A 243007-nucleotide genomic window follows, 5' to 3' on the forward strand; every position below is an offset into this window, starting at 1 on the left:
AAACAGACTCATCATAGGGAGATTAATAAAATTCATGGCCTATTACTAACAAGCTAGAGAAGTGAGAAACAAAGGAAAGAAGCTAAAAAAAACTTCCCTCCATCCACCCTCTTCTACCTCTCCCCCCCTAAACAGTGCAGGGGAATGGGGAATGGGGGCTGCAGTCAGTCTGTAGCACTTCATCTCCGCTGCTCCTTCATGGTCCCTCTCTGTCCCTGCTCCCCGTGGGGTCCCTCCCACGGGATGCCGTCCTTCCCCAGCTGATCCAACATGGGCTTCCCACAGGCAGCAGCTCCTCAAGCCCTGCTCCCACACGGCTCCGTCCCACAGGGTCCATCCATCCCCCAGGAGCAAACTGCTCCAGCACGGGCTCCCACGGGTGGGCGGCAGCTCCCCCCAGGCCCCCTGCTCCTGCGAGGGCTCTCCATGGGCCGCAGCCTCCTCCAGGCCACATCCACCTGCTCCACCGGGGGCTCCTCCACCCATGGGGGGGCTGCAGCGTGGAGATCTGCTCCATGTGGGACCCATGGGCTGCAGGGGGACAGCCTGCTCCACTAGGCCACAGGGGAACTTCTGAAAAGGTAAAGGAAGACCTGTGGAACTACAGACAGGTGAGCGTCACCTCTGTACCTGTGGTGGTTTTACTCAGGTGGGCAGCCGAGCTCCACCACAACCGCTCTCTCACTCCCCCTCTCCTCAAAGAGGAAGGGGGAGAAAATACAACACAGAGAACTCGAGGTTTGAGATAAGAAAGGTTTAATTAAAGGGAAAGGGAATGGGAGGAAAAAAAACAGAGACAAAAGAAGCAATCAGTCCGCGCGGAAGCACAGAGAGAGGAAAAATTATTCTCTACTTCCCATCAGTGAGCGGTGTTCGGCCACGTCCTGGGAAGCAGGGCCCCAAACGCGTAGTGGTTGTTCAGGAGGAACAGCCCCCTCCCCCACGAGAGCCCCCCCTTTTATTGCTGAGTGTGACATCAGGTGTTATGGAATATCCCTTTGGTTGGTTTAGGTCAGCTGCCCCAGCAATGTCCCCTCCCCATCACTTGCCCACCCCCAGCCTGCTGGCTCTTGGGGGCTTGGAAGGAGTCCTGATGCTGTGCCAGCACTATGCAGCAATAGACACAACACTGGAGTGATATCAGTGCTGTTCCAGCTACGAGTGCAGAGCACAGCACTGTGTGGGCTGCTGCAGGGAAAAGGTGACTCCAGCTCAGACAGACCCAACACAGTACCAGGCAAGATCATGGAAAAGATCCTCTTGGAGGCAATGTTAAGGTACATGCAGGACAAAGAGGTGATCCGGAACAGCCAGCATGGCTTCACCAAGGGCAAATCCTGCAAGACCAATCTGGTGGCCTTCTGTGATGGAGTAACTGTGTCAGTCCACAAGGGAAGACTCACTGCTGTTATCTCCTTGAAATTCTGTAAGGCCTCGGACGTGGTCCACAAGACATCCTAATCTCTAAATTGGAAAGATATGGATTTGAAGGGTGGACCACCCAGTGGATAAGGAACCGGCTATTTGGCTGCACCCAGAGAGTAGTGGTCAATAGCTCTATGTCCATATGGAGTCTGGTGATGAGCAGTGTCCCTTGGGGTCTGTCTTGGGAATGGTGCTTTTCAATATCTTCATCAATGACATGGACGATGGGACCCCTAGAAACCTTGCCACATAAACCCAGTAAAAAAGCTCACAAACTCTGCCAGAGATACAATGAATTCTTCGTATTTCTGACTGATTAAAAAAAATAAATAAATAAATAAAAAGTTTAAATGAGTCAGTATTCCAGGTTGGCTGACAACTCTGGAATGCTCCCAGCTATAGAAGAGATCAGTTTTGACATCCTATGAAAATGTTGCCCATAAAGGTGGTGTCAGTGTATACCTAGAGCTATCTTGCTGGATCTGTGTGGTGGGTGAATGCTTCATTTCATTCTGTGACCCAGCTTAGGTTCTCTAAATTTTCACCTATCCAAACTGCAAGTTGAATTACCGTCTTTTCCAACTAATAAAATCTGTTACATACTTTTGAACCTACTAATGTGTTCCTATGCAGAACAGGGGTTGATTAAGCTTTTGCAGAAAAAAAGCAACTCAAAAAGTAGTAACCAAAATTATTGTTTGATTTTATTTTGCCGAAACGAGTTAGACAACAATCTCTCTTGGAGAGATTTATTCATTTTGTTTATTAGATAAGATTGTATTTTAGAATTCTTCATTCTTCCTTTCTTCACATGAACTTACTGATATCAATTCCAAAAATATTGTTCTCTCAACTATTTTACAGTTTCCCAGTGTGTGGGTTATCTTTTTGTTGTTGTTGTTTAAGTAGCTCTGAATTTACGTAGCTGACGCAGTTCTCGCGTTCCTTTCAGGCTTATTATCATCATGCCTCTCTCTGTTCAATATTATCAACGCCATCCCACTTATCACAACCCCATTTGAATCAAAGCCAACTTGCTTCTTGTTGGTGGAAGCTTTGAAGCTTCCCCCTTTGGAGCATCTCTCTTCCTCGCTGGGCAGCCCCAGAGACCCCTGTGATGTCGCCAAGCAGCGACTGTGACTGCCCGTGACCTCAGTGCTTTTCAGCAGCTGAAGGCTCTATCCCCACGCCTTTTGTCCAGGAGCTCCTGCGGGTGCACATGCGAGGCGTGACAGCTCCTGCAGGACTGTGGCTTGTGCTTCGAGCTGTGGCTTTTGGAGAGCAGCGGCTCTGTGCGCAGTGCAAAGGCAGCCTCTTCCAGCGCTCTTCTCCACGCTGACAGCTGCAGGGTGCTGTGTGTGGTTCCCACACAGCAGCTGTCCCAGGAGGGGGCCAAGGACTTTGGCAGCGCTGAAGATTCCTGGAGAGTTTCTCCACCATCCCTGAGTGCCTTCATCAGGTACCTCACTTCACCCAGGTTGTACTGGGCTCAGGAAGAGAGGGCGTGGATATCAGGGGTCATGCACACCCTGGCTCATCCCCAGAGCTCCAGGGCTGATGGGGGAAGGCAGGGCTGGAGGGCAGCCCTTGGGGCTGTCGCTGCTTCTCAACCCACAGGGAGCCTCTTTGGGAGGCCCTTTCCTACCCTCTCCCACTCTTTCTTCCTACCCTCTCCCTTTCTTTTTCCCTTCCTAGCACCAGACAAGGTCAGGCACGTGGCAAAGATGTCGGGGCAGGACATGGAAGTGGATGCCCAGGAAGCCATGGAGGAGTGCACCTCTGACGTGACTGCCGGCACCAGCCAGCAGCAGCAGGCCAGGCTGTTGGAGGCAGCAGCAGACCTCCTGTGTCCCATCTGCATGAATGACATCGAGAACGCAGCCTATGTGGCCTTCTGCTTCCACTGCTTCTGCTTCGAGTGCGTCCAGCAGTGGGCCGAGAGGAAAGCTACGTGCCCCATCTGCAGGCGGCCCTTCCGCCGGCTCCTGCACTCGGTGCGAGCGGACGATGACTACCAGGAGTACGTGGTCATCTCTTCCACCCGTCGCCGCAGGGACGTGGCCAGAGAGAGGGACCGCAGCAGGTCCCCACATCGGCACGCCAGCCCACACAACTCAGACGCTGACCACAGCCCCTCAGCACCGAGAAGAAGGCCTGTGGGACGCGACCCAGCGTCCAGAGAAAATGCCGTTCGGGGGCCGCCCAACACCACCTCTCAGCAGGCTCTCACATCCAGCACGTCTCGGGAGCCAACCCGGCTGAGTACAGGGCAGCACCCAGCCGGCCCTACGGCCGCACCTCGCACCAGCTTCAGAACCGTGCTGCGGCGAGCTCTGTGGTTTGACTTCTGTTGCCTCCAATAAACATCTGGGTGACGTTCAGGGGAGTCTTTTTCCAACCAACACAACAACCCATGCCAGGGAATGCTTTCCACCAGTGACTCAACAGGGCAGGAAATTTCAGGGTCTGAGTGCTGACGTGGTGTAGCATAAATGCCACAACAGAGCGTCTCCATGCTGCTCTCACAGACTCCCATTTCCTAGCACCAGGCCAGCGGTGTACAAGCCCTCTGACCCCACACGTTGGTGGCAGGTCCTCAAGACCTGCACAGAGCTCAGCTGCCATAAACACAGCCATGCTGACTGCCCCATCCCTGGGGATGGCTCTTCTCTTTAGGGGAGTCACTGTCCATTTTGGAAAAGCCATTGCACGGGAACGAGGCCCTTTGTTGACCTACAGGCCTCTGCTTGGTCTCTCTGGGCAGAGGAAAGCTCCGGACCCCAAGCCCCCGGGAGTCTGCAGCAATCCAGCAGCAGACTGCCCTTCAAGCAAAGCCCAGTTTTTCCACAAGCGGAAGCAGCAGGTGAATGTGTGGGTTGCTCCTGCACAACCTGCTCCAGGTGACCCTGCTTGAGTAGTAAGGAAGGGGCTGTTCTGTGCACCCTCTGTGGAAAGGTGCCAGAGTGAGGGCCCAGAGCGGCCCCTGTGGCGGAGCTATGACCTCCATGTTGACAAGGCGGAGCCAGGCTCTTCACAGCAGCGCACTGAAAATTGCTCTGAAAATTGTGTTCCCATCTGCACTGGAACAAGCCAAGGTCACACTGGAGAGAAAGGGAAACCTTGCTGCTCGTGGGGAATCTCCAGAAGGGAGCAGGCCATGGTCTGGCCTCCTTGCTGGGGCTGCTTTCAGCAGCAGGTTTTCCTGGGGACCTCCAGGGCTCCTTTCCAACCTCACCTTTCCAAAATGTTCATTCCCGCATGTTATAGCCTCTATTACTCTGGAGGATTTTATGTCTTCAAAGACTTTGTGGCTTCTCCTCACAGCATCTGAAGGCCTTAAATCTCAAAGGCCTTAAAGCAAGGCTGGACTTCTAAGAGTGTGCTCGTCCTGAAGGTGACCGGCCCTATATGAACCTCTTTTCCTAAACAAAATTTTTCCACCTTTTTCTCTGAGCCATCCTCGGGTAACATTCCCACTTATCAACCTTCTATCTAATGCTTTATGCTACTGTTGGAGTTTTTGCCTTCTCCTAAAGCTTGCAGTGTCTAAAAGGAAAAACAATTCTCGATACGATAACCTTAATTTAATGAAAAATGGGAAAGTTATCATCACAGTCTCTTTCCTCTGTGGCTTGGATTGGCTATGATAGCCGCATTGTGTCTGTACCATGGTGTCCATCCATCCCCCAGGAGCAAACTGCTCCAGCACGGGTCCCCCACGGGTGGGCGGCAGCTCCCCCCAGACCCCCTGCTCCTGCGGGGGCTCTCCATGGGCTGCAGCCTCCTCCAGGCCACATCCACCTGCTCCACCGGGGGCTCCTCCACCCATGGGGGGGCTGCAGCGTGGAGATCTGCTCCATGTGGGACCCATGGGCTGCAGGGGGACAGCCTGCTCCACCAGGGGCCTCTCCCTGCACAGGCCGCAGGGGAACTGCTGCTGCCTGCCTGCAGCACCTCCTGCCCTCCTGCTGCACTGGCCTGGGGGGCTGCAGGGCTGTTTCCTGGTCCTCTCTCCCAGCTTCTGTTGCACAGCAGTTTTTTTCCCTTTCTTAAATATGCTGTCATAGAGGTACAAACAACAGTGCTTATAGGCTCAGCCTGGACACTGGTGAGTCCCTTTGGAGCCGTCTGAAACTGGTTCTTACCTGGCATGGGGCAGCTTCTGGAGTCTTAGATTCATAGAATCATAGAATACTCCTGCAGCCCCCTGCTACCAAAACCGTGCCGCATAAAACCTCTACATGTGACTGACCAGTGCTGAAAAGTGAAGGATTGCCTCAGACTGCTGCCAGTGCTCTACTTGCGGCAGCTCTGGAGGCTGTTGGGTCATGTCCAACTTGGTTTTCACCAAAATGTCCCATGGTCCTTTCTGCAAGTTGGCTTGCACCTGGGTGGCCCCCAGTTTGTACTTGGGCATGGAGTTATTCCTCCCCAAGGGCAACATTTTGTTAGATCGCTGCCCCATAATCTAACCTGTCCTGTCAAGGAGGTGCTCCAGAACACCCAGCATGGCCTCAACAAGGGCAAATCATGCCTTACCAGTCTGGTGGCCTTCTGTGGTGGCCAATGGCCCTATGTCCAGGTGGACACTAGTGACGAGCGGTGTACCTCAGGGGTCTGTCTTGGGATTGGTGCTTTTCGATACCTTCATCAACGACATGGGCGATGGGACTGAGTGCACTCTCAGCAGGTGTGCAGATGACACCAAGCTGGGTGGTGCAGTTGATGCCAGAGGAGGAAGAGATGCCTCTCAAAGGGACCTGGACAGGCTGGACAAGTGGGCCCATGTGACTGCATGAGGTTCAAGAGGTCCAAGTGCAGGGTGCTGCACCTGGGCTGGGGCAGTCCTGGACATGAGCACAGACTGAGAGAAGCACTCATTGAGAGCAGCCCTGCAGAGAAGGACCTGGGGGTTCTGGTGGATGGAAAGCTCAACATGAGCCAGCAGAAGGCCAACTGCGCCCTGGGCTGCACCAGCAGAGGAGTTGGCAGCAGGTGGAGGAAGGTGATTGTCCCCCTCTGCTCTGCCCTCATGAGGCCCCACCTGGAGTGCTGCATCTAGGTGTGGTGCCCCCAGCACCAGAAGGAAGTGGACTTATAAGCACGAGTCCAGAGGAGGGCCACAAAGGTGATCAGAGGGCTGGAGCACCTCTCCTATGAAGAAAGGCTGAGAGAGCTGGGGCTGTTCAGCCTGGAGAAGAGAAGGCTCCAGGGAGACCTCCTTGTGACCTTTCAATACTTAAAGGGGTTTTCCAAAAAGGCTGGAGAAGGACTCTTTACTCAGGTAGATAGCGATAGGACAAGGGGGAATGGTCTTAAACTAAAAGTGGATAGATTTAGACATTGTACATTATATCTTAAACCAAAAGGGGATAGATTTAGACATTAGGAGGAAATTCTTCACTCTAATGTCAGTGAGGCACTGGAGCAGATTGCCAAGACAAAGAGAAGGTGGATACCCCATCCCTGGAGGTGTCCAAGGCCAGGCTGGATGGGGCCTTGGCCAACCTGGTGTAGTGGGTGGCATCCCTGGCTCTGGCAGAGGGGTTGGCGTTAAATGATCTCTTAGGTCCCTTTGAACCCAAGCCATTCGATCATTCTATGATTAGTCAGCTTATTTATGAGGATGTTAAGAGACACAGTGTCAAATACCTTACTAAAGTCAGGCTAACCAGAATGAATTGCTCTCATGTCATCCACCAAGCTAAACACCTCACAGTATCATAGAATCACAGAATATCCTGAGTTGGAAGGAACCCACAACAATCATCGAATCCAACTCCCAGCTCTACACAGCATGACTCCAAAATTAAAGCCTATCTATGCAGGAACTGTCTGAGGGTGGAAATGAAATAGAGCAGTGGATGTTAAGGAGTGTATCGAGCTAAAAGAAAAATATAGGGAGCTGATGTCCAAATCTGAAATGCCTTTCTAAGTATGACTCACACTGTACTGCAGAGAATGAAGTAAAGGAGCTTCTATCCCTGCGATGCCTCTGGTGAATTAACCATAGTGTAGCTTGTAACAGTAATAGCTTACCAGATTTAAACATGAAAGCACCTGTTAATTCTGAATGAATATCTTTATGACCTGCACTAAGCTACTTCTTAAAACTTTCTTATTTTCTTTTTCAGAATAGTAGATGTTGACATGAAACAAACAACATGAATAACGTTTATAAGGTAAGGTCTGATTTTGAAAAGAGAAGAAAGCTTCAAAACACAACCTTTGCAGAAGGTACTGGTTTTTGTTTGCTTACTTTTTGTTTTTCTCTAAAGATAAATGATTGGTCTTACTTGCTTATTCGAGAACAGATTTGACTGAGATTCCTACCCCAAATCTGCTTTAGTTACTTTTACTTAACCTGAAAGAAGAATTTAGCAAACCAGTTCTATATCCTCAATAAACTACTACTCACAGCTGCTCTAGATAAATAATGAGAATGTTGTCCTGCAGTTACAAATAAAAACACACAGATTATAAATGTTTCAGGTATTTTCTCTAAATTGGAGGTCACTGCAAAAAGATGTTAATATAATAAATCTACCATATAAACATATTCTCCTGGCACTCAGCAGGGGCCCGCTTGGGATCATTTATCTCCACTTCATTATCTTGTCTGCATTATTCAGCAGCCTAGTTCCTGCTCAGTGGGCTTCGAACAACTTTTAACAGCCAAAGTCTTCTTCAGTTTTGACCCACTATCTCACTTTGCATTTAAGGTTGAAAGGTGTTCAAATAGCTATGAAAAATTAATGTAATTGTTCAGTGTTTGTTATTCAAATGGAACTGTAAATATTCAGCTTGGAATTAGATGATATACGTGGCAAGTTCCCATGTAAGCAACATTATATACACTTTCATATATGAATAAGAAGTGTTAATTCATAAGGCATGTGATACAACCTTCAGGTATAGATCTTTGTGAAATTGTTATTGTTGTTTTAGAATTACAAATACTGTATTTATTTTATATACAAAGATGAAGAAAAGATCAGCATCTTGTTGAAATGAAATTTTGAACAAGAGTAAAGTTTTAATGATATGTATTCCTAAGTCTTTGGCATGTAAAGTACTTAAAAATCCATCGAAATATGTATTAGAACCACGAATTCCTGAAATATGACCAGAACGTATTTCAATCCAAGGGTGTCAAAGGGATCTGTAACACTGGTTTTCTCATTCCTGGAGCTGCAAGCAAACTTGTTGACAGTTGTGAGACCATAATCAGCATTATTTTATTTTTTTTTAATGATTAAGTCTGGTAAATGAACAGCACAGAAAGTATGGGATTGTCTTAATCTTATCAGGACAGACAGATATATTTTGCATTCTCCACACTGTTATGTCTGGTAGTTCTATCTATTGCCAGAACAAAGTGTAATTTGACTTTTGGTGAAATGCTTTCAGAGGTACATACAAACAATATAAATGCCATCAGTCAAAGCCATATTGAAATTTGTATCACATGGAAGACTGCAGATCAAAGTAAAATATTTTTCCCCCTCTCTCACATTGGAGTAACACAAATACAAAAACTTTGGAAAATTGTAGAAGTATTAAATATTCTTATATACCCATGTTATTTTTTTTTTTTACATGCTTATCTTTGCAAACCAATATGTAAAGTTTCACTGCTGCAGATGAATTCTCTCTTAAGTCCAAAAGTCATGCCACTGAATGTATCTAAGCACCAATTGATGCAAACTTGCTTAACTAGATTTCATAATCAAATATAGAAAATAGTTCTTCTATAAGAAAGTGATTGCAGGAACTGCCAGGAATGCATGTAAATACAGGACAAGTCTGAAAAGTGGGAGTGCTATAAAACAAAAGGAATTTGCAAAGAAATATATGCTCCCGATAAGGAGCAGATATTTTCCATTAGTGTAACTTCTCTCATGATGTAATTCAGAAGTTTGACCATACCATGATTCTCCTAAAAAATTAATAGTTGAAGCTTCCACTTCTGTTTCCATTCTAAAAATACATGAAAAAGAACAAAATAAAATAGTCAAAAGTATTTTGCTTTGAAAAGCACTGTGTTTAACCAAGTCTCATATCTCCCTGAAGATCAGCTAGTGAAATTTGTAGACTGTGCACTGGTAGTTTTTTCATTCCTCTGGATGAAGATACCCACACTGAGGCTTTGGATAACTTAATAGACTTACAGAGCACAACTCCACTCACGCTCTTCAACAATGCTTGAATACTTAATAGCATTCTGAGAGAACACAGCACCATTAAGATACTTGAAGAAGAGACAGAGAGAAAGGGGGCAAAAAGCAGAAATGCTGCAAATCTTGGTCAGGCTGTAGCTGAGGAAGGATGTCCCTGTCTGAAGACATGAATTTTGGTGTACTAAGTGTGTTTACTGGCTTTTGGGCTACAAATCTGAGATATCCTCATGCCAAGAAAAAAGCAGAAGCTGAAAAATTTGAATGAATGTATAATTTTCTTAATGCTTGCCTCCATGCTGAGATAGATTCAGTACTGAGAAAATCTGAAAGTGGCTTAATATTGGCCAAAGGGGCTCTCTAAAATTTTAGTACTTCTGTAGGCTATGTGAAGACAAATTTGTTATAATAATGCTGCTAGAAATGAACAATTTGTGAGTCAGACAAAGTGACTGACATACATATGATGGAACTTCTACATCTTATAACTGTTTTTAAAAATTATTTTCAAAAAAATAGTTTTCTTGAGGTGGTAAAAATAGTTTACTGTGTAGACTTCTTTTCATAACAGATTCATTCAGAGATATGGTGCCTTGGTTTATATTATTATCTCCCTACCAGTTAAGCAATCTAGCAAGAAATTTTGATTTTACAGCAGTGAATCACTCTCAAGAGTATTACATTCCACTGTTTACTAGGAAATTATTTGGATGGGGTTAAGAACAGCTATGTTAGAGAGTACCAATAGTAAAGATACAGTAAGCCAGATAAAGTAAGCCAGAAAATAAAGAGAACAACTATGAAACATTACTAAGCATGATAATTCACCATTCAGAGTCAGGACACCAGTCCAGATGTTCCTATGCTTCACTGATTTGCATTTATTGTGTGGTATATTTATTTATTTTTCACATAGAGGCAATATGCCTTCAAAATCAGGGTCTTTTTTATTTATATTTTTTTCACTATGTAATTATTGGAAAGAATTGTTCATCCTCAGGAGCAAATGCCACAACACTAGTGTAGCTGTGCCAGCAGTTGAATAATGTATGTTCTTCTGTCAAAGGCTGTTAAAGCGTGAGACTGTAGCAGCCGTAAAGAGACAAATGCAATCACACAAAGAGTTATCAGCTTTATGATCTGAGGAGTCTTGACACTACTTGACATTCTCAGTTCCAAGCTCAGGTTTCTCCTGTTGATTGAGCAGCACTACAAAATATCTCAAGTAAATGAATGGATTTTGTGTACCCAACATGGTGTAAGCAGCATGCTTCCCTTTTTAAAGAAATCGGGTTAGCCAACAAAGCACTAAATGCTTATTTATATTTGACAGCAGCCACAGACAATTGGAAATGGCCATCTTCTGTAAAAAATAACTAAAACTGTTAATTCTCCTCTTTTACCCTTCTTCCAGTTATCAGTCCAGATGGACCTGTTTGGAAGATGAGTTACACCAGGTATGGAAGAGCAAGATGTTCTCCAACCTGCATAATTACTTGGGGTAACAGCTTTGTTTTAAAATCGTTATTATAACCTGCTCAGATTATTAGGAAACTAATGAAGTTTCTCATGAAATTCACCAGTCACATGAACCAAAAAAGCAGTGTATTAAACTTAGCAGTTTATCTAGCAGAAAAATTATGTAATTGCTTCCTGTTTAAATTCTGATTTCTACCTAATTTGTATCTGACTCAGAAAGTTGATTAGAATATTGCAGGCACAACTAAAAATGTTGTCAAAATTCCTAAACTAAAAGTAATTTTGGAAATAAACCATATTCTGTTTTCAGTGGTATTAAATGACCAGAAGAAATGTAGATATAAAAAGTCATTTTCTTTGCTGATCAATTTTGTAGCATAGATGGATGATAGTTTCATTTAAGACATTTTGACATCTGCACTTTTCAAAGCATTAATTTCATATTCTGTCCTTTTACTATTTAGATGTCATTTCAGATCCCTTAACAGTAGTCTTACCAACAATTCCCCAAATAATGCAATGTTGAATCTTTCTTATACAAAACTATACAATAAATCTGGACTTTCTTATTTTGATTACTGTAAATTAATTACAGCAACTTACATCTCCTTGGAGTTTATATTTTGTCTTTTTTTTTTTTTTTTTCCATTACTCTTTCCTTTGCACAGAGAAAGAAATCAAAAAGATCCACAGGTGTTTTGTTTAGAAGGTAGTGGAGCAGATTCCTGAACATGCTACTGCAACACAAAAAATATGTATTATAGGTTCACGTATTTTTTCCTCTAATTTCTTTCCCTCCATGCACAGCTGTTGGACTATCAGCAGCCACAGATAAGCAAATCAAATGTTAAAAGTTAATAGGAAAGGAGTATAAAACATTATCATTATATCAGTGAATAAACATTGCTGTATAAAACTAATGTCCCACTTGCATCTTGAAGAGATAAATTAGAAAATAAAATACAAGAAAATTAAAGTAGGCTATAGACATAGAAGAAGAAAAATCAAAACTGAAGGTTTTTAAAATCATGAGTGGCTTCCAGGTGAGTTTTGATGATAATTAGGCCTTATATCAAAATAGCTACATGTATATTACAGCTCTTCAAACTTAAACTCTTCAGTGGATGTTGATATCACAAAAGTACTATTTTATGAAGTGTTATGTCCATTATATTATTTTCAGCTCTCCTCTGATCCACTTTTATCTATATTGAACAGGGAACACTTTTTCTTCTAACCTTCAGCAGTAACTGTTGAGCTATCTACTCAAAACTTGCTTTAGTATGTGGACTGGAGTGTGATATTCAGAAGGGGCATTCAATTACTTCAATCAGTTTCTGTGGGCAAGTGTATTCTAATAAAAATGTATAGACAGCATAGTCTGTATTTACTCCCACATTTCCAGAAATAAAACTCCACAAGTGTGTTAAAACTTCTGCACCTCTACTTGCCTGTTTGTTGCTCATCTTGAGCCATCTTCCCATCCACTCTGCAGAATTAGGAACAGTACACCAGTAACCAGTACACAGAGGAGAAACAGACCTCAGTTTTAGGTGTTCCCACCAACCTCCATGGCAGCACTGCCCTCATTCTGAACCATCCTGGAATAAGCATCTAAAGTATCCTCTGCCCTCATGAATACTTCCAATTGTTGGTATGTCAGAAGTACATTCAGAAGTATAAACTATCTTCCAAACATGTCCTGTGGAAAACTTCAGAGATGGCTGTAAGAAAAACAAAACAAAACATCATTATATGTGTGGTTTTGTATTATCAGTGAATGTATTAGCCAGATCATTGCATTATTTGTTTGGCGTATGCACACTGACAGCCCCTCACAGCATTAGTCTTTTCAAATGGATAAATCTGTTTGAAATGGATTAGCCTCCTTACTTCCCTGTGTAAGAATAATGCTACTGATGCAAATGTAAATCAGCTCTTTTCTGTCACACACCACATTCAAAGCAAATGCTTGCATTACAAAGGATATTGATTTGCTCTGAAGGTGTGAAGTAGTGTAGTGATAACAAAATTCTAGGCAACACTTGCTGCCATCTTCTGGTTTTATGAAAACCAACAAATATATTTTTAAATGTCTTTTCCTTCAGCTAAAATATTCCTCTAGGACAGACAAAAAATGAAATACTACACTACTTTAAAAATCTACTCTTCAATTTCATAGCAATGTTTACGTCTTAGAATTGTAAGTCTACAAAAAAGTGTACATGAAGTTTGCAGTTTTGACAAAATAAAACAAGGAATAAGGACAAAATACAATGAATTATGTTCTATTGAAACTAAGACTTCCTGAAGATTTTCAGTGCAAGTAGTCAGAGACGTGCATTATGTTGTACTACAGTATCTGTATGATAGACGTGTATTATTGATGCATTATGTGCTGTATTTTATGCCGTATAAATATGTTCCATGTATTAAAAAAAATAATAAAATAAGTGATTCAACAATAACAACGACAACAAAATAGAAGGTTAAGGTAGGTTTTGGGCTTAAGTCCTGTTGACATTGGGAGCACATTCTGCTTTTGGAAATTGAAAGTTGGCTTTTATGCTGTACTAGGAGAAGTAGAAGATGGAATCAGGAGAATGCTAAAGCAAATTCTTAGGCACAAATCAACATGAATTCAGCAAAGGCATGAAATTGGAGACAAGACCCTAAATTCTTAGGTCCAAAACACCAAAAGTCATTTGAGTACTGAACAGCAGCACAAAGGTCTGCAAGTTAGCTCCAAATAATCTCATTCTGGAATTGGATGAGGACTTTAATTTCCAAGAAAATAGGTTGATTAGCCTGGATATATAACCAAGCAAATGATTCAATAATACAAAATGCATGCATGATGCCATACCACAGCTTATGAACCTATTATTTCTTTTGCATGGTGGTCACCAGACACCTGTGCTGTTCAGTTTGAAAAATGTCATTTTCACTATATCTTTTGTGTCTCTTTTCTAGTTTGGCTGGGCTAGAGTTAACTTTCTTTATAGTTGCTGGTATGGTGCCATGTGAAACCATGTTTATAAGACAATGATGTTGCACTTGTTGCAGAGCAGTGCTTACAAAGAGCAGAGGACTTTTCAGCCCCTCATGCTGCCCTTTGAGGAGACTGGGGGTGCACAAGAAGCTGGGAAGGGACAAAACCAGGACAGCTGGCCCAGACTGGCCAAAGGGACATCCCATAGCATATGGTGTTATGCTGAACAATAAAACTGGGGTGAGTTGGTTGTGGGGGGCTCTGCCATTGCTTGGGGACTGGCTGGGCATCCGAGGCTGGAGGTTAGCAATTGTGCTGTGCATCTCCCTCCTTCCCCTTCCCCTTCCCCTTCCCCTTCCCCTTCCCCTTCCCCTTCCCTTTGGCCAAACTACTTAAATAGCAAAACTTTAGCATGCATTTAATGTTCTGGTACCTCAATTCAATTCCTAAGATTCCCTTCCTTTTTGCTATAATTTCCCAAATAATGTATGGCCAGCCTGTGGACATGTCTTGGAGATTTCAACAGGCATCAAGGTAGATTAAGAGATACAAAGTAGAGTTGAGCAACTTCACGTGCCTATGACAAGATAAACATCATGCATTTTTTAATACTCATTCTTTCAACTACAGATGGTTGCCCAGTGGACGCAAAATTTAAAAGAGGGACAATTTCACATACAGATGACCATTATGTGAGTTCTGGTCCTTGTTACACACCTCAACTGACAGGACTTGAACTGACTGAAGGACCTGGAGTTCAAGTGCTGTGAGGTCTGTAGATAAATAAGTTTAATATAGGTGAAAATACATGAAGAAATTGCTAAACAGAATTCTACAGAATTCTGTCAGGAAGAAACCAAGAATCAGCCTAGAACTGTCTGCCATGAATCATTAACATGTTCTTTGAATAGTTTAAACAGATACCTTTGAAAACGTAGAGAACAAACAGGTAATAAGGTTATCTGCTATTTACAAAATATTGTCACCACATTAAAAACAAGGTAAGAAATGTAAAATAATAAAAATAATCATTTTTCAATATGTGGAAATTTTAAATATTTGGTAATCCAAGGATGTACACTGACGTTGAATAATTTAATTATACTGCAGATTGAATAAATGCAATAGTATGTTTCTACTTGCCAGTGGCACAAAAACATGTACTACTGTCAAGGCCACGCAGTATTATAAATAATTTTAAAATGCTCTAGACAAAGGGTCACCAATTTTTTATTTTTTGTTTCATAAGAAAGAAAACCTAATCACACTGGGTTGTTACTTTGAGAAGTAAGATGCTTCATGGCATGAATCAAGAGGACAAATCATGCTAATGTTACTTAGTGACTTACCATATAGTAAGTTCCCTGTACATAAATAAAGTACATAAAGTAAAGGACAGCCTTAAATTGCCTAACATCTATTTAATACATCAGTGAAGTGTGATTTCTATTTCCTCTTATGTAATTTCCTGAAGTACAGGTTATATCTATCTATCTCTGATTTTCTTCTCTGCTTTCATTTTTGTTTTTGTAACTTTCTGTGGTCCTGTATCCAAAATGCATTTTAGCTTCACTAATTTTCAAGTCATTTTATACTGAAGTCTACATGTGTTAATCAGAATAGCTGAAGACTGCCCCTTTTCTTAAGTCAGAAAAGTTATTTTGATGAGGTCACAAAATTCCTTCTCTATTTCTTAATTTAATTTCAGCTGCCTCTAAAATTTTACTTATAAGGCTGATTTCACTAGCAAAACCAGATAATCAGGAGTATTCCATCACAGCAACTGCTCTAAACTAAAAGAAGTTTTAATCAAAAAGAAGGAGGTGAAAGTCTAAACAAGTGAAATTACACAAAACATTTTTGCATTTTTGCACTCCTCTGCCTTAAAGAAGTTGTAAGTTACAGTCTGCAATGTAATTACAAAAGCAAAAAACAATTTTTAGAAGGGACTGTGCCCCTCTGCTTTTCTTGAAATCCTTAGAACTATCTTATAGTAGACACATAAGCTCTAATTCAGAGTGTACTTCATTAATGTGATACTTAGTAAATTTCAGCTGAAATTTAAAATATGTTTCAAATTTTCTTTTGAAAAGAAGATGTACCAAGAAGAGAGCGTACCATAACCTAGGATCTCATGTAAATTGTATTGTCTAGACTGACACTTGTGAAGGACTTGTATAAATAAGAAGCTAAATGCTGCCTTTCCAGTGAGATATATCAGTTCTTAAGAAAAATGACTGATGCTAGCACAGGCACTGCTTCGCAGTGAGGGAGTGGTTTCAGCTCAGTATCAAGTAGCAAAGGACAAAGCTCAAGCAATGTGTATGTGCATACTTTGCACTTTGAAGGTGGGTGGGTCTCTGCTTTTCCATTTTGCTTCACTGTGTTTCCCACGTGACCCTTCTATTTCTTATCAATGATGACTAGCATCAGCCCTCCTAAAGGGTTACTGGGCATGAGTTATTAGCTGCTTCTGAATAAGTCTGCACCCTGTTGTAGTGTGTTTCCCATATATAAATTTATGTATATGTATATCATATATAAATATATATATATGGGAAACACACTACAACAGGGTGCAGACATATATATATATATATATATATATATATATATATATATATATATATATATATATATAAATTTAACAAGAGCAAGTGCTGGATTCTGCACCTGAGACAGACTAACCCTGGCAATATGTGTAGACTGCGGGAGAAGAGGCGTGAGATCAGCCCCACAAAAAAGGATCTGGAGGGTTCTGGTTGATGGCAGGTTGAACATGAGCCAGCAGCGTGCCCTGGCAGCCAAAAAGGCCAACTCTGTACCCTGGGGTGCATCACGCTCAGCACTGCCAGCTGGGTGAGGGAAGGGATTGTCCTGCTCTGCCCTGTGCTGGTGCAGCCTCACCTTGATCTGTCTGCAGTTTTGGGCACCATGGTACAAGAAGGACATAAAAGTATTAGGTGGGCTACATAGATGGTGAAAGGTCTGGAGGGCAAGACACGTGAGGCGCAGCTGAGGCCCTTTGGTTTGCTCAGCCCCGAGCAGAGCAGGCTGAGGGGAGGCCTCATGGCGGCCTGCAGCTCCCTCAGGAGGGGAGCGGAGGGGCAGGCGCTGAGCTCTGCTCTCTGGGAACAGCGACAGGACCCGAGGGAACGGCATGGAGCTGGGACAGGGGAGGGTCAGGCTGGGGGTTAGGGAAAGGGTCTGCACCCAGAGGGGGGTCGGGCACTGGGACAGGCTGCCCAGGTCAGTGGTCACAGCAGTGAGCAGCCAGAGTTCCAGAAGTGTTTGGACAGTGCTCTCAGACGCATGGACTTGTTTTTGGGTGGTCCTGGATAGATCCAGGAGTTGGACTCGATGATCCCTGTGGGTCCCTTCCAACTCAGGATATTCTGTGATAATGGTAAGTGTAACCATTGAATTTCATTAGACTACCTGGGCAAAGTGTTTTAAAACAAATTGTGCTCAAATGTCATGTGGATTTTATCTACAGAGATCCATCACTTTCCTGAACTAGAGTACAACTGCCAATATGAAAAGCCAGTAAGCTTCTTATAAAGAAGCTTCTTACGAAGAAGCTCACACAGGACAACTACCAGATTCAAAATTGCCATACGAGCCATGGAGTCCAAGTATCTTCACTTACAACTGCAGTGAGTAATAGTGCAGAAAGATCGTGGAATGAGACATGGCAGTGGTGTCTCACAGCAGGGCTGTGAAAGCCAACACCCCACCACAACAGGGTCACTATCCACACCCAAACCATACTTTTAAAAGCTGCTTTGGCAGGGCCTCTCTGCAGAGCCTCTCCACAGATTACACTGTCAGTGACTTTTTAAAAGGGGAGGCAAATGTAGAATTAATACCTAGGACTTCTGTAACTTATTTTCAGTGTGTACATTGGCTCCCTTACACTGTGGACAGAGATAAACCTCATAAGAATATCTTATAATTGGCAACCAGATCTATCTTTCCTTCTCGGCTTTTGACCTATAGCACCTATTAGTAATATAGGGAGATCACATAGACTTCCTCTACCTATAGAACTTCCATATAGAACTGATCTGCTTGCTACTAGATGATGGCTGCAATGCCATGGGTGCCCTCCAAAGGCCAATTCCACCTGAAATCCAACTGTGTTTCTATTATATGAATTCATGTTTACCCTGTGCATTTAATTTAAAAGGGGACATAAAAAACCTTCAAATTATTCCTGTTAATTTTAATTATTTTTTTTTGATATATGCAACCAGAAAATTAACGTTCCCATAAATGCAACCCGACGCCGAGAAATCTCCACATATCCACCAGATGGCGGTGTCTCTGTCATTTAGCAATGAAGGCTCTCCAACTCCAAGATTCTTAAAATTACTGGCTAGATCGTTACTTCACTCTGATTCCTGCGATCTAGCAAGGAAAAACACCAAGTGTCAAGTTCCAAGTTCAGTATCCAAAGGTTCTATTATGGTTTCAGCTTCCCACTTGTATCTGAGATTTGTCATAATATTTACTTATCAAACCATTACCATTTATTTATTTATTTATTTATTTTGTGTGGTCTTGCCTTTTAATATCTTTTTTTGTTTGTTTGTTTGCTTGCTTGTTTTAACACATTCCTATCAGCTGCTCCATGACACAGGACAATTTTAAAAATACAATTACTGCAAAACATTTCCAGCAATGCATACTTCATTAGAAGAAGTAGTATCTGCCTTTTGGCCATCTGATACAAACAAACAAAAACAACAAAAAAATCAGTCACACATCTTTGGATCTTTCACCACACACTTCATTTCTCTCTTGTTTTCTTTCCTCCTTTTTCCTACACCAAAAAATCTACAAGCATGTATTTAGCAGACTAAACAGTCTTACAGGCTGAATCCAGCCTACAAAGTACCATGTGACTGCTACTACTAAACTTCAGCATTGTATCAGTATAGCTGCAATAGCACGTTTTTTTTAATTATTTTTATTTTTTCTTTCCAGGGTTCTGTAGTGCAACAACAGAAGTATGAATACAACATAGGAAGTGCAGGCTTCATTGACGACTAGTGCTTAGGGTTAATTAAAACACAAATAATATATTCAGTAATTATCTAGCATGTATAAACAGAAGTAAAATGCCACACGTTGTGCAGGATGTGCAGCATACTCTGAGTATTTATCTTTGCAGCAGAGCAGGAATGCACATAGTTGCTGAACAAATGGAGCTGTGCTTCTCCTGCAGAAGTTGGGAGTAAATAAAAAGACAAGAATGGCTTACAAATGAAGTGATTTCTTGAAACTAAACGAAGGAGTATCTAGGTGCCATCTGAGTCCAAAACAGGTCTGGGTTATAGCAGACCGTCTGTGATTCATTCTAAACAAAATAGCTGGTAGAGTGTAGCCCAGGCAGTTCTGTCAATAGCACCAGTATCATGTGACTAATTTTATTAATGCTTTCATGTAAATTTCTCACATCAAACAGATATAATTTGTATTTCCTGTATTCAGAATTGCCCTACTGAGGTCCTGATGCTGCTTCTGCTGGAATAACCCCCTATACACTTTACTGCTAGAAGGACCAGTGACAACGCTAACACTGCTCTTCTGAAAACAGACAGCAAAAACAAATGCTACTGCAAAACTCTGCTGTTTGGGAACCTGGCTCAGACTGTATGTGGTGGTCCAGGAAGTGCCGCTTTTGAGGTTAGCTGCTAACGTTGCTGCCTTTTTTTGTGTTTATTTTTTCAATTTGAACTCTTCAGAGAGTAGCTCCATGTTTTACCTACATAGAAAAATTAGGGTCCAGTATAGAGCTCCAAAATACTGTGAGTTATAATAGAAATACAGGTTATAAATCGGTTTGAAATGGTGTAAGAGCTCAAAGGATGAAAGGTCTCAATGTTTAAAGTCATTTTATAGCAGAGCCATGTTCACAGTATGTGTGTTCAAGATGCATATTCCATTCTTTCTTGTCCTGTTGACTTTCCTCTGTTGACTTTTTTTTTCCTAACAAAACTTTACTATTAGCCATTCAGTTCTACAGAATATTTGCTTGCAGTAAAACACTATATTTATGAGGGTTTTTTGTTTGTTTGTTTTTGTTTTTCTGAACAGTCCCTGTAATGAAAGACCTAGAAAAGCCAAAAATTAAATGTGGAGAAATTCCCCCTCAAACAGTTCAAAACACAGAAGGAATTATTTATCTCACAAACTTTTGTCTTGATTAATGGCTTTTCATTATATATATTTTTAAAATGCAAATCTCTTAAGTCTACTTGTTGGAAAGAGCTATTGCTATTATTAAAAAGTCGTGAAAGATTTTTGTCTGTGTGAAACTGCAATCCACAGATCTGGAGGCTTTTTTTTTTCTTTTTTTTTTTTTTTTTTTCCCTAAATCCCTTAGGTGAAGAAAATCTCTCCTTGTATCACTTATAAAACCCGGCCATGTGTCTGTTGTTAGAAGTGTGGATGTACTAAGAAAGTAGTGGATACGGCTTGAATTAATTTATTTATTTAAATAGTAAGGTAGGTGCTACATTTAACTGACAATATTTGAAGATTATATTCAAGCATTTTCAGGATAAAATAAAACTCTTCTCAAGTGAAGACGGGTTTAAAAGTTTTTCAACATCAAGAATCAGAGAAATGAAAGACATTTTAATTTCAACAAATCTATACTGATTTTTAAAACAACACAAGATCCCATAATGCAGGGCATAGCAAATATTCACCATGTGGCTAAGTGTATAGCATAATTCTGTATTTTAAACTATGTTTAGAGTTTATCTACTCTTCATGCAACTATCAATTCATCCACTCAAGTGACAAACTATGTGTGTATAACTTAACACACATGCACAACAACAACAATCAACCTGTAATTGCAGGAAAGATAACTGGGTTTAATCCTAAAACACTGTCTGAAATAAAGCAGATCTTGGCCTACTAGAAACATCATTGATCTACTACTTTGCTTCTCATTCTCAAAGGAAAGTTGGTGTCCTCTTACTAAAAATAAACATCAACAGTAATTTCATAGGCTAGTCTATTGTTTTTGATGGAAATGATTGAAATTCCAGCTTTATTTGTGATGCCTTGTGTTGTCTGACAGGCATTTCCATGAGTCAAGAGAAACACGAGAAAGTAAAACAAAATATGCTCAGTGTGCTGTGATTTAAATTTATCCTGCCAACAGTGCCACATCAGTATTTCCAGCTGGTAAGACAAATGTGTATTATTTTGTACATGCAAATATAGTACTTCCAGTTCTATTTTTCTTTCTTAGTCATGTTGCTTTTCATTGTTTATGAGTGATTTACTGAATCTTAAATGAAATGCAAACATTTGAAATCTGGTGTAAATTACATTTATTTATATCAAGAGAGTACATATAATTTTAAATGTAGTACTTCATCAGTTCTTTTAATCGACTAAATCTGTAAATATGTCAAATATATTAGAAGAAACTCTTTTGCCTACTGCTTTTTTAGACTGCAATTCCTTTTACTGTATTTTCTGCTTACTTACAGAGTATGTGATGGTTTTTGCTATTTGTACTGTCTGTTTCAAATACTTTTAGTGGAAATAAAAATAGAACTTCTAACTTGTCAATGTTTCTCCTGATTTTTCTTGTTTTCCTTAAAACATTTCAAAACAGGTTCCTACCAACCCTGATAATCCTTCAAATAATTATGTAGAGGATGAAAGAAAATGATGAAAACCCTGTCATAAGCCCATCCGGTGAAAATCAAAGAATTCCAGTAAAGATGGTATTTCACATGACAGGAAAGCCAAGAAATGTCTTGAGTCCTGAAAAGATTCCCAAATTCTTTATTCCTCCTAATCAAAACCAATGAAGATTGTAAGAACCAGTCCAATATATCTAACTTCTACAGGAATGTCCCATAAATATTTTTCAAAAGTCTCACTTTTTGATTATGAAACAAAAATTATAATCAATAATAGTAATCAATAAAGCAAACTATAACAGCAACAATAATGACAACAACATCATTCAATTACCAAGCTACCAAAATAAAATGAGGACTATGGAAAACATCAGCCTAAATGGCATGTGTGTTGACTCACATGGATTAAGTGCATGGCAATTGTCAAAGCATGGCATTTTTGAATTCCAGGGACATTTGCATGCAGGAAAGGAATCTGTATTACAAATAGATTTTGCAACTACAAAAATAAATCTATTTTTGTTGTGTTTAACAACACAAAAAGAAATTTCAAAGCAAATAATATATGAAACTTTTTTTAAACAACTAACAGCAGACAGTACTACAAAGTTCACGTGAATTAGGTCAAAACTACAACACATTCTTACAAGAAAGTACTGCACATTAGGAGAGAAAAATATCACATTTCTCTGTTTATGAGGAAGTCAGCTCCGAGATCCTTACTGACTGAATTTATTAGTAACTGTATCTCCAAAATGACATCTAAGAAGACTCAGCAAAGCAAATCTGTGTCTTCTCCAGGCAGTAACTCTGAGTATCTGATAAAAAGCAGGGGCTCATTTCTTATGTTGTTTTCTGCTCCAGCATTACCCCTTGATTTCATCCAGTATAAGAAAGTGCTGCAGAAAGCATGAGTGAGGTTCTTGCTTTCAGGTACAAGTACAGGAGATCTGTCAGTGCAAACAGGTAAGTATCATTCTTACTCTTCCAGCCAGGATGACTCTCCACTAAAAACCTCTCCACATGTACTCTTCTATTTGTATGTGTTTACAATATAATAATAGAGACAATGTGTGGATGGAATGTATTTGGGCTTCTTTAGCATCATTGTTATCAGAGGCAAAGTTATGCGTTTCCCTGCTTTTGCCATTTGTCAGCTCTTCGGTTAATGTAGGAAACTCCCACTTGGTGGTTTCTTCTCTGCTAGCCATTCCCATGTAGGGCCAGATTTTTATAGTTGTTTAGGCACCAAAAAATAGACACTGGTTGTTAGTGCTGTGAGTGATTGCAACTGTTAATTCCTGCCAGCAGACATCAACAAGAGAAACCAGTTCCCATCTAAAGGAGAAAAGCCACAGCTTACACTATTAGGGATCAGCTGAAAAAAAAAAAAAAAAAAGGTATTCAGAAGCATTTTAGGCTGAAGGTTTCTGATTTGCCAAACCACCAGATCTCTTTAATGCCAGCAGGAAAAATATAATCATTCTCTATTTTGTTCTAGAACTGCAAGAACTGAGTTTAAAATTAAGCTAAAATGTCTTACTGATAAGCAGCCCTCAGACTTTTTATAGCATGCTGTGATTGGAAGGGAAATTCAGGAGAGGTTTTGTCTCAGAGTTCCAAAGGATTTAAGGAGTTTAGGCACCTAGCTCAGTACTGCGGACTTACTTGAGCAAGATTACTACATTTTCCAGCAGTTACCAGATTGCTACTTGCATAATTGAAGTAATTTAGGATGTACATATACTTCACCTTGTCCTGAGGGAGAGGGGTGTGTGAGTAGAGCAAACAGATTGTTGCACCATGATTCAGCTGATTCTGAAGGAGATTTAAAACCATGGAGCTCTGAGAGATTTAGAAGCAATGAATCCCCGTGGTGAGTGGTTTTACTGCAGTTCTGAGTACATTCTAAAATAGTTCATGAGCGTTGACATCCCTGCAGGATTGATGCAATCCTGGTTTGGGGGACACACTGACTAAGTTCATAGTCCATCCTGCTTTATTCACCACCCTTCTGGTTTCTTTAAGCGTAAGCCTAGTTGAAAGCACTACCTGCAATGTGGAAGAGGCAGTGTTAAACAGTTTCACATCTATGGAGATGAAAATAAATGGAATCATGGCAGTATGCCTAAAATTATGTAACTTCATTAGATCCTGGAAACTAGATGTTTGTGAGGAAGACAAAATCAATCAGAAACATATTTTACCTTTCTACTACGAGCAGATTCAGTTGTCTGATCTCCAAAATGAGTCTGAGAAGGCTGTCAGTGGTTGTCCTGTAACAGAGGACAGCACTGCAGATGGCCTGCCATCCCAGAGAACCTGCGAGATGTTGACTCACTTCTGTAGAAATCTGAGCAGCATTCATGCAGTGATCCGCAGAAGGCTATCTTCCTGTGATGTCTCCTTCAGCACAAAGAGGACTGTGGCCTCCAGGCTCAGCTGGAAGAAATGGTGTGAGTGGGAAGCCTGGAAACCTGGTTGCTAATACTGAGGTGATTGCTAAACATTTTTGGTATGGGTTTGAAATGTTACCAAGGTATCAGCAATGTTGACCATGTTGTTTCAGGAAAAACACAGGTTATTAGTGGATTTCAGGGACTTCAGGATCACACAGAACACTAGGTCTAGTGCAAAAATTGCTGTCCAACTGGCTGTGGCCTGTATGCAGACAGGGTTCTCAAATTTCAGAGAAATCCCAGGAAGAAGTTTTTGTTCGTTTGAACTGAACTTTTGTTCGTTTGAACCCATACTTCTCAGCTACTGCTCAAGAGGGCTTGAAATCACGCTGCTGGTGTTAGTCAGCTGTGGGGCCACGAAGAGGGATGGAAGAGAAAACAAGGACTGTCCCTCCTCACCTTGGCAAAGCTTGTTACAGATACGGAATTATATTATAGTCACTAGTAGGAATCATATATTTATGTTTGGCCTTCTATGCTAGACTTACCAGTTCATCAGCTCTAAGCAGTTTTTTCAATGGAGCTTCAAGGCTAGCTGTCCGCTGTGGCAGACTCACCAACATTTTGTGCAGTGGAAAGATCCACCATACTGAACAATTTTTTTGTAGCCCCAGAAATAAAATGCGAAAGCAGAGAAGCTTTATCTATACTCTTAGAAGCTGCAGATTGACAAAAAGAAGTTAATTTTGAAAACTGTCTGCTGGAAGGGAATTCTGAGGTTGCATGCTGCCAAAATCCAACTTCTAAAGTAAGTGAACAGGAATAAAGCATAAACGTTTTTAAATTAGCTCTCTTACAGCTAAATGTGAAAAACTGTGATTTAGTCACAGAGTAAGAAGTGCCCTGTGTTCACACTTCAAAGACCTCTTGTAAGAGATGTAAAAGACTGCATGTATGTCTTTATGTAAGACATACAAAGAAAGACTGCTGCATAAATGTGTATGTGAATGAGTGCACGGACAGTTACATTTGATGATGGTATGATTTTTCATTGTCTGCTATCCTTCTTCAGTCTTACTCTCCCCCTCATGCATTGTGTTGATAAATGAAGAAAAACAGCAATGATGTCCCTGATAAAAGTGTGCTCCCTTAAATCAGTCAACTTCTCTGTAAACAGTTCTGCACATGGAAGGGGGGGAGAGGAACTATAATGCATCACTGAAGCAGCAGCCTTCAGGTAAATACCCAGGTACATGCCACACAGTAAAAAGGAGTGGTCAGGAAATGAGATATGTAGCATTCATTTATTAGTATAAGGAACGAAACAGTGTATCATTTCTGACAGCCTTTCCATTCCTACTCCCCTCAGTAATTAAGACATTCTAAATTTAATATAGAGTATCTGCTAAAAGATATTCAGAATTTGTATTCTGAAACAAAAAGTATTTTTCTAGTGCAAGTACACTCTAAAACAGCTGTCTGATAACTGATCTTTCAAGAATAAGAGTGCAACTAAATCTGGATATGAATTAATCTTCCCTTTAAGTATTTGGGCCAAGTTTAAAAGCAGTAACACCACCAAATTCCTATCATTGAGCTTCTATTACATCTCTTTCTTTAAGCCTGGGATTTACACTTTTTTACCAGTTGTTTTGGCATGATCCATAAGTACTAAAGGAAGGGATCAGTATTGTACAAGTCTTTATTTCACAAATTTACTTGCAATTTACACCAAATTAAAACGTCTGTTATGCTTTTTATTTTTCACTTCTAAATATTTTGGGCTTCTTTCTTATCAATTAAGTTTCTATATGCACATGGAAAAATGAATCCTAAAATTACTGCTTGCTCTTTGCTCTGAGAAGAGCAGTCACAGAACGGCTGAGGTTGGAAGGGGCCCCTGGAGGTCAAAATGAAACAGAGCTTTTATTTTGTACATAACAAAACTTCTGAAAACACATACATTTTCAAAACTTTGAAAAAATCATAGCTATATTTAATTTGCTTTCGATAAAAAGAGAATAGCCATGTCCTCTCTCCACCTTACAAGTCACATGAGCAGCAGAAACCAGTAAGTCCTGCTAACTGGTATCAGCAGAACATTTCACATTGAACCAACGTGCCACAGCTGATGTTGTTTTAGCAGGTTTTATCTTTCAAAAATATTAGTAAGCATGATTCATGCTTGCTTACAGATGCATTTCAGTTTAATTGATTGTTGACAGGTATCATTAGTGACAGGGGTCATGGACAAAAACATTCCTGAATTTTCCTTGTGTACTTGACATGTGTGGTGGGCTGACCTTGGCTGGCTGACAGATGGCCACCCAGCCGCTCTCCCACTCCTGCTCTTCAACAAAATAGGAGAAAATGAGGAGGAAAAGCTCCTGGGTCGAAATAAAGACAGGGATCAATAAGCCTCATGGGCAAAACACAGTCATCCTGGGGAAGATTAAATGAAGTTATTGCCAACTGAAAACAGTGCAGGATGGTAAAAAACACAGGCAAAACTAAAACCACCTTTCCCTGCTCCTCCCTTGTTCTGAGCCTCTAGTCCACTACTTCATTCCTTAATCTTCAACTTCCTCCATCACGCTGCCTAAACATTACAGGGGGAGTGAGTACTGGGGATTTCAGTCTGCTCAAAACACTTCATCTCTGCATGGGGTTCAATCCTAGAATTGTCCAGCGTGAGTCCTCTCCACGGGCTACTGTCCATCACGAACAGACTGCTCGAACACTGACCCCCCATGAACCACAGTTCCTTCCAAGACCTCCTGCTATGTGCCTCTATGGGCTGTGGTTCTTGCCACGATCATGTCTCCACTGGGGGCTCCTCCACCCATGGGGGGGCTGCAGCGTGGAGATCTGCTCCATGTGGGACCCATGGGCTGCAGGGGGACAGCCTGCTCCACCGGGGGCCTCTCCCTGCACAGCCCGCAGGGGAACTGCTGCTGTGCCTGGAGCACCTCCTGCCCTCCTGCTGCACTGACCTTGGGGCTGCAGGAATGGTGCTCACTCCTCTCTTCCGGCTGCTATCACGCAGCGGTTTTTTTCTCCCCTTCCTTCAATTTGCTCTCCCAGAGGCTCAACCACCACACTGCTCCCTGGCTTGGCTCTGGCCAGCAGCGGGTCCCTTTTGGAGCCAGCTGGAGCCAGCCCTGACCTGACATGGGGCAGCTGCTGGGCTCTGCTCACAGAGGCCACCCCTGCAGCCTCCTGCCATTGAGCCCTCGCCACATAAACCTAATACAAGAAGCTATAAAAACCACAGGGCTCTGCTTATCAGCGGAACATTGTAAGCTGAAGTTAAACCTAATTTTTGCAGTTCCAGGAACCGGCTGAGGACTAATTACACGCCTCTTGCTGCCACCAGAGAAACGCTCGGTGGCTGCCTGGCGAAACAACAGCCTCGTGGGTGCGGAAGGCATTCACTCAGGGCAAACATGACCCAGATTCCCAACTGCTATTGACAAGATCCCCCGCCCTGTGCAGCCCAGGGGAGCCGACTTCTGGGGAGCCGCGTCTGGAATTCAGCCGGGCTGAGTCACGCCGCTAAGAATAGCCCGGCGACATCCCAGCGCCTGGTGGCTTCTACACCCGCCCAGCCTGGGAACGGACAGAGCTCTTAATAAATAAACAAGTGAAAACAGAACAACAACAAAAAGAATCAAAATGACAACGATAAAACAAAGGCGGGAGCGCCGTGGCCCCGCCGCCCAACGCCTGTCAGAAATCACCTCACGGACACCAACCGCCCCGCCCCACCCCGCCCCCGCCGCAAACGGCCGCTCCCGCGCATGCGCCGCGAGCAGGCGCCGTCGCGGCTACCGGGGGGCGGGCCGAGGCGCGAGTGGGCGGGGCCGGGGCGCGGCGGGTGCGGGCGGGGCGGGGCCGGGCGGGGCAGCGGCGGAGCCGGGGCTGGGGCCGGGGCCGGGGCCGGAGCCGGGTCCGGGTCCGGCGGCACGATGGTGTTCGAGTCGCTGGTGGTGGACGTCCTGAACCGCTTCCTCGGCGACTACGTGGTGAACCTGGACAGCTCCCAGCTGAAGTTGGGCATCTGGGGAGGTGCGGGCCGGCGCGGCGGTTGCGGCGGTTGCGGCGGTTGGGGGCGGGGCGGGGCGGTGTGAGGCGGGGGGGTGCTAACGGCCGCCAGGTGCACGCGCTGCCCCCGCACGGCGCCGACGTCCGTGGCCCTGCCCGGGGCACTGGCGGAAAGTTTGCCGCAGGCCGCCTCCGTGTGGGGCCGGGCTGCTCGCCTGCGCTGTTTGTTTGTTTTTTTAAATTATTAATATTATTCTCCCCAAAAGCAGCTAAAAATACAGGTGTTGTGGCAGTGTGCTCGGTGTTGGTGAGGCGCTCGGCGCAGGCGGCAGCCGCGGTGTCCGCCCGGTGCCGTGAGGCGGAAGGAAGGCAGCGATAGCCGGCTGGTCCCGCGGCGCAGCCCGGCCTGGCTGTCGCGTTCCCTTTCCCAACGCGACAGAGTCGCGACAGCGGGTGCTGGCGGGGCGGTGGCCGCCTGTCCTGCTCGGTGGGCAGCACGGCGTGGCGCCCCGCCGAGCCCCCTTGGTAGCACAGGCACAGGGGAGCCGCAGCGCCCCGGCTCGCTTTCCTGTGTGCCTGGGGAGAGGAGGCACAAGGAGAGGAAGAGGCGTGCAATTAACGGGTGCGTCTGCGGTGACCGCCCCGACTCTGTTTTCAATGTGCGTGCCAGGCGTCTGCAGCATCAGCACAAGCAAACGGAGGTGAAGTTTTTTTTGTGTGTGTGTGTGTGTGTTCATACACCTGCAGGTATGAAGCATCCTCAAGGTATTCCATGCCTAGAATTCTGTTCTGAGCTACTCACATACGTGAATCAGATTTTGGATGCTCCTCCTGGATGTTTTTTGCATCTTGGATGTTTCTGTTTCTTTCTGCCATTTTTGGAAACGGTGCCGTTATTTGATTGCATCTCTGTGGCACTATTTTGTCAGCTTTTCAAGGCATTTATTTGTAGGATGTCTGCAAAGTTCAGGTGCTGTATGCAGTCTTAACACTGCAACAGCAGATGTAACTGCTGGGGAGAAAGTAGTAGCTCCCAGTCTGCAGTGTTAAGGCCAAATATAGCATGTTTATTCCAGATTGTGTCTTATTTGAAAAATGTGTCAAACTGGTTTGTTGTGAACTTAAGTTGTTCGGTAGTCTTAATTCTTTCTTTCCATTCAGGGAAAGCAAGGAAAATATGCAATGTAAAATAGAGAATGTTCTATTTGGCTGCGTTTATACATTACAAATAGGTAAAAACTTACTTTTCAGCTCTGCAGATTACTGCTGATTGCTCTTGGCAGCTTATGGCTTCTGTGAGGCAACTCTCACCAGGTTGTATGTGACTTAGCTTTCTCATTTAAAGCAAAGCCAAAACCTAAATATATGTCAAGTTTTGATATTCAGCTGTTACATTTTATGTATATGTAGAGCTCAATTTCGGGATTTTTCTGTGATTTCCTCTTGAAGTAGTTTTAACGTTTAGAGGTTTCTGAATATATTTTTCTTTAAACTAAATTATTATTTTTGTTATTATGGTGCCTTTGCACTAGATTCAAATTATTTCTTCTCTATATAGTTTGTACACTTACGTTTTGTGAAAATTGATACATAATGCTGTGCTTTGCTCTGAGATGCCCAGAACTGCTATGTAACGTTGTTGAGAAATCATCCGTAGAAGGTTATTTTTGCGTGGTCCACTGCATGGTGATGTTTCATGTACGTACATCTTCATCTATGCTTAACGGTGTGTTCATCTGTAATATTTTTTTCATTCCAAAGATCTTGGAGATCTTCATTCCTCTGACTAAAAGGCAGTAGCTGTTAGTAGCGGTAGTAGACTTTTTGTTATATGGACGCTGTCACTGATAATAGATCCTTATGTACATAGATCCTGATCTACTGATCAAGTCTACTGATAATTTTATTGCCTTCTGTATTACTGTAATTGTGGACCTAAATTCTCTCTCTCCAATTCCCCCTTCCCCCATCCAGAAAAAAACACTTTTTTCTTCATATTTTGTGTAAAATTAATGCATTTGCAAGTTTGTTTGTTCTAAAAGTGTTTCAGTTACAGCTAGCTGTTTGTCATGGTTCTTTGCTGTGTGCCTTTTGTATGCTATGGCACTGCTTGCGTGCTGTGCATTAACGTATTACATTTTTAAAAGTGTGTATTTTGTCCACCTCTGATAGATTAAATACCCGAGGGCGTTTATTTGGATGCTGTAGTGAAGAAGTTCTGTCATGGTGTATTTTATAGCTAGCCTGCTTATGTTGACTGGTTATCTTCTCTTGGTAGACTTTGAATATGTGTATATACAGTTCCTTCTCCTGTGAGTTTGGCAGCTTTGTTAATAACTATAATAAACACACACAACATTATTTTCAATTTTGTATAAAGAGAGAAGTCAGGATGTCATATGAAAGCCATTGAATTTCAATCTGTGGAATAAAGTTGCATGCTTCTGCCAACACACGTGGACACAGTAACTAGACATGTTTTCAAGTGTTTTCTTCTGCTCACTGGAAAAGTCAGATGGAAGGATAGAAATCCCAGCTGTCTCAATACTACAGATGGGATGCCTGCAAACAGGCTCTTGGCTGAGAGAGTTGCAAGAACTTCCTGACCTGAAATATAAAAGGTAATTCAAAAAGGAGAGTGCAAGACAAACTATAAAAGTTAAAAAAAAAAAAAAATAATAAAAAAAAAATAATAATAATATCAATTTGAACATGCAAGGCCGACACTGGAAAGACAAAGGCTTAGAAAAAAATATAATGGGAAAATAAATTGTTTTCCTTAAGACCTCAATTTGTATGAAGCAGAATAAAATGTTATTTAGTGTGCTTGGCAGCCATTAAGGACAGTTTATTGATCAGATGGGAAGGCCGGTGATTTTGTTATGGTCTTCACTTAAAAGATAGTGTCACTGAAAATGCTGTATGAATGTTTAAGAACTTGCCTTAGAAGAACAGGTTAGATGAATAGTTAGAAATTTTAAGACATTTTATAACCTGTAAAGTTATAGTTAATACCTAAAGAAGTGATTGAAGCAGTCTGAGATGTTGCTGGTTATCTTTGGGAAACAGTGAATCACTGGTGAGATTTCTAGGCACCAGGGCAGACCAAGTGATTGTTTCACCAAAGTCCATGAGACTATTATTTCTTTAGGCTGGCTCTAAGTAACTTCATTCAGTGTCTTGATTAGACCCTTTGAACTGCACTTTAAAATTCTCTGCTGACTTGGACACACCTACTAATTAGCTAATGTCTCAAGTATATCTTACATAACTTGCTATTTGAATAGCTGGTGTCTCTTATTGTGGCAGCTGTATCAGTAGGCTGGTACAGGCAGATACTTGACACAAGTTTTATGAGCACACAAGCCCTTCTTACCTACTTCTTCTGGGTACACCTATTAGTATAATAAATGACTAGTTCTTTTACATGCTGTGCCTTGTTTAAGAATAGCAGATGCAGTCCTTGCCCTCACATACCAGTGAAGTCATTTAAACTGGCTGAGGGATGTAGAATATCTAGTAGTTTCTGCTGCCTTTTGTGATCTGTCAATAGATGTCAATAGCGAATGTGTTATGGCAGACACTCAAACCCTTGAAGACTTCCAGCATGTCTCCAGAAGGTATGATTAAATACTACTAATTAACAACACAGATACCAGTGGGAAATGATTGGCAAGGCAGCCATTTGTAGAAAGTGATCAAGGGATTTCACAAGCTCAGCTTGTCTCAGTAGTGTGATGCTGTTGCTTAAAAACAGAAATTCTGTTAAAATATGAGCAGGAGTGTTTGATGCTGATCAGAGACCAGAAGTACTTTAAGTTTCTGTTGTCTATCATCTTTAATATCTCTTTCCCTCATTTTTCCCATCATAAGAAGTTCTCATCCCCACCCCTTTTTATGTACGAGGACAGCACAGGTGTACATCCATAAAAACATCCACAAAAGGTGTACATCCATAGGTTAAATGAGCAGGATTAATTTCATTCTCTGCCTGTAGCTTTTGTTGACATCCATAACAAAATTTCAGTTAGGCCTTTTTAGTTAGACAGTTTACTAAATGTTATCTTATTTTCTTTGTGTCTCTTTGTGAGACACCTAAGTCCTTGGTAGTGGATATTGGCTCATACACTCAAAATATAAATATGAGTGTCTAAAATTAGAACTATAAACCTATGTATTCAAGAATGATGAAGAATGTTAGATTTCATTGAATTACTTGCAATGTCCAGAGATTAGTGGAGGTAAGAATTTGATTCCTTTATAGGCCTAGTAAATCCTAGACTGTACTGTATGTAATTACAAAGGTTTTGTCTTTTGTTATTGTTTTGACTGTAAGTCTGCATGTTTAGCCATAGATATTTATACAAATCCAACTACTTGTACGTACAGTTTTAAAGATTGTTTAGTTGGGCAATTTTAACACATCTTCTTACCTGCATGCACTACAATACAAAGAAACATCCAACTAAAATCCAAAACAGTAAAATCAAGTAGCTCTTTTATGTCCAGCACCAGGCCGTTACTTCCTTATTTCAGTGCTTATATTTTTGTGTGGCTTAATTTTTTGTAGTAGAACAATCCCTATATGATGCAGTTGCACTTACAAATCTGTACTATTGCAACTGAAACATTTGCATGTGATAGAGACTAAATTTTTTCGAAAAAAAAAGAATACAGACATGGTCAGTTACAGTGTCTGTAATCACAAGTGTTAAAATTGGGTGCCAGCTGAGGTCTCCTACCTTTGGAAGTAGTTCAGGTTTACTTGCAAGATTATTTACTCAGTCTCTTCCTTGCACTGACTGCTGAGTATAGAAAAAAGAAATGTTGCATAACGGCACAAAACATGGTACTTCAGTAGCCTTCAGTGTGCCTTGATTCAGAGTGGTTAGACTCTCAATCAAGGTTTTTGCAAGTAGGTTGTGATATTTTAGTAAATGTTCAGTAAATTGGTATTAAAATTGAGATGATTGCAGCTTTACTAATTTATGTATCTTCTAATGATTTCAACTGAAACTTATAAACTTAAACTTATAAACTTTAAAATCATAAATGTAGGAAAAATGGTAATTTTTTTTTACCCTGCTTCCCTATCTGAACTCTATAGAATTGTCAAAAGCTTCTTTTTTGAAACAGTACGGAAAAAGCATCATGTTTTCTCTCTGTCAGTATGATGTGCTCAGGTGAAATAAGCCATAGGTGTCCACAACAAAATATTATTTGTAAGTGCATGGGATAATAGTCCTTGCTCACTTTGCAATGATTTGTTTTTGGAAGCGTTAGGGCTGCCACATTACAGCCTAAGGAACTGTGCTTCAGCTGAAATGCATCATCTGTGAAACCCTTGATAAATGCAATGTAATGTTTACTTAGCCCACAGTGAAAGTGAAAGAAACTAAACCTAGTTAAATTACTTCTTATGTCATGTAGTCGTAGAGTTTTCTGATGAACATCTCATCTGACACGTAAAAATATAAGCTGTGGTAGCTTGATTAGAAGTCTGAACCTTTTTATGCCGTATATCTGTTGAATTACCATGGATACAACTAGTGTTGTCTTCTTGGAGAAGGTGAATGCTTATTATTATTATTATTCCCCTCTCATATAATGGAACTTTCTCTGGTGAGTGTTACAATGTTCTGTTAGGGTAAACTTTGTCGGGGGATAAATTTAGTATAGAACTAATCCCAGCAGTAAATTTGCCAGGGGAGTTTTAGGTTGGATCTTAGGAAGAAGTTCTTTACTGAAAGGGTTGTTAGACATGGAACAGGCTGCCCAGGGAAGTGGTGGAGTCACCATCCCTGGAAGTCTTTAAAAGACATTTAGATGTAGAGCTTAGGGATATGGTTTAGTGGGGACTGTTAGTGTTAGGTCAGAGGTTGGACTTGATCTTGAGGTCTCTTCCAACCTAGAAATTCTGTAATTCTGTGATTCTGTGAAATAAAAGGCACTGCCTTGTGGTTTCCCATAGACCAGGTACAATTACTAGAGTAGTTACAGACTACCACATGGTAGTCTTTTTTTTTTTTTTTTCCATTTCCTACTGCTTCCACCAATTTGTTTGTATTGTAAGGTTTAAAAGCGGAGCACCCAGCTCAAAACCAACCTTTTGTGTAGAGTATTTCTTTTGATAACCTGGTAGCAGCACATAGCAAATGTATAGAATTGTACTGGAAATGGCTATCTATAGATTGTTCTGATGAATACATTAGATCATTTAAAACTTCATATTTTGTGAGTACTGCAAGATGGGTAGGTTAATTCACCTAGACAGGTCTACAACAGACATTCAGCAACTAAAACCAACTCTTGCAATAAATGCCCTTTTAAGATTAGAGTCCCATTACCCAAAATTGATGCTACTTTGAACAGCAGTCCAAAGCAGTCATCACTGTGTAGCTGCAAGAATACTTCTTGTAGTTGGAAGTCCTGTCCCCTGGTAGGTTTGGCCATTTCTAACTTGCATCTCCAAAAGGAAAACACTATTGAGTCAATGAAATAGTATTTGCAATCTTAAGTCATACTCCTTTGCAGGCTTGTAATCCACTTCTGGTTTCCTGAAACTCATTTATGCTTCTGTTCATCTGTATCAGGTGTCTGTTCCATGTGCATATGTTAACACTATACAACTAATTCAAAGGTAGCCATTGCATGAATTTCCTGGACACTTAAAATGTTCGTTTGTGATGGCAAGCATCTGATGTCGAGTATTTTGTAAAAACAGATCTTGCAATTAGAATGTTCTGTGTTTACAGGATACTGAAGTTACTGTTGTCTTACATCTAGAAATTGGATGTACTGAAGTACTTCCTGTGAACTTTCATAAGCCTGTAAATGCGATTTGCAAAACTAAGATCTTTCAGGGGGAAAAAAAAAAAAAAAGACATGTAAAGCTAAAGCTGCAGTGTGGCTTATATTCCCTTCACAAGTGTAGGAAGCAGATGGTTGAGGAAACAGAAGCAAATTTTTAATTTTGAAGGGGTCCTTATGAAATGTGACAGTTATTTCCTACATTTTTATTTTGAGGAATCGCAGGTTCTTTTCCATGGACGTGCAAGCTCCATGAGAAAATCCCAAAGACTGTTTTGTAGCCGGTAGGAACAGCATATTCTTAATAGTCTTCCATGAATACTTGAGGTGTGGACTGGGGGTATCTTCCACACCTGTTAAGGCTTGTTAAGTGTGTACCACTACTACTTCGCTTTTTGAAATTTTACCTGTTGGCTTCTTTGCTTTTAGGAGCTGTAGCACTGAAGAACCTTGAAATAAAAGAAAATGCATTGGTAAGTCAGTGAAAGCAAAAATAAAACTGCTGCAAAAAATATTCTAGGACATCTTTGGGGCTGTTTTTTTGGTTCTTATTTTAGAATATGCAGACTTTAAATGAAAACTTACTGTTCTGTTTGCTTTGCACTAGGGTGTGGGTTGTCTAATAAATTTGAGATTAAATTTAAAGATGAAGACTTACATTATATACATCATATAATATGTTTTGCCAAAGGAAAACTCAACAGTTTCAGAAAGTATTGTGTTGAGGTCAAAAAGAATACTGGAAGAACTTTTTGTTCCCTATAGCTTACAGAGGTGGTAGGAGCTTGCTCTTAAGAATGTATTTAGCGTAGCATGGCTGAACAGCCTAAATCAGTAATGACTTGCATATTCTATTATATTAAGTCTTTCAGTGATTGAGGAGTATGTTTGTTGTTAAGGTTATTTCTGTCTTCTCTTATTAGTGAACATTTCACAAGTTGCTGAAATGAGTTTGTATTCTAAAATACTTTCTTATACTTTCTTTTAGAGTCAGCTGGATGTGCCATTTAAAGTTAAAGCAGGACATATTGGTAAGTTACATTTTGTAATATACCCATGCAGGAGTTACCAAACATACTGCTCATCCTTGCAAGTAGCTCTGGACATCCTAAGCAAGTAATTTTCTTAATTTGCTTGATTTGCATGCTTTGTACATCCTGATTATTATTTTTTTTTTTCTGAAAAAACTTTGATTGAAGAAGTTTATTCCCTGAGCAAATATGTTATAGTTAAGACATTGGATTATTGTCTAGTCATGTCAATATTAATGAAAAAAGAACCCAAAATAGCAAAGATGAGCAACTGAGTAGTACTGAACATCATTTTTTTTATTATTTTTTTTTAAAGCAAGATTCCACAACTGATTTTGCTACCCTCTTCACTTTTTCTTTTAGCTTTTATGAAAGGTTTTCTCATTGCAAGTTGAGTCATGTAAAAGTTAATGGTTTCTTAAAGTGAACTAAATCTAAAGCCAATATATTTCCTTCAAATCTGCCCGGGAAGTAAATTTTTCTTGTGACCGACATTATAGTTTACTAAAATTGGCACTTGTACGAAGAATGCGAGACACTATATTGTCAGGATCCCCATGCTCACAAACATGTACACTCTATTTTAAGACTCTCTTTCGCAGTAAAGAAAGAAAGAAAAATGTTATTAAAATTCTGCTTTTGGTAGTGTTAAGCTGATTGATTATGTATGTGCTACCGATGCTTTTTGTGTTATGTGAGTGCTGCAGTGGTTTTGGAAGAAGGACACGTTATTAGGAAGACTGACTATAATTTAAAGGGGTGAGGAGAGGAACTGCAGACTTACTAGTTCTGTTGATGGAGAAAACTTGCTGAATATTTATTTGCATGAAGTGTAAAACAGACAACCCAAAAGACACCTACCTCAGATACACTTTTTTTTCCCTTTTTGATATAATAATTGGTTAGAGCTTTTGTGGTTAGTGTCAATTATCTTTCTAAAAATCTTTCTCCTAGTCATGTATGTAACTGTATAGCTGAACTGTTTCTTTGTGTTTCTAGGTCAACTTAATTTACAGATTCCATGGCAAAACCTTTACACTCAACCTGTTGAGGCAGTTCTTGATGGAGTTTATTTGCTTATCGTGCCCACAGCCAGTAAGTTAATATAGTGACAAAAGTGAATGTGATTGGATGGGATTTCAGAAGTCTCTGTAATTGGTTGGTGTTGAACTTTATTTTTAGTAGACACTGTTATGAAATTCACTTAGTAATGGCACTGAGGTATCCTTCACCAATTCAGATTTAGTCAGTTAATTTTTCCTTGTCGTATTAGTGTTAACAAAATGTGTAACGAATTGTTTTTGAAACAGCATCTTTCCAAAATGTGCAAAGTTTTCCGTATTTTTTACGTTTTTTACATTGTTTATCTAGGCATAAAATACGATGCTGAAAAAGAAGCCAGGCAGCTCTTGGAAGCAAGGCAAAGGGAATTGCAAAGGATAGAGGAAGCAAAGCAGAAAATAGCTGACCAAGGTAAGAGTAGGAAAAGATAATGAAAGTGATGCTATTTTTTTAAATCCAGAAAGATGTTATATTTATCATTTAGTGTTCTAGATTCGTGTTTTCCTCCTGATATTTAAAATAACCTATTAGTTACAGAATTGTATTTACATGTAGAAAGTTTGCAAAGTGTCCTGTTATTTGAGTTAACTTTTAGCTATTGAACATTTTGTGTGAAATAGTGTTCGTCTTTGGAAATCAGATGCTGTCTTGCATAGAATTTTGATTCTCTTATGTGTCATTAATATTGTAGCATGTGCATCCTGAAAATGAAAGTTTCAAAAATAGATGTGATCTGATGTAAATAAAGCTTCTGAAATATAATTTTTCTACTTGTAGCATATGTTGCTTCTTTCTTTCCTTTCCTTTTGAAAAAAAAAACAAAAACACTTTTCCCCATTAGCTGTAGAATTTTATTAACTCTTTTTAAAGATTTTGTAATTTGCGTTTTGATGGATGTTAAGTCTTGTCATCTTAAATTGAACTTTTAGTACTTCTAAAAAATATGTCTTGACCACTTTGAGTATCAGTGGCCATCTCGTACTTTTGAATAACTTGTGTCACACCATAGGCTGAAACCTTACAGTCTGAGAATGTAATTGGTATAGATTTTACTGAAAGAGAATATTTTTATGAAGTTAGAGTACAATGTATTAGAAAATTTATGTATCTGTCAAATGAACTTTATGATATTTTTTTCCTCTAGTTTAGTTCAAAATACTTTCATGCAAATGGAATATTTAATTATTTTTCTTACACTTAGATAAAGTAAAAGAAGAGAAACAAGACACTTTTGTAGAAAAACTAGTCACTCAGGTCATCAAAAATCTTCAGGTGAAAATTTCCAACATTCATGTTCGCTATGAGGATGATGTAAGTAATTTTGTTTATCTTAAGATAAGGCATGTGCACTGTAACATTAAATTAGGAACCTGTCTTCCACCTCCCCCTTTACTTTTTGTGATGAGAGAATCCTAGTAAAGTTTTGAAATTTCATAGTCTTCCACTAAAAATGAAAACTAATAAGAAGGTATTACAAACATTGTTGGACTGTAGGTAATACAGTTGCCAGATCTTTCATATATATGTACTGTGGGCTGTTTATTTTCCTATGTAAATTGGAAATTTACACATGCAGTGTGTAAAATTGCACATGATAACACTTTTGTATTTTCTTCACTTTCTTAGATCACAAATCGGAATAATCCCTTGTCATTTGGGATTTCACTTCAGAATCTAAGCTTGCAGGTAATTTTATTTTCCATCTAAAAAGCATGCTGATGTAGACAAATGGTGAAGTTTGATTTTTTCTGTCTAATGAAAGAATACCCACAATCCTGTGCTATGCATAATAGTAACTACTTGGTTTATTAAATCCAGAATAAATATTGATATGGTTGCCATTAAAGAAAAAGCTTGGTGATAAAACAAACCTTTGGGAAGAAATTTTTATTCTTCTGCCTGCTGCACTTTGTGGTTGCCAAGCATCAGACTTTGCTGGATTTGTGCTCTTTAAATCTGTGAATATTTTATTGAAAGTGCTATGAGGCCCAAGAAGGAAGCCACTACTCTATCTTAGGAAGATTAAAAAAACAAACAAACAAAAAAAAAACAAACCAAAAGTGGGTGGCATGTTGCTTCAATCTGAAGTTCTGTTCTTTGATCTGCAAGCTTCAGTATATGGAGCAAACATTGGTTATTTTAGACTGTATACATTTATTTTGGAAGAATACCTAGTAGAAGCAGCCCTCTAGTTTGCTCTGAATCAGTAGCTTTTCTGTATAACTAGTAATTCTAAAGAAATTGTATTTAAGTATTACTTTCTTAAATGCAATAATTGTCTTATGAATTCTAGTTTGTAGCCTGTTTAAGACACAGTGAAAGCTTTTTTCCAGCCTTTTCGCTGAAACAATTTTGCATGATGAACAAAAACTTGGGTATTCTTAATACATTGCTATTGAAGTACTTGTCACACTTGTCTTGAAAACGTACAGTAGGTTGTACAGGTTGCTGTTGAGCTTGAACTAAGCAGCTACTTCCAGAATTACAAAAGAACTCAAGTCCCTTTTTATCTCTTTTGAAAGAGCTTACCTATAAATAATATAATAAATAAAAATATTTTGCAATACTGGAATCTTTTGGTTCTTGTGTACAGCCTGCCAGTCACTGCATGTATACATACGTTTTTTTCAGGTGAAGTGGCCTGATAAAGTTTACACTTATGAAAATAATGGTTTAATCTTCTGAATTTGGAAGATGGTTCCCCATTAATTTCAGTGGGTTTTAATTGTGCTAGTAGTTCTGCCTGTTCTACTTGTTTGTTTCAGTGATGATAAAATGTTGGTGTATTATAGATAGCAGAATAACTTTCATTAATTCTCATTTCAGACCTCAGATAAGAATTGGAATCCATGTTTACATGATGAAACTGCCAAGTTGTTCTACAAGGTACAGTATAAACTGTGTGCTAAAGAAACAACTATTGCAATACAAGCTAGCAATGAGTTTCAATTCCTTTTATAATAAGATGATGTAATTCTAGGCTTTAAAATAAAAAGATGTGCAGTCTGCAAGGAACATTCTGAATGTTTTTATTCATCTAGACTGTGAAATTCAAATTTCATGTACAATTTTTAGATGTATTAATACATATGATCTGTTGTTTTTCAGCTTGTACGACTGGATAACCTTTTTGCTTACTGGAATGTGAAATCGGAGATGTTCTATCATGGTGGTTATGATGAATCATTGGTAAGTAAAGGTGTCTACTATTCTAGTTCAGACTGAAGCACTGACTGTGCTTCACATTCAGTTCTGTTTCCATTTATGTTGATGTCCTGGGGAAATGCTTTGTTAGTAATGATTTATTAGGAAAAACAGTAAATATTGAAGTTTTTATGTGATTGAACACTCACCTGAGAGGGGAAGAAAAAAAAGAAAGAAAAGTCCTTTGCAATTACAAAACTGTATACAATAGATGGTGATTTTTACAATTCAGTTATTTTAGTAGTTAAAATAATAGACCTCTAACAAATTTTATTATGTTTAAAAATAGATGACTGTTTTGAATTGTCCTGTGTTTGAGAGGGATTATCTGAAACCCATACTAAACCATTAACCTTTTGTATTTTAAAAGCTTGTCATGAAATAGAAATTAAACTGTTCTTAAACTCCACTGTATGTTTAGGTTAACTTGAAACAGGGAGTTGCCAGCCACAATGTGATTCCAGAGGGTTATGATTTTGGTAAGTGTTATTATTTTATTTGGAGCTGTAATACACATGTACATTTTAGTTTTAATTTTTAATACCTCTTAGAGACTGGTGCTTTGTCTATTATTCAAAAATCTTAGTAAGGAGCATATTGTGGAACGCGTTATTTCATAGGATTAACTGTCTCTCTAACACTGAATACAGTACTGTATACGTATCCTTAAAAAGCCTTTGGTTGAAGTCTTTAATCATGTATCTTTCAAATGTAGCATCATCAATACTAATTGCTCACATCCATTGTAATTTCTTTATTCTAAGAAGTTTGCTAATAATCTGTGTATCATAGAAGTTATGTGAACCAGGGTGGTTTGAAAAATAGATTGATAGCCTTTAGGTCACCCACCTTAAGGGCTGTGTATCAATTTTTGTTAGAGGTGGAAACAGTAGCCAAAAAACCTCTGATGCATCAATTTATTATTATTTTTTTTTATATAACATAGCACTACCCTATTGCAAGTTCTAGTGCTTTGAGTGTTGCTTACATTAGTCAGAAAATCTAATTGGCTACACTCAATGATGGCAATTGTTTACTTATCATTGCACAGAAGAATATATGGGTTTTATTTTTCATATGCTTATTTAGTAAGCGTTTACAAGGCAGAATGGCTTTTGAGAAGAGTCTGCTGTAAAGCAAGTTTGTAGTTCACCACACACAAGGTTAATGAAAAGCATTATTTTTATCAGATTTTCTTACTGCCTTTGCCTGAAGAAGGAAGACATTTATGTTTGTCACTATTCAACTGCCAGAGTACTATTTAGTAATACATGTATGTTCCGATTTCAAATCTATCTCTTTCAGTTGCTAGCTTTGACTTTCTTTACCAGAAAGTAATTGTAAACATTATTTGTTGTCCATGTCCTTACATAGAAGTTCAAAATGATTGAATGCAAAATTCCAGGATTCAGAATTTAAGCTCTTAAAATTTAGTGGCACCATCAGACACACAGATATTTTAAGAATTATGTCATGCCAGTATTCTCTGGTAAATAAAAATTATGTCTGTTGCAGAGCTGTTCTAATGTCTCTCGAGTGAGACAGTGATAGGAATGTATAAAGTCTGTTTTTCTTTCTTGGACTCTAAACACAAGTATAATGCAGGAAGGATGAAAAATGGAATGTAAGAAGCTAAATACAGGGAGAAAATGAGTAGAAATGCTACCACATAAACTTCGGAAAGAATAACAAGCTTAATGTAAAATGAGGTTAGGTAGATGTACACATTGCTTCATCTTGGAAGGATACCTGCTTTCCACATGTATGAACCTGACAGTGAATTTAGAATATTTGTTATGTAGATGATGTATCAGTATTTCTGTTAAAGTAAAAGGAATTCTATTTGATAAAAATATGGTTTACAGGAATTCAACCAATATACTAATTCTTATTGTTTGATTGCTTTCCTGAAATGGATGGAAGAATTGAATCAGATATGGTGTCTGAAGGTTATATTGAATGCTTGCTATTGCCAAATTGAAGAACAGCATTTCTGTTCTGAATCTTTTTTTCACGTGAGACCTGCTTCACTTTACTTATCATCCATATTGATGTTTTTTTTTCCATGATTACTTAGGCTTTTATTTTGGAAAGGTAAAATGTTAGCTACTCACTAGTGTGAGCATAACTTATGAAAAAGCCTAACGCATCAATACCATTATTAATAATAATAATAATAATGTTGTTTTTCATTTTCTCTTTTAACGTGTTACATTTTAGGCAAATCTGCATTAATGTATAGTCTTGAAACATGGAATCAAAATTTCCTTATACAAAGGAATTACAGGTTGGGAAATTAATACAAACTTAGATTGCTTGAGCAATGAATAACCTTTTAGTTTTTGGAAATCAAGTGAAATGTAAGGCACAATCATTATGGAATAAGATTTGTAGTGAAATAAATGCTATTTCTAAGACCATTTTGTGCTATAAATAGCATATATAATAGGATTTTTTTTCAGATATGAATTGTTAATTGAAACATCTGCCATGTTTTACTGCATGCAGTAAATTTTGTGGAAATGTTCCACTAGCCATATCACCGGAATAAAATCGGAAATCTGAGTAAAGATTATTTTAAGCTGTTAAGTGTTACTTATGGCAGTCCTGAATAATTTACTTGCCTTTTTTTAAAATCAACTTCTGTTTTTCAGTATTTCGTCCGATTTCAGCTAAAGCCAAACTCCTTATGAATCCTCGATCTGATGTTGATTTCTCATCTCCAAAAATGGATTTAAATGTAAAGTTAGAGGACATAGCTGTTGAATTCAATAAACCACAGGTATAAATTATTTTTTGAAATTACATGTAGTGGTAAAGAGGCTTGTTAGCAAACATAATAGGAAAAAGTCTGAAATGTTATGATAAGTGCACAGAATTGATTCTCATAGTGTTAATTTTCTTTGTAAATTACTTTGTCTTTAAAGTAAAGAAAGAAATGGTTTACATTGTTCTCAGAAAAACAATAACACTCAGGTTTGATTATTTTTTTTTCTTAGTATTTCAGTGTCATGGAGCTTCTTGAGTCTGTTGATATGATGACTCGAAATCTGCCGTATAGGAAATACAGACCTGATGTTCCATTGCACAACAATGCCAAGATGTGGTAGGCATCCTCCAACTTTGAAAACAATTTGTCAGTTGTTCATTTGAAACAGCTATCCAAGGGTCATTTTGTAGTTTCAAGAAGAATTGACTTCTAAACTCCTTAAATAAATCCTGTTTTGTTTAAAATTTTCTTAAGCTGGCAGTACTTAAAAAACAAATCAAAAAGACATTGCTGCTAAGGTCCTCAAACCAAAGATAAGGAAACAATATTTGAAATTGTGTATCTACTGTCTTAAGAGACTGTTACCACAAAATTAAATCAAATAGTATTTTAATATCCAAATTCTGTTCTGATGAAGGAGAGGTCATTGTGCAATAATTACTATTACAAGACTATGGCTATGCAGATCAGAGAGTTTTCATTTCTTTTTAGAAGTAGTCTTATGAAATTGTTTAGATATTTTGTGCGTGCATGTATGTATATGTATTGTTGGGCATTTTTTCTACAAGATTACTTACAGAGTTTCGGGAATCACATCCTGTCAACTTTGGGTGGAAAAAAAATAAATTTCTTAAGTTCTTTTGTTGAACACAAGTGTAGTATTAAACAAGGGATTTGACTATTTCACAACTTAAGTTATATTAAGTGAGAGTCTGCATAGCTCTAGGTGTCTTTTCAGTATGCCAACAGAAATGTAAACTGTACTTCATTTGACTGTGCTTTAAGGTGGAATTATGTTATTTATGGCATCCTTGAAGTAAATGTTCAACCTAAACTCCAAATGTGGTCATGGGAACATATTCGGCACCACAGAAAACAAGTGAAGAACTATAAGGAGATGTATAAAACGAAGATAACATCAAAAAAGCCTAATGAAGAAATCTTAAAATTTTTGGAGGTGAGCCATTTTATGTTAAAGGCTTAAATGTTTTTCATCTTTCATCAATGTATTTTCTTAAACATTAATGTTTACATGTTCATTAGTTAGTACTAATTTACAATAAAAATTTTCAGTGGCTTGATTTGCAACTTCAACAATACTCTGTGAACAATATTAGTAAACATTAGTTATTTTTTAAAATTAATAATTACGGTGAAGAAAAACATACATGGATGTGCTTTTCTTTTATAGATTTGTTTAAAGTTTTGAACTTGAGCATATTACTTGGGTTGTGTTGAAAGAGTCATTACTGTTATTTCCTATAAGACAGTGAGCCATGAATTCTAAACAAATGCAATCATAAAAAATAATTTTTCACTTCTTTTCTAGGAATTTGAAAAGACCTTAGATATTTTTAACATCACTCTAGCAAGGCAACAAGCAGAAGTTGAGGTAAAATTTTATTACTTAAGTGAATCCAAGAACATCCACAGCATCAGCTTGCGGACATTCTGAGCAAATGCGTTTTAGTTTTGATGTTTCAATTATGCAGTCTTCTAATTTTCCTTGTGTTTCATATTTGTTATTATAATGCATAGTTAGTGTCAGCCTACAATTACGCAAAAGTTAAATAGCTTCATATACTACATATTTAGACTAATGGATTTGGGGGTGAATTTCTTCCCCTTTTTGGCAAGAAAGATCTACTGCAAAAATGCAGTCAAAGGATGATAGAGTAAGTCAAGTTGGAAGCAATTATTTCCATAACTTGACAGTTTTCAGGCTTCTGTTTTTTTCCCAAATAGCCTAGAATTCACAAGTTTATTCCTCTCCTTCCTCATGCCCTGTTAAAGTGTTCTGAACACCTATTTATCTAGTATGTTCACACTTTGTTACTATTTACAGATGTTATTCCAAATACAGGTAATACAGAATAAATTTAAATAGATAATCACGGTAAAGCAAGACGATGTGGTTGTAGAAGTAGTTACACCTAATTTGTTAGCATTGCTTTTCCTATGATAGTGTGTATGCTCCTTAGTTTTCAACATAATGTCTAAGCATTGTCCTAGGAGAATATGAAATTTAGAATCTAAGATGAAGTGTTGATAGTAAAACTTCATGAATTGCAATCATTTATTATCAAAATGCCTTAAAAAGACACTTAAAATTGTTGTTTTGTGGAGTATATTAATTAACATATGAATGCAGTTGCACAGTGATAGATACGGTATTTCTGAAAACTCTAATCAGAGATCTATAAAAGTGATTTTTCCTTCTAGTTGTCTGTAACTAAATCCAGATGTAGGTGCTTGTATAATCACTTTTTAGCCTTCCTCAGAACAGGAAGACACGTTTATGTTCCTCCTGTTCAGTTGCTTGGGTGAACTGGAGTGCTTTTCATTAGGAGTGTTTTTTTGTTGGTTTGGATTAGTTCTCATTTAATTTTGGCTTGGTTTTTATCTTGTACTATGTAGTTTCTTTTGGTGTTATCTCTACCCTCCTACTTCCGGTGAGGTGAGGGAGGTCTCCAAGAATTTCCAGTCTTTTTCCCTGTTTTTTTTTTCCTGATGACCTAATTTTATCATTTTCTCCAATGTGACCTTGCTGCTTACAAAAGGTTATGTCAAACTGCATTCTGGTGATGATTGTATTCCAGTCATGAGTTTTAAGATTCTGTCATGCTTGGAAGTTGGTTGCAAGCAAATGAGTTTTATTTTTTTGGGCCTTAAGCTCTGTATGTGAATAGTGTTAGGGAAGCACCTTGAAGGGTAGGGTAATTCAGCTGAAAAGGACCTTCAAAGATCAACCTAGTCCAACTGCTAGCTAACTCTCTGAAATAATTTCCAGATATTGAATATCAGGTTATGGTGATACTGAGCTGTTCTAACTCTATTGATGGGTCAGAAGCCATCTGCCTTATTGGTATCAGGTGATACCTCTCTAGAAGGTCTCAAAAAGATATTGTAAGAAGCAATCCTATTAGTAGCTTGGGATCCTGACTGTTAGCTTTAAATCAACTAGGAGTTTAAAGAAACACCGTATAATTGAGGGTTGAACCAGATGAAAGACCGTATTGCCCTATTGTTTCTTCAGCTTTTTTTTTTTTTTTTTTTTAAATCACACCTAGAGTTGAATTTCAAGGGTTTGATTTTCTCCAGACTGTGAAATCAAGTTACCCAGAGGTCACATCTGTGAAGCCAGTGCCAACTGATCTTCTGGGAACTTTGTGGCCTAGAGTTTGCAGCAGAAAATTCTTGCTACATTTTAACCTTCATCACTAGCACCCTCTGCATCAAAACTCAGCTTCTGTGGTTGAGTCCCTGTATGAGCATGAGAAATTCTTGTGCTTTCGGTCTGGAGAAAACTTCATAGATGATTCACTTAAATCAGAATAGATGATGTTACTCTTGGTTCTCTCTTTCTTTGAAGCAGAAAAGTTTACCTTGCCAATAATACTTCTATGGACTGGGCTTACATTCATTTCAAGGCCGCTGTAAATGAGGCCGGGGAAAAGCTCAACAGGATTTCTTCAGAAAGGGTGAACTTCACATCATGCAAAGTTATTTTCTATATACTTGTTATACAATTTTGTTGTAGTTTTCCTCCCTTCCTTCTATATGCTTTCTTACCTTGGGCTCTGGTGCCAACTGTAGCCTCAGACATGCCTTTATGTGTTATTTCAAGTTGATGGAAGTTGTCCTTGACCACCTACTCCTTGGTGTCCTAGAAATCTCTAATTTTAGAGGTTTAACAGCATTTTTTTTTAAACATTTTGTCCATTCTTTCCTTGGGTCATTTTTTCTCTGACAACTGCGTGATAACTGGGTATCCTTTTTGAAAAGAAAGCCGGATGATTTTGTGCAAAGTTTTAGAGGTTTTGTGTTCATTAGCTTATGTTCTGCATCATTAGTCTTAGGTAAAGCAATAGTACCAGTTCTGAACCTTTTGTGTTTTTCTAGTGAGGCCTGCCTTCAAGTGCCCTTCAGTAGCAAATCCCTAAAAGGAAGCTGGTTTATTGCTAGCTGTTTTCCATAGTTGGCATATGTGTCAGAGACATCTTTTTAAACACTGAGAAGGAATCCTTATTTCACCGACTTTAGGTACCACGTTCACTAGAACACCTCTAAAGTCAAGGCTTATCTGTAAGAGTTTGTCTTTTGTGATTATATTAATAACAAAAATACTTATATTGTATGGTCTGCTATGGTTTGAAAGCTAATCTGTCTCTTAGATTGCTTGATGTGCATTTGCCATCCCTTATGCCAACCTGTGGTCAATTTGTGATGTAGGTGGTACTTTCTCTGAGGACCCTGTACTGAAGTCAGCACTGGCATCAGGCAAGATGGGAGGACATTTGTACTGTTGTAGTTATATGTATCAGACCCAGAAATGTGTTCTTGTATTCTTCAGAGTAAATTTTTTATTACTGAAGTAATAATTTTCTGTTTTTGTTTTTCGATGCTCTTATGGACATCCACCCTGAAATGAAAAATATAGGGATCATTTAAAATTTGGCCTGTGCTAACTGTTTAGTAGCTCACATGTGTTTTTAATTATTCTTGTTAAGGGCATTGTTTTAATGCAGAGAACCATATAAAGTTGGAGAGTTTTTGGGTTTTGTGTTTGTTTTTGTGTGGGGGAGAGGTAGAGAGAAAATCTGTGTAAGAAACATTTATTGTCTTAAAATAAATTAACTTTTGTTCACTCTTTTTGTTGAGAAAGGTGATTGATTTTATCCAAGTGAGAAGACAGAAGTGTGAAGAAAATTACTTGCATGTGTTTGATAATTTCAGGCAACTAAAGCTGGATTAAAAATATACAGACCAGGAGTAAAACAAGATGATGAAAATTCTGGTGGCTGGTTTAGTTGGATATGGGGCTGGTCAGGTGAAAAAAAGGAGGAACAGAAACAAGAAGTAAAGGGTTCAAGTATGTTCATTTATTGCTATTTTTTTTCTGTTATTGAAAATTACTTATTAGAATAATAGGTCCTTAAAAACAATTTCAGAGGTTTTTTAACACTTGGGCTACTAGTTGTTTGGCATTTGCATTTTCTCTTATCCTTTTTTGTTGTTGTTGATGAAGTTGTTAGTTACTTTTTACAGTGATACCTTGTACTTCCTTCCATAGCTGTTTCTGAACTGTCTTTGATTCATGCTTTCTCCTTTCCCAGTTTTAGCAATTGTCTGCATAGAGTACGGGGGGAGGGAGGGAAGGGTTAAAGTGCTAAAAAACAGTAACAGTTAATGGAATGTAGGCAATTTCATTTCCATTATTTTCTAATTTGGCTATTTCATGCAGTGTATTAGAGTATGATTCACTTAAGTACAGAGCACCTAATAAATGTTCTGGAACACACAAGTCAAGCCAAGAAAGGTGTCTGCGTTTTTAGGAAGATAGGAAGTTAAATAGTTCAAAATGCATGTGTAACTGTGTTTTAAAGCACAATTTAGGAGACTTAAGACTTTGCCTTAAACACTTTTTTTTTTTTTTTTTTTTTTTTTACTTTTACTGATTCAGGGTATTGTTGGCAGTATCCACCATAATCTACAGAGCTAGCTACCAAATACTTGAAAATATGTAACAATATTTGCGTTTTTCAGATACCTAGATTATGTTTAACCTATTGTGTGTCACAGGTCTTGAAGTGCTGATGACACTTGAAGAGAAAGCTAAACTTTATGCAGCAATTGGATATAGTGAAACAGCTGTGGATCCAACGCTTCCAAAATCAGTAAGATATAAATATAATGTTAAACAACTACTATTTTTATACTAGAAGCCAAAATCTAAGCATGATAGGGTAGCACTTTTAAAATTACTTGAAACTCTGTCTCTATATTTGAGTAATGTTGTGACACTTTTAAGTTACTGCCAGCTGCCTTTGAACGGAGTATACTTAGGTGTAGTTTCATGAGAGTGGTTATAGAGCTTACTTTAAATATTCTGGAAAAGCTTAGAATGAAATCTTGCTGAGTTAAGTTAGAATAAAATCATATAAGTAGTGTATTGTTGTTTAAAGTATGAAACATTTCATATATCCTCTTACAATAGTCAGAAACTCTTAAGGAAAGTACATTAACTGTTTTGCTGGACTCTTAAACGTAAATGATAATAGGTGGTGTGGGTCAGTAGATGAAGGAAGAGATGATTGGACTAGTTGACTAGGTAAGGAAAAGAGATGATTGAAGGACTGTAATAGGAAAAAAGAACATCTTTGAAACATTCAGAAATAGCCTGATAAGTCATCTGTAGGTGAGATACCATGCGCAGTACAACAGACTGCCTTTCAGCTCTGTCAAACACCCTTTTTTTCAAAATGTGATACAGAGACCTCTATATCAAAGACATATGTTTGCAAGCATAGTCTACCCTTACTCTAACCCTGCCTCTTCATAGTAACTATTTGGGAATTACTTGTGTACTATCTAGGGTGAAAGCTACTTGTAGTACTAGAAAAATTTTCACCACTTCATAAGCTTTGTTCAAATGTATTTTGCAATTCACTGTCATTTTTCTTGTTTATCTAGTATGAAGCCATGAAGTTGTCTTTGAATCTATTAAGCATGTCTATATCAATAAGAGAAAACAAGCGAACCCCTGAGCTGGTAAAATTTACGTTAGATGGCTTGAGTACAGTATTCACACAACGGCCAGGTGCACAAGCAGTAAGGTGAGCTTTCTCTGTCAAACTGTTTTTGCTTCTTGTGCAATGTTGTTGATGGCTAACAGACATTAGAAGACTCTGTAATGATGTTTAACTACTGTTTTTCACTTTGATTGGTCGTGTAGTTAGGGAGTTGAATCTTCATGCAACCAGTGGACAAAGTGAACGGATATTGTTTCCAGAATTAAATTCTCTATCTTCAGATTTTTTTGTGCCAATACACAACTTCTGTTTAACCAGTTTATAATTGTTATACACAAGCAGTCACCATTACTAATATATTTTTTTTTTACCTTGAAAAATATCTGTTACTCCTTTTGAAACTTAATCTGACCAAAGTTATCTCATAACTGCTTGTGTGAAGGCATACTGCCTTAGTAATTTGATCTCCTGCTATGATAAGGTTACATGCTTGGTGGATGAAGGGTGTAGCCTTTCTGGATTTCCGTAAGGCCTTTGATACTGTCCCTCACAACATTCTGGACAAACAATCCAACTGTGAGATGAATGGGTTCATGCTACTCTACGTGATGAACTGGCTTTATGGTAGATGGTTGTAGTGAATGGAGCTACATCTGGCTGGCAGACGGTCCCTTCCAGCTAACTATTCTATTCTAATGTGGCTAAAAAGCTCTTTCATTTTTAGTTCAATTTCTAGATTTGCAGAAGAAAACTGTAACTGATGATTTTGACTTGTTTTCATGCTCTCACAGTAGAGGACAAAAAGCAGTGATATGTGAAATATTTGATTTACATTGCAAATATGGCTTAAAATTCTGGGGAAGGATAGACTTCATGTTTTAAGCTTTGTCCTCTTTGCTTTGGAGCGTATTCGGTTATACTAAGATACTATTGATTTTGCATAGTGTTAAAATTTTTTTTTTGGTTTGCATCATTGCATCATTTCTGTTCAGTCTCTTGAGCATCTAAATGGCCATGCTCAAGAGACTGAATCTTGAAAAGATTCAAGAGATTGTCATCTTGAAAAAAAGGGCGAAAATATTACAGTTGTACAGGGAAACATTTTTGAGTGTTGAGACATTAAGATCTTCAACTGAGAACTGTTAAAGAGGTAGTCTGGGTGATAGGAAAAATAAATCCCAAACCTAAAAAGAATACTCCAGATTATCCAGCAGTAATGAGGCTGTTAATCTTGGACACCTGTTGTGGATAGTCTTTTATTCTCTGCACTGGAACCCACTCCTCTTTGCTGGGTCAGTGTTCCCTAGTATAAACACTGCCATTTAATTTTTGAACTCATTCTACAGAACTTCCATTTGCATCTTTCTTCCCTACCCTGACACATCTTCTCATGAAAAATGTGAGGTGAATAATTTGGATTCCCTTTCTTATTTACTGAAGTGTGGTTAATAGACACAAAAGATAATGAAATGAAGAACAGGTAACACACTGATACCCAGATATCCTTAGACTAAGCTATTTATATTTGAGGATGTTTAGAGGTGACGTGCGGGTGTGTTGGTTTTCTTTTAGCTCCTTATACTTTGATACTCTTATAATCTAATTGCACATATGGGTATTACATCTGAACATGCCACTCATCTTCTTTCTTTTTTTTCTCCAGATTTGAAACAAAAGTAACCTCACTTGAAGTTATGGGCACATCCCGAGAAAACTGTACACCCTGTCTGCTATCTTCTCGAACAGTCTATTCGGACAATAGTACCTCACTCTTAAGCATAGCGTTTGAGACTAATCCTTTGGATGAGAAGGCAGATCAGAGGCTTAGAATTGAATCACAGCCACTAGAAATAATATATGATGCAGTAAGTAAATATTTGAATGAACTACGTATCTTGAAAAAGTTTACATAATTGTAAAATAGCTACTTGGACAATGGGACTTGCTCTGACAAACCTGGTCAACTGGGGGCTGATGGGGTCCACCTGTCAGAAGGGGAAGAACATCTTCAGTCATGGGCTTGCCAAGCTGGTGAAGAGGGCTTTAAACTAGAGTTGGCAGGGGAGGAGAACCTCAGTCCATCCCACTCCTCCCAGTTTGACGCGAGTGCCAGGGATAGATGCCCAGAGCCTGGGGAAGGGCCATGGGTCAGCAGGAGAGCACCTGAAGGGCAGCACAAGGGAATTCCAGCCAGTGCAGCCAGTGAGTCAGCTTCATCAGGGGCCCAACTTAAATGTCTCTATGCTGACACAAGTAGCACGGGGAATAAAGAAGAGGAGTTAGAGATGTACGCATGCCTGCAGGGCTTTGTTCTCATTGGCATTACAGAGACGTGGTGGGACAGATGGCTCCCACGACTGGAGTGTTGGAAGGATGCAGGCTGTTTAGGGAGGCCAGGCGAGGGAAGCAAGGAGGGGGGCATCACCCCGCGTGTCAGTGAGCAGCTGGGGTGCATGGAGCTCTGCCTGGGGATGGGTGAGGAGCTGAGAGAGAGCTTGTGGGTCAGGATTCCAGGGAGGGCAGGGACAGGGGACCTTAGAACGAGGGGAGTGTGCTACAGGCCACCTGATCAGGAAGACCAAGCAGACGAGGCCCTCTGTAGACAGACAGCAGCAGCCTCACGTTTGCAAGGCCTGGTCCTCAGAGGGGACTTCAGGCACCCTGATAGCTGTTGGAGGGACAGCACAGCAGGGCACAGGCAGGCCAGGAGGGCCCTGGAATGCACTGATGACAACTTCCTTCTGCAAGTGATAGAGGAGCCCACAAGGAGAGGTGCTATGCCAGACCTCATTCTCGCTGACAAGGAGGGTGTGGTGGGGAATGAGAAGCTGAAGGGCAGCCTTGGCTGCAGTGACCATGAAATGGTGCAGATTTGCATTCAGAGGGCAGCGAGGAGGGGACACAGCAAGCTTGCTGACCTCGACTTCTGGAGAGCAGACGTTGGCCTCTTGAGGGATCTGTGTGGTAGAAGAGTGCCATGGGCCAAAGCCCTGGAGCGAAGAGGGGCCCAAGAAATCTGGCTAATATTCAAGGATCAGCTCCTCCAAACTCAGGAGCGATGCTTCCCAACAAAGAGGAAGTTGGGCAGAAACGCCAGGAGACCTGCATGAGTGTACAAGGAGCTCCTGGACAAACTCAAACAGAAAAAGGAGGCCTGCAGAGAGTGGAAGCAAGGGCAAGAAGCCTGATGGGAATACAGAGAAAATGTCTGGGCAGCCAGGAATCAAGTTAGGAAAGCCAAAGCCCTGTTGCAATTAAATTTGGCCAGGAATGTCAAAGGCAACAAGAAAAGCTTCTATTAGGTATATCATTCATAAAAGGAATGACATGCTTTTGTCTAAATTGGAGACTCATGAATGTCATGGATGGACCACTTGGTGGGTAAGGAATTGGCTGGATGGTCACACTCAAAGAGTTGTGGTCAACAGCTCAATGTCCAAGTGGAGATCAGTAACAAGTGATGTTCCTCAGGGATGAGTACTGGGACCAGCACTGTTTAGCATCTTCGTCAGTGACAGTGGGATTGAGTGCACCCTCAGCAAGTTTGTCAATGACATCAAGCTGTGTGGTGTGGTTGACATGTTGGAGGGATGGGACTGCATCCAGAGGGACCTGTACAGGCTGGAGAGATGGGCCTGTGTAAACCTCTTAAGGTTCAACAAGGGCAAGTGTGTGGGGGTCTGCATCTAGTTCAGGCAATCCGAAGCACAGATACAGGCTGGGCAGAGTATGAATTGAGAGCAGCCCTGAGAAGGATCTGGCACTATTGGTTGCTGAGAAGCTGAACACGAGCCAGCAATGAGTGCTTGCAGCCCAGAAAGCAAGCTGTATCCTGGGCTGCTTCAGTGGAAGCAGGGCCAGCAGGGCGAGGGTGGTGATTCTCCCTTTCTACTCTGCTCTTGTGAGACCCTACCTGGAGTACTGTGTTCAGTTCTGGGGCCCCCAGCACAAGAAGGACATGGACATATTAGAACAAGTCCAGATGAGGGCCACAGAGATGGTCAAGGAGTTGGAGCACTTCTATGAAGACAGCCTGAAGGAGTTGGGGTTGTTCAGCCTGGAGAAGAGAAGGCTCCATGTAGACCTTATAGCATCCTTCCAATGCCTAAAGGGGACCTACAGGAAAGCTGGGGAGGGACTCTTTTGTCAGGGAGTGTAGTGATCAGACAAGAGTGAACCTCTATAATCTAAAAGAGGAGAGATTTAGATTAGATATAAGGAAGAAATGCTGTACTCTGAGGGTGGTGAGGCACTGGACCTGGTTTCCCAGAGAAGCTGTGGATTCCCATCTCTGGAAGTGTTCAAGGCCAGATTGGATGAGACTTCGAGCAACCTCATCTACTGGGAGTTGTCACTGCCCATGGCAGGGGAGTTAGAATTCAATGATCTGTAAGGTCCCTTCCAACCCAAACTGATCTATGATTCTATTAAATTTGCCATGTTTAATTGTTGCTTTATTTTAACAGAGAACAATAAATAGCTTAGTAGATTTCTTCAGGCCTCCAAAAAATGTACATTTAGAGCAATTGACGTCTGCAACTTTGATGAAGCTTGAAGAGTTTCGTGAGAAAACATCAACAGGCAAGTGCTGCATGCTCTTCTGACAAATTTTAGATTCCACAAGTATGAGAATATTTAATATCTTTCTAAATGGGGATGCATTGACCCAAGTCATAGGTTTCTAATAAAACAAGTCAGCTGAATTCTTTGATCTTGTTACAAAGCATTTGTTCTAGGAAATGGACAATTCTGTCTGTCTGTATCTTTTCAAATTCCTTTGTAAATATTCTCCATGCCCTTTGGTAGCGTTTCAATATTTATACAGTTGGATTCCATACAGAGGTAAAAGTTTGCTAATTCCAGCTTTTCTGTTTTTGTTCATTTGAGTATCTAAATAACCCAAATTGTGTCTTATTCTTGATGATACTGAGATACTGTTTGTCTCATAAAACTCTTAAATCCTTTTCAGAGTTGTTACTTTTCAGCACACATTCTTAATTTATTGGTGAATGTTGTTTCTGATCTTGACTGACTGAAGCCATATAAACTATATCTGTCTTTCAGTTACTCAGCATTGAAGCCATTCCCCTCATTTTAATTTCTTAATCTTAAATTATCTTAAAAAATCTTGATTTTTTATCTCTGGAGGTCTTGTATTTCAGCATACAGATGAAAATGGTAAATACGTTTTGAGGCAAATACTGAGATGAGTGGAATTACCTTGTATGAGTAAGGGTGTCTGAGGCACTCTAGGTCAGAGGTGTGTCCAGCTCAGTGTCCTGTCTTTGGGAGAGCGTGGAAAGCGAAGGGGAGTTTTCATGTATAATTTCTTTCTAAACGAAAAAAAAATCAGTGAGTTTCACCTCATTTAAATCTGTAAAATGTTAATATTTAAATTAACCTATGAACATTCCATGATAATAAGTTCAAGAAATGATAGGAAACTCAAATATGGTGTATTTCTTTTATCGATCTAGTATCAGGAATGAAATTGGGCATCAATTATATTTCTACTACTTAGTTCTTTGGATGAACTGTGTGCAAGCCTTTATACTGTTTAATTAAGGACTGAAGTCAAAATAACAAGTATATGGTTACATGGATCATCTTGCTCATCTTTCTTGTCAGAAACTTCTCCAGCAGTATTGAATATATTGATATCCCAGGTCACTCCTGAGATTATTTAGAAAAATAAATAAATATATATTGCTTGATTGCAATATGCTTGGCTCTCTACTAATTATAAGTGAACACTGATTCTGAGCATGATTCATTTATTTGTGGAAATAAGAAATGCTGCTGTGCTTCAGTTATAACTGATATAGCATAACTTCAGAGGTATATCCCTACCAGTAACTCTTATTTCCTCAAGATCATTGAGTTGCCAGTAGTAATCCAAAAGCTTGTTTCTTTCATGAATGAAAAACCCAACTGAAATTTCTAAAAATAAGTGGTGTGTTGCTTGTAAAATCTAGGCTGAGATTCAGGGAAAGAAGACAGATTAGCATAGTCCCTTGCAGCACAGTATTCTGCAGATCAGAGGTAGAATTAAAAAAAAAAATAATAAAAAAATCATATCATTGATATGTTCAGACTTGCTGTCCTTCTCAATAAAGAATATTTTACACATGTCTTTCAAGCAGTAAAAGATAGCTGGAAAATACTGGGGACCTGTGAACTAGAGAGCTGAAGGAACTCTCTACCCCAAAATAGTAATAAGTTTCAGTACCACTGAAAGACATTATAGAAGTCTGGTTTCCCATAGTGCAGTTTATGGACTCACTTAATTGAGTTATTTTTTCAAATGAAATAAAGGCTTTTCTGGAGCCATCAAAGTCACTCAAGTATGGTTAGGTGTTGAAAACTGAAAAAAAAACAAACAACTTTTTATTGGTTTAAGTTACTTTACCTTGGAAATTCTGTACTATGTCATCCAATTCTTCATTGACTAGACTATTTGTCCTATGGCATGACAACCATTGATAACGTTGGAATAGTTTTAACTTCTTTCTTCCTTAATATCTGAGTTGAGCAACAAAGTTTCCCATGTGTTTTGTATAATCACTTATGTTTTGAAATCTAACCTGTTTCTACTTTATTTCTGCTCCTTACCGATGTGGGTGTTCTGCAGTGCAATGTCATCTTGATCACATGTTACATCTAGTTCTGTGATTAACTTGTTGCGTCTGATAACTATTTAGTGGGTTGTGGCTGCATCATAAGGCAGTTTTCAGTGCTAGCATGAAGCAAGACTACTCATTCCTCTTCAGATGAGGGGGAAAAAAAAAGAGAGAATTTGATCTCAAATGTTTTGACAATCTGAAGTGCCCAACCAGTTTAATAATTTTTGAACAGATTTTTTTGCAAGACTTGCACTTGCTGATCATCAGGATAGAGATGATAGTCAGCAAAATCAGTGTAAACGTCAGTGTCTTAGCAGTGAAAATACAGGCAGTTTGACAACCACAGTTGGATACTTCCTGTAAGACCTGCTGGAGCAAGTTAATTTCTGAATCTACAGAGCACAATGGGTTATCTCTGCAATTGTCAAGTTGCATTACACTTTCCGGTTACTTCACCTCTGCTCAGTATGAAGTTTTTTTTAGAACTGCATGTGTGTATGTTGTATTACTGTTTCTACTTCTGCATTAGCATTGTTCGCCGTCGCCATGTCCTGTGTTTGGTGTTTGTCTTTTTTGTGTTTTGGTTTTGTCTTTTAAAGATATCCTGTAATTTTTGGCTCAGAAGAAATTTAGAGAGCATCTGTACCTATAATTAAACATGATAATTAGATGGCAGTGGCAGTATGGGAGATGAAGGAGTAACTTCCTTCTTGCAGAAAACTTTCATGCTTGAAAACTATTCATGCAGAAAGAGTTTTGTTGAAGGGGATGAGTAACTGTGCAGAGAATACAGATAGGTATGTACTCTCTGCTTACAGAAGTGTGGATCTGTTCTTCATGTTCAATAGTTTCAACTCCAGATGCTATGGGTCTTGCTGAAAAAGAACTAGTATTCACAGCTCCATTAGTTACGCAGAATTTCTCTTATAGCTTCTTTTAATTCCATGTTTTTTGTGTGGATTAATTAATTTATTTAATATTAATTAATAAATATAATTTATTTATATTTACTAACCTCTTTTTCAGGTTTGTTGTATGTTATCGAAACTCAGAAAGTTCTTGACCTCAAAATTAACCTCATGGCTTCATACATAATTGTTCCACAAAAGGGATTCTATGACAGTACATCAAATCTGCTCCTTTTGGATCTTGGTAGTCTTAAGGTATGTATTTACCTGATGAAGTAACTTAGCAAAAAGGTTTGGCTTTTATGTGTCTTGCACTTTATTGAATTTGTATGTATTGTACTGGTTAAATAAATTTTTGTATAAATATTCCTGTTTCAGGAATAGGTATTCTATATCTAAGGTATTGATTTTAAACTGCTTTCCATGCAAGACAAAAAATATTGAAGTTTTCTGAATAGAATCTTTCGATCCAAAATTGTTGCTAGAAAATTGCTGAGCCACCTGCCTTAGGTGGCCCTACTTGAGCCCAAGGGCTGGACCAGATGGCCTTCAGGAGTCAGGCTCCCAACCTTCAGAGTCATTCTGTGACTCTGTCAGAATACTCTTCTCCCGAATTAAACCACTGGTGATGCTTTCAAACTGTTATGTAGAAAAAGTCTATCTTTTCTTTTTTTTTTTTTAATCTTAGATTATAAATTAAAAAAAAAAAAAAGGCTGAATAATTTGTGTAGGGAACATGACTCTGAGGTTGGTTTCCTGTCTTTTGAAAGGAATTAGAATGTAAGATGAAGTAAGCAGGCAACACCAAAAGAGAAAGTTAATCGGATGCCTGTCAGGATATGATGAGTAATCCTGTATTCACTTTGAGTACTATATGCTTAAGAAAGATGTAGAATATTCACTGAATTTGTTTAATGCAAAACTAATAGTCTCCTTCCCTCAGTTACGCACTGTATGAAGTCAAGTCCCGTGCGGCGTTGTAGTACATAACATCATATCTCAGTGCATATATGTACCTAGACTTACTTAATTAAGGCTGCCCAGGCAATGTTAATTTGATAATTCTGAATGTTCAATCTCTTAATTATTTTTAATGTGAAAGTAGTCATAATTCAGTAGCACTCAAAAGAGAAGTGTCTTAAAAACCAATATTGAAACTGTTTTCATTGTTGCTAACCTTACACTGACTGCTGTCTGGCTCTGACAAAAATGAATGTAAGTGCAAAAATTGTTAGACATTTTAAGGATGATGACAGACACATTTCATTGGAGGGCACATACAGATGTAAGATACCAAAGAAGTATGGGCAACCCAAAGCTGAATCAAAGATGTGACTGATATTAAAGCTAAGACACTGAACATTTATAATGAATGGTCCGAAGCACCTTTTCTGTTTTACTCAGAGTTTGTCTAATAAGTTGCAGGGTAATGCCACACCTAAATTTAATAAATAGCTACATTTTAAAATAGATTGTGGTACTGTGGTGATTAATGCTGTATTTTTATATATAGAAAAGTGAACAGTATGATGTTACTGATAATAAAGAGTTTGAGACTTCATACTCCAGATTATGAGTCACTTATTAAAGGAAATTAAAATAAATTCCTTCTGTACGAAATGTATGAAACTTGATAGATGTCAATTTCTTTCTTTCCTTGAAGAAATGATGTTTAGTACTTCCCATTTTTTGTTCTGATATAGCTGCTTGTATTAGATATCTCCTTTGCTGTGATGTTTCTAAGACTGTGCCATTATAATGAAGATTTAAATTTAATCTTTTGTCGTAGCAGGATCAAGTATTCGTAGAATTACTACTTTGACTATTTTGAAATTAATTACTGCTTTTTTGTGACTGTGTTTTAAGATGAAAAGCAAAAGTCGTTCTGATTTATCGGAACTTAAAGTAGGACAAAGCACTATTGAAGATATAATGTCAAGAGCTTATGATAGTTTTGATATCCAGCTCAGCAGTATACAGTTACTCTACAGCAAACATGGTGAGTAGTCATAAAAGTAAATCTGTCTTTAACAGATTAAAAATATTTCAGTAGTTGATGTACCTTCATATTTTTAACTGAAACGGTGGAGAATCTTTGGGACATGTTTCTCTAAACTCAGATTTCAAACTCCATCATGTGAACATATTAAGAACTTCCAAAACATACATTTAGGTCTTAGACTCCAACCTTACATTTTGCTAAATAAATGAACCAAAATCCCTATTTGTGAAGACTCCAAAATGTCTCATTTGATTTAGAGCATAATAAATATGTACTTTTGCTCTTATTCCAACAGTGTAATTAATTTATGATGTATTTTCATTCGGTTCCTTTTTCTGACTTCCCTCCAAATGAAAAGGAGAATCCATGAGTAGTTTTAGGTATGATTATTTTGTGAAGGTAAAGAAAGGATCAGAATCCCTTATTGAGGGAAACTTCTAGTAGTAGTTTGTGAACTAACAATACAGAAAAAGTCAGAATCAAAGAAGTCTAGGACATCTAATTCTTATGGTTCTGGAGGAGAATCCAAAGCCTGAACTCCTAGTACAATGCATGTTAAGAATTAGGTCCTTGAAATCTGCATCATTGTTTGGGTAGATGTTTAGATGTGAACAGTGAAACAGTGAACAGTATTAAGTACTGCAGTATGTCTGAAGTCCTAATCCTGTACAATATGTATGTATTGAAGAGCTATTAAAGAGGCTCTGTCACCTGAATTTTTAAAAAATGTATGTTAAGTAATATCAGGTGCCTTAATTCCGTAGTATGTGTAATGAAAAGAAGTATCATTCAGTTTCAAAGCTTAGGGATTTTTTTGCTCCTCTAGGTGAAAACTGGCAAGAGGCTCGTAAGCTGAAATACTCATCTCAACATATCTTGCAGCCTTTGGATGTGAAAGTTGAATTTAGCAGAGCTATGGTTGTCACAGATGCAAGAATGCCCAAGTAAGTCTAGTTTCCGTTTTTGAATTTTACAGTAAATTATGTTTGTTTTTTTTTAAGGGAGAGAAGAGAAGATAATCAAGTATCTATTTATAATTCTTATGCTATTTTACATCAGCCACATGTATCTCGCTTCTAAGACTCACATTTGGTCCTAAATATTTTGTTAAATATACTAATCATAGTCCAGATTAGGTCTTTCCGATACACATTTTAGTCCTCATTGAAAATACGGAGGGACAGAAAATGTTAATTTACAATGCCTCTCTTATAAATATCACAAAATATTTTGAAAAGCGATTTGCTGTCTTACTCCCTTACTTTTGTTTAGGTTGTTTGTCTATGTTGTTTATCTAACCAGCCTTGTCAAGGAAAGTGCTCTTAATGTGTAGAGTGTACACTTAGGTTTATTTAGCAGAAGAATTATTGCTTATGGAAGTTGTACTCAGAAGGCATTTTCATGTTACTACTGTTGAAGCAAATCTGATGTCCAAGACCACTGAGACAAAAGGGCAGAGATGTACTTGGCTCTGGTGAGTCTGCACCTCAAATACTGTGTTTGATTTAGGGCCTCTTGCTACAAGAAGGACATTGAGGTGCTGGAGTGTGCCCAAAGAAGGGCAACAAAGCAGAGATAATTCTACACATATTTTGGAAAAAGCATCCTCACTAATGTCTGACAAGGACACTACTTGCTAAAAATTCCATTGTTTTTGAAGTACCATTAATGCATTACAACCTAATACAGTTTTTAGGACAATCATGATACAACAAACTAGCTTACACTTCATTCTTAAAACTATTAGAAATTCAGATTTCAGCGATGCACTTACAGGCATAAAGATTGGCATAGGCCCTGGCAGAAAAATGTTTAGCACAATCAGGGGACAATTTATGAAATGAAAGGATTGCAAAGAATGTGAAGATCATGAAGACCAGTTGTTCTCCAGGTAACCTGTTGTCTGAGCTGGTAGATATGGATGGGGAGCAGAGTGAAGCCCTCATAACTGGTGAGGAAATGGTTAGCCACCTGCTGAACTACTTAAACATATGCAGGTCTTTGGGGGTGGATGGGATACACCCAAAGGTACTGAGAGAGTTGTCAAAAGTGCTCACTAAGACACTTTCCATCATTTATGAGCAGTCCTGGCTATCAGGGGAAGTCCCAGTCAACTGTCAGCTAGCAAACATGATGCCCATCTGCAAGAAGGTCTGGAAGGAGTGTCTGGGAAACTCCAGGCCTGTTAGTCTAACCTTGGTGCCAGGGAAGATCATGGAGCAGATCATCTTGAGTGCCATCATGCTGCATCTACAGGGCAACCAGGTGATCAGGCCCAGTCAGCCTGGGTTTATGAAAGGCAGATCCTGCTTGACAAATCTGATCTCCTTCTACGATAAAGTGATGTGCTCAGTGGATGAGGGAACAGCTGTGGATGTGGTCTACTTAGACTTCAGTAAGGCTTTTGACACGGTTTCCCACAGCATTCTCATGGAGAAACTGGCTGCTCGTGGCTTGGATGGGTGTACACTTCATTGGGTTAAAAGCTGGCTGGGTGTCTGGACCCAAAGAATCATGGTGAATGGAGTTAAATCCAGCTGCAGTCTGGTCTGCTCACTAGTGGAGTCCCTCAGGGTTCATTACTGGGGCCAGTTCTCTTCATTATCTTTATCAGTGATCTGGATGAGGGGATTAAGTGCACCCTCAGTAAGTTTGCGAACAACACTAAGTTGGGCACAAGTGTTGATCTGCTCAAGGGTAGGATGGTTCTGCAGAGGGATCTGGATAGGCTTCAGTAAGGCTGAGTGCTGGCTTCTGCACTTGAGGCACAACAACCCCATGCAACCCTGCAGGCTGGGGGAAGAGTGGCTGGAAAGCTGCCTGGTGGAAAGGGACCTGGGGTTATTGGTCAACAGCCAGCTGAACATGAGCCAGCAGTGTTCTCAGGAGGAGGACAAGAAGGCCAACAACATCCTGGCTTGTATAAGAAATACTGTGGCCAGCAGGACCAGGGAAGCGATTGTCACTCTGTACTTGGCTCTGGTGAGTCTGCACCTCAAATACTGTGTTTGATTTAGGGCCCCTTGCTACAAGAAGGACATTGAGGTGCTGGAGTGTGCCCAAAGAAGGGCAACAAAGCTGGTGAGGGGTCAAGAAAGAAGTCTTAGGAGGAGCAGCTGAGGGAGTTGGGGTTGTTTAGCCTAGAAAAAAGGCTTTGTGAGACCTTACCATGCTCTACAGTTACCTTAAAGGAGGCTATAGCGAGGTGGGGATTGGTCTATTCTCCCAAGCGCCGAGTGGTAAGACAAGAGTGGAACTGGCCTTAAGTTGCACCATGGTTGGATTTTAGGAAAAAAAATTTGACTGTAGGGGTTGTGAAGTATTGGAACAGGCTGCCCAGGGAAGTAGTCGAGTCACTATCCCTGGGGGTCTTCAAAACACAGAATCACAGAATATATGTCTAGTTGTAGAGCTTAGTGATATGGTTTAATGGCAGTGCTGGGTTAAAGGTTGGGCTATATGATCGTAGAGGGCTTTTACAACCTAAATGATTGTATTCTGTGCTATGAATCTAGGATTTGTTTACTCAGAAGTAAAATAATGCATACCACTGGTGCTGTGTGTTGTGAATACACAGCATTGATTTTGTGGTACAATGGTGCCACCTTCCGGAAAGCTGGGAAGCTAGCTTCGGAATTTCGATGTCTGACATGGTAAAACATCATACTCTTTTCTTCCTTACCTTTTCTATTTGGTGGAAGAGGTTAGATAAGAGAACTAAAAAGACAGATTCCTGAGAGTTATATGTCAGGAAGCCCAGGGAGAGAAAGTGAGATTTCATTTCTACGGTCATGTAACACACTGTTGTTTTAACGTAGGTTTGTAATTGGGTTATGCTAGTATAACCTGGGTTAAGGAGTGTCTGTCCCTAAGGAAAGCACCTATTGCTGTATAATATTACTGCTTCTCATGGCATGCAACACAAAGAGAAGTGCAATAGAGTATAGGAGTATAGGGTATACTCCTATATATATATATAGGTACCCTATAGAGTATAGGGCATAGAGTAAAGGATAGGTGCAGTTGATTACAGTACGAAATCTATATCCTAGTTGCTGTAGTCTTGCTTAAAGCTAGTAAAGATGAGAGTGAAGACTTTATCTCTCTCACTTTCTCTCTCTATATATAAATCTATGGGGAAAAAAAAAAAAAGAAATCCATCTTTATTGTACAGCTACGTGTTTGTCTGGTTGTTCCCCTTCTTCTACCCCTCCCTGTCCCACAACCCCCTACCCTGCCCTCCCTGGGCCTAGAGTTAAGCACAACAAAGCTGAGAGGAAACAGCAGGTCCTGTTTCTTAGATTTTCTGTGTTAAGCATCTGCTGCTGCCCACTGTTGGAAGAATTCTTTATATGTTCTAACTAGCTGTTGGAATAAATACATCATAATGTTCTTGGAGGCAGTTTTTTGTGCTTGGAGACAGTTTATTATGCTGCTCATTTCTCTGAGGAACTGGGATACATTTTATGTCTTTAAAAAGTCAGTGACTATATTCAGTTCTACTTCATATTGGCAAAAGTCTGTTCAAACAGGGTTAAAATACATTTTATTGATGACTTTTTTAAAGGGTTATTTTATTCCCCTGTGTCTTTTACATCTATGACATTTATTTCCATGTTTGCTATGTAAACTAATATTAGAGCCAGGTTAAATAACTTTCTTAAAGTTATGTATATTTGTGTACTTTGCTTGAAATTTTAGGTTGCAAACATTCTTATGCAAAAAGTTTTTGTTTTTTTTTTTGTAAAATACTGTGTGAGGGCTTAGCTGTGTGATTTACCGCAAGTAATTAAATGAAAAATATGAACAGTTTCTGATTGTAAGGATAATATACTTTATGTAAGCAAATCAGGAGTTATTTGCAACCTTCATTCGGAAGACATTGTACCATATGGAAATATAAATTAATATCTAGATATTTGTTAGTTAATGATCTCCTCTGTGTGCAACAGAAGTTATGTGTCTGTATTAAATATAATGGTTAGATGACATTCCTTCTGACCAGGAAAAGTAGTGTATTTTTCAGAAGAAAATGAATGTGATGTCTGAATGAAATAGTTATAAGATAACATCGACTATTTATGTAACAGGTTCAAACTGTATGGACAGCTGCCTTTACTTTCGGTCCAAATATCAGACCAAAAGCTGAAAAGTATCTTGGAGCTAATTGATAGCATTCCTAAGCCAGAAAGTGCTTCTACCACTTCTCCTCCAAAAGTAACTGAGGTAAGGTTTTTAAAAATTATTTCATCAATACTAATCACAAAAATAAATTCCTTGCTGTTAACACTGCAGTTATTAAATGAGCAGAGGAAAGTGGAGAACAAGCATTTACTTAGAACCTCTCAAAACTTGTAGCTAATTCTGTAAAGCTATAGAAATTTTGCTTGTCAATGTTTTATGCTTTCTTAAAAGATTGGTACTTTCTTGTTAGTATTCCTGAAAAGTATGTTTTAACTTCTGATAATCACCTGTTTTTAAGAAAATTAGAAAGTGAACTCCTAATTGCTTATTTTTAACATCGCTCTAATCTGTACAATCTGGCCATGTTTTATATATATGTTTTTAAAGCAGTCTTTTCACTGTAACACAAGCAAAATCTCCATGTCAAAGACAAAATTGGGCTATCCATGTTTCTCTCATTTGTGAATACTGCTAATTATCCATTATTTATTCCTTTGTGTACCTGGTTCTAAAAGAATAATGGTCAACTTTGTATATGTGTGTTTGTTTTGAGATTACTTAAAAATTATCTTTCCATCTTTATTTGTTAGAAAAATTATTCTGCTGTTTTCCTTGTGGATATCAATGCAGCTTTTGGTGTTGCTTTCTGTGTGTTATTAGCATAATATTCAATAATAGTACATGCACATGACTAGACACACACCTTTTGAAAGTATATGTTGAGTGAAATTTAACATGTAGTTCCATCTTTTAAGTAGTAACATGAAAATTCTAGCTAGTTCTGACCTGCTCTTTTACTTTTCATGTACTAATAGTATTCTCTGCTGTTTTGTGCAAGTAGTCATAGAAAAACATTCTTCAAGGGTAAAAGTTGGGATTTTAATTTCACATAAGTAAAATGTGCACATATGGAATGACTGTCATATACTTGAATGACTAGATATACTTGAATTTAATCAGAAAATTTCTCTGCTACATTTAAAAACCTTTAACTTTGTGCTTAGTATTCCCTGTACATTACTTGTTACATACAAGTTCAGGTTAGGAAAGTCAATGTGAATGTGACTGATTATATGCAGCATCCATATTAAAACCTGTGGTTAAACTTGTCTGATTAAGTCTCCATTTGTTGCAGGGCTTGACAGAATCTGAATTGCTGGTATTAATTCAGTTAACTTGTGCAGATTTGATGGTTTATTGTGGCTGAGGTATTGTCATGCCTTCATCCCTGTAGCTGAAATTCTTCTGAGCTTTGTTGCCATCACTTCTGAAAAGAAAGGAATGAGAAACCTTTATTCGGCACTCTGAATGTGAAACTTGCAGTTTACATTTTGAATTAGTGGAGGAGTTGTTTGTGGACTGTGAAAGCAAGAAGATGCTTCTGAACAGATCCTTCTAGGTTTCTGCACTTCTGAAGTAGCCTTAGAATGTGAAAGTCTTGCGGATGAGACATTGAGACACTTTCATAATTGCAACACTTAGTATATCTATCACTCAGACATGGTTATATTGAGTAAGGTCAACTTATGTAGGCTGGAGAGTGGGAGATGATTAAAAAGTGAAGAGTGAGATGAAATAGGGAATCTTGGTAGACTGCTGGAAACAACGTTCATTCAAAGATGAGTGTTTTGTTGTTGGTACAATTCTTAGTTTTCTGAAGGGAACAAGAGCTACTAAATAAGATAAGGTTTTAAATGTAGCAGTAACTGGAAAAAAAAAAAAAGAGCCGTTGTCATTTGCACAGTATTCAAGAAAAATGGGTGTACAGACAATAACCACCTCTCTACTTTATTTTGGGACTCAGTGCAAGGTCCATGTATGCTAAGCACACGTGGAACATGCAGAGGAGCATTCTTTACAAAATGAAACGAGTGATTTTGCTTTCTGAGGCTTGATGTGAAATTTGTCTTTGCTGGAAAAAACATTTAATTACAGAATCACAGAATCACCTAGGTTGGAAGAGACCTCCAAGATCACCTAGTTCAACCTCTGACCTAACACTAACCAGTCCTCCACTAAACCATATCCCTAAGCTCTACATCTAAATGTCTTGTAAAGACCTCCAGGGATGGTGACTCCACTACTTCTCTGGGCAGCCCATTCCAATTCCCAGCAACCCTTTTGGTAAAGAAGTTCTTCCTAATATCCAATCTAAACCTCCCCTGGCACGACTCTAACCCATTCGCACTCATCCTGTCACCAGGCATGTGGGAGAACAGACCAACCCCCACCTCACTACAGCCTCTTTTAAGGTACCTGTAGCGAGGGATAAGGTCTCCCCAGAGCCTTCTCTTCTTCACGCTGAACAAACCCAGCTCCCTCAGCCGCTCCTTGTAGGACTTGTTCTCCAGGCCCCTCACCAGCTTCATTGCCCTTCTCTGTACCCGCTCAAGCACCTCCATGTCCTTCTTGTAGCAAGGGGCCCAAAACTGGACACAGTACTCGAGGTGCAGCCTCACCAGAGCTGAGTACAGGGGGACGATCACCTCCCTAGCCCTGCTGGCCACACTGTTTCTGATAGAAGCCAGGATGCCGTTGGCCTTCTTGGCCACCTGAGCACACTGCTGGCTCATATTCAGCTGACTATCCACCATCACTCCCAGGTCCTTCTCTGCCTGGCAGCTCTCCAACCACTCATCTCTCAGCCTGTAATGCTGCTTGGGGTTGTTGCACCCCAGGTGCAGGACCTGGCACTTGGCCTTGTTGAACTTCATGCAGTTGACCTCAGTCCATCGGTCCAGCCTATCCAGATCCTCCTGCAGAGCCTTCCTACCCTCGAGCAGATCGACACACGCACCTAACTTGGTGTCATCTGCAAATTTACTGAGGGTGCACTTGAACCCCTCATCCAGATCATCAATAAAGATTTTGAAGAGGACTGGACCTAGTACTGAGCGCTGGGGGACTACACTAACAGAACCTATCTCTGCCAAATATAGTGCAACCTGGAGTGAAGATTCTTGTTTCCCTTTCTACATGTAGTGACAGTGACAATTCACACATTTTCAGTTAGTGCTCTAGGTTGTAGGCAACTGCATCTTAATATTACACACTCTGTTTCCCCAGATGCATCATAGAATAATGATCCCCTTCTACTAGATCAGGTGCCCCAAAGTCCCCTTGAACCTGGCCTTAAACACTTCAGGGATGGGGCGTCCACCACTTCCCTGGACAACCTATTCCTGTGTCTCACCACCCTCAGAATGAAGAACTTTTTTGTAATGTTTAATCTAAATCTACCCTTTTTTAGTTGAAAGCCATTCCCCCTTGTCTGATCATTCCACTCCCTGACAAAAGAGCCCTTCCTCAGCTTTCCCATAGGCTTTCTTTAGGTATTGGAAGGATGCTATAAGGTCTCCCTGGAGCCTTTACTCTTCTCCAGGCTGAACAACCCCAACTCCCTCAGGCTGTCTTCATAGAGTAAGTGCTCCAGCCCCTTGACCATCTCTATGGCCCTCCTCTGGACTTGTTCTAATATGTCCACGTCCTTCTTGTGCTGGGGGCACCAGAACTGAACATAGGACTCAGGTGAGGTCTCATGAGAGAGCAGAGAAGGGGAAAATCATCTTCATCTCCCTGCTGGCCATACTTCCTTTGATGCTGCCCAGAACACAGATGGCTTTTTGTGATTCATGTGTGCATTGCCAGCTCATGCTGAGCTTCTCATCAACCACCACCCACCAGTCCTCATTAGGGCTGCTCTCAATTCATTCTCCACCCAGCCTGTATTTGTGTTTAGGATTGCCCCAGCCCAAAAAAATGTCCAGCAAAGGACTTTGCACTTGGCTGTGTTGAACCTCATGAGTTCAACACCACCTATCCAGCCTGTCTAGGTCCCTCTGGATGGCATCCCTTCCCTCCAGCTTGTTGACTGCACCACAGAGCTTGGTATCATTGGCAAACTTGCTGAGGCTGCACTGGATTCCATTATCCATGTCTCCAACAAAGATGTTAAACAGCGCCAGTCCCAATACAGACCTCCAGGATACACCACTTGTTACTGATCTTCCAATTTGATGTTGAGCTGTTGACCACAAGTCTTTGAATCCAACCATCCAGCTAATTCCTTACCCGCTGAGAGGTCCATCCATCAAATCCATTTGCCTCCAATTTAGAGACAAGAGTGTCATGGGGGACAGTGCAAATGCTTTGCATAAGTCCAGGTAGATGATGTCAGTTGCTCTACCTCCATCCACCAAAGCTGTAACTGTGTTGTAGAAAGCTACCAGATTTGTCATGAAGAAATTTGAAAACAGTGTGTACGATCTTGGACACAATTTTGTCATGAGTGATGAAATTTGGACACAATTCTGTCTACTATCATATTCTCTCTATTCCTTTTTATTATTTTTTTCCCCGTTCTTTTTCTGTTCTTTTTCTTTCTTCCTCTACAGCCTCTGGTATTGTGTAATTTTATAAAGAAAGCTAGTCTTTTACTGTTCTCTGAAGCTGCCATTCTGTAATCCTTAGAGGGGACTAGGTTTTGTCTTTCCTGATGTTTTGTGTGATGTCCAGTCTGTGTCCATATTTTGATCTGTGAAGTTGGGTATTTGAATCCCTTCACTCTGTTTCCAGATGGATTATCTCTGCAGCTATTCAGCTGTGTATATTCCTGCTGTTTCTGTTCTATTTATATTTTCTGTTCTATGTTATATATTCCTGCTGTTTCTGTTCTATTTAAGCCTCTTTTCTTCCCATACTTTTACTTATTAATAACATGTTCATTTAGAATGTTTTGTGCTTAAAATAACACTGATTTCCTTAAGTTCTAAAGCTTCTATGCCGTAGTATTTGTGCATGCGATAGCACGAACAAAGAATTCAAGCAAAAATTTATATGGTGTCTTCTATTTCAGGCTGCGATATCGCCTGTACTCTCAGTGCCACATTTATCACAAGGTGTGCTTCCTGTTTTAGATCTTCATTCATTTGCGGAGTCAGGTAATACAATCTATTTTAAAGTCTGATTTATTGAACAGTTCAAGTGATTTTTTTTTTTAAGTACATTGGGTTCATTTGTTTCTCCTGGAGTAAGTGACCATTCTGAGGCTTTGTTTCAAATTCTTGAGGTTAAAAAGCAATATATTCTGTGTAGTTTCGTATTCACTCTGTACAAAACATTGATGCGTTTTCTCAAAGCAGCACAATTTTCAGTGCTTGTTCTTTCTGTTACTTTTCTTGAAGTAGAACATTTCTTTCACAGGGTAGGATGTTTATTTTTTGTCTTTTGGATGCGTTACAATAGGTATCTATCAGAAAAGACATGTCAAATGCTCTTTATAAATCATACCGTCTTGGAAAATGGTGAGACTTGTGATGGCCTCTGTATATATGGGTCTTTAATCTGCCATTGTTCCCTACTGAGTGTATTTTTAGGAGAATTTGAAGTTCTTCATATTTCACAAAGCTTTAGGTTTTAAGTCATTTTCATCAAGTGTGAAGAATTCTGAGTCTGTGCTCATTGTGAAATGAATTCTGTAAAGAACTTGTGTAAGACATAGAGAATAAAATTAGCTTTTTCAATAACCTGTTAACCTGATGAAGTATGCAGCAGTGCTCTGAATTTTAGTTTTTTTGAATCAAACCTTGGACATTCTGGTGAGCATTCCTGGTGGATTTTGAAAACCAAAAATAAATTGAGAGAAAAGCAAAGATCCACTAAGTAATTAAATGTAAAGTTAAAAGTCTTAAGTTGGATATTCAGGGTGTTGATTCAGAACGTCTGTAGTAACGTGTGTCATTTTTTACTTCAGTATGTATTTAGTCCTCTCATGATGATTTTAATTATTTTATTTGAAAGTTTTTATCTTTGTTGGTTATAGTAGAACTAAAAAATACTAACTGACTGTTAGAAACTACTATGTTATAAACACACAGCATTTTCACAGGATCAAGCAGAAGATACACTGCAGAGGAACTGATCATGTTTAATACCAACTTTCTGTTCAAGCAGTTTAGCTTGATTGTAACATTCCGTCTAATAGTTATAGTTGAAGAATAATACAATGTATCAGCGTTGTTTCAACATCAGTTGCTCTAGCTTTGCCAAAACATTCAGTTGGGGAAACAGCGAAGAATACTTTCTCTGCTCTCCCAAGTTGATGATGTGACACTAGCAAAATTATAAGGAAAGCTAGTTATTTTTGCATTGATGTAATCACTTCTAATTCAGTGTGTGTACAGTGTGTATACAGATATGTATCTGTGCATCTTCATCTATTTTTATGAGTTCTTTTAGATGCCCAAAGGTAAAATATCTTTCCCTTCTTAAAATTAGGGTGAGGTGAGAATGAAAGCATGTAGCAGTTAATTTGAGAAAGTGATTACTAGATTTCGATTGAATCAGGTTTGTTTTTAAATTATATTATACACGGCAGCTGTGCAAACGTTTTTATTGACTCATATGCATGCCTACCTTCCCTCCAGATTGCAGGGTGCTTTTAAACCATAGAATATACCTCCTCATGTCATCTGTTCGGTTTTGTCCGAAGAAAGATAGTTGTTCCTTTAACTGCTCAGCTGCTGGTTTCTTGGTGAAAGGAAAAAGCTATTATTATGTTCTATCTATTGGTCATTGTAATACTTGTCTAATAACGTCATGTGGAATAAAGCTTTGCTTTTTCTCACAAACCTGATGAAGTCAGCAGCAGTTGGTTCAGCAGAAGAGATGTCTTGCCTTTAGTCTGCACTAATAGCTTAATGAGACACTGCGCTCATTTTTGCATAGCCGGTAGTGAGAGAATGCTGGCAAAGGAGTTAATGAGAGTTGATGATGTGATAGTGCAGCTGTAGGTGTTGTGGAGGCAGGAACTGAGGCAAGTGTAGAAACAGATTTAGCTAGGTGATCTTCCCAAAGTTGTCTACATCTCTAAATTTACATGTACATCTCTAATTTACATGTACATAAAAATTCTAGGTCATATTACTGCAAAATACTGGTTGTCTAAAATGTGTATGTAACATTGTTGTGAATTAATCTTTAGAATCAGAAGAAGAATTTTATGATGCTCTAAGCAGTCCTGTGGAAGACATGCCATTTTTTGAAGCCCCATCTGGTTCCCTCACACGAGCTAGCAGTATAAAGCGAAAAAAACTACGTAAACAAGAATCTTTGAAAAATATGACTGAATTTCAGCTGAGGTTTGAAGTAGCTGAGGTAAGGTTACACATTTTTTTTTGTCTCTCCAAAGCACACCTGATCTATCTATGACTCTTTCCTGTTCATTGTGTTCACAAATTCATGCTTGTAGAATTATTGATTTCCCGTTTCTTACTCAAACTGTTCTGGAGCGTTCAAGAGGTTGTTTTTGTTTTCAAGTCACAGTTGTGCTTCTGCATCTTCATCTGCACTGAAACACCTTGTTATGTCTACTTTCCCAGTTCATTTTATCATTGAGTTTCCTTTACCTAACCATCACTGGTGGAGCTCAGAAGCAGTTTTATTCTCTGTGCTTCACTTTTATTTATTAATTTATTTATTTTGCTTAAGATGTAGCCTTTGACGTGTCTTTTCCAAACACTTCTGTGACCACTGGGAAAACTTCATTAATGTTTCATGTCATGCAATCGCCCTATTTTTACCCTCTGTTTTTTCTTAAATTCTGTTGAACTCAACCATAACAAGTTCACTGTGAGGCATTTAATGGTTATTCTTGCTGCTTCAGACTTGAAAAAGAGTATTTTACCTAAGTGCTATCTGACTACATCAGTTGGTCTGTTAACAGATAGTGGCGATGACAGTGTTATTGCTGTGACTCAGTCTATAGCTTTACAAATAAACCACACAAAGTCAGTTAACTTTACAGATTCTGTTTTAGAGTAGGATTTACAGGAAGGCTTCAACACATAGTAACTAGCTTGCAGCATCTTGTTATGCTCTAGACTTCTAAAAATAAATAATGAAAAATCATTACTATTTTTTTCCTTAAGAATGACTAAGATGTTGTATTTTATATCCTTCTTTACTGGTAACTCTAAGTTACCAGTTCACAGTCTCTAAGAAAATGATATACATCTGTAAAGAATCACCTACCTCTCCATTTGTTGCCTTTATAGTTAAAAAATTGAAAGGAAGACTGCATATATTTATTTTGCTTAGTTTATGAAAGACGATGACAATGGACAGTTCAGGTAGATATTTATTTAACAACGTCTTTGTTGTGTATGAATGAAAAATCTGGAACTTATATTGATTGATATTCAGCTTGCAAATTCCTTAATGGCAGAGCTCAAAAAAAAAAATCCAATCACAGAGTCATTAAGGTTGGAAAAGACTTTCAAGATCATCTGGTCCAACCATCACCCTACTACCAATGTCACCCACTAAACCACCTCCCCAGTCCTGCTGACTACACTATTGCTGACGCAAGCCAGGATGCCATTGGCCTTCTTGGCCACCTGGGCCCACTGCTGGCTCATGTTCAGGTGAGCATCGATCAGCACCTCCAGATCCTTTTCCTCTGCACAGCTTTCCAAGCACTCTGCCCCAAGCCTGTAGCGCTGCATGGGGTTGTTGTAACCGAAGTGCAGAACCTGGCACTTAGCCATATTGAACCTCATCCCCTTGGCCTCTGCCCATCGACCCATCCCGTCCAGGTGCCTCTGCAGGGCCTCCGGCAAATTGATACTTACCCCCAGCTTAGTGTCATCTGAAAACTTGACTTTCTTTCCACCTGAACTGTGGGGGTTTCTTCTGTTCCCCGTACCAGAATGCCAGGTTAGGAGGATGAGTACCCTGAGCATAAGTGGTCTGGCTAGTAAAGACAGACGCAAAGGAGACATTTAAAACCTCAGCCTTTCCCTTATCCTCAGTAGTCATGTTCCCCTCTGCATCCAGTAAAGAAATGGAGATCCTCTTTGGCCTTCCTCTTCCTATTAGTATATTTATAAAAACATTTTTTTGTTATCCTTGACTATAGTGGCCAGGTTGAGTTTGTGCTGGTCTTTGGCCTTCCTGTTTTTTTCTCTGCATATGCTGGCAACTTCCTTGTAGTTTCCCTGAGTTGCCTGCCCCTTCTTCCGCTGGACGTAAACCTTTTTTTTTTCCTGAACATACAGCAAAATTTCTCTGTTTAGCCATGCCAGTCTTCTTCCCTGCCAGCTCATCTTATGGTGCACAGGTACAGCCTGCTCCTGCACCTTTAAGACTTCCTTCCTGGGGAGCGCCCAGCCTTCCTGGACCCCTCTGGCCTCCAGGACTGGCTCCCAAGGGGCTCTTCCTACCAGTGTTCTGAACAATTTGAAGTCTGCCCTCCAGAATTCCAAGACAGCAGTTTTACTGACCCCCCTTCCTGACTTCACCAAGAACAGAGAACTCTACCATGTCATGGTCACTCTGCCCAAGACACCTCTCTACTACCCCATCTCCCACCAGTTCTTCTCTGTTCATGAACACGAAAGCAAGTAAACAATGCCCACTGGAAATCTAGTTTTGACTGAGTTGAACATTACTAAATGCTTTACAGAACCGTTTTAAAAATTAATGAGTTCCTATAAGTGTAACTTTCCTCAAACATACATACATGTAATACAATTTTTGCTAAAACAGCATCAAACAGTATTCTAGTAATTTTGCTCATTGAACTCTTTATTTTTTCCATGTCTTTTGCTGTATAAAGTTTAATGATCAATATGCCTTAACCACTAAAGTATATGTAAATATACGATCCTATATAAAAGCTAAGAAAATAATTCCCTACCTTTTTTTTTTTTTTTTTCATAGGTCTTAATAAAATTATGCCGCCTTACTGGTAATACCGAGACACCTGTGCTGCAGCTTGAGGTTGTAGGGTTAGGCACTGAACTTAAATTAAGAACGTTTGACATGACTGCAAATGCTTTCCTGCATGAAGTTTGTCTGCTGTGCCCAGAGTATATGGGTAAGTGTCTGTATGCTGGTCAAAAAAATGATTCATTAATAGCTAATAACACTTTGAATGTGTCTTCAAAAAGCCTGCAGGGGTTTCTTTTGTAAGATGAGGAAGATCCACTTCTGGAATTAAATATAAGGTGTAAAAAAGGGAAGATAATTCTAGAGCTTATTCTGTTAGTAATGCTTTTGCAAATTTGTTCCAGTGCTCATGATTTTAGATGACGCATCTATTTTAGGTGTGCAAAAGGGCTTTTAAAATTAAATGGTAATGACTGCTAATAGTCTAGTTTATAGGCTATAGGTGATCAAAAGATGTATAGGTACCTCATCAAATTTTTTTCTTTATTAAAAAAAACTTTTTTTTTTTTTTTAAGATGATAATGGCAAACCAGTTTACATAATTACTACTTTGGATAATGTAGAAGATGATCTTCTCACTTTGGAGTATATAAAGGTGGGAAAACAGCAGACTTTTCTTTTGAATCATAAGTTAATTACAAACTACAGTATCACTGAGAAATGCTTTTTCCTTACTTAACCGTTTCTTCATATATTGAATGTCATGTGCAAAATCTGTCTGGTCCCTAAACAGACTAACTTATATATCATAAGCTGTAATTTGAAATTTGCAAACATCTCCTATTTGTCTTGTTTATGTGCATGTTTGGTGGAATAGGCTGATATTAATGGACCAGAACTGAAGACTCTGTATAAGAATGTTCTACAGAAGATAAAGGTACGATACATATATATTTAAACATATTTTTTCTACATTTGGGGGACTGATTCATTTATAATCTGATTAATTAACAATCTGATTATTCTTTCAGGTGAACTTCTCTTCTCTTGATGTTCATCTGCATACTGAAACTCTCCTGAATGCCATGAACTATCTAAACAATCTTCTACCCAAACAAGAAACTAAAGTTGCAGAAGAACCAGTTCAGGAAAAAATTGAGGAGAAGAAGGATGTTCTTAAGAAATTAAGTAAGTTTCTTTATTCTTTTTATCTTTCCTCTCTCTTCCCTCATCAAAGTAAGACAGAAAACAGAAATATTTGCTATTTTTTTTTTATAAGTTCACAGTTTTTCTAATTTTGATGGTGATAAAAATGTTAGCTAGCAGATTATTATTGAGTAGCCAGGGTATGGTGTTACTCCTTTGCTGTAAGTGTGTAGCAGAGAAATAACTGTATAATTAAATGAGCTAAGGTAGTTGCTGCAGCTGTTGACATTTCCTGAGGTAGAAAGAGTAAGCATGCTGTTTGAGTATGTGTCTTCAAATTTGCTTAGTTATGATAAACTGTGTTGAATGGTAGCTTATTGGAAATGATTATATTCCTAATGGTGTTCTGCAATATAATAAGAAAAGTATTTTTGCATTACAATATTTATAAAAAAAAATCCGTATAAAAATTAAAGAAATAAAGATCTTGATGGGTTAGAAAATTTAGCATGAAGATCAAAACTTTTGCTAATAAGTGTATTGAATGCATTCTAGACAACTTTGTGCTTTCATAGTTAAAGCATAATGTGAATTTAACTGTTCAGTGAGATGACTTTGTTCACCATCTTTCTTCCTATCATAAATATATTTTTATTAGTTTAGGTTTGTAACCCACTCATTTAGCAATTTATTAATATGTAAGCACTGACTGCAGATGTGAATACAAAATAGACACTGCTGCATTTCATAAGCTCCAGGACAGGTTTGTTTATTAGTGAGCTACTCAGTTGCTGAATGAATAAATTCTGTTTGGCACCAATTTTGTTGACATAATTTGCTGGAATTGCTGCTTTAGATTTATGAACTTGCACGTGAGTTTGGATTTAGTTTGTAGTGTAATAAATAGATGGTCCTTGCTTAGTGGAAGCTGGGTTTGAGCATTTAAAATCTTTTGGTATGAGATGCAGGTAATACACATGTATTTCATTAATATAAATTACCATGTTTTCAGGTACACATAGGTAGCACGTAAATTCCTGCAATTTACAAGAGATCTGGTGAGTCTCTTTATCAAAGGTACCTGGTACTATTGTAGGTACCTGATTTGTATGTATAAATTTAGGGCTACTTGCCTTCTTTGGTATTCAGAAGAAATATTGCATCCTGAAAGGGATGCGGACCAGTCAATTATTCAATAATATTGGTCTGAAGGAATTGTGCTACTGCAGTAAGGTTCATCTCATCTCCTTCCATGTTCTAAGTGTTTTCTGTCACTCAAGCTGAGCACAAGGCAAAAGATAGGTACCTGTCTATTCAGTAATAATTATGATTGATTTCTCTTCGTCTATTCAAGGCACATACCACATAATATATATATATATATATATTTATTATAATACATATATATATATATATTATTTATTTATTTATTTATTTATTTTTTCTGGTATGAATTGAGACTTTTGATTTCCTTACAGTTAATTTATCCTCGTTATTTGAGGAACATCAGTCTCTTGTGAATAAGTTGCTTGTCATGCAGTCCTACCATTCTCTCACCAGGAATTTGATGCATCTGATTTGTTGATAATGTGAAGCATAGATCACCTCCCTTGCTTGCTGTTGTGTCTGGGAGCTGCTTTGAAATTAGTAGCAGTATGTCAATAATACTCCTTTCTGCTGTGAGAAGGACTTCTCTGAGATCTTTGCAAATGTTTCTTTCTATTAATTTTAAAACAATTAGATTTCTGGTATTTATTGAAAAAATTATTATTGAAATACCTCAATACAAAATAATCAAAAAACCACCACACCCTATATACAAAAGTAGGGTAGAGGATAATTCTCAAGATGATTCTTGTTAAAGTATTTTAATACTTGCTTTTGTGTAAGTGATTTCAAAGAGCTCTGTCATCTGACTGACCTGGTAAACTGTTGAGATCTTTCTGAGGCTGCCGTCCTTCACTGACATGAATTCTGACAAGCATTTTGAGTTAAACATCTGTACTAGTTCTATATCCTTAAACCCCAATATCACATTTGCAACATTTGATAAGATTGTCGAGAAGGTTGCTGTCTCTACAAAGAAATATTTGACATAGCAACATGGTTTAGTGGGCAGTATTGGTGGTAGGGGACAGTTGTACCAGATGATCATGGAGATCTTTTCCAACCTTAACCATTGTATGATTCTGTGTTTGTAACTCAGTGGCTAATACTCATACTGAGTGACTCATAGTGACTAGTTCACAGTATTACAAGTATTCATGTTTTTGTCATGGGAGACAGGTGAAATAGTACCTGATTGTGTTTTTGAAGAAGAATTTGAGACTGAAATAGCACCTGTATTAGGGGAAAAATAAGCAAGCTTTTGGGTGCACAGCATTTTGGGGGATTTGTGTAATTGTTTTCCATATCCACTTAAATGAAATCAGTTATGTTAATTGTTTAAACATTATGAAAGGAAAGGTAATTATGATCTCCGTGGCACAACAGGTTATAAATAAAACAGGGGAACATAAGGTTTGTAGCCTTTGTTTTTCAGGATCTACAGTGGAAGATGAAAGGTATTTGCCTTAGGATTGATGAGAGTTCAATTGGGATGGGATGTGGAAAAAGCGGTAATAATGTTACACAGTGTCTTTCAGTTGATGATTTCTGAATGTTCTGTCAAATTAGTAAGAAGTTTAGATTCTCAGCTCTTTCTGAAAGTGTTTTGTAGGACTCTACTGAACAATAGAACAAATAAATAAAGGATGGAAAAATTGCTCTGTTGAAAAAAATTCTTCCATTTAACGATATTTTTCATTATTTTTGCTGTAAGATAATTTTAATTCATGGTGGATTTTAATTTCAGTTGTACTGGGACATGCTTGGACACAAGGTACATTTGTGTCCATATGATATTCTGTGAACTTACAGATTCTGGTCTGTGGCTTACTGAGCTGTGAACAGATGATTCAGTGCTTCTGTATTTTTGAGCCATTTTGCGATGAAAGCAAACACTGAAGTGCTTGTTTGTAGCTTACAGAATTCTCAGAGGCAAAAGATTAAATCAGTTTCTTATTTATTAACATATGACAATTTCTCTGCTATTTATTATTTAGTATGGTGTAGTATAGTTGGAAGGGACTTGAAAGACCATCTAGTCCAAATATGTGGCCTCTTCAAGGCTAACCAAAAGTTAAAGCATGTTAATGAAGGCATTGTCCAAATGTCTCTTGAACAGTGACAGGCATGGGGTGTCAACTATCTCTAGAAAGCCTCTTCCAGTATTTTACCACCCTCATGGTAAAGAAGTTTGCAGTTAGTAGGCATTGCACAGCTGAAAAGCCTTGTAATGAACAGCAACAAAATACACTTTCTTAGGTGATTCTCTTCCCTCCTCCCCTACTCCTCTATAACTTTGCAAACTAAACCTTTACTGAGGATAGTTGTCAGTTTATTTTTGGCTGAGGAGTTTTCTTTTGCTAGCAAGGTACAATAAAATGGTATGACTGAACCTAATATATTTATGGAACTGTAGTTTGTGTCTAAGGATTGAGAAGATGTTAGCATGCATGCAATACTTTGATGAAATATCTCATCTGAAAAGCTGTTTAAAACTTGGATTTAGGAAATCGAGTGCAGATCTCCTTCATTATGTAAACAAGACCTTTAGTTGCAAATGACTCATCGACAGAACAGGTAGAAGAGTATATTAATGCAGCTATCATGTTAACACTATTAGAAGTAAACTGCTTAGTCCTGAATACAGTATTTCTGATTTTGCTTTGTGCCATGTGGATATTTATAAAATGAATTTCAGTTAATAAAGTACTGATGGTGTATACCAAAGTTTGTGAAACACATAAAGACTACTGTATATGCAAGCAGTTCCTTCCTGTCCTACCTGCTAGAATGAGTGCTGTGCATCTCACCCACACTGTAGACTTTCTAGACTTCAGAGAAGGGGTACTAAATTTTCTGTCTCTTCTTGAAGAAAAATTATTTATATCTCCTCCTTGAAGAACTGCTTTTTTTTTTTTTTTTGTATTTCCTACAGCATCAAAAAAATCGAAGTATGAAGATGTTATCGACCTCAATATCTGTGCGGATTTATCTTGTTTACGTGTCTTTATTAGAGAGAAAAAACATAGAATAGCTGAAATTCACATTGAAGGTAAGAATAAAATTTTAATAACAGAGGCACGAAACTTTGTAACCAGAAGAGTCTCTAGATTTTGTATGTCAATTTTAAGGTCTGGATAGTGAAGTGATCATGAAAAAAGCAGAAACAGAAGTAACTGCAAAATTAAAGAACATCATTATCATGGATTCTGACGAGATGGCATTGTATAAAAAGGTATGATATTTTTATGTGTCATTGATTTATGAATGGATTATAGATGCTAAATTGACCTGAACTGAACTGTGAGATCTGTTTGTTTGTTTGTTTTTTGTTTTTTGGTTTGTTTGTTTTTTCCTGTTTGCTAGGAGTATTATTTTCTACAGGCAGACTTGTTTCTGTAGCCAGTATTGTTACACCAAAATTTTGTCGATTTTGTGCAACTGTGATTCCTGGTTGCTCATTAGGCTCAATCAAAAGAATTGTTCAAGATGAAATTCTGAGTATTTTCAGCTGTTTCAAAGATGATGATGTTGTTTGTTTGTTTCATTTACTGTTAATGTATTTAAACTAAAAATGTTTTAGAAGCGTGAGATAATATTTTGGAATTTGTTTTCTCTAGCATAAGTTTTTACATTGGAGATGCTCTGTTTTTCTTCCTAAGGCTCTTTACATCACAGGAAAAGAAGTCTTCAACTTCAAAATGATATCTTATGTGAATGCTACAGATGGAATTGCATATGCAAACATGGATGTTGTTGACAATAGTATGAGCCTAACAGTTGGGTGTATTCAAGTAGTTTTTGTCAACAAGTTTGTTTCTTCTATTTTGGTAAGTTAAATTTTCGAGTTGATGTTCCTTAGCATGCAGACACCATTGCCAAATCTAGAAAAGGATAAAGCATCCCATGTAAGATGGTGCCTATTTGTGTTAGAATTCTTGCAATCTTGTAAAACCTTTGCTGGATATATGATTGAACTATTTACTTTTCTTATCTATATTTTCATTATTGTGGAGTGGATGGTTAAGCAGTAATGTTTGCTAATATTATCCCTTTTTTTTAATGATCTGTGGCAAATTATAGATACATACACTGTTTTGTGGCGATGAAATATAAGTATTAAGCCATGAAAATGAATGCCTTTTCTGTACATTCTGCTAAATAAATCAATCTTTTACACATCAAATGAGTAAATAATTCATACAAGTCATGTTACAAAATCATTATTGTTGCCATCTGACTTATCAAACATTTAGTATGGAATTCAATTTTTATATAGGCATATTTTGTCATATTCTGGGAGAGATTATCCTACTAAGGAATTAAAGTGTTTAGAAAAAGTAGTATCTTTAGATGGTTTGCTATTTAAAATACTATGATTCTTAGAGTTCTTGAAGTAATATAATTCTTAATAAAACTCCCAAATTCTGTATTTTTTCCTAGGCTTTTATAAATAACTTTCAAGCTGCCAAAGAAGCTCTTACTGAGGCAACTGTTCAAGCAGCAGAGAAAGCAGCTACAGGTGTAAAAGAGCTAGCAGAGCGTAGTTCTCGTTTGGCACTAGATATCAATATCAAAGCACCTGTTGTGATAATTCCACAATCAGCAGTGTCTGCGAATGTCCTGGTGGCTGATCTTGGTCTAATTACTGTAAAGAACCAATTTTTTATTGCTAAATCAAAATCTTGGTACAATCTCCCACCTGTTGTTGACTCTATGACAGTGAATTTGAGCGAACTGAAGTTATACAGGTAATGTTGTGTCAAGATTTTTTCAAATTTCTATAGTCATTGTGGAATACATCAGTTGAAGAGCTTTGAGAAGTTGTTATCAAAATAATTACTGGTTGGTTATTGTCAGATACACTATTATCTCGAAATATAACAGGAAGTTAATAATTAATATTTAAAATATATGGCTTAGGACAAACAGCAATCTACAGGTCTTTTAATAGAAGCAAATGTCTGTTTACAGACTATCATGTAGATTAATAAATTTAGGAATTATTCACTGCTTTGGGACAAGTTAAACCCACTTGTAAATGGGTATTTTAACCTTTTTTTTTAAGCTATTTTTATCAGGAAATAAATAAAGCCAGATAGATGTAAAGAAACATTTTTAAGTAGGCTTTGGTGCTGGAGATTAAGAGCAGGAGCGGAAGAGGAAGGGGATTTTCAAACAGTTGAATACTGAAGAGAGAAGGAACTGCTCTCCAGCTGATAAGAGGTCATAACTTGCAAAAAGCTAGTATACTGGACATATGGTCTATGTATCTCCTCCCTGCCGAGAAATGATGTTTAGTTGCTGGAGCAAAGCTTTAACTAGATATTTTAGGAGTAGTGCACTCAGCTATGAAGACTGTTTTACAGTACTTTTCAAAAAAATCAAGAAAAGACTGAAACATGTTCATATTTGTTAGAACATGTAAGTAGTATGTTGTGCTGATAGTACTTTGTTTCTCTTCACAGATCATACTATGAGCAGGATACATTGCAAAGTGAAGTACAGCTGCTGCAGCCACTCAATCTGGAAGTAGTTGTTGAACGAAATTTAGCTGCTGCATGGTATACTGAAGTTCCTGATATTGAAATATCTGGACGACTCAAACCTATGAATGTAAGCAGTCTTTTCTGAAAGCAACTGTTAAAAACCTTAGATTTATTAATAGATTTAATTTAATAGATTAATATCAAATTATAAAAATAATATAGATTTAATTATTAATAGATTTATTTTTCCTGTCCACAAAATCCCAAGCTCACTAGCTTATTATTTGATCTAAAGACACAAAGGTAGAATGGATTTTGTTGTTTCATACAGGAAAAGGGAAGTAAATACATTTTTGCTCTGATCTAGGTTTCATCTGCAATACTGCAGATAGACTTTGTGCTATATATTACTGTTGCCATTTAGAAATGAGTATGCTTTTATAGCCTTGTTTTATGCGTCTTTTGGTATCTTTGAAGGATAGAGTAGAAAAACTTGGGTTTTATTCTTCAGTTTGTTAGTGACATGGTCAACTGCAGAATTCATACCTACAGCAAGCTTCAGTTAGTGCACATTCTCATTTAAATTAAATGTCATAAAATTTAAAGCATGTTAGATGTATGAGAAAACCTTTTTGTTAAATTTTGAAATAAAACTAGTAACCCTTGTTGTGAAGTACCTTTTGACTAAACACGCTTAACAATTTTAAGCAACTGTAGGTTAAACTGTTTTGTATTTTCTAAAAGTCAATTTCTAAATTGTAGCTTTACAAAGAAAGTTTGTGGAAAAAAAAAACAAAATGTGTGAACAACTTTTGATTTCTAGAATTTACTTTAAGGAATTGTGCAGGTTTTAGAAAACTTTTTTTTTGTTTCTTTAGTCTCCTAACTAGTGATTCAAATTAGATGAACTTTATTTATTTATCTAAAAATTTAGATTTCAGTTACCAAAAGTTTAATGAATAGGTACGTTCTACGTTTATTAACAATCTTTTTTTTTTTTTTTAAGCTAATTCTCAGTCAGGAAGACATTACAACAATATTGAGGACACTAAATGAAAATATATGTGGAAGCTCGGATGCATCACCACCTTTACCAGAACCAAAAGATACAACTAGCCATTGTAGTGATATCCAGAGTACTTCACAGCAATCTGCAGGTAACGTATTCTATAATCAAATGTTGTCTAGCTTTTTAGGTATTACTTTCAGCTTATTCTTTTTGTTGTAATAACATTTATGAAAAGATGCCAGATTCGTTTGTTTTTAACAGTATTCCTCTGTTATCTTGACATCATTTGTTCAAACATACCCTGCATTAATGGTAATGACTAGGACCAACTAGGCTGCTATAGTGGGTCTTACAGAATGATGTGTTTTACTGCTCTTCTGGCAGTAATGCAGCAAGCACATAAAAGTCTGTCAGCTGGATTTGGTAACAACTTTAGAAAGTTGCTCTGTTAGTCTTTTGCCCCTGTATGCTCGTTCTGTTGCTATTAGTATTTTAAAAGTTTGTCTTGTAAGTATAGAATAGATCAAAGTAGTGTAGTTGGAAGGGATCATCAGAGAACTTCTAGTCTAGCTGGCTGACATCTTCAGGACTAATCAAAAACTAGGGTTGTAATGAGAGTACTGTCCAATTGCCTTCTCAACACTGACAAGCAGCAGCCACCTCTCCAGGAAGCCTGTTTCAGTGTTTGACCACCCTCACAGTAAAGAAATTTTCCCTTGTGTCCAGTCTGAACCTACCATGGGGTGGCTTAGTGCCATTCCTGCATGTCTTGTCATCAGTTACCAGGGAGCAGAGACCAGTACCTCCCTCTGTGCTTTTCAGAAAGTTTCAGAGAGCAGTAAGGTCAGCTCTCAGCCTCCTTTTCTCCAGACTAAACAAGCTATGTGTCCTCAGCACTTAGCAGCTTTGCTGTCCTCCTCTGGAGGCTTTCAAGGACCTTAACGTACTTTTTATGTTGTGGAGATGAGAACTGCACACAATATTCAAGGTGCAGGCCTCACCAATGCTGAATGTAACAGGAGAATCACCTCTTTTAACCAGCTGGCTCTGCACCCCAAAATGCAGTTTTGCCCTCTTGGCTGCTGGGGCACACTGCTGGCTCATGTTGACTACTTCTGGCATTACTAAAAGTTATCCCTGCTGAGTAGGCATCATTAGTCATTAACTGTTCAGCACACACTCAAAAACAAAGTAGGAACTTGCGTTCTGTGTAAGATTCCAGCATGAAGTACTGTATACCATTAAAGGAAGCTTTATACGTGTATCTAAGTGGTCAGAACTGCATATAGAAGATACATACACAGCATTTTACGTTCTCAAATGTATGTGATTTTTCTCAACCAGATTGGACTTAACTGTAATGGGTTTACATGTGGAGGAATAGGTAAGCTGTAGTTTATTATAGTGATTTTGAGGATACATATTATTTTCCATATTTACTGTCAAGTTATTTTATTTAATGTGTTTCTAATTTCTGAAAGGTGTAACAGTTGTGACATCAGCTGTAGTAGAATTGCACTCACCTGTAAAAATAAAAACAACACTAAAACTGGATTTCAGATTCGACTCCCTGACATTGGTGCTGTATAGTCCAAATTCAAAACAGGTAGGTATAATTTTGGTTTCAGGGAGAAAGAAATAATTTTGAGGTTGCCTAGAGTCCTGGAAATTATGCGCAGGAATATTTTGGTTTATGAGAAGAGAGAATGATTTCTAGTACTAATAACAAAACCAATATCAGCTGTCAGGAAAGACAGTGGCCAATGGTAACACATCATACGTGGCAGCTTCTGTGATGTGATTTGACTTCAAATTTGCTGACTTGATTAAAATCTTGATTAAAATCTTTTAATCTTGATTAAAAGACTCTTTGGGGGAGGGGAAATACAGAGGAATGCAGGCCTTTTTTTAGTTATACATACTTGTGTGGACACCTAAGTAAAGTTGCAGAGAGAGATTTAGAATACGTATCACAGTACAAATGCATTTTTAGTTTTCTTGGTAAAAGAAAAAGAAAAACTGCTAAAACTTGTCAGCAAATTTCTGACAAAAGGTATGTTAGTATTTTGTTGTAAAATAGTGTATTAGTTTAGATTTTGAAGACTGGCTGGACACTACGTAGTGTCCCATATAGCCATAAGGGAAAAAAAAATAATTTCTCACATTTGGCATTTTTTGCTTAATCTGCATATTGTTAAACTTAAAAACAGAAAAAAAAATCAAAACCTACATATGACAGTTCTACTTTCTTTTAAGCACAGTTACCCTTTCACTAAAGTAGACTTGCTCTAACAATCTTGTAGAAAGGTAAAGCTTTCTTTTAACAGAACTTTCCCTGTGTGTTACTGATTTTTGTTGTCTTTTGAATTATCAGTGAGTTCATTTAGTATATTGTTATTAGAACTCTTAGCAGTTACAATAAAGCTGTATAGCACACTGTTGTGTAATCTCCATTTCCTGTAAGCAATCCTACAAATATATTTTCATTCCATTTAAACAGGTTACAAATTTGGATCAGAGAGATGACCTGTTGAAGCTTGCAGAGTTTAAGTTAGTTTTAATGTCAGCTGCAGTCAAAATGTTATCAGATGGTTCAATGAATGCTTCAGTCAAGCTAGCAAACTGTACATTAGATGATAAAAGACAGTCAATCCAGAAGGCTACACCAAGGTCTGTGTTTTGACATAAATTACTGTTTTATTGGAGCTTGCCATAGAGTTACAAATATTTCTGTTTTACTGTTCTTTTAAAAACAGCTGTTTTTGATGTAGGTAGTTCTTGTTGTACATGTTACAATTTCAGTGTTTGTGAATAAGACTTGTATTTTCTTTTTGCCATTTGTTCCATATGATTTTTTGTGACAGACCAATACAGGTGCTATTGACAAACTTGAAGTAGCTGAGTGCTGAAGGAAACTTTTTACTTTCATTTTACTTTTTTTAATTTACTGTTTTAATAAACCAGTGGGCAGTAAGACTCAGATTTTCTTTCCAAAGAATAACAAACTTAGGTATAACACTTTGAAATGTAAACAAATAATTGTAATAGTCTATGTTGTTAAAATTATGAACACCTTCAGTTGCCAATATGCAGGAGTCTTGTCAGTTTTGAAGTTTTATAGAATTTATGTTGATACTGATTTCTTATGCTTTAAAGCATTGGTTAAGCTTCAAGGTTTTCAGTATCACTTTTTAAGTACAGTTTTGTTAATGTATTGCATATGGAGAGAATCGAGTATTTTTCAGTATTTGTGGCTCTTTTCTTATTGTTTCCTTAAATGCTGCTTTAATGGTCTTTCAGGATGGTGGAAATGAAGCATGGATTTGAAAAGAAAGTTATGGTGGATATAAGCTATAAGCAGGGGAGAGATGGCACTGTTTTTGACATGATTGTTCAAGAGATATACCTTTGTGCAAGCATGGAATTTCTACTTACTGTTGCAGATATATTCCTAAAGGCTAATGCAGAAAGTGCTGCTGCACAGAGAAATCTCAAGCAGTCTTTACCTTTAAAAGAGCAAGGTACATGCTGGAAATACTTTTTTTTTTTTTTAAAGAAAATAAATAAATATATTTAAATAAATATCTAGTTATACTCAGCATAATAATACTCTAAAAAATTATAATACTCTTTTTATGTTGTTTTGTGTGTATAGAACAGCTTCTTTTAACCATTGATATTTCTTTCTTTGCATCACGAAAATTGGTTTATGACCTTCAGTCTTCATTTCCAAATGATGCTCTGTCTTCTCAGAAATGCCTAAAAATTGATTTCTAAAATTAAATGAGTTGGAAAAGGAGAGTTACATCTGGCAATCCCTAGATTTGTTTGTCTACCACAGTCATGATTTTTTGTTATGCCTGAAAGTAGTTAAGGCTTTAAAAGTTTTTTATCTGCAGTAAAGAGTCTAGAAATAGGTCAGTGGCATGGATTTACATGTTTCCTGATGCCAGTTTTGCTAGATCTTAGCACTAAATCTTTAGAATTCCTCTAAATGTTATAAACAATAAAAACAATAGATGTAAATACTGACAGTTTAAGCTTTGAGCAATTAATCAAATTGAATTTATGTTTTTGAAGCACCTGTGCAGCCTGTCTCTACAATGGAAATGAACATTATTGTTAAAAATCCAGAGATTGTGTTTGTGGCTGATTTAACAAGAAGTGATGCTCCTGCGTTGGTGGTTACAACACAGTGTGAAGTCTTCATTAAAAATAGCCCTGAAAGGTATAGCATGACAGCTGCTGTTAAAGAGATACAAGTGAAAGCATGCCCATTCCTTCCAGAAAAAAGGAAAGGGAACGTTACTACGGTGAGTTTAATAACATCCAGTTTATTTTGAAAAGATGCTATATTACTTGTGCTACTAGAATGTAAGTTACTTGAGAAGTTTTTATCGTTAGAATGTCTATTATGGATATATTAATAAATTTTTTGTTTGGATTATATTGTTGCTTTTATTCTCTTTTGTGTGTTAAGGTAAAAAGTTTCATCTTAATCTGTGGCGTTGAGGTTTGCTTTCAATGACAATGGAAAAATTAAGGGCCTGGAGGAGTAAAAATGTAATGATCTCTGATGTCCAGTGTAAGCCAAATAAAGAGTATTTTGTGAGAATACACTATTTCGGATGAAGTATACTCCTTTTGGAATTTCAGTCTGAAACTGTGTTAAATAGCTATGTTAGTGAATAACAAAGGATCACAGACAGAACAGAAAGTATATATTATGAATTGTGTACAGTAAGTTATTCATAAATACTTTATAAAAATACTTTTTTTAATAAAAACCCGCCTACTTTATGGAGCTATGTAGGCCAAAACAAAGCGGTAATTGCAAAGAATAGGGACTTCCACTCCGTCTCTTTATCTGATACATTCATGGAAATCCGTTCCTGCAGGCTTTCAGGGCCAGGCTGGATGTGACTCTGGGCAGCCTGCTGTAGTGGTTGGCAACCTTGCCCAGAGCCAGGGGGTTGAACCTAGATGATCTTTAAGGTACTTTTCAACCTAGGCTGTTATATGATTCTATGATCTTACTCCTGGGCTAGACAATCTTTGATTGCATTAATCTGTTAAAAATCTGTAGTTGAGAAAGTAATTTTTGCATTGATAGACACAATACAGTGAAGAATCTCTTAATTTTCATTTCTGTACGTGGTAAATGTGGCACAAATGTGGCCATCTTTATAGAATGAAAGTAAAAGCATTCAGGCCCTGCTTTCATTCTTACAAAAACAACTCCTGCCAGATTCTCACATCTCAGACTGTAGAAACAGAAGATCTGTCTGACAGAATCTTTATGATGAAAGAAGAAGTGTTTTAGGATGTTAGTTTTGGTACTCAAAATAGTACCTGCCCTCTTGGAATGATTCGGAAAGTTCTCAAGATTTAAAATTCTCAAGGGGTCAAATAAAATGTTCTCTTCAGGTAGCATTGTAATTAGCCCCTTTTGAAAAATAAGAAATCTCTGAACCCAGCTTTACCATAAACAATATAATTTCAGTCAGGTAAATTAATAAGAGATCTAGAGATTCAGATGACATTCCACTGAATTTAGTCAAGCAAGAAAATGTATGCTATGATGTTTTATGAAGATTGTAAGATATCTGAAGACTCATATTCACATGAAGATTTTATAATGCCTAAACCTTGAGGACACTAGTGGTAGATGAATTTGTCCTCCAGATGAGTAGATTCCCCAGATTTCAGCAAGCTAGCTCCTGAATTTAGAGTGGTGCAAATAATGAAGTTCTTTCCATGCATTTCTCACATGTACATTGGTCTAAGGAAGAATGTTTCTTTCTTTACTGTACCACCAAAAATATATAAATAAATAAGATGGTGAATTTGAGCGGCAGTGGTTGAAATAATAACAGACTGAAAATTGTTAGATCAAACTCACTGGGGAAAATATCTATCTAAAATATCATATATCTATGCCTCCAGTATATGATTTAGATGTGGACAGAGATGCTGGGAAAGATTACAAAATTAACATTGCTGGAAATTTTTTTATTAAAAAAAAAAACAAAAACAAAACAAAACAAAAAAAAAACACCACACTTATTTTCTCAGATAAGGAACTCAAGAGTAAGTTTTGCTGTCAATATAGTTTCAGGAGTACAGACACTAACTACATCAGCCTGCTTTGTTAAACGCATAGGTTTTGGTTAACCTTGGTAAATAGGAGTATGCAATGTCTGTAAAACAAAGCTTTAACTGAGTCACTGTGATTTTGTGATGTATTTATTCAGTATGTTTGCTTTGTTTTCACTATCTGAAAAGTCTGATTCCCCTCAAAAGTCACAAGCATAGTGTAGTACATTTTCCTGTATTTGACATTTGATGCTTTTTAATGATTGAGAATAACTGAGGTGATGCTTCTGATGCCTTTCTTTCTTTACATTGGAGAATATATTACTGTTAAGGTTGCTCTTAATTTTGAAGAACGAATAATGATTACTTTTCAGTATTTTTAATGTATGATATTTAAAATTATATGCTTTTTAGAATACTTTTATTTTTCTCTACGTGTTTTGTACTCTTTTGTGTAGGTACTGCAGCCTTGTGACTTCTTCTTTGAGATGAAGCAATCTGGTACTAATCCACAGTCAGCTGATCTAATGATTAAATCTCTGACAGTAAAAGTAGGTCGATATTTTCATGGCTTTTAGTTCTCTGCTCCTTCCTGCTCAGAAGGCTTTAAAGTTGCTTGTGCTTGTTTCTTAAAAAAATAAAAAAAATCAGGAATGACTGAAGTGGTGAATTGTTTCTGTTCTTCATCAGGTAACTTTGCTGTTTAGGATGTAAAAACAAAGAAAATTTAATAACTATTATGTCACAGTGTTTTTGGATGCTGAGTACTATAAAATAGCCTGATGTACAGAATAAAGTTTTGAAGCACTCATATATGGTGTTGGATGATATAGGTTTGAAAGTTCCTATCTGGAAGAAAGGCAGGGGTTGAAAATATGAACAGGATAAAATGTAGCTTATGGAAAGAAATCCGTGTTCATATGTGAGGAAAGAGTCCTGTAGAGAACAGAACTATTGTAGAGAACTTTTTTGTCGGTGTAACATGATTTGTTAAGATTTTGTGTCTGAAAGTAGCATACCTTTTCGTGTACTAGCTTCTCATTTCCAATTATTCCAACTTCTTTTTTGTAGGTTTCACCAATTATCATAAATACAGTAATCACTATTACCTCCGCCCTTTATCGAACTGCAGAAACAACAGAAGAAGAGATTAGTCAAATTCCTCCAGACTTGTGGAATATGAAAGATGTAAAAAATCTAAAAATGTGGTTTCTTGAAGAGTCAAATGAAAATGAAGACTCAAATCCAACCTCTGAACTGGTTCCCACAGGAGAGTCATTGAAAATGAGTATAGAATCTCTCATTCTAACACTTGAAGCTGGGGTTGGCCACCGAACTGTACCAATGCTCTTAGCCAAATCCTCATTTCTTGGAGAAGTCAAAAATTGGAGTACACTTATCAACCTACATTCTCAGCTTGAGCTAGAGGTGAGGAATCCTAGCTGACGAAGAAAAAATCTCTTAAGATATTAAGCTCATTATCTTATTTAGAAAATAAAAGAAAAATCACCCGTATATTTGATGATTAAGCTCTTGATGGTACATACATGCATTGTAGCAGCAGGACAGGAATAAGGTCTTAAGTTAGCTAAAGTGAAAATCTAATGCATTAAATATAAGGTATTAATGATAGTAATTGAGTTTATACAATGTGACATTCATCCACATTTAAACTTAATACAGCTTCCCAGAGGACTGTTGTGACAATATTAAGTTTTGGAGTAGCAGCTGGCTAAAACTGTGTGACAATGGCAAATTAAGATTGCAATATAATATATTCATATGTCATTTCTGTACATGTAAAGTATTATGTGATATCAGTTTCATACATAAATCTTCCAAAATTTCCAATATTTGGAAATTAGTTATATTAAATTAATTGGTCATTGTAGGTAGATTCATCCTTATTTCATAGTGTTTCAGACTTCTAGTGCCTACAGCATAAGCAAAAATTATAGTTTAAGTGACAGACCTTACACAATTTAATTTGGAAATGGGTCTTCCCAATAGAGACTTGCATGCCTCATTTATTTACTTAATTTATTTACTTCATCTTAGGGTAGGAGTTAACTAAAAGTACAATCTGACTGTCTTCTATAGTCCAAAATAATTAATATATTTGAAAATCAGAATTTGAAGTCTTAAAATCTGTAGAGCTTTTGTTGATTTAAGTTGTATGCAATTTCCTAACTGACATTTCCATTTCCCATAGGTACATTATTTTAATGAGATGTTCGGGGTGTGGGAACCATTACTTGAACCACTAGAAATTGAGAAGACTGATTTATTCAAACCCTGGATTCTAGAAATCAAGGTATATTTCCAAAGCTAAACTCAAATCTTTTATTTTAATTCCTTGGGGGGGGAGGGGGGGGAGGGATAAAATTATGTTGTATGTACTCTGCACCTTTTATTACTGATATTAAAAAAAATACGTAATGATTTTGTTCCTTCTTCATAGTTACTGATACTTTTTTTTTTTTTTTCCCTGTTTGTGAATGAAACCAGGTCTTGCACCAGTAAACATCCAGACTCTCATATCTTTTAAATAATACTGTCTTTTAGGTGACAGGAAGGTTTGATTCCTATTGCACTAGATAATCATGATGGTTTTATGTTAAAGTGTCTAAAGAGTCAGGTCATATGTAATTGATACATTCAGTGGCTTTGGAAAGATAGAACACTCATATTGTTCCATGGTAGTATCTGTACCATACTGGAAGCACTGACACTCGTGGGAATACTGTTTTTCTTATTTCATCTCCCTCTTGAAAACAGTCTTGATTCTGCTTTCAAAGTAGATAAGGATTTTTTTTTAAGGAAAGGAGATGGATTTTTATTTGTGTTTTCCCTGTTCTCTCTTAACTCTCTTTTATTGCATTGTTAGCTGATTTGTGTAATTTTTCAATATTTTTTTTTGCCTGATAGCTTGTTCAGAATGGGATAAATGTCCTTCTCCTACAAAAGTTAGTATCAAACAGCTTTCTACAGCAGTGACCTCAGAAATTAAGAACTTGCTTTTATGACTGTTCCTAAAAAGATAAGAGACCTAATGCAGGAGGAAGGTATAAGGTAGTGAGTCAAAGCTCATACTTCATTGCCTAGGATTTGAAATGTAACATTTGGAAATGCATCATTTCCAGAAACACTGAAGTGCTGGAAAATACTTCATATAGTTGTTTTTGTTTTTTTTTTCTTTTTTCCTGTCAAATACTAAAAAAAAAAACATACAAAGTGAGTACATGGTTTGGAAACATGCAGACTATATTTAGAGTTAGTATTTTAAGAATGAGAAATAAACTATGTATATAGTTTTTATATAGTCATATTAGATGTGTTAAGATAAATGTTTTCACACAGCATTAACTAGGTATGTAAGTATATGGGGACATTTATTTTTGAATAAATATAAATTTAGCTGCTATAATTGCAATCTAATTGACTTCTGAAATCTATCTTTTGCTTGTTGCCGTCTTCTTTCCCTCTTTCTGTTTTAAATTGAGAATAAAACCATGAACAAAATAGGAAAATAGTAAGGGCACAGAAGTAGGAAGAGAAGAGTAGAAAAAAAAAGTCATGAGACTTGCTTTACAGAAAGATTGATCAGATAAGAATTAAAAAAATATATAAATCTCCTTTCAGATGAAGAAGAAGCCTAAAAAAGCAGTGGTTGAATCAGATGCAGAAGAAAACTACAAAGTTCCAGAACATAAAACAGTAATAAATGTTTCCTCAAAAGACCAGCTGAATATTACACTATCCAAATGTGGTCTACAAATGTTGAGTAACTTGGGCACGGTAAGAAAGATAACAACAGTGTCAGATTTGTGTTAAATGTATGTTTGCACAGATTCTTCTGTTGAAGCCTTACTTCATTTTTGTGTTTTACTTACTTCATATTTGTGTTTTGTATCTTTGCTTTCTAGGCATTTGCTGAAGCAGCAAGTCAAACTTCAGACATCTTCAAAAAAGACCGAGCACCATTTGTACTAATAAATTCTTTAGGACTTCCCATCACCGTCTCACCCAGTGATTCCTTTAGTGTCCTCAATGTCGAATATGGAGCAAAAATATTTCATTTAGTAGATGGAGAGAATTTAAATATGGAATATGTCAGAACTAAAAATGAGAGTGACCAGTTCACCGCAATGACCACTCTGAGTAGCAAAAGGTTTTACATTCAAATCTGTAAGTTCCAAAGTTCATAAACCTTATGTTTTTGTAGCATGAGGCATGATGCATCTTCTACTTGTCAGTAAATACTGGAGGACTGCACAACATGAAAGGAATGATTCTTCGTATTATAGATGCATCCCAGTGTTTGAAATCCTGCTTTGGCCTTTTTAGCTAAAAGTTGCATGTATATTGCCTGTTAAATAAATTTCCTACTATGGTAACTTTTAGATAACTAATATTTATTTTCTAGTTTCGTTGCAATCAAGTGCTTTTTGTTTGTATTCACAAGTTAATGCAGAATTAAGCTGCCAATTTTTTTTTTTTTTTTAACAATACTGAGGGATGCATGTATACGTGTTGAGAGAAGTTACTTTTAAGAAAGTATTGTTTTATTTAAAGAACACAGTTAAAGCTGAAATAAAATTTAGCGATTTTTAATGGTGTTAAAAAGTTAGTTTGTCATAGCAATTGACAGTTTTTCAAAACTGATTTGGCAAACAAATCTTGACCATATTATTTATTAATAGTTGAATTATTTTCTAATATTTATGTGCTGTACTTTTCTAGTAAGCCATAATATTTTGTAAATATTTCTCTCTAGGCACCAATTTTATTTGCAGAGGCAAAAGATGGAATGTACTTAGGTTATGTACATTCATAATTTATTCATTTATGCTTGTTCCTGTGGCGGAGTGGGGGAGGGAGCGGGAGAATCTTTCCTAAGTTAGACCTGGCACTTAGGGACATAGTTTAGTGGATGACATTGGTAGTATGGGGATGGCTGGACCTGATGACCTTGAAGGTCTCTTCCAACCTTAATAATTCTATGATTCTATTTATTTGGTGACACGACAGGTTTGTCAGACTGAAAGTGGTGGTTGTCCTTGTTTACCTCCACAAAAATTCAAAGCAAAGTGGTACATAAAATACTCTTGAATGTACATTTTTGTATTTCAAATGTATCTTTATCCCCCTTTTGAGACTTTCATTTCTGACCTTGTATGTTCTAGGTCCACATAATCATTCCACTGTGGAGAAGATTCCATTAACAAAAGTGGGTCGATGTATTTACAGAGTAAGGCATGAGGAATCAGGTGTTGAAAGGTCCATTGTCTGCCAAATTGATACTATTGAAGGAAGCAAGATAATAACTATACGTTCTCCTATCCAGGTATATATCCAGTACATTTCCAGTATGTACATATCCATATATGTATAGGTATATATCCAGTACATATCCGGTATCCCCTACATTATAATTATTTTTTGGTTAAATTTTTAATAATGTAAATGATCATAAATACGTAGTCTATAAATAAATATTTTAAAATAAAAATATATAAAAACTGTATAAAAACTGTATTTTACAAACTGATCTGAACAATTAATATAAATCTGCTGCTGTGTATTTATTATAAAGAGATTTAGAAGATATTTTCAAGAACAAAAAGCTTTTTCAAAATGATGAAGGGACTGGATGGAGTAGTATTAGAAATGGACCAGATGTTAGATCAGCATAATTCATCACTAATGTTTTCTAATACTTGCTCTAATTTTAGCCTTGTGAAATATTTGCTCTGTATGAAATTTTCAAACCTCTTAAATTTACCTTGGTTCCTCAAGGTTATCCTTCTGTTGGGTAGTTTCTTTTTCTTCATCCTATGCCATTGACAGTTGCATTTCAAATTTAATACCAAACTATCTGAAGAGTGAGCCCTTTCAGCATACCTTTAATAGTCTTTTTGATAGACATGTAATTTCTTAGGCCAAAGCAAACAGAATTTTATGGATGGTCCAAATAGTAGTATTCTATGATAGTGTCCATGGTTAATGATCAGATTTACTGTTTTTTTTTTTTCCTTATGTTAACACTTCAGCTTTGATGTCAACACGGTAACTGGATTTTGGTCACTGTCTAGGTTTTCTTGTGGTTGCACAGGATCCTGATGTAACTGCAAATGGGTCAAAAATAAAAAAGCAGTTTTCTAGTATTTGTGTCCTTATTACATAATGAGAGCTTGGATGTCTTAGGACATCCAGGAGGTATACCGCTTCAGAGGGGACAGGAAAGAATAACAACTATTTTTTTGATGCATGTGGTTCTATTTTTTCCCCACATAAAACAACAACATTGGTAATTAAAACCAAACTGTCACTCTTCTATATAGGGTTGTGTGCTGAAATATCAGAACTGGGTAACTGTGCAGCATTTATAAAAAGTTACTATACTGAAGAAACTGCTCTGCTTGGAAACCTAATACAATTTTAACATTAATGACATGAAAGAATGATATTCTATGTATATATAATGCATGCTTTTATGTTGGGTTAATTATATATGTCTATGTAAAATTTATAGATTATTTAGGCAATTTTAGACATTTCCTTCAGAGAGACCTGAAAAGGAGAACATTAAATAATTGAAAATTTTAAAAAGGGAGCAACTGATTATGACTAATTTCCCAGAGTTGATAATACAATTAAATGAACACTGAAATAGGAAACTAATTTTTGCAAAAAACAAAAGAGCTAAATGCTCACCCAAATTCAACGTATGTTAATCATTTAACTGTGAGTAAAGTTTTGCTTCCCTTCTGTTTTCTTCCATGTGAATTTTGACCCACAGAGCTTTGTATCTGTTGTATTTTTAAAAGAAAGTTCTTTGGAAAGTTGTTAGACAGTTCAGATTTACTTGTCTTTGATTTTGCAGGGTATGTTTCTCCTTGAAAAGAATTTTACAGCTAATATAGTAATTTCATAATTAAAATATAACATTAAACAGCACAACAAAATCGTTTAAGGAGATTTGCTGGTATTAGAGACAGTTCTTTTGAAATACCTGACCTTGAATGGCAAATGGGTAAGACAAACAGTGAGAGAGTCCTCATTCTGTATTCTGTTAGGCTCAGAAAAGTTTATCTTACCATTTTTTCCTAATGTATCTTGCTGGATTTTTATTTTATGTAGATAAGGAATCATTTTTCAATCCCGTTCAATATTTTTGAGGAAGGAAGATGTTTAGGGACTGCATCACCAGAAAATGAATTCAACATACCATTGTCTGCATACAGGTACATTATTGGTTTTTTTTTTGTTGTTTTGTTTTTGTCATGTAATATGTTTCTACATTGCCAGTTGTTGTATCCATATAACTATACTAAAAAACAATACAAAACTGTTTCCCATTGCTACCTAATACTGTAATATAGTATAATTATAATACTGTTTATACTGTGTATAATACTGTAGTATAGTATAGTTATAGTATAATATTATACTGTGATTATACTATCATTGTTGGCTAGGATCTTCTCAGAGCATCTGTTCTCAGTTAAATTAGGATACCATTTAGTTGAAATGGTTTTTTTTAGGGACTTCTGAAATCCATTCTACCAAACAAATTAGCTGAGCATTTGACTGTCTCTAACAATTCAAGTCCAGGTGCTTCTGGGACACAATGATGCATGATGCAATGATACAGTACAGACATTTTTCTTAATGGAATGATGTCTAGTGATATAGTACAGCTGCTTTTTTTTTTTTTTTTTTTTTTTAAAAAAAAAGTTGTCTTTTTGTTTTTAGCGGTACTTAAACCTAAAGTTGAAACTAATACATTTAGGCACTTCATCACACATCACATCACTGATACAGAAGAAAACTTGTCAGCCTTGGGTTCCAGCATAGCTATGCTGCTATTAGCACCTTCAAGATTACACCCAATTGAAACTGCAGTGAGTTGCTAAGTACCATTTAGCTGAACTGTCACTAACTTTTAGGCAGATGTTTACTTTGCCTGTTTTTAGAAATGTAGAGGCTTTTTCCATCTCTTTTCACCTAAACATGTCCCCTTCCCCCCCATTTTTTTTTTCTTTTCTGGCAAGTATTACAGTTTGCAGGTTTCTTTATGCTGAAGTTTGCAAAGCAATCATAAAAGTTATAGAATGCTTCCATGTTCTGCACAAGTCATTGAAAGCAATCCTTCTGTTTCAATTTTCTTTTTTTGTTAAATAAGCTACAATGTACTGAACATGCTATTAAGTTCACCAATATTTCTAACTATACATATTTTATTTAATAAGATTATTTATTAATAAGGTTTAGCAACCTTCTGATTAAATACACTGATTATTGGTGAGTCTCCCAAGACAGTCACAAAATGTTCATTGACAAAAATCTTCACTCAGGGAGCAGCCGATTGGGTTAAAGCGGATGCCTTACAAAACCCATTTCTATAAAAATAATCCATTAATTTAATGCATAACTTGACCAGAAAGAAGGGCACATTTTGCGGATCTGTCTAAAGAGTGAATTGTTTATTCATACCTTTTTCATGGAAAATGGAGTATAACAGCTCTTGTAAGGGATTTCAGCAGCCTTTCGTAAGAATCCCCAGCAGCCCCTTCTGCCTGAGTAAAGCATGTGAAGGTATGGAGCAAAATCCCACAGCTGGTACAAATCTAGGATTCTTTGGGATCTAAAATACTTTTAGCTTCCTGACTTGAGCAAGAAAAGGCAGACAATGAATTACTGTCAGAAATCATCAATATTTTAAGTAATACTAGAGTTGTTAGCACTACTAACTTATTTTACTAAATTCTTGTGTCTAACAAGGCTAATGATACCCTGGGCTGCATTCGGAAGAGTGTTGCCAGCAGATCAAGGGAGGTGATTCTCCCCCTCTACTCAGCCCTGGTGAGGCCACAGCTGGAGTATTGTGTCCAGTTCAGGGCTTCCCATTACAAGAGGGACATGGAGCTACTGGAGCGAGTTCAGAGGAGGGCTACGAAGATGATTAGAGGACTGCAGCACCTCTTACATGAGGACAGGCTGAGAGAGCTGGGCCTGTTTAGCCTGGAAGAGAAGACTGAGGGGACACCTCACCAGTGCTCATAAATGCCTGAGTGGAGGGTGTCAAAAGGATGGAGCCAGTCTTTTTTTCAGTTGTGCCTAGTGAGAGGACAAGAGGCAGTGGGCACAAACAGAAGCACAGGAGGTTCCAGCTGAATATGAGGGGGCACTTCTTTACTGTGAGGATAAACACGGAAACCACAGAGAGCTGGTGGTTTCATCTTCTCTGGAGATATTCAAAACCCACCTGGCTGCCATCCTGCACAATGTGCTCTAGGTGATCCTGCTCGGCAGGGGGCTTGGGCTAGGTGATCTTCAGAGGTTCCTTCTAACCTCAGCTGTCCTGTGATTCTGTGATTGCATTCTACTTTATTGTAATTAAAATATTCAATCTCATACTGAGTTTCTTTTAAATGATTTCATTTACAGATCTGTACTGAGTTTGCAACCCATAGCCAATGAAAGTGGAGTGGATGGAGAATATGATATGTGTGAAGGAATTACATTTGACGAAATTATGAAAAATGTTAACAGCTTATTACAAAGGAAATGCCAGTCTGTGAGGTCAACTAACCACTCCTTTATCATCAATATTGTTATAGTAAAAGACACGTTGACATCTACTTTATGTGCAGATGATCAATGGGATTTTCCATATGTCGTTCATTTATGGCCTTCTGTTCTTCTCCGCAATCTTCTTCCATATCACATTACTTACTCTGTAGAGGTAATTCTTCAATTCTTCCATTTTTGTGGTGTTGCCTACCTGTGTCATAAAAGTTGATTAGCTGGTTGAACTACATTTGAAAATTGATATTAAAGAAATGGCTTCTGTTAGAGTTTTTCTGTAGCAGGGTTTACAGATCTTGGAAGGGTAAGTCTGTATCTACAGAAATGAAGCAGCACCAGAATGGGAAAAATGGTGGGTTTAATCCTCACTAATTACACATATTTTAGATACACAGGGAAAGAGTAGTTTACACTGTATAAGCTTAATCCTATGGGAGAGTCACTTTCTGTGCAGCTTGAGCCTAACCTAAGCAGTGAAGTTTTTCCTGTGGATTATGATCACCTCAAGCAACATAAATATGTCAGCCTACATTAGCATTGTATGTGCTGTCACTAGCTGTCACTAACTTTTAGGAATGGTGTGCTTTCTCCCAGTGCTGCATTTTTGCCAGGTTTTGGCTTGAATTGCAGCCGAAGTGCAAGACGGTGCACTCTTTTTAGAAGAAATCAAACAATTAGGTGCCCTTTAACTGTTAGTGGGCCATCATTCCAAGACTAGACATGAGCCACTGTCAAGTAAAACACCTAAATCATGTAGTGTTGACACTGATTCCTCAGTACTAAATGTTTCATTTTGAGGATATGTCCTGATTGTGTTCCACTACTTACTGATGTAGGTTTAGAATAATAGGGTAGGCACTGAAATGTTTTTTTCAAACAGTCTTAATGATTAGTATTTGGATGCAGGTAAAATAGTTTAATAATAATTTTTTATTACAAATGCACAATTACTAGAGCTAGAGACCATGGCCTCTGCCATGTGTTTGGAAGTAACAGACTCTTTCTGTATCTCTCTTATGAATTCAATGAAAGAAATACCGCGTTGAAGAAATCTGTCACTTAAACGTTACACGCATTTGAATTTTGTGACAGTTTTGTGTTAAATACTAATGCATTGATTTGATGACAATGATGACATGATGACAATGCATTGATTTTTTTTTTCAGTAAAATGTATTTAGATGTTTAAGAATGTAACAGTTAAATAATATGATAATCACTTTACAATTTTGCCTAAATAACTTGTATCTTAATTGTCAAAGATAAGAAAGTGTACACTTTTTTTTTTTTAATAAGGGAAATGGGAACAAATATAACACTCTGGAAGACGGATGTTCAGCCCAGATTCATAATGCAGTTTTGGATCAAACAAAATTAGATTTACAGTTGCTGAACTATCTAGATCAAAACTGGAAAAGTGAGTACCATGTAAAAAGTAATCTACCAGAAATCAGCTTCACAACATTCTACTGCATCACAGAGCTGGATAAGACTGAACTGGATATTGCTGTCCACGTGACCTACACAACTGGGCAGATGGTTATAGCAATTCACAGTCCATACTGGATGGTAAATAAAACTGGTCGAATGTTGCAGTACAAAGCTGATGGTATCCACCGCAAGCATCCTCCGGATTACAAAAAGCCACTACTTTTTTCTTTCCAGCCCAAAAACTTCTTCCAAAATAACAAGGTATTACAGCTAGTAAAATTTGAAGCTCTGTAGTTTGCTCTTGCTGTACAGGAGTGTTTTTACACTTTGAAAGCTATCTACACTGTTATGTTCCATAAACAGCATGAATCTGACTGTATTTCTGTCTAAAGGCAGAATATTTTAAATAATACAGTGTGTTGATTTGTCTAGGAAATTTTACTTATGATAAGTTTAGGACTTTTTTTTTTTTTTTTTTTTACTTTTTTTGAGGACATTTTTGTTGTTGTTGTTTTACTTGTGACAAGTTGAGGACAGGATCTTCATGTTCACGTATTCTGGAGTATCTTACACTTAAAATGCGTATTCCACATAGCCTGTAGTTAATGGTGGCAAAAAATATCTTTATGTGAGTCAATACTGACAATTGCAATGTCTTGTCTTTTTAATAGAAACACTAGTATGCACTTGGGTTTACATTTGTATACTGTAGATGTGATTTTAAAAGACTTAGAATTAGTTTAAAAATGTAAAGCTCCAGTGCTTGAGAAGTGAATACTTGCAGTCGTGGTTGTTAGATACAGTCTGAGTTGGTAGTAAGCTAAGGTTAAATTGCAACTTAACATTTGACTTTCCTACATGAGATTTTTAATGCTGATTACTACTGGCTGAGGAATGAGTCAATACTGGCAGTTGTCTTGTCTTGACTTCTTCATGCAGATGCCAGTGTTTCCAATATGCGCTTACATTTATGTGTATATATGTCTATATATATGATTCCAGATGTCAGTGTTCGTAAATTGAAAATTAATACAGGCTGCTTCTTTATAGGTGCAGCTTATGGTAACTGATAGTGAACTGTCGGATCAGTTTTCACTGGACACTGTTGGAAGTCATGGTTCTGTGAAATGCAAGAGTCATAAAAAGGAGTATCAAGTGAGTGAAACTTACCATGCAAATTCATTACTTTCTGCAAATATAAATGAAGTAAGAACAGAGCAGCATCTGTCTAACAATATTTTTCTACTCACAGGTTGGTGTCACCATAAACAACAGCAGTTTTAATATTACTAGAATTGTGACTTTCACTCCATTTTTTATGATCTCAAATAGAAGCACATACACTTTGGAAGTAGCTGAAGAAGGCAAAGAAAAGTGGATACCCATTGTTTTGCAACAGGTAAACTTACCAAGGAAGCTATTCCAATTGTTTAAGGAAAAAAAAAAATTAGTTTTAACACTCAGTGACAGGAGATAAGAGCCATGCAGTGTTCAATGACAATGCCTGAATAAATTGTATTGCTTTTTTAGTAAGTCATCTGTGTTCTCTTACCTTTTCTCAGTGTTGTTTTAGGACTTATTGTAAACCTGCTTCACATTTATAATTGGAATGTTTTTGGTGTTACCAGCATTATAAGTAGTGGTATGCGGAAAAAGAGCTTTGCTGTTACTGTGTTCTCCCTCTGCAGTGGCACTGAAATTTGTGTGCTGTTTTTGGACTGATACCTGGTAGAGTGGTTTGGCTGACCTGGTACATGCTATGCCACTTGCTTATAGGAAGAAGGTTGTTTGTATGGGTCAGTTCAGATAGGTCCAAACTGTTCTTCTGTTTCACTTTTTGTTTTGTTTTGTTTTAACTTCCTAATGCACTGTTTCCGGAGATGGATCACTGACACTCAGGCCAAGTGGTGCAGAAATGGCAGCTTTTGTCTGTGTTTACAAAGCCTACTCTGTTGGAGACTGGGCATGCAGCTTCACTTTTTGCACTGCAGTACCAATACAATTTTTTTGTGTGTGTGTGTTTTGAGTTCAGTGCCTCTGAGTTAATATATTGTGAGCTTCCTTCAGGACATGCAGGAGAAACATAGCCAATCTGTGGGAGTTATTTAGGTCTATGAGAGCTGAAAGAATATTGCCTTCTGGGAAGAGTGAAATCTCCCTCTTCCTCTCCTCCAATGGGTCTTGGAAGAGAGCATACCCAGAATAGAGACAAGCCTGTTAGAATGTTAGTTCATAATATCTCAGCTTCATTCACTTCCCTGCCCAGCACCCCCCAACTCCTTCATTCTACTTTGTTGTTTTCATTTAAGCAGAATCCTTTCTGCTGCTTTTCTCTTTTTTTCCACTCTTCTTTCTTGGCAACCAATAGCCTGTCTTCTCAGGGAAAAAACAATCCTTGTGTACAGCCCATCTATTCTTGGACCCGTTTCCTGTCTGGAAAGCAGTTGATCTGTCAGAAACTTTAATTTCTACTTTTACGAAAAATCAGTTGTTTCCCAAAGATTGCAATAGGAGGGGGTTGCTGGATATTGACTAGTATGAAATAGCTTTTCAAGGACCATGATTTAAGTTAGGTATAGTGGAAGACACCTGACCAGCATGCATCTGTAGAAGAAGAAATAAAGAAAATATTGACCAAGGCTGTAGATAAGATTGCTGCTAAATACAGATTAGAACTCTGGCTACGGAGTGGAGGTAGAAATATAAATATAATGTCTGGTGAAGCAGTTAGCTAGCAAGTATGTGGCAAAACATTTGAAAACAGCATCATTTTATGACTATTGCAAAAAATATTTTTTCATTTCTCTATAGTTGCTTCTGTAACTTCTTATGCCAATCCTCCTTACTTATTTTAGTTTTGATTTAAAGCTTTAATTTATTGTTGACTGATTCTCTTCAAATTTCCTCTAAGCTCTCTTATGTTCCATGTTAAGACTTGCTTGCTGTACTTGATGCTGTATTACAACATAATTTGAATTTCTTTTGTCTGTACAATATGTGTTGGTGTAGGTAACATCTTCAGTCTTGCGGTTTAACTATATTTTTTTCCTTTGTCTTTCTGCTTCCTGTGGTGTGAGAAACAATGGGAAAGGGAACTTAGTGGCATGGTAAGTTGGTGAACTAGTATTTCACCACTGAAGATCTAATTCTAGGATTCAAAATGGAATTGAATCTAAACATCTGTTTTCTTAATCTGTATTGAAAAGAGATGCTTCTGCAGCTTTGAATGTTGTGGGTGAACAGTTTGAAATACAGGAAAAATTATGTGTTTAGATAGTCTTTGGTTTATGCTGGTCTTTTCATTCTGAGTGTAGAACCACCATGAACTTTATAAGAATGCTGTTGAGTGTTTGTGAATGCAATTGAGAGTTTTGGCTAATCATAGTTTGTTCCTTTGCAGGACTGTTTTCATTTGCTCCAAACTTTTCCTTGGTTGCAATTAAAACTTTTTTGTGTTGTGCCTCCCTGTCTTATCATTCAGAATGTAAACTATTGAAGAGAGATTGTGGTATTTTTAAACCTAGAAGGGCTGTGAATTCAACTGTGGGTGAAAACAGCAGACTGCACTCTGACTAAGGCTTCATATTTTATTTCCGTATTTCATATGCACACATATATATACATAAATATGTGGGGTTGTGTGTGTGTATAGATATATATATTATCACAAAAGAACAGCTAATGTGCCAATATCCTGCTTTCTCAAGTTACTTAGGAGTGTATTTATGCTAATATCTTTTTTTTTGTCATTGATGGTCACTATAAGACTGATCTGTAGTTTAGACTTGTTTTGCAAGAGATCTATTAACAGAAAAAAATACAGGTTTGACAATGGATTTTTTCTTTATTTCGTTTATTTCGTTAAACGAAATAAATATACCTCTGCTTGGCTTTATACTCTGTATTTTGCATACACTATCCATTTTAAGACTACTTGTTCTTATGAATACGAAGTCTTACATTTTTACTTTTAGCTCCTTACTGCCTCTGTTTCTTCACTGTAGTCTGATTTTCTTTTGACTTCCTTTCAGTTTATTGTGTTCAGGTAAGTAATTACTCAGGTGTTTTAATAGAATTCCTGGTCAGACTGCACTACACTTGTGAGTAAAATTTTAGAAATGAACTTTGGGCTGAAGTGGAATGTCATTGTCTTCTCACTTAAAATGCCTGCTTTTTTTTAATAGTGTATTCCCTTTTGGCCTGAAAATGATGCCAACAAACTGCTTGTTAGAGTTGAAAATTCAGATCTGCCTCCAAAGAAGATAAATTTTGATAAGCAAGAAAATTGTCTCTTACTGCATTTGGACAACAAGGTAAATGACCTTTGGAAATTGGATAAAACAGCATAAATAAGTTCTCTGTTTTCATTCTCCTCTTTTTTTTTTTTTTTTTTTGCCTTTAGACTCGATCAAATATTTCAGAACCTTAGCTTAGGAAAAGGCTATATATATGCAAGTATATTACTCTCATTCACACGCTGTCCTGTTTATATAAGGATATGTACATTTTTCATTTTAAACGCTTTTTGGAGAAACAGACTGTTGAAACTGTAAGAAAGATTCTTTTTTTTCCCCATGTTTTCCAGCTAAGGCTGCAAAGTATTTACTTTAACCATGAAGTGAAACTGCTACTTTGAAAAGTAATTTTGATGCCACTAAATTTGCCACTACGTTGCAAATAGCCTCATCTAGCAGCAGTTCTGAAATACTTTGATGTTTTTCATAGTAGAATATTTTGAGAGGCGTTACTGAGTTTGAGTGGTTCAAGGAAGATTCCTCTACTACCAGCCTAGATTTTGATAGTATAGAACCCCTCTTTTTTTTTTTTTTTTTTTTTTTTTTTTGTAATTTTGCAAAATTTTTGTTACTGAATGCAGTGTTTGTCTCCTAATAACGGTATGATTTGGAATTTTTTTTACAATCATGTTAGAACGGGTTGTTCATTTCACTATTTGGTGGTTTCATCCTATTACAGTACAAGTTTCAGGAATATTTGAATTACATTTGCTTTATTAGAAATTAATTATGCTGTTATTTATTTTATATTTTTTTGCATCTGATAGCTTGGGGGAATTATAGTGGATGTTAACCTGACAGAACATTCTACGGTGATCACCTTTTCTAATTACCATGATGGCGCAGCACCATTTCTGTTGATAAACCACACTGAAGAAGAAATTATTGAGTATGGACAAAGGTATGCAAGAAGGGTTTTTGTGTGGATATCTGCAATGAGACACATCACTTATTTCATGTATTGTAACCATGTCTCCTTAGCAGCAGGTAAGCAACAGGGTGGTGATCTTCCCCCTCTACTCAACCCTGGTGAGGCCACAGCTGGAGTATTGTGTCCAGTTCAGGGCTTCCCATTACAAGAGGGACATGGAGCTACTGGAGCGAGTTCAGAGGAGGGCTACGAAGATGATTAGAGGACTGCAGCACCTCTTACATGAGGACAGGCTGAGAGAGCTGGGCCTGTTTAGCCTGGAAGAGAAGACTGAGGGGACACCTTACCATATCTGAGCGGAGGGTGTCAAGAGGATGGAGCCAGTCTTTTTTCAGTTGTTTCCAGTGAGAGGGAAAACTGTACATTTACAAAAAGCCTAAATTACATACAGAATTAACAAAATACATAAATCAGCATTTTAGGTTTATTTAATAATGGGAAGAAGTTAGAGTGCTGTGTAAAACAGTATTGAAATGATACTCTGTAGAATACTCTCATCTCCTACACAGGAACATATTTTTCCGATTGTATCAGCGGTCTATGAAATTGTAGAGCAAAGTAGATCAGTATCCAAAACTTTCTTTTCATTTCAACTACGTGAGCTGAAATAATGGAGAAGAAAAGCCTATTTGTTATTGAATTGAATGTCTTAGTTTTGTCAGAACACCCAAAAACCTTTTGTTTTATAAACTGAATAGGATTAGTAGTTAACAGAGTGGTAAAGCCAGTCACCTGTTTATAGAAACAAAAGAAAATATTTTGTGAGCTAAAAAAGCATGAGTCTCATTTTACAACAATTTTGTGTCCTTGCATCCCTTTTGGGGCAAAGGATCTGCTTGGATATTCTGGAACTATGCATGTGCTGACTGGGTAAAATAAATAATAGATGAGCTGGAAAAGTAGTTAGATTTGAAAGTTTTCCAGTGCGATTAAGTTTAGTTTAGATTTAGCAGAAATAATAAAAATTAATAAATTAAAATTTTATAGGAGAGATGAGGGAATGGACTGGAAAACAGATGGGTAGTTATGTAAGTTTTGTTAAGCTGGACTGAAACTTAGGTTACTTTAACAGATATGAATTATCTGCAGTCACTGAAAATTTATTTCTGTCTTGGTTTTCTCAAACACCTGATGGAACTGGGGTAAGTGTTTGAAGTTGAGGGTGCAAGTCTTTAAAACGTGAATTCTTCTGTTCACATTTTTTTGCATAAAGCATTTTTCAAGGCGTAGTACAGAACGGTGCCAAGCATTCTACTTGTGTGGAGTGACTTAATGCTCACAGCAAATTATGTTGATCAGCACTGTGCTGCACAACCGGAGTGCAGCTGTACTGCTTCTGTTCTCAAGATGGAATGTCTTCATAATGCTTTGCTACTGTATGCTACTGTATTCTTATACTTGCAGTGCATACTATTAGCATTATTATTTTGCAGTGCAAAGTGTAAGCATTATTATAGTGCTCTTGGACAGTATCCTTTTAAAAGCCAAATGTACTCTTTCAGACAGTCAGACCAGTGTTGACAAAATATACTTATTTCAGAAGTGGAAGAGCTGTTACTCAAATACAAAGATTGCAGCTGTATGCTGCTCCATTTTATATGAGGAATAAAGTCAAGCATTTTCTTCATTTTTTTTTTATCTGTAAGGATTAGTCGTTTTTATTTTGTCGGGATTTTGTTCATCTCCAATGTAAATTTAATACATAAATATTTTAATGAACTATATGACAATGGGCAAGCTCCTTCCAGAGCTGTAGTAGAAAAGTCTGCCTGTTTTAACTGTGATAAAGTAGATAGTAGAAGAGTAATAGTGTTTAAAATCTGTTTGCCAGAAAATACCTACTATATCTAGATACTAAATACTAGACATTTTTCCTTTCAGCAGATTGTGTAGAGGAAAGCTTTCCTAAACAGTGGACTTTAAATGCTTTATTTTTTATATATCTTGGAGTATTAATGTTAGACAGCACAAACCTCGAATTTTCTTCTTTGTGTGTATAAGCTCTGCTTTCTAATTTTTCTGTACTTAATGTTTCCATATTAATCGCAAGTGGCAAAGAAAATGTTTTTTTGAAATCTACTGGGTATAATTTATTTATGAAGTATAAATATTTGTTTTTAAGTTTAAATAATACTTTTATTAATTGTGCTGAGGACGTTTTATTGCATGGTTTTATACCCTTAATGCTGTTTTCAGTTTTCATTTTCATTACTTAAAAAATAATAAAGGTGTTCTTGGTTGTTTAACGGATATGTTAGAATGCAAATGTCATTGATGCAAAATGTTTACTTACATTTTAATTTAGTATTACTTCATTCTAGCTCCCTCAGTCAATTGGAAGGCTGTCTTCAGCCAAATAAGGCAGTGTTGTATACTTGGGCAGACCCAGCAGGATCTAGAAAACTGACATGGAAGTGTGGAAAAATAACTGAGGAAATCACCCCAAAGGAAGTACGTCTATTATGTAGCTCTACTTTAAATTTTATTTATTATCCTATTCTGTATCCACTGATGCAGGTTGTTTACTTGTTTGTTTGTTTGTTTTTCACTATTTTGTTAATAAATCTAGGCATTATTTTGACACAAGCACTGTGCAGAGCAGATTCACTCAAATCATAATAAAGATGGCTGTTCTGTAGCTTCATATGCAAAAGCTGGGGATGTTAGCTTGAATAGTGGTGTGTATGCTGGCTATACTTCTATGCGTGGTTTTTATTATCCTCACGTAGAATTAGTTGGAAAAGGAAGAACTGTAATATTCTTGACAATTTATACGCATGATTAGACGAATAGCTAAGTTTGTGAAATAGCATTATGTTTAGCCACTGTTGGCAGTACAGGAAAGGTTTTCACCTTTAGAACTTTGTCTTGCTGTAGACCTAATTCAATTCTGGGATAACTGATGCAGGAGGAACTTCATGTGATTGAATCAAGACTGTTGGTTTGCCTTTCAAATTGCATGTCCTATGGAATTTTTGTCTATTCTTAGGAAAATAGTTCAACAGTAAAAATTGAGGAGAATTGTTTGCAGAATGTGCTGACTTGTGCAGCCACGACTTAGTGATTTTCAGATCACTAACCATGGAAGCTAATATGCCTCTGCCATAACTGCTACATAATTTTACATTACTTGCTCTTGTTTTACTTTAAAAGGAAACTCCTAAATATTTTGTTTGGTGTTAGTCACTTTCTTAATAAGGTTTTGATTCTTCAACTGAACTGAACGTATATTAAATGTTCTATTCACTAAGGTGTTTTTCCCTGCAAGTTCTGTAAGTCTTATCTGTGATAAAAAGCTAAGTTAAGTTGTTGAGATGTTTATGGTGTGGTTTTGTTCACAAAGCAGCACAGGATCATTTGATAGAAGGAAAATGATAGTATTCTTCTGGTTATGAGTTTTTGTCCAATCCATGCAGACTATAATGCCTGTCAGAACTTTCTGTGAGTTAATACATTACACACAAAAATGACAGATAAAATATGGTGCTCTGATTTACTTATTTTTTCCTGAACATGTTCAGTGAAGGATCCAGTGAACACCCAGAGGTGTCTGGTGTATGGCATAGTGGAGAACTTCCCTTTGTGGTACTTTGTCTCAGTAAAAAATTGAGATAGTATATGTTAAAAGGTGTCTTGTACTAAACCTGCGTGTAACATACCAAAACAGCTTCATTTAGTTTCAAAAATAGGGAAATATTTTAGAATGGTGTATTTTCATGTCATTATTTCCATAACAAAGAAGGTAACATGCAGTGTCTAGGCAAACACTGTGATTTTTCTGAAAGTACATCAGATAAAAATAGAGGTGTTTTTCAGGTGCTGCTTTTAAAACATTAATGGATTTCAATGGATGGGAGAGTGCTATGGATTTTTGCGATTTAGCTAACTTATGGTGGGGAGAAAATAAAACAACACCTAACAACAACAAAACAGCATTTTTTTTTGTCTGTAATTGAGATTAGCATACATATGAAATTCCATATACGGTAAGTACAATAAGGAATCACATAAGTGAGGTTTGGGCACTGAACAGTAACAGCACTGTGTTTGCTAGAGCTTATGCCAATAAGTGGTGTTTTCAGTTCAAAAGTGTGTGTGAGAGAGAGAGAATGAAAGACTGCTGTAAAACTTCATAATTAAAAATTTTGTTATTTTCCTATACCTTTGTAAAGTGGTCTCCTATTTCAGTTCATGTTATTAAGACTTTCACATTTTCTTGTAGCGGGTAGAGTGGTGAATATTGTTGTAAAAACTTTTCCTCTCTTGTTTTGTAGGACAAAATGGAAGTACTCAGCCTGGACTGTAGAAAAGTGGTCTATTTAGCATCATTTTTTGAAGGCTTGCAGCGTATTGTCCTGATCACTGAAGATAAGAATGTTTTTAAACTGGCGTATGAAAGTATAAAGGCAGAACTAGCAGAACAAGAAATCATTCTGTCTTTACAAGATGTCGGAATTTCATTGGTTAATAATTATACAAAGCAGGAGGTGTCCTACATTGGAATTACAAGGTAACTTATGTAGTGTGCAGCGATATAAAATGTTTAACTTAAGGTATTTTCACTAACTGAATTTCATTTTTGGGTAGAATCAAAGAGAGCACAGAGATCTGCATAAGAGTATTTAGAACTGGATTTTTATATTTTGCTGTTGTAATGGGAAGTGGTTTCATTGTGTTTTATATTAATGCAAATGCTTTCTGTATATGTGGGTGGATGTATATATTTTTGCAACATAAGCATAACTGTATACCAAGCTTCCCAATACATTGAACAGAGTTGTTTCCTGTCTGTATAGTTTGGGAAGTGATAATAGAGTTTTAAGGAGTAGAATGTGAGGATAGTTTGTCAGTGAATTTTTCTATCTTCAGATAGAATCAGCAACATTTCTGTTTTCTATTTTGAAAATCCTGGTGCAGCAGTAGCAGCTTGTAGTTCTTACTAGCTTTGACTGAGTAATTATCCTTTAGCCCTTAGGTACTTTCCCACTTCTTTTCCATGCAGCTGGCACTCCTTATTAATGCTAGTCAGCAAGGGAACACACAGTTCTCTAAAACTGATCCCTCCAATATTTCTGCCTTCTTCCTGCTTTTTTGCCACCTAACCTTACCCATAAAAGTGGCCTAAAAGAAAGCTGGAGAGGGACTCTCTCAGGGAGTGTAGCCATGGAACCAGGAATGATGGCTTTGAACAAATGGAGGAGAGATTTAGATCAGATGTGACATGAGGAAGGAATTCTTCACTTGGAGCACAAAGCGCACCTGGGCATTAGGGCTGAAGATGCACCTTGCTTCTGTTCTTTTCCGTAAAGAATAGAATGAAATTACCTAAAAAACAGTGTTAACAATAAACCCAAGGCACAGTATGGGAGGTGCAGGGCAGTCCCTGTGGCCGAGGGGCAGCCTTTCTCTCTGGCAAGCCAAATGGCCCGGGGGAGCCAGCCCCAGAAAAGGGGCCCTCAGCCCCCCAACCCTCCTCCTTGTCCACGTGAGGCATCTTCCAGGCCACTCCCAACACAGCTGCTGTTGGCCACGAGTGGGCCACTCCATCACAGAGGCTGGCTGAGGTTACAGTGGCCACCAGTGCCCTGGGCCCTATAAAGCAGGCCCCCCTGCAGCTGGCCCACCACTCGCTGAGCATCTTGGCCCTCTGATTGCCAGCTTGTGCGGCAGGAAGAAGACTAGGAGAGCAAGGCGAGCAGCAGGCCTCCTTCGTGTGCGAGAACAGCCATGCAGTCTGCTGAAGCACAAGAAGGAATGCACCTGAGCAGAAGGAGGTGTCGTGGGCAGAGGGATGGCACCAGTGGCACAAGAGACACCAGTGCCCGAGGGACCTGTGGCGCCCACAGACAGATAGAGGCGGTATTATTGGCACCGTAATGATGCAGGGAACAGGCCGGCCCCTCAAATACCCAGCGACAGGGGGCCTGGGCCTTCCCATAGGTGCAACGGTGATGTGGGGTGAAGTCAGAAACATCAGGCAGGCAGTCACGGGGAGCAGAGGTGTGCCCATAGTCTGGAGCACAGTGCAGGACCCAGCCATGGCTGTAAGCCAGATGGCACCATCGGACCCATGCATGAAAATCAAGCCGACAGTGGCATGGGACCGAGGTGTGGGACTGGACAACCCCCTGGTTCAGCACCCTGGCCTGAGAACATTCCTGATGGAAGGCATCCCATTTGGGCAGTCCCGGGCAAGGACTGGCTTAGCCTTCTGCCCAGCACCATGGAGCCCATGGAGCTGGATCCACCAGATGTGGAGGAACAGATGGAAGTAGATCCACCTCTGCCAGGACAGACCTGGGACTACTGCGGCATGTCTTTCTGCTCTGCCATCCGAGAGCACCAACAGCATCGCAGGAGTGCCCGGCGAGCTCCCTACTCGTTGCTCAGGCTTCATCGCAAGCATTAGCTTGGAGCCACCAAACACCACGGACATCCCGCAGACTTACCTGCAAGATGTCCTGGCAATAAACAGCTCTTGCTGATTCTCAGGGGTTGTGTGAGTGCTTCCTTTCTGGGAGGGAAGATGGGCTAAACTTACTCCAGGGGAGGTTTAGATTGGATATTAGGAAGAACTTCTTTACTGAAAAGGTTGTTAGGCATTGGAATGGGCCGCCCAGGGAAATGGTGGAGTCACCATCCCTGGAAGTCTTTAAAAGATGTTTAGATGTAGAGTTTAGTGATATGGTTTAGTGGAGGACTTGTTAGTGTTAGGTCAGAGGTTGGACGAGGTAATCTTGGAGGTCTCTTCCAACCTAGGTGATCCTGTGATTGTGGAGACTTGAAGGCTGTAATAGCTTTGCTTTGCTACTGTATCATTTTCAGAGGGGAGCAGAAAAGAAACTTTACGATACTAAAGCATTGGCTATGATGTGTTTATGCAGGGGCTCTTTAGATTGCTAAAGGGGTACTTGTATATACTTGTTGCTGCCATACTCCACCTGCTTTTCTATGTTCATATCTGTGAGGTTGCTAGACGGAGGATTTTCTTTTTCCTCTAAATTCTTTGCACTTTACTGCAAAACAAGCAGAAACTTAATGTATGTATGTACTTCACTTATTCAGCTCTGCCATTTGCTAAGAAAATTCAAGTCCTTGCCCTCACTTGAGAAACAGTGCTCTGATAATTATCTAAACAGTGGAAATCTAGATTTTTAAAAGTGGCAGCTAAATGCCCAGATTCAAAATAGGGATTTCTTTTGGGAAGTGGTCATCCATAGTCAGGAGTCTCGCCATGGTTATAGGTGGTACTGATCTGTTATTAATCAAAGGAGGTGTCAAGCTCCTGAAGCCAGTTTCTGAAGATGACAGGTGAATCCTTGGTTACAGTGAAAAAAAACACAAACATTGTCGTTCAGAATGTTGCTGTTTTTGACTGTCTTCTACAAAAATAGAAGCAAGAGGCAATTTGTATCTAACATGATGCAGAAACAAGTTTTACTGTGCCAGAAATGGGATCCCAGTGCATTTAGAAAAAGAAAATGATAACAAAAGCAAACAAAAAACCTACAGCTGTTTCAAATCTATTTTGTAACATTGTTAACATTGAAACAAATTGTTTCAAAACTCTATTTTGTAGCTGTTATTTTTCCTCTAGCTCACATTTATTTTTTATGTTTTAATTGGTTCTGCCATTGATGTATCTGAATACAGACACGGATGTAGCTAGAAGGAATTGGATTAGGGAGCTATGTACATGTATTTTGTATAGTAACTTGTGGAAAGAATGAATATTCTCCACTTGTCTGACAGTTGTTGGCTTGTGCCCTATATCATACATGTACATTCTGTTTGATTGCAATCAGACGTAAGAGCTTCTCACAGAAGCAGTAGAACTAAGCAGAAAAGATGCCAGAGCCCTTTAAAGATAATAGATAACTTTAGTCTTTCATTAATAATAAAAGAAGGAAAGAACAGAAAAGAATGATTCTGGGATACTGTAAACAAAGAAACAAAAAAAAAACCAACAAACAAATCCTACAACACCATGAAATCAGTAGAGAAAACACATAAACTGAAACACTGTCTAGTAATTTAGGCAGATCAAGTGAAGAAACTATCTATCAAATATAAGAAGCAGTTCAGGCAATGTTTTCTGCTGACTTGAGAAACTCAATTTCTACTGAATCAACCATGCCAAAATATATGCAGGAATATGCGCAGAAGCCCACAATGAGTCTGTGGAATAACAGATGGAGTACTATTGAAACTGAGTTCCTTGACAAAGTGTCCTTACCTGCCTACCTTTGTTAAACTGGGGAGATAAAAACAAACAAACAAACAAACAAACAAAACAAACTTGCTGTTTATCTTATTTCTTCGGTACAGAGAAGGAAGTGGGTGATTTGGGTCATTTTTATTTACAACATGAGTGTTTTACTATGTGTTTTCTCATTCCATAGTTACTACATATTAAAAGCTATACTAAAGCATGTAAAACTTGTTTTGTACTTGCTAAATCTTTTCTTTTGTTTTCAAAGTTCTGATGTGGTTTGGGAGACAAAACCTGAGAAGAAATCAAGATGGAGACCAATGAGTGTTAAGCAAACTGATAAATTAGAACAAGAATTCAAAGATTACAGTGAGCTAACTCCTTCAGAAAATAAGATTATTGAGTTGGAATCCAATGTCTTGGTAATACTGATCATTCTCTAAATCTGTTGTTAATAGTTGTGTACAGGAAAAAGATCATGTATCAGTTTTTGCCATCTATGAAAAACTTCCAGTGAAAATTGAGATGATTGATTTACCCTGCTCATTTGAAATCCCATTTTTTTCTTTGCCTGGGAAAAAAAACTTTGTCTAGAAAGAGAAATCCAAAAATATTCGACAGCTTGCTGTAGACCTGTTTTTGTTAGCCTCTAACTTTGAAATTGAACTGTAACATTTTTACTGGTCACGGGACTAAATATTCACAAAGATACAATAAAGAAATTCTGCATTTTTTTCATCTGTTATACCTGGAAGGAGGGCAGGATGTTAGTTTGAGGGAGTGTTTGTCTTAACACAAAATCTTGTATTTTCCCTCATTGTGGTATACCACAGTGCGACATAATTCACCTGTGTCATTCAGTTACATAAATACAAAAAAAAAACAAACAAACAACAAAAAAAAACAAACAAAAACATTCCAGAAATAATTCTAGAAAGTAAAAGGATGTTATGTTCTGAATGCTGCTATCCTTGTCTGTAGATGAATTCAAGATACTCATTAGAAATGTGTTGTAGGTAAATTAACATAGCATAGGTAAATAAGCTGCAAGACTTTTACTGTTAAGCTTTTATTACAATGTTAACGAGAAGTGTAAATTTTAAAGTACATTATAACAATCATGTAGCATAACAACTTTTCTTTAATACAAATAACTTTTGTTTTAATAATAGGTGTGTTTAACTCCTAATGGATGTAACATGAAAATTCAACAACCCAATGAGATTCCTATTAGAAGGAATTACCTACCGGCTTTGAAAGTAGAGTACAGTTCATCAGCACATCAGAAGTCTTTCAGAATTCAAGTTTACAGGATACAGGTGAGTCTTGTCAGAGAACAGTGAATTATTTATTAAGAAAAAGTGCCTTTTAAGGAAACTTGGATTTATTTTCAGATTTGTTCGCATTTTTCATTTCTTGAATTTAATTTTGCTCAGTGGCTTCGGCATCAGTGCTTCTCAATCTTTGAAAAGAAATAACTGCTTAAATGCTTCTGAAAAAAAACCACCATAGTCACCTATTACTGTTGAGGAAAACGTTACTGTTCATATTCCATGCTTTTTCCTGCTCTTATTTATGACCAACTAAAAATCAGGTATAATTTGCTATTTTCTGCAAATTACATGTTCAAGTTTTTAAAACAAATCCTTTGTAACAATTTTGTGAACCACTTGTAACCACCAACTGGGAGAAACTTTTCTAGACTATTTGGATTGGATAGTTTCATTTTGAAAACTGAGATATTGTGAACCTTAGTAGTCGCTTTTTTCCTGCTTTTGAATTGGTGGAATGCTACAGGTAATGCTCATAATTCTTGTGTTTTTCCTACTTGTGAAATATTTAACTACTGAAAAGCTAACATGCTACACCTTGTCCTGTCCTTACCCCTATTAGATACAAAACCAGATTCCTGGAGCCATATTTCCCTTTGTGTTCTATCCTATTAAACCTCCAAAGTCCATCACCTTGGATTCAGGTTTGTTGTTCTAGCTTAACGTAATCTTTACTAATAAAATTACAAGATAGCTTGCTTTTAATGAAGTGAACCTTGCCACTTTTATCAGATGAAGACCATTCGTGCTTACTGACTACACAGAACACACATACTAATTCTAGAGACAGGGAGGTAATTTGGTTTTCTCTGTATCTTCTTTGTAGAGAAAATTACCATCTAAACAGCAATTAGAATAAACAAACAAAAACAACAACAAAACATTTTATCCATTGATACCATACCTTTTAAGCACATCTTTCTGACAAACCAGTTCATTGCTCTTGGAGATTTTAAGGTGTAAGTTAAATTTATTTTGAGTTTAAAATGGGCTTTTAGCAGTTGGATTCAGACCACAACTAAAGCTGAGAGCTGACCATCTTAGGAGGAGAGTTCCCTGATGAAAATAAGAAATGTTCAAAACTTTGCTAGACTTGATGATTGTGAATCTGTTGCATGGTTTCTGTATTACTTATGTTTGAAGTTCAGAAACAGGATTTTTAATAATCACTTTTAATCTTCAGTGGCCAAAACTTACCCTACTGCCTAAAATAAGTTGTTCATAGTAATCATGTTGTTTAAAAAGCATGCTTTTTTGCTTGCATACAATACATGACTAGCGACTTACCTGAATAAGAAAAGAAATGTGCTAATACCAGTCTGGACTCAGAATTGCTATGCGATGCACCATCTCCTTAGATGGCAAAGTATATTTTGTGTGTCTTGTTTATAACCTACCCGGTTCTCCATGGAATGGAGTATAGACCTCAAAGTCAGTGTACAATGTGGGGAACTGCAGTCTTACATTAACTTACTTAGGGCAAAGTCACTTGGAAGATCAGCATAATGTCAAGAGAGATTCTGAGTTGAAATACAAGAATTTGAAATATAAAGAATACTATATAGCTTCTTTTCAGAAGCTATTAAAATGGCAGGTTTTTATCCTGAATATGATCAATTTTAAGCTAGAGTTCATAAAGCTGAAGATTTTTTTTTATTATTTTTTATTTTTGTATTGGTCTTTGAAGAATTTTTTTACAAGACTAGGGAAATTATATGTCTAAGATTATATCATGATTAATTTGCATTTAGATGGTACATTTTCAGAGATAACTGAATTAGGATTTTGATACTCCATTTCACCCTTGTCTTCCTATTCCTTCCTGTTCCTGCTCTTTTCAGTGATTTATTTGTTTGCCAGACACATCCATTATATAATCCTACTCCATAGGATTGAAAAAATCCTGAACACATATGACATTTTCATATTAAAAACATAAAGGTATGTCGATCATAGAAAGATCTGTGCTGATCTGTTTTTATTTTACAACTTCATAGCACCAAAACCATTTACCGATGTCAGTATTGTTATGAGAACTGCAGGACATTCACAAATATCTCATATTAAGTAAGTATTTTGACATATTCCATCTTTTTGCCATTGATTATGTTTAATCAAGCTTTAAAATTAAAATCAATTAGGGGCAAACATAATGCAAGATAATTTTACACCAAATCATACTGGTAAAGATAAGAGCTCTTCAGAAAGAGACGTGAAAATGCAGCCCTCTTTATTAACCACAGAACTGCAGAGTAATGAAGAATTTTCAATTCTTCTAATGAAGATTTTTAGTCTTTTCCTCATTTGGTAAAAACAAGCAAACAAATAATAATAATAATAAACTCTACAGGACAGTGTTACATGCTGCTAATTTATTGAAATTATTCTGGATACAGGAAATACATTTGCCTTAGAGCACTGTAGGAAACCTTTTGACCAATAATGACAAATTCCTTAAAAAAATCTGAAGTTCATAAGTAAGTGATATAAGTATCCTGTATGATTACATTTTGTAGTTCAACTCATTTCATAATCTAAAGTATTACATCTGTTTTTAAAAACAATTCAATAATATTTTTTTGATTTTTGTGTAGGTACTTCAAAGTCCTGATTCAAGAGATGGATCTCAGATTAGATCTTGGTTTCCTCTATGCACTGGTTGAATTCTTTACACAGACTGATGTACCAAATGGCCAACAGGTAGAAACCTTCTGTTTGAAGATTAATAGATTTTTAATATGTAATTATTCAACTTGTATTTTAAAACAGAATCAACAGGAACAAGTATACAAAGCACAAAAACTTGATGTTCTGTGTCCATGGTACTGGTTAAGTGTTGTGCCTGGGACTAATATGAAGATATGATATTTTCAAGAGTTACTGTTTCCTGAGGCAAATAGTAAAGTCTTTTCTTTATCTTTGTGTTGCATGCTATGCAAAGAAGGCTTTAACATCTTCTGAAAAGAGTAAAAGTAGTAATGATGTATGTAGAGTATTGGGTCTTACTAATGCCTGGAAGATTAGTTCATTAAGGACCCAGGTCAGGAGAGAAGTTAAAATAATAATACTCTTTTCATTAACCCATTTTATTTTAAAAAACAATATGTGAAAATATTGGCCAGGATATCAGTAAAACTTATCTGCTCATCAGAGCAAGAGAATGTAAGAGGAATAGAGAGACAGGTTATTCAAAAAAGTGAAAGTGTCTTCAGCAATTTTATGCAAGATTGTTAAGTTGTTAGATGATGCAGTTGACGTGTTTCCACTAAGCTGAAAGGAGAGGGCAGTGGGAGAGAACAGAGGGGGAACACAAGAAGTTCATACTGAAGAAGAGTAGAAAAAGAAAGTATGAGACATAAGGTGGTTTCCTTGGGGATTAATAAGGAAAACCTAAGGTACAAGCAATTAGCAACAGAGGAGGCAGAACGTTACAGACTTGCCAAAGAAACCAACCAACCAACCAAACAAAAAGTGATTAGCTGTATACAAAGCATATATGGTATGTGTTGAGCAAGCATTTCCTGGTAAGAATATTGAAATTTGCATGTCAGCATGTAATAATAAATGATTTAGTAAAAAGTGTGATGGTTATTCTCTGTATTTTTAAAATACATATATGCTGATAAATTATAAGGAGGTGAGAAATCAGTTTCTGGAATTGCGTTTCAAGCAAGATAGCAAACTTGTTAGAATTTAAAAAGCTAATGTCAAGGAAAAAATCTTGTAAGACTTACCTGCTATTGGTTATGGTTCGGTAGATATTTTCATCTAAGTAAAGTTGCCACTCTTACATGGTATAATGTGCTAAATATGTCCTAACCTTCCTAACTTCAAATGTGTGGATTTCTCTATTTTGATCTTTAAATGAAGATTCTAATTTTGGTGGGATGTTTGTATGTAAAGGAAAACTAAATGTATTGTCCAGTTGACACAACACTTGCGTGGTTCCCTTGAGTTTGGGGTTATCAGGTACTGGTTAATTCTTCCCACTCATGCTGTCTTTCCTGTGGCCTTCCTTTGAAACCTGTGGGGTTCCTTGCAGAGATCTAATGACACCACAATTTTGGGAAGACTTACAAAATATATTAATTGCTTATTTACCTAGAAAATCTGTTGTTTATATCTTGGTTGTGACTGAAATTTTTAAGTGAAATGTTAAATATGAATAGGAGCCTCTCTAGTGAGAGGCATTTTAACTTTAAATCACGATCTAAACACACATTAGTATTCAGCTGTTCTACTGTTTAGCTTGTTAAAGTAGCAAAGTCTTGGCTGGTTTACTGTTCAGGAGGGACATACCACAATATTTTTAGTTAAAACTTTATTTATTTTGCTGGTTAAGTCTTTTCTGAATATTACTTGAGAATTTTGTATTTTAAAACATTTTTTTTTAATTTATTTGGCCAGTTCTGCAAAAAATATTGTTAAAGAAACCTGTCTTTTGAAGGAGAAAAGCAGAAAGGCTAGATGGAGGTAATCTGAGAATATGTACGTGTCTAGTTTCTGTGTAACAGAAACTTATCTCTAGTCTAGATTTTTGTAGTTTAAAACCTACTTGCTGTATGATCAAAAGGGTATATATGTGTGCCTTTGTCACAGAGTAGATAAAATTTGTCCGAAACTCCACTTCAAAATATTTGGTATTTGAACTTCCTTTTTTTTTCTTCTAGAAAATAGGTGGGTTTTGGATTCTTTTTATACATATATTTCCTTTTCTTCATACAAATAAAGACAGCAAAAACTAATTAAAATTCCTCTGAAATGTCAACTCTAGTTAGAAAACTAGAATCGGGAGAGTGAAAGTGCTATTAGTCAATATATTGCATCTCAATGGCACACGTTAGATTAGCAAGTTTAATGTGCTCTAAATTTGAAAGTAATATGTTTTTTGAAAATGCATTCACAGCTAGAACTTTTCAAAAAGGATGTGGAATCTCTTCAAGAAGAACTGATGAGTGTGTCATCAATGGATACATCACAAATCAGCTTGTATGAGTACTTCCATATCTCTTCAATTAAGGTATAACTTTTTCATAGTACTGTCTATGCTTGCTCTCTAACTGAAGGATTTTTATCTCCTGTAAAATAGTAGATAGTAGGAAGTTAGAAAATGTAGAGATAATTAAAAATAAAACGGAAAAATAGTTTTACTGTCATTGCTAATTTATCTGGGGTTTACATTATGGAAACACTTCTTAAATATTAAAGACTTCATTATTTCCTTCCTATCCACAACATTCCTCTCAAACAGTAATTCTTTTTTGTTATTTATCCTTTCAAAATGCTGCAGCTCTTAAGTCCAGATAGCGCATAGTGCATTGGGGAACAATATCATTTCTGAAAAAGAGAAACTAACAAAACACGACAATGTACAATCACCATTACTGTGCACTGTTTTCTTTATCATTACTAACCTGTGAAGAGCAGTTTTGTATTTTGACTGCAGTAAAGTTGTCTTTTGGCCATTTCCCTGTTCCCATAAATATACAGGCACAGCCACTGAACAGTGTATACGTACTTAACATGGAAACAGCAGCCTGTTTGCTTGTATCTCTTACATATTTTTTGCTTATGGGTCTTTTTTTTTGCTTATTGCTTAGCTGACTTTGTTAAAATTTTAAGCACTTTGCAGGCCTTGTAAGAATTCCTATTAAGACATTTTCCCCTCCATCCCATGGGAAATAGATCAAAGAAAGGTTTGAGTTTTGTCTTTTTACAGTATTGGGTGGGATGTTAGAAATGTTCTGCTATTAAAACAGATAATTCTAGGTAATACTGGGCTAGCCATGAAAACAACATAGCCTAACTCATTCTACGTATATTTAGTAGCTGCTTCAGTGCATCTTCATTTAGGGGCTATGTCTCCAATTGATATAGCACAAAAAAAAATTAGGACTTGACAAAATAAAGTATCCTTTATGTTTTAAGATAACAAAATGAAAAAACCTTACTTCTGAATTTTGCAAGAAAAAATATGTGGAAGAGATAGAATAGAATAGGTTTCAGGTTTTAATAAAAGCTAGTTTTTAACAGTTATGAAGTCACAATAAAGTTGTGAATTGTGACAATGATTCTGCAAGACAAGAGCTACCTATAATAGAAGCAAGCTATAGTTAAGGTCTGTTACGCCATAAACTTAATGAATGGCATGTGGCATTGTCCTCAGAATCAGGAACAGGCATAACCTCTTTTTATCAGATTTGGAAAGCTACAGTTGGCATTATAGAGCCCTAACAGTAAATTTCCTGAACATTTTTTCTGTATATAAGAGTGTCACTTTAATTTCTGTGAAATAAATACTTTGATTACTTCAGGTCTGCACTATTTTTTGTTGTGTGTACTTTTCAGTTCTTGTTTATTACCTGCAAAATTTGCATAATTACTTGTCTTCAGGGTTTTGTTTCTTATTCCTGCTTGGGCACAATGCTATGTTATCATATTTAGTCTGCTTTGATACTGTGTATTAGTTAGAGAAACAAAATGCTTTGGAAACAAGCTAATAAACTATAGCTAAAAGATTCTGGAAGAATTCTGGAAGATTCTGAAAATACGAGTAAGCAATTTAGAGTTCCTATTTTCGTAAAGGTATTTAAGTTATTCAAATGGCCTTTAAATTTCAGTGTTTTTTTTTTAAACCCTAAATGGTGTGTATATATTCTCTGTTATGAAGTCAATATGATTTCAGTCAAGATTAGAAATGCCATATCTCAATGTAGATCATATAAAAGATATGCTGTATCTCATATAGATCATTAAAAAGATTATAAAGCTAAAAATATGATACTTTTAATAAAAACAGTCATGTTATTTCCCAATCTTGTTTTTTATTGTTTAGTTACACTTAAGCTTTTCACTCAGTACCGGTGGCGAAGATAGTAACAAAGAAGAAAGAAAGAATGAATTGATACCACTTCAATCCTTGAATCTCCTTCTGAAGAGTATAGGTGCGACCCTCACAGATGTACAAGATGTTGTCTTCAAGTAGGTTAAAAATATAATTCTAATGACTGCTTCCAAAAAACAATTCAGTATTGCCAATGATAGATTTTATTTCACTCTAAATAATATGGATATTTTGTTTGATTATTTTTTTAGGTTGGCATTCTTTGAACTCAATTATCACTTCTGTACTACACAACAGCTCCAATCAGCAGTATTAAGGCATTATTCAAAACAGGTTGGAATAAATAAATTTTGGTATTTCAGTAAACTTACATCTTCAAAGTGCTACTGTGTACTTTGGTTTTATGAAAATCAATAAAATTACTTTCAGCCTTCCATGCTTGTACACAGGTTAAATACATATGAAACATAAAAACTTGTTACTCATTCATGCAATTCTACTGCCTTTATTCTGGGGTCAAATAACTACAGGAAGAGTGGTGTGAGTAACAAAACAACTTAGAGGGATTGATAGTGGAAGCAAACACAATGCAGCTCTGATGTACTTTTAATTTTTTATAGTCATAATCAACAAAGTTCTCTCAATACCCAGAAACAGACCAAATTTTGTTCAATAGCTGTGTAAAGTGAGAGAAATCTGGGTGATGTGCATGCTTTGTAAAATCTCAAGAGACTTAATCTCAGTTATTTACTTGGAAGCACTAGAATTTGATTAAATACTATTTTCTTTCTGTATAATCATTTTTAATAAAACTATATGTACTTTTTACAAGTGTTGAATTTTTCATATTAAAGTCATCTTTATTACTGTTTTATTTTGAGTGAACTGTACTGCCTTAATGGCTTTAGTGTGATTTGAAACATTTTTACTGAATACCTATTTTTATTTTAGGCTATTAAGCAGATGTATGTGCTTATTCTTGGCCTTGATGTATTGGGTAATCCATTTGGATTTATAAGAGACTTGTCTGAAGGAGTAGAAGCATTCTTCTATGAACCTTACCAGGTAAAAATCTCTGGCTTACTGTGAAATGTTGCAAAAATGATTAGATGTGAATTATATTGTAAATTTGGATATATTAATAACTTGTTTCATTTTAAATCTATATTTAGAATTGAAAATTCAAAGTGAAAGTGACAGGAAAAGTTACTGGAGTGACATAAAATTTCACTTAATTCATGATTGAGTGGTCCTTACAAATCTTACGCTAGAATAAGTCTGCTTGAATGATTTTGCCTTAAAATAATCAGACTTCCATGAATGAATTAGTATATTAAAGTAGGCTTTCTTTCTCATATGGGAGCTCTAGTGGGTGATTTCACACTTTCAGACTTGCTCTCCTGCTCTCTTTGAGTATATATAAATTCCAACAAAAACATAATATTTAAAAAATATGTAATATATGCTACTTGAAACTTAATCTAAATGCATCTTTTTTCTTCCCCTGCCTCAGGGAGCCATCCAGGGTCCTGAAGAATTTGTAGAAGGAATGGCACTAGGACTTAAAGCTCTAGTAGGGGGAGCTGTTGGTAGGTTTCAGAATAATCATAGTAGTATACTTATTAGTAAGTAATATAGGTGAGTATTTGTAAATTGCATTGGGATTGTTTTGTTTTCTAATAGGTGGATTAGCTGGTGCTGCTTCAAGAATCACTGGTGCTATGGCAAAAGGAGTAGCTGCAATAACTATGGATGAGGATTATCAGCAGAAAAGGAGAGAAGCCATGAATAAACAGCCCACTGGTCTGAGAGAGGGTATCACTCGTGGAGGAAAAGGATTAGTTTCTGTAAGGAGAATAAAAATGATAAAAAGACTAATGGATTTTGTGCAGGCAAAAAGTAACAAATGTAAAGTCTGCTGTAGTAACTGGAGAGTTGTTCCTCTAATTTTAACACTATTTTTGCCAATAAGTGGCCATATTTGAGTGGTAGCTTTAAAGAAAAATACATGAGAATTGGAGAAAGTAGGAATTGCAAAGCAGGTGAAATATACATATTCTGTTAACTTGCTGTGGGTTTTAGAATATTCCACTGCAAGTACATTGAGGCTATTCACCAATAAAGTAGTAAGAAATGTATAAGAATGAAAAATATAACATTAAAATATATTTGTTTTCATTCTTCCATTTCTTTTGGTAGGGTTTCGTCAGTGGCATAACAGGAATAGTTACAAAACCAATAAGAGGTAAGTGTAGGTCTTCTGGTAGATTAAATGTTCATATGGTTTCAAATTATTGATATGTGATGAAACGTTGTAAGTTTACCAAGATTTTATGTTTTAATTGATATCTAATTTAAATGTTCACATGAGCTTTTTGTGGAGGAGACTATGTAGTTACATATCAAATAAAAACAAATGCAACTCCTAAGTAAGAAAAAGTTTTGTGGTTTTTTTTGTGTGTTTTTTTTTTTTTCCTAAAAATTTGCTGCGCTTAATCCTTTTAGGAGCTCAGAAAGAAGGAGCAGCTGGTTTTTTCAAAGGTGTTGGAAAAGGCTTAGTGGGAGCAGTAGCTAGACCTACTGGAGGAATCATAGATATGGCAAGCAGCACATTTCAAGGTATCAAAAAGTAAGTAAAATCAGTATGAAGAATGACAGATGGAATGAAACAATAGTGAGAGTACCTTGTGTCTTCGTATCACTTCTCTATAAATCTTCCTAGATCTTTCAACTTTATCATTAATGCAAGTGAGATAGAAGAAAGTCTTGTCCGTATTGTTATTCATATAATAAATAGGCAGCTTGTTTCACTACCCACTGTTGATATTGTTTAAAGCCACAGAATTAAATCTTACGTGTTTTGACCATTGCCAGTGAAACTAGTTTAAAAGCCAAGGCTCCTAGGGGGTGGGCAAAAAGTGAGGAGAGAAACATCACTAGGGCAGCTGACCTAAACCAATCAAAGGGATATTCCATACCATGTGGTGTCACACTCAGCAATAAAAGGTGGAAACAGGAAGAAGAGGGGAGGGGTGGGCTCTCGTTGAGAAGACGTCGGTCCTCCTCTCGAACACCGGCTGCGTGCGTTGAGGCCTTGCTTCAAGGACGTGGTCAATCATCGCTCATTTGTGGGAAGTAGAGAGTAATTTCTTTCCTCTGCACTTCCATATAGCTTTCATTTATTTTGTTTGTTTGTTTTCCTCCCTTTTTCCCCTTTCCCTTTTATTTTCCCCTTAGTTAAGTTGTTTAGTTCATGGTAGTCTTTATTTAATTATTATAATTATTTCCCTTTAATTAAATTATCCTTATCTCAACCCGTGAGTTGTTCTTTGCTTTACTTCTCCCCCTCCTTATCTAAAGGAGGGGGAGTGAGAGAGCGGTTGTGGGGTTTAGCTGCCCAGCACGGTAAAACCACCACAGTTTAGTTTAAAAGTTAAGTTTAGCCAAGGCTTTTAAACTAATTAATCAGATTTCCTTCAGTTCCTGATTTTTTCCCTTTATCTCAAATATGCAGAGAACAAAAGACTTTTCCACTGCACCAAAAGTTAGGTTTTGTATTATTTGTATAACAAAAGGAGAAAACAAGTTCCAAGACTACCAGATTGTGCCAGGATATACTTTCATTGTTGTTCAGACTAAGAGCTCTGACAGAACTGCATATTGAATACTGTAGTAGTCTCACTCCCTTATATCTAACTTTAATAAATCCATTGTTGCAGATTTTCACAGACTGAAATGTGTAACAAAATTGAAAAAAGAGTTTTTGAGAGGTCATTTAGTATCTCCTGCTGATTACACTTGTTAAAGGCCCTGTTCTCAGCGAGCTGTCCCGCTTTTGCTAGCATAAGGTTGCCTTGTGTCTCATAAGTTTTACCCTTTGAACTCTTCACAAGGGAAATGCAAGGAACACATCAGAGCCGAAGTTCTGTAGGGCACAGATGACTTTAACCTTCAAGTTTTTTAGTAGAATACTCAGACATTAATTAACTAAGTGTGCCCTTGCTGCAAAGAAGGCTAACGGTCTCTTGGGCTGCACCACGCAGAGTATTGCCAGCAGGCTGAGGGAGGTGATCCTTCCCCTCTATTCAGCACTGGTAAGACCAAACCTGGAGGATTGTGTCCAGTTCTTGTCTCCTCAGTGGAAGTGAGACATGGACACGCTGGAGAGAGTCAGGGAAGGGCCACAAAGGTGATGAAGACACTGGAGCACCTCTTCTATGAGGAAAGGCCAAGAGAGCTTCAGCCTGAAGAAGAGAGAAGGCTCAGGAGAAGTCTTATCAATGTCTGTAAATTCCTGAAGGGAGGGTACAAAGAGGACAGAGCCAGGCTCTTTTCATTGGTGCCCAGTGACAGGGCAAGAGCTAAGGCAGTGGGCACAAACGAACATGAGAGGTTCTGTCTGAGCATCAGGAAACATTTCTTTACTGTGTAGAGATGGAGCAGCAGCAGAGGTTGCCCAGAGATGTTGTGAAGTCACCCTCCTTAGAGATCTTCAAAAGCTGCCTGGGCAGGGGCCTGGGCTACTTGCTTGAGCAGGAGAGTTGGACCAGATGACGTTTAGAGGTCCTCTCCAACTTCAACCATTATGTGCTTTCATGAATTATTGCAGTTGTGTGCTGCCTTGTGCCATCTAATCTTCTAATAACCATGCTCTGAAATATATTGCATTTCTGAGTAAAGTTTATAATTAATTTATAAAATATTTAGTGTCTATTCATATGTCAAAGTGTATATAGACAACAGTTGCTGTACTAGTACGTAAGTTTATATTTAAAATACTGTAGAGCCTTTGCTAAATGTTAAAGCTTAGTAAAAATATTAATATATAGCTTAATTTTTTTGCTTTTTTCTCAGAGTTGCAGATTCATCAGAAGATGTGGTAAGCCTGCGCCCACCTCGCTTCTTTGGTGAAGATGGAGTTATTAGACCTTACAGATTAAGAGATGGAACCGGAAGTCAAATGTTACAGGTGAAGAAATGGCATAAATTTTAACTCATCATATGTTGAAGTAACTATTTGCAGTATTACCAATTTTTTTAATTCCCTATTTTTAATTTTTTTTTAAATTCCATTACCTAGTAACTCTGTAGTCAAGAAAGATCCATTTAATTGATCCATAGGTTTATAATCACTTTGGTGGCTTAGTTTCTGTGATAGAACTGTTGAGAAAGGAACCATAATTTATGGCAGTGTATCTGTAGAGATTTGTGCAAGATACAGAACAGTTTAAAAGAAGAAAAGGGTTTATATGTATAATTAAAAAGGTTTATGTCTTAATTTTTTTGTTTTTGTAGTGATGATGGTAAACCCAAAATACTGTTTTCATTAATTTTATAATACACATTTTGAATCACAGTTTTGTGTAAAATAGCACATCAAACATACAAAATATTCACGTCATACCCACCAAAACAATGTTAACAATTTTGAAGTAGAATTCACTTTGCATGAGGAACATGCCAAGAAGCAATGTGGACAGCTTTTCTTTAGTTTAGGTTCTACTGAAGCAAATTTGACTCAGATGTCAAAGTGGAAATAATTTCCATTGTTACGCAGCTTACAAAGTTTATATTTTTTCTATGTTTTATATAAAAGTGCACTTTAGAAATACTTAAAGCTAAGAAATAAAAAAGCGTTTAGAAACTGCATGAATGGCCCCTGGGGATGTAAACAAGTTCACAAATTTATTTTTAAATAATTGAAGGATTTGCAGCTTGCGAATGTTAGAAAGGTCATATGGAAATAACCTTTTGGGAGATTTAGATAAGAATTAAGTATCCTGTGGAGAGGATTTTTAGACTGCTTTGCGAATTAACACAGCTTTTTACATGTCCAGTTCTTGTCTGGTTGTTTCTGTTTCATCTGCATCTCATTACTGTATCTTCTTCTCTTGTGGTAGAAGAGGATTGTCCTGTTTGGGTCATCTCAGTTTTGTTTTTCATAACATTCAGTGATTATGTATCAGTAAATTTTGAAAATTTTTGATAATAGTATGCTTCTGCCTTTCTGTTAATGAGTTGGCTTTAACCTCTGCTCTTGAAATCCAGTTTCATATAGAAGTATTACCTTAACCAAAGCATAAACTTAATCGTTGAACTGCATTGCTTTTTCTTTTTCTTAATTTTGTACGTGTTTGCATTTGGGGATTTTTTTTCTGAGAAACCTTTAGAAAATTCTGCAATGACATATGCGATTCCAGTTTTTCTCTGTTGTATGGTTGAGTGCAGTACCATGTCTCATTTATAAATGAGATAACGCATTCCAATTAAGCAATGACTGTCCTATTTTGTGATGGTAGCCACCATTTGAAAGTAACTAAAGTTGAAAAACTGTTTCGTATTAGTTTTCACGACTGACGATTCTATAGCAGAACTACTCTTTAAGAAAAGTTTTGAAAACTCCAAACAGTTCTCCCTGTAGACAGTCAAATCAGAAAATAATAAATTGTGTCACTTTTATTCTGGTAAGATGTATCTGATGTCTTAACATTTGTTAAGACATATTTGACGTCTTAATCCTATTCCTCAAGTGTAATGAGTTTTTTGGTTCTTAATATTTCTGATTCTAGAGATATTTCTTTGTCTTACATTATGCTCAGTGTTACATATCCCCTATGTGAAGCAGTTTTGTTATGGGGAAGTTTTGTTATGGGGAAAAAGAGTAATCCCCCCCCCTTTTATGCTACTTCTTTGCATACAAGTCTGGTGACTGGCCCCATTGCATTTATTGTGTTGTAGTACTTCCAGAAGATTACCAGATTAGATCTAAATAAAATTTCTTTTAGCGACTTTAGATATTGCGTCTGCTAACCAAAATGAATAGACAGTAAAATAGATTTAGTGTGCTTGTACTATGCCCTAAACTAGGATGTCACTGCAGAATTACTGTATTCTTTTATTTTCCTTTAATTACAAAAAATAATAATTAAAAAAAAATAAAAAACAATGTCAGCCAAACAAATCCTTCTAAACTAATACTTCTGCTTTCTTCTTCCCTTGTCATGCTTTCAGAAAAGACAGGCCTACAGGGAATGGACTAAGACTCACAATAGTAGTGATGATGATGACAGTTAGGATAATATGGACTGTAAGATGTACATGGCCTTTGTCGCATTCTTTTGACTGTTCAGTATTAAACGTTGTCACTTTATTTCCTGCTGAGAAATTGGGGATGTCTGGTACTAATATTTTTAAAATTAGGAAAAAGAAAGTTGGGGGGGGGGGGAGGAGAGAGGGAGACAAGTAAAATGTGTAAGTGCTAGACAAAGCAGCAAATATATATATAATATATAACAAATACATACAACAATAAAAAGTCATATCTATACACAACTGGATATTAAGTGAAAATCGTACTGAGTAATATAAAGAAATAATACCATGACTTAGAATTTATTTATAGATATGTTTCTATGAAGTGTATTTAATGTTTTTGCATTTGCAAATTGCCTTTTCCAGTTTTTAGTTATAATTTGCTAGATGGAATGCTTTTAAATGTGTTCAGTAGTACTTTACTGAATTGTACAGTCATGATTGGTATTAAAATGCTGTTTGACTTTAATATTCTATTTATTTCATATTTCAAAACTATTTTGTCTGCTTTTCTTCTTATAAATAAACACATTTAAATTATATCTAAAATGGATTCATCTGTTCTCTTCCAACATTGTTGTTCTTGTTTCCTGAAACTAGATTATGTCAAAACACTAAATGTCTTATGAAATTATTTAAAGATGAAATAAATGTACATGTATTTTGAAAGGGACATTTGTTTTACCACAATTTTTAAATGCTTATGTAGCATTTGGAATCCTTAGATGTATGAAATATAATAGCTTCTTTAGGTATTTTCAATTGTGACCATAAATGATTAGTTCTTAAATTAACATTTTTTTTCATTCATACAACAAAAACTCAAAACCCACCCTAGATCTGAAACTTAGGTACAATCACTGACAGCTTGAGAAAATGCCAGTACTTTTATAAGTCTGTGTGGTAAAATACATGCCACATGCAAAAAGGTTTTGCTTTAGGTAGACATGAAAGAACACTAAATAAAACAATTGAACCATGATGATTCTGTATTGTAAATTCTATAATACCACTAAATTCTACAACATAATTCTTAAAGAAATAAGTAGAGCTAAGTATTTATTCTGTATTCACTGGAAGGCTTGCATAATTTTCTTTTTTGTGGTTTGTTGCTAAGTTTACATTTTGTACTGCATTTCAAGGTTCCTTGCAACAGATATTTATGTATCAGTAAGTAGCATATTAGTATTAACTCTTCAGCTAAATTGGATTAATTAGAACTACTCTAAAGCAAAGGAGCTTTAAAATTATTTCATATTTATCAAAGATGATGTCTTGTCTTTTAGTATGTATTGTCTTCCGGTTCTCAGCATTCCGAAGAAAGAAGTATTAAAACCTCTAAGTCTCATTATTCTGGCTGTATGCCTTCAAAAGCTGATCTCTGGGCAATGAACCAAGAAATATATATATACATGTAATCTCCTAAATAAAAGAAGGGAAATCTCAGTTTCAGAGCTTCTTTAGCTGAAACTACTGATGCTGAAGTTCGCTGCTTACCTTGTGTTGTTAGATAGTTTGTAATAGTGGCATCACAATTGGATGTCATACAGGGGTAGATTAAAGATTGTTTATGGCTGAAGCACTTTGGGAAGGCTTTGGAATATTTTTTATATAAGTGGATATTCAAAATATGTTTGAAGAATGTAGGAAATGATCTTCAATTGTGAAAAGAGGCATGCCATGCCTAAAAGTTGAGGAAATTTTAGGTTTAATTTTCTGAACGGTTACTTTTCTCTTTTTCCTAACTTTACTGCATTTTTAGTACCTTGAATATGTTATATGAAGTTTTCTTTTTGCTTTTTAGCATACTTCTTTACTCTCTAAAATTATGCCTTCTATAGTGACCTGTCTTACAAAACAGTGTATATCAGTTTTATAACAAAACATATTTTTCCTCACTCTAAAACACTGTTAGGTAGAAATGTAGTTGTTTTTTGACTGAAGAAGCATCCTTGAAAAAGCAAGAATTTAATTTATAGAAATGATACACTTTTCCTGTCAAGTTGACCTAGCTTTTTAGCTGTTTAAAAATTACAATTTTACAAATCATTACAGAATATGGAAGTCAAATTTAGCATGAATGGTAGTATTTCTGGGTTAGGTATCACTACTTTAGGTTCTTCTGGATAAGTACCACTGGGATAAAATTCCCCTGGAACAAAGAAGAGTTTCCTTTACTCAGCAAATTGAAAAGTTTTAGAATGTTAGACAGGAGAAAAATAAATAAACAAACAAACACTATTCGGAAAATATGTTCATATACCTTTAATTATTTTGTCTCTTTCGTGGTGTATGGTTGTAGTTTTGAAATGTCTACAGATATATGTCATTCATTTTGTGCAACTTTTTATCTGTTTCTGTCACAAGTAGCCTTCTGTGAATATGTATATTGGGAAAATAAATAATTTGGATTTAGGATAACAAAAATTTGATAATAGAATTTCATTTCGCTATCACGGAACAAAAACCTGTGAAACGTATAATAGCTCACTGTTCATAACTGATGCATTTTAATGCACCAAAGATGAAAACTTCGGAGATCTTTTTTTAAGGGATTTAAAGTAATAGACTGTTGTTGTTGTTATTTTAAAAAACAAAAAGACTAACTCTTGAAGTCTATTTTTTTAACTAAATGTATTTTAATAGTATAATTTTTGGCTGCACAATTTTTTTTATATTCTTTTTCACTGATAAATTGAAGGAGCAGCCTTATGTTGACAGGCCCTGGTTGTCACGGGTGACACCATAATACCTGTTGGAGGAACACCGTAGTAGATCATAGACAGTCCAGAAGATTCCTGGAGTGCCTTGATGATAGCTTCCTTCTCCAAGTGACAGAGGAAACAGTAAGGTATTCTACTGAACCTCACACCCACCAGCAATGAGGAACTTGTTGGGAATGCGGAAGTCTAAGGCAGACTTGGCTGGAGTGATGATGAGATGGTGGAGCTTAGGATCCCAAGGTCAGGAAGGAGGATGAAAAGCAAGCTCACAACCCTGGACATCATGAGAGCAGACTGCCATCTTTAAGGATCTGCTGGGAAGTGTCCTGTGGGATAAGGTCCTGGAGGGAAGAGAGGCCCAAGAAAGGTGGTTAAAATCAAGCATCACCTCTATCAAGCACAAGAGCAGTCCATTCCAACAAACAGGAAGTCAGACGAAATACCAGGAGGCCATCAATGAACAAGTTGCTTCTGACAAAACTCGAACCCAGAAAGGGTACAGAAGGTGGAAGCATGAACAGCTAGCCTGGGAGGAATGCAGACACATTTTCCAAGCATCCAGGGGTGAAATTAGGAAAGCTAAAGCCCAAATGAACTTGAATCTGGCCAGGGATATCAAAGACTACAAGAAGGGCTTCTGTAAGAACACGAGTAGCAAAAGCAAGGCTAGGGAAAATGTGGACACACTTCTGAATGAAGCAGGAGACCTGATTTTACATAAGAAGTGAAAAGACTGAGGAACTGAATACCTTCTTTGCTTCAGTCTTTAATAGCAAGACTGGCCTTCAGGAATCCAAAGTCCCAGAGAGAGAGAGCAGGGCAAGTATTAGAGCAAGGAAGATATGTCTTTGGTGGAGGAGGATCAGATCTGGGAATACTTAAGCAAGCATAAGGCTATGGGCCCTGGTGGGATGCACCTACAAGCGGTGAGAAAGTGAGCAGACTGAGAGTGGCAGTGCAACAATACAATCTGCGGTTGATCATGGTAACTGGGAGAAGTCTGAAGACTGGAGGAAAGCAAATATCTCTCCTGTTTTCAGAAAGGGTAAGAATTACATGGTAAACTGTAATGATGCCAGTCAGCCTCACCTCTCAGTTCCTGTGGAGGTGATGGAACTATCATGGAAACCATTTCTAGGCACGTGAGGGAGAAGGAAATCATCAAGAACAGTCAGCATTGATTCACCAAGGGGAAGATCATGCTTCACCAAACTGATAGTTTCTTTAATGAAAGCATGACCCTGATGGATGAGAGGAGAACAGTGAATATTGCCTTCCTAGACTTCATTGAAGTCTTTGACACAGACCCTGTGTCAAAGAGAGTTTCTCATAGGGGAGATTCTCATAGAGAAGCTCTTGAAGTATGGGCTGGATGAGCAGGTGGGTATAAACCTGGCTGAATGGCTGGGTCCAGAGGATAGTTGTCAGTGGTACAATCTAGTTGGAAGCACAGGTTACAGTGGACTACACCAGGAGTCACTACTGGGTCCAGTTTTGTTTAACATCTTCATTAATGATCTGGACAGAGGGGCACCCTGAGTAAATTCACAGATGACATAAAATGGGGGAGGGGAGGCAGCACTGATTGACCAGAGGGTTGTACTGCCATCTCGAGGGGACCTCAATTGGCTGGAGAAATAGGTTGACAGGAACCTCTAGAAGTTCAACAAAGAGAAGTGGACAGTCTTACACTGGGGGAGGAACAACCTCAGGAACCAGTACATGCTGGGGAACACACAGCTGGAAATGCAGAAAAGGCCCTGTAGGTCCTGGTGGATATCATGTTGAGTGTGAGCCAGCAATGTGTCCTTGCTGCAAAGTTATCCTGGGCTGCACCATGCAGAGTATTGCCAGCAGGCTGAGGGAGGTGATCCTTCCCCTCTATTCAGCACTGGTAAGACCAAACCTGGAGGATTGTGTCCAGTTCTTGTCTCCTCAGTGGAAGTGAGACATGGACACGCTGGAGAGTCCAGGGAAGGGCCACAAAGGTGATGAAGACACTGGAGCACCTCTTCTATGAGGAAAGGCCAAGAGAGCTTCAGCCTGAAGAAGAGAGAAGGCTCAGGAGAAGTCTTATCAATGTCTGTAAATTCCTGAAGGGAGGGTACAAAGAGGACAGAGCCAGGCTCTTTTCACTGGTGCCCAGTGACAGGGCAAGAGCTAAGGCAGTGGGCACAAACGAACATGAGAGGTTCTGTCTGAGCATCAGGAAACATTTCTTTACTGTGTAGAGATGGAGCAGCAGCAGAGGTTGCCCAGAGATGTTGTGAAGTCTCCCTCCTTAGAGATCTTCAAAAGCTGCCTGGGCAGAGTCCTGGGCTACCTGCTCTAGGTGGCCCTACTTGAGCAAGTGTTTAGTTTTACTCTTTTAGTGACTGTCATTGTGGTGACTTGCAATTCATGTGCTTCCCCCTTGCTGAGGTGAAGAATTGTCTGTGCTCTTTATCTTTGATGTTGTCCAGCACATCATTTTTGATCTTTTGTCTTTTTTGTTTTACCAACTGAAGCTCTACAGACTCAAGTTGATAAGGATAGGTATTATAGAAAGTTTCTGGGATCATTTGAAAGACTAGTAATACTTTTCTTGTTAAGTCAGTTACAGAATCTATAGACTTCTGCCAGAAATCACTGATTTTTGTCCTGCTAGTGAATAAGGCTGCAAGAAAGGCTAGTGTCATGCTTACATTCTTAAGTTATTAACAGTTCCACCATGAAATTAATGTAGTTCTTTGTGCTATAGATCAGTGTCTACACAAAAACAAAGTAAATCCAAAACCATTTTAAATTTGGTTTTAATTGCCTTCATAGTTTGAGAATTTGTGAGGGCTTTTCTCAAGTACTGTATAAGAGCTGCTCCCCCAACCGTGCTGCTGTGGATTTAAGCTTATAGAGAAGTTAGTCCTTTATAGCAATTTGTGTATCTTATTATAACATTGGGGGGGGTAGGAGGAGGAGGAGAAGGGAATGTTTGGCTTTCAGTTCAATGTACCTTTTTTGGTCATGAGTTGAGCTTCAGATCAAATAACAGAATGTTGGAGTGGGTTGATCATATGCTTGCTTCTTGGTATTCAAACTTCAATCTGCCAAAAAGAACATCTGAGGAGTAGAAGAAGGTGTGATACTCCTTTCTCTCCTTCCTTCATGTCTCTTAGGCTTAAGTTCACATCAAAATTTAAACATCCATATCCTCTAAAATTGAGATTTTATTTCTTAAATTTACAGTTTTAAGTTCTTTCAAAAATTCAAAATAACTTTTCTTCTTCCTATATCATTCTGAGCTTTACCAGGTTGTATTCATGCATAGTATCTAGTTTTCTTCTCCCCTAGTCGAGTCAGAGTTGTCATTATCCTTCCTCACTTAGAAAGCTTGTGTCTCGGTTAGAGAAAAGAATGGCAACCTTAGCACTGTCACGTGCAACACTTGAATAATATTTCATTGTCATTGCCCATCCCCAAATAGAAGACTTGAAAGATATTTACAGGCTCTTTTGGACTGCAGCTAACACCAGTTATTTAAGATGAATGTGTAAGCTTGTTTGACTTAGTTTCATTTTAGCTTGTAACTGAAACACATATATGTGCTTCATACATATGTATGATAGAAAAGCAAGTAATGACTGGAAGTGTCCCAGGCAAAGTATACACCAACTTGTTATGTGTTAGAGAATGTAGAAAAAGGCAGTCTTTTCCCCTGGCTTCCTGCAGATCCAGTAAGCACTTCAGATGCTACTTATTGAAGAACCTTTGTTGTATTGGCAGGAAATACTAAGAACATCTAGATGTGGTCATCAAAATGAAAGTGTAGATTGGTATGATTTCTCCTTTCAGGGCATCAAAAGAATTCTTCTGGTATTCAGACCAATAATTGGCTGAGATATTCTGCCAGTTTACACAGGCAAACTACAATTGTGTTGTGAAGGAAAAACAAAGTTCTGAAAGAAAGATACTATCCTAATTTTAATTGTCCTACATATCGTGGTCAAAATTTTAACGTTGACCAAAAATGTCTGTTGTTTTGAACAGAAGTGTGCAGAGCTCAGATTTGGTGTTCAGCATGGCTGAATGGAATCTTGAATTTGGCCACTAATAGACAGAAGCCTTAATTTAGTTTTTTATAGGACATTAATTATGCACATTAGGATAATTGAAATGAGAAGATTAATATTAAAGGATTAATATTAGTTCTCATTAATAAAGGATAAGAAGATAATTTTGCATAGCATAAAAATGAATGTTTTATATATGCTATTTTGTCTCTTTTTAACAACTTTTCTCCTTTTTTACACGTTTAAGCTAAATCTAACAAATTACCTAAATTCTGTTTAGAATTAATAACATATTTCTGTGGGGAAGATTGGATATGTAGTAATACCAGGTTAATCTACTGAAAAATAGTAATTCTACAACTTTTTAAATAGTAATTCTACAACTTCGAAAGCAGTTGTCTGATGATTTGAGCTTAGAGATGCATTCAGCATTGTAGTTCCTTGCAGCAACAACAGATTGCTTTCGCAACTCAAACTTTTGGACATCATTCAGTTCCTGACTGATTTTGGCTGGGATAATTTTTTTTCATAGCAGCTGTCTTTGTGCTATCTTTTGGATTTGTGACCAAAACAGTGTTGATAACAGTGAAGTTTTAGCTCTTGTTGAGCAGTACTTATGCAGGATGAAAGCCTTTTCTATTTCTTATGGTGTCCCAACATCAGGTTGGCTGGGGTGCACAAGAAGTTGGTAAGGGGCACAGCTGGTGTACCTGACACAAGCTGACCGGAAATATCCCATACAATGTAAATAATACTAAATAATAATAATAATAATAAAATCTGTGTGAAAGAAGCAGAAGGAGGTATAAGGGAGAAGGATATTATGGTAACTGCCTTCCCTCTCCCTGGGTTCCTATTAGCTCTTCTGGAATTGGTTGCCAGACCCAGTACAATGAAGAAATAGACTGGCAATCCAAAAGCCTTTAAAATTTTCAAGTTGATCTGAGCAACGAGAGGTAAGGGTAACAGATTTGTTACTACTTTTCAAGTAGTAATGGTGTTTATGCTATTTTTTACAAAACTGGTTCAGTTCAGAGGAGTTCAAACATTTCAACTTTCGTTTTTCAGGTATTTTTTAGGAGAACTATAACAAGAATTATCATAGATTTTAATTTTTTTCTCTGCTACCAGCATGTTGTTTTTCATTTCTAACTTTGTTAAGGGCCTCTGTCCTTGCTTTCCAATGAATTAGGGACATGTGCTGTGATTTGGAGTCTTTCCAAATACAGAGATGCCACTTTTGGACACTGAGCGTATTTGCGTATTCATCCGTGCATAGATGATCACATCTATGATTAAATTATCGCAGTGATATCTAAGTATTTTTACTACAGGTAAGAATAATTTTCTAAGGACAGGATTCGTGCTTTGATTGCTTTGCACTTTACAGCTACTGGAGACTTTTTTTCAACAGATTCATTCAATTTCTATTTGCAGTCAATGAATCAGAATATATACTAATGTAATAAAGTTATTAAGCATTTTTAAATCGAAGTATGGCACTTGTTTTAAACATGAGCACTTGTTTTCTTACGGTAGTGAAACTGATATCAAACAAACAATGGTGTTAACTTCATTGTTTTCATCATCAAAGTGGTATAAGTTGCTATCTTTCTCAAAATGATTAATAACTAAACAATGTAAAATTATAATATTAAAATATATTTATGTATCTATATTAAGGGATACATTTTATATATCTTTTTATGTTTGAGTTCTATAAGCCATTTCAGTAGCCATTATCAGCAGTAGATTGGTTTATCCCTCTGTGGTGTATTTCATAATGGACAGGTACAAGGAATAGAGCGTTGGAAAAAAACAAGTGCAGTGGGGGTAGAAAAATCTAAAAGTGAAATAAGCTTAGTCTTTATATGTAGTTACTGCATGACATTTGACATAGACGTGTATTACCTTTGCAAATGGACTCTGAAACACATCCTGTGTTAATTTCCTAATTAATATCTACTGACTACAAAACTATAGAACACAGATGACAGAGTTTATGATCTTTGACTTACAGCTAGCAATGAGTAGAAGTTCAGTCTCAGTTCAACTTTCAGGAAGGAAAGCTTTGCACACTACATCCTAACAATATTTCTGTGCTGACTGAGTCTTTTGTTTGTGAATTTTAGTAGAATAAAATAGTTTCCATGGAATTTTGGGGACGTTTGAATAGGTGATGTATAGAATTGTAACCTTTGTGACAGTTAAGCACTACACTTCCATAATAATTTTCTCACTTCTTCACGAGGGGGAGCAGAATGGGAGATGCTCATCTCTTCTCTGTGGTGACCAGATAGGACCTGAGGGGATGGCATGAAGCTGCATCAGAGGAGCTTCAGGCTGGATGTTAGGGAAAGGTTCTTCACCAAGAAGGGTGGTCGGGCACTGGGACATGCTCCCCAGGGCAGTGGTCATGGCAATGAGCCTGCTGGAGTTCAAGAAGCCTTTGGAAAATGCTCTCAGACATGCAGTCTGATTTTTGGGTGGTCCTTTGTGAAACCAGGAGTTGGACTCAATGATCCCTGTGGGTCCCTTCCAACTCGGGATATTCTGTGATTCCAGTTACATAATTCTTGTACGTTATCAGTAAACTGAATGAGTTACAGTAGGGTGATGCGATTCGTCAAAAATTACCTAACAAGCTAATGGAAAGACAAAAAGAGAGGTAATCAGCTCTCATAAGACCCACTCTTCCCTTTACCCTAACGCTGCACAAAAATTAAGAAAGTTATCTTGCTTTGATGCAGGAGAAATAAGTTTAGTCTAATTTGGATGAGGAGGATCTTTATTCTATTTGCTTTTTCTCCCCAGTAATTGCTGTTAATGGAAGAGAGATACTGGTTATACTTCCGAATATTTAGAATGTGTTTGGTCAGTAAGAGAAATTGCTGACTAAATTGGAGAACTTGTGCCAAAATCATTACAGAGTCCTGCAGATTAAATGCAACCATATATTGGTTACCTCTATTTAACTATCCTTCCTCCGTCTACGAACCTTAATGCTGGAACGTTATGAAGACTGCCTTGTGAGAGGTTTTTTTAGTTACTTTGTGATCAAAGCTGGTACTTCATAGGAGAGGCAGGAAGAAACTCAAATCGTCTGATGACAACCCCTAGACAAAGCCTGAATAAGAAGTTTTAAAGAGTCTTTCTAGAAGAGCAATAAACAAAGAAAGGAGTTTTCCAAGCCCTTAATCACTCATTTCTTATGCCTTTCTTTTTGCTAGCTCTTGACACTAGATTTTGCACTAATAAACTCAATGACTTGCATAGGTAGGCACGTGATCAGTAGTTGTGGTTTTGCAGCCCAACAAGTTCGGGGATAGGAAAGTAATCAGAATTTTCTGATACGCTGTTCATGTGCTTTCTAGAAAGCTTTCTTTCAGGAACTTCTTGTTGTGAAGGTTCTTGTGTTCCAATCATGAAAGAATCAGCATTTTTGAGGGAAGGCATCAGTTGTAGAAAATTGTTTGTGTGAAGTTATCTCCGCTGTCAGATTTCCAGTCTTGGTGTAGACCTCATTAAATGTCCTTATCATTTTCCAGTGTTAATGAATACTCATTAAATGGTTTTGTCATTTTGACTGTAGTGAGGTCTAACATACATGTTTTAAAATATTCCCATACATATCTGAAACAATATGTTTATAGTTAACTATTTATTGAGTCATACTGCTTTATACTGATCTGTATTTACTTCCAATTTCTAACAGCTAGGAAGCAGGCAGGCAGTCTAACTGAGATGCACCAGTCTTGATTTGGTCACTAATCTGATCACTCGTTGCTTGGAAAGTCAGAAATCCCATGGTTGCCTAGTCATGTTAAAATTATAGACCCTCTATTTAAAAAAAAAAAAAAAAACTTAATCTGATGTCATTGATGTTTTAAATTTAATGACTAGTAAAAAATATTCAGCTACAATATTCACAGAAATTTAAAAAAAAAAAAAAAAAAAAAAAAAGGATTAAGCAAGTTCAGAGGAAAATGAAAGAATACAGAAAAATGTTAAGCATTACCTTAAATGTGTCATTAAGTCATGTGTGGTAAGTATATGTGTATATATATGTAAGTATATTACCACATTAAGTATATGTGGTAAGTGGGTATTTGTGGACAGTTAAGTATAGATTTAACCTAGGGCTAATGACTCCAATGTTTTGGAGATGATTCTATGTAAAAATTAGGAAACAAATCCTCCTTAGGTGTATTTTGACCATACTGGTTTCTTGTGTTGTCTTTGAACTGTATTAGCAGAAGTTTGGACCGTAGCAGTAGTATGTAGAAAACTGAGTCCTGAAATCTTTGGGGAAATTAAATTGTTCCTTGCCAGTTTTTGTTAGGATTGATTTCTGTTTGCACAGCTGCATTTCCAGGGACTAAATAATTCTATATACATGTAATTATAATATTAGCTGTCACGGATCTGTTAGTCACATTTTGACTTATGAAAGTAGTTTCTTTAAAAGTATGTGGTATATACTTTGTTATAATTTATACTTTTGGGCGATAAATACATTTTAAACAAAAATTAATATGTTAATTTTGTACTAGCATATTCAAAACTGTAAAACTTTTATCTCTTTTAGAAAATTGAAAATGGAAGATTTGCAAAACTCAGATATATTGCACATGCTATGGTCAACAATACAGATCTGTTAATGGTGACAAAGAGGTAAACTTTTGGCTATGAATAAGTGCTTAAGACTCTATCATCAAAAATGTGTATGCCTTAATTCCTGATCAGTAACTAGGCTTTGATGTGTCTATCCTTACATATGCAGATACGATAATGATGAAGGCATGTCTAGTGTGCTTATAATTATCTTATTCAATAGCAGCATTTTTCATCACAGAAGTAGGTTATTTGACTGTCATAGTAATTTTGCTATTTAAGGACAAAAAAGAATGTTGGGTTTGTAGTTTCTGTAACTAAGATGTATTTTTAAATTTGGTTAGGTTGAAGTCAATAAAACTGGGATTCACTTCAGTTAGCACTTTAGAGGAAAATGGATGATAAAGGAGTGGAGAATCAATAACGTCTAACGAGTATCAGTCATCCTTCATAAATAAAGTCTTTACAACATTTTTTAGAAACACAGCTACAAATACTGTTATGCTCTTGCTACGAAACAATATTTTAAGTAAGAGGACATTCAAAATTCAGACTTTCAGAAAGCATGCTGTACAGTTGTTATATATAATTAGACGGGAACTGTATTGAAACAATGTATGGCTTCACTAGATCTAGTGTAAATTGATAACTTACGTATTTTTACATCGATTTTTAAATTATAATTTTTTTCTATTGTCTAGTGGTGTCTTATTTGTGACAAAAGGGACATTTGGACAGTTGACATGTGAATGGCAATACACTTATGATGAGTTTACTAAAGATCCATTCATTGTTGATGGCAGAAGATTACGCATTGAAGCAAAGGTATATTAACCTGATCATGTTTTGTTATCTTTTTGTGATCTTTTATAATATTGAACTTCAAACTCCTGATCTGTCTTCTAGTTGAGATGTACTTATAGATAGAAGGGAGTTGAATTTGGCATTGGGAACTCCTCATGTTACTAGCTTCTGACTGTTTTAAGCAGAATGCTAAACTGGGTGTTTGATTATTCCTTGAGTCCTAGGGATTTTATGTTGGTATGCACCGGTTTGTCTGAAATTTCCAAATTTCATACTTTGGAAAATGGTGATCGCAGTGGTTTTACTCAGGTGGGCAGCTGAGCTCCACCACAACTGCTCTCTTACTTCCCCTCCTCAAAGGGAAGGGGGGAGAAAATACAATGAAAAGGTCTGAAGGGTTGAGGTAAGGATGGGGAGATCACTCAATAATTCTCATCATGGGCAAAACAGACTCAGCATAGGGAGATTAGTAAGATTTGTTGCCTATTACTAACAAGCTAGACAAGTGAGAAACAAAACAAACTAAAAACACCTTCCCCCCATCCGCCTTCTTTCACTTCCTCACCCCAAACAGTGCAGGGGAAAGGGGGATGGGGATTTTGGTCAGTCTATAGCACTTCGCTGCTGCCACTCCTTCATGGTCACTCTCTGCCATGTGAGGCAGTCTCTCCACGTGGGGTCCCTCCCAGCTGATGCTGTCCTTCCCAAGCTGATTCTGCTTGGGCTTCCCACAGGCTGCAGCTCCTCAAGAACTGGTCGAAATAGGGGTTAGTACCATGGGGTGCCTCCTCCATCCTTCAGGAGCAAACTGCTCCAGCACAGGTCTCCCACCAGATCCCCTGCTCTTGTGTGGTCCCTTCTCCATAGGCTGCAGGTCTGGCCTGGAATCTGCTCCTGCGGGGGCTCTCCATGGGCCGCAGCCTCCTCCAGGCCACATCCACCTGCTCCACCGGGGGCTCCTCCACCCATGGGGGGGCTGCAGCGTGGAGATCTGCTCCATGTGGGACCCATGGGCTGCAGGGGGACAGCCTGCTCCACCAGGGGCCTCTCCCTGCACAGCCTGCAGGGGACCTGCTGCTGCCTGCCTGGAGCACCTCCTGCTGCACTCACCTTGGGGGCTGCTGTTCTCACTCCTCACTCTCCCAGCTGCTGTTGCCCAGCATTTTTTTTTCCCCTTTCTTAAATCTGATCTCCCAGAGGCACAAACAACGTTGCTTATTGGCTCAGCTCTGGGCAGCAGTGAGTCCCTTTGGAGTCATCTGAAACTGGTCCTTACGTAACAAGGGTCAGCTTCTGGATTACTCTCACAAAGGCCACCCCTGTAGCCCCCCACAACCCCTCCACTGCCAAGACCTTGCCACGTAAACCCACTACAGTGATAGAGCACAACTTTCTCAGAAGGTTGGAGAATATTATTGCACACTCTAGCACTCATGCCAATACGTGGAATTCTTCCCTATTACCTTCTGTCCTGGTTTCAGTTAGAACAGAATTAATTTTCTTCCTAGTAGCTGGTAGGGTGCTAAGTTTTGGCTTGGGATGAGAAGAGTGCTGATAACACCCCAATGTTTTAATTGTTGCAGAGCAGTGCTTATACCAAGCCAAGGACATCTCAGCCTTTTGCTCTGTCCTGCCAACAGGCAGGCTGGGGGTGCAGTAAGAGCTGGGAGGGGACAGACCCAGGACAGGTGACCCGAACTAGTCAAAGGGGTATTCCATACCATCTGACGTCATGCTAAACAATATATAGGGGTGGCTAGCTGGGGGGAGGGGGCCGGACTGCTCGGGGTCAGGCTGGGCATCAGTCAGTGGGTGGTGAGCAATTGCATTGTGCATCACTTGTTTGTACATATTATTATTACTTCCCTATTATCACCATTGTATTATTATTATTATTATTGTTATTATTACTTTTGTTATTATTATTTTCCTGTCCTATTAAACTGTCTTTATCTCAACTCACGGGCTTCACTTTCCATTTCTCTCCCCCATCCCAGAGAGGGAGGGGGAGGGTGAGCGAACAGCTGCGTGGTGTTTAGCTGCCGGCCGGGTTAAACCACGACACCTTCCCAAAGATTCAAATATATCAAACCAATCCATCTTCATGTGCTATGCTTCCAGGATTTTTTCCTCCATTTGTTAATTATTTGTTAATTAAGTTAATCAAAAATACAATAAGGTGTTAATGTCTTCTTAAAAACCACGATGACAAGTGCTTATCCTTTCCAATTCAAGTTGAAGAATGTTGCTCTCAGTTGTGAATTTCATTAAAACAAACTAAACAAAACCTTCCCTGGTAAATTGTGAAAGGAGAATAAGGAGACAGATGAGCACTGATGACTGAAACAGAGGCAATATTCCTTAAAATATATATATATATATTTTTTTATATATATATATATAAATTATATATATATATAATATAAATATTTATAAATATATATATTTATATAAAAATTTATAAATATATATAAAATATATATATATTTTATATATATTTATATATATAAATTTATATATTTAATTATATAAATTATTTAATAATTTATATATATAAAATATATAAATTTATATATTTATAAATTTTTATATAAATTTATAAATAAAAATTTATATAATTTTTTATATAAATTTATAAATATATAAATTATATATATATATATTATTATATATATATATATATATTTTTTTTTTCAAGATATATATATCTTGAATTCCTGTTGAGATGGTAACTGAAAATAATTTGAATCAACAAATTTAGCTGTCAGGGATTTGGTTTGTTTCTGTTTTATTAAGTTTCACGTGTGTAATCGTTGAATCTTGGGTGTCAGGATAGTCCGGATGTTTTACCTGCAAAGAACAAGTCATTCAGTATTTCACTCAGATTATTTGTTTCTATTGCAGAGCATGAAATGCAGAGCCACTTTGTTTTGGAATACTCCAAACTGGATTTCTGACTGCAAATTAACATTTGCAGGGTGAAATCCTACCGTAATTCTTAGTTTCTACCATTTCAAACAACGCTGAATAACACATCTTTATCCAATATTTCAGGGTCATTCAAATATATGCAGTATGTTCTTCATTGAAATCTGTGGTTGAAAAGTGTATTTTGCATATCACTGTCCATGTTTTATTTCTGAAGCCTAGATTGTTATTTTCAGTATCTAGGACCACTGCTTGCAAAATCAGTAGCAGTAGAATGCCAACCTGGGTAATAACTTGAAGGAGGATAAAAAGATCCTCCTTCATAGGGTACTGAATTTTGTTATGCCGTACTCCATTATTTGCATTCCATTCCTACTTATTTTTACAGGCCAGTCTCCAGCAACTCCATGGTATAGAAGGTATAGATTTGTTACTGTTGGAGTGTTAAGTCCACTGTGTTTTCAGGCAGAAAATGATGTTTCTCAGGGTGTGTGTGATGTGAACATACTCAGATTAGTTTGATGGGTACATGATGCTTGGTGCTCTCTGAACCATAGCTGCCTTAATGGTAAATAAATTCTTACACATGAAGTTTGAAGAAATTAACTCTACAATTACCTAATTACTTTTTTTTTTTTTTTTTTTAGGAACGAGTAAAGTCTGTGTTCCATGCCAAAGAATTTGGAAAAATTATTAATTTTAAAAGTCCAGAGGATGCTAAGGTAAAATCAAAATATGATTACAATTATCCAGTGTTGCATTTGGCTTAAAAAGTGGAAAAAAAAAAATCTTAACGTTGAGTGTTGAAAATAAAATATTTCATACTCATACTTAGTACTCTGTCCCATTGGACATGATCTCTCCTAACTGAGAGATAACTGAGATTGTGTTTCAGACCCTGCAGCTCTTTAGAGCTTGTGTTTACGGTGTGAAATACCAGCTCCTTCCACTTTCTTATGGTTGTTAAAATTCTCATCCAGATAATGCATATCATCTCCCTAGTGTCTCTGATAAATCTTAGTTTATAAATCTGACTACATCTACAAGCATAATGGTTGTTGATTCAGCCCTTAAACAGATGGAAAGAGCAATGATCTATTGATACTGAATTTCAGAAATTCTCAATCTAAACACCAAACTTATACTTACTTTTATCTTTGGACGTATAACTGCCAGACAGCTGATTTGATAGTTCTACTAATGAAAGTAAGCAATCAAGAATATGAATTAAAATAGTAAAATTTAATAGAACAATATTTGTAAACTACCCCCAGAGCTTAAGAATGAGGTAAATATTAATAGAGAATCAAATAGCTTATTTGATGTTATAATAATTAGATAAGTTCTATATGATCTCTTCATTTTGACATTAGTTCTCACTGCAACCTGGTTCAGGTCTGCTACCAGCACTATGAGTTAGCAAAGTTGCTAAATTCTGTCATATTTTTAATCGGCATGAATCATTATTTTCACAAAGAATAAATTAATCTTGTATATATGCACACCTCCTGCATCTACTCAACAGTTTAAGTTGCTTTTTTTTTTTTTTTTTGGCAAGGGTAGTTTACAACTGCAGCTGAGTGATACCTTTTGGCTCTTAGCTCAAAAAGAATCACAAATACTATCAAGGTGTTTGAGAGCCCATTGCTGACTTTTACTTCTCTTGTACTCTATGGAGGTGCTGAGCTCCATTTTTTATTTTATTTTTTTAAGCAGCACCATGGACTGTGAATTATGTTATGCATACTATAAGTGCTTAAGCAAGGAAAAGAAAGCAGGAAAAAAATGTATACTTTTCATTAAATGTTGGTTTGCTTATTTTTCAGAAAGGTCCAAGCACCTCACACACAAAACCAACAGGAATGCAGATGTGAGGGGGTAAAAGGTCCTTGTCAGATAGACTTGGTACAGACTGTACTTACATCTTAGTGAAGGAATACTTTAAAGTTTCATCAAAAATGCTGTCAGGTTCTTAGGGACTGTCCTACTGAAAGTATGGTGTCTTCGAGAGTTCCTTCTGGGCTGTCTAGCCTACAGCTTACTTCTACAAATGTTGCGTTTGTGCTTGTGTATAGAGTGAAGACACCAAGGCAAGCATTTTAGGAACAGTAAAAATGAAACTGGACCCTTCACAGTAAGGAGTATGAGGTCACTTCATTCCCCTTTTCAGTCTAGAGGACACTGTAGTGCCCTAGTCTAGAGTCCTAGAGTTCTAGAGTTTCCAGAGGTCCCAGAGTCTTAGTCTAGTGTCCTAGAGTTCTGCATCTGTGAGAAGTGCCACGTTTCTCTTCTGTGTTCAGAAAATATGAGAATTCAAAATTCATGAAAAGAAACTGAATATAGTTGAGAAAAGCATTTTTTTTTTCTCCTATAAATAACTGTATTATCACATTGCTACAAGAAATTCTTGTCTACTGTCTTCTGTTATCCTTAGTTTTATAGTGTAATCTGGGACTAGATGCATCTAGAGTTGTAGACTAATGCAGAGGGTTAATAATAATGTGCATGAAATAATGATTTCATTTAATTTTATAAAGTATTATTCATTGAAATGTACTCCAGGAAACTGAACTAACTGAACTGAACTACCTAGGCAGCTTAACTAGTTGTGGTATTCAGTGTCGTCATGTCAGATATTGGTACTTCAATGCCTCCATTTTCGTGTGAGAAAATCAGGCATTTATAATCTACAGTAGAATTTTAAGTACTGTGTTAAAACTTGGGGAGGGAGCAGGTAGTGAATTGTGTGGCCATCCCAATCATATTTGCAGCTGCTCTACGTGATTTTTACTTAAGGATACATTTTCATTATTTCCTTTTCCTTTCATGCAGTGGATCCTTTCTAAACTGGAAGAAGTAAGAGAGAATCAGCCAAAATCATAATGAATTTAGAAGCACCAAGATATGAAGAACGCTGAACATCTACCTTCTAGTTTCCTTTACAAGTAGAATTATATGCATAGTAACTACAAAGTTGAAAAAAAAAAAAAAAAAGAGGGTGGGGAGTGCAGGGGTGGATTGATGAAATTATTTGTGGTCACACCAGTCTACAGATACATCACAAAAGTAGCTGCTATTAAGTTTAAAGAAAAAACTCCAGTGATCAAAAAAATTTGCCAAGTTTCACCTTCTTGATTTTTTTTTTTTTTTTTACTTAATAGATTTCATTTTACTTAAACATATATTTTATTTTTTTTTTTCAAAATACAGTTTTAAATGAATTTGTTTTACCATTACATTTGGCACTGAAGCTGAATTCTGAAATAATTCTTTTGGTACTATTCAGAGCAAATCTTTTGGCTTTGATTCTGAAAATCAATATTTAGTTTCTGTCTTCTTTTTCTTACAACTTGAGGCTGTGTTGAAGTTCAAGTTTCTTTTGAAGGAAATGTTAACTTAATCATCACTAGTCTTACAACTCAAATTCTAAGAAGGCATCTGTTCACCAGAAAAGCCTAATTTAGATGATCACAGGAGGGGCTGCATAGTTACCAAATATTATTTTCTTTTTGTAAATGAATAGACCAGGTCATGATGAATTTACATTACAATATCACTTTTAGTGTAAACTTTTTTATATCCTACTCAAGGAAATGTCGCAGCACCTTTATCATTATTCAAAGAAAATATAACAGTTTACAAAAACTTACAATGGGGATAATAAATATATGTCTGCACTAGAAATATGAATTAAAGCTTATTATTCTAAATAAAAGTTATTAACAGATTTCCAACTGAAGAAGGAAGTTTTGAGGTTATAAGGGCACTGTTGCATACCAAATATATGCCTTGGATATTGTGTGCTAAGCAAGTGGCAAATAAAGTCAGATTTATATTAAATAATAAATACAGTATTTCACAGTTGCGTTTTTCAACTCTTTTTACTTAATGGAATATTTTTGTTTCATATCCAGACATTAGAACTTTAATCGGGACAGCCTGAAGCTGTGTGATACTACTTACTTCTTAGATGTGTTAGTCATAATATTGTTGAGTGCCTGATTACTGCGGTTGATGTAAAAAGTACAGGAAACAATGCAGTGTTAGGTAAAGGTTTCCATAAATTCCCAAATCAAAGTCTTCAGAATTTCTGGTATATATAGTCAGTATCTACTGCCAAAATATTCTTTCCAAACAATTGTTTGGAATGCATATATCCGTGGGATTTAATTATTCTGACACTGCCAGTGGTGCTTCTGAGATGTAAGTTGTTGCATTATTGTAAAATCTAGAATGACTAGCATGCTAACCTGCAATTGCAGTTCCTTAATTTACTGTAAGTCTTGTCTTAGGTGTTGAGTAACCAGTTAGTTGTTTACAAAATACAGATGATTTTGTAATTTTTCCCATAAATTATAAAGTGAATCAAAAGGTTATATGTGAATTCTGAACTATGACAATGACTGTTACTCAGCTTGTTTATACCACAGATACCAAAAGTATTAACTCAGGTTATAGCCATGCAAAAATAATAGAATACTTTGCCTTAGGTAGTACTGTCATCAGGTGCACTGAATAACATTCCACATCTGTATTTTTTTTAAATCAATCACACTTAATCATAGGCATGATAGTTCAATTTATTTAGTTCAATTTATTTATTTTGCCAACAAACTCCTGATTGTCAAACCTCAACTGTCTCTTCTGTATTTGAGCAATTTAATCATTAATGTTGTTTAATTTATTTTAAATTTTAAATATGTGTGTCTGTGGTTAAGCTTATGTTTTTGGAAAACAAAACAAAGTTTCAATTTTTCTATGACGTATAAATTATTTTGAGCTCCTGTGCTGACTAGAAGTGTTAACATGAGAACTAGAACAGTGGAAGTGTGCTGGTCTGATCTGCATCCAAAATGTTTGAAAGTCAATGTGGGACGTTTCACCACCTCCCGCCTCGTCTCAGCTTGTAATGACAACATGATTTTCTCTAGCTCCATTTTTTCTAGTCAGTAAATGGTATCTTTTTCCTGTGTTTTTTCCATATGCTTTCTCCATACAGTCATGAATCAATTTTGCCATTTCTCAGCAGACATGAGTTGTCTCTGTTTTAACTGTAAATCGACTTGGAAAGAGGAGAAAGATATTCAGAATTATGCTGTTGTGTACCTTAATGGATTGCTGAAAATTATTTTAAATGTCCACTCTGGTGTGCCTCATTCCATATTTCATTTTTTTCAACAAGAAAGTAGAGCAAATATATTAATTTTTATTGAATATTTATATACAATTATACAAGGGAATTTCAACAAAAGTAAAAATCTAGACATCTAAATCTGCCCACTGTAGTGCCTAAAATATACTATGGCCTGTGTTGAAAAATGATTTCTATTCTGGGCAAATGTTACCTAAACATAAATCCTTTAAAAAATGTCATTTAGATTTCCAGTAGTAGCTTATTACTGGTTAGAATTTCCTCTCTGAAAGGAATAACCAAAATTAGAATTGAAGATGGCGATGAGAAGTACTGCTGGGTGCAGGTGACCGGATTATGCAGTGTTCTAAAATATGCAGGGTACATTGCTAAAACAACTCTGTTTGCACCTTTTTTTTCCGTTTTTTCTTCTTTTCTGCATGGCTTTGCATGGCATGGCTTTTTCGTTTCCACCCTCTGCCCTGCTTCCCCCTGAGCCCACCCCAGAGTCTCCTCCCCCACTGACAATAAAGTAAAACTGAATTTTATTTGACTGGAATTTGATTATTTTTTGTTTTCCATATATGTTGCATTAATAGTTGTGTGTTTTTGTTTTTCATTTATTTACAAGCGACACTTATTCAAAATTTGGTAAGTAGAAATTGACAAATGAAGTCAAATCCCATCTCTGAGAACACGGGGTCAAGCTTCTGTTGCAGCAATACAGACATTAGTCTTTACCTTTGTAAGGACAGTTTTATTTACTAGATTTATATGTATATAATTTCCCTCTGGTGTAATCGTTTTATCTTGATACATTGAAAAAACATAGGTGGCATTGCCAAATCACCAGCTTCTTATGAAGTCATCTTTTTTTTTTTTTTTCCAAAAAATTATGTTCACATGCCATTAACTATTTCTTATCTGTACCATTTCAAAAAATACACTCACATATCAAAAATCACTAAGATACTTTGTTCCTTTTGAGTTATTTTTAGTAAATGTATCTGCAAATAACATTAAATACCATAAACTAGTCAACACAAGAATACTACTGCTATGTAATGGTAGTTAAAATTTAACACAGCACAGTCCTGAATATCAAGTTCAAACCCTCAGTTTTCTAATTATTCTGGTGATGTAAAACAGTTTCAATAAATGTCCCATACGTTAATAGGATTGTTCAGTCTTGTGGCTTGTTTGTAAATATTTCCATACTATGTTTAAATTTATATTATATCTGATTTGTATGTATTTCCTGATCTTGTATTAGCCTCAAGAATTAGATTATTCTGGAAGCTATTCAGATTTTTCTTACCCTTCTTGAGCTTTTCACATCTGAATTCCAGAAAAGAGCAATCTAAAGATTGCATTGCTTGGAGCCATGTAAGTATTGTACAAGGCAAGAGTCTGCAGCATTTCTTCAGCAAGTCATACAATTCTACCATACTTTTTTTTTTTTTTTTTTTTTTTTTTTCCTAAGATTAAAGTCTCCTTCTACAATAGGGTTACAGCATTGGTGCAGAGGGGAAGAGCAACTGACATCTACCTGGACTTGCACAAAGCATTTGGCACTGTCCCTCATGATATCCTTGTCTCTAAACTGGGGACACAAGTATTTGATGGATGGACCACTTGGTGGGTAAGGAATTGGCTGGGTGGTTATACTCAAAGAGTTGTGGTCAACAGCTTGATATCCACATGGAGACCAGGGATGAGTGGTGTTCCTCAGGGGTTGGTATTGAGACCAGAGTTGTTTAACATCTTTGTTGGTGACATGGACAGTGAGATCCAGCACACCCTCAGCAAGTTTGCCAATGACACCAATCTGAGTGGTGCGGTTGATGCACTGGAGGGAGGGGACCTGGACAGGCTTGAGAGGTGGGCCTATGTGAACCTCATGAGGTTCAGTAAGGCCAAGCGCAAGGTCTGCATCTGGGCTGGGGCAATGCCCAGCACAAATACAGGCTGGGCAGAGAATTGATTGAGAGCAGCCCTGGAGAGAAGGACCTGGGGATGTTGGTTGATGAGAAGGTCAACATGAGCCAACAATGAGGAATTGCAGCCCAGAAAGCCAGCCATATCCTAGGCTGCAACAAAGGAAGCGTAGCCAGCAGGTCAATGGAGGTGATGATTTCCCTCTGCTCTGCACTAATGAGACCCCACCTGGAGCACTGCATTCAGCTATGGGGCTCCCAACACAAGGAGGACATAAACCTGTTAAGACTGTGTGAGGACATGAAGCTGTTAAGACATGAGGAGATCCATGAGGATGATCAGAGGGCTGGAGTATCTGTTGTAAAAACAGGCTGAGGGAGTTGGGATTGTTCAGCCTGGAGAAAAGAAGGCTCTGGGGAGACCTTATAGCATCCTTCCAATATGTAAAGGAAGCCTAAGGGAAAGCAGGTGAGGGACTCTGGCAGGGTGTGTAGTGACAGGACAAGGGGGAATGGCTTTATACTAAAAGAGGTTAGATCTAGATTAGATATGAGGAGGAAATTCTTTACTCAAAGGGTGGTGAGGCCCTGGCATCAGTTGCCCAGAGAAGCTGTGGATACCCCATCCTCGGAAGTGTTCAAGGCCAGGCTGGATGGGGCTTTGGGCAACCTGGTCTGGTGGGAGGTGTCCCTGCCACCTGACAGTGAGTTGGAATGAGGTGATCTTTAAGGTCCTGTCCAACCCAGACCATTCTATGATCCTGCTCTGTCGATTCTGTAGTGACTAATCCTTACTGAAAGTGCAGCAAAAACTGAAAGAGTATCATTGTGTCCAGTATCAATGAAACATTCACCTCTCAGGAGCTAAGGATGTGTGTGTGTCAAGTCTCTAACAATTAATTACCCTTTTAATGTTGATCAGTTAATCTAAAACTACAGAGGATGGGTTTAAGGTTTGATTTTACTAAAAAGCTTTTAGTTTAAAGTTACTAAAAACGGTCAGGGTGATGGAGCTGTCCATCTTACTGTAGCGTGCATATTATTTCTGAAATTAGTTCAAAACAGTGGAAAAGCTTGTGTTTTTCTTTTTGTTTGTTTTTGTTTTTTTACTTTTACTTAAAGCATTGGGTCCATGCATTTTAGAAGAACCTGTTTGTTACATGTAGGAACTGTTGTTGAAAAATACTGCTAATATGCACCATGTATTTGCGATTTTTTCTGATGCAATGCAAAGTCTGTTTCTGACTTGATTTTTATGTGTATTATGCTTGTCTCGTGAAGCATGTCAAAATTTTGCAAAGAATACTTTTGTCTTCATTCAGAAAACTTGCATTAATCATCATCTTATCTTGAAATGCAAATTGACATATTTTGTTTATGCTATTCTTGAATGTCTTATGCTTAGGTTTTCCTGCCTATAAATCTATTGCCCATTTAAGATTTGACTGTTATTACCAGTGTCTTACTTCAGAATTTTATGGTCAGTATATATATGCATCATCTAGGAGCTCATCATCTAGAGTCATGATTTTTGCTTATGTGACAGTGGGTAGGATGTGAGTATCTAAATTCCCATTTAGAGCAGATACAGGATTTTTATAAAGAGGTTTTTATTTTTTCCAGGGCAAATCTGGAACAATAATTCAAAATATTCCTGTAATACTTTCAAGGAGCAGTGAATTCCCTGTTAAGTCTTCTCCTACAAGGAGTAAAGGAATGTCCATTGCCATTCATTCTTGTTAACTCATCATCCCCTGAGCAATATATCAATGGTTGAAGCAAATGTGACTACTGGAATAAGTATGGCAAGCTAGGACACTAATAGGCAAAAAGTGAGAACAACTCAATTTTCATTTTGTTGGATCTCTTTTTTTTTTTTTTTTAATCTTTATGGATTTTCAGTTTGTGTATCAAACATGTAGAGAATTATGTGCAGAAGTGTGTCTTGGAAAGTGACTTTACAAATGTTTTAAAGTGTTGATTGTGAGGTATTACAGAAAAGCTTATACTGATGGGTCCTGTAGAATGGTAACTGTCTCACCATCTGCAGTGCTTGTTCTCCAGAAAAGCCTGACTCCCAGATTCCTGGCATGAAGGTACTCTTCAAATAGCCAGAAAATCTTTACTCAGATATGAAGTTTTTCCAGGAGTTCCTACAGAGCTCAAAATTGGATCAAGAAATTCAAGCACTTGGGTACTTTATGCTTTCCTTCATCAACTCTGCTTCCCTAGAAAAAGTTCATATTTCTGTTTCTTTGTAGTTGGAAGTTCTGAAGTAACTTTTTGTTGTTTTGTTTTGTTTTCTTTGAGCAAGAGTGTTTAGCAGAGAATTGAAATTGGAAATTACAATTGGAAGAATTGTAATGTTAATATTTTTGGGAGAGGGTAGAGATAACCTGTTGGGAATGCAGAAGATAAGTGCAGAGTCTTGCTGCTGTATGCTGGACTTTCTGTTGCTCCTTCTTGGTCTTTTCTAGTTTGACTAGTAATACTGTACCCTGCAGCACCTCATTTCTGCACTGTTCCCTCAGTGCTGATTATTGCCATATAGCAGTATGGGCAAAACTGTAAAACATTAAGAACAGTCTTCTGCAGCTTGTTCCAACGCTAAATAAAGAAAAAATGAATTAAATGTTACAGGCTGTTTTCTCATTAGGAACCAAAAAGAGCTCTGGACATACTTTATCTGTACTGTTAGGCAAAAGGTACCTGTGCTGTTGAATTTGTGAATCAGTAAACATCTTTTATGGACAGTGAAAGGTCAGGGTGTGCTTTTCACAGGAGTGAGCTGTGAGCGCTATTAATCCAGCTCAATACACAGAAATGTTATGTTGCAAATCAAATAATTTTTAATCTTTCTGTGATGTATGGAAATCACTATTTCTTGTTGATATTAAGAACCGTTGCTATAATACTGCTTGGAAAAATGGTATTGTCATTCATTTATATACAAGAGAACCTTGGCATGTCTTTGGAGCTGAATTAATGCTAGTAACAAGCAGTTCAACTAAAACAATCCCTTTATTGGTGTTACTAGGTCAGTGAATTAAATGCCAATTACTACCATGAGGTTTTGCAATGGGTAAAAAGGGTTTTCAAAAACCCCCTTTGCTGGGGTTGGTCTGCCTAACGTCTTCAGACACTGCTGGTCTGAGAATTTTTAATCAGATGAATAAGAATTGACTGAGTATTAATGATCCTGGCATCATAACTGGAGAAGTTTGTAGATGGACAGTGCGGAGATCATGTAATGGCTGGAAGTCTTTTGGAGGAGAGGTTTTACTGGTTTCTAATCCATGCAAAACTACGTGTGGAACTCAATAATGGGAAAATGAAAAGTGTAAAAAGCAAGTTAATAATGCAAGTTACTTTACTGACTTGGAGGAATTTAAGGACTAGATTATCCACAGGCAGCTGTGTGGATAACCTTCCAGTTCCTGTGGCAGTGAATCCTGAGAACATTTACTAAATGTCTTGCTGCTTAAGAAAACTTTTTCTCATAAGAAAAGAGCAAACTCCATGGCTTACCTGCCAGATCCAAGTCTGTCATTCTTATACTGTGAATGGTATACTATTATTGTTAAACATTTGAACAGAAATGCAGTAATATGAAAAAATCCACAATATGAAAAAATCCACAATAATTAATCTTTTGTAATGCTTCCTAGAACATGCCACGTTGCGTTCAGAACAAGAATTAAAAAATATCTAACATATCTAACACTTTAAAACAACACTAACTTGTCATTTTTAAGGCATCACTGAAGGCATCACTGATTTGAAGTTTTGTATATGATTGAAAATGGTAAGTTTAAAAAAAAAAAAAAAAAAGTTAGGAAAATACCACCTGGGCAGTAATGTAGTTACAAACATTCTTGTAAATGTTCTTAATTCCCACAGCTGTCACAAATTAACTCACAGGCAGAGCTAGTATGGAAAATATGAAAAGAGATTTTTAAATGTATAGTTTATGAAGTAAATGTTGAAACTCAGTCCTTAAAGTTCTTCTAATCCATACTTCAGTAAATATAAAAACCCTCTTCTCATTTCTGTAAATGGTATTTAAAAGACACTTTTTTTTTTTTTTTTCTTTTTTTTTTTTTAAATCAGTACAGGCTGTGCTATGAGTAAATCACACTCATACAAGCACGTTTTTAATTTAAACCAGATTGAACTCCCTCAGGTTGAGTTGCAGGATCGTGTCCTTGACAGCAGCAAAGACAAAACGAATATTTTCTGTGTCTGTGGCACAAGTGAAGTGGGAGTAAATTACTTTCTCCTTGTCAGGGTTCTGATCCTGATACAGCTTCAAAATGAAGTCTCTGGCAGCTTTGACATCTTGTTTAGGTCCTAGTCAGAAACACAATTGGTGCTTTTAAACAGTTGAAAACTATGTAGGTCAGGAAAGAAATATGACAGTATATGAACAGCCTAACTTCATGTTTAAATATGCTGTAAATGCTATAAAGGCATAATCCCCTTTTTGGAATTTTCTTATTCAAAAAGTAAATATTACAGTTCAAAGAAATTTATTGTAATACCCTACGCAACTGAAATTACCCAGCCCATTTTAATAGTTTGCTACACTGTTGTATTTTCCTAAAAACCATGAGAGAAATTTTATAAAACACATGTAGTAAACAGGTCTCTCTTTAGCCAAGGATGGGATCTGCGCTTCCTCTGTAGCTGTGAAATCATTGCCACTCCTTTCTGAATTAGTTGAAGGATGTCTTGTAGAATATAATACTGTATTAAATTATGGAGTATATCTGTGGTTATTTTCTTCATTCTTTTGGGTACTTTAATTATCAGTAATGTTTGTTAAGGAAAGTTATTCAGACTGTTTTTTAACTTTGAACTTTAGTTATAATAAATGTAAAATTATACTGTGGATTTTTACTATATAAAGAGTTGGATTAATAACCCTATTACCCAGGTTCCCCCCATATCTTTTCTCTTGAAATTGAATATAGGTGGAAAAGGTGCATCTGATAACTTAATAATGACAGTGCCATACAAATGGTAATGGAATGGCTGCAAGAAATGTCTTAAGAACCCATCAGCAGTGGTTCAGTTAACACAACAAAAATTAAAAAGCAACTGTAAAACTGAGTAATTTAAGATTGTATTCGAAATGATAGGGTAGAAAAACAAAGATATGAAGTATACTGCATAATTCCATTTTCCCTGCTACTTTTAATGAGGAAAAGATGATTTAATTTTATGTTTGTGCTTATGCTTTTATGTTTGTGAACATAGTCTGGAATAAATGCTTACCCGTGTATTCTGGAAAGTAACTAATTAGATCAGAATACATGATTTTCTCTTCTAGAAGATCTTTTTTATTTAAAAATAAAATCACTGAAGAATTCAGAAACCAGGGATATGTAATGATAGTTTTAAATAAGGCCTTGCTTTCTTCCATTCGATTCTGTAGGAACAAAAATGAATTTGAAGTTACACTCTCTGAAGAGTAGCATATACAAATCACATCAGCCAGAGATCATAAAGGTGTTTTGCTTTTTAAAGCTATTTTACAGTATATATGTGTGTCTGTGTATATACAGCCTTTATAAAGTGCAACTGCAATTCACTGGTTTATTATTTATTATATTTACTATTTGTTTACTGGGTTTTGGATCCCCACCTATGAAGAGCATGAAATCAAGGTAAGCCTTGATTTTTATTTTTTTTTTTGATTTTTTGTGTGAATTGGTGAGCAGTTATGAACTGCTAAATGAAAGCCTTTCATGACTTTACAAGTGAGTATTGAAGCAGACTGTATCTGATCTGTGATCTTGATGGTTTCTCTCTGGGGACAGTGACAGGACGCAGAGGGGAGGAAATGGCATGGGGTTGTCATGGAGCTGACAAGGGGATGTTCGGACTGGGTATCAGGAAAAGGTTCTGCACCCAGAGGGTGGTCGGGCACTGGGACAGGCTCCTCAGGGCAGAGGTCATGGCACTGAGCCTGCCAGAGTTCAAGAAGTGTTTGGGCAACGCTCTCAGACACATGGTCTGATTTTTTTGTGGTTTTGTGTGGAACCAGGAGTTGGACTCGATGATCATTGTGGGTACCTTCCCACTCAGGATATCATTTGATTCTGCATTGTAACATAGCTAAAGAACAAGAGCATAGGTATTCCTCTATATTAGTAATAAAGTCTGGTCATGTTGTTCATTTCAAGAAAGATATCAAGAACAACACAATTGGAGATTGCTGGTTGACATTTCTGAACATAAATTTGTGATGGAAATATTTACCTATAAGCATTTACCTGTATTTACCACATAGACTAATGTCCAAAATGAACATAACAGAATATCTGAGACAGTAGAAGTAAAAATATTACTTACAGTTACCTATGTTCGTTCATCAAAAGATGACAGAAAACTTTGAAGACTCATTCTAAACTACAATACATGTTGTGACACTGCAGCAAGTGAAGTTAGGTTTGCTTTTCACAGTTCGAACAAATCTTCAGAAAACTATCTGATAAGGGCTTTGGCACTTTAGAGATCAAATGGTATTAAGAGTATCTGGACAACATTTTAAGTAATCCTCTAACTTTCAAGATGGAAAGCAACTATTATCAAAAATAATGCAATTCCATCTATGTGCTTTTCTCCCAAATTGTCTAGTATTTTCTTTTTTTGCATCCTTTTCTGCCACATCTGGCCACTGATGATGATGATGATGGCATTCTACAACAGACAGAAGAACCCAACTAACATTCCTTAACCTTAGCAAGGAGGTAAATTTCAAATTACTTTGTCTCTATTCTCCGTAATTTGGGTACAGGTTAATTCTGAAGTGTCAGGGTCTTAAATAAATAAAACCCACAGCTAATTACAGATGATTGAGGTAGTTTTACTTGTTCAGAGATATTGTTAATATTTTTATACATCCTGAGGCATGGTTTAAATCATGGTTTTAAATTAGTTTCCTCTTTTTTTCAGGTAGGCTGTTAATTTAATACAACCCAGGAAGCTGATCGAGCAGTCACAAATGTAGTTCTAATATTTTCAAATGCTTTTATGAAAGACATGTAAATGCTGTCTTTCTTACAAAGGCACACACCTTTTTCTGTACATAATTTAGATATCCCCACTCCTTACCTCATTGTCACATTCTGCCAAGACTTGATCGTATTCACTTAATGCAACTAAGAAAATGATGGAAGTAACACTTTCAAAACAATGAATCCACTTCCTTCTTTCTGACCTTTGGCCACCTACATCCACCATCCTGTTAAAGAAAAATACAGTCAACATTTTAGTCGTTTCCATAACATACTTTAAATATATCTAAAGACCTTATAATAGCGCACCTACCTAAGTTATGCTTGAACCATGAAGGTCTATCTTAACATTATTTGTTCTGTTTAATATTTAAATTCTTGCTGAAGTGCCACAAATTTCACTGCACTTCACTGTAAGTACATAAAGCATACATGCCATGTGAGGCACAATACAAACACAATCCTGTTTTATTCTGTGTTGGTAGAAAATTAAATAGGTTTAAATAAATTTCAATAAAAATACCAAAACATGGTCCATTTTGTATCCACATACACTCCAAAATCCCTCTTGCTCCCCCCAAAAACAGTGTAGTCACATCTCTATTCAATGATCAAAATTAAATACATTCAGGTATGAATTACACTCATATCTTATTACAAGTACCACCCCCCTCATTCCAGACTTTTTGATTAAAGTAATAGTTCAAAATACATAGTGATTTGGATCAAGTGCTGAAAATACAACACCAATTGAATACAAAAGCTTAAAAGACCTTGGAAGTAAAGTTTCAGCAACTACTTTCATAATTGTATACCGAATCATTTGACAGACAGTCTTACCTAAATATAATATTTTCTAAATCAAAAGGATACTCAATAATTCCTGTAGTTGGCACTCTGACTCTAAGAATATCTTGCTGAGTTGGCACAAATGAGGGCATAGCGATACGATCGATGTCAGTAAAATAACTGAAAAGTTAGGTATACAACATAAACAAGATTAATGCACTTCTATAAATTAATCATAAAGATGCAAAACCAGACTGATCAGTGATCAAAGAAATGTTGCCACAAATGCAGCTGAACAAAAATTCACTGGTGTGTGGCATAAGAGCAATTGTTGCTGGCATAAAACACAAACCTTTACTTACCTGACTCTTGCGTGTATGTTTCAGACAGAATAATACTAGTTAAAAGAGAGAATGCTTGAATATTCTATGGACAATTGGCCTATACCCAAAATGATTAACTTTATTTGTATAATCTTTGTTTCTACCTCAAAGTAAATATGATCATTAAGATTTGAACACATATATCAATCCTAGCTATAATGCTAAACAACATTCCTCCTATCCCCTAGCATTTTATCTGTGATGCTAATATTTCACGTGAATGTGAAAGTGTGCTGGACAAAATTCAGAAGAATAATTAATGAAAAGCACTGCAAACATGAATGCTTCCATCTTACATATTTTAATGTAAAAGTTGATGCATTTAGTTTCTCTTCTGCTGGGGTCGTAATTGCCCTCCCTACTTTCACAAGGCTCTTGTGCTTTTCACACACAGCTGGAATTAAATTCTAGGAAGACATTCCTGTGCCTAAATAAATGAGTGGCATGTGAGCAAGTCAGACACAAAGAACTGATGCCTGGTATCCCTGTCTGCAATCTATCTTCCCACCACTAGAAAGCAACATTAGATCATCCTGAATGCTACCATGGCCTATAAAAACTGTAAATTGTATTCCAAATCATTCCACGTGTTTGTAGCACAAACCTTCCTTTATGTGAGCACTAACTCTCCCTCTTTCTCTTTGGTGACAGAAGGCAAATGTCAGTGTACTCTCTTCTTGCTGCCCAGTCATCTCTCACGTTTGAGCACCAAAATAAAAAATGCTCACACTAAAGAAATGTTAGTACTTTTCTAAGTTTTCTCTTTAGAATGAGAAAAGTGTCCAGCAAAGTAACAAAATGCTATTGAGATGCTTAATTGAGATCTTAACTGCAATTAACAGTAAAATAAAGATTTAATGAAATTTAAAGTAAAACTAGTTTTCAATTTTGATTAATTTCTTAGAAAATGAGGCTAGAATAGACAGACTGCCAAGTAGCACCCTTCTCTAATTATTTAAAAACAAAGCAGACAGACATCTGTTAGGAATAAGGTTTAACACACGAGAGCAGATTGCCCAAGTGTAACCATTTTGAATCAAAGTTTACCGTAAATGCCCCATATGAATGTTCCTTGCTGAAATATAACTTTGCTGCTTTTCAACCTTGCAGAAACATACATTTATTTTTTCTGTTTTCTTAAAGCAATAATTTTTCATAATTCCAGGAAAAAATAGGGGAGAAGTTTTTATTTATAAAATTCTCATTCTTATTTATACCCTAATACTTTTCGTGTAATTATGAGCTTTCTGACCTGCCCGCTTGTTGTCAATGTATTTAGTACAGCTGTTTTTCGTGATTTCTCCCATGGGAAACTCAGTTATGTACCAGCTGCACTGACCTCAGAATTGGGAGGGATAATAGTTCTGGCATTCTCAGAAAACCTCAGATTAGTTTGTTTCATCACTTCTGCTTAAAATCTTCTGTTTATCACAGGCCAGCAGAGACACAGAGATAATAAAATCAGAGTAAACCTCTCTCTTTATTAACTACATTAAGTCTAATTGTCATTAGGTAGTGTACTTACTATTTAGCAGAGTCTGAGAGCTGGTACTCCCTCCGTCGGTCATAACACTCTTGAATTCCTGGGTCCTTCCAGAGATTCTTGATTGCTTCAACTTGCTTTATTTCCAACGCTGTCACTTTATCCACTTCCACTTCTCTGATCATCTGAGCACTCTCCTAATTAATTAAACAATTACACTATTGTGAAAGAGTATTGCTAACTGTCAGCATGCAGAATGCACTCTCCCCTGTCTTTATAATAAACATTTCCATTGATGAGACTAAGCATCAACAAGGAATCTAGGAGAAAGAAAAGTTTCAGTCTTTGAATGTATTGAACTTTTGAAGTCAAATGACTGCTACTGAATGTCTTGACCAAGTTAATCTCACTTACCGTCACTCAGTTGTGATTTATTTATTTATTTATTGAAAGGGGACTTTTACTGAGGCCAGGAGGAACTCTAAACTTACCATTCTAAAATTCAGTAAATTTTAATACCAATTTGTAACAGTTGTAACTTTTCTAAGTGTCTAGATATTTTTTTTTTTAGTATAGATACTGTTGTTTCTGGACAGAGCAGAGGCTAACTACGTGTAAAAAATCATCAAGCAGGCATCAAATTCCTGCAAGGCATCTTCTGTTTCACACCTATCTCATTTAGATACAGGCAAGGTGTTACTCTGTGGAAATAAATGATTTTTAATTGCTCTCTGCTGTTAATTGTTAGAGGTACTGCAAAGAAAAACATATGTCTTGCTTTTAAGGAACATAGAAGAATACATCAAAGAATTTATCTTTCTCTATTAATACTCAGTGGGTTACATCCTGATGTTTGCTAATACCTTTAGAGCTCTTAAAAAGTATTGTTCTAAAATGCATTTAGTATTGAAATAAATTATTTTGTATTTTGAACATAACAGGTTGGTTACTGCAAATTCATTTTTTTAGCACTTTTTCCAATACATTCCTAGCTGTCATCAAGATTTTAACTTACATTCTCTTTAAAAATGAAATAAAATTTCTTCCCTATCTCTTATTTAAGCTAGGGAAAGCCACAGATAGTAACACTGCATACCAAACTGTTTTATGTACCAGATTCCAAACTTTTATTTTTCTGTTGTTGAGTTCCACTACCAGGAATTCCAAAAAAGAATTATTAAATGTTGTCCACACTTTCTAAGTTTACATTTTAAAAAGCATCTTCTGTTATCGCCAACAGCATACCACTGAAGTAGTTTAAATATGAAACGTTATAATGGGATTTTGCCAGGAAGGCAGCTTCATTGTTACAAGCAGACAGGGTCATATTTTAAAACCTTCTCTGCAACTTGGATGTATGCTAGAATTATAGTTTTATTTTCTTCCAAAGCTAGAGTGGAAGTTTATAGAATTCTCACTTACCAGTAAGAAGCTAACCCAAGAAACATTGTGAGAATAAGCTGCACGGCATGAGCAGTAGGTGGTTCTCAGAAAGGAAAGATAGGACTTACTAACATGAGAAGAAAAGGAAAGAAAACAAAACAAATATACAGTCATTACAGACTAAATCAAGGAACAAAGAGGGGAAATGCAAAACAGCACAAACACATGTTAACAATATCAGTTATTGGCATGGATTTTTATTTTTTTTAATGAAATACAAGCAACAAATACATTCCAGAATTCATCCTTAATTAAAATACGAATAGCACATTATGCTCTCTCTAAACATGGTGTAAGAAGGAACAGCAAAAGTGACAGAAAAAGTATTGTGTATGTTCAAAATCCCTATCCTGCAGTTGCCTTACTTCAAACTGATTTTTTTTTTGATTTTTTTTTAAACAGATCTCTGCTTCTAGATGGTGTGGTATGGACAGAGAAAAAGAATACAGGTGAAAAAAAAAAAAAAAGATAAGGAGTATTGGATACAACAGAAGTAGGTGACTATACTTGTTTCATTAAACAAAAAAAACCAAGACTTATTATGATCATGGAGAGACACTGTGCATAACAAAGTGGAAAAATTATCTGGCAAATCCACTCAAAACCTGTGTCTAAGCGGTTTAGAATATCAAAAAATCTATTAGTCTTTTAAAAATCTATCAAATTACTTTTGACTGGAAATCCAACTTAATCCTGCATTGAAAGGCCAATAGAAAATGCATAACAAGCACAATATCAACATTAAAATATTAATCTGTGTTCTTCAAAAAGGTATACTGGAGAGGAACAAAATTATCTGGAGAGGTCTTGCATGTTCCTTTTTCACTTCACACAGTAATTTAACTGGGTAAAAGTCGTTTTCTCATCATTTGTGGAAGTGCCAAAGAAACATGCACAAGTGCCAGCTAAATGGGTACAGTATTATAAAGCAACAAATCTTTGCCTGATAAGAAATAGGTAATACCACAAGTAGCAATTGCCATTTTTTAGATATATAAATAAATTTTATTTTGAGTTGTTACATGTAACACATAAAACTGATTATTTCAGAAAAGCTTCTATTTTGGAGGCTCTAAATCTCCAGACTTGTGGGGGAAAAAAAAAAAAAAAAAAAAAAAAAAAAAGACAACAAAATATTTTGTGATTGTAAGGGCCAAATATAGATATACTTGCTTCTTCACCCATAACCTAGATTATTATTCCCTTTGAATGCTTTCTAAGAAAAGTGGTCTGGTTTGGAGCAATAAATACTGAAAGCATTTCCCAAATATCCAGTGGTTGAAGACAGGAATTATTTATTTAACAAGTGCTGAGAGAAATAACGAAGCTCTTATTTTACTAAGAATTTATGTTTTATGCTGACCTCAATTTCACACCCCGGATCCTTCCTCATTTGCTGGGCAAAACAAGCTACAAAATTTTCTATAGAAAGACGTATAGCTGTTTCTTCACAAAAAATAGAGGAACATAGGAATGGAAAGAAAACAAGTATTCAGTATTGGAAAGTAACAAGGACACCCACTTAGGGGTGTATAGTGCTATCTGAAGGCAGTTTTTATCAAGAGTTATTTAGGCACTTTAAGGTGTTTAAGTTACATTACATGAATAGGAAGTTTGTATCACTGAAAATAGCATATATTATATCTCTAATCACTTGTACAGTGCCCCTGAAATATGGATTTCCCTCCTTACAGAATACATAGGAATATGCAATTATGTACTTGCTTCTTTTCCATGCTATGTGTAAGCCCATAAATTGAATGGACAATTTTGCAGTATGATGTAAATTTTGCAAAAAACTTTGCATTTTTTTTTGCAAAATAATACAATGTATTTTGGAGTCACTGTGTTTTACTAGAAACATGTTTGTATTCATTTTCATCTTCTTTTTTTTTTTTTTTTTTTTTTTTTTTTACCTTGTTCAACATCTAATTTGACTTAATGAATAGGGTGTGTTTGTTTGTTTCTAAAGAACAAAATGAGAAATCATAAAACAGAAAAGAAAAGAAAAGAAAAAAAAAAGAGGTTTTATAGTTGACCACAATGGGTACAGGAAGCTTCTATTGCCAGGCTATATATAGTTCTAGTAGAAGCTGTTGATTAACAAATAACATTTGAAGTTTTACTGAGAAGTTATCTGAATTTCAAATTCTGTTGGATCGTTGGTGTTGAACATTCTTTAAAATGGAACCAAAGACAAGCCCAAACACTTAAAGCAGTCAATCTCTCAGTACCAGAAAGGCTACTGTTTATTAAGTTTTGCTGAACTACAAGTAGCTTTGTACAAGTAGTGCAAAACACAGCTCCCCTGTTTGAGGTATGTTATTTCATATCTCTATTATTAAAAATAATTACTGATGAACACAGGGATGTTTCTAAAATTAGCTCACAATCACCTATGACAGCTTTGTTTGCATATTTTGGATACAAGAGAAACTGAACATCAACAAATTACCTTTAAAACTAAGGAGAAGCTGACAACTGGCTGAATGGTACATAAAATGTATACGCTACTGCTGTTGTAGCAGTATTGTAAGAACCACCAAAGAAAGAGACAAAAGTTAAGTGCATTTTTAAAGCTGGGTTGGCTTCAATTTCCAAGTGAAAGAACACTTTGGAAGAAAATTAAGAAAGATTAAAAGAGCAAGAAAATTTTATAACTCAAATATTTAGAATTGGACACTGCAGTCTAAAGATAAACGAATTTTGCTTATTCTGCAATCTCTCATTATTCAGATTTAGTAATGCATTGTTCTATTGATACGAAAGGGTACCTGGTCATAGTCTGGATATCTGGATAGGAACAATAAATTAAGTTGAAGATAAATTTTTGCACATTAAAGCATTAAACTAGTGAATTAATACCATCCTGGTTGTGCATAAACCACTTACCATAAGCTTTTATTGAGTATTGCTTCCTGAACCTATTTAATCTGCACCCATTGTCTGTAGTAAGGTGGTTTTTTGTTTGTTTTTATTTTTTTTTTTCCATCATTATTAATTCACCTATGATAATAGCAGCAACAGTAAACAGTATACTAGCTAGCAGTAAGCAAAGAAAGGCTAAGAAATACAACTGTAAAAATACCAGGAAAAATCACCATCCAGACTGTAATTGGCAACACAACTTTTAGCAAAGGTTTGATTGAAAACAAGACCTCACAGTCAGGTCTTTTATAAAACTTAATGGATTACCCATTTAAAAATAATTAAAATAATAATAATAATAATAATAATAAATTAAAAAAAGAGAGAGAGAGAGAGAGAAGAGAATCACAAGGGCTTTGTTTTCTTCTTCACAAAATGAAACAATTTGCAATTGATCTTCCTATCTTTTGTTAAATTTTATGTTTGAGCATCCATCTATATGTAAACATCAGGCAACTTTGGCAAACACCAAAGGGTTGATTCCTGCAGGAGCCAACTGAAAGTGAGCATATACTTGTATAAATATACCAGTACACATATTTGCAGCTTCCAAAACTCAGATTTCCAGCACTTCTAGTTGTCAGGGGGAAGAGAGAAGTGAAAACTGTCAGTGTAACATCCCTAGATATAATCAACTGTCAGCCTTTCTTTCTCTCTTAGTTGGTTTCCACTCTGAACAGAAACTATTATTTGGCACACAGCAAAAATGTTTGGATTACAGCTTGAATTAATGATCTCCATTTGAAACAGTGTTTTTTATCATTTATGGTTTCTTGTTTTCCTCTTTTTTTTCTTTTTTTTTGTTTTGTTTTGTTTTCTTTACTACCCATTGCTATCAGTAATAGTTTTAGAGAACTGTGTGCAAGTGCAAGAGTGAGGTGTATTTGTATTCTTTCCCACATTTACAAACCCAGAATAGGTTTAAAAAAATAAGGGGAGGAGAGAGAGTTGTCACTTTTATTAAAGCATTCAATATCAGGCCTATATGGGAATGGAATAAAAGTACTAAAATTAAAAAAATAATAATAAATAAATAAATATTTATTTCTTTTGCAGGATGAAGAGACCAGAAAGAGACAGAGAACCCCTCTAATTACGAACTAAAATGCCTCCCATAAACCAATTCTACTGGTCTATTTATGCAAGTGGGGATTTATACACATTAACATTTCTTTTTCATCTTCATAGAAAATGTATGCAGTGTTAAAATCTTTGGTCTTGCTAGAAGCAAAATAAGACTGCAGACTTGCAAGTAGAACATTGCTTCCTGCTAATGTAAATGATCACTGAAACCTTGTTTGAAAGATTGAGCAGAAGCTTCACTTTCAACGTGAAAGCAGTGCTATCAAGTTCTAAGTTCAATGTTAAGCACACATGTAATTTTTCTCCATGCTTACACCTCACAAATAGAGGGATAAGTTTCTGTTTCTTAAAAAAAAGGGGGGGGGGGGGGGAAGGGGCTGCTAGGCTCCTTTGAAAAATTAATTTCCCTAATTTTCTGCAATATGTATCATTTAAATAGAAATACAGTCCTCAAGATCACTAAAAAGCATCCACATAGCCTGAAAATTTTGAGATTCACAACCACTTCTCCAAGAAGGAATCAAAGATGGTTGGTGAATGCCTTCTGGAAGCCTCTGTCATTCTAACCCCCCTTTGCCCTAGATTCCATTTGCCAAAGGACCAAAAGGATCATCTGCTGCTGCTACTGTCTCCCTGAAGTTAACTGTTTTCTCAGAAATTTCTTCTGAACTAAAAAATTACAAAGAAATTTTGCTAGTAATGATCTGGAGTTGACTCACAAGCTGAATGAAAATTAGAAGTATTATCTGGGGAAGGAAGGGAGGAAATACTTTCATGCAGACAGATTTATAATCACTTGTGTGATTAGTCACTTTGTGCGCAGTATTTTTAGCTGCTGCCTAGCATGGAACTGTCTCACACGTATATTGATGATTTTGGGTAATGTTTCTGATGCCATAAAGAGTCATGGAAGTAAATTTTCCATTTGCCTTTCAAAGAACAAGACTGACCAACTACTCTGAATTCTTTCATATTTTGTCCCATATATTTATTTAGCATAAGTATTGGCAATGAGCTAACAATAGCAAAGTTGGTATAATAGATTTTCTTTGAAAAGGAGCCTGGACTAGCACCATCACTGAGTAACTGGAAGCTATATTTTCAAAGAAGTTCAGTGTTGGTGCTCAGCTACAACATCCTCAAACCAAATATCTCTTATAAAAAATCCTGGTAGTATTTTGAAGTTGCAAATATACAAAATAACTCCAGTAACTGATTAGACCACATGATATTGAAGCAGATGGTTGAAGGATGTTCCTAGGAGATCCCTACACAGTGTGGGATACATTGGGTGAGAAATGCACTTGAGAAAATTCATTCCTTTTTTTGGGGGGGGTATGTGTGTGTGTGTGAAGGGGGAGAATTTCTCAGAAAGATTAAGTAAGATAAGACTCATGGTCTGTTTATGCTCTTAACATATCAACACATTGTAGCCAACCTAAAAATCATCACTCATTATAAAAAAAAAATAAAAAATCACACACACACACACACACACAAAAAAAAAACCAACAAGCACATAGATGGGGAATTTGTTTTGGTCAGCTTTTTTCTTGAAAGCACACTTTGTTCACATCTCAGGTTTCTTCATCTGAAAGCATGCTTATTTACATAAGCCTGACTTCCTCTCCTAGATAAGAACAGTAATCATTTCACTGCTCATGCTCATGAGCAGTAATAATCATGTAGCTTCTTCATGTAAGTTATTCTTTCTTTATGTGAATAGCTAGAATGACAGAGAAGCCATTAGTGAGGTCAAAGCAATTAAATTTTGTTCTTTTATTCTAGGAGGATGAACTGATTGCATTTCCTCAATCACTATACTAATATTATATAATTATATAATACTAATATTTTAGTATGTTTTATATCATTAGATAAATCTTTCAGATCTTTTTTGAAATTCTGTGTTAACAGCAGAACTAAAACCAAGTTGTCAGCAGCAGTCTGAGCCTTCAGATGACTGTTTAGCAAGGTAATACCTTCTCTTTGCTCTTCAGGCTTCCCCTGACTGTACAACCAAAGATGAAGTGTCTCTCTCTGTTACAACAATATATAAGAAAATCATGGTCAACCAGTTACCTAGTCTTAGCCTCAACTCATTTTTAAAATACAGCCAGGTCAACGTTCATGTTCCTAAATACAGCCTACATTAACTGTCCAAGTAAAAACATAATTATTTAATTGCTTAAATTTTATTCATCAAATTTTATAAACATCATTATTCAGTACCTCCTTATCTATAACCTCGGAAATCTGAGTATCAAGAGATGAAATAGGTTTCTACAGCCTACCACCATTCATTCAGACTTTGATACACCTGATTAACTGTCACCCCATTTCTCTATTCTTTTAATCAGCTAGTTGTTCTATGCCAATAAAATTGACATAAGGGGTTGCTTATCACACTCCTTTGTGGCTAACAGGATTCTGAAATTACAGTTGTCTCGAGGCAATTCCTGAGCTTACTTGAATAAACCTCAGTTCCATTTCTGTTGTTTTTACATCATTACTAGGTCTAGGTAGCCCCACAAGCAATAGGATTGAAGCTGCATACAAAGACTGTTTTCTTTCATCCAGAAATGAAAAATACTGGCATTTCTACAATATATTCTCCTTGAGATGATGCGTGTGAACTTGCTGATCATATGTTGTTAAAATAGTGGAAATGTGAAAATTTAAAGTTGACATCTAACTACTCTTTGGTTAATTACAATTTGAACCTATGTGAATTGCGAATAACTTTCAAAAGTACTTATTTTTTGACATAGGTGTACCCTGGTTGCAAATAAAAGATCACAAGTAGAGACAAAACCATAGAATCACAGAATATTCTCAGTTGGAAAGGACTCATAAGGATCATTGTGTCCAATTACTGGATCCACACAGGACCACCCAAAAATCAGACTTCATGTCTGAGGGCGTTGTCCAAAGGCTTCTTGAACTCCATCAGACTCGGTACCATGACCACTGATCTGTGGAGCCTGTCCCAGTGCCTGACCACCCTCTTGGTGATAAATTACCAGATTATCAAACAGAGAAGTAGTCAAAAGACAGAATTCATTCATTTGATAATGCCATATTCTTTTTCAAGAGCACTGAAGCTTTTACAAGAACAGAAAAAAAAGAAAAAAAGAAAAAAAAACAACAACAAAAAAAAAACACATTCTGATGTTTCTCATTTTTATATTTATTTAACTTACCCTGGACCTACTAAAATTCACCAGTTCCAATCCGTGCTGTTTCAAATATTAGTAATACAAGAGAACAGCTTAGAAAAACCATATATAGTAAGTATTGCAGTAACATACCACTGTTAAGACAACTGGCATGATAAATTAAAGAGATTACATTTCTGTTTCCCAGCAGCGCTTAATAAAATGAACTAAACTGAATTTTCATCCTCTTCAAATAATAAATAAATCCGTAACAGAAAGTGTTTCTTTTCCTGAAAAAATCATTCTGATTATCTAACCCTGGAACCCAGACTAATTTGGGCTACAGAATTTAATCCAGCAAATCCTGCACATAGCTTCTGATTTACTTACAGCATATTATGAAAAAGGCAGCTAATTTTTGTGTGAAGATGTGAATGAATATCTCTCATTGCTTCAAAGGTTAAATTGGAGGAGCACTCCCTCCCAGCACACAACACCAAACAAAACCCATCCCTGGGTTCTGCAGCAGTACAGCACTAATGCTTCCTCAGCGCTGAGGCACAAACACAAAATCCTTACACATCCTCTGCAGACCAATATTTTCTTGCCAGCTTCTCCTACACCAAGATATGTGTAACAATTTTCTCCTTCATCCAAACACCTTTATCACAAAACCTGCCAGAACCTAATTACCTTTGAGATCTGTATCTGTAAATTTGGCTGACACATCAATGGGTTTAAACATTACAAGGGACACAGAAAGGTAGCCAAGCACACAGTACAATCAAAAAACACTTGTTCAAGAGACTGGACTCATTACTTAAAAATGTCTTCCTGCAATATAAAACAATAGAAAAGCCTTATGAATTAGCCACAATATGTTTTAAAAAATTTTCCCAAGGAAGAGAAAAAAAATGTTTCAAAATCCCATGATTCAGTTCTATGTGTATTCAAACTAGGGAGAAAGTTGTTGTGGGGGATTCTGATATTAAGTTGGTTTGTACATGTATTCCACCACTGACTGCAATGGAGTTCTGTCAGTGCAACACTGAGTCAGGAAAAGCATGAATAAAGCTCTCTGGAGGTACAATATTTGTAGATTCCTGAGAGGAAGGAAGCAAATTCAGGGCAAAAAGTTGTGATTAGATAATGTTAATCTTAAATCAAAACAAAACACAAAAATGCAGCTGGCTAAGATTAGGAAATTGATCCATGTTTTAATTTCCTTCCTTGGAAGTAATGAGATTCTCAGATCAAAAGGTCTTCATCTCTGTTCTGTACAGCCCTGTGTTTAGCACTAACCTTTCAATCAGTCAGAGAATTGGGACTCCTGTTGATACAGACTACTTGGAGATTTCCTAGGCTGAGGAAGGAGTCTTGATTAGTGATTTCAGAGAAACAACACAAATCAAAATTCAAGCATTAAGATGAAATAGAATTATCTTCTGGCAAAGCAACAAATTCAACTATTAGTCCAAGAAAACAGCTCTTTATATAAAGTTTCTTACTTCTGAGGTGCATAGATTTAAAACACTGGAATTTTTACAGGGTAATCTGGCAAGCACGAGAGGAAAGTGACATAAATAGTTATTTAAAGATATGACTAATATTTACATAAGAGCTACTGAAGTCACACAGTGGTTCTTCAACCAAGTGAAGACTGAAAAAATATGGTATTGTAGATGTCTAACGTCTACAGTTTGGTTGAAGTTCACTGGTTTTCCCCCTAGAAAACATACACCTTTCCACCTATTAATGTACTAAGCTCTGCAGGAGTAAACACAAGAATTGCAAGATCAAATGTTACCTCAGTTATTTTGTATGTCTGCTAAAATATCTGATCTGCTTGCAAACAGAAAATAATCAACTTTTGGGGGGTGATTGTAGATAATTAGAATGTTGTGCAAAGGAAGTTATGCAGTGAGTAAGTCTGAAATAGATATTTGCAGTGTGCCAAAATTTAACAATTTCATGTTTCTACACTCTGTGTGCAACTTCTTATATTCCATTGTGTTGAGGTTCTGCCTCACTGACCTCAGAAAACAGACACAGATAATTTAAAGTTTATGACAGAATAAATAGTATCTCAAACAAACAAACAAACAAAAAAAGTATTTCCTTTCTAGGACTGTCTCATAAAAAGAAATATACGTGAAAAGACAAGAACTACTTATCTCTGCATCAAGAGCTCTAGACATACATGTAGCAGCAGCTTGGCCTCTGCGTATCTCAAATAACAAAACTACTAATAAACAAAATTCTTGGAAAAAAAAATATTTCCTGAAATGATATTGTGTCATTTGGTCTCTATACACAGTTTCCCATCCCTGGTGAGCACTGGATTACTTCTGACACAATAAATTCTGAACTGAATGAAGAAAGTACATGACATCACATGCCATCAGCAGGCACCTTCCTTGCATGAAATCACATATTGTCTTATTCTTAAGATGTGTACGAATGTCCAGCTTGAAACTAACAAGAAATACCTCATGCCCTAGGAGACTTCATGTTAAGAGCATTTTGAGAAAATGGGACTTCTGACAACCTGAAGTTTCTGCAACATGTTAAAAGAACAAAGGAAGCAAATAGCACAGTTCCACCGAAGCCTTTCAGGACACAATGCTGCATTCTCATAATCACTCAATACTTGATAATGACAGTGGTCTCAATATGCAAGATGATTCATAAAAACATATTTTACTTTATGAGACTAACTGTAACATTTCACTCGTTAGTATTAACATTTTAGCTATACTGCAGTACATACTAGGTTGGTTCTTCCAAATGCTTCCTTCATTGTGAAGTAATGCAGAAGTGTAATTTCTAAAAAAAATTAAACACAGGAAGTACCAGATATCTAACAATATCTAACAATCTGCTTTACCACATTTCCAGTCCATATTTGTAGACATAATTAATTTAGATACTGTTGCTATCTGAACTAAAATGAACTCCAAGTCTTTTGATCTTCACCCATTACTACAGACTGTTTTTAAGGACAATGTCCTTGCAAAGGACATGCTTTCCCACCACACCAAGCTGCTCAGTTCTCTAATTTCCTTGCTAAGTGAATTCCTTGTATATTATCTTACATAGTATTGTATGGGTACACCATGTTATGTTTGGCAGCATTTACCTGGTGTGTAACATGTCCCTGCCCAAACAGATCACACTCTAAAGACGCTTCAGACACCTAATAGCCCACGTAAACATGGTGTGCCTTATACAAGTCTGAAATGCTGCCTCCTTAACCCCCCCAGCTCATGTACAGCACCAGACAGTGCTGGTTCGTTCCAGTACCTAGCAGAAAAACAAGAAAAGGAAAGGCCACAAAAATATTACTATCACTGTTATCCGTTTAAGTATACATCTTTTGTTAGGCTTCTGTTAGTATAATTATCTACTAGTCTTTCTCTAGCCAAGTTCTGAATATTTTGCATTCTCAGCTTTCATTTCATTCATTAAATACTTGGTTTTAGTATTGAATGGACACAATTTAAGTGATTAATTCCACATTTTCGTGAAAGCCATTTCCTATTCCTTATCCTCTGCTGGCCCTTTTAAAATCCATAGACATGAATGTCCACCGTGTCTTTTCTTTCCTCTTATCTGCCCAAATATAGGAAAGGAGAGAAATCTACACTTTGGTTTTGACTTCTGAAGAGGAAAAGGAAAGGAATGAGATTATTCTTATTTCACTGTTAAGCAATGAGACCCTCTAACTGAAGAGACTTCAGGCAATAGCACAACTCCAAACTGCACTACCAATTACTCCCAGCTGTCTTCATCAGCAGTGCCACTGGATGATGAAGGCCCATTCCCACATTTCAATTCCTATCATAATTCTATTTTTATAAAAAAAATAATCCAAGTTTATTGACTACAGCAAATATCAACCCACTTTCTTTTGTAACACCTTTTTTTGTAACACTTTTTATATCTCCTGAGGAAAATACTGGACATTACAGAACACTGTCAAATAAGCATCAAAGTTGAATTGCTTGAAAAATCTGGGGTGTTAGGAACAAGATGACAGGACAGAAGATGCATTTTTAAATGTCTGCCCATTCTGTTTCTGATTTACTATGAAAAGAAAAAAAAAAAAAAGGAAAACCTTTTTTCCTCTAACATGCATATGATTGTCACTGCAAAGAGATAAAAAATGAATGGAAGAACCAAAGCACTGACATTTTAGCTCATATGTTCTGGTATCTTATTGTTGGTTATTTGTTCCAAATGCTCTATATCCTTTGGAATTGGAGGGTGGATGTGTGGGGGTAAGGGGGAGAGAGGTTATTTCTCACCCAAAACAGCCTTCACATGAGTCTCACAAATCCTAGGTGTGGGCTCTAATTATATTAAGATTTAGCTCCATGGAAGTAGTAGAAAGCCTATGCTCTGGTGCTCTGGTGTCTGGGCAAAACATTGCAACATTTCACAGAGAGCATGTCTGACCAGTTCCCATAATTTCTGTGTTCTGCTCTGAGTCCTAGAGTTCATATAATGTGTAAAACTAAAGGGATGAATCTTTTTAACATGAATTAAACATTCCTTACAACAAGAATAGTGTCACTATTTACAAATTATTACTTAGAAAATTATATTTACAAATGCAGGACAGAAAGAACCTCTTCCTTTCTAAACAATTTGTTAAAGAAATCTGCAAAATAAATGCCATGAAATTTTAAGTCAAGAAATGTTTTACATTTATGAGAACTGAAGAATAATTCTGTGCTTTCTCCATGACAATCAATATTTTCAGTGTCTATATATATTTTAATGTAAGAATACTCTCTACTTGAAAGCTTTAACTTCTATAATTCAGACCCTCCTCATCCTGTTTGCATCTAATAGCTCAGATGTAAAAAACTGTTAAAAGTGAATGCCTTGCAAACTATTAAAAAAAATAATTTGCTGAACAAATAGCTGGGTTTCATGACTGATCACATTATTTACTGGTAACTCAATTTTGCTTTAAGAATGAGAAAACTTCATCACAATATTTTCCAACTGGGTGCAGTGGCAGTAGTAAAATATAAAAATCCACAAGACTCTTAATAAATAAGGCCACAGAATAGACTTCCTGCAGTTTCATCCAACAATAAACGTTGACAACTCTTTCCATGATATAAAACCACATCCCACCTTTCCAGCAGAGCAGAAACACTGACAGTCAGATGATGGGATGTTTGAGAGATGGATAGTTCCCATACTATTTGCTGAAATCATAAAACTTCTACTGGACCAGTACTTCAAAATCACTTTTCAACAGTAAAGAATCAGTAGAGACTGGGAATTTCCCTTTTCTGGATGATAGTCTAAGCAGCATAAGAATAGTCTTTCACACTCAAAATCACTTTAGCAGAAATTAAAAAAAAAAAAAAAAAAAAGAGGAAAAGAGATATTCCCTCCACTTCCTTATTTGGAGATTACGGCACTCACTTGAAAAACAGAGACCTAAAGTTTACAAAAAAAAAAAAAAAAAATCACAAAAAAACAGAAATCTAAAGTTTAGTCTCTTCTCTGCTGTGTACTCAGCACTTCTGAATCTTGCTGTTTTATATTATGCAATGCAAAGTGCGGCACTTGCAACAAGAGGGGCTTGATATGTTTAGGATATCTGGCTCAATATGCTGTGTTTAAGTTGTCCCTGTAACAAACCTGACAAACATCAAAAAAGATGAGTGCTGAAATGCTTGATACAGCAATGCCTAAGTCTACATTATTGGTTTCAGTTCAAATGACAATTATTGACATTACAGAAAAGGACACAACCCATCCTGCACAAAGGGCCTATTGCATATAGTAGAATTGGAAGATTCATTCCTTAGTGTCATTTCTTTACTAATCCCTGCTTCCATGATAGTTTTCAGTAGGTGTTTTTTCCTGTTGTATGCTGTAGTCCTGTAAAGCAAAGAGAAGGTGGCTTTTGTAAGAGGTGTCCTAGCTCACAAATCTACCAAACCTCTAAAAAAAATCATTAACTACATTAAGAAGAATGACACAGCTTCTATAGTAGTACACTTGGATGCACTTGAGAAAAACCCTTAAACAAATGCTGTTAGAGATGGTGAGATATCACACTTAAAGAATAGGAAAGTAATCTTTTGGTTTAAGAAGCAGTTAAAAGAGAAAAAAATAAACAGGAAGTTAAATGACCAGTCCTCACTGAGGGAGGTTCAGCAGCAGATATAATCAGGTATTTGTTACTACATTCCACAAATAATGCAGAAAGGATTGCACTGTTACTGAAGTTAAAAAGAGGATCGCTCATTAGTGAAACTAGGAATGTCTTGATTCTGGCCTGTTTCATACAACATACACACACTGGAAAGACTCATTATAATGAATCAGTATAATCACACCCTGTCTTTCCCTAAAAGCTCACTAGTAGGCCCTAAGACTCACTGGTAGGACTAGATGGACTTTCAGTTTTATTTGGCAGAACAGGATTTATGATCTTTAGTAGAGTTCAGCTGTCTGCATTTGATTGGTCACTTAGTTTCTGTGGAAAAAGAAAAATTATCTTCTCCAAAGCTACAAAAGCTATAATTGAAACTATAAGCTATCTCTGGTGTTCTTTGAATCCTTTGGTCTCTGAACAAAATTATTTTTAAGCATTCATATAAGCAATGACTTTTATTTTCTAATGTCCAATCACTTATTCATGACTGTTCAAAGTAGACTTTCATTATACAAGCATGCTTTCCCCAGTCAAAACTACACTGTTAAGGTTTTGATCTGTTTCCCAAGACCACCCAGAATTTTATCCACAAGGAAGAATGCCAGAAACCTTTCAGGACAAATCCTTGCAAATTAATAAGTTTAAACAAATTTTAGATGCATACAGTTCCAAAAGAAATTACTTTTAAAGTATAACTCTCCTGCAAATTTTAAATCACCCTTCACTTGTTTGTATTCCAATTGACAAGTACAACAGAATAGTGGTGTCACATTACTGCAAATTATTGCACAGTCTTTCTCAGCTAAGAACTCTAGATTGCAAAAATAGGTTTCAAAACCAAATCTCTCTCTCTCTCTCAAGTATGTGCTTCAAATGCAAAGGCACTTTGGCAGTCTATACATTTCTTATTCTTTTTCATCCCTAAATAAGGAACCTTTTCACATAAGAAAATGCAGAGAAAATTGAAGGTATCCCATTTTAAATTCTCTGTTAAAAATGTTTCATTTAATGTGAATTTACTTTTTCTTAGTGAAGAGAAAAATCCAAAGTTCAACTCTGAGCCATCTACGAAGCACGGTAGCAATCTAATGCCTATCTATTTGGTCAACATCATGAACAGGATAATGCACTGGTAAATTAGCAAGAAAACAAACAAAAGAGCAAAACAAAACAAAACAACAACAACAACAAAAAAAGACAAGCAAATAATTCATTTATTAACATTAATTTGCATTTCCTAATGGAAAGCAAATGACAGCACTTCTGTTGTACTTTCTGGAACACAAACAAAGCGCAGTGAAGAAAACAAAATATCTACACCAAAAAGCCAAATGCTCTCTATCACAATGTGTCCCACTTCAGCAAGGAGCCTGAAAGAGATGCCAGTGCATATCATTATCAAATAAAAGCAGGTTGGAAGGGATCATTGGGCATCATCAGCTCTGATCCCTGTTCAAAACAGGACTTACTTTAGAGGAGGTTTCTCAGTGCCTTCTCCAGGCAAGTTTTGAGGTTTTCTTCTAAGACAGAAGAATCAAATGTTTTTCTGGGCATACTTGTCCTGTGCTTACCCACTCTTGCTGCAAAGGTAGTCCCACATTTCCAAAGAACATTTCCCTCACTGCAGCTTGTACCTTTTACCTCTTGTCCTTTAACCTCTCTAAGAACCTGCTTCCATGCCCTCTATAACCACCCATATCATTTTTGAGACATGAAGAGTTGAGTCGTTAGCTTTCAAACAACTTTACTTCCTCAACTTCCCTCTCTCTGACAGCTGCTTCAGCTCCCTGACCATTTTAGTTGCCCTTCATTGCCCTGGCTAACTGAGGAGGTCCCAGGTTAGCAAACGTGACTCCAATCCACAAGAAGGGCAGGAAGGAGGAACAAGGGAACTACAGGCCTGAATTACAGGTACCTCCGTACTGTGGAAGGTTATGGAGCTGGTCATCTTGGATGCCATCACACAGCACATATGGGAGAACTAAATGATCGGATGCAGCCAGAATGGGTTAGGCTTGTTCTGCCTGACTAACTCTATCTTCAAGACAAGATTACCTGTTTAGCAGATGAGGGAAAAGCTGTGAGTGTTGCCTACCTGGATTTTAGTAAAGCACAAATAAGGAGCAGTCTCCCACCCCTAAGAAATTTCTTCAGAATTACTGAGAGTTTTGAAAACAATTTATATCTGAAGGACAAAACACGTGTATATGCATACTCACCACATACTGCATGATGGAGGGTTGCAAAATTAAAAAAAAAATACTTAAAGATTGATAGATATAGGAATATCCACCACACAATACACCAACACAAAAGGCACACCAAGATTAAGAAAACATAGCTTGGTCCTATTATTTTAGGACTGACATTCTAGTTCTACATATATGCAATCAATTTTAGATATTGTATTGTTAATCAACTTAAAAATACATAAAACATAATTGAGTTCTTTATTTCATCATATGTCAGCTGCTTGTGCCCCTCCCTGTTTCTAAACAGTTATGAACATAGAAGAATCTTCAGCACAGAGTTACTACTCATCAAAATATTTCTGGTATGAAACAGAAAGATGGGCAGTAAAATATTGTTTGTTGTAGATGTAACAAATCTTTTTGTTTCCTAAATGAGTAAATCTTCAGATAAAGAGGAACAGATGCAAAAGATGAGAAAGGTTTATGATTTTGCAAAGTTTTAAGAAGTTATGATGTAAGCATTAGCAACTCCACAATATTGCACTTGTCACTGTGGCTTCCGAAAGTATGCAACTACAGAGTAAAAAGTCTCATATTATAAGCTTTTCTGCATTAGTTTGAAAGCCTAAAGCCAAATGTACCAAGTTACATACCTACATTACAAGTCTACAAACTTACTATGCCAACAGAAATCCTTTCTCTTTACATCACTGAAAAAGTGGTTGCAAGAGTAAATATAGTCACTGGAGAGAAACAGACAGACAGACCTGTTTTTTCCTAGCAGAGTATTTCTTGACCTTTAAGAATAACAAATTCATGGCCTATGCACAATTACATAGGAAATAACAGGCCTACAACTCTTGAAATAAAAGAAAATTCTGTTTCTAAGCTTCCATCTTTCTTCTCTGAACCAAATTCTGAACCTCTGAATTTCATCAGCCTAGGAACAGACTTGTGATATGAACATCAATACAACTAGCCACATTAGAACCAGTGAACTTTTTGACACTTCACCCAGGGTGCTGCATTAATCACCCTACCATTCCTTTGTAGTAAATAGTACTTTGACTTTCCAGGGACTCAGTATGGAAACTAACAGAAAGTATCTGCCCTGCTATGCTTTAGTCAGTGTTTAGGTTCATAATTCTGGCAGTGTACCCTGGAGTTAAGTACCCCATGTCAAAATCATTACTACAAAGTGGATTTGGGGTTTTGTGCCTGGCTGCCATAGAAACTTTGTATACCAGCTGGAGTGACTACTGCCAAGGCAGTCCAGAGTAGCTATTTCCTGAAGGCATCAAAAACCTAACTCATCATTATCTTACTGTGATGCGAACAATATCTAACCAATGAACTCCACTTCTCAACTTTTTCATTTTCCTCCTTCCTTCAACAAGTTGTCCCAAACAAGGAAAATTTTCTCCCTTCACTTCAGTGACATGACTTACACACACTTAAGACAAGTGAAAATTAATGATACGGATGTGGGAATCCCACAGTAAATAACTGAGAGGCAAACTAGGCTGTGCCTATCTCACAAATTCCCATTTCTGTTCCTTAAAACTGTTTGTTCCTGAGGCAAATGACTGCTAAAGGTACAAAGCATCAGGTACCTTCTTGTCAAACTGTTATTTTATAAAATTTGGACAAGTTTCACTTTTCTGTTGAAACACTTAGAAAATACCAAACACATTTTCGTGTTTACTTGTTGAATTTTGGCACAAATTTCACATTTCCATCCCAAGAATACAGAGACATGCCCCAAACCACATCAGAGAATATACATAGAATCACAGAACTGTCTAGGTTGGAAGACACCTCAAGATCATCGAGTCCAACCTCTGACCTAACGCTAGCAGTCCCCACTAAACCATATCCCTAAGCTCTACATCTAAGCGTCTTTTGAAGACTTCCAGGGATGGTGACTCCACCACTTCCCTGGGCAGCCTGTTCCAGTGCCTCACAACCCTTTCAGTGAAGAAGTTCTTCCTAACATCTAACCTAAAACTCCCCTGGCTCAACTTAAGCCCATTCCCCCTCGTCCTGTCACCAGGCAAATGGGAGAACAGACCAACCCCCACCTCACTACAGCCTCCTTTAATGTACTTATAAAGAGTGATAAGGCCACCCCTGAGGCCTCCTCTTCTCCAGGCTGAACAAGCCCAGCTCCTTCAGCCGCTCCTCGTAGGACTTGTTCTCCAGGCCCCTCACCAGCTTCGGTGGCCTTCTCTGGACTCTCTCAAGCACCTCGATGTCCTTTTTGTAGCAAGGGGCCCAAAACTGAACACAGTACTCAAGGTGCAGCTTCACCCGAGCTGAGTACATGGGGACAATCACTTCCCTAGCCCTGCTGGCCACACTGCTTCTGATACAAGTCAGGATGCTGTTGGCCTTCTTGGCCACCTGAGCACACTGCTGGCTCATATTCAGCTATCAACCAATACTCCCAGGTCGTTCTCTGCCTGGTAGCTTTCCAACCAAAATGAACATGAACTATCCCACCAAGTCTCATCACTGGATTTCACCTGAATTAAAGATCTTTACCCTCACGAATTGGCTTCTGTTTTAATCCCCTGAAAACGTGCCTTAAGTATTGGCAACAATCATCTGACATCTCTAAATACAATGTCATCCTTCATATTTTTTCAAAATAATTTCTTTTGCTTTATGAAAATATGTTAAATATCTCTTTCTAATTCTGCAGACAAGAGGACATTTTCATTTGTTTCTGATTCAGCAATGTCTTTTGTAGGTGGAATTAGAATGCTTGCAGAACTTGCTCGACAAAGATTATGTTGAGGACTTCAGCATCTCTGCCCACAGAAAAGAAAACTGTTCTGTGAAGGGTCTGCAAACATTTGAAGTGCTTCACCAAGAGAATCCAGAATATAAAAAACAAGAGCTTAATATTACATGCCAGCACATCTGATGTTAGAACTTGCCTCCAGACAAGAAACTGCTGCTTTCCTACAGTTATCTTTATCTTCTATGCCACAGACACTGATACTGATCTAATCTTTCTGGTTTTATCAGTGACTCAGTTCCATGTTCTCTTACTCTCTTCTGTGTTCACACACCATCCTGTTCCAATCTCTCAAATTTTTCTCCCTTAAGTCCCTGGTGCACTAAGAAACAGCTGGTTATAAACCATCAAAAGCCAACTCATTTTCTTTGGAATTTCTTGAGAAAGACTTTCTCTACCATGATATACATCCAAGAAAACTTCACAAAGCTGTCAGTATAGATTTACAGCCACTGTTTCACATGCTGATTACACCTGCCTATTACAGCTACATCTCATTGATTTTAAACATCCTGGACTTCACCCATTCTTCTTAATTATCTTTTACATAGAGTTAAATATAATAGGGTGCTGTTTCACGAACAGCAATACTGAATTCCAGCGCCTTTCACAGTTCATGTTATTGTTAACAACCACCATCAGCAGTTGAACTGTCCAATACATAAAAAAAAATAAAATTACTAAATATGCCCCTACTCAATTACAGGAAGGGAAATCTCTTTGTGATACTTCAAGCTTTCAGATACAATAAGTACTATATAAATCTCAGAACCCAAGTAGCATATTTGTTTTAAAAATGAGGATGTAAGTAAGCTGTCATGTTACCCTCTGCTTAATCAATTTACATGGGTAAAAAGGAAATATCTATTATCGAGCAATACTACGTATCAATTAAGAGATTGGTGTGAGATCCTAATTACTCTGCTACAAAATAAGCAGTCTTAACAACCTCAGGAATCAAAAATAGAGCTATATTAATTTTTCCTTTACCCAGACTGTCCAGCATCTAGCCTTATGGTCATTGGGAACCAACAGTGTCCAGTACCAACTGTAAATTTATTCTTTGACAAATTTTTCTTTTTCTCTCACAAGCTTCTAAGAGTACTCCTGAATTTGTCCATATAAACATGATCAGTCAATATACTACTGTAACACAGAGGACCAAAAGGAGCCCACGGATGTTCCTGTTTGCTAGACTACAGTATGAGACTAAACACATTCAACAACCTATTTTTACTTCCTCTAAATTGACAGAAGCATTCTTTGCTTCGATACTTATCAACTCTTTTCTTTTGATGTTCTAAAATACATTGTGTAAGCAAACATGTAAACCAAAGAACAATAATTGGGGTTGATAAAGAGATTCCCTTAAAAAAAATAAAATAATATAAAATAATAATAAAAATAAACAAAAAACACTCTTCATCCAAATTAAAACACCAGTGTAAAATATATGCTTTAAGCATTCCATGAAAGCTCCAAGAAACAAACGTGGTAAAACTATTTTTTATGAGAAAAATTAAATATCCAGGGTTTTCAGCAATCTCTGGTCTTTATGAGGATTACACTGGTATCTTAGCACATGAAAGAAAACAAACAAAAAAATAACAAAACACAGCTTAAGCATATTAACTAAACTATCAACCTAAACTTGCTCTAGCACAGCAGAGCTACTCCAAGCTGTTTGTTTAGACTACAGTGCAAAGAAAGTCCTGAGATTTTTACTCAAATGCTGTGATATAGATGATTTTTCCAGCATATTTTCTTAGCTAATAAAGAGAAATTCCTGTAACTACAATGTGAAAAAAAAGCACAACTCCAAAACTAGTAAGTCATACAGCTTGAATGTGACAGGAATTCTTATGGGAAAATATGTGTTTCTTTAATGAAATGTTTCATTTCACTGTAATTCATAGGAGGATACCCAAGCATGTAGAGTTTGCATGGATATTTCAATCACAGATGTACTAGATGAGTATCACACATTCCTTAGTTTAATAGCAGTAGACATAAAATTTCATACTACACAAAACTTTGACAGAAAAAATAAACTCCTACAGTGTAGTAAATCTAGTAAGTTAAAGCCTTCCAAAGCAGTACTTTACTTTAAAAACAAACAAAAAAAATCTCTACTTGAAACTACTTTTTAAAATTTTCTTTGTCACAAAAAATGACCACATTTAAACAGATGATTTATTTTTCACCATTTCTGCTCTTTTGCTTCTGTGAAACTTCTGTTATGATTAATTAAGTTCACACATGGTACAAAACCTAAGAAAGCAACAAAACTAAAAGATGGCATTTCAACAACAGCAATTTAAATAATTTGTCTATAGCATGCCAGCAAACATGGTATGCTTCAACAAAAGCAAATGAAAATCCAACAGCAGGGGCAAAAAAAGAAGAGAGAATTATATTCCAGAGAAAATCAATTCAGACATGGAAATCAGAACATATAGACAGCTGAGCTTGAGTTTCCAGTCCTCCACTGAGGTTATGAAGACTAATCTGACTCTTCAGAGTAAAACCAACAACACCAGGACAGCAGAGGCAGAGAGCTTTATCTCATTTTTATTATTTTATTTTTTTTTATGTGTGTGTGTCACTGCTACAGGAATTCCAAACACATTCTGGTGTCCCAGTGCAATGGACAATACTGGATCAGACCATATGTCCTTCTATCCTAGTCTTCTGGCCAAAAGGGATGCACAGGGAGGAAAATAAATATATTCAGTATTTCCCCTTCATGTGTATCTTCCAGCCTCTAACCACTTCCTCTTCAGGAACATTGTGACCCATGTGTGATTTTTGTATTTATAAACTTAAGAGAGATCCCTTCCATGAACTTGACCCTGACTGCTCTGTTAAACCTGTTGAACCTACATGAGTAGGTTCTCATGCTGCCTGCAATGTTACAGTAAAAAATTCCAAAGGTTGACTGATTTTCAGTGAAAAAAACACCTTGCTTTGCTGTCAGTCTTCATCTTTACAGTTTCATTTAATGCTCTACAGTTCTTGATGCAGAAAACATGAAGATAAGTTCAACCTCTTCTAATGCTCATTATGCTACTCATGCTTTTGTAGGCCTCTCCAGCCACCCCCTCAATTTTCTTGAAAACTTTCCAGGCTTTAGCGACCTCTCTGTGTGGTGACAGTTTCATAATCATTCATTTTCTTCCAGGCCTACTATATAGTTGTAACAACGGAGTACCAGAACTGCACACAATAACCAAGACTTAGGTAAGTGGAGAATTATACAGTGATACAGAGATCTCCATTTCTTTCCGACACCACCACCACTTATTTTTGTTTGTTCTGTTTTGACTTGATTTGATTACTAGCAACTACTAAACTGACCTTTTCATGAAGTGACGTATTAAGACCCAAAATATTTCTCATGAGTAGCACAGGAATTCATCATTTTGTATGCAAATTGGATTTCATTTCCGCATATGCACTACTTAGAATCATAGAATCAGAATGATTTGGGTTGGAAGGGACCTTAAAGATCACCTTGTTATAACCCCCCTGTCATGGTCAGGAAAACCTCCCACTAGACCAAGTTGCTCAAAGCCCCATCCAGCCTGGCCTTGAACACCTCAAGGGATGGGGCATGCACAGCTTCTCTGGGCAACCTCTTCCAGTGCCTCACCATCCTCAGTGAAGAATTTCTTCCTTAGATCTAATCTAAATCTACTCTCTTTTCATTTAAAGTTATCACCCCTTGTCCTATCACTTCATACCCTGACAAAGAGTCCCTCCTCATCTTTCCTGTAGGCCTTCTTTAGGTACTGGAAGGCTTCTATAAGGTCTCCCTGGAGCCTTCTCCTCTCCAGGATCAACAACCTTGACTCCCTCAGCCTGTCTTCATTGTACCCATGCCTCTCATCAGCCTCATGGCTCTTCACTGGACTTATTCTAATATGTCCATGTCCTTCTTGTGCTGGGAGTCCCAGAGCTGAATGCTCTGGGTGGTCTCCAGATGGTCTCCAGGTGGGGTAGAGTACTCTACTGCTCACCAGAGCAGACTAGAGGGGGACAATCTCCTCCCTGGAACTTCTCTTTACACTGGACTTCAACCCTCTCACCCCACCCCCACCCCCCCACCCCCACATTTTTTCCCCATTTATTATTTATCTCATAGAATTCTTTATTGTTAGCACTCTTCTTTACTACCCAAACAATTCAAAAAGTGCTCATAGAAAATCTGTAACGATAGTGAAAGGCCTTCTTTCAATATTCCAGACAACTTGCATCTAGGCAAGGGGGACTGCTGCCTAGGATATTAGGCTGACAGAAGCAGCAAAAAGTGTTGTCCTGCACTCCATTGTGGCTGTATTTATTTTCATGAAGAACTTCCAATCAAAGAGGAGAGCAAAGTTTCCCAGCTGCTTTATGTCTCCCCAAGACAGGCATCATCTCCCACCAAGACTTGAGGAGAAGTTTTATGCTAGATAGCCTCCCTGTCTCTTGAATTGGTCTGCCCCATGAAGAAGCTTGAAACTGATCCTGATTAAATAACTAGAGCCTTACCTTATATGTGCCTTCATGAGACAATTTGAACTATTAAAGCATCAAAGAGAATAAGCAGAAGTAACTCAGTCACTCAAACTGAGGAACAGAAAGTTACAGATGACTTTTCAAGATAACCGGCAAATATGTAACAATAACCAAATGCCAAAACTGTAAACTCAGCACAGAACAGAACAATGTGCCTTTCCCATCCATTCTCACAAGTAACTTATCACTGCAATACTTTTTACTAAGAAATTCACAATTACAGTGATTTTTATTGTACTTTGAATTGGAGCATAACTTTTAGAAACACAAACAAGCTCTAAGGCAAGAAAGTTCTATGGTCTGTGCTGTACAGCAAATCAGACTAGATAATCACAGTACCATCTCTCTAGCCCACTAGTCTAAATGTTATGTTATTCTATAACACATTTTAGTGCCAAACACTTTTGGGCAGATTTGCATGGCATAACAGAAAAATAGCAGTCAGCTTCTCAGATACTTTCAAGAAATGTTATCTCTTGGAATTCAGCATAACATGTGTTATGTTCCATGTATTTAATTCAATTTGTTCTTTGCAGGGACACACAGCAGAAGCCAGCAGAGCAGGGGAATTACAAACACATCTCTAGCATCAAAATGAAAAGGGGATACTCAGGAACTTAACAATGAACAACTAGGAATAAAGTATTAATTGTATACAATATTGAGCTTTATTTACTTTTATAACTCCCATTCCTTTTTCTAGTTCACTCATCTCCTGCTCTCTTTTGGTTTCCTACACCTCTGTCTTAAGCTTGCATGGCTGCATTCTAATCCCCAATTCCAGACACTTCTTTTTGTATAAGTATACTTTAGCTTTCCTTGTGGTGATTAGCATTATCCTTGATAAAATCTTTCTTTTTTTTTCTACTTATATTGAAAAGAGGAAATATCGTTGTAAGTGTTGTAAGACTATTTTTCTACTAATACTTAAGGTTTTCCACTACTAAAGCAGAAATATGTTTTCCCTTTCACAGCATTCTTTCTGAGATGCCCACATTGTCTGTAGTCCTAAATAATTACTATCTCCTTGGTTCTCATCATAAGACAACATTTGTATCATTAAGCAGAAAAAAAGGAACAAATCAAAAAGCAGGGAGAATTGCCTAGTATTTCTGTAAGTCTCTTGACATGTACTTGTAAGACTAAAATATTCAGTGCTAGATACTCCTGGCTTTGCCACATGCCTAACACAGGCCACGCCATTTCATGGCTCTGTGCATCTGTATGACTTCCATTTCTGTTTCATCCGTGAAACCATGATTTGCTCAGCTAATGTAGTGTACAATCATCATGTCATGTTTATTAATCAGGAAGCTAAGTTTTGGAAATATTAAATACCGGGTAACATTTAGTCTGTTTGCTTGCTGTTGATGTGGGAATATTTTTTTCCTCATTATGTTGCAAATGAGCCCTTGCATTTGAGCTCTCAGAGGGACATTGAGATCACATTTCAACCCTTAGGCAGGTATTGCCTCAGCTTAGGAATCATTTTCACTCCCCAGAACTGTCTAACCATGCGGTCACAAGTAAAATGAGACAGCAGTCAGGTCTGCAAATACACAAAGGACCTTTTGGGTATCTGCTGACAAAACTCATTAAGGTGTAAATCTCCTCTGCACCTCTTTTTCACTATCTATCTTCTAGACCACCTCTTCCCACACTGGTCTTGAGGGTCCTGCCCTCTCCCACAGCCCATACATCATCATACTTGTAGAGATCACAGAATCAGAGAACGGCTGAGGTTGGAAGAGACGTCTGGATGTCATCTGAGTTTAAAACAAATTTTTCTTTTTTTTTTTTTCTTGAATTTTGTCTCTTATTCTATTACCTAACAAGCTGCCCATCCCACCTATCTTCCCAAAGACTCACTTTATGTTTATGTTAAGTTTATGGTAATGAATATGGTTTGAAAACACAACTGAAGTGCTAAAATATCGCAGTCACTAGTAACAAGTGCTTACATGAAACTCTGCCAGGGTAGTTGCTGTCTAGAACACATGGCAGAAGGCTTGCAAGGTGGTCAGTCTATTCACTCTAAATATGTGGGCAAAGAAATACTGTTGGGTGCCTAACAGTCAGTATCAGGTCTGTACTATTAATAGCACTGTCATTAATAATATCATCAGTTGTGTTTGTTACTGGAATTCCTCTCTCAGGAGAGTTTTGACAATGCCCTCTGCTTTTAGGCATTCTTTTGAAAGTGCTGGCCATTAGTTTACCCATTTGTATAATCATATTGTTACATTCTATTCAATCAAACAATCCATACTATTACTTACACAGTCTTTTCAGTTTCCTTGGACACTTATAGTAAGATATCTGTTTTAAAAGAGTGCTTGCCAATTGCCAAGAATTTTCACAGTATGTTTGGGACAACATGTTCAGAAATCAACACAAATTATAAAAAGTCTTTAAAGAACTATTAGAAATTTTAAAATTATAGTATATACGTAGAAAACTAAGATTCATTTTTGTTAATGAATGAGAGAAGCAAAATGAATACCTGTAGCACAAACACACACAAAACCACACCAGAAGCAAAAAAGAAACACACCAACTAAAGCATGCAACTAATATTGTAAGTACTTATCTATACATGCAGCTATGAGAGAAAGAAGAGAAGATGCAGGTGATCTTTCTTTCTTTCTTTCTTTCTTTCTTTCTTTCTTTCTTTCTTTCTTTCTTTCTTTCTTTCTTTCTTTCTTTCTTTCTTTCTTTCTTTCTTTCTTTCTCTCTCTCTCTCTCTCTCTCTCTCTCTCCCTCTCTCTCTCTCTCTCTCTCTCTCTTTCTCTCTTTCTCTCTTTCTTTCTTATCATATTGCCTATGGTGCAGTCTCAACTTCAAACAGAGACCCCTGGGTAAATCAATACAGACCTCATTTAGAAAGGTATATGCCCATTTAGACAAATATGTATGCTAAAAGGGAGAATAAACTCACAGCCCAATTCAGATAGAGAGACCTGTAGATTTGAGAAGCCAAATAACCATGTGGAAAAAAAATAATAATCTAATTCTTGAACCAGAATTCTGAATTTTCTTCAGAATTTCTAGTATAAAACTTAATTTTACCAAGCATGTTAAAAGGAGTATATTAGACAGAAGTCTGACTTTCAGTCAGTTCCTTACAGCTCATAAATAGTTGCATGTGTAATTATAACATTTTACATCATCATCTTTTTCCTCTTTCATGTAAACTTTTTATAGTCTATTTATTCTGTTGCTATTTTGAAATATTTTATGCACTGTAGCCTAAGGGCAAGTAAGACAACTTTGCATCTCAGTGTAGCAATCTATAGATACCTCAAAAACATGAGATATACACTCCTTGAAGTCACACAAGTTTAGTATATTTTCAGACATATTTGCTATGTATTTATTCTAAGAAATAGGAATTTTCAAGTGCACACGGAAATTCACCGAAGGAAGAATTAAAAAAAAAAAAAAAAAAAAAAGTTCAAGTTTTCTCCCTAGTATCTTGCATCCTAATACGATTTATTCTACACCATTGCACATTTTCAATAGGCAACTAAGGTGGTAAGCCTCAAGTGACAGAAAGAAAGATGTTTTGTTCGAAAGGTGCAAATGTTCCTGCCAGGTTTCCCTTTCCTGTGATGAGCTGCTGACCTGTGCACCCCAGCTTTCTTTGCTGCTGTTACCACACCTACCTTCTTGGGAAAGCTAATCTCACAATAACCCCTACCATTGCAGTTTTATAAAGCAGAGTGAATAAGGGCAGAAAAATCCATCTGGACTTCATTTACTGTACTCTTGTTGCTCTATGGATGAGTAAATAAATACTGGTTTGAGTGTCAAAGCCATTGAGATCTGTATTTTGCACAAGCAAACAGGACCTTTGCAGACTCTAAATGACTGCTACCAAGCACAACAAGTCCAGCCCTCACAAATAGATAACACCATCAATATCTGCTCATCCAGAAAAAGCAACAAGAGACATCAGCCCTACTACAGCAGGAGGACCTCCTTTTTGTGCTTTGGTAATGCTGCCTCCAGATAGTAGCAGGTATTTCTCCATGTCTCTAAATTCATCCCCCAGTCAAACACAGAGACAATGGAAAAAGCATACAAGAAAAAACATCAGACTGCATGCAAAGAGGCATTCAGTTGAAGAGCATCATATTCTGTCCAAAAGTAGCTCTCTACTATCAGGAAGGGAGGTCAGATAACTAAGCTTATGGACCATCATCAATATAACGGTCTCTAGAATCATTTTATAGAGAGCAAGAATATATAAATTAAAATTATTAAAAGAACAATACATATCATATTTCTATGTATGCAAAGGATAACAACCAAAAGAGTAAAAAATGGCATCATGGTGTTTGCTAAGAAACAGACTAATACTAAAACCACTTCTTCATCAGAGCAGAATTATTCCAAAGAATAATTTTGTCAGCAGATCATATATTCACAAAATGTGTCACAGGCTTTAGCACTAAAGAAAGAGAAGGCCTAGAGGAGTTTTCTAGCTGCTTCTCTTTTTGAAGTGGCTTTTACATTCTTAACATGACAGCAGATGTTGATTTAAGTGATTTTGGTCTTTTCATCTGCCATTAATTTATTTGTCTCCTTGTTCATTAAAAGATTTAATTGCAGCAGCACAGAAATTTGCCAGTTTTCCTTTAGAAAAATACCCATTAAACTTTCCATTAAAAAAAAAAAAAAAAGTTAAATTTTCCAATGCAAGGAGTTAGTTCCATATTACAGTAAATTTCTGTCTTTTTTTCTAGGAATTAGGACTTTTCAACTGCATAAGCACACTCATTTCTATCTCAATAAAAAGTGAAGTATGCAAGAAAAGCCACACAAGAATAGACTGGAAAAAGTTGTCAGCAAAAACAGTTGGGCTTTCACGCAGAGAACCCGTCTTTTCTACAGCCAGTTGTGTGCAGATATCAAAAGCCTCCAGCTGTGATACACATTTTCAAGTATCTTCCTTTCACGACTGATTCAACCTCTGGATTCTAGAGCCAAATCAGAAAAAGCAGAATTGTCTGTTGTTTTAACCAATAATTTCTTAGAACTTTTGACAAATTAGTCATAAAAAAAGATGATTTGTAGTCGCTTTCTGATCCAGAGACATTTTTTCCTTACTCTTCTGACCAAGGGCTCTCAGAGATGAACTCTGGCTAATTTTATTGTGACAATTACAGATGTGAATTTGCCAGACTGAACGCAGACAACAGAGCCAGAGGCATGTTTCCCATGCTGACTCTGACACTGAAGCAAGAAATTCTGGCAGAGGAGCTGGGTGAGATAACATATTGAGCCACAGCAGCCTTTGTTCAATGACTTTGTTTCAGCCTCTATAATAAAGTTTTACTGCTTTTTAACTTTCTAGCCCACAGCGCATACAATAAGTGAACTGGATTCTATTCCATCTTCTGTACCATTAGCAGATTAGTTTACCAAGCCTTACTTTGTTTCAGTTGCCAATAAATAATGCCTTCACAGCCACAACGAAGGCAATAGAATAATTCAGTTGTTACAAAGGAAGAGAACAGGAAGGACATTAGGCCTGCAGAACATTAAATTCTATTCTTAAAAAAAAAAAAAAAAAAAAAAAAAAAAAAAAAAAAAAAGTTAACTACTTGTACACATTCTTCTGGATAAGAAATCCTTCACTTTAAAATACAAAACTAAATACAAGTCTGGAGTCATCATTTATTAGCTATACATCACTAATTATTTTTTCTGTCATGACTATAATACCTTTTCATTATCAGATCACTTTTTATCTATATTTATTGTTTAGCCAGTACAATTCATAGCATTGTAAAATGAGAGGAGATCTAGGTGCAATGAATTAACTACTGGCAGAAGAAGGGTTTCTGCCTAATCATTCATAATGCAGTAAAATTCTGCTGGGTTATTGAGGGATTTTTGAAACAGCAAAGATCCCATGGCTTGCTGCAGCTGAGCAAACCAAGCTACCAGGACAACTATGAGAAGTTCCCATGACAGTGTTCCCACATCACCCAATTGAGGAATTTAGAAAAATATTGTTGCCAGTAGTTGGCTTCAAGGACAAGGTCTACATGACTGCTAATCACAAGGGGGTTGCTTTCTTGCAGGTGGGGTTATTTTCTTGTAGTTGTTTGTCTGAGTGCTTTTGACCAATAATCTTGTGTGAGACACTATCTGCCCCTGTTAAGTTCACTATAAAAGTCAGGCTATTCAGGTAATAAAATGGAGCATGATCTGACCATACTGGTGTCTGTCATGCTTTCGGCCGTTCTTCCTGCAACACTGGGTTACTTATGTATTGTTAATGTGCTTGTATACTTCTTTATGTTGTGCTAAATGCTGCGTAGAAACAATACCTAATAAATTACAGCAATTTAGATGAAAGCCCATGTCAAGAGAAAAAGCCTCAACAAATTCCAGAAGCTACAGATGGATATAGCAATTTTTGTTAAACATGTAGCAAACTATCAACACTGAGAAGTACCTGATTTTGGTAATAGTCTCTGGAACTCTACAGTTCAGACTCAGCTAAGTTTTATGTGTTAGATCAATATTTGTAAGAATTCATGCACATTTTGAAATGTTCATCAGCTTTACTGTTACATCTCTGTCCAAATTTCCTATTTTCCTATTTCCTATTATTCCTAATTTATGAAAATATAGGCGCAATTATTGATCAGAAGATTTTTAACATTTGTAAGCACTTATTTCTCACCAGCACAACAGCACTAAGCTGCACCAGGGCAGGTTCAGACTGGATGTTAGGACAAAATTCTTCTCTGTGAAGATGGTCAAACACTGAAACAGGCTTCCTGGAGAGGTAGTTGACACCTCACGCCTGTCAATGTTCAAGAAGTACTTGGGTAATACCATCAATAAGATGCTTTAACTTTTGGTTAGCAATCAGGTAGTTGGAATTGATGATCGCTGAAGGGCCCTTCCAACTGAACTATTCTAAATTCTAAATTCAAGATGATGTCAGTATCCACCAGCTTTCTCTTCAAGCACAGATGCACTTACTAGTACTTTAAGGGAAAATAGGTTCCTTATAAAGAAAGAATTATGCAACTACCCTACAGCCCAGGAGTCCTCTATGAAATTCAAAATCACTCTCTAAGGAAATCCAAACACAACTCAGTTTAGAGACACAAATAAATTGACTCAGCCTAAACTTCATTGAAAATACAATACACAAGCAAAATCTTTCTCCCATCCTCTATTTCCATGCCCCAAACTTTAAGTGTATATGTTTAAGTGTATATGTATATGTCGATTATCATTTATAAACACAAACACTTGTACTATAACCTATACCAGAATGAGATTTGCACCATTCAAGGCAGTGATATCACTTGGAAACAGATCCATTATTATTATGGCAATTTTTAAACACAATAAGGCATGCTGATTAACATGACTGAAAAAGAAAAACAAAAAAACAATCCACACCCTCAACATTCCCATATATTTTTATGTCAACAAGCACACACACAACCCCAACTGAGAACGTGCATATCCTATGTGTGGGGCAGGGAAGAAGAACTTGAAAAGTTCCTTCCTGACTTACATGTGGAGAGCAGTAAATTAAATATCAATGTGTTTTATACTTTGTTCATGTAACACAGCGCACAACTCTAATCTCCCAAAATGGATACATAATCACCTTGCTCTAGAATGAGGCAATGTTCTCACTCAAAAAATAACTTACTTATCCTCCTACCCTTCCACAGAAAGATGCATGTAATCAAAATACTACACCCAGTGCTATACAGGCAACAGAAGGAAGCATCTCGTGTTGCTACCCATGTCATAGAGTTTTAGACTGTATACTGGCAGATACAGGCTGGCAGATGAGACATAAAATCTAACAAAAAGCTGTGTCCTTCCAAGGAGGAAGCAAAAAGTCTGATGTTGTGTATTCAGTGTCTAAGCATACGATGCTACATCCCCATGTGCAAATAACTGCCTGGTTTCCCACAGTTAATTTTTGTGACTGACTGAACCCCAGTTCCTCTCATAGATACTCTGACAGGAACCCTTCATCCATTGATTGATTTTACTTCATTTTACTTTTTTTTTACTTAAAGCTACTTTAGAGCAGCTTTCTTTTTCTCCTTTCCCCTTTCTTACTTTTAACCATCTAGCAGAGCTAAATGTTCTGAAGCCAGGAATTTTATATTTGACATTTTTGCTGAATTCATCTGAAGTCATACAGAAGGTCCAAAACCAGATAAAATTAGTCTCATTTCCTTGGAAAATCAAATTGAACCCTCTGTGTAGGAGTGCCTAGACCCAGACTTTGTGCATTGGCCCATGATTAAACATGTTTGTCATGAACAAGGACGCAATATATTTTGGAATGTTTTGCATCAGCAACTCTGTAAAATAAACTACTAAAAAAATACATCCAGACTGCCTATGAAGCACCTGCCATGAGAAACAGTTTCAAAAGTTTTAAAAAATGCAAAGAAGAATGAACTATTGTGAGTCATGTTCCACATTTTCAAATACAGATATTTAGATACATCGACCAGAAATTACTCTTTACTATGTTTCCCATTTGTTACAGTTACATGACTTGCTTCAGTAATTCCCTAATCTCGATTTACTCCACTTGTGTTTTTGCATTTCCCTTTTTTAAGGTAAGTCCATTATCTTTCACACAAAACTTGTTTGACAGGGTCATACTTCCCTATACTTTCCTTGTTCAGACTAATGTTAATTTTGCCAACACACACTCATGCCAGGGCAACTTTGTAAGACAGTAAGACATTAGAACACTAGTTCTTAAAGGCAAAAGATGCGTTTTGGATAAGCAACAAGATGGTCTCTTTCTGAAATACATTTTTATGCAGTATTCTGTTTTTATGCTTAGGAAAAAATAACTGTACATACAGCTACAAAGATCTGTTGCTAATTGCAAGCATATGTACTGTCGTCTTACCAGGGTATTTTAAAAAAACAAACCAACCCACAACAACAGGACTGGATTCCTATTCTATGATCCTCATCCTGAGCAGCTATATAAAAAAGTCTTCACAGTGGGTTAAGTGCCTTTTTTTTTTCTTTTTCTTTTTTTTTTTCTTCATATGAGTAAATTGAAACTTCTAACTGTGCCTTAATTGTGGAAGGGAAAGAGTGATTTTCCTGGGATACAGGATACATGTTAGTTTGAAAAATGAGGGAGAAGATTTGGTGAACTAATTGTTTAAAATCTCCAGTGAATTTCCAGTGCAAATAGGCTTGAACAATTTATTTCTGCCACATATTTTGTCATTCAGAAAAGACTAATATAATCCAGCAAAAAGTGACTCATTGGCACATTGAAGCAACCCAGAACTATTTTAAAAGCGGCCTTTGAAGATTGATGTACTACTCACAAGTGAAATGTTGTATCTTCCCGTCTTCCAACACCACCTGATTTCATCCCCCTTTTGTCTGAAGTTGTGTTTTCTTTCCCTACACCTAAGCTTATATTGATTAATAAAAAAATAAATAAAATTAAATGCTAAAAATGTTTACTGTCTCTCAGCTATCAGCTGATTTTTTATTTCCCTTTGCCTCACATGAGCATTCATTCTTTCATTAACTTAAATCTTAATGTTCACATCAACTCAATCACAATTTCCCAAATAAGCCAGGAGACAGTCTGCCATTAACTTCTGTCTTTTTGTTTGTTTGTTTGTTTTTGTTTTGTTTTGTTTGACAGTCTCTATTATCATATGGTAAGAAGAAAAGTTTTTAAAAGTAACTGACTCAAACCCTCACATAAAAAGACTATCCTCAGAGATTGTAAATAATGTTACACTGCAACTAGATACCCAATCAATACTTAGTTTATTATTTTCTATTCTATGACTCTGAAAAAATGACTTATAAATAATAAATATTTCTCCCCACCCCTCACCCAGTTCACCTCCAGCAGTAAGTTTTATAAACAGGTCATAAACAGGAACTAGCTAACTAGTTAGATACCAAGCAATACATTCAAAAAATATACTTAATAGGACATTTTTTCCTGGCAACATGATAGAGTGTACTCAGATGAGTAAACAACAAATTCTTCATGTTGTACAGCAAACAGCACGCAAAATATTTATTAAAGAGAATGAAGAAAAAAAGAGATATTTCAATAATCTTCAGTTGTTACAGCATTATTGTTACAAAAACAATATTCCTGCTTTTTTTTTTTTCTATAAAATTAACAGAAGAGAAATTAATTTCAAACTCAATAAATATTCTTTTCAAGCTCTATCTGTTGAAGTACCATTTTCCTGTTAGTTATTCTGTGGCAAATTTGGGAGAGACAAAAAGCAGCTGCAGCTACATTTGTAAATGCAGCCCCAAGAGAGTGCGTGAGACTACAGTAGTTTCACATAGGCAATTACTGTGCATGTTTGATTTTTTAATTTATTAACAGATGTGAGGAATCTACCTATTTCAATTTTCATAACTGAAAGTTGCATTCTATGCTGCAATGTAGATAAAAGTCAAAGCAAAATTTATTACTGATAATAGAAAACCCTGAAAAGTCATTAGGACCCCAAATCTTAATCAATTATATGAAAAAAAAAAAAAAAAAACAACTTGCAAATCATTCCCTGAAAACCTTTCCAATCCTGGATATTTCCACTATAGTAGCAACTCATATGCTCTATGGGTTTCAATTAGTACTATAATTATGACTTGAAGAATTAGGTTCCTAAGCATTGACAAGTTTTATGTCTAACATATACCCAAAATATGCCATGACACCTCTAACTTGAAACTGAAGATGAGGCAAAGTACATACCACCTGAAATTAGGATAAAAAAAAAAAAAAAAAATGCTTGCTTAATTAAAATTAAAGGTCTAAGCAACTTAAAAAGCAACACCAAAAAACATTTCATGTCTAAACGCAGGACAATTTCAGTTAGCATCTGTTCAGCATCTGTAGAAAGTCAGACCATTTATTTAAATACTTGTAGTTGACAACAGCACTAAAGAATCTCTTTAACGCCTTCTATAAAACTTGCTTTTATTTGCAAACACTAAGAAGCCTATTTGGACATTCTGTCCATCTATAAGTTACAGATTTGTACACATTACATTTAGAGGGAAGAGACACTCAGCATAGAACAATCTGTACTCCACTACAGAACCATTAAATGAGGAGATATTCAGCAGAGAGAGAATCCCAGGGCCCACACAGGAGGAAATCTGTCCTGTCAAAGAACAACAGGGATATAAGAAAAGCAATCAATCGATCAAATAAACAAATAAATAAAATAGCCAGAGGAAAACATTTTTTTCCGGGAAAAGATGGACTTACTGAAACATGGAGCACACTGGACAGTTTTGGTATGGCCACTGGGCACACTGTTGTAATACAACTCTGACACCAGAACTACAACTTCTCTGTTTAATCAAAGTTGTCAACTGTAGTCCATAACAGGCTTAAGACCATTTAATGAAATTTAATAAGATTTACAGTGCATTGCATTGTATATGCACCACCTAACTGAAAGACTAATCTGTAGCTGTGTCTTGCAACTGGCAAGACACAGCATTGCAATTTTCCTATCACCTCTCAAGTTTCTCCACGTGTAAGCAAAAATGATTTTTCTTTCTAAATGCCACCAAAGCTGAGCTTGTCATACTGTGCTATTAGCACTTTTTTAACCTTTAATAAAAAAACACCACATCAACTTCTTCCTCTCTCTAAAAAATATGCAATAGAGTTAAAATCTTTTGCATCTGGAGACACTGGCAGCACAGCAACCAGCAGCAACACAGTTTAGCCTGAATACTGTGTTATGGGAAGGTGTCCAGCTCAGCACTCAGAGCCCAGAATGAGAAAAGGTTTGCTGTTTATTAAATGTTCATACTCTTTTCTTGAAGAGAAGAAAAGAAAAACAAAACCAAAAAGTCAGGAAGAGGCAGCACAAATATATTTCTTCAAAGAGATTCCAATTTCAGGAAAATATACACATCTGAATTAGGATGAAGTATACTCACAAACACATTTTCTGCTTCTGTAACTATTTTTTTCCTTAGGATCTAAAGGCATTTTACAAACAACTGATTACCTCTCAGGCTTTTTTTTTTTTTTTTTTTTTTTTTTTTTTTTTTTTGTAAGAAAGAATTACCTTAACACCACAGTTCTCTCAACTCCAAAATTTGTCTTTCTTGACACCACCTGTTTTTTTTTGTGATTAAAAAAATTAAAAAAAAAAAAAAAAAGGTAATGTCCTAGACGTTTACTTTAAACATTTTCCATTCTTCTTTGCTATTACCCAAAGCGGATACACAATAAAAAACAACTAAAACAAACAAACAAACAAAAAATCATAATTTTCTTCTTTGTATTCTTCATATTTATGAAGGAAAAGTAAGTTATCATCTATGTTTTCTTCACAGTATTTTAATTAAAAATAAACATATAAACAAAAAAATAAACAAACAAACATAAAATCTATAACTTATTTATTCTTGACACTCTTTATACACAGTCTTCCCTATCTTAAAACCAAAACTTAGCTAACTGGAAATCAGTATTAATTTTAAAAAATATCACCCAAAATTTTGCTTATATATTCTTCATAATACTTGAGCAAAGTGAAAAACAAAACCCCATGTTTTAGAACCTGGCAAGTCTTAATAATCTAGCTATGATCGTCACCCCACCCCCCCCAAAAAAAAAAAAAAAAAGCAACTGATTTAACTGAAACATTATTTTTGCATAGTTCTACAGTCCCAAGCACTGAAATAACAACAACAACAAAATTAACTGTATAACATACATTGAAACTAAGAAAGGTTGGAGAAGACATTCTATATTCTATATTTTAGTGCATAAGGGTGCATCAGATCCATAGAAGGGGGTATGTTTCAAAGCATACCTAAGTTTAATAAATGTAGTGTTTTCCTACAAAACAGACCCAAAGTTCCTCATTCTTGAGCTCTACTGACAAAAAAGTGTATATTACTGTCCAACCAACTTTGTTTTCTTCCAACTTTATCGAACTTTAGATTCTTCCCCACCCCTCCCCCCCCCAAACAAAGTATTTTTTTTGTACCTACTACCAACTTTCAACTTTGAAAGTTCTCTCTTTCTACCCACCCCCAATCCCATATCCACCCTGCCCTGCCTCTATTTTTACTAGAAACTCCCCATGCTTCCACAGAATCAGACTGTGAGGCCCTGAACTCACTGCCAGGTATACAGACTTATAAGGTTCTGAGTGTAAGTTAAGACTCAGATTATTCACGTATAAATTTAAAATTTGAATTTTCTTTGCACAGGCTTACCTCATTCTCTTCAGATGTGTATTGTATTTTGAGCGTGTCCATGGCTCTGATCATAGCTTGCATAGCAGTAAATATATTTTGGTAAACCAGTTTTGTGAAGCCTCTCCTGTCTTCTTCTGTGTAGCCTGATCCATGAATAATCCTCATTTGTTTAATGAAAGTACTCTTTCCACTTTCTCCGGTGCCTGTGATAGAGGTAGGGAGGAGAGAAAGAAAAAAAACAACATTGTAGTAATTGCAAATCCTGGCAGTTGAAAATACTTGTAAATACAAGTGTAAGCATGTGCACATTATCTAAGTAAGCATAATGATCAGCATTAATTGTAGTAACAATTTTTCAATTTTCCATTTTCCATAACTTCTATTGTTTTAATAAGAATTTGTATTTCTGTGTTTGGGAGCCTGTTGGTTAGACACATCAAAGTATATTTTTGTGATACATCTTACAATGTTTAACACAGGTATCTTGTAGGTAGACATCATATTACAAAAGAAGCAAGATGAGTGACTAGATGAGAAAGAAGTTTGGATGAAAATCCTCAACATTGAAAAACTATACAAAGCTTATGTATTGTTTATACATGTACCTTAATAACAGAGCCTGCACTAATCCTGAATCCTGAACAACAAATTCATTTCTATCTCAGAGCTCTTATGAGTGCTAAGGGCAGCCCTTTCTGTCCTTCCCCAACTGGAAGATCATACAGGGCCAAAAAATACTCATTATACTTTCTTCTAAATTTTCAGAAGTTTAGTGATAAATGCATTCTGGCTGAGCCATAGGACTGGCTTCACTCCTTTCCTCAGACTACTGATGGTAAGATAGCACACCCAGTAACAAGTTTTCAGTAATTTACGCTTAATACCACTAGGTGTCGAAAATACATCAGCAGGACAAATAGAAAGGAGTTCCCCTGTGAAAATTATGTCTTAAGATATAGCAAACCAGAAAACTATTCTGAATCGCCATCTCATCACACAGTATCTCAGTACCATAGCAGATAGTGGTATCTTTTTAGTGAAATAGTATGCATTTATAGAGCTCCAAGCATTAACAGTAATAAGCAAAACCCAGATAACCTGAAAGAGTGTAAACTGTCATCATCTATTACTTGTATAGCTGTTTTTCTGAAGCATTTGCCACTGGCATCAGTCAGTCCTTTTTTTTAATTATTTTTTTATTTTTTTTATTTTGCACCATCCATTCTGGACATCCCTTCAAAGCTGTAGTTGTCCTGTATTCAAGCCAGCATTATTCATCTGTCCTCCACGACAGTGCTAGAACAGCTCTACTCAACGGGAAACAGGACCTACAGTGCTCATCAGAAGAGTGAAACATAGCTCTACTCTTTTTAGTTGATAAATAAGAAGTGTATAATACTTCTGTCTGAAAGAAGAAGGTCGGGGAGACCTTATTTGTCTCTACAACTACCTTAAAGGAGTTTGTAGCAGGATGGGGGTCAGTCTTGTCTCCCAGGCAACAAATTATCACTTGTTGAATTCCTTCATAGAGGAATGGGCCTCGAGTTGCACCACGGAAGTTTAGGTTGGATATTAGGAAGAGTTCTGCACTGAAAGGGCTGTTAGGCATTGGAATGGGCTGCCCAGGGAAGTGGTTGAGTCACCATCCCTGGAAGTCTTCAAAACACATGTAGATGTGATGCTTATGGACGTGGTTTAATAGTGGACTTGGCAGTGCTAGGTTTAAGGTTGGCCCAGATGATCTTAGAGGGCTTTTCCAACCTAAGTGATTCTGTGATTCTAAGATTAACATTGCTGTTCTTTCAAGTAACGTTTGGGATTTTAAAAATTTTGCCATAGTATTGGCTTACTTAAGAGAGATGGAACATAGAGGTATGTTGGAATAAATGTGAAACACAAATTCCTGAGGGAATTTGTTTTAGTAAAATGCCGATGTTACATTACATACCACAGCCTTCAGAAAGGTGGTCCTGCCATGCCACCATTTGCATTTGAAAATTCAAACACAACTCAGTCAAAAACAAACAAACCAACCCACCAAAACACATAGCCTTTTCCACTGCCAGCAGAAACTTTTTTTTTTTTTTTTTTTCTCCTATTGGGCCAGGGGGGAAAAGGAGGGAATGGGGGGGGGGGGGGGGGGGGGGAGGGGTAGAATGCACTGATAAACCCAGGTTGAGCTGCTGACCTGAATTTTGTATGTCAGAATAAACAGTCCTGTCACATTATAGCAATGCCTTCTCCTAATGTTTCAGTTAAAGAAAAACAACTGTGAAACTGTTAACTTCACCATCAGGGACATGTATCTATGCAGTGAAATTAAGTTTAAAAAAATTGAATTCATAACACTATCTACTAGTTTCTGATTCTAAGCAAAAATGCTTTTTTTCTAAGCACCACCAACACCAAAATCAGCCTGGTACAGATGCAGCTGGTTTTGAAGGGATTACATGCAATTCAAGCTAGAGTTCTTCCCTGCAATTATCTATTTTTAAATTTTTTATTTTTTTATTTTTAAGAAATCTAAGGTTAATGTTTTATTATTGTACTATTAGATCTAATGTGTATGAACCTACATAAATGGAAAACGGTCCATTAAAGTGACATAAGTACATGGGAATTAAACAGAGCCATTCTATTTTACCTTTTGACCTTTCATAATTGGGAACACAAGTTGATTTAAAGCTTTGTGCTCCAAACACCAACCTTAAGTAGATAGCAGTCTTCCTTTATACTTCCTTCCAGTATCTCCTTTTGTTCCTAGCTCTGCCTCTTGTCATAAATTTAGAATACAGGGTCTCTATGCAAATCCAACAATACATGCTTTTTGTTTCTCTTTTCTCATAAGCTATCTAAAAAAATCTTCAGGGTTCATTAGCTTAAAATGAAACAAGGCTTTTCAAGCACATCTTGACAAAGCATCATTTTAAAGCCAGTGAAAAAGTGGCAGGGCTTTCAAAAAGAGTTTGAATGTGGAGTAGTCATGCCAATATACACACTTGTGACATATTAAGCTAAAGGTAATTGCATTTCAGGGTGGAACTGCATAAACAACCAGATTTGGATTGAGTATCTTTCTAATTAAATTAGTTGGAAAACAAATGGAAACCCACAAATTGGAACTTGGTTTTTAAGACTTCAGGTGGTGAGAGTCAAGATAATGGAGTACACTTTTTATGTTAGGAATAATAAAAATGGTAATAGGGTGATAAAATGCAGGTTGTCTGGAAAGTGTACATAATAGAACAATAAAAATTGATGTGATTATATACTTTGGATGTATAAAGTCACATTTTAATGCCATCCATTAAAGAAGCATTAGATAATGGAGAACTTTAAAACTTGACTATATACCCCAAAGGTACAAAAATTCTGTTATTACAGGCATATTAAAAAAGGCATTTATATACTTATTCAAATGTGTTAATAACACAGGCAAAGTGCATTTTACTCCTCAGTAACATTTGTGGTTAGCACCTGTACACAATCCATTTAATGTATTTATCATCAGAGATGATTTGTTGAATCATTATTGCCAAAATATGGAATACATATTGACAAGTTAAAGAGACAGAATCTTCTCCAAAGGTGTTTTTTATATATATATATATATATATATATATATATATATATATATATATACATATATACATATATACATATATATATATGTTAATGTGATATATTTATCTTCCTTCCATTCACTTCAAGCACTTCTTTTTTATTCTTTCAGATACTTACTGCCACAAATGTGTTACCTACTCAAATCTACTTTCTCATTTAAAAGAAATACTAGAATTTTGTAGGTTAATTCATGGAATAAAGCATTACAACTTTGGGTTTTCTCTCTTTTATTCTTAGCTCTTCCTTGGCCTACCAGTTTAATTTTCCAAATCTAAAGTGTTGATTTTTTATTGGGGAAAAAAGTTATGAAAAAAAAAAAAAAACCTCTATGCCCTCTTATTCCTCTTATTCTCCTAAGGACTTGATCTCTACAACTTAATAACATCACTGACTGGACTGTGAATACAGCCAAAACAAGAAAGTTTTAACTGCTAAGGACAGAGCAAAGCTGACTAACTAGTTTTGCTAACAAAACCAACACAAGAGCTGTTCTCTTTTCACTAGTAGATCTCAAACTCCAATGATAATTTCATCTACAGAATAGACCTGACTATGCACTCACTTCCACTTGCCATACATGAATTGTCACAGGCAGACAGTATGTTTTGTCTGTTGATGCACAAAAACAGGTTTCACTTTTGTTCTGGCAGCTGTAGTGCTGGTAAGGGCCATGTCGCTGGATATCAATATGAGCAATGCCGTTGGTCACAGCAGAAGCAAGAGAAGTCCACATTACCATCCTATTCGTCCCCACTGTCAAGCGTGATAAACATGACAAAGTCAAAATGACACAAGTAAAACAATAAGCTCTCCATTTGACTAAAGAGATTTGAATATACTACAGGAAGAGAAACAGGAAAGGAAGGAAGGAAGGAAGGAAGGAAGGAAGGAAGGAAGGAAGGAAGGAAGGAAGGAAGGAAGGAAGGAAGGAAGGAAGGAAGGAAGGAAGGAAGGAAGGAAGGAAGGAAGGAAGGAAGGAAGGAAGGAAGGAAATAAAATGCAGGCACAGCTGGTATACATCTTAAGGACAGTCTCATGACCTCATCCTACCCTTCCTTTTACATAATTTAGTGAAATAGGTTGAGATACTGGAGCCATATGAATGGTTACATTACTAGTCACAAGTATTTTCAATGGATGAAGGTCCCTGACAGAATAGTTTTTTGAAATATAGTTGATTATCACCACTGCAAAACACTCTAGCTTTAAAGCCTTTAGGAGCACTTACATGCTGTGTCTCATTTCTGACTCGTTCTGCAGAAGAATAAGGAATGCTAACAAAAACAGCTATTTCATGGGCAGAAATAATTACAAGAATAAAGATATCAGCACTTGATAATTCAATTAGGAGATTTGCTGCCTGCATTAAAAACTAAATTACATATAAGCAGGATCTGTAATATTTTGTGAGGCTGTTATTAGGGCTTTTCAGCCAACGGAAACAACTTTCTACAACTGTTCTACAACAGTTTCATATACAGAACTAAATGGTACTAGTGCACAAAACTGGACATAAAAAAATGACTTTCAAGCACATAATCATGACTCACCAAAAATTTAAAGGTCAGAGCAACATAAGTTTATATTTTAAAACAGAGGCAGAAGAATTACACAGAACAAAATTCTGCTTATTTCAAGGAGACCTAAAGCAGGAAAAACAACCTTTTCCAGATTTGTGAGAAAGGAAAGTCTTCAAAGTCATTCAGCAATCTTGTGGATTACTCTGCGTATTCTGTTAACTTATTTCACAGTGGTACCATATTAACAGCTGAAATTAGCTTCCCGATATAAAGCACACAGTTAGGGAAGGGAAGGGAAGGGAAGGGAAGGGAAGGGAAGGGAAGGGAAGGGAAGGGAAGGGAAGGGAAGGGAAGGGAAGGGAAGGGAAGGGAAGGGAAGGGAAGGGAAGGGAAGGGAAGGGAAGGGAAGGGAAGGGAAGGGAAGGGAAGGGAAGGGAAGGGAAGGGAAGGGAAGGGAAGGGAAGGGAAGGGAAGGGAAGGGAAGGGAAGGGAAGGGAAGGGAAGGGAAGGGAAGGAAAGAATGCCACAATCATTTCTATTACAACAAGGCAGGGCTTTTAATGACCTGGGAAAAAACAAAAGCAGATTTCAACTCTACAACTCATACACAGTTAGTTGTGTTTTGTTTTTGTTTTGATTGTTTTGTTTTGGTTTTGTTTTTCCATTGAAATGTATCCCAAAAATGAAGTGTGTTTTCACTTCTCTTGTTCATTTACCTATCAACATTCCTGGTACATATGTCAGACATTATTTTGAAGTATTTTCTATTGCTTTTTAATACCCAACAATACAAAAGACGCCTCTTATAAGTATAAAGAAATAAATCTTGGCAAATTATTGTAACAGTAATAAGCAGGAACTATTTCAGATATGTCAGTCATTTTCTTTAGGATTCAAAACCACCTTCCAAATCTGTTCCCAGGGGAAAGGACATAATTCATTCTGCAATCCTAAATACTAAAAGCACATTTTGGTGACTTTTCCCCTGCTAACGATAGGAAACTAACAATATGAGCTTTGTAATTTCCAAAGTAAAAGTAAGAGAGGCAGAGGCTCAAAACATATTCAATAATAACCTTCAAAACTTTTCTAGAGGAAACTTTTTGAAAGATCTCTACATGGACCAGTGCTATGCATATAACTGAATGTTTTTTTCTGCACTGGCATCATGTATTTGACACCTATGTAACTACATTATTTTAATGTTGGTTTTTTTTTCTGCTACTAAGTATAAAGGCTGAAGGTAAATGTATCTGAAAATGAATTACTTAATTACAGGAGTTGTAGAAAACAAAAATAAAAAAGCTTAAATACTGTCAGTAAGCCTGCCTTGTCGTGTCAAGTATCACTGTATTGGATCTGGCTGGGATGTTAACTTTCCCTGCAGCAGCCCATACAGTGCTGTACTCTGCACTTGTAGCTAGAACAGCAGTGTTATCACACCAGTGTTGTGTCTGCTGCCGAGCAGTGCTGGCACAGCATCAGGACTCTCTCTAAACCTTCTAGGGGCTGGGCAAAAAAGTGAGAAAGGAACATCACCAGGGCAGCTGACCTAACCCAACCAAAGGGATATTCCATACCATATGATCACAGAATCACAGAATTTTCTAGGTTGGAAAAGACCTCAAGGTCATCGAGTCCAACCTCCAACCTAACGCTAACAGCCCTCCACTAAACCATATCCCTAAGCTCTACATCTAAGCGTCTTTTGAAGACTTCCAGGGATGGTGACTCCACCACTTCCCTGGGCAGCCTGTTCCAATGCCTCACAACCCTTTCAGTGAAGAAGTTCTTCCTAACATCTAACCTAAAACTCCCCTGGCTCAACTTAAGCCCATTCCCCCTCGTCCTGTCACCAGGCACGTGGGAGAACAGGCCAACCCCCACCTCGCTACAGCCTCCCTTGAGGTACCTAAAAAGAGCGATAAGGTCGCCCCTGAGCCTCCTCTTCTCCAGGCTGAACAAGCCCAGCTCCCTCAGCCGCTCCTCGTAGGACTTGTTCTCCAGGCCCCTCACCAGCTTTGTCGCCCTTCTCTGCACCCGCTCAAGCACCTCGATGTCCTTCTTGTAGCAAGGGGCCCAAAACTGAACACAGTACTCAAGGTGCACCTCGATGTCCTTCTTGTAGCAAGGGGCCCAAAACTGAACACAGTACTCGAGGTGCGGCCTCACCAGAGCTGAGTACAGGGGGACGATCACCTCCCTAGCCCTGCTGGCCATACTGTTTCTGATAGAAGCCAGGATGCCGTTGGCCTTCTTGGCCACCTGAGCACACTGCTGGCTCATATTCAGCCAACTATCAACCATCACTCCCAGGTCCTTCTCTGCCTGGCAGCTCTCCAACCATTCCTCTCCCAGCCTGTAGCTCTGCTTGGGGTTATTGCGCCCCAGGTGCAGGACCCAGCACTTGGCCTTGTTGAACTTCATGCAGTTGACCTCAGCCCATCGGTGCAGCCTATCCAGATCCTCCTGCAGAGCTTTCCTACCCTCAAGCAGATCGACACACGCACCTAACTTGATGTCATCTGCGAACTTACTGAGGGTGCACTCGATGCCCTCGTCCAGATCATCGATGAAGATATTAAAGAGGACCGGCCCCAGCACCGAGCCCTGGGGAACGCCACTAGTGACTGGCCTCCAACTGGACTTGGCTCCATTCACCACGACTCTTTGGGCCCGGCTATCCAGCCAGTTTCTAACCCAACGAAGCGTGCACCAGTCCAAGCCAAGAGCAGCCAGTTTCTTGAGGAGAATGCTGTGGGAGATGGTGTCAAAAGCCTTGCTGAAGTCAAGGTAGACCACATCCACAGCCTTTCCCTCATCCACCCAGCGCGTCACTCTGTCATAGAAGGAGATCAGGTTCGTCAGGCATGACCTGCCTTTCATAAAGCCATGCTGACTGGGCCTGATCGCCTGCTTCCCCTGCAAGTGCTGCGTGATGACTCTCAGGAGGATCTGCTCCATGAGCTTCCCTGGCACTGACGTCAAACTGACAGGCCTGTAGTTTCCCGGGTCTGCCCTCCAGCCCTTCTTGTAGATGGGCGTCACGTTTGCTAGCCGCCAGTCGATTGGGACCTCCCCTGATAGCCAGGACTGTTGATAAATGATGGATAGTGGCTTGGCCAGCTCCTCTGCCAGTTCCCTCAGTACCCTTGGGTGGATCCCATCCGGCCCCATCGACTTGTGCACATCCAAGTGCCGTAGCAGGTCACCAACCAGTTCTTCATGGATAGTGAGGGCCACATCCTGCTCCCCATCCCCTTCCACCAGCTCAGGGTACTGAGTATCCAGAGAATAACCGGTATTGCCGCTAAAGACTGAGGCAAAGAAGGCATTGAGCACCTCCGCCTTTTCCTCATCTCTTGTAACTAAGTTTCCCCCCGCATCCAGTAAAGGATGGAGATTCTCCTTAGTCCTCCTTTTTGTGTTGATGTATTTATAGAAACGTTTTTTGTTATCTTTAACGGCAGTAGCCAGATTGAGCTCCAGATGAGCTTTGGCCTTCCTAATTTTGTCCCTGCACAGCCTCGCTACTTCTTTCAAGTCCTCCTTAGTGGCCTGCCCACTTTTCCAAAGCTTATAAACCCTCTTTTTCCTCCTAAGATCAAGCCACAATTCTCTGTTGAGCCAGGCTGGTCTTCTTCCCCGCCAGCTCGTCTTTGGGCACGTGGGGACAGACCGTTCCTGCACTCAGCAATAAAAGGTAGAAACAGAAAGAAGAGGGGAGGGGTGGGTTCCTGTTGCAAAAACATCTGTCCTCCCAAACACCAGCTACGTGCATTGAGGTCGTGGTCAAGGACGTGGTCAAGCATCACTCATTTGTGGGAAGTAGAGAGCAAGTTTCCTCTGCACTTCCACACAGCCTTCACTTGTTCTGTTTTGTTTGTTTGTTTCCTTTCCCCCTCCCTTTTCCCCTTTCATTTTTTTTTCACTTTAGTTTAATTGTTTAATTAATAATAATCTTTCCTTAATAAGTATTTTTTCCCTTTAATTAACTTATCCTTATCTCAACCATGAGTTTTCTTTTCTTTATTTCTTCCCCTCCTCTTCTAAGGACGGGGAGTGAGAGAGCAGTTGTGGTAGAGTTCAGCTGCCTAGCATGGTAAAACCACCACAACAACATACCTGAAAAAAAAAAAAAAAAAAAAAAAAAAAAAAACCACAAAAAAGGTGTGTTCAAGAGTCTTTGTTCATTAGGAAAGATAGAAAAATTGCTATTATGTCCATAAAATGTACCTGTTCTGTGATCAGATTTAGAATTGCATTAAGATTTCTGGTAAACACTGTACTGGAAGCTAGTACACATACTCATTGTAAGCTATGATGAATCATAAAACATTCTTAGGCATGAGGTGTTGTTTCATAGCAAACCCCAACACACGGAAAATGTTTATGTTCCCTTATAGCAACCTATAGCCAACACATCCTGCTTTTGGTGTCTCCTACTCACTTTAAATGTCATTAAGCCTCTATAGGTTCTTCTTTACTTATCATGGAGGACCAAAACAAAAGCACATGCATCTAGCTCAAGACAACACTTTATTTATTTATTTATTTTATTTTTTTGGCACCAATTGATTTCTGTGCTGAAAACCCTAAAGCATTTGTGAACAGCAGGTTCACAATTATAGGCTAGGGAAATGAGTGGGCATTTCTATTTTCTGTATGTTTTTGCTTCTCCCCATCTGCACTCTGAATGAGAAAGTGGAAGCAAGAAAAGTACCCAACCAAAAAACACTTCTGAGAGTCAAAAAGTATGTTGGGGCTAGGGAAACACTCTTTGCCTTGCCCCCGAACAGAACTGGAAAAACTCTCCGGCTGTTTTTTTGGATGTCCTACAGCTAGCTTGAATCACAAGGGAAAGAAAAAAAAAAAAACTCTCTACATTGCCTGTAAAGTTGGCAGTTACATTTCAGTAGAACAATTTCCTACACAGTACATAAAAGCTAGTCAAAAAGTGAAAAAATAGCCATGATTAAAACAGTAGTAATCTAAGCAGATTAAAAACACTAATCGGTGTTTTTTATTTTTTTGCAGTTTTATCTTAATTTGCATGTTCACTTTTTTTTTTTTTTTTTTTTTTTTTTTTTTTTTTTACTGCAATAGTTAATAATAAAAAGTTTTGCACAGGAAGAGTGTCACATATAGGCAGAGAATAGGCAGGTCTCAGCAAAGCAATGCACAGAGAAGCAGAGCAATGCTCCTCCACCTTGTACCATGGATATCTCAATCCTCACATTAGGTAACCACTAGTATTCAGTGCAGAAATGCATTCTTTTCATTTAAACCTCACTTTGTTTTTAATTGATTAAAAACAAAACAAAATGAAAAAAATATACTAAATAAAAGAAAACAATGAAGCAGTTTCCTAATGGAAAATCTTTTGCTGCTGCAGGATGTTGCAGATTATGCCAATAATGGTTTATATTACTGGTGTTGTGTATGTAATAGGAAGTATTGTAACAAGCAGTAAATTAAACACAAGAAAAAGCTTGTTTAAAACTGACAAAATCCATCAGACATCAAGAACTCCAAATATGTATTTGTGTTTTGCTAGACTATTCTCTGTTAGTTATTAGCAGAAGGAATGGGTCCAGTGCAAGTGCAACTGCCAGAATAAACCAGCAAGGTCCCTCCGTTACCATAAACAAGTAAATGCCAACAAGAGTCATCCTATGAATTTCATATCTCCTACACTGTGTACAGAATTAAGCTTGATAACTCTTACGAAGGCAACTATTACTTTCATGCAACGATAGGACGAACCTTTTCTTCATACACACTCTAACCAACACTTTCAAAATAATTGTAAATTAGTCAGAAAATCCCTGTAATCCTGAATACCTTCACTCTCAGTAACAGTATGGGAAAAAAAAAAAAAAAGTTAAAAAAAAAGTAAAAAAAAAGTTGTTAGTATAGTTCCTGAAATCAGCCAAGAAATGAACTTCTAGAAGTAGACTTCTAAAAGTAGAACCCCCCTGCCAAAACACATAAATAAGTAAATAAATCTCAAACTACCCTGTGCCCTTCCCCCCCCCCAAAAAAAAAAAAAAATTAAATACAATTTATGAATGGCTTTGTTCAGGGAAACCAAACTCCTTTCTTATTTCCTTGTATTGTCACAACAGACTATGTCAAAACAATGTGTCGGTGCCTAAGGGCTCTCTGCCACAGACTCTGGAAGGACAAGAATAGAGAGGTCTGCCCCAGTGATGCTAATACATATGCTCATGCTCATTAATGACAGGCAATGCTTATGATGAAGCACCACTGAAGTATAACATGCATCCCCTTCCTCCTCCACTCACAGAAAAGCCATTTTGAACAGCCTTGTTTCTTGCTTTCCCTATTCTGCCAGGCTATCTTAAATAAAAAAAAAAAAAAAAAAAAAAAAAAAGAGAGAGAGAGATAGTGAGAGAGAGAATCTAGAAGGAATCCAGTATTATCAAGAAACACAAACTAGCACTGAAAAATCGTAAGAGCATAGATAATGTGTTCTTGTTTGTTACAAGAAAAAAATGGCAAGAATACATCAATAATTTTAAGAGAAAGTTGCCCTTTATATAGCTAAGGCTACGGATACCACTGGCATAGAGGCAAAATATGACTGGCAATGTATAACAATCATTTTTAATTTCAACAGCTGATGATAATTATGCTATTGTAAAAAATAAAAATAAATAAATAAAAAAGTAAAACCAAAACAAAAGCCTTCGTGAAGTCTAGAATCTGAAATAAACTTTTTGTAGGCAACAGCTAAGCACTTTGTATCTGTAAGGAGGAATAGATCTGTCAAAAGATCTCCTCTGTGTCCTTACAACACTGCTGAGTGCGGGTCTTCCAAAAAAGGTGAAGTGCTACAAGTGCTCACATGTCATGTTCACTGCTTAGGTTCTCTGCATTTATTAAATTATTAAAAAAACTCTGAAGACAGGTGAGAAATTGGAAATGAGATCTGAAATCAGAAGCTGTGGTGAAGTAGGTAAGAAAGGAAAGGGAAAGTTCATGCCCCGCAGGCACACTTGTTCTCTTAGAACAATAATTAGATCTGCTGCAATTTTAAAAGCATTTCGTCAGGGGATCTCAGGGCTGGTGCACACACCACCAGTGAAACACAAGCTACTTCAACAACCTGAGAATGAACATAGAACTGAACATCGGCCTTTGGCACACATACATGGCACAAGACCAAGAGAAGGTATGGGAGTACCCCATGCACCCCATGATGCACAGGAGAAAAGCAGAAACCCAAGGTGAGCATGAGACAGAAAGCAGAAGTGGAAGATCATCAGCACTCAGCAATCATGAGCTTTAAAAGTAATCAAAGATAAGTTTGAGGCATATGCTAAATACTATTTATAAACACTTCCTTATAATTATACAAATGTTTTGTCAGGTCATCTTATATATAGGATGATAGAGTATGCACTTGATTAAAATAAAAGAAGTTTTCTACTAAAGCATAACATCTGTAACTACCAGGATCACAGAGGATAGAGGCAAACAGCTTTGAAAAGATCTAAGCATTTTAGAACCCTGAGTTCTCTTGACCTAATATAAAACAATTTCCCGAAGACACTTTCCAAAAAATGTACCATGAATTATTCGTGACCTACCTCTAAGTCACAAGTAGTCTGCACCCAGTATGATCTTATTTTATGATATTGCTCAAACACATAAATAGCAATAGTTGTGTTTTTTTGTTTGTTTGTTTTTTGATTTTTTTCTTTTAATATTTTCTGGTATTATCCTTAATTATTCAGATGTCATATTACCACTTTGTGCTGCGGAACACAAGCAGATAAATTTGCTGTTGCCATAGTTCTCTTTTCTTTTTTCTTTTTTTTTTCCGAAGAGGAAAAAGAGCGAATCCATCTCCCATCATGGCCCCATGCAAGGAACACAGGAATTTGTTACTGGTAGTATATAGAACCTTGAGAAAAGATACGAGTTCCCATTTCAGGAGATCAGCACTGAAGTATTTACAAAAGCCAAAGAACTTGCTAAGATTCCTTATCAAATTGTTGGTAAAACCAAAATTTGTCATCAGAAATGCTGATCTGACATAAAACTACCTTTAAAATACAAATGAAACTGTTTGATTTCAGACTTTTAGTGTTCACTTCCAGTTTTGTTTTCTATGCATTACCAACAGCGAAATCCCAACCTCCCTTCACATCCTCAGTTCAAAACACCTCCATATTCTTTGGTGTTTCTCTGCTGTTGAGGAAGTAGAGAGCATCCAGCAACTCTTAGCCATGTTGAAGTATAATATGCGCACAGAAAAGCACATAGCTTGACATTTGTAAGTAAAAGAACTACTAGCTGCAAAAAGCAACAAGATTTGTATGCTTAAACCCATTAGAAGCTACAAGTTTCATGCAGCACACTAACTTATTATGAACTTTTTTGGTATGTCACTGAGAAAGAGGGAAAAGTCACTAACATAAATATTAGCATCATTTCTAAAATATGATGGTGTTTAAATAGTAAACAGGTCAAAGAGCTCTTTGCCAGAAAAATCTGGAAATCATAATGATGTCTACACTATTTACACTCCCTGGTACACATTTTGTATTTTGGAGCATGTACAGTATATTGCATCAAGGCCACAAAATAACTTTTTGTTCTTCATTTGTGTTATGATAATGTTTAATTTTACAAACACTTAAGGAAAAAATATTTCTGGGCTGTGATTGATAGAGAGAAATTGTGCAGGGTGAATTACAAACTAATGAATATAAAGGATTATAAAATCACTTAGTCAATTATTTAGTCCAAAATTGTGCATATGCCTTAATTTTCTAATATTATCTCATACGTCAACTAACACTAAAAGTACTTTTTAAAATGAAAAATAATTCAAATAATTTAGATTCTCCCCAAATGCAAAGCAAGTGTGCTGACAGAAGAGAAATCTAAGAGCAGGTGGTAAACAGCTGAAAATACTTCATTTCTGGTGGGTATTTGATTAGGTGGGGCAAACTCATAGTATGATTTTATGTAAATGTAAATCTCATATGAAACAGCTTGTCCACTTATGCAACATAATCCTATAATCATAAAAAGAACATATTAAAAACTAGATTAATATATAAACTAGCTTAGCATTCAGTATTTCATGTAAAGTGAAACACATATGACACAAGCATATATCTTACAAGAGAGTAAACTAACCAAAGTAGGAAATTCCTTACTCTGTAATTTTGCAAAAGACCATGGAAAGTTTACAGAAGATAATTGTACTCACATTTCATCTGCAATAACCAGACATGCTAAGCAAATCATTAATCATATGTGATGGTGATTATGTAATGAGATTTTTCAAAATGCTTTAGAATTTTAAATGGAATGTTTTATAAACTAACATTTCATAGAAATACATACATTTTTTTTGCCTATGCTGTGCCAGAATACAACCAGCTGAAACAGAGAAAATTTTTGACAGTTCAGTTTTCCTCCTGTCATTGAAGAACAGAGTAAGTTATTCTGAGCTAAGAAATCCATCTAGTGAGGGAGCTTTAATTTTGTGGACCTGTATGTGGTATTTTTACTCTGTTTTTCAAGTTCTATGCTCCACAGTATCCAAGACATCACAGTATCCCATAAGAAATGCTGTAACTCCACTCATATAATCAAAGGCTAAATGTACCTGATTACCTTCCATGTTTCAGGACATAAGAACTACATAAAGAACTACAGCAACATCTTAAATTCAGAGGTGTGGCTTGATATGAAAAGGGCAGCTGTGACATAAACTAAAGTGTTTCCTGGTCCTGCAAATTTTGAATTTTAATATCCAAGCAGAACAGGAAATCAGATTAGTAAAGAGTAGCCTAACTATAAAAAATGGTACTGCATAATATCCTTACTTCAATAGTCAGTGACAAAACAGTAACATTTTTGTTATTTATTTACACTGAAAACATCAAAACGTAGAATTGTTCTAAAGGTTCCTTAGAGTGATGCAATTGGAAACAATTTGTTGTACTTTGGACGAAACCCTGCCAAACAGCGTGGGGTTTTTGTTTGTTTGCTTGTTTTTGGTTTTGTTTGATGTTTTTTTTTCCCCCACAACTCCACTGGAAGCTTTCATTTTAGTGTTCATGGAAAATTTTCCATTTGTGTAAGAAATTGTCAATATATATATATGTATTTTTATATATACTTAATGCAAGGTGTATATCAATGAAGAAACATCCTGTAAACTCTGTGCTGCCCTGCTGGTAACTTCTTGGAAGCTGGCTGGTATTTCTACACAGTTAACCAAGGGGGATTTTCAGTGGCTGATTTTTCTCTGTCCCTCTAGTTCAAGGAAGAAGAGCCAGTATTCAGAAAGCTACCATTCATTGTTTGTACCAACAGGACATAAACTTACACAAGCAGTCAATTTACTTGATCTTTAAAAACTTCCTAAGTAGAGCATGTGCATGTTTCTCTCTCCTTCATCACTTTTATGCTATGGGACAGTGACATTCCTTACACTATGATGTTTGGGTTTACAGCCCAAATTTTAGCCTGGGTAGTTGTCCTGAGCCCACAGAGTTTTCATCCAGGTGAGGGATTCACCTTGCTTATTACCATAAAACTTTGACACAGTATCCTAGTTAAAAACTTAAACGTTTAAAGATTTTAAAATCATAGCTCATTGTATATGGGGGGTAGCTGCTAATTCTGGCTCACGTGAGTATGACAACTGCGGATGTGTTTCTACCAGCCAAATAAAGTTTTCTAAAGTGGACAAAACATGTTTGTATTATGTATGAGACACTTCTTTTGGCACTTACATTATTTTAAAACTAAACAATTGGCAAACTTCCTTGTTCTTCTCCATGAAGGCATTTGTAATCTTTTAATAACACTACGTTGCCATGTATTTGTTAAAAAATTGTTTACTATAACATTACTAGAGGTTACTTTTCATGAATATGTTTGGCACTGGTGACTGCAAGAAAGGGCAGGACTGCAAGAAAAGGAAAAAAAACATCTCCAGGTTGCTACATTCACCAGTATTGAATGGGATGACACAGACCTCATTCCTGTTGTAATTCACCTGAAATAGGCTCTCCCTGCTAAACACGACTAGCTTATTAAACATGACTAGTAAGGATCTATAGAAATAGTGGAAAAACTGATACACAAGATGTATGTACATTCAGAGGTACCTCAGCAGGCTGGAGAAATGGGCTGACAGAAGACCTGATGCAGCTCAACAGTGGGAGATGCACAGTTCTGCACTAGGGGAGGAATAACCAGTACATGCACCAGTACATGCTGTGGGCTGCCTGGCTGGAAAGCTGCTTGACAGAAAAGACTCCTGGGGGTCCTGGTGGGCATCAAGTTTAATGTGAGCCAACAGCCTCCTGAGTTGCATTAGGAAGAGCATTGCCAACAGGTCAAGATAGGCAATCCTTCCCCTCTAGTCAGCACTGCTAAGATTGCACCTGATGTGCTGGGTGTCATTCTGTGCTCTCCAGTACAAGAGAGATGTGGAAATACTGGAGAGAGAGGCCAACACAGGGCCATGAAGGTGATTAAGGGACAGAGGTATTTCTCATACAAGGGAAGGCTGAGGGAGCTGAGACTTTTCAGGCTGGAGAAGAGAAGTCTAATGAAGATCTTATCCATGTGCAGAAATACCTGATGGTGAGAGCAGAGATGGAACTAGACACTTCTAGGGATGCAAGATGCATAGGACATAGATGGTTATATAAGAAATTATAAATTAAACATAAGAAAAAACTTTAACAGCGAAGGTGATTGAAACAGGCTGTCCATGGTGGGTGTCTCTGTCTTTGAAGGATATGCAACACCCAGCTGGACACTATTCTGAGGTCTATGCAATCCTGATTTGGGCAGGAGCTCAGGCAACACAGTCTCCAGAGGTCCCACCTGCCCTTCTGTGATTTGTGACCAGGTGGATAAAAACATAGCCCAAAATAACATAACAGTGAGGTAAAGAGAATAAGGAGAACCTTCAAGGTGACTAAAATCCATTCCCTAGAAGTAGGGGCACCTCATATGAGACCTCTGCTGAGCCAAAATAACACATTTAAAAAGGCAATTTCTGTCTCCAAGAGGACAAGAGAAGAACCTGAACACCAGGAGTCCTGCATAGCTCTGGGAGCCAGGAGGTAGGAATAGCATTCTACCTAGGGAAAAAGCAGTGACTACATGTAAAGGGCCTCTTATGAGGCTGGGTGGGACTAAAGCATAGCTGCTTGCACATCCAGTTCTGCACACCACCTAAACATAGTGTGGAACTTTGAAACAAGGATTAAAGCTTTCAGTTGTTATCAGATTTTTTGATTATTATTATTATTATTATTTAATTACTACAGGTCAAAAGTGACTGCAAGTACTGACCTATAAGAATTGGCAAGTCTTAAAAAAAAAAAAAATCAGGATCTAGTCGGGCATAGCTAAGCAACAGTAAAACTCTTCAGTGCTAGGAATCAACGTAGGAGTGAAAAAAGTGGTACTTAAACTCAATTTCAACAGCTGAAAGCTTTTGTAGAACACCTGTATTTATCATATGAATAGTGAGATTGATAGTGAGATAGATGGTGGTGTGCAAACTTACACCTTAGGCAAGAAATACTATAAAAGGGAACCGTTTTTCAGGGGCACTCAGGAGTCAGAGGAACTTGTCAAAAGATTTTAAATATAAAAAGAGACTATGGTGAATTCCTTAAAGAACTTTAAAAGGTTACTGTACCCAGAATCACACAAATACTATAATATACCTCCATTTGAAATACAGTAATATATACCAATGTAAACTGGAGAAAAACTGAACAGGATTTGTGGTCATGAGCTTAATCAAAAATCAACCAACCAAACAAACACTATTGTAAAATGAAAACAAAATAGTTATTATTAATTAACATGAACTCAAAGGGCAAAGCAATAGATGTATTCCACTACAAAGAATGACAGAATTGTTGAGGTTGGACGGGACCTCTGGAGGTCACCTGGTCCGAGCCTCCTGCGTAAGCAGGGTCGCTTAGAGCAGGCTGTCCAGGACCATGTTTTTGAAGACCAGGCTTTTGATGATCTCCAAGCTGGCAGACTCCACAACCTCTCTGAGCAACCTGTACCAATACTCTGCCACCCACATGGTAAAGAAGGGAATGACTTCCCTTGGTGAATCCATGCTGACTACTCCTCATGATTTTCTTCTCCTTCACATGCCCGGAAATGTTTTCCAGGATTAGCTGTTCCAACACTTCTCACCCTCAAAAGACCAGAAGTGCTTATAGTAAGAACTATCTTCTATGACCTGTCCCACAGATAATATAAACTTACATCAAACAGTTAATATTTGCTTTCCTGTGGCTGTTGTATTAAACTGAGCACAGCTGGATGGAACAATATTTTCCCCAAAAAGTTGGAATAGATAAACAGCATCTTAATTTGTTCCACAGTAGATAATATATTCTTTATGTTGAATGCAAACTGTAACATTATACAATCTCTGTATCTCATCTGGTTTCATAGTTTACAACTCAGTAACATTTGAACTAAGAATTGAAACATGCCATTGTAACACAGTGCTATCATTCCCTCACCGTTGTCATCATACTTCTATCAATCCTCAATACACCAGAAATACTGTTTTGTATTTAATGTGTGTAACTCTATTTAAAATACAAGCTCAAACTGTGAGGTACTTTACATATAGGATTTGCAATAACAAGACTGCAAATACTAAACAGGTTCCTCTGTTTAAGCTACATCCCACAGAGGACCAGCTGTTTCTCCACATAGCCAAATAAAAAACAAGTAACATGCAATCCCCAAAAGATTTATTGTTTATTTTCCCAGTGCTTCAACTGCAATTTTCATATATTTTAGTATTAAAAACAATTAGTTGATGAAGACTTCAGAATTTAAAGTGTGAGGCATTACTAAATTAAACATTGTTGAAGACTGTAATTGTTAAAAAGAAGAAGAAGAAAAGAAGAAGAAAATAAGACATGATAATGCATTAAAAAAAAATACTTTAAATTTAAAAATAAGAGTTTCTATTTTTTCAGAGATAAGTACGTCTCACAAAATGAAAGTTCTGCCGCATGGAGTTTAAGAAAATTAAGTAGCATACTTTCCACCAATAACAATAAATTATTCTATAATAAAATGAAATAAAATTATGTAAGAAACTGCTGCCTTTAAAAACAGATCCATTTAATGATTCATAACTTTGTTGGGTTTTGTTCTTTCCCTCTTAAAAAAAAAAAAAAAAAAAAAATTGTTCCCTTGGGGGCACCTGATGAGCTTAGATAGCATTTTCAAAAAGCTCTCATAACTTGAATATTCAAATTCCCCTGAGTTTCACTGGGCCTGATGGCTTTATTTAGAAGACATATTTCTGTATCTGTTAGAACTGCTTACCTCTTCTATTTGGACTTCTGGCAAGCAAATGACTTCAAAACAAGCACAGAGGCTTGAAATCCATCGGCCTCCTATTGTGACAGGATGGTATCTGTCTCTACCCTAAATGTACTGCCACCCGAAGATTTTACAGGGCCTCAGGTCTTTTGAGTTTAATAACCAGTGAAAACTTCCAGCAAAATAAACTTTGGATTCATCTACACACCTTTCACTCTGAGCTGTGACTGAAAAAAGGCAAAACTGCAGTACTCAAACACATATGCAGACTTAAGGTCTGGCAACTCTGCACTACAGGATTGCCAGGAACTCTTCCCAAATGCAGGTTTGCAAGCTCCTTATTTTGAGGTTCATATTGTCACCATTTAACACTTACACAGTTGGGACCTGTATGTGTCTGCCAAGTAAGGAAAGCCAGCTCCTGCTGCAGAGGCCTTGGTGTCACAAAAGGTGCTACCTAAGGAAAAAACACAGGCTGACACGTGGCTTTAAGATTGTGAAGCAACAATAAAACAAGCAGTTAAGCATAAAAGCTTCCTGCTTGGGTAATGAACGCCAAATGTTTATATGAAACACATTTTCATTTCAAACACAAAGCTAGGAATTGTGAAACGGATGTGTCCTAAGGGCTAAAATGAATTGTTTGGCCTTTCCTGTCAAAGAAAACATATCAGGCTGGGAACTTATTTGCTTTTTAAAATGTATTTATGACTGTAGATAAATGTTTGGCACAATTACCTTGGAAATATCTGAGTCCAAAAAGTATTTTCTTGTAACTTAGAAAAACAAAACAAAACAAAACAAAACAACAACAACAACAAAAAAAAAACACACTATTTTGTGTCACAGATTTTCACTTACTTTAAGTATTTATTTTTTCAGTTAATATTTCATGCAATTCCAAAACAGTGACTGTTTTAACAAGACAGTTATTTCCAAAATACTCTGCGTGAAGTTCTAATGCTTTTCAGCAAAAGATGGGCATAAACACAAGCAGTAGGGAAAACAGTCACATTTGACTAATAGTGGAACCACAACACATTACAGGTATGTAATACAACCGGAAAGCCATTCTTCCATTTTATTTAAATCTTATTTTCCAAGAGTTGCTTCCTCTGTGGACTACCTTCAGCTTGTAGTAATAAACAAAGGTAACCTTTACATCCAACAAGCTAGTTCAGCTCTAGCTCAACACGGAAATTATAAAAGGTCTCACCAGTAACCTAATACTTTCATAGCAGAAATGATTGTTTCAGTATTGAGGAATAGTATTACTGAAGAATACAAAAGAACTTCAATGATTGAATACATCATTCTATTCCTGAAGTTTAATTTAGCTTAATTAACTCCTATTTAATAGTCATTACAAACAGACTCATTTTTCTCTTAGAAAGTTGGAATACTGTCTTGAAAAAGACTTTTCTAAGCCCAGTTCACCTTCCTAACAACATCATATTAAAAGTCACAATGGAGAGAGAAGATATTCATAAAGAACAGCAGTGTTACTGAGCACAGAGGTTTTGGAAAGATATCCTTATCTATCCTTATAGAAAACATCTTGTAAACCTAACTATATGGAAAGGATACACTTCAGGAGAACCCAGCATTGCATGCTGAGTACACTGTCCACAGGAAGAGCTGGAAAGCCTGGAAGTGAGTGAATATGCAATATGATAGACATATAATCATCCCCATCATCATTCACAGAATTTTTGTCTCTAATTAAACGAAAAACACAGAATGTGTTCCCACGTAATAGAAACTCATTCCCACTAAAGCTGCAGAACTTCATTCCTTTCACATTTTTTTTTTTTTATAACTAGAGGCTTGGGCCAATAAAATTCAAAGGTAAATAGTGACAATGTAATTATATTTTAAACATCAATTTGAGTTTAATGTAATACACATATAGATAGATAGATAGGTAGATGGATAGATAGGTAGATAGATAGATAGGTAGATAGATTGCACTCACCACTACTACCTGAAGAAGATACTACATTCAGACTGCAAAGCCCATTCTCTCCAGTCACCAAGAAAAAAAATGTTGCAAATTATTTCCAGGCATAAATTGTTTTCCTATTTAAAGTACAAAATGCTATCTAGAGAAAGTCATTCTAGAATTACTTAATGTGATAAGTATACTAGAAGAATATTAACATTTGAAGACATATAAAATAGTGACTACTGAGTCAATTGAAAAGGTCACCTTTTCCAATTTGTTTTTCCAAAATGTTTTTGCACATTGGCAAAAACGCCAGCACAATTACAGCTGCTGAAGTTGGTTTTTATGTTTTGATTTTTAAGAGCACACATGCCTAATATGTACTTGAGTTTGAGAGGCCTCAAATTTACTTTTCCTAAAACAAAACTTTGGAAAAACTAGATGCTAAACATGGTATCAAATCCTATCATAGAATCATAGAATCATAGAATATCCTGAGTTGGAAGGGACCCTTAAGGATCATCAAGTCCAACTCTTGACACCGCACAGGTCTACCCAAAAGTTCAGACCATGTGACTAAGTGCACAGTCCAATCTCTTCTTAAATTCAGACAGGCTCGGTGCAGTGACCACTTCCCTGGGGAGCCTGTTCCAGTGTGCAACCACCCTCTCTGTGAAGAACCCCCTCCTGATGTCAAGCCTAAATTTCCCCTGCCTCAGCTTAACACCGTTCCCTGTTCCTTTTTCCTCTATTGGACAAAGTAAATAAATAAATAAATGATGTAGCTTTAACATACCTGAAATGTGAACATTGCTTTGCTAAACACAAACTGAAATGAAACTGCATAAATTATCTTTTTACCATTTAATAGTTTTTCACACTGTTTTCCGTAATACTTACTTCAAGTCTGTAAGTTTCCAGTGGAAAATGCTTGCCATCTGTGCCATGTTTTCAATCCATAAATCAGTGAAAAATTTTCAAACAGAAGTGATGAAGAAATTATTTCAAAATTTTGTAGGCTGTAACTTTCATTCTGGGTTAACTACACAACGGTGAAAATTTGGATACCCAATAAATTGTAATATCTTTCTATGATTCTAATCTAAATTAACTCAAATTTCACAGCTTTTTCATAACAGGCTGCTATATGTCATCACTTTCATTTTTCAACTATATCTTACAGTACTGTTAGCACTGACATTTCAGGCAGATTTACAGTGGAAGTGGAAGGCTTCAAAATACATAGTATGTCAGACAAAAAATTACTGTCCCAGTTTTAAAAAGAAAGATAAAGAGATCTACTCAACAGTCAAACATCAAGCAATGTACCTGAGAAGCAGAAAAGGGCAAGGGTAAAAAACAACACTCAGCTAGGCATACTGAAAAGTTTTCTTATTCATGCAACAAATACTGCAAATAAAGTTATGTCTGCAAAATTTTCACAATTTTCACCTGCATTTACACAGCATTTTATACATACAACAGAGTTGAGGCCAAGCACAGTAGTAAAGAAAGGATACACTAGGATACAAGACAGGCCGCATAACACAAAATTTAAAATAAACAACCTTAAGAAGCTGAGAATGGAAATTTCAATGATAAAAGTTATTGGTAAGATTTTTTTCTTTCTATCTGCAAAGCAAGGAAATCAAAATCTTTTTTTTTTTTTGTTTTTGTTTTTGTTTTTTTTCTTCACAGCCATTTGAACCACAGACTATATCAATTAGCTGACTAAAAATAGGAAAGTACTTGGGTGGAACAGATTTGTAGGTATTTGAGACTTACCAGTAATTTATTTAATCAGTTTTCCTATGAATTTTATTTTAATCAGATTTTAATTTTATAATCAGATTTTATTTACCTGAATCAAATTTTAACTTTATTTTTAGCAGATTGAAAATAGCAACCTTTACATTACATTCTATCAGCTAAAAATGAACCATTCCAAGCAGCCACCTAATACCATGTTTCAAGTACGCTTTTTCAGTGTTCATGTTTATAAACAATTGTGCTAACAGGATTCTTAAGTACTCATCAGCAAGTTGATTTTTTTAATTGATTAATTCCAGAACAGGCCTGTAAGTAACTCTTAGTACCCACTGAGGTGGTCTAGTACTTTGTAAGTTACAATAATTGGAAATATTTGGTAACTGACCCAAAACAATAACAAAAACGACAACAAAATCAGGATTTTCCACTAAAGTGATAGTGACCCAAAAAGGAACTTGACAAAGGCAGTTACCTGAAACAGCTCTAAAACAATCTAAAGTAGTGAAACAGATTAAAACCAACAACAAAAACACAGTAGCTAAATAAAAATAAAACAAATAGAAGCCAGAGAAAAGTAAGGCAGTCAAGGTAAACTTCCAACATTCTGGAAAAAACAACAGATTATCTTGCATTCAGAGAAGTTTTATCATCCTTCAGAAAAGAAAAGAAAAGAAAACAAAACAAAACAAACAACACAATGAGTTCTGATCCCGTTTTGAAGTTTGCAAATGAAGCTATAAGCTTAGATGACTATCCAAATTAAAGAGACTAAATGCTTAAACATTTGCAACACTAGGAAATTCAATATTAAGCACTTTAAAGATGCATTTTAAACAAGCAGTTAGTGAGCTAACAACTTGTATAATGCTACTCATAAAACAAACAAACAAACAAACAAACAGAAAACTTGCTTTCCTTGGCAGAGGAAATCATTGGACCTGGAAGTGATCTACAGAAAAAAAAAAAAAAAAAAACAACACACACACACAAAAAAAACCACCCTCTTAAAGAGTAAAAGGGAAAATATAACCAAAGTTTATATTTAATACTTCATTGCATAACCTAGAGCAAAACTATTCCCCAGGTCAATATTTTCATTTTTATGTTTATTCTTTCAAACTGGAATGCTCTTTATGAAGCATTTATTTGTTCAGTTTGATCATGTGATCGTGTGCTCTTAAAAATCAAAAGGGAATGAAATTATTAATGGCTTTGTACGATTCTCATACTCAAGTGGAAGCTAACTTAAACCAGCACTTCCTAAACATAAAATCAACGTCAAATACTTGGAGAGATTTTTCTCTTTGTGTAGTGAAAAAAAAAGTGACATGGTGATATGCAGCTGACTTTGTTAAATACTTTTTGACAGAAAACTGTGTTCAATAGTAGCAATAGATGAATAAAGATGTAGTATAGCCACCCTTACACCATGAAAATAAGGTAAAGAACAACAGTCCTTGCCTTCATTGGGTGCTTTCATTAGCACTAACTTAACTAGTTAACTTAACTAGCCAGCTAGATACATTTATAAATATTACATAGATCATTACAAAAAAAAAAAAAATGTTTAAAAAAAAAAAAAAAAAAAAAAGCAGATCATCAATCTATCAGACCTAGTTAAACTATATGGGTAAAAATGGGACTGTGATATCACAGGGTATCATAATGGAACAAATCTTCCATTCACTTGGGAAGGTTTTGTGCATTAATGGTGCTAAAAATATGGCAAAGTTGTACGCATCACAGTGAACATAATAAAATGAAAGCATGCACCATTGGGTTTGCTTTGTGCAGACAAAACTATTATTGCTTAGTTTACACAGCCATTGCTGCTCAGACAGTAATTCAACCAAGTGTCATGCTTCCTTTTGAGGTTGAAATTCCTTGGTACTGCTGCAATATATCACATGTTCATTTCCCTTCACTCAGCACCTAGTCCTTCACTCACCATGTCCCTATAAAAGAGAGAAGCTGTGGATTCTTGAGAATTTATTTTAAGCTAGCCACTGTATTTCAGTTTCAAAGCAGAGAGATATACTATTTTATTTACCTGTGTCTACTGTTACTAACACGAGGCAAACAAAGTAAATTATACTCAGAACAAATAACCAAATACTGTTAAAAAAAAAGGCATCAGAAGGCAATCCTACCAAAAAGCACTTAGCATTTTCATAAAAATTAGTTATTCATTTCATCATTTTTTCTTTTTCTTTCACAAGAGTATGATAACATTATACTACTTACTAAACTCCCTGTTAAATAAAACCATATAGGTTTAGAAAATTCTAATTTTCCCTTGCCTATTACTACTACATCCTTCAGAAACAAGACCAGGTGGGTCAAAGTGAGAAAAATTTTTAATTATTTTCCTCTCTGATAGCAGACACAGAAAAAAAAAAAAAATTGCATTTTCTCCTGTACTCTCTTTTGTTGCTTTCTTCAAGCAACATTAAGAATGAATATTAGATACCTCAGAAAATGATGGAGCACCAAAAATCCAAAATGATTAACAGTAAGACATTACTTTATGGAAAAATTGCAGGCATGCCACTTTACTCCTTTCAGTGTTCATTATTATTTTGGGACCATACAAGTAACAAACATTCTCAACAGATCATGTCTTCTCCTCATTCCTCATCTACCTCCTTCCAACATACTGGAAGGGTTTTGTAAACCAGGTGATTCAAAAATAAAGAAATAAATTGATTAATTAATTTAAGGGAAACAAAATCCCGGGATTCTTTTCCCCCTAAAAATACTATGCTTGTTTTATCTTAAAACAACAACCATTTCTATTTATCTAGTAACGGTTGTGCCTTTCAGCATTAAAATAAATAAATAAATAAATGTTTTGATAGTATTAGTATCAACTAGAAATGACAATTACATGCCTCCCAAATGAAGCATAGACTATACTAGAGTTGGAAAAAAACTGACATTCTCATTTAATACCCAGTGAAATTCAGCAATAGGTAAGAAGGAAGATGCATTTGTATATTGATAGAGTTGTTCTTAGATACCCTCACATGGTCACCAGACTTCATGCTTCACAATGCAAATCAGCCATACACAATCCTAACAGTCTGTAAATATTCTACAACTGCCCGTAATGACGAAGCATGAGAATTGAACTGAAATTGAATTTTTCAGTATTTGTACAGATTAGCTTCTGAAGAAATGGATTGTCTTGTTGATTCTCAGAAACTGTAGTACATGATCAGAATTTCAAGGCATAACAGGCACGGCATCAGTTTTCTCTAGAGAGTAAGTTGTGAGAATCCTATTAGCAAACCACTAAAATAAAATGAACAAGAATTAACTACATTCATGTAAAATCATAGTTCTTCAAACTGAGACAGCATCCTCCTATTACACCTTTATAACACAGACTAGTTTCACACTACTTTTTCTCATTATTAGTTTTCAAAAACTAGGAAATAAAAAGAACAAATTTACCAGGTATCTCTTCACCAAAGCTGTCACAGGTACCACAAATATGTCTGAAAAGGGCAAGCACAGACAACTTGGAGGAGGAGGGTTGCAGAGGAGCAAGCAATCATTATTAGGTATGCTCTCATGACACAGGGTACGTGTACTCCAGCATACTTATCCCAGGAAGGAAAAACAAGCGTCATTATTGTCAGTGAGGAGCTGAGACACAGCAGCAGTTTTTCTCATGCATATGTTTGCAATGAAATACTGAATTGCACAAAGATGCCTTGACTGCACCCTTCAACACCCGCATAGTGTCTGGTACAGTTGTTCCTGCTGATTTACTCAGATTCTGTCTCAACCCTTAAGGTTTTCACTGGCCTTTCATTCACCACAGACAGGCCTGGCTACCAACAGAAATAAAAACAATGCATAAAAAACATATTCCAAACAGAAGAGCAAAGAGTTTCTGGTAGTTGCAACCAGAGAGAGATATAGTAGAAAACTGATAAGCTAGCAGGCAAAGCCATTAGTTCATTGCAAAAAAATCCTATTCATTCCAGATGCTCAGTCTCGCTCCTTATATTATCCAAAGGAGAATTTGTTTAAATTAGAGTAATCTATGCAATCTAGTGACTTTTATTAACAAGAACATGGACAGATCTGCTAAGGACTTGGTAAAACGGCCTTTACCTCCAGTATACTGATATATATATATTTCCTCCCTGCATATCTTTCTGTCTCACACAAATTCAAATCAGTTTCATCATGGAGATGTTTCTTATTCCTACACTACCACTCAAAAACAATCATATTTTAACACACCTATGAGTGTCAGCCTGTCCAGTGCCAAGAAAAAAATTAACTGCATTGACATCTAGAATTTTCCTGTTCTCAGAAGGATAAAACTATGCTTCCCATAGAAATTTAATGACTTCTTTTAGGAAAACAAAAGGCCACAGGGTACTTCTTGCTACTGCAGTGAATGTCACAAAGTAATTAGAAACCAGTCAACACCTGTTCTCTCTGTACATGTCTCAGACACTTTGAGAAATGTAAAAATCAGTGCTGGTCCTTTACTACCTCTGAAGCTCCAAAATGAATGGTTCTGTCTTCCAGGTTACTGCTTTCGTCTGTTAACCCTTACGTTTTAAATGGGAAAATTCTTAAATGACTAGAGTTTCTCATGCACAATAGCAATGATAGATCCCACTAGAGCTTTCATTAAAGCCTGATTTTCTGTTCTCTCTCATTGCCAAAGTATGCCTTATATAAGACAAAAAAAAACTTATATATGCCAAAGAATGCCTTACATAAGACAAAACAAAACAAAACAAACAAACAAAAAACTAAAAAGTGGTTCACCCATGTGATAGGATCAACGTAAATCTTTCCAGTTGCTTAAAAGAACATGAAGGTCCACAATAGCACATCTCTCAAAGGTGGAGTGTTCTTCCAGTGAGATCTGGCATAGCATTGTCTGTTTTGAGGTTTTCCTACTTCCAGTCAGAAGTCAGTACTGCCAGTCTATTGTCTGTACACAAATTGTTAAAACTGCTGTGGATTACAGCTCCCAAAGCATCTCTCTCTGCTCAACGAGTACTGAAGTATCAAGGAGCAGTGACTCAGCCTGCCAAGTATGACCCTCTCCACACCCGGCCATTATAATGATGCACACTGGAAGAAAATCCTCTTGAGGCGGCCCCACTGAGCCTTCAGAAGGACCACCTGTGCTAATCTCCACTGGTTTTAAGTCATAATTATGCTTACGTACAGTCACAAGCAGCATTATCCTCCCCATGCTTAGAGGTTTTACACTGAAGTTTAATGCACAATCAAGTGTTTCTTTTATAAACCTTTATGTACTTTAACAATATTCCTGGTCAAGAATACAACACTTGTCCTCTCAGACATTAAAGCTGTTTTCTTAAAAGAGACATGCCTACTTCCTCCAGCACCGAATCCTCTTAATCAGTAGTGTTTAATGGGGTCTCTTTATTAACAGAAGTGCATCTATTACTGTCATGTAAGGGAGCATGAATTTTTCACACCCTGACCTGACACAGCCAGCAAAGCTTTGTCATATAACTGTGGTATTAAGGCTTATTTTAGAAACCTGAAATGTCACCCGTAACAGTGTCTGTTGTCCAAGAGTTCTCAGCACTATGGAACAACATGAGCTGCTTCCAAAGTCTGCTCTGTCACTCAGAATGCGAATCTTGGTGTATTTGACTGCGGAGAGGAGTGGGAGGAAGTCAGAAACAGGTATTCAAGGGTAATAGTGAAAACCAGTGTTTTACACAATACAAAATTAAAAATAAAAAATCCATTACCCAGTATATTTCTCAAGAGTAATCAAGATTTGAAAATGTCTTCCATCCCTCTTTATTAGCACACAACTGCCATGCATGTACATGGGCACAGAGAAGAAAAAAAAAATCACTTATTTGCTTCAGCTTGGAAAACAGATGACTGAGGAGGGATATAACATGTCTGTAAGACCGGAAGAGACATAGGGGAAGACTAAATAGGTAATGACAGACTTCTGCTTCTTTCGAAACTGCTAGGAGTTTTTAAATAAAAGGAAGAGGCCAAACAACAACAACAACAACAAATATATATATATTTTTAAAAAGAGTTCTTTCATGCAAAACACAGGTAGGCTGAACATGCCCTGCCACAAAGTGCTGTGGCTGGCTGAAAGATGCTAGGTAAATTCATGGAAAAACCATGGAGAGCTGCTAAAAACTCAGGAACTCCATGTGTCTCAGGAAGCTTCTGTGACTGAAATGGTTGGGAGCTAAGAGTACTGGCTACTGGAAGGAGAGGAGTTGTGTTTATGCCACACTCATATCATTACTTGAAGACCTGCTTTCAGAAGACAAAACATTGCTGGATGAACAATAATCCAGAATAACCCATTTTTTTCTCATTATGTAAAAGAAAAAAGGTACTAAAAAAATGTACTAGATGATACATATATATATATATTATTTTTATTGAATGGAACTACATGCTTTAAATTATACTTTCTAATGTATATTTAACATAACTGGGCGTGCAGGGCTACATCCATGTTCTAGAAAATACCTTAAATACTACCGTAAACAAATCAGCCTTGTCCCAATGTTACATGTTGCTAATGTCAGAAGGAAGTTTTAGTTTGTTTATTGCAACAGGTAGTTTCAAAAAAGGCTTGGTATTTCAAAAAAGGCCCCAGAGCCCTGAATACTGTCACAGAGGAGTGCTTTCAAAAAGCTTTGAAAGCACTTTGCTTCTTTGTTCTTTGAAAGCACCTTGCTTCTTCAGCATTTTAAAGCCTTTTTAAAGATTTCTTCTGCACAACTCCACCTAAGGTTTTCCTCAATGTCTTTGCATTACAGCATGCAAACAAGTCCTTTCTAAAAGTAGGAGAAGATAACTACAGTGCAACAAGAACAAGCAGATTGGCATGGGACAGTATTCAACCTTACTTCAGCTTTTTAAATTTACAACTTTGCATTTACAATTTTGAACTGGGACTCAAACATTATAATGGACAGATTTGCCCTCAAAACAAACCAGTAACTTCACTTGACATTGTGGCTAGCAGGCATGTAGGCATTCACTGTAATTTCTCTGTCAAAACTAAGCCCTAAATGAGATAAAAGCTTTCCTTTTTGAATCCATGAAAATTATTTTCATTGAAATACCTCAAGGGTTGGAAAAACCCAGGCTCCAGAATGAAGCCCCCTCACAGCTGTCCATCCATGGGCTCTCCCCACCATGAAGATACTCGAGGACATCACCCCCAGTTAAAAATGCCATCCCATCTCTGCTGTGAAGGTATACACGCACAATTCCTAGATGCAGCAGGAGTTTCATCATCAGGCTCCTCGTGATTTGCCTACTAGGTTCTGCCTTTCCATCACCTACCAGGTTTAGTCTTTCTATATACTTTCCCTTAACTTCAAAAATCACACTAAGAATCTGACATTTCTTGTTCAAAGACCTAAGAAATTATGGTTGGTTCCAAACCGCAAGTAAGTATTATCTGTATATTTTGCTTTACTTTCAAGTGGACAACCTGACCAATAAAACATGTTTTCAAATTGCTGTGTGCAACACGTAACATTCATAGCTGTACACTGCTGCATGTAGCTGGAGAAAGTGTGGTTTTCAATGATTTGAACAGCAAAAAAATACAAATAGAGTGCTGATGCAAATTTATGTTTGTTTGTTTGTTTGTTGGGGTATTTTTTGTTAGCCCGACGTTTTTCAAAAGTTCGTCGGGATAAAAGGCACTGCGCGAAACTCGGCACCTCGGCACCTGCAGGCAGGTGAGCTGACTCCTCCGCCGCAACGCCTGGACAGGCAGACCTCGTTCCGTATAAATACCCGCCGCAAAACCCAAAGTATCCACCCGCTTGCCCCAAGCGCCTCACTCAGAGCCTTGCACCTAGTCCAAGGCAGACGTGCAGCACCAGCAGCAGCACCACCAGCACCACCAGCAGCACCACCAGCACCACCAGCAGCACCAGCAGCACCAGCAGCAGCACCACCAGCACCACCAGCACCACCAGCACCAGCAGTACCAGCAGTACCAGCAGCTCCGTGCCCGGAGCCCGGCGCCCCCCGGCACTCACCCAGCAGCAGCAGCTTCAGCTCCCGGCGGGCGTCCCGCTTGTCCCGCCGCAGCTGCCGCTCGATCTCGGCGCTGATGCGCTGCGACTCCTTCTCCTCGGCCGACAGGCAGCACCCGGCCATGGCCTGCACCGGGGGCGTCCCCTCCCGGCCCGGCACGGCCCGGCCCGGCCCGGCCCGGCCTCGCCTCCCGCCGGCCGGCAGGTGGGGGCCGCCTCCTGCCCACGGGGCGGGGGGACGCGGGCAGGGGCGGCCCCGGGGGCTGGAGACCCGGGGCTGGGGACCGGGGGCTGGGGGCCGGGGTCGCGTGTCCTGTCCCAGCCCTGCCCCGGGCACGGGGCCTGCTCCCGGCCAGCGGGCGGCTTCGTCAGGGGTCGGCGCCCCGGGGGCTGAAGGCTTGGAGTTGGCGAGGAGCCGTGAGAGCGGTGCTGGCAGCCTTCAGCTGCCCAGAAGGGCGGCCTGAAGCTGCTCGCGGCTGTCACATCTGTTTTCGGGGGTCTTGCGGGTCGAAATGGGCTTGGGTTTGTTTGGCGGGTGTGGTGGTGGCTGCAGGGGGAAGGGGCTGGTGGGCGAGGAACAGTACTGCACAAGAGACGGACACTACGGTTCATAACTACATTGTGTATATATTAAAAAATAAAACGAGGGAAATACCAGTTTCTCCAATTTTTAGTCAACGTATTTCTTCAAAGTTTCCTTAGATTCCCATTCGATACTCTCTCGTCCTCCTGTCACTTCTCTTCTGTTTCACTCCAAGCACAACCCCTGCAAAGATACTTGAACTTTTGAACTTGCAGAGTTTTAAATGCATCTAGTAACAAGCAACAAGGCTTGTTATTAACTCAAAGTTTATGCAACAGCGATAGGTGAAACCACTAGGAAAAAAATGTAAAGATAAGCAAATATTTATTTAAATAAGCATAACTGGCTGATTTGTTGATTTCTTCACCATAGGCAGCCGTGCATATGCATATTATGAACGTAAAATACTTTTTAAAACAAAGCTTAGTATGTCTAGGTCCACTGAAGACACTTGTCTCCACCTTCACCAGTTAGATATGTGGGATCAAGCAATTATAAGGGAGTTGCTTCAGAATTTGAAAGTTATGTATTTTTAATGTCTTTTTATTGCTAGTAACTCCTTAGGGTACCCTCCTGACATAAGAGAGAATGTGGGCAGGTTTTGAGGGAGTCGAGATCCTCTGAGTCTGTTGATAGTGGAGTTTCATACAAATATGGCCATTCTCTGAATAATGTTATTCATTACTAATGCAGGTAAATATTTGCCTAGTCTAATAGTATTTGATGACCAGTACATGCAGTTTGAGATAAGTGTCAGAATTAAGGTTTTTCTGGTGAACTACAGAAAAGTGTACACAGCAGTACAATTCCCACTGCCCTACCTAACAACTTTGATAATTCAGATCATATCTCTGTTCCCACATTACGGTTGGCTCACCAAGGAAAAAGTTCAAAGTGTGTGTAATCTAAATTTAGCCCTAATCTATCTCTTACCCTTATTGCCATTTCTGAAACAAAAATAAGCTTCTACAGAAGAGCTTTCAGGATTGTACCAGGTGAGTTTTTCTACTTGGTTCCACTGAAGAACACTCAGCTCCCTTCTTAAGAAGCGTCAATAAAAATCCCTTTTTCAAAAAACAAGGTCCCAATTCCCTCATCAGCAGTTCTTTAACACCAACAAAAAAGCACAGCGATGCAACAGCCAAAGGAGGAGGGAAGAAAAAGGAAGCTACACAGATTCCTGTTGCTTATGGGTAGTAGGGTTTGGCTCCTAGCTGTTGTTTTTTTTTTTTCATGCCATATCACCATCAAGTTCTAGACAATTTCTCAGTGATAGTCGAATTCCTTGTGAATTATTTTAAGAGTCTGAAGAACTCTTTCCAACATATTATACTGTATTTCACTTACTTTGTCTAAGAACAGATTAGTATATTATAGGAAATCCTTTAGGCAATTTATTCCTAGAACTAGCATTTATGCAATATACTTAAGCTTTCTTCCAACCACCAGTGTCATTTTTTTTCAGCCAGCTTGTTGCTTTTTTGAATAAATTTGAACTGCTTACCCTTGGATTATCCTGTAGCTGAGTAATAGATCTGTGCAGACTATAATATAGGTATTGATAATTTCTGCTGAGCTCCTGAGGGCTTTGTTTACCCAAAATGATGCTACATCTCTCAATGCAGTTGAAGAGAAATGCAAGCACCCAAAAAACATGGCATGTCCATGGCAGCCACAAGGCCTTATTACGAGCTATACTCAAAGAGGCTGTGCAGAACGTTACAACAGTGATATTTTGTAGACCTGGTAGTAGTACCCAAAACACTGCCCATTACTCTTGGATCTGCTGTTGACCAGGAGCGTCAATCTTACCTCCTAAGAATTGTGAAAAGGCTCAAGTGAGCAGGCAAGCCTTCAGAACCAGGCTTCAGTTCTGAGTTGGTTGCAGTAACCGTCAATGGTGAAAACTATGACCTCAGTTAAATAAAGTGCATGTTTTGCTAAGGGTAAACTGAGATTTTTTTTTAAAATATCATATGATGTAAAACTACATCAGCTCCAACATCTTATCAGCTTGCATGTTTTACAGAAAAAGTTAAGCTTGCATGCAGTGAAAAGGTGCTTTAAATTACTCCTTTTTCTTAAAGCAGGGTTGTAGTTATGTTTGATCTCACGAAAGACAGTTATAAGTTATTTCAAGTATCTTGTAAAAAACATCATAAAACAATTCAAGGATCTTCATTTCCCTCTTCCTTTTGCTTCTACATTGGTATTCTTCAAAGGCATACAAAATTATATACTGCTCATTTCTGCTGATGAAGTTTTCACTTTTGTTGTGCTTCCTTAGAGTGAAAATCAGCTTCAAATCAGGAGGGTACCAACTAAATGTTGGTACCAAGTAACAGTACCAAGAAACAGTGCTCTGAATCAACCAGGAGAAGACAGGATATTGTGGTTTTGGGTGGAGGTATGAACCTGGAGAGCAGCTGCAGTAGAGTGAACTTCTAGATGTTTCATAACATTGTGCTTTATTATGTGCTCTACGTAAAAATAGTTGGCTGAATAAAAAACTATGAGTATAGAAGTGGAGGCAGATTTTGCTTTAGAAAAACCATGAGCAGAAATGTACTGATATTGATTTGATTAGGGAGGCAACTTCAGTTATGCTATTTTTAAAAGATTGTTTTTTTTCCATGACTGAAAGTGGCATTTTGGGTAATAATATCAAGAGAGAACTTCAAGGCTGAATACCAACAACATTTCAGTTTTACTCCTTTTTATGTGTACATTTCTTCTTAACTATTACTGCTAAGAATGTGTTCCTACCTACTAAGAATGAGGACAGAATTAAAAGGGCTTTGGAAATCCTGCTGTCATTCATTCAAGAAATACTGACAAACAGGAAATCTGTGGTTCTGGACCTTCACAGAGCATGGTCATTTTAACCTGTGAAAAATGGATAAGCAATTTTTATTTGGTAGTGTTTTATATCTACTTTTCTTGGGAGTAAACAACTATGTTAGATACAGAGATCCAACGAGAAACAGACTCCAAATGTTATACATATATCAAAACTGGGAGATTAAAATAAACTAAATTTTGCACTAACAATCATGTGTGGCTTTTTCTTTAGGTGGGTGGTTTCATTTCTGTTTGTTTTGTTATTTTACACAGTGATAAAGTTTCAGTCCAGCTGACTTCTTTATTTTCTTTGGCACTCTGTGTACTTTGTGCATTTCATTGCTCAGTAACTCACAGTAGCTACGCTCCTTAAAAGGAGTAGACTCAAAGAAACCTTCTTGCTGGTCCAAACAATTTTGACAGGTTTAATGACCCCAAATACTGGTGCAATGAAAAATATCCCAGGTTCAAACATCTTCCCAGGGCACACTGTTTAGAATACTCTTACTCTACAATATAAACGCCTGGATTAAAGGATACCAATTAAAGTAGCAATTAAAAAGTGAACAACTAATTGGATAAAATCAGAAAACAATGTAAGTAAGTCTCAAAAGGGAGAACTGGACCTTGCAGTAGGAGTACTTTGAAAACAACCAGCAGCAGCTCAGGTTTCCTTCTAACTGGTGTCTGAGAATTATCATAGACAAACTTTGTTAATTGCATGGTAGACTAATCTCATCTTTGCAACATGAAGTTATTTTAAAACTACAAACAAGGGAAAAATGGTAAGAGCAAAATAAAACTGCTCATGTAGCTAAAGCCATGAGAGGAATAAAAAAGGGAGATGAGCAAATGAGGAAGCAAAGCAATTGTCAGACAATCATTCTCATAAGTGGAAGGATAAAAGAAAGAATCCTCTCTTAAGTCCTAAGGGTTTACTACATAGGGATATTTTTCTAAGTAACTCCACTTTTACATGCTCTTACAGGAGTTACTAATGTCTTGTATGGTAATGCCTTATGGTGGTCAGGGCAATCCTGTTTTTTTGATGAAAGAAATCCCATATTTTTACTATTAAAGCCACTATTTAACTGTATCTATGTAGGGAATAAAACTACAGTCTCCTGTTAGTGATGGGTCCAAATGGCAGTCTTTAGATTCTGTCAGGTTTACATACTTACTTTAAGGTAGTGATAAATAACACATCAAATAACTCCAGGTTAAAAGTGCAACATAGAAACATACTGGCTTAAAAGATGTTTTGGAAAAATTACATGTTTCTGTTGCTGGCAAATACAATAAAGGTTTGCATTTTTATTTTATCTTCTATCGCGTAGTCTAAACTTCACTAGCATTGATGCATTACCTCTCACCAAAGCCTGCTTGAACGGCCTGTTTTTAGTCTCCCTGCTCCAGTACCCCTATCTGATAGGGAAAAGAGCAATGAATCCATTTGCGCTAGATCATACAGTGACCATGGCAGAGCTGGAGCAGGAAGCCTGATTATATCACTTCTAGTGCTGCTCTTCAGTTTATCGTAAAGCATTCAGTAACATTCAGGCAAATATTTTTTAAAAATTATCGTGCTGTTTACTTTTGCTGACCAATGGCAACGTTTAATTAATTAAACTATAGCTGATAGTGGCACAACAGCCACACTGTTCCAATTGTCTGGTATTTCTCTTGGAGTTCATGATACATTAAAATATCACATCAAACAGAACAAGAGATCTCCTCCAAACTTTTGGCTGCAAGATATCTGGGCCTGTTTTAGTTCCTACTGAGTATTATTCAGAGTTGTCCCCAGTTACTAATGGATTTGAAAGTATTTAATTGTCCTTCCCTGCAGGTCTGGCATGCCTATTTCCTTATTTCTTTGTCCTCATGTTTTACCGTGTCTGTAAAACCCTGCTGGGCCTACAACATTGCTAATGTACTTTTGTTCCTAACATACTTTAAAATACTTTAAAATATCTGCCTTTCTAGTGTCACCTTATTCCTAAGAGCAGCTTGTACTTAATCTTCCCTTTACCATTGTATATGCTCCCTACCTTCAAATTCCTATGACTTATGATTAGTCTTTTTTTTTTTTTTTTGTGTGTATGACGCATTTTTTTCCCTTCTCCTAGCAACTGTATCAAGATGAACTCTTAGCCAAATTGCCTTGGTACTGAATCTTTTTTTTTTTTTTTTTTTTTTTTTGACCTGATAAATTTCTTAAAAATTCTATTTTCTTCTCTAGAGTACACCGTGCTTATTTTTCTTCCAGAACTCACTCATAATTTGCCCTAGCTTTGGTAAATTGGCACTTTTTGAAGTATCTGGCACATAGATTACTTTCAGAAACTTTCTTCTTTTAACCCTCAACAAATGTAATCGAATTTTTATTACTGCTTCCTTGCAGTAACTGGCTTCTGGTTAGATGACTAATCTTTTCCACTTAAATTTATTAAAAAAAAAAAAAAAAAAAAAAAATTCAAAAAGTTTGTGTATAATTATTAGAAAAATAAATTATTTTTGTTGTTGATGATGATTTTTTTTTAAATTTTATTTTTTTTACTGGCTAGGTTCATGTTCCCCAAAACACAAGCTTGTAACACAGTACAGGCAGGGGCTTTAGGAGCAATGAGTTGTGTTCTTGTTTCAAGAATTCATGGTTTATAGTATTCTTCCTCTCTTCCTTTTTAACCTTGTCAACTTTAGTTTTTAATCAATGCATTGGTTCACATGTATTCAATGCCGTCAAAGCTTTGAGTTACCAGGAACTAAATACCGAGAAAAGGCATGTTTAGCTAAGAATGCCCAGCAGGTAGTTGCACTCTTCTTAGTGCATTGGTCAGATATGTTAATGTAAAATTTGCATTGATATGGTGTGAGACATATTGAATGAAGAGTTTTAACAGTTTAATACTGTTAAAGCATAATGCTATGCTTAAGGATCAGGGTAAAGGAGAACACTTAAATGAATCATATAGGGATAACTGAAGTAGGGTCTGAATTGTTGAATCAATGAATTTTGAGCAAAATCTAAGTTTTAACAAGATTCAAATGAAATACTGAAATTTTATACCAAAATGAGTTTTAAATACTATATCCCAATAGTATCTTCACACACTCAGAAGGAGCAGGATAGGAATAAAACAAAGCTATATTTATCCATTGAATGAAAACAACATAAAATGTTGGGGAAAAAATCTTATTTTTAGTAAATGAGTTATACAGAAAGCAGTAAGAATGAGTTAATGTGGTTGAAAGTACAAAAACAAAAGAAGGCCTAGAACTTACAATATATTACAACAGCTGTTAAGTTTGTGTCAAAAGCGAATGCTGCTTTTTATAAAGATACAGACTGGCTTCTGAAAGCACATAGAAGACCAAGCATTTTATAATTCCAATACATGAAGTTTTGCAAACAAGCCACTGGCAGTAAAACAGATGATTGCCTATCCAGCTCAATCACGAGACTGAGAAACATTAATTTTAGATTAAATCAGTTGAAAGAAGTCGAGCAGAGAAGTAAGATAGGAAATTAGTAGCAACATTTCTGAAAATGTTTGAAGTAAAGTTTCAAAAAACATTAGAGATGTAATGTAAAAGAAAGTTTGACTAATAAGTGTATTACATCAACAAAAGTGATTAATATTCACGTTATTTTGTACAACATTAGGGTTGCTGATATAATGCCTCAGCAACAATGCCATGTCCTGTCAATGTTAATTTCACAGAATCACAGAATCACCTAGGTTGGAAGAGACCTCCAAGATCACCTAGTTCAACCTCTGACCTAACACTAACAAGTCCTCCACTAAACCATATCCCTAAGCTCTACATCTAAATGTCTTTTAAAGACCTTCAGGGATGGTGACTCCACCACTTCCCTGGGCAGCCCATTTCAATGCCTCACAACCCTTTCAGTAAAGAAGTTCTTCCTAACATCCAACCTAAAACTCCCCTGGTGCAACTTAAGCCTGTTCCCCCTCGTCCTGTCACCAGGCACGTGGGAGAATAGACCAACCCCCACCTTGCTACAGCCTCCTTTAAGGTACCTGTAGAGAGCAATAAGGTCGCCCCTGAGCCTCCTCTTCTCCAGGCTGAACAAGCCCAGCTCCCTCAGCCGCTCCTCGTAGGACTTGTTCTCCAGACCCCTCACCAGCTTCGGTGGCCTTCTCTGGACTCTCTCAAGCACCTCGATGTCCTTTTTGTAGCAAGGGGCCCAAAACTGAACACAGTACTCAAGGTGCGGCCTCACCAGAGCGGAGTACAAGGGGAAAATCACTTCCCTAGACCTGCTGGCCACACTGCTTCTGATACAAGCCAGGATGCTGTTGGCCTTCTTGGCCACCTGAGCACACTGCTGGCTCATATTCAGCCGACTATCCACCATCACTCCCAGGTCCTTCTCTGCCTGGCAGCTCTCCAACCATTCCTCTCCCAGCCTGTAGCTCTGCTTGGGGTTATTATGCCCCATGTGCAGGACCCAGCACTTGGCCTTGTTGAACTTCATACAGTTGGCCTCAGGCCATCGCTGCAGCCTGTCCAGATCCTCCTGCAGAGCCTTCCTACCCTCGAGCAGATCGACACACGCACCTAACTTGATGTCATCTGCAAACTTACTGAGGGTGCACTCGATGCCCTCATCCAGATCATCGATAAAGACACTGAAGAGAACTGGCCCCAGTACTGAGCCCTAAGGGAATCCACTAGTGACCGCCCTCCAGCTGGATTTAACTCCATTCACCACAACTCTTTGGGCCCAGCTACCCAGCCAGTTTCTAACCCAATGAAGTGTACACCAGTCCAAGCCATGAGCAGACAGTTTCTCAAGGAGAATGCTGTGGGTGTCATCCACCAAGCGTGTCACTTTGTCATAGAAGGAGATCAGGTTCATCCAACAGGACCTGCCTTTCAAAAACCCTTGCTAACTGGGCCTGATCGCCTGCTTGCCCTGCAAGTGCCACGTGATGACACTCAGGATAATCTGCTCCATGAGCTTCCTTGGCACTGAGGTCAAAGTAACTGACCTATAGATTGACACAAAAAACCCATGGTACAAATTGCAAGCTTATCTGGGAAGATACTTAAGGAAGGTCTGGCAATTACCACAGTACTCCTCTGAGGATCTCAGGCCAAATGTAGACAGATATTTTTGATCATGAGATATGTATACGTGTTGTGGAAAATAACATTTAAAAGACGTGTAGTCAAAATGAAAGTAGGAAAACATGTTAGTGTCCCCTTGATGTCTTTGAGCCAATCAACAGGACTATACATCCAGAGAGAAATTAAATATTTTCAATATTACATAAAGATTGTTCATTATAGAAAACACAAAATTCATACTTATCAAAGACAGTCTGAACTCTAGCCATGTGTCCCCACCCAAGAGCTCAAGCTCACTGATTCCATTATCAAGTTCCTGCTAATGAACTCCACAATCCAGTTTGCAGGTCTGCTCTCATGAATATCAATAATGCAGTTCTGGTCCTGTCCTGGGTTTGACTAAAAGGGATTGAAAGGCGAAGACTAATTTTAATGTAGAAATAAAAATTTTCCTTTCAGCATGGAGGAAAGTTGTCTTTCTAGTATATGCAATATATTTGAACAATCCCAGTCAGAATTACTGCTACTGGTCTCTTTTCTTGTGTTGACCTACCAGCTGTAGAGCAATAACTATTCCTACTGTTCAATTATTTGTCCTGTAAACTAAAGAGAATAGTTGTAACTTTTTTTTTTAATTATTATTATTATTATATATATATTTTCTGTTCATTGGAAAGTAGGACTATAAGTCTGTCACTTTTTCTGCACAGGATTGTAGGCCTTCAGTTTCTGTACATTTTTCATCCCAGTAAACCTCTCAAGAACTCACTGTCCATCAGAAATCTTAAAATCTGTGAAGTCAAGAAACCACACCATTGTGAATGCAGTTGATGGCATTCTCCCAGGGTCTCTGCCTGTGCTCTTGACTCATAGTAAATCTACCTCTGTTTTTCCCTAGTCTCAGTAGTCAAATTAGTTGACAAAGTGGCATTCAGAAACTTGAGATTTGTTCAAGAGGTTGGAAGAATGTGGGACGGATAGAAAATCAGAAGACACATCCAGTTCTGACAGAGGACTCATTAGTGGTGAAGGGAGAGGTCAGAATGAGACACAGGTGTGTGAAAAATCTGAAGTGGTAAAGCATCTTAACACAGTATTTATTACAGCTGCAAAGGGTTGGGATATAAGCCAGTTTGGCATATCAGTGCTAGAACCATGAGAATACTGGAATTCTGCCTGCATTTTACATAACGAACTTTCCTGTGGGACTCATTTATTCTCATACTTCTTTCTCTTACCATTTTCTGACACATTTCCTTGCGAGCGTGACTTTTCTTGAAGTACTGCAGATAAACTAATTATATTTGTCACATCAGGTGCTCCACTGAAAAAAGAATCAGGTCCAATGATCTATTATGGATGAGAAAAAATTCTCCATTTAATCAGCACAATTCGTTTACATTTCACACAAATAGTGATGTTTGAATAAAACTTATGACCCTACTTTTTGTTATGCCTTCTGCTTCCAAACTTTAATTTAAAGGCTCTGAATCCAAATAGAATTGGATACTGCATAAACCAGAAATATATGCAGTTTTATTACGCTAAGTTATGTAAAAAGCAAAAAACGAGTTCAGTGGCCAAAGCCTCAAGAGACAAAGAACTGATTGTTTGTGATGTGTTGTCCAAATACTCATTAATACATGGTTAAGGAAGTGTTGATTGAAGCAATACCTACAGGCCATGCACCTATCCCGCCCACCTTGTTTGCCATCTGATTTATACAAAGGATGGCACACGTCACAGGCTCAGGAAGGAAGGGATGAACATGCGTGCATGTTCTTCATATCCTGAATACCTGAATATCTGTAGTTACTGGCGAATTACATTCTTCTAGCTTTCATTAAAATGAATGACATTACAATCTTTCTAGAAATTCTTTAAATAGGTAAGCATTGTCTGTGTGACATAATAAAATGGCTTAAATGCTGTGTATGTACATATATACAAATATGTTTGGAAGTGGTTGTGCCTTTCTGAAGTGAAAGATGTGAAAACATCTTGTTTAAAGTGTCGCCTAGCTTTAAATTGTTTGTTATTTTATGTGCCATTTCCTATGCGCCACAGCTCCTGCCTTTGTGGCTAGGTAGAGTATTGTTGTACAGATACAATTCGAACTTGTGTTTTCTTTAATTTTTTTCTTTTCCTGATAGCCTCAGCATCTCAGATTTTACCTTGGATTTTATCTTTCTGTATTTTTCAAAAGACTTTTCATGAAGTGGTATGATGATTTCCTTTTTTTTTTTTTTTTTTCTTCTCATTGTACTTTTGGTCTAAAAATAAGGAGTCACTGAGTAAAAAAAGTATTTTCCTGCTGTATCAGTTCAGTGTACAGATGCTTCACAGTCCTGGTTATTCTCACTATAGATCTCAGTACATACACTTTTGATAGCACTGTATCATGAGTTACTTCTCTGGCCCTTTGAGATATCCTAAACTCCAAATGGGTTCATACAGTACTAGTAAAGGCATCTTCCAAGCAAGGGTACCTACACATGTTGTTCCACCAGATGGTACAGGTTTGATGTCATAAGCACAGGCTCAAAATCAATAGCAACTGGTTGTATCCATAATCCTATTGGTCTCCTGTTGACTCAGACAAGAGTAACAAAAATTATTGCTTGGAATGCGAGTGTAGCATATTATTAGCCTTCTTGGTTTATTAGCCTTCCTGGATTTTTTTATTATTTTTATTTTTAAATGAAAATGAGAATGAGAGGTAGAGACAGAAAAAAAGAAAAAAAGAAAAAAAGAAAAAAAAAAAAAAAGTGAAGAAAGTATCTCCACCAGAAGAGTAGCAGAGCTACTCTGGCTCTGAATGAAGGAACATCCCAAGCAAAGACTTCCTGCTAAAATTTCCAGCCTTTGGGACCCTGGGTTCACAGGTGGCACAAAAAGTCACAACGATAGCACTGTACCACATAGACATTTTCAAGTAATTACTAGCATTTTTAATAATGCCTTTATAGTCTTGAGCCAGGCCATTCAATCCTTCAGCCTTTCTGACTTAAAGAACCAGCAAGTAAATACTGGGAACTTTCAGGTGATCTGCTCTAACAAAAACCTCTGAGAAGTAGCTTTGCTTTTCATCACTTCTGTAAAGTGAAATTTTTACTCAAGATTGTCAGGGAGATAAATTAATCCATTTTCATTATTGCAATGGATTGAGCACAGAATTATTGAAAGCAAAAGCTAATTGAATATGAATAGATTGCAGAAAATGAAGTCTGCAGCATCTAACCTTGTAAGCCATTGTATTAAATTTCTGGTGGCAGAGACCAGAAATTTTTACTTGCTGTGCAACAGAAGAATAAACAGAGGATATACTTGTGGCTCTCTATGACAGCAAATCAAAACATTATGTACTAGAAAGCCGGGGAAAGGAATTTGCATTCCATTTTTACACCCTAGAGTAAAACAAACTCTCTCACTCTATTTTCATTAGAATGACTGAACGAAGAATTAAGAAGATATTTTACTACACTACAACCACAGTTTTCTAATGCTAAGACAGAAAGTAATTGAGTAATACATATTTTGCAGATCAGCTAGGGAAATCAGTTTCACTTGCTTGATTTGTGATGCAAGATCAGCCTTCCATGCCTCATAGCATCGAACTATTCCCCTAAGTTGCACTTTCAAGGGGTCTTTTAGAATATTCTGCAATTTTAACTATTACTGAACTCCTGAACACCAGAGTAAGCAGGAAATATCTCTTTACGTACACTACTTTTGGATTTGTCTGTCTGAGAAATAAGACAAGACTGTTAAGACAACTGCATGATACATAACCACTTGTGCCATTTTTCTATACTTTCCTCAAAGAGATGTGAAAAACGTCTACACCCTACTAAGTAAAATGGAAAAACAATTACATTGCTTTTACCAGCATTAGTCGTAATACCATTTGAATGCATCTGGTCAAGAATCTGAATACTATGATTATGTACATAAGGAAAACTAGTTTCTTATTATTTTTCTTTTTGTCTTAGTATCTATCAAAGTAGCCTACTGTATTTCAAAAGAGTACTTCAATCAGCTAAACTATAGTGATATTACTGATACATTAAAATTAAAGGTTATTAGGCAAGGGCAGTATCCAATACGATTAAGTTATCTGTCCTTTTGCCTTACAATTGCACTCAGGCTGCTTAACTTAGGTAAGGTCAGATAAAGCACTGAAGTTCTGAAGTATTTTAAGAAAAACCTTAAATCACAGATTTTACATTGCAGTCGGTTTCTTAACATAGAATAAATCAAGTCTTCTAAATAGCTGTGAAAGTTTACCTTCCATATTCCCCTGAGAAAGGTGGAAATCAAGATGTCGATACACAATGTTGCTCTGACTTTACAAAAGCAGCATTCAGAATAAAATAGATATTCTACAGCATATGATAACAGAATAATCTCTGTTAGGCAATAACCAAACTTGTGTGCACATTTAACTGACAGTTGTTAAGAGACTCCAGATACTTCATCTTGAGATAAATGGAATTTTATTTTCAGGGAGAGAGTGATTCTTCTTTATAATAAATGTATAAAAGTGCAATATCTTAATTATTTACTGCATGCAAGTTATCTTTTTCTGTTAGCATCATATAAAGTAATCTTATGTAATAACTTATCTCTGCAAGAATACATTTGAACTTATTGTCGAATTAATACATCTCTTCAGTTGAGTGCCAGTCTGATCATTGCATGAATCACCTCATACAGGAATGTAGGAAAAAAAGTGAAATTTCAGTAACATTTTGGCAAATACAGTTCTCTATTGACAATGTGAAATGACATATTAAAATGAGTATTTTTGGCCCACTTTGGACCACATTCATCTACTATATCCTTCATTTAATCGTATTGAAGGTATGGAGTTTTGTTTCCTGCAATGCATGTCCACAAGGTCAAATGGTTCTGCCCCTGACTA

The 243007-nt window shown here is 37.0% G+C and overlaps 2 protein-coding genes across 9 annotated transcripts; one reads left to right on the forward strand and one right to left on the reverse strand.

Annotated features, from left to right (window-relative positions):
• Positions 1-28088: 28088 nt before the first annotated feature.
• On the forward strand, positions 28089-148074 carry VPS13A (vacuolar protein sorting 13 homolog A). 3 transcript variants are annotated; one of them, XM_082783482.1, is made up of 72 exons: positions 28089-28216; positions 35432-35475; positions 35991-36033; positions 37033-37128; positions 37405-37506; positions 38297-38406; positions 38722-38781; positions 39922-39981; positions 40204-40284; positions 40721-40778; positions 42954-43081; positions 43299-43405; positions 44075-44246; positions 44619-44681; positions 48026-48161; positions 48872-48966; positions 49763-49905; positions 51485-51686; positions 54288-54402; positions 57471-57607; positions 59219-59351; positions 60181-60298; positions 64445-64580; positions 69394-69478; positions 71521-71693; positions 74259-74415; positions 74783-74862; positions 75085-75144; positions 75239-75395; positions 79396-79512; positions 79592-79695; positions 80123-80290; positions 80904-81211; positions 81929-82076; positions 82956-83106; positions 84440-84564; positions 85459-85628; positions 86259-86479; positions 87039-87271; positions 89513-89605; positions 90126-90482; positions 91267-91368; positions 92697-92852; positions 92981-93242; positions 94241-94401; positions 96198-96301; positions 98508-98805; positions 99945-100340; positions 101130-101234; positions 101332-101478; positions 104264-104392; positions 105142-105275; positions 107627-107756; positions 109580-109815; positions 113786-113939; positions 114690-114836; positions 115411-115492; positions 116846-116915; positions 117443-117548; positions 119755-119868; positions 121684-121829; positions 121944-122025; positions 122644-122757; positions 123206-123281; positions 123376-123539; positions 123892-123937; positions 124198-124321; positions 126547-126661; positions 140142-140227; positions 140869-140992; positions 144547-144621; positions 146732-148073. In XM_082783482.1, exons 1-72 carry the CDS (start codon positions 28117-28119, stop codon positions 146780-146782), a joined length of 9582 nt encoding a protein of 3193 aa, XP_082639608.1. In that variant the 5' UTR covers positions 28089-28116; the 3' UTR covers positions 146783-148073. The 3 variants fall into 3 exon arrangements, with proteins under 3 accessions (XP_082639608.1, XP_082639609.1, XP_082639610.1); XM_082783483.1 differs by lacking the exons at positions 140142-140227; positions 140869-140992 and having other exon boundaries at positions 146732-148074; XM_082783484.1 differs by lacking the exons at positions 140142-140227; positions 140869-140992; positions 144547-144621; positions 146732-148073 and adding an exon at positions 128704-129316.
• A 2442-nt stretch (positions 148075-150516) lies between these two features.
• Positions 150517-230095, reverse strand: LOC309890062 (guanine nucleotide-binding protein subunit alpha-14). Of its 6 annotated transcripts, XM_082783485.1 has the most exons (12): positions 229563-230095; positions 220636-220673; positions 219766-219811; positions 218167-218247; positions 198274-198458; positions 197112-197161; positions 162067-162154; positions 160687-160841; positions 158830-158958; positions 158087-158216; positions 156245-156398; positions 150517-155317 (listed from the first exon to the last, which is right to left on the reverse strand). In XM_082783485.1, the coding sequence occupies exons 1-12, from the start codon at positions 229681-229683 to the stop codon at positions 155127-155129; spliced, it is 1368 nt and encodes a 455-aa protein (XP_082639611.1). In that variant the 5' UTR covers positions 229684-230095; the 3' UTR covers positions 150517-155126. The 6 variants fall into 6 exon arrangements, with proteins under 6 accessions (XP_082639611.1, XP_082639612.1, XP_082639613.1 ...); XM_082783486.1 differs by lacking the exon at positions 220636-220673 and having other exon boundaries at positions 150518-155317; positions 219766-219813; XM_082783487.1 differs by lacking the exons at positions 219766-219811; positions 220636-220673 and having other exon boundaries at positions 150521-155317.
• Positions 230096-243007: the final 12912 nt, after the last annotated feature.

Source organism: Aythya marila (genome assembly GCF_965140915.1).
Source record: "Aythya marila genome assembly, chromosome: Z".
NCBI classification, from domain to species: domain Eukaryota; kingdom Metazoa; phylum Chordata; class Aves; order Anseriformes; family Anatidae; genus Aythya; species Aythya marila.

Bases quoted from the DNA above. Each gene is read 5' to 3' on its own strand.
- VPS13A (XM_082783482.1), top strand. From the start codon at position 28,117: ATGGTGTTCGAGTCGCTGGTGGTGGACGTCCTGAACCGCTTCCTCGGC. The intron at 69,479-71,520 runs GTAATACAATCT...ATTAATCTTTAG, and splicing joins TCATTCATTTGCGGAGTCAG to AATCAGAAGAAGAATTTTAT. The intron at 140,993-144,546 runs GTATATTAACCT...TTTTTTTTTTAG, and splicing joins GATTACGCATTGAAGCAAAG to GAACGAGTAAAGTCTGTGTT.
- LOC309890062 (XM_082783485.1), bottom strand. From the start codon at position 229,683: ATGGCCGGGTGCTGCCTGTCGGCCGAGGAGAAGGAGTCGCAGCGCATC. The intron at 160,842-162,066 runs GTAAGTGAGAAT...TTAATTAATTAG, and splicing joins CTTGGGTTAGCTTCTTACTG to GAGAGTGCTCAGATGATCAG. The intron at 158,959-160,686 runs GTAAGTACACTA...CTAACTTTTCAG, and splicing joins CTCTCAGACTCTGCTAAATA to TTATTTTACTGACATCGATC.